The sequence below is a fragment of the Glycine soja genome, chromosome 12 (assembly GCF_004193775.1).
Source record: "Glycine soja cultivar W05 chromosome 12, ASM419377v2, whole genome shotgun sequence".
In the NCBI taxonomy this organism is placed as follows: Eukaryota; Viridiplantae; Streptophyta; class Magnoliopsida; order Fabales; family Fabaceae; genus Glycine; species Glycine soja.
The window spans coordinates 358,280-619,921 of NC_041013.1; the positions used below are offsets into that span (position 1 = coordinate 358,280).

Below are 261,642 nucleotides of genomic sequence, written 5' to 3' on the forward strand. Positions count from 1 at the left end.
ATAAAATTAAAGATATTAAAAATGATAGATTAGAAAAATATTAATTGAAATAATTAAGATATTAAAGTATAAGAAAATACTATGTTTGAATTTAAATATATAATTGAAATAGTTTAGTTTGCAACTTGTTAGATGATTTAGTTGATATTAAAAATATATGAAAAAACTCACTACATCATGATAACATAGTATTCAACTGAGAGTAAATATAAGGAAGAGTTGAGCAATGAGAAAGCATAACATATTGTAATTTTGTAAAAGAAATGCAATAAAAAATTTAAAAAATCATATAAAAATAAATTAACAAATTATACAGAAAAAAGTCTAACATATAACAAACAAAATAATATGTTATTTTAACCATATCATTTTTTTAAAGGATCTTTTATGAAATTTAAAAAAATAACTTCAGATATTGAAAATATAAACACGCATACAGAGTTTAATTACATGAATGTCTGAGCCATCATGAAGTGCAGAGTCTTTCCGCCATTTGATGCGTTGAGAAGGTGGTAACTTGCCAGACCTCTGACCTTCAAAAAACAAGATGCTCTTTGCTAATGCTTCTGCATAGTTAATTGAAGCTGCCCTTGTCATTGTGGCAATCACCATCATTGACATTGTTACTAACAATAACACTTTTGACGACGACATAGCAATTAGCTATACGTTGTTTGCTCTCGTATTTTACGTAGTTATGTACCTTGCCAATTACAGGTGTATGCTACTGTGCAGTATGAGCCTTCATTCACCTCTCGAACACTATAAATAAGCATACGTTCCTATTATGATATCCTGAAATCTGATCACAATATTTCCATTAACACGTTATAAATAGAAATATAAGAACAACAAGAGAAATAAAAGATACTATAACATATACGATATGTTAAACAAAATAAATAAAAATTATAAAGTAGTATTAATTAAATGAATAGTTGTAATATTAAAAATATGAATTTAACACTTATGTACTCATGTAAAATAGTTTTCATCCAATAATAAATCACTTTTAAATTATATTGATAATTATTTTAAAAGTGATCAAATTTACTGTTCAAAAGTAATTATATAATTGTGTAAAAAAAAATTACATTATGAGTGTAACATTTGTTCTCTTAAAATATTCATGTATTTATTATAAAGGAAAAAAATATACATCTAACAATAACAAAAATTAATTCAATTAATAAGAAATAAATTCATAAACTTGAGTTTGATTCTCCCCTAAAGACCTTGTTGGTGGTAAATTGGGAGCATATATGTAACAACCTTGATTAACACCTACAATGATAGTGATGAGGATTTGAGATCTGATTCAATTAAACTTTTTGATATATATATATATATATATATATATATATATATATATATATATATATATATATATATATATATATATATATATATATATATATATATATATATATATATATAATTATTTAAACAATTTATTACATTGGATTGCCTTTGTTTAAGAGAAAAATTTTATTATAGAAATTATTAGATTATCATTTGGAAGACATGGAAATATTCTACAAAAACTAAAATATCATTAATTAAATAACGACGTACGTATCCACTGAACCATGGATTAAAAATTATATAATGTTTCAAGTTCTGTCTCTAGTATATATAGTATAGTTTAATTTGTGTAAATAATTTATACCGCGGGTTAGAAAAAAATATAATTATATATTTAAAATTATTATTTTAAAAATTAACAAATTTAATTATAAAAAAACAAAAAATTTCTCATTCATAAAATTTATAATTATATGTCTATGTAAAAAAAATTACATTATATATATATATATATATATATATATATATATATATATATATATATATATATATATATATCCTTTTAGCAATCCTCCGTGTAATTATTAAGGACATCTTTAGATAAAATTTTCTGTATTTGTAGAAGTTTTTTCATATTAACTTCTCTAAAAGTTAATTTTAACTTATTCATAAATTAATTTTTAACTTATAGAAAAATGTATTTCATTTTTTTCTTTTTCTTTTTCTTTTTTTTGATATTTCTAAAAAAATTTATTCTAATAGGAGAAAATATTAATTGTATGATTTAATTATATCTTTCTAAACTTGTGTATTTTTATTTAATATTTTTCACATGAGGATGATCGAGTGGATAAATATGGGGTCTCCCATATTAGTGCACGAGGTAAATGTAATTATGTCGATCTCTATAAGCCATTTTTATCCCAACGGCTTCCCTTATCTCAAATTGCCCCAAATTTTTATCATAAAAAATAAAGAATATCAAGGAAATCAATAAGGTCTAACACTTGCAGCGGAATAAAGGCATCTACTATACATATAAAATATACTATAACAATAATCAATAAAGAAATTTGAATTATATATATGGACGTGTGTTTTTGAAGTAATAATTTTTTTTAATTGTGGGAAGATCCCACCTCTATTCATACCAAGACTATCCATGCTATTAATCATTTGATGAATGAAATTTTAAAAAGATTTGGATTTAGACTTTTTAGAATAGAGATTTGATTTAAAATAATTTTATATCTTTTTATTTTTAAAAATTTTATAATTTAAGAGAAAATACTTTTTAAATAATCACATTATTATTTATGATGATTGATCACATAATTTAGTCTTATGTAGTAATAAAATTTGATCCTTCTTTTTGTAAGTAACTTTCACATTTAAGTAAAGATAATTTTTATATTTATACTAATTATATTTATATTATTCGTGCTAGCAAAAATATAATAATATTTCACTAAAATATAATTAAATTAAATTTTCTAACTTAATTATTAAAGAAATTATTTTCTTATGCAATCTCTTGTTTGCATGTGATCTACATGAATTCAATATTAAACTAATAATAACTTAATGGCAATTAATTAATTTATTATTTAAGTTTAACGTCTAATAACACTTTTTAATAATGGAATAACATAAAATAATATCAATTGATAATATAATATTTTTTTTCATTTATTTATTACAACTCTAGATTGACTCTAGAGTATGTTATCACAATTTATGCATCTCATTTAATCAATTAAATTATACTTCCTTGATTATTGAGTAAGAAATTTTGTTTTTCATAAAAATATGTCTAGTAACCAACCGTGTTTACAACACATTTATTATATATTTATGTAAAAAAATATAAAGTTATTATATAAATATTAATCAACGAAATTATCGAAGTTTTTTGGAGGAAATTTTTTTATTAAGACAGTGCCATGTGTCAAGGTGAGGGTTCTCTTTTCTTTTAGATAATGAATAGAAATATATTATCGATTATATCAATTATAAAATATAAAATAAGATTTTGTCATATATACAGATGTTACATAAAATCAAAATTCCGAAAGTTTCTACTCTAGGATGGATGTGAATTGAAGTATGCCAAAACACCCACAAGAGGTGCATTGATGTATGTTGTAGGTTCAGAGTGTACAAAATCTGCTCGAGAATCTGCGTATGAATCCTTCATATCTGGTCCTCCCACAACAGCTCCGACAAGCAAGTTGGGGTTTGCATTTTGGTTGTCAAAATAAAATGATCCTCCTTTGCAACCAATGTGGCCGCGGTGCTCATCCACGGATGGCAATGACGACGCACGATGATGTATTCTTTCAGGATATTTTGCTCCGTATCCTACCATGTAAGACATATTCGCTGGATTGCTTCCTAGTATGTAATCCACCTGCATGTACGTACATACACAAAAATATGTATTACAGCAGATTCCCAAATATTTTTTATTCTTACAAGTATCATTGATTCATTTAATAACTTTTTTTCTATATCTTAGAATATATTCTCCGCTAGATTAAAATTTCTTTTACGTAGATTATATTCACAAAATTTTAAATTAATCCAAATATTTTGATAATCTAAAATTTGCATACCTGGCCTCTTGCTATTTGTTTGAGTCGCTTTGGAGAAGCAAAAACTTTACCCCCACAGTCAATCTCTTTATTTGTCTGTTTCAAATAGCCAGCATAAACCAGAAACAGAAATGAGATTGCTGTTGCATGCTGCAAGTTACTCCCTCCAGGCTTGAATAGAAGCCCACCTAATTTCTCAAAAAAGTTTGGATCAAATCATCAACAGGCAACAAAACAAAATATGAGAGTTTGGAAAAGGTTCAGAATCCAGTAATGCAAACTTGCTAATCATAAGATCGAAAGTATGTATACTTTAATGTTGATTATACACTTTTGGATTATGGGTAATAAATTTACCTGAAGAGTATGAGACCAATACTGAAGGTGATTCAGGTAGCACAGAACAGACAAACTTGTCAGCATTGTTGAGGATGAAAGGCTTAGAATTAGAGCTACTATTAATTAGAAGCTGCCAGTGATCACAATTGGAAAAAAAAATCATCAGCCAGATCATAAACGTTATATATGATGACGTAAATATATACAAATAAAGAAAATATCTGCAAAAAGGAATAATATATAGTTAATGTTGAAAGAAGAAAATTACGGTTAAATATATATATATATATATATATATATACACACACACACACACCTTAGACACGAGCACGTTGATGCCAGCATCCTTTGAGTCCCATCCAAATTCAGCAAAGTTTTTCAGATTATGAATGTTTTTGTCAATGTAATCTGCGTAGTAAGGGCGTTTAGTAGCCTTGAACAACCATGCTGCTCCCCACACCAATTCGTCCTATCATTGATAAATTACTTTTAGAAATTCCTTTCTAATATCACTGGGGTCGTCATCCTAAATATAAAATTTGACAATGTTTGTAAAACTAGAATCCACTTCAATCTTTGCACCATTTTTTATTCTCAGCCAAATTAAGAATGAAACACTAGCTAGCTAGGCCTACCTGGTAGCCACTAAAATCACAATAGAATGGGCATACCCACGGTCCGAGGCTGTCATTGTATGATCCTCTGTACTTATCTGCAAAATCAAAAACCTAATTCCAAAGAAAAGTAGATAACTAAATATTGAACCAAACTGTATGTGTAAGAAGAAAATGAAGATGTATACGGAGCATATATATATATATATAAACGTACCTTTATAGCCCTTTGGAGAAGTCTTGTAGAGTAACCTAAATGATACTTCCTATATACAATTGAGGAGGCTGCAAGTGCAGCTGCTATCTCTGCTGAAACTTCAGAGCCAGGGAAGTCTCTGCTAACGGCAAAGGCTGTTCTGGGGGTGTCCATGTCTTCAGGTCTCTCCCAGCAATTGTGATCAGCATATGGGTCACCGACTTGTGCAAACACAAAACCGGGGATGCTTGTGGCTTTGAGGAAATACTCTGTGGCCCAACGAATAGCGTCTAACGCATGTTTAAGGTCTGGACCCATGAATTTTCCGAACTCTATCACACTCCAGGCAAGCATGGTTGTTGAAAATGCCATTGGAAAGTTGAATTTCACGTTGTCGCCAGCATCGTAGTAACCACCAACCAAGTCAACCTATAGTATTTCGTGTTCATTGGGAAATCATGTTCCTAATCCATTCATTTATATAAAATAAAACGGAGCTTTGAAAGAGAAAAGCATTACCATACTACATATTTATTTCAAAAACCTATAGTACTATTTAAATGAGCCCCAACCCCTTGTCTTATGATGACTTATGAGAGAGCAAAGAGCCATTACTTCGAAATGCGCATCAAGTTTTATAATTTGATTTTGATTATATATAAAGAAAAATGAAGTAAATATGCATCTCATTATTTGTTATTAATTATAATAATTCCCTAGGCTATACATTTTATCCTTAAAAATAGCCAAGTACATGTGAAGACCCTTCGAGTACTTTAAAAAGAAGTTGGGTTTGTTTAAATCTTTTTGTATTTGTTTTCATATATGACTTAAACATTTATTTGTTTTTCTAATATAATTAGATCTAACTTAAATTATATAGTTTTTGTTAATTTTAATCTTTATAAATTTTAAAAAATTATTTCTCTACCACATAATTAAGAATGATGTGTAATATATAAAAATCATATATAATATATATTTACTTTGATAACTATTTAAGTGACATATGACATATCTAAATAATTTATAAAGATTAAAATTACTAAAATAAAATTTAACCAAGAGTACGTATTATAAACTAGAATTATATTTTACTCTTCTTGTATTAGGGTGATAGCAACTATTGATATATATTAGAGTGAAGTTTGATGTCTTTTCTGCATTAAAAACAAGCACAAGCATTCCAGTACAATATCAAGACCATGAATTCCCAATTTGGGTAAATCTAGCAAGTCAAAATTTTAAACCAAGGCAGCCATGAAAATTTAGACTAGGAGCAGAAGAAGACAAGTTGATAATTACTTTATTACGAAGGAAAGGTAAGACAGTAGTATCAGCAGGGACTATATAGACATCTTGAAGCGCAGAATCCTTCCTCCAAGTCATTCTCTGTGTTGGTGGCAATTTCCCAGACCTCTGTCCTTCAAAGAACAATAAGCTCTTTGACAAAGCTTCTCCATAGTTATGCTTCAAACCCGTTACACTCAATATGGTACTTGCTGCCAATATAAACAGCAACCTTTGCGGGAAACCCATATCCTCAATCTCTCTCCACCAAATCAACCCTAATTAAGCTTCTCTTTCTACACCGATCGAGTACTTAAGTTGCTTGGAATAGGAGATCGAGGGTTATATATATACTTACATATAATGCGCGTTAAAAGCGTATATTCATGAAAAGGATAAGGAAGGAATGAGGCGTACGGGTTATGTTTATCTTAAAAAGCTAAGCAAAGCATTTAATTTGCGCAAGAAAAGGGAACTAACAAAGAATATATATAGAAAATTCAGGAAAAGAGAAAGAATGTTGATGATACATAAATGGAAGAATGGCGGAGCGTGTGTATGAAGTGGGTGAATCATGAATGTTAGTCCGAAAGTATTTGAATGCTTCTCATTCTATACTTATTTCTAATGGCGACTTTCTTTACTTAAATACTCTCTTACTTTGGCTTCACTTCATTTTTGACCTTCAAAACATACATTTGATTAAACGCCCCATGAGAATTCGATTTTTCTCTAAATACAGAACGAAAGAGGAGAGAGAAAATTTTATAATAAAATAAATAAAAGAAGAAAAAAAATATTTAAGTTGTTATATTTTTTTTATTCATATATAAGTTGTTATATGATTTTAGTGTACGAATAACAATTTTTCTTTTCTTTTAGCCCTTCCCCCAATCCATGGTTGTGTTCACTGCAAGTATCTTCTTTCAAAGAAAAACATGGATTAGTGTTTTTTAAGGGATGGATTTTCTTATATATCCATTCCTATATATATATATATATATATCGTATTTGATTCTAATAAAAGCATCTTCCGTCTCTTTAAATTTTATTTAAACTTAAAAATACCCATACAATAAAAAAAAATGTTCATTAAAAATTAAATTTAAAAGCAATTGACGAAGCCTTATTATCGTTTTTAGTTTTCTTGGGCACTTTGTTGCTCAGATTTCACGACTTTATAGCAGTTTAAGGCTTTCATAGAAAATACTATACACAAACTGAATACGTTATGGACAAGTAAGACTTTAAACGTGTATATCAATGTATGAAAGAGCTGTCATAACAAACTACTCAGATTGATATAAATTTTATAGGAATATTTAAGAGAAGAAAATGATGTCCTAATTAATTCAAGGTCTGAAAAATCTTTAAACTCAAAACACTAATCAAAAGCTTATATTTATTTTATCCAAAAAACGGGTGAGAATTTGAAATTCTGACCTGTAGACTTAATTTTACTCTCCTGGACCGAGACATTTCAATATCATTCTTAGGTAAGCATCACCTTTGTTGTTTAACGGTCTATATAATGATCCCCAGACTATGATAATGCATGCGGTAAGTGGTGCATGGAAATTAATTAGTCAATTGAGACTCTGTAGGGTCATTCGCAATAACTTTTCTAATATAATTTTAGTTGAAAGGGCTAAGGTATTGAAGTGGGTAGCCTTTCTATTCTTTTTTTTTTTCGTCGTACGTGTTTAACTTAAGAAAAGGGAGAAGTTATCAACGTCCTCTAAACATCTTAATATATAAATTTGTATATGTGACGATCAATCATTCTTATTATGTTGCAGTGGCACTTCAAACTAAGAAGGGCCGTTGTAGGATAGTTTGATCGATCTGAGTTTTTAAAACTACCAATGATCCAATATTTACTTTTATTGGTCAATTATTTTAAGAGAAAATATGTTTTTACTCTTTACAAAAATTATTATTGATTTTAATTCTTATAAATTATAAATTTTTAAAATATTTATATTATTAAATATTAACTAAGTACATAATATGTATGTAAACCTGTCATGTTGTATATATGTTATATAATGGTTCTTGATTCAGCAAAAAAAAATAAATCAGAAAGGTTATTAATGTGATATATCGAGATAGGCTTAATTTCTCTTTTTATCCCACTATTTTTTTATTTTGTTCAATTTTGTTTCCATATTAATAAATGATTAAATTTGGTCCTTTAATTTTTTTAAAAATGATATAATTTCATCTTTTCATCTTAATTTCACATTTAATGATTTTTTATCTTGATTTAAAAGTAAGACTCATCAAAATTGATGATTTTTAATTAAATCCAATCAATCATAGAGAATGCAATAAAGAGCATGTTAGCATTCCTCTAATGAGATGAGATATACCATATTTGATTGTTGAGTTTGACCATATATATTGTAAATATTAGGCTTTGCTAGGCTTGTGTCTAGTTTGACCATATATATTGTAAATATTAGGCTTTGCTAGGCTTTGTGTCTAGTTTGAGACAAAAGTATATCGCCGTAGTTTAATCATGTTTACTCTAAATACATTTTCAGGATCTAAGTATAATCTATATAAAAGTCTGATTTCTTAAGTATATTTTAAAGGCATAATTTGAGATAATTTAACACTAAAATAAAAGTAAAAATATGTATATGAGACTTTATAAGAATCAAACCTAATTTATTTTTATGATGTAAGTATATTTTTAAGGTTTAACATAGCATCCATTATCTTATTTAAAAATATTTTTTGTAATAAAACATTTAAATATGACAATTTATTTTTCATAAACTTAATTATAAATTTTAACTTGACTTTATGTAAATCAACCTGATTAACATTTAAAAAGATAAATAAATGTAAAATTTTAATAAATTGTAACAAATTTAATATAATAATAATACTATCAATGAATAATTATTTATAATTTTTTAAATAGGTCAATCTATTAACTAGGTCTAAAAGAATTTTTAAATGATCTAAAACCTGAACTATTTAACTAAATAAATTTTATTAAAAGTATTAATTTAACCTGTTTTCTAAAATTAAAAGTATTAATTTAACCTATTTTCTAAAAAGATCTAACCTAGCCTGGATCTGATATATGCAAGGTCATAATTACATGTCGAGCAACATGACCTACTTTCCACCTTACTTAGAATGAGTGGAAGCGATTTTGCAAGGGTTGGTCTTTGGCGTTGATACGTTTGGCCATAACAAAAATAAAGCAAGTTTTTTAACAAATAAAAAAAACTAGAAATTAGTTAAAAGTATTGTGAAACATACACAGAGAAAATTACTGGACAAAAGTTTTTAGAAAAAATAAATTATTTAATAATTTAATATTATTTATCAAAAAAATACTATTTTATTTTTAAGAAAATATTATTAGAAAAAAATACTTTTAAGAGATCTAAAAGCGAGTTTTACTCACCATAAGATTGGGCTGAGCTTAAGTTCTGGCATGTATCTTTATTTTTAAAGTTGACCTTTAAGTCGTTATGTATATGATAGAGAAAACTCAACTCTAGCTCTAAATTTAGTTACATTAAGTTTTTCCTGTCAAAAAAGTTTGAGTGAGCACCCACGGCTATTTCTTTGCCGTCTCTAGTCTATTCTATTATTAGATCTCAATAATAGAAATAATTAATTAGTTAAGAAGGAGGGTGAAAACAAACCAACATGGTTAGTTTTTCAGTAATTGAAAGGTTATGACTTCAAATATTTTTCATCACGCGTTTTATTACGAGAGCATGACATAATTGATAGCTCACCATACACACATGTTCTGCCGTGTGAAAAATAAAATACAAAATACAAGTGGTATGTTATAACTTACTGTGAAGCAGTTTATTGCATAACTGCGAGTCACTACAAAGTTGGTGACTATGATTCCAAAAGACACTTGTAATCTTTTCTATATCTTATTCACATTATTATCGTTATAATTGGTATTATATCATTTTTAAGGTGGCATAAACCCACATGTAATCATGTACATTTCCCTGTTTTGTTATCATCTAACTTTAGGTAATAGGTATATATTTCCATTTTGTGAAAACAAGGTGATGACACAATATTAAAATTGATTTTAACTCCAAAAAAAAAAAGTTGAAGCTCCGCTCATGTAGCATAGCTGTATTGATACTCTGAGCTTTAGCATTTGATGGTGATGTTGTCTTTGGGGAGTATAGCAACTCTGGACATGGAGCCCATAGAGAAAGCGGAATGAGAGGTGGGGCCCCATGTTGGCATCCCCATTGTGTTGCCTTGCCACGTGAGCAAAAGTAATGATTCATCACTGGGGTCTACTTGATTGAATCACGGCCCCACATTAAAAGGTCAACTCAGCTTTCTATTTATTGATTAATGGGTGCAAATAATACCCACGCTCACATAAAACCATTTTGTAAAACCAACTAGTACATTGCTATATCCATTTTACACATTTATATTGGTCTACAACCAACATTTTCTATATATAAAGACAAAGTAATATTTTGGTTGAAGAAAACAGCCACAGTAATAATTAGTTTGTATTGTTATTATGAGTTGCTCTGCCCACTCGGGTAAAATTGCACGTGTTGTTGCGCTAAAGTGTGGGAGATCAACATCCCAATTCGCAACAAAAAGCAAAGATGGACCACGTCTTGGGCCCACATACCTTAGTGGGCTCCGCACAACTCAGCCCAACTTGCAATTCTAATCATATAGGCTAGCTCACGCCGGACCACAAGCCGCTAGTACACTCAGCCATCACACGAAGGTGGGTCCCACATTCCACCACTCTTGTCACTCACTGGGTTGGGCTTAGCAAGCTCAGCCGCTTTGCAAAAGCCTCATAAATGGGCCCAATGATTTTACTTTTAAAAACGAAAATTTTGTTCTAGTCTTTCACATTTGGGCCCATCTGTCATGTTCTCTACAAAATTTACAACTGCGTGTACTCTTTTACTAATAAAAAGTATAATAATATTTAACAATTACAATCCAGGTTTCAGGAACTTCAGAATATTTGTCAAAAGGGTACCACAATGATATTTTTGTTTTTTGTTTGTTGCGGTTAAAGTTAGGATAACAAATTCTTTTTCCAAAAACAAAATGCACGAAAGTCGGTTAAAGTCTTGTATGTCTATAGTTTGTAACAATTTTGGAATAATCTATTTAAATTTTATGATGGAATTCCTCAAGCTAATTCTCTCATGGATCATTAATTATAATCCATTTACAGCAACCAATAACCTAATATACCTTCTAAAATAATATTATTTGATTATCGATGCTCCCTTGTTGAGTAGTATTTTTAATATTTAATAATGTCGTAACAAAAGTAATGGCGTTTTTATATGTATACAAAAGCAATGACTTATTGCTTTTAAAAGTATAACATATTAAAAGATCACGACAAACGTCGCAAAAAGATAAAGATAAAACTAAATAATCTGAAAATCGATACAAGCAACATTAAGAAATCCAAAACGGAGAAGAAAAACAAAATACTTTCATATTTAGGAGTCTGTTCATAGTCGTATCTCCATTTCAAATTTAGGTTTTATAAATCAATTAGTGATTACTTCTGGGAAACTAAGGCCAAGCTAGCATTCACTTTTTCATCAAAAAGGAAAATTCACACTTACAGAGTGTGGGAAACACTTTGTAACTTTTTTTTTTAAAGGGGATGAAACTGTTTACAATTAACGTTTAATTTATTGTTTGCTTTTTATTTAATTATTCTAATATTTCATTTTATATATTTGTGTTTGTGTGAAATACTTGTATCTCTAGTTTACTTTATTACTTTTCTTCTCCGGTGTCTAACATAAAAAACACGTGACCGATCTTCTAATAAAATCTCACCCAAATGATGATATACACAACAATTTTTTTTATAGGCAATGATATACACAACATACCCAATTGAAAATTAAACTAATTTATTTTCATATATACAGATAAAAATAAAGACTATTACGCATGTGCATGGAATTAATTTCAAAAGGTAAAATGGTTTTATGGCTAAAAACGAGAGAGAGAAAAAGTGGTTGTGAAAAACCAGTGTCCAAATGCAAAGGACTGGGGTTTCAAACATTGCTAGCCGTTGATCAAACATGTGAACTCTGAGAACGGGACGGAATTATTTCCAGTTGTTGTGACGGGGAATGAATTCCGTAATAAAGTCCACCACCTGTGACAGTGAGACGTGCAACTGTATATACATAGCATCAATTATGACCCTCGATAGTGTGATGGAAACGCATTGGTCGCAAGTAAATGTTGGTTACATCTAAATAAGTATAATAATGAAATCATGCCATACTAATATGGGATTGATTATACACTAATAGGATTTTTTTTTTAAATGAAAAAACATCATTGTGTCGATACTGGCATTGTGCTAAATTAACGATAAATAATTGTGTAGTTGAATAAAAATTTCATTGGTCAATCTGAGGGGCACAGGTGATGAATACTGCAATGTTGTACCGATCGATTGTGCCTTCTATTTCCTTTTGACTTTAATTCCTTGTAATTAGCATTGCATAATCATCTATTGTATGCAGTTAGGAAAAAAAGTAAACTACTAATTAGTCCGACGCTTCAATAGAGTTTTCATTTTGGTTGTTTACTGTATTTTGTAATAAACAATAAATTCATAATTAAATAACTCCCAACAAACATTTCATCATCTACCTTTGGATTTTTCAAATATTGTATCAAGATATATCTGGTTTTTTTGCGTTCTTTCTTGAATGATATTCACAACACTCCTATAATAGATATTTTAATTTCACATAAATGCTAAAGAGTAGGTAATCCACATTTCATTAATCTACTCTACTAACTCTATTTGGATAAACTTTTTTGTAAGGAAAACATTTTACACATTTCATTAATCTACTCCACATTTCATTACAGGAAAACATTGCAAAGGGCATAAGTTAATTTTTATTAATTTATAGGAGAAGTCCAATTCATCATTTTACACTCTTGTTTCTTTTATTTCACAAGTGGTTAGGTTTTTTATCCATACAAAACTCATTTCTATTATTCACAAAGTGTGGTAGGAAGAATAAGTAACTATAGCATTTTATATTTATCAGTCAATCACTGGTAGCATACCTGAGAGAAATTCTTGATCGAAAGGTTACTTCCTAGGATTTTTTTTTTGGGGCCTTTAATAAAATCACTTATCTAGCTAATAGATGCATGTTTGAAAACTTAATCTTATGGAGAGATGAATAATCAATGTAGAGGAGTACTTATCAATTGGGAATTCAATTCCAAACACATAAGAAATGCATGTTCTTATTCAAATCCCTTCATCGATTAATTGAACCCACCTGTCCAGATAATTAATGTATTTCAAACCTGCGTTTGTAACAATAATTCATGTTTAGATACAGAGAAGAATGTTTTCTAGCTAGATTTTAATTTCTTGTTCTTCTTTTCAAATTAATGCACCATGAGCTGTATATATGTTTTACTGATTCAGTATCATGGTTTAGTTAGTCCACAAATTTAAACCAACGCTGGAATAACAAAATTTATGAAGTACTTATTTTATAAAGTTTAATGCAAGAAATTTTAGTTATTATGACGAAAAGTCATATAATGTCACTTACTTAATGAGAAAAGAAAATGAAAAAATGTTTGCTTCAAACAATTAATTAATTCTTTTCTTTTGTCTCGCTCAAGACAAATGAAATAATTATTATCACTTTAATTAAAGACTTAAACTTTTCCACATTTACTTTGATATAATTATTAGAGGAACAGTCATCCAATTGTTGTGAGGTAACAACTTTGGAATGAATCAGGTGAATGAATAAATACATATGTTCTTACAAGTATGGTTAATATATATCACTATAATTTTAGTAATTTGAGATTGATGCAAGGCCTGCAAGAAATGTATCATTAGGCTAATAATTATAAGCCAAACAACCATCACTAGCTAGTGATAAAGATCGAATTAACATGAAAGGGACAAGAAGAGAAACCATTAGCTAGCCAAGCCTAGCCTAGCTTTAATTTTCAAGATTTGGCATATATATATGAGGGCCAAATGTCCCGTAGAACATCCATGAGATCCAATGTCATTTCCAAAGACCATCATCACAATTTAATTACAGTTGAGAATCGAAGGGGGTGGAAATGGTAGGGACTAAGAATGAAGGTGGGGGCCACCATGCCTCATTTGTGTGCCTTTTTTGTAAAAGCCAGAGGGGTTGGCTGTTCCATTACGTCACCACCAATTTTGTTTACTCTTTTTAGTGCCCTTGTGGCAGCCCTTTAAGATTGGTGATTGGTCTGTGCTCTTAGTTCCTCTCTGCCCTTCACCGTTTCACAAATTTTTCCTCTCTACACAAACCTAGCTAGCTAGCTCATATATTATGCAAAGCTTGCAGATTGATACATAGAATTGAAAGAGACCCTTCTGAGAGAGAGAAAAAAAAAACTTGTCTTTCTTGTTCACTTGTTGTTTGTTGGTTGGGTCTCTTTCGGTTTCGGGTAGAGGTGGCACTAGAGAAACCATTGCCTTGCGCCTCTACCTCTGCCATTTTTCCGCCACCTTTTATCCCTCTCTCTGACTCAAAAACCTTTCCCACCAATTCAGCTCAACCGACATTGAGACCTAGTTCATGACATATACTAGTACCGTATATTGTTTGCCAACAGCCAAAGAGAAGCATATATTATATCATTAGGGTTTTGTTTTATTTTTTATTATTTTTTCCTTCCTGTTTAACCCTACTTGTCTTGTCTTCTGTTTTCCAGCGTTGATCCTCAGACGTTGCCTCTTTCTGTTCCCTTTTTATGCTTTTTCCTCGGGATCGGATCCCACAAGTAAAACATACACAGCACAGGCTGTGACTTGTGAAAGAACAAAAAGTAAACAAAAAAAGTTGACGGGTTTTATTCCCGAGGACTTGTGTTTGTTACTACTGTTTGAACCTTTTTTAGTACTTTTATTGTCGTTTTGTCTGATTTAGGAGCTTCCACTATATATGTTGGAGTTAATTAGTTGAGACATATCATACCACCACTTTCATCTCAGTTTGTATAAAAACCAAATCATTTTTGGAGGAAGATTTGTGACTGCACCACCTTACCCAGATCTGTGAAGACTGCTGCTAGCTTGATCTGTGAGCTCTCTTATACTCTCTGAATTATTTTTGTTTCTTCGGCTCCTTTTTAAATTTTCTTTGGGTTGTCATGTCTGTGAAGACTGATGAACCACCTTACCCGGATCCTTTCTTCTAAATCATCGATGTGAACAACTTGTTATAAGATATAGAACTGGAGACTTCGCACTTCTCAGATCAACGGATCCTTATTTAAAGGGGCCTTTTCATTCATTTAGTTTGCACCACCCTCCTCCCAATGGAGGCTCTTTTCTATATGCATGATCTTGGTTATAAAGCTTAAACATACTGTTTGACATTATAAGAAGGTTCATTAACTTTATCCCTTTATAAGCATGGGTCATGTATTAGTGGCAATCACAATGAGTGACAATCACTTGTATGTTCATCTAGTACTAGTAAGTCTTGTGCATGTCTCTTATGGCATGTGTGTTGACTATGTGAACATTTCACACGCATAATGATGGTCGTCATGCTTTTTCACCATATATATTATATAGCAAGAAACAAATACTAAATAGCAACTCTATTCCTCTTTTCCAATATATGCACGATCTGATCTATAACCTTTAATATTATCAACGCGCGTACTGTATATAGACATTTTAATTTGCTGAGATGTATGGTAATTTAAGTATATCATTTTTTTCCCACCTTTCTTTTGCAGAAATTAAAGTTTATTTTTAATTTATACAACTTCTCTTACTGCACGAGAAAGATAGGAAGAGAAGAGAAAAAAAGTGACAATAATATAGATTCTATAAAACAAAAGGTTTTAGATTAATCCTCGGTTGTGAAAATTTGGGTCCAATAAGTATTTAAATTTGGGATTTTGATAATAAACCTGATGTTTATTATTGAGTTTATCTTCTGAAGTCATTGCTGTGTAGCAAAGTTATGCAGAAAAGTTGAGCTTATTTGTCTGCAACCTCATCCCTAGATTTTAAAAAGCTACTATTAAATGTTAAAACTTATGAGTGGAAAACTACTTTTAACTCATTCTAATCATGGTTACTTTCAATACGTTCGGGGAAAACATTATTAAACAAAAAAGAAAGAAAAGGAACCGAACGAAGACACAATATTTTCTTAATTATTTACAAGGGTGAAAATTTCAATACAAAGATCAAATTTGCCTTATCAAAGTGCAAGAGAACAGTTATTTTGTCTTTGCCAATTTGGAATGGCTCAAGTGACCGGGCGGGCAGATATTTGGTGGAGGTCCTAGCCTATAATCTTGATGTTAAAATAGTTAAATTTTTTTAATTTTTGCAACCAGGTGTTAAGTAGTTAAATTTTTGCAGTTCGCATCTCCAGTTGCATTTATTAATCCTTTCACCCGGGTTGAAAAGGAAATTAATTTTATGAGTATAACTATATCTAATATCCGGAAAATCAATTGGCTGATCAGTTTCCAAACTATATATTAAAAATTTCCATGTTGCTTGTTTATTTCTTTAATATGACAAATTTTTCATTTGTATGGGGTGTACTGGTACAGTAAACTTGTTGGCATAATGATGATAAAAAGCAAAGTTTACTCTCTATCTTGCGGATATTTAAATTTGGCGAAGCTAATAATTACAAAGTATCTGATCCGATTTATTAAATTTGCAGGACTAAAGAGTGGGAGAACATGAATACTTTTACTCATGTCCCCCCCGGTTTCAGGTTCCATCCTACGGATGAAGAACTTGTTGATTACTACCTTAGGAAGAAAATTACTTCAGGGAGGATTGACCTAGATGTCATAAAAGATGTTGACCTCTACAAAATTGAGCCATGGGATCTTCAAGGTAGTACTGATCGAGTTCATAGCATCTAAATTCAAGAGGGACAATTTTATTGGTGAAAGATATATATTATTTGTTAACTTCTTCATTTTTTTTTCTTTTTTGTTTTTAAATTTTAAAGAGATTTGCAGAATAGGAACAGAAGAACAAAATGAATGGTACTTCTTTAGCCATAAAGATAAGAAGTATCCAACTGGAACTCGCACGAATAGAGCGACTGCAGCAGGGTTTTGGAAAGCAACAGGAAGAGACAAGGCAATCTATTCCAAGCATGAGCTGATAGGCATGAGGAAGACCTTAGTCTTTTATAAAGGTCGAGCTCCAAATGGACAAAAGTCAGATTGGATAATGCACGAGTATCGGCTTGAAACAGATGAAAATGGCACTCCACAGGCAAGTTATAATTTCTCAAGTCATATGCTTTTAAACAAATTAAAACTGTTTCCTAATATTTATTTAATTAATTATAAGTGTTTGTATGAGAGATATGGAATTTTGCCGTAAGTCTTGCTTGACTTATTGATCTGTAGAGAGATATAAAAATAGTTTTATAGTGAGTAAAAATTGATGTGAAAAAACCAGACTCTTCAAAATATAAATAACCCTTTTATTAATCTTCACTTTTGAACATGACCCTAGAAAAATAAAGAGTTCCACCTTGAATTCATTTTATAATTAACAAGTCATAAGCTGTTTGATGAAATTATCGGAAATTAAATACTCCATATACAATTGTGCAAAGGCTCAATCGATCGAGTGACAAGCCAATTAAACGTTATTGAGAATCATTAATTAATCCAACAATAAAAGGAAACGACATCATGCATGTTGCATTTATAGTATAGAGTTCATGTTTTATTCCTTATTATTGGTTAGCCACCATAAGTCATAACCTTGTTAATTACTTAGCTAGCATATTTACAACTTTCTTTTTGGTGAGTTTCTCAATACATCCCCATAAACTAACAATGGTTTTGTCCTTCACGTGGACTCTTTGAATTTTGTATGCATGGCTGAAGCAGGAAGAAGGATGGGTTGTGTGTAGAGTATTCAAGAAGAGAGTAACAACCATGCGTAAAGTGAGTGAGCATGACTCCCCCTGTTGGTATGATGACCAAGTCCCTTTCATGCTTGACTTAGACTCACCAAAGCAAACCTCTCAATCTAATTTGGTCTACCAGCTACCATATCCTTGCAAGCAAGAGCTAGATTTGCCATACCAATTGCCTCGTGACCACTTTCTCCAGCTTCCACTTCTAGAGAGCCCAAAACTGCTTCAATCTGCTTCTGCTATAACCCCTAATAATCCCATGGCAGCATATGTTCTAGACCATGTAAACCACTCAACTTCTCTGCTTCCCCCATCCCTCATACAAGAAGAACAGCAAAACTTTCAGGCAACCTATGGCAACAGCAATTCCAATGAACAAGCAGTGGATCCAGTAATTGATTGGCGAGTGCTTGACAAGTTTGTTGCTTCACAACTTAGTCAAGATGCTTCCAAAGACAATATCTTTCAAGGCACGGACAATAGCAATGTACAGTTCAGACATCTGGACAAACAAGAGCTAGTGGTGCCTGAACAAAATGCATCAATATCAAACTCCAGCTGCCCAATTGATTTGTGGAAATAGTGGCTGCTTTATATATCGGTTTTGGGTACATACTAATTATAGGGTACTTAGCTAAAAACATCACTTGCAAGTACTGTTTAAGTGCCTGTACATAATAAACGTAATGGGCGAAACTTTAACTATTGTGGAGCTTCTCGTTCCACTACTTCTATCTAAGCTTCTAGCATATTCAATTTTAAAAAAAAAAGTTAATGGAAGGATCAAATAGTTAGGCAAAAGCCATCTATATTTCCCTGAAGATGGAAAGCTTTGCAGGGTTAAAAGTTGCAATATTGTTTGCTACGGATGCATGATGGGTTCTACTACATACATATGTAAGCCAAGGTCCAACAGCCACATCCGCTGTTTTCATTGGATTATGACCGGGTGGTCGATATACATATATCTATGTCTGTATGTTACAATTAAATGAAATAGTAGTTATAGAATAAACTATTCTTTTCTTCTTTTTTATTTGTTTGTTAAATTTGATCAGCATCTATTTAACAAGTTATCGTTTTCTTAAGAGAAACTCTATTATAATTTTTTTTTACAAATAAGAGAGAAGTAATATATAGAGAGAGAAAAAAAGAGAAAGAGAATAGAGTATTATATAAGTTGCATAATTTTTTTATATAAATATTATATCTCTTTTTCTTAATCAATTTGGACATAATTTAATTCTGTGCCTTTGTTGCAGAGAATAAATACTTAGTTTTTAATTTCTTTATGTTAAGAATTATTATAAATTTATAGTAAATTATGAGATGAAAATGTAAAATCTTGATAGATGTTTTTTGGTTTTAATCCATAAATACTCTTGATCTTCTTCTTCAAATAGTCTTATATATTAGTCATGCTCTCTTGTTACCTTGGAAACAAAGATTATAAATATATATAATGATTCGTGATGGTCCATCAAGCATCAAGCTTAAATAATAAGATAAATCAAGGGTTGATGAAGGATTTGTTCCCAAAAGTTAGGAATCTAATTAAAAAGTCTCCATTTCCCCCGCACCTATATGGGCCTAATCTTGATTTGGCTTGTGTGATAATATTTGATGATGAAGCAACAAAAGAGAACAGTACTTAACACACACAAGACAACAAATGATGGTACCACATATTCTTTGCTCCTAAGTCTCGCAATATATACCCCGCATATGCATTGAAATCTATCTGAGGTTTAGAAGGCAAGGAAAAGATATACCTAGCTAGCTATAGACTTGAGATTGGGAATACAAGAAGTTAGCTCTTTAATTAGTTATTCCAAGTGGTACCAAATCATGCAAGCAAATGAGTATAGCCATGATAGGAATCACAAGTTCCATATCATATACGTAATTTGAACGCCTTGTAGAAGACTTCAACTGTTTTTTAAACAAATGCCAATATATGTGGGATACTACAGGCACTGCGCTAATAATAGCAATCAAACACAAAGTGTAATAATATAGGGTTGAGTCATCTTAATTAATAGAATAAATGGCTGGCATATAAATGAAACATAACATTTCATATAAATCAAAGTGTAAATAGTGTGAGGATCGATCGATAAAGCAACTTTGACCGCAAAAATAAATGTTCAAAAGGATTAATTTCAAAACTAAGTAGACGAAATGTATATATTCTTATACATTTTCCTGAAAGATGGTTATATATATCTTTGTTTTGGAAATATGTATATCAAATCTGTTTGTGTCAGTATATTTGTCAAATAATTACCTGCCACTGAATTAGACATCTGCTAAGCTTGCTATCTAGCAATAGTAAGGGTATACAAAGAAAGTTGCAACTCAGCCACTTGTACGTGTGTATAAACAGAAAAAATATGAGGTAGAGAATTGCATCACAATCTTACTAAGCTTCAAAAAACTAAAGAAGCTCTTCGCAACAAATTCAGAGTGTATGATGAAAGAATGCGATGCAACAAGACAGTAAGTACTGTGCTCGCCGAAAAAAACAAAGAAAATGAAAAGGTGACAATTTTAAAACTGATATATAAATGGGTTAAGATAAGAAAACATGAATATGTTATATAAAAACAACACGCAGAAAAGCATGAAATCCAAGCTTCTTTTTTGTGGAACAGAGAAATAATTCTGATAGTGGTATACCTACTACAAGAACAATGGCCTATAGCAGAGAAGTGAATGCAAAACCTAATAAAGCTAGCTAATTCAAAAGAATGAAGTGAAAAAATATGAGCTAGCCTTCTAGAGCTTAGAGCTTGATATATAGCAACCTATGGGTTTAATATATACGCAAGAGAAGAAGCACAATGGATGCTGATGGGAACTGCAAAGGTGAGAACTGTTAGACTTTATTCATTACTTTTAAATTATAATATACATGGCAATGGCATCTATTTCTTGTGAAGTCAAGCTTGATCTTCCACTCTTCTTCCCTTTTAAGCAATTATGTTCCCAGACACACTCATGAACCATGTTCCAGGTGGAAGGAGATAAAGATGCATAAAAATGGAGGCAGTGATTAAGTTGTGGATTCCAAGGTAGTAAAAGAGGTTCAAAGTCATAGCTATTTTCTGACTTTGCTTTCGCGTGTCCATTCCTTGTAGTTATTAAGTTGTGACAGAGAGAGAAAGCATGTGCATGCGTTAAAAATTAGCCACCACAAGGGCATGCCATAGCAATAACATATATAGAGTGGATGAATAATTAGAGTTTACAGTGTGACATTTTTTTAGTATATATTACTTATATTATATGTTATTTGTAATGGAAGGAACGGTAAAGTATCACTCGTTCACACATAGGAACATCTCCATGTGAATGCTATTATGTTCTCCCATCCACTACATACACAAATGTAATTTGTGTCCCACCATGCATGAATGTAAAAGCAACTCCCACTCGGCATGGTGTGTATAGTGTTTGATAGTAAATACTACCTTATATTTCTACGAAGGAGAAGTGTAAATTCATTAAGGATGTTTACTTAAAGCGTACAATTAATGTGGTTTGGAGTGAAGTGAGCCGTGACAATATTAATTTCGAAGTTTTGTTATTAATAATGTGAAATTGGGATCTCACTCTAATAGAATCCGTTGTACACTTGTACTGTATTTTTCAGCCAACAAATACAATACAGGATATTGGAGCTTTGGACTTTCTAATGATTAATGCCCTGTATGGTATATTGCCAAGGGGGTATTCAATAGTACGAGTTTTTTTTATTTGAAAGTAACAAACTCATATATTATTTCATTCATAATAATAGCATCAACACAATTAGTAATTAACTCATGAACATAATGATGATTAGTATAAAACTTTGACATCCTTATTAGAAAATGAACAACTTGATTAATTTGTCTTTGGACTAAACTCATTGTATAGTTCTCAATGTTTCAGACCGTAGCAGTGGCAACACTTTCTGACAAAAAGATACTGATTTATGAAGATTTGATTTTTTTCAAAGGAAAGCATAAAAAACTTGCTTGCAATCTACTTCCAATGAGATGGAATTCTTGCAAATTAAACTCAAATATTATTTTCATTACTCATCCTTCATCTCATGTATACCTTTATCATTATCCGTGAATCATAGATACTACCTCAAACATAACTTGGTTATGGTCCAAGCTAGTCTCCAAAAAAATCCCTCTTTAAAAGTAGTTAACTTTAAAAATACGAGATATAGTAACATCATGATCGGTTAAAAATTGTCAACCTTATTTTCTTAGCATGATCAAGTTAGAATCATAAAGATGTTGAAAGGAAAACCTTTACTCGTATTTTTGTTTGTACCCCACCCTGATGGGAAAAATCTTTCTGGCTATATATGTCATCTTCAATAATTCAAGCTGTTACCTTATTTATGGCTATATATGTCATCTTCTATTGCTATATTCTTTACGTTTTTAAGAAATAAAATGTATTTATACCTGCCTGGAAAAATGAATAATAGTTAAAAAATTAATATTGCCTTAGTTCTAAAACGAGTTAAAGAGAGAAAAAAATGTTTACTTACAAAGCACGAGTTAGCAGTATAAAAATCTCTGTAAAAAAAACAATATAAAATTCTTTATATAGTGAAAGTGGACTAAAAATAAGCTCTTTAAAACTGGATTGATTTTTTATTTCTTGTAAGTTTCTGCAACTTGCAAATACTCTTGATATCAAATACATTTTCTTCTTTGGAGTTTAAAACTATATTTAAAACAAAATATATATTCTCGCTTGTCTCGAATATAAGTACCAATTAGTCAAAATTTGTGTTAATTAAAAATATTAGTTAATATTATTTAATTTAAATTTTTTTATTGACTATCTTTCATTAGAACTTAATATTAAGAAGAAGAAAATAATTATTTAAAATATAATTTCAATTAAATTAATGATATTTTAAAGATTGTTTCATTAAATATGATAAAATTAGTTAATATTTAGATATATGTTGGAGAAGTATATATTTGTTTTTTAATTTTATGAGAAAAAATTTATACACATGTAGTATAAACTAATTTTGGATTATCATTAAATCACAAAATATGACAAGTTAGACTTTCAAAGAGCTTAAAGCATTAATGTATTTTGCTTATTATTTACTGAACTTTGAAAATGAGTCATAATTAAGATTATTTTTATAAAACATAATTAATACAAGAAACATTTAGTTTTTATAAAAATAAATAAACAAAATCTCTAATTTAGTTCTTAGATAAAAAAAAAAACGGAAGAGTAATAATTATGTTATAATGTAACTCTAAAATTTGATAAAATTTTATATCGGTTAATAACAGACAATTTTTTTCAGTCAAAAAACTGACAAGTTTTTATTTATATTTTGAGATTAAATTAAGTTTAACTTATGTTTTTTAATATAATATTAAAATTTATTCTAGCTAATTTTAATAGTGAGCCATTCACGTATGTATTCGAACGTACTTCTAAACTTCACTTTCCCGGTATCCAGTTCAGAATTCTCGGTAGCGCGATAGGAGAATAATTATTTCGTAAATAACTTACTAGCATTACGATACGTATGGACTGTCCAGGGGGAATAATACATGAATCTATAACGATTAATAAAAATAATTATTCCTTTTAGTGTATATATTTTTCATTTTTCAATTATTCTTTAATATATATAATTATTTTTATTTCTTTCATCAACATTTTATTCAATTCCTGTCCGACATAATCATATATGTTAATATCTATTTCATCACCATCCACTTCTAAGGACACAAAACTGACGTCATTTTGGAATCTATATATCCTTTTATTTAGTAGTATTTCTTAAGGTTTACACATTCATTATTTCGTTTCATTATTTTTCAGTTCTTCAATATTCATCGGTTGGCATTGTGCCTCTCAAATATTTTGAAATTAATCCTCCGCCATTCAAAAGTAAGGCAGATCCATCTTCTTTATATATTTATATATAAATATAAAAAGTGAGATAATGCATAAAATATAAAATTAAGATTGTATTTATTGTTAATTTCAAAAAAATGAGTTTATGAATAATAAATAATCTTACTCAAATTGAATAGAACCGTATTTAAATTTTTAATTATTGATCAAATTAAAACAATTATTTGTCAGTCAATCCATTTTATAGATTTGTAAAATATTTTAATTTAAATCAATGATATATTAACATTTTTTTACTTTACACACACATATTCATGATTTAAATAAATAAATTCCAAAAGTAAAAAATTAATACCAGCATGTAAAAATGGGTTTAAAAAGATATCATTAATGATTAATTTGTGAAGCAGGTGTAAATCACTTACCTTGGAGTTCTTTCAACTTATTATTAATGAGCTCAAATTTAAATCATGAATATATAACTATGTTAAATACTTAAATAAAAAAAATTATCATGATTTTATCCTATTCAAACAAGATTGTCTCTATATGTAATCTAAAAAAAATTAATTTTTGAATTCTTGATTTTTACGAGTCTTACAACTAATTGAGTATGAGTATTTAGTATTTTTCATTAATGTATTCATTATTTAAAAATTATAATATTGAGATTCACATTTGAAATGAAAATGTTTTAATTTATATTTCATAATTTAATAAATTTTATTTTTCTGATAAAAATTATATTTAATGTTTTATTTTAGTTTTATTTATTATTATTATTTATAATTGTTAACAATTTATTTTCTAACACATTTTTAACAAGCTTTTATTATTTATTGAATTTAATATAAAACTCAATAATTGGGGAAATAAACATAAATAAATATTCCATAAATATTATTGTATTGAATATTTGAAAATAATTTAATACTTGTTCTTAAATATAAATTTCTTTAATAAAATATACTTAATATATGTTAATTACTGTCCTTGACTTATTCACTTGTTAGTATGATTTCTTGTGTCATTTTACCCTTTATTGATTGGATTTTCACTTCAAAGTGAATCTTATTGCTAAAGCTCTCGTTACTAATATAAACGTATTAATAATCATATTTATGATTTTGTGTCAACCATAATGAATTTTTTGGTTTGAACAAGGCAATAGAGATAGAAATTTTGACAATGGAGGAGAGAAAATATATCCTCTTAATTTTTTTGGTGAAGAAATATATCCTCTTAATTATTTTTGTAGAAGAAGAGAAAAAATGAAGTACTTTATTATTATATCCTTCATGTAATAAATAAAGTTCTTAAAAGTTTACTTTATTATTATATCCTCTTAGACACGAGATAAAAAATGAAAGTAAAAATTATTTTATTCAAAATATCAAAATATTTAATACTTATTTTTAAGTATTATAAAACATTTAACAGAATATATTTAATATATGTATATATATACACACAATTATAAACAGTTTATTTAAAAAAAATGCATCATATTTCTCCCCATTACTCCATTTTCTTCTGGTCAAATACTACGCAAAAGAAGTAATAATAAAAAAAAAGCGATGATTTACATAAATTTTGTGTTAAACTTCAGTCAGATATACGAATGATAATGTTAGCCATCAAATGCGCAAGAAAGGCCATTTACACAACCACAAAAAAGGTGCATGGGCTTCAACTAAGGAGACAATCATTTTTTTTTATGATTAAGGAGACAATCATCTCCCTAAATAGCTTACATATATATTATTTCTTGAATAATATAAGAAGATTAATAAAATGAAAAATAGATATTTTTTAAATTAGTAAAATAATAAAATGCGTGTGGTATCAGTATAACAGACGACTTTTTCTAAGTAGGGACAATAATTAAGTACATGAATATGTAGTTAATTACAAATTATTTCAAAAAATTAATTATAGATTATACTAATTATATTATAACATGCTATTTTTTATGAAATAATTAAATTCCATTTTAATAAAAAAATTTATTATATGCATACATTATAAATTTAAATTTTGATTTTAAAATATAAAGACATTTTTTATTTTATCAAAATTTAATGTGAAATAATTATAATAATAATAATAATAATATATGATTTTGTAACTATTTGACATTTTTTATTTTTATTTTTAAATTAATAATTAATTTTAAACTTCTCTGTAATTTATGTTAAATTTTCCTTTAGTAAAAAAATAGAAACATGTTTTGACAATATACATTCGTGATATGGTTGGATAGGAATGAAATAGAACGTAAATAATAAAAAATAATAATAATAATAATAATAATAATAATGGAAGTAAAAAAACAGAATATATGAATTATTTGGATGAATATAGATAAAAAGGGGGAAAAGTGACTATTTTTTTCGTTTATTTGAATCGGTTAAAAAATAAGTGAAAATAAATAAATTGTATAATATTATTACTCAATAATAATACATCTCCCTTCCAAATTCATAAAATGCTTCCAGTTTGGTTATGATTACTTATGAAATAATAATAATAATGATTAATACAAATCACAATGATTTATGTTTCTCAATTAAATAATTTAAGATTTAAATTTCAACTAATTTTTTAACATAAAATAAATTATTTATAAAAAAATATTCATCTAAAATATACTCACAATCTCCTATCAAAATTTAGTCACTTACATCTAGGGAAAGACTAACTCGTACCAATGGTGAAAGAAAAATGACATGATTACTTATGAAGTGGACGCTTGAACAGAGACTCAAACAGGAGGATTCACTGACTAAAGCAAACTCATATTGAAAATGGGCCAGCATGATCTAATAGCAGTTTTTTTTATATATAAAAATAATAATAGCAGCTTGTGTTAGATTTATGTTGCTTTTTGCATCACATTTATCTTAATTCTCACCCTAATGTTAGTTAAATTAATAAATGAATAATTAGTCATTTAAACTATAAAAAAATTATTCTGCTTAAATAATTGTGATTTCCACGAAATAAAACATTATACAAACATATTACATTACTGATCATGACAGAGAAAAATTAATAGTCAGAAACCACACTTTTCTGTCTTTTACATTAAAAACTTATCTATAAAAATATTAGGTTGCCACAATATTAATGTTACAAATTATTGCAAAGCTTGCACACCATTTGGTAAGTAAGATAGGCACAATGTTCATGCTTCATATATACTTCACTTTTTAATGTTATGAAGCATAGCCCAGTCGTCATTCTTTCCCTTATTAAAGCATGTAAACAAAGCATTGTAGAAACAACTCATTTAATAGAGTTGAAAAACCTCATCTTGTATGATTAGCGGGTACGAATTCGAAGTATCAGTAGCAAATTGAGCAAAGTTAGAAATTGCAGTATTCTCCACAATCTGTAAAATGTAATGATATATTAGAATTATTTTCAGACCAAAGTATAAAATTACAATATATATATATATATATATATATATATATATATATATAAAGAAAATGCATACTTGATAAAACTATTACCTTATCATGGAGATATTTATTTGCCGCTTTAAGTGTTCCCTCCTTCAATTCAAAAAGGTAAAAAGTTAGTTCGCTCATTGACATAAAAAAATTAAGAATTACACACATACACTCGAAACAGCATTCTAACATAAATTGAGGTTCCATCTGTATGTTATCACATCTCATTAATTAGTTGTATATGTGGTTGAGTATTCTAAAAGGTTTAAGTCTCATATTGCTTGCTTTTATAGGTTTTTAATCCTGTATAAATCACCTTGTGTTTTGAATTTTCAAATAATTAGTTAGTAAAGAGCATAGGCTTGTGCATGTGAGGTTCGGTTCAATGAACCCAGTACAATGTAAATTTGCTAATTTTTTCCCCATGATAATGAACCTCATGGACATTTTTTGTATTAATTAATTTTAATTGAAAACCCTAATATTTCAAACCCTATTTTTAAAAATAAATAAATAAATACAATGTTAACAACTTTAAGCAAAAAAAATAAAAATCAATTATCTGACAAAACTAAAACAAATCAACTATTTCAGTGGGAATACAAAAATAACTTAATCATGTTATTATAAATTAGGTCCTTACATCTCATACACATTACTAAAGGAATGAAATTTGTTTATAGGCCCTCATCCTATAATGTCAAAGAAAGAGTTAGTTAATTTTCATTTGAGTAACCTATATTTGTTTAAAAAATCAAGTTGGCCTTAACTATACATGCACACACATCAAATTTTGGTACGAGAAGTTAGAGGTGCAATGAGTTGAACCATTCATGAATTATTCAGGCTCAACTTGTTAATAGCTCATGAATATCTCAATTAATATCTCAATTATATATATAATAGAAAAAATAAAATTGCATATATCTTGTTATTTGTATGAAAACGCTTAATTGAACAAAAACACACTTAATTGGAAAATTGAAAATAATTTAAGAAAAAAAATTCATAAAAATAAAAGTAATGAAGTTATAAATGAGTCAAACAAGAAAAGTTTAAGTTTTATTTTTTTTAACAAGTCAAATTCATGTTTTTATTAGATTCATTTAAATAAATGAGATAATTTAAGCAACTCATGTTTTTCATAAGTCAAGTTTAAACTTCAAGTGTCCAATCTAGTTCAGTTCGTTTACATCCTATGAGAAATCATAAGTCTTACTTTCATTTATTGTATGAACCTATGCTCACGGTCCTTTTAGACACATATATTTCGTCTTCATTTATTGAGTTGTTGTTTATTTCCTAGCTTTTTTATTAAACATTTTAGGCAAAAAAATTATAATCTCTTTTTTCATTTGTGTTTTAGATTTTTCCTAGCTTATGAGCTTTAATTGTATATTATAATAATTTATTTATAAACTTTTACTTGTGTGCGAGATAATTATAAATTAGTGTGTTTAATTTCAGTAACCTATTTGTCTAAAAGCATTTTAACTAAAAATGTCTTAACACTTTAAGTTTATAATCCTCTTCCTTATTTACTGTTTTTTTATTTGTTTCTAACTTGATATTTGTTTTTGAATAGAAGTAGGGGATTAGACCTAAGAAGATTAAAACTACCACAGCATGATAATGCAAAATGAATATTTATTATTGTAAATTAGTGTGAATCATGATTGCTGAAAAATGTTTTGCAGTAAAAGTTGTTTAGTGTATTGCACAAAATTGGGGTTAAAATTATAATTTACTCTAATAAATATTTATTTTTGTTATATTTTAATTTATTTACATTATATATGCAATATATATATATATATATAATGAATTTTTTATATATTTTCTCTAAATGCAATATATAAATTTACTAACAATGATACAATGACAAGTAAAATATTTTAAAAATATGTAAATTCAATAATAAGTTTTGCTTACGTACCTTATCTTTCAAAGCTTGAATTTCTTGTAACATGATGTTCATCTGTTGTTCATCATATATATGCATACTAGTTACTTATCCATGTTTAACATAAAAGACAATACGTTAATATTTTTACTATATAACAAAGTATTTGTCAGTACGTACTTTCATTGAACGAATATGATATATCCAAGTTTCGAGATTCTTCTCTAGCACTTGTAATTCATCAATTGTCATAGTCTTATTTCCTCCTCCAAACAAATGCCTAAGCAATTAAGATAATAATAAGATTTAATTAATTTTCCGACTTATTTATAAATTTTATTTCTTATAAAATTATAATTATACTTAAATAATTGATTTGTTTTAAAGAATTATAGAGGTATAATACAATTATGTACATAAGACATTTTCATCTGAAAACAACAACACACAAAGATATTTTAGTTTTTATCATTTTGAAGAAGATAACTACATGTATGATGTATTTATGCCATAAAAATTAATTAACTAATATCAGTAATCTGATTTTATTTTTCCCTTTGATTTTATAGGCAAGTGCGGAGGTGTTTTTCCACCCTCTACAAACTAATGTTATTCCAAGTACCAACTAGAAATACCACATAACCATTTCATTAATATCGCTAATCAAGACATAGCTAGTCAACAATAAAAAAAAAAAAACTTGAAATCTTGGGGAAGTACAAAATTAGTTAATTATTCTAATTTATTTTTTTATTACATTAATTATATGTATTTAACGGTATAATATTTTGTTGGAAAACAAATAGTATAATAAAAAAAATCGACATTGTGTACCTGATACCCTTTTGCAATGTTTGGATTTCTTGTTTTAGCATGTTAGTTTCCTCTTTAGCATCCTATACAATAATTATGCGATAAAGTGAGTAGGACTTTGAATAAAAAAAACATCATCGATCATAATAAACCAAGCATATAAATTGTCAATTATTAATAATGACAATACAAAAATAGATACATAACACCAACAAATCATTAATTTCCACAAAAAATAGTCATCAATAAATTTAATAAATATTTTGTACTAATAACTTTTTAGTTAAAAAAAAAGGTACATAATAGGATATAAATAAATGTAAATATTTCAAGCATACCACATACAACATACTACAGTTGAATTAATGCTTATATCAGTTATTTTGTACCCTCATTTTGCATTCTCATTGTTAAACATTATTTTTTTTCATTTTATTAATGATGTAGCATATGATTTTATACAAGAAATGTAAAACAATATAGTTATCGGAAAAAAATGTAAAACAATATGTAAAAATTTGATGTGGATAAAGGAAAAAATGTTTTTCCTTCAAATCCTTTGAAACTCTCTTGCAAATTTCCTAAAGACACTTCTAACAAATATTGATGCAATAGAAGATTATGCTCATTTAATTCTCATGGATCATAAGAATAGGATGAATGAACAATTGTTTGAATTTGACTTAACTGTATAGAGGAAAAACAATGTATACACAAACAATTTGATCAGACTTTGCATTTTTTTATACCATATCTTTTTTTTTTGTTTTCAAAAATTATCTTTTCATCTTTTTTAATATTTTATTGGATTTTTTGTTTTTTTATCTTATTGTATACTTTCTCATTTTTCCCGGAAAAAATTCTTTTAAAATAAAGATTTCTAAAGAAAACGTGTTTGTTCCTATTTGTACATATTATCAATTTATACATCTTATCTTGTTTTCTTACACTCCTTTTTCCTTTGTATGTTTCATAATTTTTCTTTTAATAGTTTGACCAAGACCATGTGTTGAAGAACCTAAATACAAATAAGTTGTCCCTGCTCAAGTTGTTATATTTGAAGAAGGCGAGAGATGAATGCAACAGTCGTTGTGGTTGTACTCTTTGGTCGACTAACAGAGGGAAGCTAAGGTGAAAGCTCGCTCTTTAGCGGCACTGAGTATGAGATTCAAAGGCAAGTTTTTGGAGGTATCACTGTGCATGCCTTTAATTTGTTTAATTTAGTGCAATTTGATATACACGGTTTGGTCGTATAAGTGTATGGCACTCATACACTTATAACCCTTTAACTTAATTACTAATTTGTAAGCGACTAGTCATGCTAGATCTTACAAAACACGACATACTAATAAGTAATTATAGAATCTAACCCTGTATGAAGTGGAGGGAGAACAAACATTAATTCGGTGATTACTGATTATATTATTACTATTATTTAATAATGCATCGAAAACCATTGATGATTCTTTTATATATTATAATGACAAGGATGATTATTCCATTTTTAATTTCTTTGACACCAATAAAACTTCCCTTATTGACTAAGCTATTTTGTTCATTCTCCTATGATATTTGAAATTGATTAATGCACACATAGCTAGATAGCATAGAGAGAAAGAGAGAGTGATTGCGTACGTACCAGAAGAGGATGTGCTTCAGGTGCTGCTTCAGGCTGAGCTCCTCGTGAGAACTTCATGTACCTCTCAATGAGCCCTTGCATGGTTCTTTCATACATATATATGAACCAAGCAGAAAAAATGAAAGTGAAAACTCAGAGACCATAATACTAATGCATACATGTTTCAAGTATATGTAGAGAGAGAGAGAGAGATACCCTTTGGTGGCTAGTTCATAGAGCTTTCCATGGGCAGAGAAAATGAATAGGCCAATTTCAGCATCGCACAGCACAGATAGCTCCTTAGCCTTCTTAAGAAGCCCAGCTCGGCGCTTGCAGAAGGTAACTTGCCTGTGCACAGGGTTCTCAATTCTCTTCAGCTGAACCTTTCCGCGAGCCATTAATCAATGCTTAATTTGCATTAATTGTGAGTATGATGATGAGTTTGTTTGTTTGTGCTTCTATGCACACAACCTCCCACTAGTTTGAACTAGCTTCGAGGTTGCTGCAGCCTGCAGGTACGTACGTAGTACCCTTTCTCTCCGACTTTGATCTCTATCAATCTTGCTTCAATTTTCTGGGATTGATTACCTTATATAATAACCATATATTAAATATAACATTCACCTCCCACCAAGGGAATCATCACTTATTTAAATACTAATAATAATGTTAATGACAAGTAATGTATTCTAAGAAATATGTGACCGCGCCTACTTTCCACCACATTAGCTTTTTGTTTACTCTCTTATATCCATCAGTCAGAAGTGTATGGATTCCAATCAATTTGATGATAAATCACATCAAAGCATGTGATACTAAAGGTGATTCATATTATGGTGGCTGCACCCATAGAATATGGTTCATTTTACTAAAATATTTCTGCGCAACCTTTATTCCTGATTTCCTGTGCGCCCAACTGTATATATTATATCGTGCATATATGAAAGGGCCAAAGCAAAATAATATATATGCTACTCTGTTCTGTGCCTTTAGGAGAAACTGCTTTTTCCGTACATTAAATTAACACAAATGGCTTTCCTGGTGGATGCTAGCTGTGACATCAGACCTGCGAAAAGTTACAGCAAGTTTATCATTGCCATCCGTTATTCACTCTTAGAAAAAGTTACATTCCTGATGAACAACTGGTGAGGAGTAGAATAATCATCCAATTTGTTTGAGATAGTAAGAGTGTTAATGAGAGTTTTCTTCTTCTTCTTTGAAGAAAGGAATTGGACTTTCACTGTACTTTTTTAGTTAGATTGAAAGATCATCTTATATCAGAAGAGAAACAATATAATTTTATACTTTAATAATGGAAATATTTTGCTAGATTAGGTTTCGTGATTTTTTCTTCTATTCTTACACTTTTATTCACTGAGGATGTAATTGGAAACCCGTTTGAAGCCTTGTAAACAAAATTTTCCGCTTTCGAAAGCAACAAACCTACAGAAGAAATGAAGGGATGGATTAGCGTTTAGTTGAATTTAACCGAATTCCAAACACAAACTGAATAGTGTTGGAATAAAACCAGGAATCAAATAAAGCAGAAGAAAGTAAATCATTAAACGGTCTTGAGCTAAACTATTATTAAATCATATCAAATCCTGGAACTATTCCCCTGATAGGCTGATTATCTGTTTTCCTGGTCACATTAATCATGATGCACTCTGCACTGAACTACAGAACGAGGAATCATATCATATTAATATCAATATATAGTCAACATCCGAATTTTCTTGTATCACAATTGGGTCCAATAATTCAAAGTGAATAATAGAATTGGGGGGTATAGCATAGCTTAAATTAAAATTGAGCAAGGAATGCTTCCAAAGAAAGCTGAGTGCCATTAAGTATAATGTAATTGACCAAAATTATTTTTTAATAATTCTTATTCATTGCCATTGGCCATTGGCTCTTGCTTGTCACTTTATAAACAAAAAGTATCGAGTTAAAGCACGATAAATTAACTTGACGCTGGAGAAACAATTGTCAGGACAGTGTTTATATTCAAGAATAAATATATGCTGATAAGAAATACCATAATAGTAGCAAATGGATAAATATGAATCTAGGAATTGCATCAATAACAGGAAAAACAATGATACATGGACACAATAACACCCATATGCCATTTCAAAGAATGAGAGAGAAGTGTAAGAATGATATGTACTATAAAATGATAGGAAGAAAAAGAAAAAAAAATACAATAGAAGGGTCTCCGTATATAATTACTCTAGTGGTAGACTTTAATTACTCTTGACAAATTCCAAATAATATGGATATCCATGGCATCGGTATGCCTACAAAGCTGTAATTTATACATGTTGATGCCACAAGACTTTGTTGTTTTGATTTGTTTTGTTTTCCTTACTTCGCTGGGGCAATAATGATAACCGTTTGCAAAATAATAAAATGCAAATGTGCATCCATAGCTTTGACTTTCACAACTTCTGGTCAAAGGGAAAGGGGCGTATGAAAGCTGAGTTCAATTGCCAAATCTTGAGCGAGGCCTTGATGTTTATGTCCGTTGCGTTGTTGAACAGAAACAATCTTGCAGCTCCATATATTGCTTCTGTTGGATAAACTCTAGATGAGATCACTGTTCTCCCTCCCTGAGCAAAGCTCTCAATGATTGAATGGTCCACCTGAATCATATTGTAAATTTAATTGTCACATGAACTTACATAATAATGCTAACCAAGAAAGCAGTTTTATCCTAAACTGAAAATGTGTAAGAATTCCTTCGTCCAGAAACTAAATAAGAGCCACGATGGCTAGCTGATGTATACACAGTAAGCATTATATATCTTATTCATACTTACCAATACCCTCATTGATAATTTTTCATCACTGAGAACAGGAACTTTGCTTCCAAAAACGAGCTTTGAAACATCAGGAGCCTTTGATGACCTATTTTATATCCAATAACATTTCATGCTCATGAGATTAGATTTCACGGTTTTGGTCTTATTAATTCAAGTAAGCAAATGAAAACTATAGTACCTAGTTTCATCAACACAGAAGGAAGTGGTTGAACTGCCATCTTTAGTAGTACTAGAAAGATGGAAATAAATTGGTGTTAGTTCAGAAAGATGGTCATCTGCAATAGCCAGAATACCGAATGGTCCCAAAGCACTTCTATCAACAGCTCCATTTCCACATCCTATATTGTCCTTGCCACTCCCTTTGGATGCTAAAAATTCGATTTCAAATTCAGCAAATACGTCCAACTGAAAATTTTTCAAGAAATGTATGTATGAGTTAACTATATATTCACAACTTATGCAACAAAAACCAAGTGAGTAGCTTAATGCTATTAACAAACCTGTGTGGCTGGGCCTATGTCCAGTGGCACAACTGAGCCAGGTTTAACCACAACTCCTTCAAATTCGGAACTGCCAAGTCTTAAGCTTTCTACTTCTTCCACTGGCCAGTGAACCAAATTAGTTCTAGTCTTCTTGTCAAACACTACTGTTCTTGGAATAGTCTGATTTTTTTTTTTTAAAAAAAAAAAAAAAGAAGAAAAGGTGTGGATGAGAATTTATAACAACCTTAATTAAATCCCAATATGTAAAATTTGATAACTCTTTCTGCCACTGCCAGAGTTCCTTTTCTTATGAATTCGAGCGTTGTCAATTGTCAAATTGATATTTTTTGCCAAATTAATACTAGGTCTTTAAAATGAATGCTGATATGCGAGGTAGAGTTGCCTTCAAGTGTTTGAGAAACTCTTGGTTAGCCTTAATACATCTAACTTGGACAGACTTGGCAAGATAAGTATTTACGCATGATTAATATTTCGGTGCCCTTTAAATAAATTCACTCAACTCAATTAAAATGTTCCATGCAACATACCTGGAGAGATGCCCAACCCTTTTTCAAGTCAGCGGTTTCACTATCTGATTCATTAATCCAACCCCACAGGATCCTTCTGTTTTTGTGTTGGTCATAGAATGTCTTTGACGCATAGTATCTGCCATAGTCCAATTTGAACCCGATACCCACATCCTCATGCGGGTTATCGGGCACCCATGTATCATTTTCAATGAAGTATGTCCCAATTGCATAATGATCCACCTTGGTGTCATCCAAACTAGCCTTCAACACATGTTTCACATCGTTAGGCCCGTTTACTGAAACCGGGTAAAAGTCCACGCACTCCCACATACCCGTTCCCGGGACTTGGTGCAAATAGTGATCATTTTGCTCGTAGTGGATGAAATCTTGGGTTTTATAAACCAATGAAAGACCTGTCCCGTTGAGCTTTGAGCCAATGGTGATCCTCCACTTTTCATCTGGCCCAAACCATGCAGTGGTTGGGTCACGAAAATCCTTTGGCCCAATGCCTGGTGGAGGGGCCAAGACAGGGTTATCAGCATATTTGACCCAATCAAGGAGGAGGGGATCAGATAGGTTGGCGGGGTAGGCAAGATTTTGGACTTGCACGTTTTGATCGGTGCTACCCGTGTAGAGCATTAGGATTTTGCCATCTGGCAAAAGGGTTGCTGAACCTGACCATACACCGTTGACGTCAAACCACTTATCTGGAAACAAGGCAATGGGAAGGTAGAGCCAGTGAATCAAGTCTCTGGATACAGCGTGGCCCCATGTTATGTTGCCCCACACGGCTGAATCCGGATTGTATTGGTAAAATACATGGTACCACCCCATGTAAAACAATGGACCTGCAACAAAGGATATATAATCTTGTCTTAACAATATTACAAATTTATCATAATCAATATCTTTTAACAAATGCGCAATGCATGGGAATAATAAACTGCTTTCCCAATGTTTGACACCCATATGATATTGACTTTTTCTTATAAAAACATGGACCCATGCATGATAGCTTCAGCTGAAAACAACGTGTTGGGCATGCCCAGAGCTGCTAGCCAAACTAAAAGCCGAGCTCAAACTCTAAATCAAGCTAGCTTTTAATATAATTTTGTTCATTTTTTTCACTGAAACTTCCAAGTTTATCCCTTGACATTAACGTTGCCCAATTCAGAGTTATGAAATTCAAAATTTCATAATTTTAATCATAAGAAGGAAAGTATAACTTGTCAACACGATGGATTCCAAGCTTACGAATTTGAAGGTAACAAAGCAGTGAATGAAATGAGCACGGTTTTAGTTGCGTTATTAAATTGAATTTTATATACCAGCAAAACTGTCTATCACTATGATATACTATACTATTAATATAAACTTAATCATTAAGCTTATTTAATATATTTATAGTTAACCAAAAAAGTCTTCATTCATTTTAAAGTTGGAAAAATTTTTCTCGTATTTTTAAACGAAAAGTACATCTTTAAATGTAAATATGTGATTCAGATTAATTTTATGAAATTCCAAATCATAAGACTCTATATGCACCCAGAATCCCAAATAGAGGCATAGCCTCTTACGTTGGCCGAACCAGCTGATTAATTATATCAATGAAAGCTAATTCAATACTATATTTATAGTTAATTAATATTTTTTTTAACTCGTGCTATAATCAAAATTCTTATTTCATATATGTTTGCAGATATTATAATTCAAGAGATACCAGCAAAACAGCATTTTTGAAAGATAAAGAAGTCAAGAACTAAGCCAAAAATAAATAAATATAAAGACTAGTTGGCAAATGAACAGACGTACCGTTAGGATCTGAAGCAGATGAGACCAACAAACATGCGCACAGCAACCCCAATAGAACAAGAAGACATTGTTAATTAGCCTCTTCAGAAAACGAAAGGAAATGAGGGGAAAAATGGAATAAGGTGCAATTTTTGAAGAGATAATTAGTCATAAAAATATCAACAATATATTCTTTGATATACTTTTTATTTTCTGGTTGATTTAATCTGGGTGTTACAAAATAGAAATTTCATTAAATAACAAGAGTCCACTTTATAAAAAAAAAATTACCCTATACTGAAAATACGAGTTTAAATATATATTTTCAATCATTTAAAACATGACATTTTTTAATTAAATTTTTTAAAATAATGTGTTTCTAGACTCTCTTTTTTAAGGCAATGTGTTTTTAGACTGTGATGAATCAGGAACTAAAATGTAGTATATATTTTATTAATTATGAAATATTAAAAGCAAATTAAAAACTTATATATTTCATATAATAAAAATGTACGTATTTAAGTCAAAAATTCATTTAAAGATCATTAAAGCTAGAAAAAAATGTAAGTCTTGGTTAAACACGTGTGTACTGTAAGCACTTAAATAAATTAATAGCTGGACGTGTATGTAATTTGACGTGGCGTCGACATTAGAAAAGTTGAGGTAGCTTACCGTTCATCCAGTTCCTTTGAGGTTGAAAATGGAAAGCTGTTCTTTGCCAAGATAACATTGCATTTGTCCAGTTATATGAAGCTTTGTGTGACAGATATGGGTTTGACTTGGCTGATACACCCTCAGCAACCCCTCTAGCTTTAGGTATTAATGTGATATTGTTTTCTAAGCTGGGCTCATGGCTCTGAAGGTTTACGATGATAAGTGCAAACAATGACATCAGGACAATGAAAACAAGGGTACCCTTTTGCGTTCTCCTTCCACTTTCCCCTGTTGGAGGATTCAGCAAGGGAATTTGCGGAGCATGCTCAAGATCAGGGTTCATGGCGGCCTAGCTTGTTATTTTCTCGTTGAGTGTCTATACTAGCTATAGTGTTAATGAGCAGAAATGACAAAATGAAACTTTCACAGAGAAAAAAAAAAGGGAAAGTGTATAATTGAATATGGATAACCGATTATAATGATACGGTATGGGAGAAGTTGGATTGGTGGTTCCAATCTAACTGGAGAGTGGAGAGCAAACACGGAGAAAGAAGCAAATTAAAGAGATGGAATAAATACATATATATAGATATATTGTGGCAACATAGAAGGACAGGTGGGATTTTTGGATAAAAATTGGAAATCAAACTATTCTATAGTACTGCTTATGGACATGAATTATGAAAAATAACAACTTGATTATTTGATGTGCATGTAGGTTTGCACAAGACAAAATGGTCATCTTGACCGTTGTCTGCACGTAACTTCATACTTAATTGAGTTTTTCATTTTCTTGGACGGCTATATGGAAAATTAAAATAATAATAATATAACTATATGTAGGTCAAATAAACCATTAAAAAGAGCTCTTTGAAAATTCAATGAAAAAATGGTGTAATTATTTCTAGATTATAAAAGGTACAGATATTTTTTTGCTTTTTAATTTCTGAAGTTTTATTTTACATTTCCAAACTAATCATAAACGTTTTATAATTTTTTATTATCAAAACGCTAGTTGTGAAAAATATATCAACTTCTTTTAAAATATTTCAAGCACAAAGTGCTGAAACAAAATTTCCTAATTTCAGTGATAGTTCTTTATTCACGACAAGCCGTAGGTACACTTAATTCTATATTATTGAAAAAGTTATAAGAGAAATATAGTATACCGTACGTACCATAACTTTAATTAAGTAACACCATTTCTCCCAATTTTGAAAGTATTGGGGAACTACGGTGTTGGTGTCGTACATTGCACAAATACGCCAAGTCGTTTACCAATCTACATACGTATTTCATATACCAATCAAGTATATATGTGTCTGTCCGTCGATTATTCTCTGATCAACTCACCAACCGATCCGCTTCCGTTGCCTACCTCAATTTTATATATATTCTATTCATCGATTTTCTTTTCCATGAATGTGCGTGGCTAAAATGATTTTGGAAACAATATGTCATTTTAATTTTAAGGATTTATATCACATTTTTTTAATTAAAAAAAATACTATAACAGGATCTCACAAAATGGGGATCTATTCAAACAAAAGAATAAATAATATTAATTGTGTATGTTATTTAAAATATGTCTAATACGTTTGGTTGTAAAATTTGATATTTTATTATACTCTTTTATTGAAAAAAAATATATATTAATTACGTCCCTACATATTTATAGACGCCACGCCATCGTGTGGATTTGATAAGGACAGGACAGGGGATGGGAGAATAGAAAAGTGGCAAAGGCAAAGTTTCACGCCAATCATCTTTTTCTTTTTATTTTTTTCTTCTTTTGGTGAATTTCACGCTAATCACCTAATCCCTGAGATAAGAACTTTCTCTCGTAAAATGCTGTATGAATGACGAATCTTGTGAATCTATGTAAAACTCTCTTGTTTGAAAAATGAAACACTTTCAGGCTTTCCGCTGGCTGTGTCCATATAATTAGTGAATTTCTCTATAAACACTTACAAAAGAAAATTATATAAAATAAAAGAAAAATACATTAAATTTCTACCTAAATTAAAATCAGTTTATATCCTGTAGTTTTTATAAAAGTTAAATAAAAAGGAATTATATAAAAAGTAAGTGTATAAGTTAATTTTTATCTTATAACAAAAGTTTAATGGATTTTTAGTTTTTATTTTCTTATTCTATTAGTAGTTTAGTACTTTATAGGAAAGTTTATACAAACACAACCTAAGAGTATATTTATGGGATTAAATGTTTTTATATTATTATAAAAATTATTAAATTTATACAAACACAAGTTATCACTTACAAAAATTATTAAATTTTATAATAATTATCTTAAAGATCATATCAGTGTTTAACATATAAAATAGTGTTAGAAAACATATTAATAAAATACTGACTTAATTTTAATTTACGTCTTTACTTTAAAAATGGTTTTCATGAAGAAAAAATCGTGGCATGTAATGTTTTTAAACTCAAAAAGAAATTAGTCTAAGAAACTAAGAGTCATAGTATTGCTTAATTTGATCTAATAAATTAACACAACATATCTTTGTTATACATAAATAATATCAGTTCATATCTACATAAAAACTAGTATAGCTCTGAAAAGATGACTTACTGGTTGACAGCCCTGGTCTTTAAAACCATAAAGTTCAAAATAAAACACTATCGACTATTTGATTAAAGCTCTTATTCCTCAGTTCCAAAGCCGTAATGTTCATTGGGCCTTTTCTTTTTTTCTAGAGTTTCCAATTCTAATTAGGCCTCCAGCATACAATTAGTCCTTCCCAATTGGCTAATCGGCATCAGACAATTCCTCATCAACCAAGTCATTGGATCCTTTATACGTGGGGAACTTGCACAGAGACAAGACTCCAAATCCCGTGCCTTGCTTCTTTTTTTTTTTAGCAGTGCACAATAAAAAGCTAGTAACCTTTTTTTTTCTTTTTTCTTTCAATGGGCAAAAGAGCTAGCTATCACGGATATCTCATCAAAAGCTATCATAAATTATATTATTCAAACAGTCAAACTACATGCAAAATGACTTAACAAATGAATGATTTCGCATGTGTGACTCCCGTTTTAGTGGTTAGATATAGTGATCAAAACTGAAACATCAATGATTAAATATCAATACATTTGTAATGAGAGAAGGAAAAAAAAAACGAAACAACTCAGCTCATTCTTTAATTCTTTAAGATATTTATAATTATGAGTTGACGAATTTACAGCTACCACAAGAGCTTCGAGCAAAACAACTGGGTAGCGACAACGCTGTTGTTACCAAAAGAGGTTCTTCTGTGCGTAAATCTGCTCCAGTAAACCTCTTGGAATGTTTCTGAGAAAACCAAAATCGAAAAAAGCTGTTTTTATGACATAGTATAGTATAGCAGAGTATATTCTCTCCTCTATACACTATATAAGGCTTTTTAAGGTGCTTGATTTCCACAACACAAGGGACTTGAGAAATTCCATGACCTGTGGATACAATGATAAGGTAAATTTAAGTTAGGAGCAAATAATACCAACAAGATGCCACAAAGAATTATACCCAATGATCTATAGCATTTTACAGTGTCTGTTGCTAAAAGCTTTTTTAGTATAAAAAATGAACAAATAACTACAAAAAAATAAATTCAAACAAAATATATAAACTCAGTTAAAAATGAGAGATTTACCTCTGATGGATCACGAAGAGAGTAAATTGCGTTGCTTTCTTTTGGTGCCGAAGACACCAAGATCCCATAACCTTTATTTCCCTCTCTCAAAACCTGTAACAGATTGTTCCATATCAGTATTAAAGAAATCAACAGAGCAAGGTGAAAATACAGGGAATAGGTGCGCCACACAACATCACTTAAACCTAAATATTACCTTAAATGCATCTTCGTCAGTCTGATCATCTCCAATATATATAGGAAGCACATCATCACAATTGTTTAGCCCTAAAAAACAATGTCTAATGTCAGTTACTGTAAAACAATGAACTGTGATCATTAAAAAAAGAAACTATATTAAAAAACAAAAAATGAACTCACCAAGTGACTCAAGTAAAAACGTGACAGCTTTTCCCTTATCCCAGTTAATCACAGGTCGGATCTCTAAAACCTGAAAAATAGTAAGCAAAAATTATAAACGAGAAATCTAAGCATTGAACAGTTGAATCTCCTAAAAAATGACTCAACAGGTTGGCTTTGGCTCTAAAAACAGTACCTTCCGCCCATGAGTTAAGCGCAAACGCGGATAGCCCTTCAGAACATCATGAACATGTTGCCCCACCAAATCCCAATACTGTATTATTAAATTGAAAAGAAAAATATTTAGAAACATAGCAATGGTAATAAATTAGGAAAAAGGCAAATCAAGTTAGCAGAAAATTATTAAGCATAAGAACACAAGCCTATAACCTTTTCATCTACATTCCGGTAGTGCACAGATACACAAAATTTATTGTTCTCAACTTTAGCTCCTTTAATGTCTTTCGTACACTCTTCAAGAGAATTAAGTACCTGCTCAAGCATAAGCCAATCAGGATAACATGTTCTGATGAAAAAAAAATATTGAAAGGTGGCTCATGTTAGTATTTTTCAAATGCATACCTCATTAATCATGGGCAGAAATTCCGCAGCAGGTTGGAATAAATTTACTTCCTTACCCTGTAAATTTAAAGATAATAACAGAAGCCATTTAATAAAATAATTCAAGAAAGAGAACAGAAAGTGAGAGAGATATTCATAAAACAGATCACAGATAGAAACTTTCAACTCCCAGTACCTGCTTGTCTGTAGACCTAATGCAATTTGGGTGATTATCAGATACAGATTGTCTAACAGGCCCAATGATGTCCATTCCATGACTACCAGCATAATAGAGTTCTGTTAGTCCTACAAATTGATATACCTGAGCCAACAGGGGTAATTCGAAAGTTAGAACGAGCAACTGACAAGGAAGCTTCTTGAAAGCAGGAGTGTATGCAGTGGTGCTCAGATAGATAAGGGAATTAAAAAGAGATAGAAAATTGTCTGTTTTTTATAAAAATTGTTCAACTACCTTATCACGGCTTCTTCCACTAATTATTGCTGTTGGAAAATATTCTGCCACCTTTTTAACAGCAGCACGCATCTACAGTGTTGACAGGATTGTAATTAGCCAAAGAAAAATGAGAAAAGAATAAAACCCAATTGATGTTATGGATAGTAAACCCAAGGAGAGTACCACATACATTGTCGGACATGAAAGCACAGTCAGGATTATCCACAATTGGTGAAAGAGTTCCATCATAATCCATAAACAGCGCAATTCTTTTCCCTTTTGCATAGTTCATGATTTGATCAAAAGATGCAAGTGCGGATGGGTATTTTAGCTGTGAAATTAACAAATATGAAAAAAGAAATAGCATAAACAACCACCTTATCATTGTGAAATTCAGAAAACAACCAAAAGAGAAGTATGTAATACCAGCCAGCTAAAATAAGCACCAGCAGTTTCAGAATCAGATGATGCAAACCCATGGCCAACATCCTTTGTTATCTTCCTGGCTGGAGGTGAAGATGATTTCATGGCATCCAACCAACCACTAGAACGAACATCTTCAAGAATTCCTGTCTTCTTCCTCGGGATAGTCAATAACATTCCATGTGTAAAGGTTGTCCCAGCATGGGAGTAAGGCAACAAACTGGAATGCACACCCAGTCTAGACTTTGTTACAGGTGCAGCATCAGTGAGAACAGGAGTATGATTCGACTTCAAGTCCATGGGATCCAGATTTTAAATCAATTTACAGTCCAGCAACAATGTAAGAACTTTAAGGAGTATAGAGTACCAATCAAAATAATATTTATCAGATTTCCACTTCACCCAACTCTTTTATCAATAAAAAACCACCTCTTTAATGTTTTCTTGTCACTGCTCTTGGGGTAACAGTCCATCAACTGCTGAGCTCCTGAAAATAATGATCATATGTAATTGATTTACTTTAAAGTACTTGAATATCAGGTGACTGGAATAGTTTAAACAAATGGAAATCTTGAGTTTGAGTCCACTTTTACATCTTCCTATCAACTACCAAAGTGATAAAAGAGTTGCAGGCATGTATTGGAAACATGATTTTTAAATATGAAAAAAATATATAAATAATAAGCAGCATCCAATAGAAATGGAAAAACAACTTGTAGGTCTGACGGATGTGAGAGAAAACAGTGCACATGAAAATGCTAAAATCAATATCAAATCAATAAATAACGAAAGATGCTTGGGATGTATAGAAGTTATACTATGAAACGCATGAAGCAAGCAGAAGCAAGAATGGGAAGCAGAGAGCGGAAAAGTGAAGGGAGACAGCTTTAGGAACAGCTGTTATCAAAAGCATAATTATATAACAAATTTTTAACAACCATTTAAAAAATAAAAGGCAACGAAGTATTATTGATTCTTCCTATCATTTATTTATTCAATAGAAGGATTCTTCCTATTAATGATTGGTCTAAAAATGCAATTCACTAAAATCCAAATAAAGACGTTAAAGTGTCCATCCTACTAGTATGAGCTATATACATACACAAAGCACAAGTTGGCCTTAATTGACAACTAAACATTACTGAGGTTTACCTTGAACTATAGTTGAGTAATATATTAGAGTTAGGAACATGTTTATTCATGTACTTGTATATGAAAAGATTGAAAGAGAAAAAGCATCTATGACAATAGTATGCAATTACACTTTTTCTTGCTTTTGTAATTAGAATATTAAAAAAAAAGGAAACAATTTAACAAAAGGGAAAATGAAACAGTTTATCCTAGATTGCTGCTTATAAAATTGTACAGCAAGAGCAGGTAATGAACAGAAGAATTAGTATCATTTTCACATCATCTGTCGCTTGAGTAATTAACTATTATATTGACAAAAAGAGACAATCATGACTGGTACTAAAGGTAAGGTTCTCATTGCAGATTCGACTCTTTCCATATAAACTCAATTACCCCAACTTAACAGGGATAAAAGAAACCCATTTTAAGAAAATCAAAACAATACATACTCTTCCACACTTGATTACTAAAGGGTACTCCACTCCAGGAAAGGTTTCATTCAATGAGAATTGATCGTGACAACGATGAATGTTGTAGATATTTATTAAAGAATGGACAAACTACTTATATCTACTACAGAGTAACAACTAATTAAACATGACATGATTGAAATCACTAACAATGACTACAACACATGATGCAGAATAAATATGAAAACAGACCAAATTACACTTAAAAAATCAGGAATGAAAAAATCCAACTACCACTAACAAGAAAAGGGAAGATAAAAAATTTCAACAGCTTAAGTGTACTAAGCTGTTAATGATTAATGAAACAATTAAGAAATTGCTGATTTTCTGCATAATGTAAAGGTGTACTACCCCACTTAGTGGACACGAAAGAAAACAATACCATATGCAACCACACATCTTGGGCCTACAAAGAGTGGGAGTCAATAATACATATGGACCCAGAGCATAAAGATTCTGTGATGAAATAGACAAACTGACATAGGAATATCAATAAACAATGAAAAAGAATACAAATTTTCCCAAACTTTGTAAGGCACATTTCCTTCAAAACCAATTGTAAATTACAAGAATTTCCACGGTATAAGTTTAAAATACTCCGAAAGACAACCCCATGACCGGGAAATTGAACACAGAGTGATGTAGACTTCAGAAATTGACTTTTTCCTCATTTCCTTTATATTTTGCATTCTTTTAAATGGTTCACATTAGTTTACACGATGAGGACAACAAACAATTAGACTAAAAAAAATCAAGGGTGTAAACAAGCAAATCACATCAGAGCATAATCAAAAACAGCTTCAGGGAAGACAAATCAGAATCAATAATCGAAAGTACCCATCTCACGGGTCGGGAAAAACTGAAAAAACCGAATTGACCAATCACTCAAGGATCGGTCAAAATAGAATATGATTAACTAGAAAAAGAAAATGAACAAAAAAAAAACATTTTTTCAATCAAAATGAGTTGAAAAGAGAAAATAAAAAGGTGGCTTTGTATCCTAGATTCTGACCAGCTCCCAAAACTTTTAACACGAGATTGAATATATAATAATAATTACTAAAAGCGAAGGTAACACGAAACATTTACAAGTCAAAAACGGCACCGACCCTTTTGAATGTCTTAAAACTAAAAGCAAACAAACAAATTGGAAGGCAAATAAAATAAACAGAGGAAAGAGGGCAAAGAAGAAGAAGAAGAAATATACTTTACCTAAAAAACGAGCTCCAACCAAGGGAAGAAAGAAATGAGATTAGACATGAATCTTCAGAATCAGAATGCGGATTCTTGTTTTCGTCTAAATATCTTGAAAGGCGAAAACGAAGCACCAGTCAGAAGAGAGGAATACCAGATTAAAAGACGCAAATACTGATATTGTTTTTAGTTTGGCGGCCAATAAAAAAACAAAAAGGCTAAAAAGAAACAAATAAGAAAGGAGACAAAAAAAAGGCACAAGTTGTTGTTTGGCAGAAGCTAAAAATGGGGTAATATTATGGGCAGCCAAACACGGACACAGAGACAATAGGGAAGGCAATGCGTTATTTGTACTTTCGGGGAGAAACACGAAAAGCGCAATAATATTCACCTGAAAAAAATAGTAAAACGAAACGAAACGGTGCGCAAAGCAAAGCGGAGAAGAAGGGAAGAAAGAAACAGGTAAATAAGGATCGTGGTATTTATAGCGTTTCGCCCCCTCACCAAACGTGCTTCACAAGGAAACCTTCCTCGGTTGTTGAATTGGGAAACAGCACTAATAAAAAACGCCCCCTGAATTCCTCTTCTCGCCCCCCGCGCGTGGCCTGCACTCTCCAACTCTAAAGCTGGCAGCGCGTGATCAGAGATGACGGCGCGTGGGTTCCTTATGATTAACGCACAACCAAAGTACGAAAAGGGAAGATTTGATTTCATTGGTTCGCGAACCCTTATTTTGATTGATTAAATTAAAAATAATAAGGGGAAAATGCTGGAGTGTGTGGAGACACGTGACGGAGGGAAAGCGCGTGAGGACACGTGTAAATGAGACGAGGTCGACGTGGCCACGATGGGAAGCGGGGCCCGCCACGTACGTGGGGACGACGTGAGAGAGCGTGTTGTCGCTTTTGGGGAACGAGTGGTAGTCGTCGGTGACGGTGGGAATTGTCGGAGACAGCCAGTGAGATGGTCCCACGTGGCACAAGTGGGGTCCACGTTGGGAGAAATGATGGCCTCATAATGAGGTGAAGTGGCATGGGATGGGCCTGATCTTGTCAACCCCGATCAAAGAGACACGTGTCTACAGTAACCTTAATAAATAATTAAACTTCACATCTGATTACACTTACATCTTACAAATATTTTTAATTATTAAAAGAACATATATACATTGAATTTAAAATTATTAAATATATATTCTTATAATTATTAATAAAAAAAAATCTTACCTCATACACTATATATATTACTATCTTATCTTATATAATATAAAATGCGAGATGGAGTAAAATGAATTCGATGAAAATAGGACAACAATAGTATAGCTGTATAGGTTGATGTCTATCAATTCCCCTCCTGTGTCTCGTTGTTGAGATTATTATTTAACCAACGAGACAGTTACACGATGATGATTCGTGGTTTTTAAGTAAAAAAAAGTTCCTACGATAAAATTATTATTATTATTATTATTTAATATTTATGTAATTATAAAATAATTTTACACTATCATATAATCATAAATCAATGTCTGAATTATTTTAAAATAATTATTTTAAAAAATAATAAATTGATCGTATAAATCTTTTTAATTTGTGAATACATAACTTTTTCTTGTTTTCTATTATTATTATTACCTAGCACTAATTTTTATGATTATAATTTTTGGAAAAAAATATATTATTTTTATTATTAGATACTTTATGTCAAATCTTCAATCATTTTTAAGAATATAAAATTATCTTTTTAAGGTTTTATTTTCCTTCCCACGAGAATGTATCTATCAAAAATTAAATTAATAAAAAAATTATTTCAAATAAATGATGAGAAAATTAAGTAATATTCAAACTTTAAAATTAACCCCTTTAAATTAATGAGCTAAATTACTTAAGGGTTTTTTACTTCCACAATTAAGGCAAAATACTCAACACATCTACACTCCAAAAATATCAATGTGTTGAAAACAAATTCATAAACATCAATATTCAAAATATCTACGTATAATTTCTGGAAGTCAAGTCCGAAGAGGTATCATGCATCTTAATTGCAAGTGAGCTGTTTTCCTAACAATGAAATGTCAATCTGGATCCATTAACATTAATTTCACCGGCAGGCTATAGCTTCTTTCATTTTGAGTCATTTACAGAGATGCAAGCATGACATCATCAATATGAATCAGACCTATCAAGTTTTAAATTCAATAAAGCCTAGTTTCACAGTCAAAGAGTGGATTGTGTACCTATAACCTTCCCTAAATGCCAAGCATGCATGTGGTTTCTTTACCACCACACCCCAGATCCAAGCTAGCTATATATAATACTATTTTAGCTGGTTCTTAATGTATCTTAATTATGCAAACATTATAAATTTACATAATTGGAAACTGGGGGAGGGGGTTCATTTAAGACCCACAAAGACGTAGCATCACACACATATACGGATGCATATACTAAGTAAGATGAGTGGTTATACGAATGTGTGAAACTCTTTTGATCGACACAGATTTAATGTGTTATTCTTAGTCACAATCAGTAAATGATTGAAACAAGTTGTAGTAATTTATATACCTCAATCCAGTGGTATAGGTTCAAATCATCATGACTTTGAATATATGAAATAAAACAGGTCGGAAAAGGAAAATGTGTACTTTTAATGCTTTATATTTTATTTTTGTGGGTTTGTGTGTTTGAGTGAGGTTTTAAAATTTTAAAAAGGGTACCCTAATGTGATGGATTTAACGTTTGAACGAGGTTTTTGAAGTGTTTGAATAAAGCACTAAAATAAATCGTGTTTTATACAAGCTTGAATTTTGTGTTTGGGAAAAAGACGATTCATTTTAACATAAACAAAAACTATCCCGACATAAAAGAAAGAGAATTTCAAAATTCAATCCTAAATATAAATATTTCAATTTTAAGTTTGCATTACAATTTTTTTAAAAAGGCTTGACCAAATTAACTATAATAAACAAGTTTTACACATCCGTCCTGTATCTTTTCCCTAAAACTTGTGAAATGAATATAAAGTTTTAATATTTTTTTTTTATGAAGTGGTTGTGTGTGATTACGACATCTAGCTACAACCATATATATGAGGTGAATGTAACTCTACGCTACTCTGAAATATCATTTCATCATCTTAAAGTTAGCCATGGCTTCAACAGCAGTGGACCTTTTACCAATTTCAGATTCTATACATCACGGTTGATCCAAAGCCTCAATCTCGGTCGAGCATCTGCATGTTCTGCATGCAAATTGGTTGCTATTTTAATATTTCCTACAATCATCTTAAACTAGCGTCTATGTATGTCTCATTCCACTAAAAAAACAATATATATGTTGTTATTATCAAGTTCACTAGCCGAGTAATTCGATTTCCTCTTTCATCTAGTGTTGCTCTGATCTCCTATCTCATTGATGGAAGTTCCTAAAGGGATTCTAATCAAGTCACTAACGTCTAATGTGTTTATTTCTAATTAATTTTGAAATTCTATAAAAAAAATTGAAGATTAATTATTTTAATCATAACTTTCGTTTCAATTATTTTTTATTGCGAATTTCATTATTAATCTTGTATTATGGTATTTTAAAACATTTTTAATTACCTTTAAAATAAAATAAAAATAACATATATACTTTAATAAACATAATACTTTCGTTATTTGGATTAGCATGCCATTACCTTACGTAAGGAAAGGAAGCAGATAAACCAAAAAGGAATAAGAAAACCTATCTATTGAAGACTAGCTAACTTTTGTTTAAGAGAAAGAAAAATAACTTAAAATTGTTTATTATTACATTTTTTATCTTATTAATTAATAAATATTGATGTTTATATTAAAAGGACATAAATCTTTAATTATATTTTTTGATACATGCATAAAATTTTAATTACAATAAAAAATAAAGTTATCATATATGATTATTTGTGAGGGAATAATTATATACTAGTATTATTTATTCATTAGTTTTAAAATAAATATTTAAAAATAATATATTCTAATTAATTAAAAGTGCAACGTGAATGAAAAACAATATATAATTATAGGTAGAACAACAAAAAGGGAGGTGTGGGCCGAGTCCGCGCTGGCGACAGGAGTATGAAGAAGAAGTGATGGAATATGATGACATCAGCAAAGAATAAAAAATGGAAAGGCACCGTCATAGTAACTCTTGGGCTCCCATTTTCTTTAAGAATAATTAATATTTGTTTGCAAAATTCAACGCCGTGATATTAGGGCATACTATATACAGATCACAATCAAACTGTCGAGGGCAGGCAATACGCATAGCACACCACACCAAACTACTTTCAATAGTCTTCCACTCTAGAAACTCCAACTTTCTAGGCTTCAATGCCAACAACAAAGTCAACCAAGTTTACTAATAATATGTTTAGTTTAGTAGAGAAGAAAAAAAAACTTTAGGTTTCTACACCTCAAACTTTAGTGATGGTAAAATACGTTGGACATTTCGGATCAACTCGTTTTGACCCATGTTTATTTGTCGGATCGATCGGGATCTTTAATCCTTTCTTGAACCTATTTTGTTTTATCCTACTAAAAAATAAGTTGAGATGTTTTTGTTGGTGTCTACCCAGATTTAGATGTTCATGTAGAATTTGGAGAAAAGTGAAATGGACTAACCTGTCAGCCTGTTTTTATTAAAAAAAAAATAATTTTAGTATTTATTTTGGTAATTTATACATATATTTATTAATTTTTAATTAGTTTGTTTTTTATCTAAATAATTTATTGTTCAAAATTTAAGAAAATACATTCAATTTTTATAAACTTCATTGAAATTATCAAAGAGGCTATTAAAGAAATTATTGATCATGTAAAAATATTAACATTTTATTTTATTTTCATCGCATATAACAAAGAAGTCAATTTCGTGTATTACTGCATAGTAAAAAACCTTGTTTTTTTACAAGTATTTTTCACTTTTATTTAGATCATGTAACATCATAATTTTTTTTTTTTTACTTTGAGGATTTAGTATTTAATGTAATTATATATTTAAGACTCAAATTTAAAACTAATTGTATTATATTTTACCATAATTTTTATTATAACATATTTCCTTTTAAAATTTAAAAATAAGATTTAAATTGTTGGGTTCCCTGCTTCAAATATATTATTTGTTTTAGCTATATCTCACATATTAGTCTTTTAAAAGTTGCTCCATGAATTAAGGAAAATGAATATTTATAAATTACTTTTGACCTCAATTCCTAAATGAAGTGAAATGTTTTTATATATCTAAACAATAAGTAAAAACATCTTATTTTAATAAAGTTTCACATAAATATTGTTATTGGAATAAGATTAAAACAATAAAAAGGGTTATAAGCCACATGCATAAAACTCAGATAAATTCTTCCAAATGCCTTCATATCTAAAATCCAACTAACTAGACTCACTTTGAGTTCTTTTAGCTTAAAATATATATTAGAGATACGGGTACCATGGCTACCATGTAACAAATACATCTGTTTTCGTCCGATAGAAGCAGTATCCTCACAACACCCCTTAATTTAATGGGATCAAAAAATCACAGCAGAGGTTATGAATTATTTAAGGCAATAAATCACAGCAGCGTCACTCTGAGTATGTTTTCTTTTTTCCTTTATGCGTCAACATTGGATGACAATGCAGCAAAAATATGCTACTTAACGCTTAAATCAACCCAGACATGAAAGAAGACCAGGTAATAGGATAGGATTTGTACATAATAATGGAAGGTAGAGCTCCTTATATTGAAGTCAAACTGTGAGTGACTCAGTGATATCCAGATTTGGATTTTGGATAACTATTTCATATCCGAGAATTGCATGATTTGGATTAGCATTGCTTATCAAGGTTGGGGTCCCAATTTCGGATTGGGCTGACAGACATGGGCTGCGAGGCAATGAATAGTTTTAAGTCCAAAGGGGAGGGGGGGGGGGGGGGGGGGGGGGGGGGTTTAAAAGAAAAAAAAATTGAGTTCGTTTTTTCAATTACAATAATTTAATAAATAAATTTACATTTATAAAAGTCAGAAAAAAATAAAGTCCAAATAAAAATACCATAATATTATTTATCTATATTAAATAATTAAAATAAGTATAATTTGAATTTTCTTTTAGTCTCTCTCTCTCTTTTTTCTTTTGAGCAAAAAGAATTTCTATTAAAGTTGCCTCTTACGTCAAAAAGAGCTTGGATTAAATCCTGGATTTCCAACCCCAAAAATATAACATTATATATATATATGAACGTAGACAAAATTGAATTTGTGAATTATAAACTTACACTCACTCGTATACAGTGCGATTTATTATGCTAGAGTATATAAAGGAAGAAAAACAAGCAGCGTTGCAAAAACTTAGTCTAAGTGTTTATTTCTGTGTAAGGCGTGGGATCACATTTTTTTATTTGTTTTTGGCATGCTTTCTCTATTTCTCTGCTACCTCTGCGCTAACCAAGGCACCTGGAACCGTAAGTGTATCAGTATCCACAAACTCCAACCAAACACGTCATAAGTCATAACTCAAAGATTGTGAAAGCTACCAACCTGTCTATAAAACCACATCTCTTTCATCAATCTCCACAATGAGTAGTGCAATGCACTTACATTCTATTTGTACTAGAAATGTTCCTAACTATTATTCGAGGCAAGCCTACATAATTCAGTAACCTTATTGTTTGCCATGTCTCAACCATTGATTACCAATGAAGTCCGTTGAAAAGTTATAATGTTTTTAATTTACACTAAATTAGTGAGGAAATACTGATGAATTAAAACTCCAGAGAAGTTACAAGGGGTGTAATTTATCCTTAAAAGAAACATTTCTATTCTCACTTGTGGACATTTGATTTCAATTAACACACTCCCAACACATTATTGTCTCTGTTTAAATGGCTTAGCGAAAGAGAGCTAACTAGGTGTTATTTCGCCCACACCTCGTTTAAACAGATATATTCACGAACGATAGAATTACCTGAACAGAGAAATAAGATGCATCGCATTCGCATTTGAGACTAACTTATTTACTGCAGACTAAAGGATAGATACAAATGAACAAGGTTCTCTAAATCGTCATAGTAAAATAACACAGCTCCAACACAAGCCAATCTTTTCGTCCAGAATGTGCCAAAAGTTCAGCAAAACAAACAGCATTGGAGGAAAAGCCTAATTTAGGAGTCTCGAAATCCTAGATTAAAATACGTCTCTACCAACAAACTACAACAGCAGAAGGAAAGCTCGAAATAAACATATAAAATATTACTTTCTTGATCTCAAAGTCATGCTTCGCTGCTATTCTCTGCTTCTTCAAGCATTTGCACAACCTGTGCAACCCCTTCTTCAATTTCCTTCCGGATGACTCCATCAGGCATATCAAATGTCCTTCTTTTGAAGGAGGAGAGTGATGCTGATCTTCCACCAGGCTGGGGATCTACCACATCAAGCATTGCTTCCAGCTCATCCACCATTGACCTCTTGGCAGATCTTACCATAATATCAGCTCCCTACGAAACAGGAAATGAGCAAATCTGTTAGATAAACCAATAAATGGTGGCATTTTGTTCCTTTATGGTGTTAGGCAACTGTCAAGTATTTCTCCCAACTCTCTGACTGGTACGCAGTTCTTTCCTGTTTATTTGGCTAGTAAACCATGACTAAATAGATAAAGTATAAATGCCTATTTGGTTTATAATGAGTTGACTTTTAGTGACTCGAATTTTTAATAACTGTATTTTCATTCACATCATCAGAATCACTGTTAAAATTTTACAGAAATAAGAGAACTTCCATGCTTAATTCCTGAACCAAATATAGAGACATGTAGATTGGAGGCAGTATCCAGGATGCTTGCACAACTGTTAAACAAGGTAGTAAAGATAATGATAAATACGATATCAGCTACCTATGACTATTCAAACTCATGTATATAAGCATGTTTTCTACTAGGTTATATTGTGTTCTCTGGACTATAAAAGTCAATTACAGACTTACTAATAAATTAACATTTGGTATGACATTTAGCAGTTCAAAAATTGAGGAAAAAATTCAATCTGTTCCACAAAGAAAGATCCAAAAATGGAGATCACTACCTCAATGGCATCAACAGTAAGGAGCAAGACAATTATTTTCTCAGAAAATCGCTGGCGTTCCTCCGCATTACAAGCTACATGACGTCGGTAGGAAAAGTTATTGAACTGGGCTCTGATTTCCTTTAATTTAGATTTTGCAATGGCCAGTTCTCTAAGGGCACGAAGAGCCTTTGACCTACGGATCAAGTAAGCTCTAAAGCTGATCTGGATCAACAATGCAGCATCTTGAGGAGACAAGTCCTTCTTTTTGCCCCTCTCATTTTGAACAGCTCCGAACCTCTTGGCAAATGCCTTCCTCAATAAGGAGTTAGATAAAAGCAGCAACACTCAGTATACTCAAAATCTTCCAAATTTTAAATATAGTAGCATTTATTTGTATGAATCTAAAATTCATTAAAAAAATTTAAAAAAATACACCGGGGATGATAAAGGTGAAAAACAGAAAATATGCCACTGACTGAAACTCCAATGGTCACAGACATGTTTATTTGATAATGGAACACCATTTATTAAAAGTATTAATAAGAACATGTATTGAGCACACAGATTTCATCCTTGGATTTTGAATTGTATACATAAATCCCAGTCCACTAGCATGAAGAAAAATTAACAATGCATCTCCTACCCCTGGCACAGAATGCCAGAGCACAATTATCAAGAATGAGCAACCACTAATACGGAAGAAGGTACAACAATGTGAAGTCAACGTTTATGAAAAACAGATCAACAAATTTAAGAAACATAAACATTCATTAAATTATGAATCACAAGTACATAGGTAACCAGTAATGCTAATTTAACCAGATTTATCCATGTCCAATGACTATTGAAACCTATCAAGTCATACAAAGGGCTAGAAAGCTAACATTAAACATCAAATCCAAATTAAAATTTTCGACCAAGTATTAATATTTTTCCATTTACCCAATTTATTTTTTTGTTTTCTAAATCACAAATCCTCGTCCGGTAACAAATGACACATCATATGGCTCTAACATATCATTTAACATGCCGAGATGTGTATACTACTTCAAAATGGAAAGGGATAGAAAACATGCATCAGTTGGACTATTCATGTTGCATAAAAAACTGTACTAGCTTACTCCTGTTTACTACATATAATGACATTTTAACTTTACCCCCTCCTTTATTTCTCTGAAACCTGGCATTACAAGGGATTTTCAGAGCTTAGAGCTTACATTTGTAAATTGCACTTTAGGGAAGGAGGGGGGAGCACAATGCATAGTGACTGTCATAAGCACAAATCACAGTTCACCTCAAGTCATGCTCTCTACTTCCTACTTACTTGTCTACATCTACATAAATCTACACCCAAAAAAAAAAAAACATAGAAAGTACAAGCAATAGACGGGTTAATAAGAAAGAGGCGCAGAGCAACAAGGAAAGAGGCCAAGACATGAATAGGCAAACGACGTCGCATTTAAACAACCTAACATGACATTCAAAATCTAAATGCATCACTGTCATATGACCCTGATATTCATCTCAACAATGGATCACCGACAACCAAATCATTGGCCTACCAATTTAATATTCACAAACTCCACCCAACGAAAATTAAACAAGTTCACATGGCAAAACTCAAAAGGGAGGTGAAAGCTACCCAACCTGTCTCAAAACCACATCTCTATGACCACTTGGCTCGTGAATCTCCACAATGCGCGATCCATTTCCCTTCTTCTTCTCCTTCTCCTTCTCCTTCTCCTTTTTCTTCTCAGCATCCCCACTCTGCACCTGAAACGTGTACTTCCTCGAGCTCCCACTCTTCTCCCCTTTTCCCGTGATCTCAGCCGTCCATTTCACGTTCTTGGCAACACCCTTCAGCAACCTCTTCTTGTTTTCCTCCTCTTCCTCAGCATCCCACGTCACGTTCCTATCCTTCGGCACCTTCACCTGCTTCTTCATCTTCTTCTTCTTCTTCTCTTCTTCCTCAGCGATCTCCGCTACCCACTTGTACTTCCTATCGAACCCATTCTTCTCCGCTCCCTTGATCTCCGCCGTCCACGTGTACTTCCGATCTCCGCCGAGCACACGGTGGAACCGCGACTCCAGCTCGGCCACGCGGTCAGAGAGGCTCTGCAAGCGCAACTCATTATCGAGCTGCCCCTCCAGGCGCCGGTAAGCCAACGACGGCGCGTGGAGCAGATCTGCGAAAGCGTCGAAGGGGCTGGGAAATGGCAACAGGTCGAGGTCGAGGTCGAGAGAAAGTGAGTCTTGGACGAGGAAGGGAGAAGAGTAGCATGAGGGGAAGAAAGGTGGCTGTTCGATGAGCTCAAATCGCCTGAATCGGCTCATGGTTGGGTGAGTGGAATCGGTGTCAACTCGTTGGGAATAATGTGATGTTGAAAGGGAATGATGATGGGTTTAAAGGGAAAGGAAATGATGAGGGTATAAGTGGAATTTGAAGTGGGGGATGACGGATTAGGTATGAACTTGGGGCGCCGCGTACTCGGAATCTTTAGACTCGTTGGGGCCCTTTTCTCCCTATTCCTTTGTGATCGGAGGAAAGTGTTTCTGCAACCAACACCCTTAATAATGTCACATCACTGTATCCTTTTCTCCCTATTCCTTTGTCAAGCTAATAGATCCAGTCGAGCTATGTTTAACTTTAAGTCGTTCTTAAAATTAGTTAGTCAAATAATTTGACTCTAACTCATCCTCAACCAAAATGTACTCAATATTTACAAGTTCAATTATCACCCGATTGAGAAAGTCATGCACGCTCCTAATGTATAATTGATGATAATTAAAAAATACTTAATATTTAATATTTTTAATCTTTAATTTAACTTTTGAGATAAAATATCTATTTTTTATATTTTTTTTAAACATGTAGTTCGATAATGGGCTTATAGAACTCCTTTCATTTCAATAAGTGTTATCTTAGTTATTCTATGCGATATTAATTAATTTTTTATTTGTATTTCTAATATTAATCATGAACAAAAACAATAATAAATGAATTAATAATGATAAATTCAATTTATAAATCTGTTACATTCTTTTATGTATTTATTAACTTTCTTGGACTATCTAAAAAATATTTAAGATGATCAAATACCTCTTAGGTGGTCGACAAAATGACGTAAGGGGATTGTTTTTACAAACAAATCTTCTTACAGGATCCATTTTGAAAGTATTGTTGGGGAGGATCTTTTTTTTAGTATTCTGTCAGTAGGGCTGGTGGGTTCCTTTATTTTTAGGATATTCCACTCGTAGGGCTGGCGGGTTCCTTTATGCAGGAAAGTAGCCAAAGGTCCCGTAATTGGAGATGGCGTAAAGCGGCAAATTTGGAGGTCACTTAGCGTATTCCGTCATTCGTAATGGCGAAATGTTTTTTTGTACGGAAATTTTTTTGAACTTAAAACGGGTATAACTTTTGATATAAATGTCCCTTTGAGACCCATAATATGTCAAAATGTTCGAAATTGAACGAGGAATCCCCTGACGAGGCCTCTGGCTGCTTTACTGCATAAAGGAACTCTAATCCCCTGGATTCCTCATTCAATTTTTAGCATTTTGACATATTATGAGTCTTAAACGGACATTCCTATCAAAAGTTATACTCGTTTCAAGTTCAAAAAATTTTCTGTACAAAAAAACATTTCACCCTTGCAAATGACGGAATACGCCACGGGGCTTCCAAATTTGCCGCTTTACGCCATCTCCAATGGTAGGACCTTTTGACTGCTTTGCATAAAGGAACCCGCCAACCCTATTGGCGGAATATCCAAAAAAAAAATCCCTCCCTATAAATACTTTCAAAACGGACTCTAAGAAAAAATGTTTGTAAAAACAATCCCTTATGTCATTTTACCGTCTGAGAAATGTACAAACAATAATGTTGCTGATGAGATGACTTTTCTAGTTTTTTCGTTCCAAGAAAATGTTTGGCTTGAAGAACTCCACCACGAGTTGTTAGTTTGACAAACTTTTATGTACAAAACAATTTATTTACTTTTTTTTTTTTGGCAAATAGGGGCTAAAGTCCCGTAATAAGTTTATTTAAAACCCACTGGGAAATCAAATTGATAGTACATAATCCATAATAACATTCCCAATGAAAACATGACAAAACTCAAACAATATTTGCTCTATATAAACAAAAGGTTGTTTTGTTTGATGAATCTAAATATACATAAATTTAACTAATTTTATTTTTATTTAATGATAGAATTTCTAAAATAGTTTTTCATTTAATTACAAACCTATTTTTAATGATTATATTTTATTAATGATATAAAGTTTCAATAAAGAACATTTTAAAAATAATCTTATTTTTTATTTGATATTAATAAAATTAAATATTTTTCAACTATCTCTTATTTAATGTGAAAATAGTTATTTTTGTTTATATATGGATTCTAATGAATGCAATTTATTCACTATTGAATAAGATGAACCACCATTTTCCATTAAAAGAACAAGACTTATTATGGAATAAAAGGTATATAAAAGTGTATCTTATTTTCAAAACGACAATTGTTTGTGCTTCGTTTGGTGTTTTATAATTGTAGTATAGGCATTGAAATTCCTAAAAATACATTTTCAACTATAATCCAAATATAGCCTTAATTCCGCGATAACAATCAGGTTGGAGTCAAGGTTGGGTAGCCTCCATTATAATGAACAAAACCAATAATTATTGATTAGTTAAGCTCTTCAAATTTGCACCTACCTGGGTTCACTCGAAAACATAACTATAGAAAGAGAAAGAAAAGTCTAAGAACTTTTTTTTTTTTAAAAAAAATAAATATAATTTTTATAAAATATTTTCCAAATTGGAGTGCCTGTGTATTAGAGGCTCATTCGTGTGTGTGGTGAATATCTGAAGTGGTTCCACTATATTTTTCATCCATACATCACTGTTCAACAAAAGAGACCCTTCATAATACTTATTTGCATTATTTTTTGTTGGCGTTATTTGAGAGGACGACTTATGAACTTAGTATTATATATCATACGAGGTTGATTATTGAAATTGCTTACGCTTATACCTCCCGCAACACTTATTGACGCTCACACAATTAGAAATTTCAGCCGAACGTAAGTGACACCCCTACCTTCAATTATTATATAACAAACACTTATTTTCATTGTGTGCGTAGAGTAGATACAAAACATTTTTTTTTCTGTTATGTATTTCTGTTCAGTTGCACAACAGCCTAAATTTATTTCCATCAAAGTTAATTTTGTTGAAAAAAAAGCTGTAAAGTGAAAGATAAAATGCGAATAACAAAGCTCTAAAATTAATTCAACAACTTTAGCTAATATTTAGGCCCAGCCCAAAGTAAATTTGAAGTCGAATAAGGAGGCCCAATGAAAGCAGTGTCAGCATTTTTTTGGGTCAAATGAACCGGATGGAACAATATTCAATAGAAATAAAGAGCGAAGGACAACATATGAAGGTGAAGAGGGTTGAGTTCAGAGTTGAAACTTGAGAGAGTGTCGTTGATTCCAATTTACGACGGAGGAGTGAGGAATCACAATCTCCACCGGCGAAACCTGTAACTGTTGGCGACGCTCAACACTCGCACTACGCCGATAGGTAAACCTCACCAACCGATTTCACTCTCTGCTGCATAATAGTCGCTATCTTTTCAGTGTTTATTTGTTAACGTTTAGTTTTCTTATTGGTGAATGAAGTTACGACTTGCTAGAAATATTGAGGAATGGAAAATTCTATACTAGTTTTTTTTTTGTTTTTTTAATTAGGTTTTATAGATTTGGTTGCGTTGTGTTGATGAATGTTAACTTGTTAACGTGCGACAGTGATGGAGAGTGCTTTTGCAAGCGCCTCTGCGATTACTGACCAGAGGCAGAAGATAGAGCAGTATAAGCAAATACTTGCTGCTGTCATTTCATCTAATGACATTGTTCAGGCTAGGAAATTCATAGATCACAGTTAAGTCTCTTTTCTCATCTAGGGTTTTTATGCGGTTAGTGCTCCTCATTTTCAAGCTCTCAGACCTTTGAATTTCATATTTCAGTGTTATCAGATGATGTTCCATTAGTAGTGTCTCGGCAGCTTTTGCAGACTTTTGCTCAAGAGTTGGGAAGATTGGAGCCTGAGATACAGAAAGAGATTGCTCATTACGCCCTTGCCCAAATTCAGCCTCGTGTTGTGTCATTCGAAGAGCAGGTTTTAAATTTTTTGCATTCAGCTGAAATACTGCATGCTTGTAATGTTTTCTCTCAATAAATAGGAAACGTTTAGTTATTACTTGTTAACTGCAATTAGGAAACGTTTCTCTCAATAAATAGAACAAGATAAAAAAATTAAAAAAAAACTACGGTTCTGTGTAATCAATTATCATGTAGATTTTCATTTAGTTTCGTGGATATTACTTATTTACTTCTTTAGGGATTAAATTCTTCAATACAAAAGATAAGCAGGAAAAGAAAAAGGGTGATTTAGTTATTTCGAACACAACAATTGTGCTCTTTGGCACAATTTTATAAATTGTAGTGAGGTGGTGTCTGTGAGAGGAATGAATCATTCTTTTTCAATTCAATTACTCTAATGGCCACTTGTTGTTTTATCATAGGTTTTAGTTATTAGAGAGAAACTTGCTGAGCTTTATGAATCTGAGAAGCAATGGTCTAAAGCAGCTCAAATGCTCAGTGGTATTGACCTGGATTCAGGAATGAGGTCTCAGAATTTCTTACCTCCTAGTCTTATATTTATTTTCTTGTGTAGACTATTATAATTATAATTCAGCCAAAACTTAAAATGTCTCTCTTTTACTTATTTGTACTTTGATTTATTTTATCAGGGTGATAGATGATGCATTCAGGTTGTCAAAGTGTGTCCAAATTGCTTGTTTATATCTTGAGGTATTGACTCTTTTGTGCAATGAAATCCATATTTGATTGAAGTAGTAGCTATTAGGAGTCATAACAAGCCACACAAGAACATGAGTATACATATCTATAATTTTTAGAGTCTTAAAGCATGCCCTACCTATTCTTGTTCCACATTTTCATATTCAAGAAGGCAATATTTTTATAACTGAAGCGTTTATGTTCCTCATACTCTTATGCACGTGCATAAGGAATAATTTTAATGCTGTAAGTATGGGGATGTTTCTTCCTTTTTTAAATATGATTGGCATACTTGTTATTAATGCCAGAGGCGTAAATTTAATTGAAATAAATTTTTCTTATTTGGCAGGATGATGATGCTGTCAATGCTGAAGCTTTTATTAATAAAGCATCATTCTTGGTCAGCAATAGTCAGCATGAAGTACTGAATTTAAAGTACAAGGTTTGAAAATGATAGCTGCTAAAGGGTAACTGATCTAAAAGATAGATGCGTGAGCCTGCCTCATCTGTTTTTCCCATTTTTTTCCTATTTGTTTTCAGGTTTGCTATGCAAGGATCTTAGATTTGAAGAGGAAGTTTTTGGAAGCAGCATTACGGTATTATGATATATCTCAAATTGAGAAAAGGCAAATAGGAGACGAGTATGTATTTTCGTGTTATTTTTTCCTCCCTTAGTTTTTTCTAATCATTTTAGTGTGAATTAAGATAATCTGTTTGCATCTTGACTTCTTTTTGTCATTATACCCCCATCGTTTTTTCTTTTCTTTCCATAATGGGAATAGTCTCTCATGTTTGCCTATATATTCTTCAGCTTAGATTTTCTTTTGAAATCTCTATTGTTGCAGATCCCAGAATTTAGCTTGATACTACAATCCAAATCCTAGTTTAATAAGGGTTTGTTTCACTTGTTTGGTTTGAGAATTTTTTTTTGTTTCATTCACTCTGTTTTTTTTTTTAATTACCAAAACAACACCCTGTTATCTTTTTTGTTCTGTTTTCAAATTTTCATACAAGAAACAGGGAAAATATTTTTTTGTTGCTTTCTACCCAATTTTTTTTAAAAAAATACTAAATAGAGTGAAAACAAGGTGGCATTTTTATATTTTTATATTTAAAAGTATAAACAGAAAACATTTTTTCAAATCACATGGGCCCTAAGATTCCAACTAACAACCATACACGGATGCTTGATTGAATGCTTAATACTTGTGTACCTGATATTTGTGCCAGAGTATGAACCTTTGACACTGTAAACGGAACTGCTTAGTGCGTGTTTGGAAAACTTTCAGAAACTGCATTTGATGCCAATCCACCATTTACTTTCTTTCACATTTAATGCTATTGAAAGTTACACATAAAAACACACTTTTTTCAAGTATTTTGGCAAACTGCAATTTATATGTTAATCTTGTGCATTACCAGATAAGAGTCGTGGCCTTCCTTAATTCTGATGATAACATTCACATATTTTTTGGGTCCATAATGAATCTAATTCCTAAACTGGATTCCACTTTGGTCTACAAAACAGTATTACTTCCTCAGTCCATTGGGAGGCAATAACTACATCTTGTAATTCACATTTTATGTTTTAAATGTGGTATCTCAGCATTTATTAAACCAATAGAAGAACTTAATATGTGAGTGAGAACCTAATGATGATAAATGTCATACGTATCATGAACCTTGGCTGGTCCCATGGCCAGGAATAAGCCCATATTTATAATATCTTTGGCATGTGTCCAATGTGGTTTATGTTTAGTCTATATATTACATATATCTGAAATGGCTCTTAGGCAGTTATCTTTATTTATAATATTATAGGGAGATTAATGAGGAAGCTCTTGAACAAGCTTTATCTGCTGCTGTTACATGCACGATATTGGCAGCTGCAGGACCTCAACGTTCTCGTGTTCTTGCCACTTTGTACAAGGTGAATGTTTACTCATTAAACAATATACAGATTTTAGAATCCTGTTTGCAAAGGTCAAATCTCATCATATATAATGTTTGTGGGCTTGGATTAGGATGAGCGGTGTTCAAAGTTGAAGATCTATCCAATATTGCAGAAGGTATCTCCCTCTCCCTCCCCTCTCATATGGCCTTCCACACAGATCACATAACATCTCTTGAATATCAGGTGTATTTGGAGAGAATTCTCAGAAAACCAGAAATTGATGCTTTTGCAGAAGAATTGAAACCACATCAGGTTATTTTAGTTTATACTGTATCTTCATATTTTTGGAAGTCATAGTCGGTAGGCCTCAGTTTTTTCTTTTCCCACAGCAAGCTCTTCTTCCAGACAATTTCACTGTGCTGGACCGTGCTATGATTGAGCATAATCTTTTGAGTGCTAGCAAACTCTATACTAATATAAGGTTTGGGAAATTATACTATCAGTTTATTTCTTCCTTATGTCTAGATCATTTTAACATTATTGCTATTAGGTTACACACATTTTAAGCTCTGTATGCCTCTCTTGCAGCTTTAATGAGCTAGGCACACTGTTGGGGATCCCACCTCACAAGGTATAGAATTTTGTCTCAACAGTTAAACTTATTTTTTGGCAAAGAGCAAATAACATACTCTATTGAACTTACCATTTCATGTTTCTGGTGTATGTCCCTTTTCCATGTTGAAGATTTATTTTTGTTTAATCATCCAATTTAAATAATGAAAAAATGTTCAATGGTCAAAAGGAGTGCTAGCAACACACTTTAATATACTTTTATTGGTTAAATTTTTTTGGAACTACAAAATCATGAATGAGACTTATTAAATAAGAAGTGAGACCTACAAAATTTTGATATTTCCAATAAGATTATGCCGATAATAAAAAGTGTGTTATAAAGAATGTGAGAGTGTGTTGTTAGCGTTTTTCTCTCTCTCAACGTTCAATGGTCCTAAAGTTTGTTATATTCTATTTATGTTGATATTTCTTTCTCTCTAACAATACTTTTCTCAGGCTGAGAAGATAGCATCAAGAATGATTTATGAGGATAGGATGAGGGGCTCTATCGATCAGGTATTAATAACCATTGCGACCTCTGTTTATAAAAGTATTATAAGGAAATATAAATAATAATTGAAGGAATCTTCTTGCTGGACTGCTGTATGGGAACTAGGGAAAGGTTTAGGGTATGATGTAGGGGGAGAGTTTTTAGCTGTTCTGAGAGTGGGGAAAACATCATTGTAAGGTTTTTAGTTTCTCAACCTCTTTAAAAAGTTATGGTCAATTTTTGTGATTTATTGCAGGTTGAGGCTGTCATACATTTTGATGATGACACTGAAGAGTTGCAGCGATGGGACCAGCAGGTAATTTTGTTATAAATATCTGATACCTTTGGATGCAGTGGTCGTAGGATTAAACAAGTAATCAGGGGATGGTCGTAGGTGGATTAAATAAATAATCAGGGAATCTCACACGCCCATAATATCTGCTGCGGCTACATAAAATTTGTGAAATTTCCAGTGATATGTTATAAAACTTTTAAAAAGTAAATATTCTTTCCAATTTTAATCTTTTTCTTGAAGAATGAATCTCGGAAAAAAGTAAGTTGATGTTGAGTTTAACTTGTTGATATAAAATATAATCAATTCCAATGAACCTCAAGAAAAGGAGAATTAGAAAAATAGTATACTTGTTAAGTATGTTACGTTTTGTGCTTAAATGTACTTGTAGGATTGACTTGTGTTGTTTGTGTGTGCCTTTGCACTAGCATATAGTACTGTGAGGACTGAGGACCATATTGTTTAACTTCTGATGGAGCGAATGAGCGTGTTGTGCCGTTTAGTAGTAACCTTCAGTAGTTCAATTTCCTCGCCCTTTTACTGATAATGGTTTTTGTTGCAGATTGTGGGCCTATGTCAAGCCCTCAACGATGTTTTGGATAGCATGGCTAAGAAGGGTTTTCCGGTTCCTGTTTAACGTGGATGGTTGACAATTTCTTTGTTTATACATTCTTAGTAAATCATCTTTTTTTTTTCTTTTGTTGATTTTTTGTGAACTTCACTATACAAACGATCCCATTAATTTCCTCATATATTAGATTCCAAATTTGGTTTATCCCAAGGGCTTGTTTAATTACTGCCTCTGCTTAACGAGATTCTGAAACACATTTTGGTTGTGCCTTTTGGTTCTCCACAGGTATTTACATTCTCGAAAATTTTATTCGGGACATCTTTTATTTGTGGTTAAATGATGTTGTCTGCTTATTTTTTTTTTATCTATTGCATTTGATCAGCAACATTATTTATTAACGAAAAAGATTGTGTTCCGCTAGTTTTGTTAAAACATCTGCAGACCATTCGGGGGGAAAGCCCCGCAGGAATTCTTCTATTTATTTAATTATTTACAAATAATTCAGCTTCGAAGTATTATAGTCACGACTTACGACACAAGAATACACAATGTCTACTATAAGCGAATGCGTCAATTTTTAAATTTGTAAGACATGTTGAGAATAATATTAGTATAATGTTTCGTAAAAAATCAGTGTAATATATAAAACATAAATCTTAAATCAAAATAAAGATAATATTTCATAAATCACAAGTTGAATGTAATATACAACAAATTTTCATTTATTTAATCAGTATGACATTGTATTATTACTTTTAATATGATATAAGAATGTGAAACTAATTAATATAATACTAATTTAGTAAGAGTCATAATAATATTTTTTTTTTCCTTCATCACATAATTTCTCTTATAACAAATTTGTTCTTTCCTCACTTTTGTTCGAAATATTGTAATTTTTAACATGTTCAATAATCTTCATTAATTTGATATAAAAAAATATTTATTTCATGTGTCTTATTTAATCAAAACTAGTTTAATTGATTTTTTTAAAAGTAAAATAAGGAATGTGGAACAATCAAACAGGGATGGCTAATTATTGTAAAGATTAACTTCCATTTCTACAAAATTGAAAGATACTCATCTCTTATCATGGGATTAGGAAGTAGGAAAATGCTTAATGGTACAAAAAAAATAAAATTGGTATGAATTGCACGAATGACATGACTCGTCTAATGTATTGTTATTTTTTTTTGCTTTCGTTCATGTGCCTGCCTGCTTCATTTTTTGGCCACTTCAATTTTCTTTTTCTTTTGCAATCTCAATTCCCCTCAACAAAACTCTCACTACTATTGATATGTGTGTGTCTCACATACTTTGTCATCGTACAAAGACAAATAAAGACAGGAGTGGTAGGGTTGGTGCAGTGAAGTCAACGACTAGAAGTAATAGTCTAACGGATTTGGTTTCTCTTGATTTTGTGACACCAGTGGTACCTTTTTCTTCGTGCTTTGAAATTGAGCATTTTCCTTCAATGGTTTAAAAGGTTGTATTTGTTTACCAGAGAGGCTGCTAAGGCTTTGGTGCGAGTTTGCGAGAACTTTGCACCATTAGCGGCACAATATTAAATGGTTGTTATTTATTTTTCTCTTAAAATTTAATTTATTATTTCTTAAAATAATTGCACAGCGGTTTCGAGCATTTCGTGCCATGAATCGTTCGTATTATATAACATTGTTCTTAGGAAGTAATACTGTGAGATTAGGAAGTGTATTTATTTTCTAGAAATCAATCATTCCTATGAATGTTTTCGTAAAACTTGTATCAAACATAAAATGTGATATTTCTAAGTCTTCATCTTAAGAATCTTTTTTGATATCTCGAAACAAACACCACTTTACAAAGAGAAAAAACATTCAAAATTCATCCACTCAAGTGAGGGTTAGTGTGAACATACACAATATTTTGACTGAACTGATCTAAATCCGAAACATGAACTGATCTAAATCCGAAACACGAAGTACATATCAACCATAAGAAGTAATCTTGTAGAATGTCTTTGAAGTAAATTGTGTGCAAGAAACACCAGATGCTTAATTTACCATTATTTAGCTCCCTATTTCTAAGTTGGAATGGCATAGCTTGCTTCTTGTACATAATGAAAGCAAGCAGAAATATTTACCATAATGAAGCCCATCAATATCATGCCAATGACAACTCCAGCAGCCAGTGTAGAACATCTCTCCCCAAATGTACTGTTTCTACTTTCTTCTCTTTCCAAATCATTATCCTTCTTACCCTCCTTCTCAGTTTTTCTAAGTAAAGCACCATCAAATTCCACAAGTTCCTTGTCTCCGGCAAAGTCTTCAAAAAAGTCCTCTGCGTCTTCATAATCAAAAGATGCCAACTTGTTAGATCCATTATTCATTTCTCCCCTTTGTTTCTCTTCATCAACATAGCCAGTTGCCTCAGCCACAGCACCACTATATTCCACCATAGCCTTCTCACAATTAGAATCAAGCAAAAGCTTTTCTGGGTCTTCAAAAGCAATCAAATCAGTTTCATCATCGTTGAGACACGAATCGGTGCAAGAGCAAATAGAATCTTTGTCAAAATCATTACAGGGGAGTGATCTGAAAGAGTCCCAATGATGAAAATCCCTCTCCATTGTGGATAACCTCTCTGAAATGTGGTGCAAATGATGGGGTTTTGATGGATGATGAGAAGCAACTTCGGCAGTTAACAGGTTTCCTATGAAAGCGAGTTTGTGTTTGATGTCGTTGGAGATGGAGTCCTGGGACTGAATGTCGGGGCCAAGCAGCAACGCTTCATCGAGTATAGATTGGAGTTCTTGGAGTTTTGCCTGCAAATTTTTGTAACTCTTTGCCATTTTCTTCAGCGATCAACACTCATTTACTTTGTGTCTTCAGGCTTCAAACACTGCTTATTGTGTTTGTGGAAACGGTTCCACAATTGTCTCTTATTATAGATGGTAACTGTCACCACATTTACTCAACCGTTTTCTAGCATCCTAGGACCAAAAAATTTACAAACCTCAACGTTGTTTCTCTTTCTGTTTTTCGTTTCCTAAATAAAAATTATTGACATACCAATCAATGCATACTTTTTATACGAGGATGGAAGAAGAGTGTGAGTTTGATATAAATCCTTTAGTTTTTTTTATTTCTATTCCTATAGATAATTTTACTTTTGCTTAAAAATTGAGTACTAATCAATTTTGAATTTTAATTAGAATTTACGTTTGTTTCTTATTCTTGGAGCAATTGTTGGTATTTGTTAAATATTTAATGGTTTTGATAATTTATCATTCAAAAGTAATCAATCGTAAATTATAAATTTTTCTTTATTGAAAACTTTTTTAGGAGTTATAATTGTCTTATATATGAAGTAGAGAAGCAGTTAAAAACAGTATCGAAGACACTGACAGAGGAGCATTGTGAGATATGTCTCCTTCACGATGTGTTGTTGGTCTTCTGGAACAATGCTCAAGCATGAGAGAGATGAAGCAAATCCACGGCCACGCCATCACCCACGGCCTCGCTCGATTCGCCTTCATCTCAAGCAAACTCCTATCCTTCTACGCCCGCAGCGATCTCCGCTACGCCCACACTCTCTTCTCTCACATCCCTTTCCCCAACCTCTTCGACTACAACACCATCATAACCGCTTTCTCCCCCCATTATTCCTCCCTCTTCTTCATCCAGATGCTAAACGCCGCCGTTTCCCCCAACTCCCGCACCTTCTCCCTCCTCCTCTCCAAATCCTCTCCCTCTCTCCCCTTCCTCCATCAGCTCCACTCCCACATCATCAGACGCGGCCACGTCTCCGACTTCTACGTCATCACCTCCCTCCTCGCCGCATACTCCAACCACGGTTCCACACGCGCTGCCCGCCGCCTGTTCGACCAAAGTCCTTACAAAAACGTCGCATGCTGGACAAGCCTCGTTACCGGATACTGCAACAACGGCCTGGTAAACGACGCCAGGAACTTGTTCGACGCAATCCCCGAGAGAGAGAGAAACGACGTGTCGTACAGCGCAATGATATCTGGCTACGTCAAGAACGGTTGTTTCCGCGAGGGGATTCAACTTTTCCGTGAACTCAAAGACCGAAATGTGAAGCCGAATAACTCTCTTTTGGCGAGTGTTCTCAGCGCGTGTGCTTCCGTTGGCGCGTTTGAAGAAGGCAAGGGGATACACTCTTACGTGGATCAAAACAAAAGCCAATGTTATTATGAACTTGAGCTCGGAACCGCGTTGATTGATTTCTACACCAAATGCGGGTGCGTGGAACCTGCTCAGCGGGTGTTCGGTAACATGAAAACCAAAGACGTAGCTGCGTGGAGCGCCATGGTACTGGGCTTGGCTATTAACGCCAAGAACCAGGAGGCCCTTGAGCTGTTTGAGGAGATGGAGAAAGTGGGCCCAAGGCCCAACGCCGTTACTTTCATCGGCGTTCTCACCGCGTGCAATCACAAGGACCTGTTTGGAGAAGCACTTAAGTTGTTTGGATACATGAGTGATAAATATGGGATTGTGGCGTCGATAGAGCACTATGGGTGCGTGGTTGATGTGTTGGCTCGGAGTGGGAAAATAGAAGAGGCGTTGGAGTTTATTAAGAGTATGGAAGTGGAACCGGACGGAGTCATATGGGGGTCTTTGTTGAATGGGTGTTTCTTGCATAATAATATTGAGTTGGGGCACAAAGTTGGAAAACATCTGGTAGAGTTAGAGCCTGGGCATGGTGGAAGGTACGTTCTTTTGTCGAACGTGTATGCGACTATGGGGAAGTGGGAGGCTGTTTTGGAGACCAGGAAATTCATGAAAGACAGAGGTGTGCCTGCTGTTTCTGGTTCGAGTTTCATAGAGATTCATCAAACCGTACACAAGTTTCTTGTTCATGATAACAACCACCACTGTGGTTCGTATCCGGCTGAAGTCTATCGAGTGTTAAACCACCTTGGTAACAAACTTGAGGATTATTCTAAATCACATGAAATTATTGTTTTTTGATAGTAAAACATTGAGGACATAATTATGCACGTTCAGAAATTTCTTGTGGGATTTTACAACAGATAGGCTTTATTTTTCTCCCACTAATAGTTTCTTAATTAATGTATTTTTTTAGTATTTGAATGGATATAAGACCTAATGAACATCAAAGAAATGATAATTTCTCACATGATAAAAATTACAGATAGGATAGGATAAATAGTAAGATAAGATACCCACATCAAACAATAGATTGTGATTTAAAAAGATATAATAATTTGTCCTATTATAACCTAATCACTAAATGGATCTTAATTAAAAGGATAAATTTAAGTATTACTTTTTTTTTTTGATAAACAAGTATTATTACTTTTTAAGGATAGTATATTATAAGTATGCTACTATATTATTTTTAATTAGCACTGTACTTTCTTTTTGTAACTCCCACAATACTAGGAGGTTCAAGTTTAATTAAAAAAGTACTAAAAATACTTATAGGATTGTACCTATTATTTTCCCATAAAATTTTAATTAAAAGCAGTAGTAAAGATACTTGCAGGATTGCACGTAAATTATTTCATACTAAAGAGAGAGGTTTCTAAAGATTCTTTTTATTGTATAATAATAATATAAAATTATTAGATATTAAGTAGAATATATACTGTATTTCAAATTTTCAATCATGAATTATGAAAAGATTATAAAATTTTGTAATAATAAAGTTATTTCTAATTGAATGCAAAAATTAACTTAATTAATTATCATTTTAGTCTCTAGAATTTAAAATAAGTTCAATCCTTCAAATTTAAAAAAGATCATTTTAGTTCCTCATATTAGAAAAAATATAATTTTAGTCCTTTATGTGAAAAGATAAAATGACTCAAATTTTAAAATTAAAAAAATAAAATGATATTTTACAATAAAATAAAAGATTAAAATATATCTTAACCATAAATTTATAGCATATTGCCAAATTTAAAATATTTTACTAGTATTTACCAAAATGATAAATTACTTGCACAAAAAATAACAAATATTGATAAAGTATATGATATGATATTATAAACATTTCCATATATCATCACTCTTATCATATCTCTTGATGATGCCCTTTTCCCTTGTGTTATATATATATATATTCTTCAGCAATCTACATCGATGAGATGTTGACAAAGGGAACGTGTTGTACAAGGGGCAATTTTTGCAAAACCTTTTTCTCTCTCGCAACCTCACCTCTTCCTCCTTCAATCTCTTTCGGAATTTCCCAAAATCCTTAGTGGGAGGAAGGGATGGTTCTGACTCAGAAGCTTCACGAAGCCTTCAAAGGCACCGTCGAGAGGATTACTGGCCCCCGAACCGTTTCCGCCTTCAAAGAAAAAGGAGTTCTCAGTGTCTCTGAGTTCGTCACCGCTGGCGATAATCTCGTTGCCAAATGCCCCACCTGGTCCTGGTAATTCCTATTTCCCCCTTTTTTCTAATTTTCAATTCCCGCCCCCCTCCCTTTTTTTCTCTCCTGATTATGGGTATTGGATATTTAAATTCAACTTGCCTTTTTTAGCCGAAAGGTTGTTCCTTTCGAAATCCCAATTTGAATGATTTTGCTGCCCCTTGAGGATGTCCTGTAACAAAAGGGTTGTTTGTATTCATTACCTATTATTAAATGTAGAATTTGCTTGAGCATGAAGGCTCTCACTAGCTGTTGATTTGTGTGTTCTGTTTTCCAATAGGGAATCGGGTGATCCAGGCAAGAGGAAGCCATACTTGCCGCCTGAGAAACAGTTCTTGATTACTAGAAATGGTATGATCAAGATCTGAGTATGCCTTTACATCATGCGTGTTCTTTGTTTTTCCTCTCATAAAAGCAACAAGTAAGATCTGAGAATGTCCTGTTTCATGGTCATGCTGATTTTTGGAGTTGCTTCATACTTAACAGTGCCTTGTCTTCGGAGAGCTGCATCTGTTGAAGAGGAATATGAAGCTGCTGGAGGGGAAGTTCTACTCGATGATGAAGATAATGATGGCTGGCTAGCAACTCATGGGAAACCCAAAGGCATGTATTATTTGTATTGGACTGGAGGCTTGTATATTGTGCTTTGGCTTTAATCCTTTTATCTTATGCTTTTGCATTTTTCTTCTTCTCAAGAAACCAAATCTGATGAGGATGAAAATTTACCTTCCATGGAAAGCCTAGAAATCAGCAAAAAGGGTTCTATTAAGCAAATTCATTCCTACATGGGAGCTGAAGAGGGAGAAGATATTCCAGATATGGCAGAGTTTGACGATACTTCCAATGTTGAAAATGATCCTGTAAGTTGATACCACATTGTTGGAAGTGGGGTTTCTGTTTCCTAACTGTCCTACATCAATTTCAGACTTGATGTTTAACTTTTATTGAATCAGACGAAGGACAATATGAATATGCAATCTGCTATTTGCAGATGTAGTGTCATAGGTCAAAGTTTCTTTAGGCTGATATTTCCTAGCATTTATATTTTTTAATTTTCAGAGAGACCCTGAAAAGAAGTTTTGAAGAGAGGTCGGAATAGGAGTCATGCTGCTGCATAGTAGTGTCATTTGAGGATACACTGACATTTTAGGTGTCATCACTTTTTCAGAATAATCTTCATGCATATGATCAAGTAGAAACCTAAGTACCTACCTATTTCTGTTTACTACTGTAACTATGCTTTTTCCCTCCCTTCTCCATTTAGAAGACTATTAACTATTTTAATGGCTGAAATCCTTTATAAAGTCAGTTGCCATTTACTAAGTTATCATAACTGATTTTTTGAACATGAGCATCCAAGTCTTTTACTAATTCAGTAACTCCAAACTGGAGGTTTGTGTATCTTGATTGAGGATGGTATGCACCAAACTCAGTTGTTTTTGGGTAAATCATGTCGAAAAATATAGCTGAATGTGCATGCATCATGACAACCTCTATGAGCATTTAGAATGAAGCCTAGAATGACCCTAGAACCACATGTTAATGATACCTAGTTTCTCAACTCCTCATTCACAGTTAGTATGATGATTCAGGAGATAATTTGGGTTAAATGACTGTTTCACTATTCTCTTTTAATGTTTAAGTAGGTTGGCCATGATGCACCTGATGGCTTATTTAGTTTTTATTTATTTATATAATTTGTAATAATATTTCATATAATTCTCCATTTGGTTTGTTTATTTATTTTAAGAATGCACTTTACCAATTCCTGCTGTTTATTTGATACTGATTCGTGAAATATGATTTATGTCATTTATTTGTTCTTATGCTAATGGAGGCCACTCTTCAGTCCACATATTTAGTTGCTCATGAACCTGATGACGATAATATTCTTCGAACTCGGACTTACGATGTCAGCATCACGTAAGATGAGTTTCAATATAAATTTTCTTGACTGCCATTTTATGCATGCTACTCTCTACTTTGAACCCTCCGGCCTCCACTAGGTTTATTAAATCTCTCTCTCTATTAATAATTTTTTATGACTTTAATATCTATTGTGCAAATTGTTGAAGTGGAGTTCTTGCATCTTCATGGGTGACTCTAAACTTGTTATAAGATAGGATTATGTCTATGGCCCGTCTTTGATGTTCTGATTATTGTTGCTTCAACAAAATTGCTATTTATGATTTGATGAAAAATTTGGCATCCATGATCCATTGTTGATACTGTATCTGGAAAGTTTTATACAGATTCTAAAATTTCACCAGTTATAAGCAATTATTTTGGGAATGAAAACTAGAAACATCTTTAAGGCGTAAACTGAATATGGTCTATTGTTTTAAGAATTATAAATGTGAAACATGTCACCAAACAGGGTTTTTTTTTAAAAAAAAAAATGTTTCTCTGGACAGGAACTGTGGAAGCGGTATAATTTTCTATTTTAGACAATATCTTATCCTGTCATAGTTGTACTTTACCTCTTTTCTCTGCCATGGATTTCTGTTTCCCACTCCCCGACCCCACCCAAAAAATTAATAATATACTTCATAGTAGAAACAAATAGTTTTCAGGCAACGATTTTAAAAGGTGGACCTTGCTCATTTCGCAGGTATGATAAATATTATCAAACACCACGAGTATGGCTTACTGGGTATGACGAGGTTTGTTTTATTCTCTTGATTCTTGTAACTGTAATTTAGTCACTTTTGACTAGTCTATATAGGGCTATGGCAGAGCTACTAGAACTAGAATTAGCATTACTGATTTAAACTAGCGAATAAAACCTGATGTATCCAACCAAAAAATAAAATAAAATAAAAACCTGATTCTTAACACGTGGATGAACCATAGTGAATGTATTCTTCCTAGTTTTATGAATAAGGATGGAAACATTTGCACAGTCCCCCTGTCATCTATATGAAGTATAGGGACTACAAAAATGAAGTTGTGTCTGACATTCGTGTCAAACTTGGAATATGAGAATGAGAATTTTCTTGTCGCACATATTATATTCTCATTTAACCCTTTCATCATTTCCAAATTTCAATTCTATACTTTGCAAACTTGTTACTGATTTAGTGATTCCATGTTCAATCTTGTGGCAGTCAAGGATGCTTTTGCAACCAGAACTTGTTCTTGAAGATGTTAGTCAAGACCATGCACGCAAAACGGTGAGATATGGCACGCGAATATATATAGGAGATGTATCTAGTGAGGAGTAAATCTTAACCGTACAACTATGCTGGAATGGTCAAGATTAAAGGGTATTAAAGTCACATGACTTTAAAAAATGTAAAAAACCACATGATTTTTGTATTTTTAAACTTGACCATTCATGGTTAGATCTAATATTCAATATTTATCTCTTTTATTGTCTCATAAAAAAGACCGTCTCTCTAATTCTCTCATATGTTTTTTGAACTAAAAATGTTGCAGGTAACAATTGAGGACCATCCTCACTTGCCAGGGAAGCATGCATCTATTCATCCATGTCGACATGGAGCAGTGATGAAGAAAATCATTGATGTGTTGATGTCACGCGGAGTTGAGCCTGAAGTTGACAAGTAAACCCTTTCTTCCTATGATATTGCTTTCATTTGGAGAAACAATTCATCCATATGATATAAATTGACGTTGTCTTTGATTAGTTATGACTACTGGTAACCCATGCTGTGGCACCAATGATACAAATATTTTGTACCAGTTAGCTTCACAAACGTATAGTCATTGGATATGAACTCTACCCCGTTGCTTCTAGTTCATGAGTCTAAGTGCAATAACTGTTCCTAATAACTAACATATATATGTGTGTGTGTGTGTCTCTGATGTGATATAATCATATATACTTATTTCTGTAGGTACCTATTTTTATTCCTAAAATTTATGGCTTCTGTAATTCCAACAATTGAGTATGATTACACGATGGACTTTGATCTTGGTAGCTCCAGCAATTGACTAAGGTAATTGCTTGTTGTTTGTATTATTAAAATCCTTCACTAGTGATGGTGCCGCATGCTGTGCAGAATATGCTCTTTTCATGACAGATATTAGTTAGTCATTGTGATGATTTGTATTCTTTGGTTTTTTTCAGATGGTAGCTGCATGTTCAAGTATAACACGGGCATATTGTCCATTGTTGCTTTTCATTGATCCAAAGCACCAATACTTTTCTGTTACTTTTCTACGTATAATCGTTGATTGTCACACAGTTGGTGTACATGTCATGTAAATTATGACCGTGTGAGTCATGACTATTGCTATCAGGATGTTGAACAAGTTTCCTTTCAGATGTGTACATAATTGACATACCCATTCGTAAGACGACTATCCAACGTTATAGTTGTCCCTATAATACTATAAATTAGACATGGTTGACTTCTTGTTCTTGTCAATTGTTAAATTAATCTGTTTTGCATTCGTAAAGTTGATGTGTTTCTAGTTAGCGAAACTAAAATATTCCTATCCATGGGGCTTAATTTGGGAAAGCAAAGAGAAATGAGAAAAAAAAGGAGAATGTTAAGATTATTATTTTTCATTTTTATTTTTTGTTCTTATTAGTTAAGAAATTTACAGATCAGTTTCAGTTCTATTTTTTATTTTCAAGGATTCGGACAATATGAAAATATTTTAGTGCTTATCATTTTCTATAGAATGTTAGAAAATTTTGAAATATTTTGTAATTATTAATGAAAATAGAATGTCGGAAAATGAAAGATAATGCGATATTCGTAGAAAAAGCTTTAGTTATTAGACTTTACCATTTCATTGTAAATAATGTCAAATCATGGAATTATCAAAAGTTTCAAATGGTGACCAAAATTTGGTTTGTGAATCATTATATGAAGTTTAATTCCACTTCGGTTGGGAAGATAGAATGTAAATAAAGAAGAGTATATTATGCTTAAGTTGGTTTGAGATAATGTAAACGATTCATAATTTTTTTATACACTTTTTGAGTGAAATCTACTTGGATTATACCATAGAATAAAATCTTTAATCTAGGATAAAGAAGTGTCAGAATGGCAAATATTTCTAGGCGTACCTATGCCATAAATGTGTAAAAACACACATCATTATCATGTTTTCTAAATTGTACTGGTATTTTATTTTCTTTTATTATATAACAACTCATGTGCTTTATGTTGATATAAGTTATAATAAAAAAAAATGGGTTAGAAAGGATGGAAAAAAATGCAAGATACCCAAAATAAAATTTTCAAAATAAATAATGCCCAAATTATTAAATAAGTTAAGAGTTATTCTAGTAAGATCAAGAACACTATGAGAAATAGTTATATATATATATATATATATATATATATATATATATATATATATATATGGACAATAGTTAAAAATTCAAATAACTTTATTCTAATGAGTTATTTGGTCATTTATTTTTTTTCATAAGTTTAATTTGATCTTATATCTTTTCCTTAATCTCTTAAAAAGTATAATTTAATCCTTTATTTTATTTTTTGGATTTAATTTAATCTTTTATCTTAATTCTTTTATTCATTTTAATCCTTTCATCCATTAATAATTTAAAAATAATTTTTTTATTTGGTTTTTTCCCCTTCTCTTATACTTCATTTTTAACTTAAAAAATTTATTCTTAAATAATTAACAACATTATTCTTAAATGAATCAAATAACAAAACTGAAAAAAAAATGATCATAATAACTTTTTTAAAAGAAAAAAAATTAAAATAAATAAATAAAATAAAATAAATCATCAAATCAAACTTTAAAATTTAAAGAAAAAAAAAAGATCAAATAGTTAATTTGACCATAACTTTATGTCAATTAAGTCTCACATAGTCGAATTTAGCCATTGAATCATGTTAAGTATAGATAATCATTAAATTTTACCACATTTTAAATTAAAAATATCGAGTCCTTCAGTGTCTTAATTAACAGAATCCATCTCGGGCGCCTTCGTCTTCCGCAGCGGTGTTAGGGCTTGTAAAGTTACACTTTGCTTTCAGTTTCGGTGAAATAGAATTACATCGTAAGCATCGTGCTTCTGCTTTTCGTTACGGTAAGACATTTTGCTTCCTCCTTTCTACCAATTTTCAAGCATAACACTGGACTGGATTACTCGATGCTTATTCTCTTATTTCAATTCCAAAATTACTTGTTTTTTCTTTTTTTGCTGTGATATTATTTTGGTTGAATTAGTTGCTATTTGATGTAAAATGCAGGATCTCTATATTCTCAATTGGAGCTCATGGATCAGAAAGCAGGAGATGATAGCAGCAGCGTGAAGAAAATAATTTCAGCATGTGATGTGGAGGCTTTAAAAAAGTGTTTGGAAGAGAATAAGGGAGACTATGTCAAATGTCATTCACAGATTGAGGCTTTCAAATCATCATGCTCACTCAAGAAACCAAACCCCTCTCTTGATTCCGCTTCACGTTAGATTAAATTAGATGGTTTGATTTTGAATTGTCATTTCTGGCTTTTCCATCTTTGGCTTAAGGGGACACACTATCTAATGATATTCATAAGTTGTATCAATACTTAATAATCATTGTGAATGAATAATATATTCTCAAGTTGTGGCTTTCTACAATTATAAATTTCAGGAGTTCTCATTCATAGCAGTGGTTATTTAGGACGAGAATCAACACTGTGCAGAAGGATTCTGATGCTGTTGCCACACTTTTGTGGCATTGAAGTTTCCATCTGCTTTGTTCCCTTGCAAATGAAATTATAATCTTTTCAATGGTTACAAGACTTGCAGTGTTGATATGATTCTTTATTGACTTGGTTGAACATTATTTGCTCCTCTTCTGTTTTCTTATAAATTGTGTCTTTTTCTTGGTTTCTTTGTCTATTTTTTTTTACTGCATTTTGAGGAGTTTAGCTTGAAAATTTACACCATACTCAAGAGTCTGTTACTGTTATTATATTAATGCACGAAAAAGAAGTATCAATATGCTTATATTAAAATCCAACAATGAACTTAAATAATATAGAAGGGCAAAGTGTAGTTTTTTAGTGTTGTTTTGATTTTTGACAGGGGAAGTGAGAGTTAAAAATGAGCCTGAGGCCCAAGAAAAAAAAAATAAAAATTACAGAGATTATTAGAGGCATTTTAATGTTATACCTTTGAAAAAGTTAGGAAGTTATGTTCCTGTCAGGATAATTAGATATATCCTATCAGTAAAAATAATTGAGGTAAATATAGTATAGTACTATAACATCCGTTTATGAACATGCAAATTAAGCTACATTTAACTTCATTCATTGGAATTCAATTAACTGTGGACAAATTGAAAATTTCACATATATAATTAGAAGGTAAGTGCAAGATGCTTCCCCCACTAACCTTGCATGTGGTGCAACTGCCATCATGGTGCATTGCATGCCGCCACATGGATTACAAAATATCTAAGCAAATTCTGATTTACTTTACTGTCTTATCATATGCTGCTGTCCCCTTCCTTATCCATGTATCCACTTCTTTGCAGGGAGATTTATTGCTAAAAAAAATAAGCATTATAAATATAGAGTAACAATGAAGTCTGAAGGTATATATATACGTCTGAGTGAGTCTGGATTTTATCTCCTTAATAAAGTATTAGGTTTTAAGTCTTGTGCACGGAAAAAACTTAATTAGAAGAAGAGATTCCACTAAAGTCAAATTTTTTAACAAAAATTAATCATAAACAAAATTAATATATATATATATATATATATATATATATATATATATATATATATATATAATTTCCACATCCACTGCCAATATCAAGATCTAGTTGAAAGAAGAAACAAATCATGTGTTGCTGTAAGGGTGAAACCTTCCAATTCTCATCCTAAAAGAATGATATTGGATGGTGGAGTTTCAAAAGTTGCATATGCCAAGTAAAATCAGGAAATATAATTTTATCTCTATTCCTTAAACTAATAAAAAAAATCTTTCAATCATTTCCGGCTATCCTTCTTTTATCTTTATCTTTATACTTAATTTTCCTAATCGATTATGACTTTCAATTTACACTTTTTATCTCTATTTCTAAATTGAATTTTAATGAGTGGTATTTTTTTTAATATCCATAGTTAAAATAACCTTATATTATAATTTAAACTATCCATTATGAAATTAAAATATAATTCATATATTTAAAAATATTTATTTATTAAAAAAATTAATTATACTATAATTTATAGATTAAGTAATATTATAATATTAATTATATAAAAAATTTAATTTATAGATCCGTTTCTCTATGTGAATTAGAATAGCTATGTTGAAAGAGATTTTTTTTATGAAAATGTTTTTATGAAATATTCTTGACATCCCGTCTATGTCTATCTAGTTTTTTCATCTTTATTTTTAAATTAAATTTCAATGTTTTTTGTAAAAATTTATCTATAGATATCAATAACCTTATTATCACAAATGTGTATCACAAATCTATAATAATATAATTTGTATGTTAAAAATATTTATCATAATTTTTAATTATTATATAATTTAGAAGTATTTCATAATGTACAAACTAAAATACTGCTTCAAATTGAAATACTAATTGGACTCATTTGTCAAACAAGATAATAAAAATTAAATTTAAGGAAGATAAGAACATGCAATTGCAATCTCTTATACCCATAGATGCATGATCCCTCTGGACCCGAAACTCATCGTTTTGTTATTTCCTAAGAAAAGGTCTCGTGGAAGGTTTGCGTTAAATATTATCGGATCCGGGTTTACCGTACCCGTAAACCTGGAATCCGTATCCAACTCGTTTTGCATATATAAAGGGGCTGGGTTACATTACGTGGACACTTCATAATTAAATCATCACAATCTGGACACTGCTCAGATTAGAACCCTAACCTAACCCAACCCTCTCTCTCTCTCTCTTCAATTCATGGACGCCGTCGACTCAACCCCAAATCCCCCTCCCCTCCCTACCTACGATCCATCAGAGTATCACAACCCGCCGCAACATCAATCGGAAACCGGGCAAAACGGTAACGGCACCAACCTCGGAAAACCATCGGAGAACGGCAGTCAGGTCGCTGCCGACAACAACGGCTTGAATCCTCAGATTTCGAAGCCATTGCTATCCGAAGGATTGACGCGGAGCGGCACCGACAGGGATCAATCCGGCGGCGAGGAGGAGACCACCAGCAAGCGCCGCCGCCGCAGTCGGTGGGACCCGCAGCCGGAATCGAATGAACAGAGCGGCGGCGATTCGGGGACCGGACCGAAGAAGAGGAAGTCTCGTTGGGCCGATGACGACCCTAAACCGGTGATTCAGCTTCCTGATTTCATGGGCGGTATTGAATTCGATCCCGAGATTCAAGCTTTGAATAGTAGGCTTCTTGAGATTAGTCGAATGTTACAGTCAGGTTTACCCTTAGATGATCGCCCTGAAGGTGCTCGTTCCCCTTCGCCTGAACCTATATATGATAACATGGGCATTAGAATTAACACTAGGGAATATCGTGCGCGTGAGAGATTGCAAAAGGAGAGGCAGGAAATTATATCTCAGATTATAAAGAAGAATCCTGCGTTTAAGCCACCTGTGGATTATAGGCCGCCCAAGCTTCAGAAGAAGCTTTATATACCGATGAAGGAATACCCTGGTTACAATTTCATTGGACTTATTATTGGTCCTCGAGGTAACACCCAGAAGCGGATGGAGAAAGAAACCGGTGCTAAAATTGTGATTCGTGGTAAGGGATCGGTGAAAGAGGGTAGGCTTCAGCAGAAGAGGGATTTGAAACCTGACCCTTCGGAGAATGAGGATTTGCATGTGTTAGTAGAGGCTGAGACGCCGGAGTCACTTGAGGCTGCTGCGGGTATGGTGGAGAAGCTCTTGCAGCCTGTGGATGAGGTATTGAATGAGCACAAGAGGCAACAGCTTAGGGAGCTTGCTGCGTTGAATGGGACGATCAGGGACGAGGAGTATTGCAGGTTGTGTGGTGAGCCTGGTCATCGCCAATATGCATGTCCTACTAGGACTTCAACGTTTAAGAGTGAAGTTGTGTGTAAGCATTGTGGGGATGGTGGTCATCCAAGCATAGATTGTCCGGTGAAGGGTGCGACTGGGAAGAAGATGGATGATGAGTATCAGAATTTCCTTGCAGAGTTGGGAGGTTCGGTTCCTGAATCTGCAACAAAGCAAACCAGTACATTGGCAATTGGTGCAGGCACTTCTGGAAGCAATCCTCCTTGGGCTAACAATTCTGGTACTGCAGGCAGTGCACCTCAAGCTGGCTTAGGGGCTGCTGCAATTAAGAAGGAAATTGATGATACGAATTTGTACATAGGGTACTTGCCGCCCACTCTTGATGACGATGGCCTGATCCAATTATTTCAACAATTTGGTGAGATTGTTATGGCAAAAGTTATCAAGGATCGAATGTCGGGTTTAAGTAAAGGATATGGTTTTGTGAAGTATGCTGATATTACAATGGCAAACAATGCAATCTTGGCCATGAACGGTTATCGCCTTGAGGGTCGAACAATTGCAGTGAGAGTTGCTGGTAAGCCTCCTCAGCCTGTTGTACCTCCTGGACCACCGGCATCTGCTGTGCCAACTTATCCTGTTCCAAGTCAGCCACTTGGTGCATATCCATCCCAACAGTATGCTGCCGGTGGCCCCATTGGGACTGCTCCTCCTGGGAGTTACGGTGGTACCCCAGTGCCATGGGGACCCCCTGTTCCTCCTCCATATGCTCCCTATGCTCCTCCTCCACCTGGGTCAACTATGTATCCACCTATGCAAGGTCAACCTATGCCTCCTTATGGGGTTCAATATCCCCCTCCTGTGCCGACTGGCCCTCCCGGTGCCCCATCCCAGCCTGCAACTTCTAGTGAAGTGCAGCAGAGTTACCCTCCCGGAGTGCAGTCTGACAACAGTACCTCTACTCAGTCTATACCAGCTAATGTATATGGTAATTCGGGACCTCCAATGCCACCTCAACCTACATATCCTGCATCTTATGGATATCCACCTTACTATAATGCAGTTCCTCCGCCACCTCCCCCTTCTGCCCCCATGCCTGTTTCAACTTCAGATCAATCCCACAACATTGCAAATGTGCCTTGGGCCAGTAATTCTCTAGTCCCACCTCCTGCTTCATCGGCAGACAATCAATCCCAGAGCATTGGAAATGTGCCTAGGGCCGCAAATCCATCAGTGCCTCCTCCTGCTTCATCAGCTGATTCAGAGTATGAAAAGTTCATGGCAGAGATGAAATGATTTTGTTCAATTTTGGTTCAGTGTTCCAAAAGGTGCGTTTGCCATCTTGATTTCTTGTGTTTAATAGTTGACCATATACATGTTATACTTTGATATGATTTAGCATTCAATTCCTGGCTTTTTTTCACAACTAAAATGAGGCTTATTTTTTATTTTATTTTTAAGTATGTAACCCTTTTAGAATTGTTGGTTTCACAAGTTCTTTTAGAATTAAAATGTTACTAATCACCCGTTTGTAAGTGACATTTTAAAGTTATTTCAGCGGATGAGCACCCCTGAAAACCATGAGCTTTTTCTGATATTCTTCTAATTGAAGACAGGTGGGGCCAAGAAATTTTTTGGATTTGGATTGGTCCTAATACATTAATGCTATTAAAATTAACTTTTATGTGCCTTTATTGTGCTGTGTGGCCTCTTCCAAGTTGGGATTTTCATCTACAAGTGGGTTATTGCTATTTGTATGCTCATTTTGCTTCATTGGCACATCTTTGCTTTATTCTTATTGAATTTTTAGGTTCCTTTTTAACCTTCCCAAGGTTTCTTAATTTTGTTATGTATTAATTTTCCCTGTAGTTTATTTTTCTGCAAATAGAGGGCAATGTTAGCTGCAAAAGCCTCTCTACCAAATCTCTGACCCCCAAATAAAGCCTTTTTTAGCTATATAAAATAATGTATTCAACGTTCTGTGAACTTGAATTCCACCTGTTTTTTTGTATAATTGAAGGGCCCTTACAGAAGAAAGGGCAAACTGGTATATGATTGTGTAAGTATGTGATATCTACACAAAAATTTTCTTGGATTTATTTTCTCCAGCTCATGTATGAATGTGATGGTATCTAGTCCCCGTAATAACTTTTTTGTGCATTGGAGCAGAAACTTGATACAGTTTATGGTTCAGGTATAAAATCTGCATCTTGATATGGATTATAAAGCAAAAAACTCTTTTATGTGCTGGCTGATTGGTTATGTTTGAATGAGTCGTTTTGCAGATTACATCCATAAATTTCTTTTATTGTTCAATAATGTTTCTGCTTCTTGACAGTGTCCATTCTCAAGCTTAAAATCATGCGTAAAGTTAACTATGGCCTTTTGCATGTTTATTTGATATTTTATCATGATTTTACCTCTCTTAACTCTTCATTGTTATGATGTAACGTTGTGACAGGCCTGATGTTTCTTGGAGCTCTTGTGAACCTGATTTCTAACCTCTTGCCATGTCTTTCTTCGAAGTTTGGGACTCACTTCTTTAACCTTGCTGTACTGTTATGAAATTTGCAGAGATTCGGGCTAGAAGTTGGTAGCAGTCTTCATACAGCAGAAGTCAAAAGCATATTATAGTTATGATTATTATTAATCATTTCTTGTCGTGTAGGACTTAATACTGTCTGAATTATTTTCTGTGGCATTTTATTGATTTACACAGTAATGTCTGGTTGCTAATGTTTCCTTTGGAAGTTTGTTTGAACTTTATGGCAGCTGGTTCCTGGTGTTTCATGTTGATACTTTTCTGTTGTCACAGTTGTTTTAGACTTTTACTTCATTCACTGATTCTAACTTATTTATAGTTTTGGTGATGAGCTTAATATTTTTTTTGTTTGAGGACTCTAGTTCTCTTAATCACTTGGTGCTGAAGCTGCGTTTTAGATGCGTTTAATCATACATCTCTCATCATAAAGGTAATCAAACCTTGCCATTTGTTTTAGGCATTCTGGGTTGGTAGAAGAGATTATTTTTTTAAAATGGTTTGATCATGCAACTATAAAATGTATTTGACAGTTCAGTGTGACAGGTAAATGAGTTGAAACGTTTTTCTGTTCCTGGCATGATAAATGTCCGACTTTGGTGGCATTTGTACATTTTGCCTGAAATTAAAAGTTTAGCTAACATGGTGTTATGAACACCAAGTTCTTGTATCATGATACAGGCAATTATCAAGTTTCTCATTTGTTTCTGAAGTGATCATGTGGTCCAGTTGACATGGCCAATGTTATTTGGCATAAGGTGAAGGCTGAGGTGAAAATGATAGTGTTTGAGTGGTCTGCTCATGCTTCGTTTAGCTCTGTTGCTGGGCGAAGATAGAGTAAATGATCAAAGAATTGGAGTTGTAGAAAATTTCTATATTTTCCTGCTTCATATCTGCCTTTTTGAATTAATACAGCTTTGTATTGTTGTGACTAGGGATATATAAAGTTTTATAATTCAACCATGCAATATTAGGTCATGGTTATCAAACCCCCACTGGTGTGCTTGGTTTTTTTTCTGGCTCCGTCTGCCAAAAAGTAGTATGCCCTTTGTTTAAGTACTTCAAGATGTGAAGAATTTGAAAGTATATGTTGTTTTTTTCATGGTTTGATAACAAACAGGAAGCTTCTTTTTTTCTTTTCTTTCTGGAATCTATTATTAGGGCAGTCAGAATCTCTAATCGTGGTTAGTTTAGAACTCGAACTATGCGTTGGAAAGACTTTACACAACTGTTAGTGTCCTTTAACCCTCATTTTACTAAAGCCAGAAACCTGGTAATCTATCCTAGTAAATCAGTTTTAAGGTTGCATGCCTTGACCTTGCAATGTCTTCATGATTCATATATGCAATTATGTGTTAGTTTTTGGCCATACTTGTGTGTGATTTAGTTATTGATTCGTGCATTTTTTTTTTAAAAAAAAAACGTTCGTTTCGTTCATGTTGGTGCAAGATAACTGCTGTGTTTTGAGTTATAATTATCGTTGTCGCGGAAATGGGCTATTTCATCTACATGGTATTCCCTTGGAGTAAAGTCTTAAAATAGCGATAACCTGTTGCGTGTCCGCCGCCAGTACTTGATAATATTGAAAGACTTCTGTTTTGAACATGTTGTGTCTGCCACAAGAGACCAGCAGTAGTAGCCACTCACTAACCAGTTTTTTTATATTTAAACCAAGGCATTACTCTGTGGGCAGTCGTGCTTCCTATTTTACCTGATATAGATTAGATCCAATCAATAGGATAATTGGGTGATGAAAATAGTGAATTCATACTCCATGAAAAGCTGATCTTGGTGATGTTAGTAGACGTTAGAGTTAAATCATTCTCCACGAAAAGCTATTAATGAATTTCCTGCGCGTACATATAGAGAGCATATCTAAAGTTTTAAAGTGAGTCTACATAGCTTATGTTTTTTTTCATATTGAGTACCATGTAAGCACATTATCTTTTCGATCAAACAATTTCATCAAATTCAATAAATTTGTTCCACTAATAATCTTGTATTTTTTACATTTCATCAATAATTTATTTATTGTAATAAATATTATATTTAAGAAGCAATTAAATTATAAAAATTAAGGATTTTATTGTACTATTTTTTGCAAAGTTTTTCTTTAGTAATCAAAATAAAACTTTCAGAAACAATAAAAATATTGTTTATTTTCATGAAATATATGCTTTATTTAAAATGATGAAGAATAGTTTAAATTACATAATTTAAATCATGTAAATCAATTTCACTTGGGTAGACATTGGTCGTTGATGTCATGTGTGTAGTAGTTCTATTTGAGGTAAGAAGATCTGTGTTGTTTGGATCATTGGGAGATTGATATTGCGTCAGATTTGACGAAAGATTGAGATTGAACTGTGTTAGATCCATTGGATGAAACCAAATAAAATAAAGGAAGTTAAGGATTTGAGATATGTGAGTAAAAAAAAAATGAATGAGATTGAACAATAAGATCATATATGTAAAAGGGAGGAATAAATGTTATGGAGAAGAAATAAGAGAAATTTGAAAATATTGGTTTTGTAAAATAATTTCATTTTAATCATATTTATATACATGTAAGTTAATTTTTTTTAAAATATGCATGTAAGTTTACTATTCAACTGTTAAAATTTTTAGCGTTCAATGTTTTAACATTTGTTGCACATCAAATTTGCTGCACTTTTCAATTTTTTGCATGTTTTTCTTTAAACCAGAACGACCACTGAAATTTTTTTGGCACTACGAAAGCCTTGATTGATATAGACAAGGTTCACAACTTCACATAATTACCCTAGACATCGTGCTTGTAGAAACAACAGATCCTTATTCAGTTCTTCCTCCAACAGTGATAACTTAATACGCACTGGTTCGATTCGAAACATCCACCTCTAAATTGCATATATTCTTATGTTATAGCTTAAAATACATTAGTCTTTAGTTGTCTATTATTGTACATTTGGACTACAAAAAATTACCTATAAATTTATTGTAACATGAAAACATTCTCAAGGATTTTTTTACCTAGTTGGTCTAAATGTGTTTGCTTGTGTAATTGGTATAACTTGTATGTACCCAAAAAATTTGGTATAAATTGAAAAACATTTATTGCAATAGCAATAGTGTAAGTTGACAATTTATTAAAAGGAAGTTTACTCTCTTACTGTCGATTTATTAATCTATGCGTTGTTTAAAATAAATTGAAAGAGTCAATAATCCTCTATGTGTGTGTCTCTTATGTATATGTATTTTATTATAATGGTAATTATTTTCTCAATAAAAGGTTTTCAATTTTGTTTTTTTATCTATAGTGTTTTTTTTTCCTTTAAAGAGAAAAGAGTCAAAATTCTTTCTTAATACTTATTATATTCATAGGTTTGGTCTGTATCTTTCCTCATTTCATTCATGATTTGTGTTAATATCAAAAACTCATGAACAATGATTGTCAATTTTAAAAATTAACCAAACTTGTATTTTCAAACAGGTTTTTTTTTTTAAAAAAAAATCACATGCATTCTCTTTTGAATATAATTTCATTTAAGATACCATCATATACTAAATGTGACTACATTTTTTCACATAGATTTGAACCTTGGTTTTACACATAGAGGATTAACCCTTTTTGTTAGATCTCAACTCCTGTTCGGAGTTTTTTTCGAAGACTAATTCAATGTTGAGATAAACATAGAACATTTCTTCTTTTTTTTATCTATTATTTATTTTAGCTACTTTGTTTTATTTTTCAATTTTTTTTCTCTTTACTCATTCTTACTTTATTCTTTTCTTTTTTTAAATAAAAAAAAATAAAAAAATTAAAATAAAAATAAAAAATAGAAAGTGAAAACTAATTGCTTACAAATTGGAATATGCAAATAATCAAGTACGAAAAACAAAGTCCCCGGCAACGGCGCCAAAAACTTGTTAACTCATTGGCAAGTGCACCAAATCGTTACAAGTAGTAAAGTTCTCGGAAGTCCGAGTGTCGAATCCACAGGGACTTTGTTTGTACTTAGATTAATGCAAATCCAATTTAAAAGCAAGAGATAAGAAATTTAAAATTTAAAATAAAAGATAAAGATAATAGATAGGATAAGATGAAAGAAATTTAAAATAAAAGATAAAGATAATAGATGAGATAAGATAAAAGATTTTTAAAATTTAAAATAAAAGAAAAAGATAAAGTCAAGATAAGATAATGTTGGGAACTGACTTGCCTAACCTGCCTAGGATGTATGAGTTTATGATTTTTTCTTTACCAATTCAGGTGATTTTATCCCACCCACATCTATTCATTTACTTGCCCCTGATGCCTCACGATGACAAGTCTATTTTACCTATCTATCCCCCAAATGCCTTTGCAAAGACTCAACAGATAAAATGCATGAAGTTCTAATTCTAGATGTTTGCTTTGACGCATGGGCATAATGCAATCACTCTATGCCTAGCAATGATTTTATTATGATATCTTTTCTTCTTGTTCTATTAGAAGTTATCCTCTCCCGAGCGTCTAACCCCTAAAACTAATGCATGCATATCTTCTTTAAATCTTATTTAGAAGTTACCCTCTCCCGAGCATCTAACCCCTAATAGAATATAAAGATGAGTATGCAAGATAAAAACAGAAAAGAAAATAGGAAAGAAAAACCTGGTATTGCATTGATAAATAGTGAAGAGTACATCATACATCACATTGGCTTCTAGGCCTGTCAGGCCCTAACTAAGGGGGTTTAGCCACTCATGGCCATTGAGGGCTTTACAATGAGAAGGGGGTAAAAGAAAGAAAGGGAGTAAATGAAACCCCTAGGAGAGGGGGTTCTGTCGTGGTGTTTTTTGTCCCTTAGACTGGCTCTCTATTTATCGCTGCTAAAGTGGGCTTTGGGCCTTCGTAGGCGCGCTCAGCGCGACACCCCCTCGCTCAGCGCATGTAGATCGCGCGCTTAGCGCGCATGTTGCAGGCTTAGCGCGCGCTTCTGTTGGATCATGGGCTTAGCGCGTGACGCGCGCTCAGCGCGCGTATTGGATTGGGCCTGCTTCAGATTTTCTTCTTTTCTTCAATTTTTCTAGCCTTTTTGCTTGTTACACCTCCAGTTTTTATATCTGCAGTCAAAATTCAACAAAACATCAATTCTTTAATATTTAAGCGCAAATAACTGCTAAATAATTATTTTTAAAGACAATTTTGCCTTATTTTCTATTATCAAAATACAATTATTTAGCAGTTATCAATATCAAAAACTCATGAACAATGATTGTCAATTTTAAAAATTAACCAAACTTGTATTTTCAAACAGGTTTTTTTTTTAAAAAAAAAATCACATGCATTCTCTTTTGAATATAATTTCATTTAAGATACCATCATATACTAAATGTGACTACATTTTTTCACATAGATTTGAACCTTGGTTTTACACATAGAGGATTAACCCTTTTTGTTAGATCTCAACTCCTGTTCGGAGTTTTTTTCGAAGACTAATTCAATGTTGAGATAAACATAGAACAATGAATTAAGGTAAAAAAAGGTCAAAGTTGAGATATATTATTATTATAGACAAACCATTTAAGTCGTAACTCTTGAATAATTTGAATTATAATAGTGTTTACCTGAATGACTGTAACATCAAGAGTACGACTTATCCTAAATGAAAAAAATAAAACAAAGAAATAGACATATAACTCATTTCTCTATAAGTTTAGAAGAAACACATATAGTGTAGTTGTAAAGAGGATTTAAATTTTTAAAAAATATGGTTTTCTCTACTTTAATTTTAGTGTAGAACATAAATTGGTTATATTACCTCGTACAAGTAACTTATAAAATTTCCTCAACTAGAATTAGCCGAGTGATTTTCATTTTCATCTTTCTAAATAAAGAAAAAAACATTTAAAATTAATACAAAATGGTCATTAAATGAGAGAAATTGTATACATATTAACATGAAGGAGATTTTTATAATCATGAAATAATGGCATAGTATAAACAATATTGATATAAAATTACATATATTTGTAGCATATCTTTTAAAATGGGGTAATTGTATATATGTTCGCATTTGGTCAATATATGTCAGATTAAAGATTTATAGGTGTATATATGGGAACGGTTAAGTAGATCAATCATTGAAAAATTTCAAATTATTCGTCCTATAAGATGTAAATCTATAAGTATTTTGATGGCCGAATAAGTTTTATGCTCAACAAAAAAGTGTAGAAGTTCATAGAAGAGACCATACTTGGGAGAAGAGACTTTTGGTACTATATAGTGGTCTAGAAGTAGAACACATGAGAGTTAATCAAACACAAACATGATTGAAATATGTAATTAAATTAAGTTGAGTTGTTAAGATACAGTTACAGGTCTAAAATAATCTTTTTCATTCATCTTACATGAACGAATGAGGACTTTTTAACACAATTATTTAACTTACCTATTTCTTTGATTTATAAATATTTTAAATTCTCTTATCAAAATCACTTAAATTTATTGTTATAACTCTTAGGTCTTTATAATATAAAGTGAAGGCGAGGTCATAAATAGTGTTCTTAGTTCAGTGGTAGAGTTTCTAAGCAACCGATGTTAGGTCACGGGTTCGAAGCCTATTTTCGTAAAAAAAATAGTCGTTTTTCTGAGCTCGTCGTTTTGGTCTTCGTGTTGTTGAAGTGCAAGGCCATGGATCCAGATCAGGGCTCTTCAAAAGCCCGGAAGGTAACTCACATACACGAAATCCCTCTCTTTCTCTGAAAATGTTAATTTTGGTTGTAATTGATGTTTGTTTGTTGTGTGTGGTTCATTCAGCTCAAGTTTAAACCCAGGAATCTCAAACCAGTCCGAACTCCCAAAACGTAATTGAGCAAATTCACTTTGAATTCCGCATAGATAGATTATTGTTAGTATCTGATTGTGGAAATTGGTTCGATGCAGCGAAGCGGATGATAAGCAGAAGGAAGATAGCGCAGTGCCTCGAGCTCTCTCGCGTCGACAAGTAAGTCTCTTTAAATCATTTCATGTTCATTACTGTGCTCCTAATAAATAATTATGGTAACTTTTGAACTGTTGTTTGGTCGCTCTGAAAATCAAAATCAATTGCTGTCAAAATAAAACTAGTTAGAACTCACCCCCTTAATTTTCATCTTAGATCGGTTAGCCAAAATGAATTATAAAAATAAGAGAAGTTCTTTTATAAAAAAGAAAATTCAAAATTCAATATTATATATTACTCAATTTTCTTTCCTTTTGTTTAAATGCTCGAAAGAAAAGGAGGTTAGAATAAAACTCAGAACGTTTATATTCGGGAATTATTTAGTCAAAAGTAGCTGTCTATCCACACTCTTTAACTACAGCTTTTATTTTCAAATAAGAATTGCGAAACTAATTATTTTTCTGTCAAACTTTAAAATATAAAGATTGCATTTCTTAATTTAGCATAATTTCGAATCTATTACTAAAAATAGTTAGTGAAGAGCGTAAATAAGTAATTGGAAGGGTTAACAAGTTTACCAATTTTTGTGTGTGCTGCTATATGTGTGAATTTGAATTGTAATCTTTTATATTAAAAAAATGCGCATAATAAAAATTTACGTGAGAACTTTTAACATAAAAGAAGGATTTTTATTTTCCTAAAAAAATAATGAATACCAAATACATGCGAGTGTGAGAGTTTTTTCAAAGATGCAGTGTTACGTACACTAAAAGGTAGTAATATAAAACAAACAATGTGGGCATGGCACCCAAAATCCCATGCGCTAGGTATATTAATAAGAGGAGCGTGCTCGTGTTCTCTAGTTACCTGAACCATAGTGAAGGTTAATGTTACGAATATCACAAGAGGATGTCATGCCTCATGTCATGTGAGGCTGCAAATTTACTCTTTTTGTCTCACAGAATAATTAAACTGTTTGCTAGGGAACTTTCTGAGAAGCTAATATTTTATTAATCCTTACCTAATTTCCCAACAATACTGTTATTGGCATTGGCACTATATCAAGCTCGATGTCAATGAGGTTGCCATAAAGACTACACGGACTTAACTCTGTTAAATTATATCAAAAGGTAGCAATTGTTATGTTAAGCTAACGAGGCTTTTTCTTTCCTTATATTTGTTCCTTTTTTCTTTCCCTTAATGCTAAAGTGTCACTGATTTGCTTTTATCTACGTTTGCAGGAAAATCCTACAAAACGCGAGCCTAAAGTGGAAACAAAATGCAAGTTTTCATTAGTTTTTGGTTGTAAATTTTCATTAGTTTTGTAAAACATTATTTGTCGTTTGTTTTCATAAACTTACATGCCAAAAGACATCGTTGAAATTATGAAAAACATTGTAGAACATTATTAATCACTCTATTTCATATGATAGTAGCATTGCTTTTTGAAAACTTTTGTGGTTAATATTGAAGATTTTGAAATTAAAGATAGTTGCTACGCATGGAGAGTATAGTTAGTATTAGTGTAAAGGGAAAAGCGTGGTTATAGTTTCAAACCAGATATAGTACATTTACATGAAATATGTTCAGCTTTTCTGTTTAACAGAGAAGTCCCATGGAAAATACTAGCCCAGCATTTTGACTGCGTGAAATATGTTGGACTCCTTCATTAGTTGACTGTGTGTCCTGGTCACAATGATAAATTACCTTCACCTTCCTGATTAATATTGTATTCATTTTGTTTGCTGCTTATTTTTGGTGTTTAAAACTTGCAGCTAGCGTGGAAGTTGCATTTAGTCTTGGAAGTTCATCACATTCCCTCAGGACATATGGCATAAGTAAATCTGTAGATAGTGGCTCGCCATCTAAATATTTTGCCAATGAGCAAATTCGTTCAAGACATTCTTCGGTTGCTACTGAGGATCAAAATTATGCTTGCATGATAGAAGTTACTGATGATGATGATGATACCACTGATGCATCTGCCAGGAAAATCAAAAGAGAGTACAAGGAACCATGGGTGAGAAATTGTCATCACCCATCTGTTCTATTCTTATCTGTATCTTGCTCATACATCTAAGCATCTGAACCTTCAACTACAGGATTATGAAAACTCATACTATCCTACTACTCTTCCTCTGAGGAAGCCAAATTCTGGAGATCCAGGTTTGCTCTCATATACATAAACAAATGAACTACTAATAGAATTAATATTCATGAAATATACTGATAAAATCCAGAAGAATATTTACAGTGTGTAGAAAATATATTCTTAGCAAGTCTCCAAAGGGTGCTTTTTTTAACAATGACAGTCATGTATTGAATTTTTTATCCGGTAGAAATTCTTGATGAGAAAGAATTTGGTGAAGCTGCTTCTAGTGCGGAGTATGATGAGAATACTGTTAATTCTGCTGCAGAACTCGGGCTCTTGGTTAGTGACTATTAATGACGTATAATGAAGTAATTGTACAAACATTACACAGCAGAAACTGTGATATAATGCATAGATATTTTTGTAACAGAAGAAGAGTCAGCAACAAAGGATGCTTTTCTTTAAGTTTCCTACTCTGCCTTTGGTCAAGCAGACTAACAAGGGGAAGGAGAAAATTGGTAAATCAACAGTATCGCAAGAGGCCACAAAGTCAAAGAGTGCCTTGGAAGAGTTGCCAAGGGGATATATGGGCAAAATGCTGGTGTACAAGAGTGGAGCAATCAAACTAAAACTAGGAGAAACTATGTTCGACGTAAGAATGTTATTTGCCCATAGTACATTTTTTTAAAAATTAAAAAAATACCCTTTTTGCTACTTGCACATCTTCTCAATTTATTATCATTACTAAAGTGCATAGTCAGTTTAGTTTTTCCCTTGTGCGTGTCCAATTTAATTGTAGAATATGTGATGCTAAAGTAGTAGATCCCGGGGGGTAAATTTATCCAATATTTTAGTTATTTTACCTTGTAACTACAATTGCATATATAATTTTGTTTCTCTTGCAGGTGTCTCCAGGTTCAAATAGTGTATCTGTACAAGATATTGTGGCGGTGAACACTGCACAGAAACAGTGTTGTAATCTTGGCGAGCTTAGGAAAAGGGTTGTTGTGGTTCCTGATCTTGATTCAATTGAACTGTAAAACACTCTAGACAAATATGACTAAGGGGCCACTTAGTAGCACAGTACCTTCTTGGCTTATGTGAATATATGTGACTAAAAAGACACCCACAATTGGCGAGTGAAAATTGGATACTAGACCTAATTTGACATTAATGAAATATCAAGTGGAAGATTGAACTCATTTTTTTGTTAATGAAATATCAAGTGGAAGATTGAACTCATTTTTTTGTTATTGTTTTCTTTTATCCATAGAAATCAATTCAGGTAATAAGGAATTTACAACCATTTATCAACATTGCTCAACTAATCAAGGGATCTACATTTTTTCTATTATTGCTTGGTCAGAAGATTTGATTCTAATCAAGGCAACCACATTAGTTTTGGATCAGCCATTTTTTATCTTATGGGAGTAAAAACCACTCGACATATAGAAAATAAAGCCGAGCTAATTATGTCAAATCACAATGAGTATGACATAACTGTAAACAATCTTGCAGATAATAAGCAAAGACTATCTATAGATAGAATTCATGCACCATATGATAGCTTACTCAGATTTTTTTTGCCTAGGAAGAAGCAAAAAGGAACAAAAAACTAATAAATCCCAAAGTTTTACCCATAGAAAATAAGGCCAAACATTCAAAGAGAATTGTAATCACATTGTTGAACTATCTCGTGCCTTGGCCATAGACAAAAGTTCTCAGCTTCTCATTGAATGAATTAGATTAAATAGAAACGATCCACCACCACCATTAGGAAGATCATTATGGAAAGCATGACAGAAACTCTCAGCTTATCTTTGGATAAATTAGATTTTCCTGCATATTTCCAGTGACGTGTACTTTGAAACAAATTCTTCATCATCTTCATAATTTTCTGAATTGCTTCCATGAGTTTGCCTTTTGCAGCATCAGATATCCGCATAAAAACATTTTTTGTATTCGGGGATTCATTGTCAACAGTTTCATTTGAGCTCCGATCTCTCTCTGCACAAAAAGTCCAAATTAATCAAATTGTGATAGCTACATAAATGTGAAAGTGTCATAGTAACACATCCAACATGTAACAAATAAAAATGAAATCAACTTTCTACCATATAATCAACATAATATGTTTTAGTTATCAGTAAAAACATAAAATGAAAACAGAAAATATTTACATTTATAGTAATAGTAAGTATGAATAAAGTAAAAGAAACCAATTCCACCTGTGAAAATATTTCAATATGCAATGTTTAAAAACCAACCTGCAGTTATTGTGCTCCTTAGCTCCCGTACAGATTCATTTTTCAGCACAGCATCCCAAAGAGATTTATCTGATGATAATGATTTTACCATCCTCTGCAGTAACAGTAAGATAATAGTTTTTCAATACCTGTAATAATTAACAAAAGTGCTCTTTACCCAAAGACTTCACTACAATCCCAGTTATTTGCGTGTGTACTCATAAGATTAAGTGCACTACATTTAAAAACTTATTATAGTGCAGAACCATTTTTTGAAAAATATTATTATAGTGCAGAACCATTTTTTGAAAAACATTACTGTATCAGTTCATTACGATTAGGGACTTCTCATGTAATCTACCAGAAGTTGTTTGACCTAACAAGAAACTAGGAACAATAAACTGCAGGGTTTTCGACAAAAGATTAACTAACTAAGATTGATTGAATATTAAGGGTTTCCCAAAGAACCTGGTTGTCACTTGTCACCAGATTAAAGGTCATTTACTTTATTTAATTCTAGAATAAACAGGACATACAATGCTCTGCTGTCCAATATTTCTGTATGCAGATCAACATGTTTCTATGAATTTAGCAACTAAAATAAAGTGATTAAAACTTTATTCATAAATCTATACAAACATTTTAGTTTCTTTATTAAAACAAGAGTCATAGACCATAAATTGCACCTGAACACATGCATCACTCTGCAATAAATGAACTGCGAAAGTAACTTTATCAAAAACATCAGTTTGTAACATTCTTGGATTATATGAAGAGAGGGAGGGTTCTTTCCAGTCTGTCTCTGATCCATCTGAAAAAACTTGGTCAACTAAAGAAGTATTTGTGACATGATCTACTTCATCTACGTTCCTAACATACTGGCGTGAAGCAGACCCAAAGACCCTGCATATAAATAAAATTGTAAAAAATACTAAATAGTAATATTCCTAGAACCTATTTTAAGAGTTTTTATTCTTTATGCCACGCATACCCTTTAGAAAGGCAGTGCAGAAATTAAAATAGTGAAATATTGCAATAACTAAAATAGTAGGGGAAAAAGGGGACCAAAGAAAGCACCAATTCTGAATTTCCGCTAGAAATCCCATAATTTTGCTTGCACTAAATAACAACAAATTACGCCTACACCATTCATCAATTTTTTTTCCTGATACCCCTCTCCTTTTTACTGGACACTTGCCTCTTCAATTGTTTGAAATACCCTACACTTTTTTTTATCCATAAGATTTGAAAGCAGCTACTAAGAGATTTACAACAACTCAGGTACCTTATTCAAAATCAACTGAGTTAGAAGGCCCTATACTATCTATCTATGTTAAGAAGAAAAACAAGTGATCATGTGCAATTTCAAGTAAACTCAGGTGTATAATTTGCTGATCAGAGTAATGATATAAAGACACTCATATATCACAAACACTTATATGAAACATTGTTTTCTTTTTATTTCTCTCGTCTTGTCAAATCATACAAGTCATGTACCTACACTTCTCTTGGTGTCAAGTAATATATGGGTGTTTATGTATTTTTTTTACAAATAATGCTACAAAAAAGGTTGCTTACTGTTGAAGAGTAATGAGAGCATTTTCAACATCAGAGTCAGAAGGAACGGGCCCAAAAATGGCATCACCATCACCATCATTTTGGGCATGGCTGTCTGGGAAAAAAGACGGTAACGGGGAGAGATTAGGTAACGGGGAGAGATTCATATTATTGTGAGAAGAAGACAAATAGACGTGCTTTAATGATGATTTGATCTTGCGGGTATGACTAGAAGTAGAAGAAGAAACCCTGAGAAGGGATTGTTGCAAACTGCTACTGATACTGTCAGGAGCCCCAAGCCGCCTGCAAAACATTTTCGGTTAGGAGTAAATAACACACACTCGCGCACCCACAGCTTTCCTATATTATTGTTTTGTTTCTATCTCAACTCAACACACACAAACACAAGTGGGTTTATACTTTATATTAGCATGCAATGATCCCGCGAAGAATCACAACAGACAATATTACTTAATCCCTTTTATGTTATTTGTTATTGGTTCTGTTATGTAACCATCTCAGTATACATAGTATATAGCGGAGAGTTGAACTAACATTAAGTTTGATTGAAACTTAAAGATTATAAATGTAACAGGATTGAATTTGTCAACAAAAAAATTCTAACAGATTTAATTATATTCAACTAAGAATTAAATTGTTTGCATCCTTATTTATTATTTTAATGTGGGTCGTTAATGTATATTTGAATCTGATTTAATCAATAATGAATCTAATTATATTGATGAATACACAGTCACTGGCTTAGTTAGATTTAATATCTAAAGAATTATATTAAATATTAAAGAAAAATTAAAATAGTTTTAAATTCAACCCACTATTTTTCCTTTGTTACAAGAAGAAACAAAGATTCTCTAAAAAAAGAACAGAAAGGAAATTAATCCCTAGGAAAATGAATTTTCACAGCGTCTGCTTCTAAGCACACTAGAAAATCAGGTGAAGGTTCTTGAAGAATAACCAACTATTCAATAGTTGTAGCACTTAACTTAGGTCCATTCCGAGTGATTTTCTTGTTTTCAGTTTCAAAATTATTAAAAATTAAATCTATGTTTTGAGTTGTCAGTTTTAATTTTAATTTTAAATTTTAAAAATTTATTGTAAATTAAAAATAGATAGAATAAGTCTACTATTCTATTTTACAGCGCTTCATTATGAAAGAAATCATGCAATATGAAAAAATATAAAAAAAATAATGAAACATAATACAAAATAATTAAAAAGTAATAAAAAAAATTGTACAACTGTGTTGCAAGTGCGGCATTTTGGAAAAAGTTCAACTTTTGAGCCAAAAGCTTACAAATCATAAGAATTTCATTGTTGAACTAAAGGGGGCAGTTAGCTGCTTATGATCTAGGTCAACACATTAATTAAGAATATTGTCCTTTATAATTTTTCATCATCAGATTGATGAATTGGATTTTCTACATAAGCTCTAACAAAATGTTACAATTAGTTTTAAACTATTTCTTTAGAAAAGTAAGGATAGAATTGTCTTTTTAATAAAAAAATTGATTTTTCCCCTAAAAATAAGGTATTCCCATAACTAAAAGTGAGAGATTAACTCTAGAGAAATAGTCAAAGTGAGTTTTACCTCTCCTAAAATACATAATCGAACCTAAATGAACCATATACTGTTATCATATTCGTTTGTTTTTGTACTACTTTGATTCTGACTGTGATATACCATTTAGTTTAGTATGAAAGAGAAATTTTCACGTTAATATTTCAGCTATGTTCTGTTACCCTTCGAAAGTGGGTTTCTAGAAAATAAATTTGCAGTTTTATTAAAATTTAATATATACCATTGAACACTAATTGGTTTCTTAGAAGACAGCTTTGATTGGATAATTGTTTTAGAATCACCCATGTTTTCATCTTGGATGTTCAAAATAGCTTATCACTCCTTTTTTTTTTAAAAAAAAAACAATATTGCATCTGTTTGGTTGTTCTGTTTCAATTGATAATTTCAATACATGTCTATTACCCTATTTATATGTGTAGAACAGATTTGTGATAGAATTGTATACTAATGTTACTTGGATATTTTCCTTCTTGTATGATTATTTATGCATCAACATTTTTTTTATATCAACTTTTATACTCTAAATGAAGTTTAGGATTGATGAATAAAGATAAGAGAAATTGCTATGAAATGGAAAAGATAATGATGTAGATTACTAGAACATAAGAGGAGATGTTCACCACCGTTCATGTCAAGGACTAAGTCAATAATTTATTATGATATTATTGTTATTTTGATTTTGATATAACATATCATTATTTCAACTCTTTCACCCAATTGATCAAACAATTATTCTCACTTTAATATTACACTTATTTCAAATGTAGACTTATGATTAAGTCAATAGGACCTTTGTCACAAGATTGACATTTGATAAACAATAATGACCATATGCATACTGTTGTATGCAACAAAGATTTGCTCAATCCAATCATAGTGTCAAGATGAACAACACATAGGAATTTCTATGGGCTAAACAAAGACCATCAAGTCACCTTACACTTAGGAATTTCTATGGACTAAATAGAGATCATCAAGTCACCTTGACCTATGATGGCCAGAGTGTATCCGTGCTGACCATCTTTAGAAACAGTAGCGATCCAAAATCTTTCCTAAAATGACACTCATTATACCATTAAGTACCAAATTCAGTTACCTTCAAGGTGACGCTGAATCAATATAAAGTCATTTGCAACAACTTGATAAGTTACTCAACAATATACTTAATCAGTGCAAAGGCACATTTATCTGTCAAATCTTTAAATTCTTCTATTTCTCACATGAACTTATTATTAATTCTAGGATGTATCATGTAATATGTATTATTTTATGAAAGAGAAAAGGTTCACTCACTTGATTTTGAAAGATGTTGTGGAATGCCGCATTGTATACAATGATTGGAAAAAAAAACAACAAAAATTGACTCTGGATGAAAAGCTGGATTACAAAATTTGCAGCCTAACATCCAATCCAAATTATCTTTCAATTTTCTTGATCCAACAATTAATTATGTTTTGTTTTGGTTAGTTTTATAACTTTAATACAATCTAATTGTGACAATGTAACTTTTTGTAAATAAACAATTTCTTTTATGGTTGGAATCTTGTTACAAACAATATTTTTAAATTTATCATTTATCAATTGACAGTATATAATAACTGTTTTGTTTTGTTTGATCTTCAAATTAATTTTAACTTGTTGATTATAAATTTTTGCTCTCATTTACTTAATTTCAAATCGAGTACAAAATAATTTTATATAATATTATAACTACATTTATATATTTAATTTTACATTTTAACTGTGCGTGGCACATGTGCTGAACTAGTTTGTTACGTAATCCTCCCATTTATTTACGTGTTTTTGGTTCTGTTCCCTGGTGTGTTGTTCAACCCTGTCCTTTCCTCCTCGTGTATAATCAATCATTGTTATTAGTATGTTGTTATAATGGGTGTGAATTTCCAGACTAACCATGCAGTGTGGGAGACTTGTTTCCCACTCCTAAGTTGGGAAACAGTACACATAGAGTAGAGCAATAAGGAAAAAAAGAAAACCATGCTGCAGGTTCTCACTCGAGCAGCATGACTGGAGAAATTTGAGTTTTTCTAATTTGTATCACTAGACCAGAAGAGTCATACGAAAATCCTACCAATTGGAGCAGCGTGCGTGACTTAGTAATTTCGCCGAACATCCTTCCTGCAGTAGTCTATGATATGAACCTTGAGTTGTTGTGGAATTTATAATATAATTCTTCAAAATCAAACGCTTCCACTTCATATATTATCGCCTCACCGTGGCCGCAATTCACCGGAACCTCTTCTTCATCCTCCACCGTCCTCTCCTCCTCGGTAAGCTAAGCTAAGCAAAGCTAAGCTAGGTATTTCACTCTCTCTCTCTCTCTCCGATGCCCTATCCAAAACGTACCAGATACGTCTACATTTCCAAATCATCTAACATATGTTCTATCTGATCCAAGAATCGTTTTCATTTCCGCAGTTGCCATGTCGAAGGATAAAGACGCTACCAATCTTTCACGCACCTTCAAGTACCTATTAGGTCAGCGCCATCTCACCAATTTACATTTCAAATACATTAGACATGTGATGTGATATGCTTTTTATTTCTGATATTTCCCCATATCATGAATCCAGCTACTCAGTTCTTATCAAGAGGAATTCCATTCATATTCAATACATGGATTGTAAGGCATCTTACACAAGAGGACTATGCGGTAACTCTTTTTCCATATTCACTTTATCTCCATCTTCCCCCTTTTCTTCTGGATTTCTTTATTTGGTTGTCATTCTGAGTTGCATCATAAGCTTTATTTTTGATAAAAAATTATTTTCTTTGGTGCAGCTGTATGCAGTGCAGTTTCATCTGTTAGTCACATGTATTTTATTTCTTAGCCGGGAGGGCTTTCGACGAGCATGCTTGCGGATGGACCTCAAATGGTGATCCCTTATGATTTTCTAATTCTATTATGTAGGAATAAGTGTATGTTAAAGAAATTGTGTCCCTCACTTCTTCTTAAATGTTAGATGTACAATGAAAACTGACTGAATGAGAACAGCTGTTTGTCTGTTAGTCCATTAGACTAGCTTGTTAGTTAGAAGAGAATGGCTACATAAATAGGCAAAATCAGATTGTGGGGAGGGCATTCACTGTATTTGACTGGTTTGTGAGTGATTGGGCTTCTTCCATGCTTGATGATGAAGAATTTGTTAGTTCTTTTGATGCCACTTTGATTATGCTTGTATGGTTGTGGGCTACTTTTTGCAACATGCTTCAAAAGGAAAATGAGTTTTGTGTTAGGTTTAAAGCTACTGATTCATAAGTGAGTGCTGATTGTTTTATGATGCTTTGGATAAACAATGTTACTGGCTGGAGAACAAATATGTGCTGGAATTATATTTAAAAACCTGTTTATAGTTTGGTTGAAAGATCTAGTAAATAGTTGAATTGAGTCTCTCAATTCTTTGATAGTTTAGAATACTATGTATTTAAAAAAATATTATAATTCAAATAATGTGAATTAAGGGTTTATATCTTTCATTTATTTTATTTTTTTAATTCAGTTTTCCCACACTCGAGTGAGCTTCATTTGTAATATGTATTTTTTATGTTATAGTGATGGCACTTCAATGGGAGATGTTGTGAAGCTAATGAAAGTAGTGTGGATGAGTTTTCCACTTGGAATATTTATTACAGTTGTAGTATGCCTTTTTGTCTTCTGGTGGCAACAAATAAGTTATTCTAGTCCACATGGGCAAGCTATCTTGATCAATGGTAATCAAATCTAGTTTTTTGTCATTTCTATACTTTTGTTTTCCTTTTATGGTTTATTAATGATTTTTGCCATAATCTTATCTCCATTTGAAATGTATGAAACCAAATATCCTTAAATAACTCTTCAATATATCAAATGAGGTAAATTTTGAAATTTTGAGTGAATTTCACTTGTTGTGCCAGGTTTTGCATGCATTTTGGAGCTCCTGGCTGAGCCGGTGTATATTCTTTCACAGAACTTGGTCTTGCTTGAATTACGGCTGATGGTTGAGACTGTTGCTACTCTGTCGTGGTGCTTGACAATGTATTTTCTAATTGTGAAGCAAACTGGAATTGTAAGAGCTTTAGTTATACTGAGCCATATATTTTGATCTTTACTTTACTTATTGTTCAGCAGAAAGTCAGTACTTTTTCTGTTATGCTTGGAACATGCTAATGACTAATTGATTATTGGACTGACTTCTATTTTGCTAGTTACTGTTGTTTCAGCAAATTACTGTTGATTTTCTTTTTTGTTTACTAACATTTGTTCATACATATTAGACCATTGAAACACCAGACCAAAGGTTATATTCTTTTTTGCTCATTTAAATAATTCATTTGTTACTTTCTTGAATCTTGATGAATTGAAGGTTGTTCAGATGAATCAGACATGTAATCCAATCACAGAAAGTAAATGTTGTAGAAAATAGAGAAAACAACTACTTCACTAAAAATATAAATCAATTTGGATATAGATGTTTTCTTCATGTCTAGAATTTCCAAGGGACTTTTTGGTTACTGCTTAGAGGAAATGTTTTCTGTTTTTTATTTTTTAGTTTCACTTTGTTTTCTGTTTTTTTGAAGTTTGTACAGGAAAAAGTGAATACAAAAAACAATAAAAAATTGTTTTCATTGTTTGCTATACTAACTTTTGAAAACATGAGGGAAAACAGAAGCCGTTTTCTTAAACCAAACAGCCCCTGATATTAGTACTATTGAAATTTGATTTGAATTTTTGCTGACACACACACATAGATATGTATTAGATAAAAAAAAAGTCCAAATAAAAAACCTATTAAAATGTTTAATATTACTTATGATAATGCTATAATGGATTATGGATCATCTCTCCTATAAGCTTATGCTATTAGGTGGAGACTCAATAAATGTTTTATATTTCTAACAGATACATCCATGTAAATGCAACTGATTCAGAGTTGAATGACCATTTTCAGGAAAAATCAATCATATTTGCATTGTCACAGTCTGCATATGGAGCTTGCTTATTTCTTGGTTATTGGGGCTATCTTTTGCTTTCCCAAAAATTTAGGGTTTCTTACCTTTTTCCATTCAGGTATAGCTATTTTGTTGTCATAAATGTCTCTACAAGGATGTTACATGATATTTTTTTATCATTTTCTCTTCCAAAAGAAGATAAAGCAAATTAATAATATTTTGATTGTCTGTGAATCTAGGACCTAGATAGTCACTTATGGAGAGGACTCTAGGAATTATATTGATTTTGCTCTAGTTAACCACAGAAATCAATTTTCTACGTTAAGATGCTCTAAGCAATGGTCTAATGAGCTTGCTTAGAATTAGAAATATGATAGGCTTGATCTTCGAAAGTCATTGTGAAGGGGTCGTGTTTGCAAGATGCTACCCCCTGTAATATTTCTTGCTCATAGTGATTTTTTTTGTTTCTCCTGATATATGCCTCTAGTTTGCTGTAGGTTGAACTGTGTTTAATTTCATATCTATTTCTTTCAGCCTTATTTTCTGATGAATGCCTGGTTATAATTATAGAGAAGGAAAAGTGATTGATTTTGACCGGCAGTTGTCCAAGATGTGTATGCTGTTTACCTTTCAATCCTTTCGAAAATTGATCCTTCAGGAAGGAGAAAAGATAGTACTTGTATGGTTGGATACACCATATAATCAAGCAGTATATGGCCTTGTGGACAAGTTTGGTTGGTATTTGGTTTGGGTAATTTGTTTCAGAAAGCTTAATTTTTATGTTCTAAATTTATTTGCATTAAGATTTAATAGCGTTTCTTATTTTTTTGAGAAAAATGATGAATGTTCCTTACCTGAATGCGTTTGTCTTTTCTTTTTTGAAAAAAAATCACCACCTTTCAGGTAGCTTAGTGGTGAGACTTGTCTTTTTACCTTTTGAAGAAAGTTCATATGCAACATTTGCCAGGTCCGCTTCAGGTTCTATTTCTCTCTTGTTTACTTGATGTTTGGACCAGAAAACCTGCATGTCTAGCATTCATTTAACTATTGTTTGCTTCTTCTTTAGTTTTGTTTCTTCCTTTTGTCTGTTTCTTCATATTGCATATTTCTTTTGGGGTGTAATTCTTAATTTGCCCCTCATTTCTCTGTCCTTCATTTACCTCGGTAGTTGTATTTGTCTATTAGGTTTAAGTATCAGTACTCTCATTTTTTGACTCAAACTATAATACTTTAAGAAATTGATCAAACAAAGTCAATTTATTAAATGAGACAATAAGGTGGGATGGGCTTCAGCATATGCTAGCATTATATAACTTATATCATGCCGTGGAGAGATATATCTAATTATCTATTTTTATATAGTATGTGCATGACATTCTTTTAGGTCACATGCATTAAAGTCTTGGTCATGATTTCTTGAGTATGTTAAGAATATTCTATCTAGACTTCTTTTAATTTTCTTTTCTAAGCATATCAGACTGAGTTTCTTTCATATTAAATAATAAATTTTAATGTTTTGGGTTTGGCATAAATCCATAGCGAAATTGTTTTCAATTTCACAAACTGAAATATGTTTTGGTCATTCCTGACAGGACAATATCCAGGAAAAAGCAAGAAATTGGGAAACGGCGTGACAGAATCTCTGAAGTTAGTTTTGTTGATTGGTATGTCTCTTCATTTAATTTCATATTTTTTCCTGGATACATATTTCTTAGTTTTCCTGTTATTCAGTGAAAAGAAATTATTTCTGGTCCTTATTTGAATGAGATGCAAATTTACCGGTATCTTAGTTTGACTAAGAATGATCAATGGTTCTGCAAAGATTGCAAAAGAAATGTTGATGTTGAGTCTTCCTCAACATAGTTCACTTAAGTTGTATCTAGACATAAATTACTTAATAAGCATATTTGATGCTATGTTGTGTCATTGCCTAATATTCAGTTTGCTGTAAAAGGCTGTATTGAATCATCCTTTTGTCATCTGCAAAAATAAGAAAACTTAAACCTATGTGTTTCTCTCATTTTCCTGTATTCATTTCTTTTGTGATAATTGAGAAAAAAGAATGAAAGAAAGCTTGAATCTAACTCTTTGAGACTGTTACCCTTCCCATTGGATGAGTATTGAGTGGACATACTAGACAAGATAGAATTAGAGGAACATGTGCATTAGAGAAAAATTTTAGTACCTACTGTAGAAAAAATGGTAGAATTTCTTGTTTTGGCTTGTGTGGAGAAGACAAGGGGAGTAGATCACATGGAAAGTAACCCTAACGTCTAACACTAGAGGTAGAACCATAGAAGGAAGACCGAGTAAAACTATATGCCAAACCATTAAGAAGGATTTAGAGGTCAACAATTTGCCAATGTAAATGAATCACAATAGAACACTATGGCGTTGTTTGGCTGATGCAGCCAACCTCATCTAATAGAAAAAGGGTTTGTTTGTGATTGTTGTTGACCCTTCCCCTTGGAAAACTAAATAGAAAATAAAAGAAGGATATAAATATGTGAATGGAGTTCCTTTTAGCTTGACCTCAGTTACTGGTATGGCATGCCATAAGGAAGAGCCTTTTCATGAGAAACTGGAAAACATGTGGTCTGCTTGGTGATTGGCATTTGAGGACATAATTTGATACAAACAATAATACTAGATGATCCCAAAATGAGGATAAGACATAAATCTGGTTTGCACGAAATTTGGAGAATTAATACTTTTTATCATCGTAATGACAACTACACAACTTTTTTTGTCGCAACTCACAAGCATCAATTATGAGAAGCTGCATGACTTCATCTGAGTTTAGGTGCCTGCATAATCTTTCCCCTCTAAAACTCAAATTGAACAACTTATGCAGTTGTAAAGACTAAAGAGTTGTGTAAATAGCTTTATTTTTGTTTTCCACATGGGAAAAGACGTTGCAGACATGTTATGCCTTAAATTGCATATTTTATTGTTTCTTTGTGGTATAATATCCAGCTTTATGTTTTGCAGGCCTTGTTTTTATGGCATTTGGTCCAAGTTATTCTTATTCACTCATTAGATTGCTTTATGGTGAAAAATGGAGTGATGGAGAAGCATCAACTGCCCTCCGCTGTTATTGCTTTTATGTCATTGTTTTGGCCATGAATGGTGATTTTCCTTGTCGCTTGTTGCTCATTTTTTTTATTCTGTAAGTACATTGATTATTTGCAGGTTACAACCATGACATCTCATGTTTTTAATTCTTCATATAATCTAATTTTTTTACACACTTGTTTATAGGTATTTTCTTAATTTAATAGGAACTAGTAAATGTGTTAGATAAGCTCTATTAGCAGTTAGGTCCTGTTTGGATAAACTTCTCCATATACACTTATAGGAGAGGAAAATAAGAAGGTAAAATGCATTGAATCATTTGTACTCTTCTATGTTTTTCTTTCTATAATTCTTAGCCAGTTTCTATCAAAATGGTAGTTGGGGGGTGGGGGATGTATATTTAAATTTGGGTATGGTTGAAGTTGAAACCTACTTATATATTTTATACACTTGAAGGAAGACTGTTACTTGTTAGCCAATATAATGCTATATTTTTGGTATTCTAAGTCAAATTGTTCAATGAGTAGCAATGCTGCTTGTGTATGTGATTCACTTAAATGCCTTGCCTTATATTTGTTGATAAAATAACAATCTGAACTGAAATAGTGTTAATTCAACACTCATTTTACATTTATTTTCCTTGTTTATGACTAGCTCGCTGGAGGATCAAATTCTTCATTTTCATAATTATAATATTTCTTTCCTTGCTTCAGGAACCTCTGAAGCCTTTATGCATGCAGTTGCAACAGAGAGCCAACTCAAGCGTTCAAATGATTCACTACTTGTTTTCTCTTTGATCTATATAGTTTTGAATGTTCTGCTAATAAGGTCAGCTGGGGCAGTTGGCTTGATTATGGCAAATTCTCTCAGTATCCTTTCTATTCCTTACAGTTATTTATTTCATGCTATTTCACAATTTACATTTGTTTTTTCCTTATGGTAAGTCATGTGGGGGCTCAAACATTTTAGTTATTACGTATATAACCCCTATTGATCAAAATGAAGGTTAAAAGAAAATTATGATGTAAATGTGAAAGAGATTATCAGTGAAAATAAATAAGGGCATTTTTCACCAAAAGGATAAAAATAAATTGAAAGAGAGAACCAAATAAAGGAAATATTCCATCTCTTGGGTTAATTGTGTATTTTACTCATTATATTAAGATAATCAACATGCTGAATTGAGTTCCTTTTCTTTTTGAATCTTCCATCTAAATGCAGCTCAATAGCAAATAAAGAATTGCCCTCGTATGCCAAAAAATAAAAGGAAATGTAACAACCATTACTTGACGATTTTGTGCCTGTGAGAAACAATGATTAGGAATTTGTGTATTCTGTTATTAGCATTGGCTTTTCAGCTCTTGATTATGGTGATTGAGAACTGTGTGTAGGTAATGAGAAAATTCCCGGTTGCTACATATTTATATGATCTCTATGTTCTATAATATGGAGGCATAGACACATTAGATCAAATGGCTGCTGTATTGTCTAATAGCATGTTTTATGATATTTTTGCCTAGACAATTAACGTTGACAGAATTTGAGCATACCAATTTGTTATTTTACAGCTAGACTCAGTAACCTAGATACTTCTGCATAAGCTGCTAAAATCTAATGCCATTATTAGTTCAACTATTACCAGCATACCAATAAGATACTGAAGGATTTCTACAAATGCTCCCTGTGTTGATCTCCCAGGAATTTTATGTGTTCCCTGTCAGTTCAACCTTTGATTTCCATATTTAATTTGCATCATTTGTGGAAAAGAAAAAGTCTTCTATGGTTACTTGACTCAACTAAAGATATGACCTTGAGGATTTTATACTCTGCCATATTCATAAAGAATTACTTCCAGGTATGGCTATTAGCTTTGATTTGGCTGACTGTAATTTGATGCTAATTCTGACCCCGGATTTCTTAATCTTTTGTCCACAGGGATCTTCCTCGTTTTCTTTCTATGGTTGCTTGCCGTCAGGATGGATTGCTCTGTTACTTTCAGGCGTAATCACTCTCATTTCTGAGAATGTACTTTTGGACCGAGATAATTTCTAGCCATCATTTATCCTCCATCTCTCTGTTGGGCTGGTTTGCTTCTGTGTGTCATCATATGTGATGTATATTCTTATTTCCTTTATTTGTTTATTTTTTTGACTTCTAAGATCTTGTGTTGAATATAATTGTTTTTTTCTTGTTTCTTTTTTTAGTTAATTTAACTTTTTTTGTCTTTTAGCTATTGCCGGGAAAAACCTTTCATCAGAAGAATTATTCGCTTTAATGATCATGTGGACTGAAGATTTCTGCAATATAACTTTGAGGTGAGTTTTGTTTCTTTGAAACAACTAACTTTTTAAGATTTATCCTTTGATATGATAAATAGCAATTCTGGTGCAGTTAGTAGAAGATGATGGATTGCCAGTTAGTTTTCTATAGGCTATATCCTAAGCAGCAGAATAGTGGCAGACATAACCTCACCACTACCGGTACAAATTTTGGTATATGTATAATACAGTATTTACATTAGCCATGTTTTTCTATAAACTATTGACATAATGAATTCAAAATGACAATGAGTTCTTTGTGGTTTCTGCGGTGTCTATTTATCTAAATTCTTGGCGATATTAAGCAGCGTGTATGGTGTACTGTATACATAACAAATTTGGATGTGACGTGTATAAAAGAGAGAAGAATAATGTTCTCTATTATTCCTCTAATTCTTACCGGCATACTTTCTGGAAGGTTTCATATTGCATCTTCTTATGAGGGAGTACTAGTGTATATGCATTACATCTAGCTCCAGTAAAAAAATGTAATACATTTAATTTGTAATAAACAAAAGATTCCGCATGCGCGTTTCATGCTTGTGGTCATAGTGTTTAAAGTTGAAAAGGTCATTGGATTTTCCTTTTTGCTTTCTGTATTAATAGAGATTCGGCATAATTGCTTTTCATTTTGATTTTGTTGCTTAAAAATATTAATTGTTTCTTTTCAAGGACAAAGGTGGTGTAGAGAGATCAAGGCTCTATGGTCAAGCATTATGGTTTTTCAATGTTGTAAATTATAGACCAAACACTATTTGATTATAACACCACCAGCATCAAAGGCCTCTAGTCGCCACGTCAAGCATCAAATAGAAAACGAGGGGATGCTAAATTTTAGGTTTCATGACCTTGAGTTATTTGTGCGTATTGTAGATACTTGGGAAAGGTATTACGAAACACCTTTTTTAATGACGACATTATAGTATCAAAAATTTCCTAGGGCTTTACCGTTTATTTATTTCAAATACTTTAGATTCTTTTAATTCAATAGACGATTAAGATACTGAAGAGAGGACGAAAAATGGAGAGAACGTAGACGAGATAAAATAGATGGCAATTATAAGTGTAAGCTAAAATGAAATAAAATAGCAGATTATGTCCCTAATACATTTATAAAGCAATGGCGTCAATCACAAAATAAAAAATCGGCAAATTGCTCTTCTATTTCTCAAGCTTTAACTAAATTAGGGTAAATTACATTGACACTCCTGTAACTCTTTTAAAACTGGCACTATTTTAAGGCCTAATGTGATTCTCCTTAATTGTTCAAAATACATTACAGCTAGCATTTATTCTTGTTATTTAAGAAACACATTATATTTTTTTTTAACACTGAAAGAAACTCGTTATACTATGCATTCTTGTAAGGAGTTACTGTAGATATTAAAAAGGTAAATATATAAAATTTCAAGAAATTAGAGAGTATCAATATAATTTGTCCATAAAAATTATACTCGGTATCTTTCTCTCATTACATTATTTTAATATCTCTCAATTTATATAAAATGCATGAGACTTGTTAATAAGAAGAATGAATTTAATAGTTATACATTGATAATCTAAAATTATTAACGTATGATCATTTTTCTCTAACAAGAAAGATACACAATATAATGATACATAATATTATGGTGTTATAAAATTTAAGGGAGATTTAATCATTTAAGAGTCTAAAAAGAAAGAGGTATCTAATAAAATTTCATTTAAGAGATATGAGTATAATTTGGCAAAAATAATCGTGGCAACCCTCGAGAGGAATAAAGGTGGCTTTCTATTCACTAAATGGAATTTCTAGGCATATATAATACTATTAAAATTGTTAAATCCTCGTATCGTGATTGAAAATTTGGAGATAAAAAAAATGGACGTTTTAATTAAGACTTTTGAGGAGCATAGATATCTGTCAGTGTATCTGTCATATAAGTGAGGCAGAAATTTCAAAAGTCAAAACCAATTCACCAAAAGCAACACAGTGATGATGGAAATGGCTAGAAAGAAACAAAGGTGATGATTCATAGGACACCCACCGCCACGGGTATGTTTGTTGGCCTCCAATGTCACTAGAAATTATCAACAATGGTAATTATAATCTTTGAAAGCTTAGAAAAGAGAAGTAGAAAGAGGAGATGAAGCTTATGATTAAAATGCAGACTAGGATTTTAGCCGAGTATCCAACGACCAAAATTATAAAGTGAGTTCCATCTTCTAAAACCGAATGATGTTATCTTTTGAGTTTTGCTTAAGAGGTTGGATTCTTTGGTGGACTTCACTACAGTCTCATTTTTTGCTTGATTTTGCAACATTGCATGGCTGCCTCTGACACATGTTCAGGGAAGATAGAAACACCAAGATTGAAATCACACACAGAAAAAGATAACTAAACTTTTGGTGCCAATTGTTTAACTTTATCGTGATGAATATTTTGGAAGATATGCTTAATTAATCATATATTTATGTCGTTGATTAAGAAAGTGTGACGGGTGGTGTTCATTTTAGCTGCATAAGGACGAAATGGTAAAGGACATTTTTGTTCTAGTAATTATTTAATGAGGGAAAACAAAAAAAAGGAAAGAAGAATGGCACTCCTTGGTCAATGAAGTCAAGCCATGTCAATTCTCAAAGATATGAGAATCAGAACAACCAAATAAAACAATTTAAGTGTTACTTGAACTTCGGCATAGTGGCAATCTGAATCTCCACATGGAGGTGGTCCATTTTCCCTTTTTCCCTCGCAATGTTTTTTCATTTTAATATCTATTATCTATCCAAATTTTGTGCCCTGATGCATTAGGATTTAAAAAAGGAAAAAGTAAAGAAAGAAACAAAATGAAATTGTTCATATTCGAAATGTTGATATAAGCAAGCTTGAATGTCATGCATGCAAATATAAATGAGCCTAGTGTTAATAAAATGCTGGAGTTAAGAAATGATTCGTTGTGTTATTATGCAAACACTGGCCTGGCATCGACATTATTGACCAAATATATCAACATGAAAAGGAAAGCTGAGGATATGACAATTTTTTTAACTTCATTGAAATATTGAGGAAAATTTCCCAATTCTCTCTCTCTCCTCCCCCACCCCCTCCCAAAAAGAGACTCTAAATTCCATTACCATTATGCTTTATCACATTACTTTAGAAGGTCTAAATCATTTGCCTGTCTATTCACCTCTTCTCATACTCGCAAATAACTAGCAGTGCTCTCTCATATCTCGTGTTAAAGCATCTTTTTTGCAACAAACACCGTATGAATATGATAAAACATGACATGTGTAATGATTATAATGGGACCGTATACTCTTAAGTTCTCTTGATAACTTTGCTTTAGTTAAATTCACCTAAGGTCTCATAAAGGTTCACCAACAGCCAAAGCAAAGGTTTCAAATTCCTCATCACTAAGAGTTATTGATCACATGGATCTATCATCTATCTCCTAATTATCCTCTCCAACTTTTTCTAACTTGCCAACAAAAGTTTGGTTTATTTTTACGTGATATACAACTAATATCTCGCCCATTAGCCAATGAACCTGTCTTTTTTTTTTCTTTTTCCCTTTACTTTGTTTTCAATTATAGATTAAGTTGGATGCAGTTAACTTCCTTCCTTTTCAATGTGATCTTTTATTTTTGTTTCTCTTGTCTTCATTTTTTCCTTGTCTTATTTTTAGTTGTTTTCGGTGGTGGATCAGTGGTGGGCCTGCTATAAGTCTTTCATTCATTTTTTTATGCTAATCTAAATTTATTCCTCTTTAATTAAGTTACAATACTTTCACATTTTTTTATATACTATTTCTTCCATATAAATAACATCTGCTAAACCAAAAAGTATATAGCATTCCGAATTTTATTTAAGCTTGTTTAAATGATACGTATCCTTCATCACTAAGTGTAGATATTTGTTCTTTATCTTTTTGTGATGAGACCATCCATATAAGTTCTAAATTGCTTTTCAAAATAGATTAAATCAAACACTGATCACCCTGTGGTGAAAAGACTAGAACTCTTCCAGAGTGCGTCATAATAGACATAGTTGAGCCACTGCTATTATAAAATTAAATTAATGTTAAAAAAAGGTTGTAGCTTGGGAGGATAACAGCTCCCCAATTATATAAGTAGGTAGCCAAAATTCTAATGAGCAAAACTTTTTGTAACACAACACAAATGGCTGGATTTGTTGAGGAATTAACATAAATGATATAACCTCTTAGGGAATAATATATAGTACTAGTATATAATAAGAATTGTTAATTTAATAATAATGATAATAGTAAAGTTTCAGGAAAAAAAATTATTAGGTAGTATGGACTACCATATGTAATCTCGACCAATATCATCTATGTAACATGGATTAATCTTTTTAACTTATGAAAAAAGAATTAATAACATCCAATGACCTATATGTCATGCAAAATGTGATTATAATAATCCTAAATTATCTAAAAATTTATTGTATGTGATGAAGAATTTACAGTTTTGGTCTATATTTAATTAACAATATAATGGTAGCAATTTAAGTTGTGAATGATTGAATTTGACGAGTGTAACGCGCATTCCATTCCGTTAGGGGTGTAACAGTGAGTTAGACTTGGGTTAAGTCTGATGAATCTTGACTTAGAGGAAAGGTGTCACATGCTCTCACTTCACTCTTCTTCAAACCCTCATTATTCTGTTCTCCACTTTGATTAGAAATTATCATAATTAAAATAATAACGCAAACTAAAAAGAGACTGAGACAAGCACATTACAAGAGAGAAAGAGAAGGGGGGTAAAAACTGTTAAGTCAAAGACTAATATTAAGGAGTGCAATGCAAGGACACTGTTATTCTCTGCAAAAAGAATGTGGCTGGACCCCAAACCAAACCCACTTTTGCCACCCACCTCATTCTCCCTCTTGAGTATAGGTTTCAAACTTTTTCATCATTCCCTTGTGGACCTAACTCTCTAATTCTCTCTATTCTCATAACAGTTTCCGTTTTGTATGTATCTCTCTCTCTGCATGCTGTCTTGTCCTTTTACAGCTTTCATAGCCTTAATTTGCTTTCCTCACTGCCCATAAAATAGAATAGGAATAGAGGTTGATGCATGCAAAAGAAAAAGCCATAAAAACTGTTAATAACATTGAGATGTCTGCGGTTCTTGGGTCTCTATTTTTCCGAGGACACAACATATACTGCCCCATGCCATATTCTAGACATTCACTAGCCCAACCATAGTACCCTTTTTCTTCTCTTCCTTTTAGGCATACATAGGAACGTGCATGATTTTCTCTGCATTGCATTCAATTCATACTCTGATTTTGAAGTGAATATCTCTATCTTGAATTGTGCCTCTCAGAGGTTTGGTTAATTATAGACTGTATTTATGTCAAAGGACGGATGTTACATTGATTATCCGTAACAATTAATTAAGGAACGTATAATTAATCGACATTTATGGGAGACCTCTTAACTCCAAACATCATGGGGTACATTTTTTTAATTGTTTTGGTTACCATGGTCACACTCGTACTGAACTTTTAGCTTTTAACCTGTAACCTCTTTTAAATTATTCAATTGGAGCCTTTTATCACTACCTCACTCCTAAATGGCTTCCAAACTTGTGGAAATTTAAAAACAGCAGAATAGATAACTATATACAGAGACAATTGTCATGCTGATAATTAAGGTCTAGTTTTCAGAAACAGACTTTCTAAGAGAACTAAAAACACTGACTTTTATAAACATCACACACACTAATACAAAGTAGAATAATTAAGTTTATAATTAGTTGTTACTAAGTTCTTTGACTTCAACCCCTACCCACTACCCAACCATGAGCCATAGACATCTTCAGTTGAGAATTAGGATTAATCTTTTAAAATTCTAAAATTCATTTAAGAAACTAACTTTTCTCTAACCTTTCTCCATTGGCATTCTTACTAATACACAGGCCTAGGATTCAACCCCTGTCCACACGCCCATACGCTTAAGAAACATAATTACCCGGCAACCATATCATATTAATCAATCGAATAATTATAATAATGTAACATTATCGACATTATTATTCATTCTCAAGTATATTTTGAATTATTGATTAATTAAATTCTAAATATGAAACTATTTGGTCCTAAAATATCTCACTGAGAAATGTTGTGGGAAGTAACCTCCGCCACTACATTATTAGTGATGTAGCAGCCCAAAACTAGGGAAGTCACGCCATGAGATATAAAGAAAACATTGCGGTGATGTCAGGGCTGTACATATGTACTGTTGCAGTTTCCACTCACAATCCATAATCTGTTCAAACCAACCTGTTTTGTTTGTCCACCAAGTGCACATATAGGTGATTTTATATATTTTAATTTTAATATATGGTTTGAAAGAGTAGAGACAAAATTTAAATTGGTAGTGAGTGAAGAGGAAAGTTGAGCCTGAGAGGGGTGAAGAGTTGAAGAAATTGAGAGGAAATCACGCTTGGGGTGGGGAAGGGTTTGCTATCCTAACCATCATGGCACATGAGTCAATCAAAATGAATGGTAGGGTCATCAACATTAGTCATGCCCCTCATTGATCATGCTCACTCCTCTGCTTCTGTTTCTGCCTCACCACACCATACATAGCACTATAGCCTCATACTCATAGTCATTGGCTTTGGCTATTGACATAGAGTGTGCTATCAGTGCCTCTTTCCAGTTTCCATCATGCCATGCCAATTCCAAACCATGCCTACACAAAAATATGCATCTTTTCAAATTGGTGAATACTAATGATTACAAGCCATGCAAGTAGTGGGAATCTTTTGATCATGCTTTCGTGAGAACAAAAAGATATTTTGTAGAACTGAATTGTGATTCATATATGGGGGGCTATTGTGCTTTGTCATTTTTGTTATCTGCCCTGGATATATGCATTTAAGTTTGGTCCATTTCAGATATGTCCTGAATCGTGCTTTTTGAGAGGATAATCACCATGCAGATATTTCAGACAGTTCCTAGGAATGGGGGCAAAATCAAACTACTAAATCGTTAAACTAATTTTTCTCCAAAGTCGTTTTATATTTCATTTTTGTTTAACTAAGAAATTCTACATATTTGTCACAAAATGATACATTTTGAATGAGCACATATACATCACTTATCATCAATTACATTTTGAAAAAGATCGAGATTAAACAATAACAGTAGTAATCACGCTACTAATCATAACTTATTTTATTAAGATGACATAAGCACAAGTTTTGGCATGCATAACCCATCATCCTCAATATGATTTCTCATTGGTGTGAATTTTTTTTTACACTGAGATAGAAATCAAATTCTCCTAATAAATGAACAAAAATATATAAATGAATTTCGGATTGTGTAACATCGATCTTAGGGAGAAAGTATGAGGGGTATAAGGGAGACAGATCAAAGGGGTTGTGGTGCCCACGAGAGCACTCTCCAGCAAGCCAATGCCCCAATTGGGTCCCAACTACTGCTGTGAACTGTGGCGTGGCCTCTGCCTCTGCCAATGTTTTTCTTAGCCCCACTCCACACTTCACAGACATGTGCCTATCAGAACTGTGGAGTACCTGTTTTGGTCATTTCACCAAACCTTTGAACTCATTTTTCAAGTTTCAAAATGTCCCAACACCTCAACTCTACTGTTCTTTACCTTACCATAACGCTCCCTTCGCTTTAGGATCCCCTTCATACGTAGGAAATGTACATCAGTACTTAAGATTCCCTTTATGCCCTCAAAAACGTGACCATATATATATACTATACGTGTACGTACGTTTCCTCCTTGCATGACCCTTTTGTTTTTTTCTTACAATCTGTCCCTGTTCTAATTTTTGTTTTATTCACCATTATCGTTTTCATTGTACATAGTTGGGAAAAGACATGCACGGACACATGCTCTCTGCTCATGCTAAGAGCTAGCTGTAAATGACGAAAGCTCTTCCATGTAGATTTCTTGAACTGTGAAAATGTCCTCTCATCACCCTACAATTTGAATCTGATGCCACATGAAAGAAAACAAATTCAAGTCTGAGTGAGATGTACAGCATGGCGTTTAATCCAAAGTGCTTGCTATCATTTTATGACTAATGTTAGCAGATTACCAACAGAATGAACAAGTATTAAAGGAATGTGAAGTGACATTTAGGTGTAAAATGATGTGTAGAAACTTAAAAAAATATAGACATAAAAGAGGAGAAAATGTAAATTTGATAGACTATTAGGTATTGATGTATATCACTCGTTACAATTTTATGAATATCTCTATATATTAAGGTTTAAAAATAAATAAAAAAAGATTGAAACTTCATTTTTTTTAAGTATTAATTAAAAGAGTATTACTTCGATGACCAGTATTTTAAATGGTTTAAAATAGATTATAAATTTAAACCTTTAGATTAATCTCATTCCAAAATGAAACATAACAACCACTGTCTATCGGAAATCGACAACGTTTCGTAAACTTCAATATCTTTTTCTACTTCATGTGATTTGATCATATTTCTCTCGTTTTCCCTTTCACAATCGATCCTTTCTCTATCTTCAGATGAACTTTTATTTTGAAGCTATAACGAAAGTGAATCTTATAGATTGTGAACAGAGGTTTTGGAAACGTGGAGCGGGACGTGGATTGGGGTGCGGTGGTGTAATAAGAGAAAAGGGGAGATTGGATGGGTTTGTTGAGAATCTTGTAGCTTTTTCACAATTTCTTCGCTTGAATTGGATTTGTGAGTTAAATCAGCAAATAAGAAGAAAAAAAACATTTGATTGTGAATGAATTTGGAATTTAATCAGTGTGAAGATTTATTAATTGTTTTGTGAGAAGCATTGAATTGGATTATGGAGAATGGATGATGTTAATCACTTGGATGTTGATGTTCTTTTGTTTCCTTTGGAAGTGTCTTCTTGCTTGATTGAAAAAAACAAAGTTCAGATGATGACGTTGTTCCATCTCCATCTTTGGTTGTTGTCGCAGAGGAAAGGGAAAAAAATCTGTGCCATAAATTGCTGCTGGTAGTGATGAACCGTGGTTGGAGGTTGGAGGTAAGAAATTGAAAGGGAAAGAGAAATGTTATGATGGAAAGGGTCTATGATAAAATATACACATTATTGAACATTATGGTTTAAAATAGATCACTTTTATAGGTGATCCACTCTTGAATTGATCTAATTAAAAATATACTTTTGAAGTGATTTCAATGTTCAAGAATCACAATTGTATATATAATACCAAGAAATAAATATTTTTCTTTCTATTAATTTAAAAGAAAAATGTTCCATGATATTGACATCCCATGATAGAACAGGTACACTAGGATTTCAATAAGATGTTTGTACCGTGCAATTGTCCAAAAACTTCCACTTAAAAATAATAAAATATCATGTTTCTCTATATAGTAGTAGTGTAGTACATTAATTTCAGCTTTATGAGTATTACTCCTCCTCTAAATTTATATATAAACAAAAAAATAATTTTATATACTGGAGTAAAATATAAATAAATTTAATTAATTTTATCTTATTTAATATTATTATTTCTAAAATATTCTTTATTTAATTATAATTTTTTATTAATAATTTTTTTATTTATGATATCAAATTTTAATAAAAAAAATGTTTTAAAAATAATTTTATTATTTATTAAAGATTAATAAAATTAATTAATTTTTTTAATAAATATAAAATTAATTATTTTTATTTATATATGAGTCTAGAGAAGAGATAGAATAAATAAAAATTCATTCCATCTCAAAGCTCAATTTATTATTATTCAAATTGAAAACGTGCAACAGTGTCTCTTAAACACGTTCATGCATCATATAATCGAGAAATTATGCATGACTAGTTTTGAATAGTTATTTTTCTGACATCATTCATGAATATTCTGTTCGCAAAACTATGAGACATACGAATCCCCCAACTAGTACGGCGCAATTAGCCTTTTTGGTGTTCTATCGCTTATTCTTATAATAATCAGCATTTCATGGTCCTTCTGCTACCTAGCCAAACGAGTTGCTTTCTACATACATCTGAATTCTGATCCTAAATTCTCACTCCGATGAGTTTTTAAAGCATGTCATGGACTCATGGATCGCTATTAGTGGGTGTTTGAGTGTAAAATCATTTTTGTATACACTATACAGTAATTTAAAAAGACATTTTTCAATAAAAATAAGAAAATCATTTTAGAATACTCCTTCAAATATAATTTCTGATATATGTAGATGACAAAATTACTCTTAAAGTCAAAACATTTAAAATGTATATAATACTAGCATGGAACCGCCGATACCAGTGACGAGGAAAATAAAGATAAGAATAAATTACATTTGTATTTTTTTTAATTATATTTGATATTTTTTTCTTTTTTTACATTACTATTAACGCTCTTGTTAAAGATATTAACTAACCTCAATTGAAATATATGAACAAACGAAATTGTCTTAACATTTTTATTACACTTACATTCCTTATGTTTTTCTCAAATTACATTTGATATTTCTTCTTTCACATTACTTTTATCTTTTACTATTAACATAGTTAACTAACTTAAATTGAAATATGTGAGTAGACGAAATTGTCCTAACATTTTTATTAAATATTCAATAACGAATTAATAATTGATCCTGTGAATAAACTTTTCTTAAAGCAATAATAATTTTTCCTTTAATATTTGACTCTTACTTCATTATTGCTAATACTTGAAGAAGATGCAACTCTTGATTGAGATATTATATCTAACAACTAGTCATTAAAAATAAATATTTCAAAGAAATGAGTTAAAACATAAATGCAAGAGCAAAATACTAAAATTTGAAGCATAAGACCATATTCAATCAATAGGCATTGTTGATAGCACATTCAACAAAAATACAGTAACCAAATGATCCAACACACACAAAAAAAGTTGAACTAAAAAAAAGAAAAAAATGCGTTAACACATACGTACCAACAAGGTGAATTCACGTCCAACAAAAAGTTGGATTCACGTTCAATGGAGAAAAAAGAAAAAAAAAGAAAGAGTGTTAAAATATTTTTAAGTTGAAAATAATCTCATGTCTTTTGGAGTTAAGAGAAAGAAAATGAGGGTATTTTAAACATAAATTTTTATTAAAAATCATGTGACCAACGAGTACCTACTTTCTGTTAAATTATTAAACGGTGTTTAGGACGGAGGGACTATGAGTGTAATGTGAGCTAAACAATTAAGAAATTTTTTTGCAGGGTGCAAAAAAGAATGGGTGTCGAGTGAAATTTGAAAAAAACACAAGAAGTGTAAGTGTGAGGAAGAAGATGATAATGTTTTAGATATAAATTTTCATTAAAAATAATGTGATCAGCATGTATCTACTTTCTATTAAATTGTTAAACAATATTTAGGAAACAAAAATCTAAGTTTAATACGAGTTAGATAATTAATTTTTTTTTAAGATAAACAAAGGAGAAACGTAAAGTGTAATTAAAAAAAAACATAGAAAATAGGAGTGTAATTTTCTCTAAAAGATAATGAGACATGCGATTTAGAGGAAGAAAAAGATGTTGGATGGCAGCATGCACAAGTCTGTAACAAATTGGGATGAGGATGATTGTGTTTGAAGCTTTATTCTTATCTTAAGAAATACTTTAATGACGTTAATGATAGAAAGTAGTAATTGCCCATCATAGTATTGCTTTAGTGAAGTCAAACTGTGCTAAAAAAGCGACAAAATTTAAGCATATTCGGTATTTAATATAGTAGTATTAGTTAAGCATCGGCAATGAACCCATCATTGTATGACATTCTTTTCACTGATGCTTTGAAATTGACAAAACCATTATCTTGAATTTCAAACACCCGCGCCAATTCAGGTCAGAGAATATGCTTGACATTTTTCTTTTCAATTTCTTAGTTTGTAAGAAAAAATTTCTACAAAACAATGGCCAATTACTCCCACGGTCTGGCTAAACCACATACATGAGTTTGTGGATATAAAATAGTGTCAGCTATAAATGTATAACTAATAACATGTTAGATTCGTCTATAAAAGAAATGATGTTTAACATTTTTCTTGTTATTTTACTTTAAACATTTTCAAAGTACATAAAAACAATTAAGTTCATTTTTTTTTCCTATTCAATAAGGAGTGATGATATACAACAAAAGATAAAACACAAGTCTACAAGGCGTATGTAAATATTAACTTTTAGGTCGATCAATTTTCCTCCGCCAACCTATGCAGCGAATCTCCATAAAGATACAATGGAGTTCCTTATTATGGTTTGCTCATTCGACTAATCAAGCATGTCGTCAATAACTATTTATACAATAATAATTTTCTTAATTCTCTGTATCCATAAGAATTAAACGAAATAATTTAGATATAAAGAATTTGGTAAGTTCTTTGTTTTATTATGTTTTTTCTTATGTTAAATAAACTATCTCTTATTTGTTAGTGAAAAATTTTAACCTTTCAAAGAATATTTTATGACTCTTGATAAAGAATTATGTTTATTCATATTTATACATTTATATAAATCAACACGTAATTTCATGAAAGAATATAATCTTTTCATTAATTTTAAAGATCTCTCAGCTCATACTTTTCTAACCAAGATATCAAACAAAAATATATCATACTTGTATGAGAGAATATTTAATGAGAATGAATCTTTTATATTGAAAAATTAGTTTTTGAGTCTCAGACTAGAAAATATCTTACATTACCAAAAAAAAAAACTACAAGATATCCTACAAAATAAATATATCACACCATCATTCTAAAATTGGGGCATAACAAATTATGAAAATAATAATGTGCTATTCTTTCTTCTCCAATCATAAAGTGGCATTGATATATATAGTATAAAACAAAACAAGGATAAATGACTTAATATGTACCATACCGGACTGCATTTGGGGGTGACAAAAATATAGGGTTTTGTGTGTGTGTGTGTGTGTGTGTGTGGTGGGGGTGAATGTAATTCAATTCGGAATTTGTTTGATGTGTTCTCTGGGAAATGCATTCCTTGCACATTTGCACAAGTTTGTTAGAACCAATTATAAGGACAGAAAGAGACTGGACAATTAGATCATTTTGTTGCATATCATTGTTTTGTTTGGCTGGTTCAAGATTATTTTCATTTGTTTAAAACTGAGAAAGTTTGGTAAGTACGTTCTCTTTGCGTCCAATACGTCCAAGTAAGGGTCTAATGATCATCCAAATTTGGTCCCAAAATCTTGTCACTATAATGTATGGGTAAATGATTTATTTTATGTAGCTATAGCTATAGATTTGCGTGTATGGACACTGCATTCCGTGATTGGGATTATGCAGACATGCTGGTGTTAGCCAATTTAGAATATTTGTGGTCCATACTTAACTGTTTTGGACAAGGTTCTCACCTGAATCTCCATGCTGGAACCAAGGAATATTAAGATAGAACCAAAGCCCGAAAATACCACCATAAAGGAAAAGAATGAAGAGAGGGGAAAAAAATAAAGCAGAAAATAAAGCCTCCATACATATACATAAAGAAGAGAAAACTAAAGAAAAAGAAAATGGGGGGGTTTATTTAAAATAATGGTTTGGGGTAATATGGTGGGAAATTGAGGATGGCTTTCTTGGATCCTGCGAGAGACAATGTCACTGTTGCACATATTTATCGATTTGTTAGGCAAAGATAAAGGAAACAAGGGAATGATGAAAAGTGGGAGCAAAAGAAAAGGAGAAAAGAATTCCAAGAAAATTAAAAGTATGAGTGGAGATAGCAGACAAAGGTAGAATACTGAGGTAAGAAAAAGAAAAATTAGATAGATAGAGAAAGTGAGATGATGGTGTAGGAGCTTCAAATAAAGGGACTGGACCGTAGAGAGGAGGGTGTAGATGGATGGTGGTGTTGTATAATAGAAGATGAAGCGGAAGAAGTAGCAGTTAGTTTCTCTCTCATCACTCTCTCTCTCTCTCTGATGTCTAGCTAGCAGTGCCACCAAAAAAACCCACTGAAGCAAATTATCATGATGAAACTCCCTCTGCACCCTGCACTCCGAAAAAGCGATTGCCATCCTCATCAAAACCTTCCCTCCCTTAAATTTACCCCTTTGAACACCACCCCCTTCTCATCCACAACTCCCAACACCCCAAAACCATGAAACCTTTTCTTCTCTTTCTCATCACATTCTCCTTCCTCTGCCAAACACACCTACTCCTAGTTCTCTCTGCCACAACCCCCTTGTCCCTCCAACTCATCGCCCTCCTCTCCATAAAATCGTCCCTCCTAGACCCTCTCAATAACCTCCATGACTGGGACCCCTCCCCCTCCCCCTCCAATCCCCAACACCCAATATGGTGTTCCTGGAGAGCCATCACATGCCACTCCAAGACATCACAAATCACCACCCTAGACCTCTCCCACCTCAATCTCTCCGGCACTATCTCCCCCCAAATCCGCCACCTTTCCACCTTAAACCACCTTAACCTCAGTGGAAATGACTTTACCGGCAGTTTCCAATACGCCATTTTCGAACTAACAGAACTGAGAACACTAGACATCAGCCACAATTCCTTCAACTCAACCTTCCCACCGGGTATATCAAAACTCAAGTTCCTCAGGCACTTCAACGCCTACAGCAACAGCTTCACCGGCCCTCTCCCCCAAGAGTTAACCACCCTTCGTTTCCTCGAACAACTGAACCTGGGCGGAAGTTACTTCAGCGACGGGATTCCACCAAGTTACGGCACTTTCCCGAGACTCAAGTTTCTAGACATAGCCGGTAATGCCTTGGAAGGTCCACTCCCTCCCCAACTAGGCCACTTGGCTGAACTAGAACACTTGGAAATTGGATACAACAATTTCTCAGGAACACTACCCTCAGAACTCGCATTGCTCTATAACCTCAAATACTTGGACATCTCAAGCACTAACATTTCAGGGAACGTGATTCCGGAGCTGGGAAACCTCACCAAGCTGGAGACACTTCTGCTGTTCAAGAACAGGTTAACAGGGGAAATACCATCAACCATAGGAAAATTGAAGTCCCTTAAAGGCCTTGACCTCTCAGACAACGAACTCACTGGGCCAATCCCCACTCAAGTCACCATGCTAACCGAACTAACCACGCTCAACCTAATGGACAACAACCTCACAGGAGAAATACCACAGGGAATTGGAGAACTACCTAAGCTCGACACTCTGTTCCTCTTCAACAACTCACTCACTGGAACCCTCCCTCAGCAACTTGGCTCCAACGGCTTACTGCTGAAACTCGACGTTTCCACAAACTCACTCGAAGGTCCAATCCCTGAAAATGTGTGCAAAGGTAACAAGCTCGTCAGACTCATACTCTTCCTCAACAGATTCACCGGTTCTCTCCCACCGTCCCTTTCCAACTGCACCTCACTCGCTAGGGTTCGCATCCAAAACAATTTCCTCAGCGGTTCAATCCCCGAAGGCCTCACGCTCCTCCCTAACCTAACGTTTCTAGATATCAGCACCAACAACTTCCGTGGTCAAATTCCGGAACGCTTAGGTAACTTGCAGTACTTCAACATCTCCGGAAACTCCTTCGGAACCTCACTACCGGCCTCTATTTGGAATGCTACTAATCTTGCGATCTTCTCTGCTGCTTCGTCGAACATCACTGGTCAAATTCCTGATTTCATAGGGTGCCAGGCATTGTATAAGCTCGAACTGCAGGGAAATTCCATCAACGGTACGATTCCTTGGGACGTTGGACACTGCCAGAAGTTGATTTTACTGAATCTGAGTCGAAACTCACTCACCGGTATCATTCCCTGGGAAATCTCAGCTCTCCCTTCCATCACCGACGTTGATCTCTCTCACAATTCACTCACCGGAACCATTCCTTCGAACTTCAACAACTGCTCAACGCTCGAGAATTTCAACGTCAGCTTCAACTCCCTCACCGGTCCAATTCCGTCGACCGGCATTTTCCCGAACCTACATCCTTCCTCCTACTCCGGCAACCAGGGCCTATGCGGCGGCGTGTTGGCCAAACCCTGCGCAGCCGACGCCCTCTCCGCCGCCGACAACCAGGTCGACGTCAGGCGACAGCAGCCGAAGCGAACTGCCGGTGCAATTGTGTGGATCGTCGCGGCGGCGTTCGGAATCGGCCTCTTCGTGCTCGTCGCCGGAACGCGCTGCTTTCACGCGAACTACAACCGGCGTTTCGGCGACGAGGTGGGACCGTGGAAGTTAACGGCGTTCCAGCGTTTGAATTTCACGGCGGAGGACGTGCTGGAGTGTTTGTCGATGTCCGATAAGATACTGGGGATGGGATCCACGGGAACGGTTTACAGATCGGAAATGCCAGGTGGCGAGATCATAGCGGTTAAGAAGCTGTGGGGGAAGCAGAAGGAGAATATCAGAAGGAGGAGAGGGGTTCTGGCAGAGGTGGAGGTGTTGGGAAACGTGAGGCACAGGAATATCGTGAGGTTGTTAGGGTGCTGCAGCAACAAGGAGTGCACCATGCTGCTATACGAGTACATGCCCAATGGAAACTTGGATGATTGGTTGCATGGCAAAAATAAAGGAGATAATTTGGTCGCCGATTGGTTCACTAGGTATAAGATCGCCTTGGGCGTGGCTCAGGGAATCTGCTATCTTCACCACGACTGTGATCCCGTCATCGTGCATCGCGATCTCAAACCTAGTAACATATTATTGGACGCTGAGATGGAGGCCAGAGTCGCAGATTTTGGTGTCGCCAAGTTGATTCAGACCGACGAGTCCATGTCTGTCATTGCCGGTTCCTATGGCTACATTGCTCCAGGTCACCACCACCACCACCTTACTATTCTTGTTCCTTCATACTACTATAGTATAATTTTCTTTTCTGTGCTCCCTAGTATTAATCAGTATTTTTTTTTATTTCGTGAGACCTTCATTATATTATTATGTTTGTGCGTTGCATTGCATTGTTTTGATTTGAGTTGAGCTTTATATATTGTTAGCATGCGGGTTAGTTATAAATCTTGCTAGCTTGATGGTATTGGAAATTATCAAATTAAATAACCCCTGCCATCTATTTATCTTTACTCGATCGGTGTGTGAACAAAAAGAATTATAGATGCTACTGCCACAGAGCAAAACAAAGAAAAATTAATGTGAACAATAATGTCAGGAACTGGCAAGTTAAGGTTATGGTGTGTTGCAATGTGATAGGGAGGATTGACTATGAGGGACTCTTCCTAACCAATTTCGGTGCATGGGTCGGTGTACTGTTGCGCATGAAGAGAAGAGATAGAGCTTTTCATTTATTTTTAACTTTCGTGACCTGCTTTTCTCACTGATCTTACTGGGGCCCACAGAGAATATTGTCAATTATCATAACTGCTTTGAATCATTAGGATGCTGACTTTGGTTGGAACAATAAGTTTAATGCTGTTTGTTGTTGTCTTATTATGGCATTAATTTAATTGTACTTGAATATTAAGGGTCTTGTTTGTTTGTTGGTTTGCAGAATATGCTTACACCCTTCAAGTCGATGAAAAGAGTGACATTTACAGCTACGGAGTGGTGTTGATGGAGATCCTAAGTGGAAAACGTTCGGTTGATGCAGAATTTGGCGATGGGAACAGCGTTGTTGATTGGGTTAGGTCTAAGATAAAGTCTAAAGATGGCATTGATGACATATTGGACAAGAATGCAGGGGCAGGGTGCACCTCAGTGAGAGAAGAGATGATACAAATGCTTAGAATTGCATTGCTTTGCACCAGTAGAAACCCAGCGGATAGGCCTTCTATGAGGGATGTTGTGTTGATGCTGCAAGAGGCCAAGCCAAAGAGGAAATTGCTTGATAGTGTTCTAGGTCGATGTGCTGGGGACAATGTGGTTGTTGGTGGTGACATTCCTTTGCCACAAAAGCCAATTGCGGATCAATGTTAATGTGTTTATATGATTGAAATGATTTTTCTTTTTTTGGATATTTTTCTTATTGTGGGGGATTGGTATAGGAGAATCATTTTCTATTTTACTTTCAATGGAATTTCAAGTGTTACTTGTTCTAGTTTTTTTTTCTCCAGTTACATATTGTTATGACTCTTGTTTGCTAATGCTTATATATTAAAAAGTGTGCAGCTCATATGAATGACTGACACATGTTGCCTCCCACTAGTATCCACCCATTAGCAGGTATGGGTTTAATGTAATTTTAAATGAGTTTAAAAGCAGAGAGGGGATGGTAGGGAGTTTTTTATTTTTAAATGTAATTTTTTTAAAAAAATGTATTTAACAAAAGTAAAGACCAAATATTTTTTAACTCACTATTAATTTTTTTACATTCATTTTTTAAATTAAGAAAAAATATTTTATAAATTTAATGTTTAGTTTTAAAAATTACGCACTCCTTATATTCTTTTGTTGCTATTATCACTACAGGATGAAAAACTCTAAAAAAAAAATTATTTGCAAACTAAAAATTGGAAGAAAAAATAACTAAAATTATATTTAAAAACTATAAATTGATTATTGTTTTATAAAAAATTGCAACTCGCAATTAAAGAAACACCGCAAACGGGACTTAGTATTGACGCGACGGCTAACGTGATTTAGGTCTCTCACCGTGTGAAAGAAATATAATCCGTTAGATTTATTGGTTTTTAAACGAGTCAGATTTTCGTTGGAAATAGAAAATTGTGCTAAAAATGTGTTTGGTTGAATTTTTAAAAATATATTTAATGAAAATATTTTTTTAAACGAACTAAAATTTAAAAATAAAATAAAAATAACAACCTTAAATAAAATGAAAACACGGTGATTATACGGAACTCAAGTGTCAAATCTTGTGTTGTTCTGGGTTTCAAAATCCATATGTTGGGTGTGAGAAATGTCAAAATGATGTTGTTTATGAGGCAGGTCGGAGTTGATGCCTTGGATGAGGCACGAATGCGGTAGTTGCAGTCACCGTTGAAGGTGAAGATCTCTCGCCCCGTATGAATGTGAAAAGATAAGTAGAAAAAGTAAATAAAATAAAATAAAGAAAATTCAGCAATTAATTTTAATGTAAATAATATTTTTGTTTTTAGATGAAAATAAAATCACCATAATAGTGTGAAAACTAACAGAGAAGAAAGAGAGAAAAAAGGGAAAAACATCAATGGCCAGAAAATTCCATGAAGCACCTATTATTTGTCTCTCTCCTTTATTCTTGATTTCCTATGACTTGCTCGCATCGCCATTAGTGACTGCTGTGAGGAGAGGATCTTCTGATTCAAAATTGGTGTCCTCCTCGTCTACCCTCACTCCAGAAACCAAAACTACCATGGAAGACAAAGGCCGTGGTGCTGGTGAAAGTCGAGGTGGAGTGAATCTGACAAAGAAGAGAGAATTCACCATATTCGTAGACTATAGAGATAGATAAACGTTCGCTAAACCCAAAGTAGATAGTTGAGATCCCAGCCCAACCCAATAGCGCGAAAGCCCCAAACCTTCGCCTTTCTTTTTCCTTCCCGCCATTCATTCAGTCTTTTGCTTCCTTCCTTCCACACTGATTGCCTCGTAATTCGCGTCGTTTTCTTCTTCATCACTCACTCCATTCGTTACTTATTTCAATTCAATTCTGAGTTCTATCTATGGTTTCCCACACTCTTCATCAACCCACCGCAGGCATCGTCAAGCAACTTCGACTCGAGAACTTCATGTGCCATTCCAAACACGAGACCGAGTTCGGAAACCACGTCAATTTCATCACCGGTCAAAACGGAAGTCAGTTTTCTTTTCTTTTTCTTATTTATACCACACAAACACATTTGTTCTTTTTCTTTTCTTTTCTAAGGAAAAATATATATTCATTGTTTGCTTGGCTCTGGCATTTACATACAGGTGGTAAGAGTACAATCCTAGCTGCACTGTGTGTTGCATTTGGCTGTCGAGCCAAAGAGACTCAAAGGACTTCCACTTTGAAGGATTTCATTAAAACTGGCGCCACGTAAGTCTGCCATTTCCTATCATTTGGTTAAATGATCAAATTTGTTCACATTGCTCATAGAATTGCTATTGTCTCTCCGTAGTGATGCTGTCATCCAAGTTGAAATTCAAAATGAAGGGGAGGGTGCTTTTAAACCTGAAATATATGGTCCTGTTATCATCGTAGAACGTAGGATATCTGAATCAACAAGTTCTGCTACATTAAAAGACCACCAAGGTATGTTGCCCTGTGTTTGTGCTTGTTTTCAGTTCTAAGCTTTTTACTTACTGCTATGATGTTTTAGTTGACAACACATTAATTTTCATGAGATATAGGGCCCATCCGGTCTCCAAACATCACTATGAAGTCAAGCAAATGGACTAGATTTTTTTAAAGGTTAAGGAGAATAAGAGGAATGATGATGCTTTGCAAGTTGACAAACTTCATAAGAAAATATATTTAGTTTTTTAATCTTAAGAAGTCTAGTCAATAAATGTTTCAAGTAGACCTAGCCTACAATGCCATAGCAATACCTTTTCATCTTCACGAACAAAAATCGACTACATAAAGTTACTGAGTTTTTACCTTAAAAAAACTTCATCCTCTACGAGATATAGAGTCCATCAACCTCATTAGTGCTGACAATCATCCTCCTTGAACTCAACTCCTGAGAGCGAGTAGTGAATTAAAAAATAGCCAAACAATTTAGATCATGTGTCAATTTACTGATGAAATGACAAATTTGGGACATAAAGGATATTGTGAAGAGTTAGAGATTTAGATTAGGAATGGAGTCAACACTAGCTATAGTAGAAAAGGTACCATTTGCAGTTTTGATCTTTTTAGGACTGTAATTCATCTTGTTTTTGCAAAGAATGAATACCATTATTTTACATTGTTGACAGGAAGGAAGGTTGTCAGTTGGAAAACAGATCTTCTAGAAATCGTTGAACATTTTAATGTAGGCTTTCTCTCCTATAACACTTCTTTTTTAAATGTACTACGTTGTATTAATGGGATGGGATGTCTTTTGAACTTGTTCTTATGCTTTGCTGCATTGTAGCATGATATAAATTTAAAAAGTGTGTTATTTTTGGCATGCCTGATTTCCAATTTATGAAGGTTGTTGTCTGGGAAGAACTGATGTACTTATGCGTTGTGATTAGGTCATGTTTAGTGGCCTATTTTATTTAATTGTCTTAGTTGAATTCATTGAGCAAAAGCCTCTGTTGCATATGCATGGTTAAATGTTAGATTCTCTATCATTGCATTCACCTAATAACAAATAAATCTTCAGCAATGCCTTTATTTCCTTTTTTAGTGATTTTCTTTTTCTTGCAACTTCTTGAACCTATTCATTCTGCAGATTGATGTGGAGAATCCATGTGTAATTATGAATCAAGACAAAAGCAGAGAATTTTTGCATTCTGGGAATAACAAAGATAAATTTAAGGTTATCTCTTCATGTTGATGTTATTGTTTCAACAAGCCTTATCAAGAAGCAACACTGACACTTTATTAATCAGTTCTTTTACAAGGTCACGCTTCTTCAGCAAGTCAATGATCTTCTGGAAAGCATTTCCCACAGAGGGGCATTTTATGGTAGCGGTTTTGGGTAAAAATAGTGTTTCAGTTTGTAGAAAATCCTTTCAAAGTTCACAACTATCAGGCCTGACTTGTGACTACTGCCCGACCCCTGTGACCCTCTAGTGACTCTCAGGCAACCCATCTGGCTTCTTTTTTAACTTCTCTCTTGTTTTCATTCTCTGTTCTTTCCCCCCTAGTTTTCTCTTGTTCTTTTTCATCAATCTGTTTTCTGTTAATGTGTTATGTGTATTTGTCTCTCTACTATGTTCTCTGTTTACTGTTTCCCAGGGTCTTGTTTTTGGGCATTGGTATCCTAAAGACCCAATCCCATTCACTTCTTTTTTCTCCATCTTTTTGGTTAGTCACGGCTTTCTTTGTTACTATTTACTTGATTATTGCTTTGTGCCAAAACCTATAAGTTTTTATTGTTAATTATGAGCATGTCAAGATTTTTTAATATGTTTTTAAATCTTTGAGAATTTGTGTATTTAGTATGAATTACATAAATTGTATAAGAAATTTCAAAATAGTGGTCTTCCCACTATGCACTATACTGCTTTAGTGTTTATGTTAGCTACTATCCTGGATTGATAACTATGGTTTGTACTTCGTTTTATATAAAATGTAGACATCTGTTAATAATGTTTCCTACTATGGAATTTGGATTTAATCTTCAGGATGCAGTAAGCCGAAAAATCAGCTTGGACCCTCTAGTTGATTTTGCTGAGGCACATGGATCACAGCGGATATTCATCACTCCACATGATACTAGGTATTTGTTTCAACAATAGTCATGATTGTTGTGAAGACATTCTTGTGTTATGTTGGGCTTGTAAGAATTGTACTGTACTATACTAAAGGATATTACTTACGAACTCATATATAATCAAAGAAAACATGAAAAATAGAAAAAAAGGAAATTCTATTATTGATGACTGCAAACAATACTGGTGGTTTCGTGCACATTAAGCTTGCAGTATGTAGATGGCACTGTGATTTTAAAAAAAATCTGGACATAGGTCTCATGGTTATTAGGTACTTGAGTAGCCTAGTTCATTGAAATTTCAATCTAATAGTTGCAAATCCCCATCTTGATTCTTGACTGTATTGTTGTTGTTGTCTAAATGTGCAGTTCGGTGAGGGCAGGGGACAGGATAAAGAAGGTGCAAATAGCCGCTCCACGTTCTTGATTGTTTGTAATTTGCTTTATTTATGGCTTCGGGAAACCCTATGAAAATGTATTTTTCTGATTCTGCGTTTAATCATGTCCATTATCTGATAATTATTTGCTTCAATTTTTTTTCATTATTGTGTCTGGGAGGGGCATGTTTAAGGCAGATTTATACATTTTATGTAATGTAAATAGATAAAATTATGTCTAAGTTAATCCTTTAAAGTATATTCCAGGTAAGTGCTTCGCTTTGATTGGTGAAAAAAAAACATAAATTTGCCTCTCAAAAGAGAATTTCATGTGTACTTCAGCACTCGATATTAAATCTTTCTTTTTTGGTGGAATCAAATCTTGTCACCGTAATATATTCAACTTGTTTAGAGTTCACGAAAGCAAGTATAACACAAGAACACAATTAGAGACATTTATTTTGTCAATTCTTTTAAGTTAATCTTATATTTTGCTCTCCTTTCTTCAATTAGAATTGTTATTTTGTGAGTTTTTTTTTATGGGAAGTAGAGACTTTTCACCGTGTATAGGAAGTAAATGAAAATGCGAAAATAGTGAGTTGGTTTTTTATATCATACTTCTAAATTTGGTGAAAAAATTAGAATTATTAAATAAAATGTAATAATATTTGCTTTTCTTTCATTGTATAATATCTTATTTCTAACAATTTAGTTGATGATAACTAATATCATTCAACAACAACAAAAAAAACTGACTAATAGCATTTCTTTTTATTAGTCCAAATATACTACCTAAAATATTAGCGTGTTAGCTTGTTAATGCAGTAAATATTTTTATTAGAAAAATAATTATATAAATGTTTGAAATTTCATTACTTATTTTTTTATATGAAAAGTCAAATATTTATATTTTTAAAGATTTAATTAATGATAACTTTAATTGATTAATATGGTGGCTAAAAAAAATGTCTTCCCAAAATGAAAAGTTGAAATGGGAATTCACTAGGATATTTGTTTTTTTAGAGGAATTCATTAGGATATATAGGTCATTAAATATACCTAAAATCATTACAGTAGGAACAGCTGTAATATTTATTTTCTCTTAGCTTTCAGACGTGGTTTAGTTTAGATGCCAAGTATTACTCTATGCTTTTGTTGAAGTTTATTATCTATTTTGATTTTGGAATGAGAGACGATTTCTTTCTCTCAATATTTAATAAGTAGAAAATAAATTATGTGTTAGCAACTAACACTGTTTTCATTAAAAAAAAAAACTAACACTATTTTTTATATAATATTCTTTCTCTCTAATCTTATTTGGTTACGAGACATTCGTAATGACAATTTTAGTGTTAAATAGCACTGTTAATAAAACAATTACTCTCCTCGAACGAGTTATGAAATCTAAACAAAAAAATCCAATATATTGTTCGTTTTTGAAGACCTAACAAGTAACAATTACTTATAAACTGAGCTTTTCACTTAACCCTGCCGTTGCTTTGTTATTGTCCAAACTATAATTTATAACAAAATAACAACTTATTTTTATTTTTTACCTTAAAACGAGTAAGAAAATATATAAATAAAAGCTGAAATTTTTTACTGGCTCTCTTTCACTAATTTAGAACGATGATTACTCCTCCATTGGTGGGTTGGGATCGATTCAATCCAAATAATATCTGATCTGTACCGCCCAAAACGCTTATAACCCTTTTTTTTTTTTGAAAAAATATAAATGATATTAAACCCAAAAATACAATAAGGGGACATATACCCTGCCGCTGGAGAAAATAAAAGTCTCCCTAATACAAGAAGGTTTATATGCTAAAACAAATACAAAAAGACCTATATGCGTTTCTAAACTTAATCTTGTTAGTGACCTCTATTATAAAAAATTGTTAATCTTCAAAAATCAATTTGTTCCTAGACAGGCAGAATGCAGTAGACTGTCGTTGTTATAGTTGACAAAGTAATTATTCTTAAACACCTTGATTTTGATGTGGATCTGCACATAAATAAAGAGTGACTAATGCGTCCTACCCTAAAGAAGTGAGACGCAAAAGGAGCCACATCAGCATATGAAAGAAAAAGTCCCTCCCAAGAAGTAATTTTGTCTGTTAGTGTGTTTATATGCCGTTAGAAGCAAAAAGCAAATATTCAAAATCTGAGTCCCACACATTCAACAAACAAACATTTCCGTTGGCGTTGGCTCCTAAAAAGCGCACAGTTCAATTCAGTAATACACAAAACTTGAGACTCCGACGCTGCAGCATAGGAAGGAAGCAAAGCCGAGAACGATGTCGTTTCGGTCGGAGAACGTGAACCCTAACCCTAGTCCCACTCCTCCATTGAAGAAGCGGTGGTCAGACATATGGACGAAATCGAAACCCCTAAACCAAATGGTAATGGCGATGAAGCTCCACTCCCTCTCTTCTTCTCCTCGCATCAGCACCACCGACAAAACCAACCCTATTCTCTCCCCATTCCCCATCACCGATCGAACCCTTCTCTTATCCGACGCACTTCTCCTCAAAATCATTGCACTAGTCTCCGATTCCTCCACTCAGCGAAACTCAAACTCTCTGGTCTGCAAGCGGTGGCTCAACCTCCAAGGCCGCCTCGTCCGCTCCCTCAGAATCTCCGACTGGAACTTCCTCCTCTCCGGCAGACTCATCCACCGCTTCCCCAATCTCAACCACGTCGATTTGCTCTCCGCCGCCTTAATCTCCCCCAAAAATTCGGGCATTCTCTTAAGCAACCGCGTCATTTCCATGCACCTCGATTCAAACTCTTCCCCTAATTGGTGCTTCTTCGAGGACAACATGCTCCCCGTCGAAGTCATCGACAACGGCCTCACCTCCCTCGCCAGCGGCTGCCCTAATTTGCGCCGCCTCCACGTCATCGGCACCACCGAGATCGGCCTGCTCACCGTCGCCGAGGAGTGCTCCACTCTGCAGGAACTCGAATTGCAGCGCTGCAGCGACAATGTTCTGCGCGGGATCGCCGCGTGTGGGAATCTGCAGATTCTGAAACTCGTTGGGCACGTTGATGGGTTCTACGATTCGGTGGTGTCTGATATTGGGTTGACTATTCTTGCTCAGGGGTGCAAGAGGCTCGTCAAGTTGGAGCTTAGTGGCTGTGAGGGGAGCTTTGATGGGATTAAGGCTATTGGGAAGTGTTGCCAAATGTTGGAGGAGTTGACCTTCTCTGATCATAGGATGGATGACGGGTGGCTCGCCGCAATTTCGTACTGCGAGAATTTGAAGACTTTGAGGTTTCAGTCTTGTAAGAAGATCGATCCCAATCCGGGTATGGAGGAGTATTTGGGTTGTTGCCCCGCGCTCGAACGGTTGCATTTGCAGAAATGTCAGTTGCGGGATAGGAAGAGTGTCGTGGCTTTGTTTTCGGTGTGCAGGGCTGTTAGGGAAATTGTTATTCAGGACTGCTGGGGATTGGATAATAGCATGTTCAGTCTTGCAATGATTTGCTGGTAATGCTTGCTCATGTTGTTTTCTTTTGCATACAACTTGCTATTATGGTCATGTCTTAATAAACTTCTCAATAAACCCTTGGCATTTGTAGAAGTCCTGTCGATTTGGCTTATCCAGAAGCTGGTTTTAACTTTGCATAAGTTAATTTTATCTAGTTAATTTTCTTATTTTGTAAGTGCTTATTTAGAAGTTTTTCCAAACAGGGCCTAAACTCTCTTATGTGTTTTTCTTCATTAACTGATCCTGAAATTTCTCTATTCGTGTATGTATATATGAATAATAATTGGATTCTAGCTTCATTTTTCTATGTACTCCGCAAGGGAAATCATTAGAAGTTTGTAAAATGCAGCTAACTTTTGGATACTATGTGGTTGGAGTGGTTCTGTTCTGCTATATTATTGTGGAATGTTCTTTGCATACCTTCAATTCTGGATTTACTAAGAACATTTGAACCTTATGGCTGCTATATTTTGGATTTACTTGTAGCCTTTTCATCTTGTTTTGCTGTTGTTAGTTGAGAAGCTATGAAGTGCCTCCACCCAGCTGGAATAGTTTGGGATTTATGTATGAACTGATGGTTGTTGTTCTTTTTCAGGCGGGTAAAGTTGTTATACTTAGAAGGGTGCTCATTGCTAACAACAGAAGGTTTGGAGTCTGTGATTCATTCGTGGAAGGATCTTCAGAGCCTTAGAGTAGTGTCATGTAAGAATATAAAGGACAATGAGATCTCTCCTGCGCTTGCAACCTTGTTCACCACTCTCAAGGAATTGAGATGGAGCCCAGATACCAAATCACTTCTTCCATCCAGTGTTAAGGGGATAACCATGGGAAAGAAAGGTGGTAAATTTTTCAAAAGGGCACGATAACTAAATCTTATATCTAGGTCATTGTCTTAGAATCAGATTATTTTCACTGACAATAGTGGAAATTGTATCAATTTATTTGTAATCACTTTATAACGGTTAACTTAGATGTTGACAGTGCAAGTTTGTTCTTTTCTTTGTCATCTTCCTTTATTCCAAGGGAGAAGCCTAGATATGTAATAATAAATAATATAAAAGTCTTAAGCAGTTCACTCGTTGAAATTTGGTAGGGTACCTTGTTCCCTTGCATTTTTTTCCTCTTTGACAAGGTGTACTTGAAGAAACCATGCTACCGTTATCTGTGGGCCAGTTATGGCACTTTAAGATGCTTTGAACTTCTTATGATTGTTCACATGTCAATGTCTTGCAACACTTAAAGTTGTTAATGGATGTAGTTTGGAGGTCCAAGTAGAATAATTATTACATCATAAAGCATATTTTTTTTCTTTGACTGGATCATAAAGCATACTTGAACGCTATTTTTTCTTTTTTTCAAATGTCTAGGTGGAAAATTAATATAGATATTGTGACGTTTCATTTTCAAAATACTGTGCTTGGATAAAGTAATCAAATTTCTAAAATTTTGTAATTTAACTAAACAATTAGATTTCTTTCATTTATAAAATCTTTCATTCGAAATTAAATATAACTTTAGAACATATATATATATACATATATATATATATATATATACATTCCAACAAGAAACGAAAATTGAAACATCAAATTAGTTTGAATCTCATGTAACCATGATCTCATCATAGATAGATACAAGTTTGAATCTCACGTATACCAAATTTGAATCTCACTGAATCCGAAGTACAATTTAAGACACCAAAAAAATCTCTGAACAGGGGGGGCAAGGAAGTAGTAGAAATGTTTTGAAGAGGAGACAACCCGCTCTCGAAAGACTATGTGCGTCGCGTGCTCGATCTAGCAATTGTTTTGATGAACTGTCATTCAAAAAGAAAGAAGAGAAAGATATGGAGGGTGGTAAAAGACAATAGTTTGAAAGCTAGATTAAAAAAAAAATAGTCCATGCATTAGAAAAAAGCCAATGGCTTTTCCACAAAAAGTAGCCCTTGCAACAAATGACTTCTCTAAGCCTTCCACAGAACCTTGTACAGGTCATTTTCTTGAAAATGAGCCAATACCAACTATAATAATATCAATCTAATTTCCAAATTGTTTCCCGAAACACATTCCTAAGAGTCAACTTCAGTCCAAAACAAAGAGGCACAAAATACAAATGCACATCCAACCTTAGCACGGTCAAATTACAATGCTGGAACAATATGTGAGGGAAAACTATGCCTTGCCTTTCCCAGCCTGAAGTGATTGAATCCTTTGTTGCAATTTTAGTATTGCATCTTTCTTGCTATTTTGCTTCTCTTCCAAATCTTGAACAGTGGCATCAAGACGCTTCAATTCAGCTGAGATGTATTCGATCCTCTTGCGGACATTTGCATTGGCCTCGGCCAAATCTTGCTTAACAAGTACTGGCCCAATCAACTTATAAACATTTGTGTCATCTTTCAATAAATCCAGTTCCTTAAGGACGAGCTCGTTCTCGCCAAGCTGGAGTGTGTACTTCTTTCTCATTTGGTGATTCTTTGCAATTTCCTTTTGAAGCTTGCTGAGATCGTTGGCTTTGTTCTCCAATTCGCGTTGGAGATCTCTCAGGTTCGACGAACTCATTGTGTTTCTGACCTTCTTCGGTGGCAATTGGCATAACATAACAATAACATACACAGTGAATTGAATGTAATATAAACCATATATCATCATCCAATGCAGACTGCTCATAAATTGTATTCGATTGGTAAAAGTGAACATCAGTAGGCAAATGACTTCAAAATTGCAATAAAGAGAAAGAGAGAAATAGCAAGGTAAACATAAACAGACGAGATATGGTATCCACAAATAACTGGATGATGACAATACAAGTAGCTTAGTTAAATAATTAATTCTAAGTTGTTTGACTTAATGAGGTCGAAGAAATCAAACAACAAACATCTTTCTCAAATACTATACTAGTTGACATATGCAGAAATTCAAATAAGTTAGTGATCTTTGATCTCCACCTCACTAATCCTGAGATTTTTTTTCCTGCTTAAGCATAAACACCTAGGGGCACGTTCACTCACTCTCACAGTCTCTACAAAATCCATGATGTTACTTGCATTTGAGACGTCATGAACATGATACTATTTAACCATAACAACCAACTAAAAAAGAATAGGGGGCAGAAGAAAGAAAATGAAAAAATAAATATATGTTCACATGCAGAAGAAATAAGGTAAAGCTTGGATAGCAATTAGAAGTTAGAACACCTACAAAATAAAAAAGAATGAACTTAAGAGGGAAAATCAGCAGACATAGTTCAAGCAACATTAACTTTGATACCAAGAATATTTCATCAAAGAGAAAATGATCAGAACCCACTGATGAAAGCTCAAAAGTGTTAACAGTACTAAGCACTAACAACCCAACTAATGATCAAAAGAAGAAATCCATATTTTTGGACCTCAATCGAAAAGGAAGAATTTGAATATGTTGGAGTTGGACCACAATTAGCCATAATTTATCTACAGCTTAACAGGAGAATGTTCATCATATAACCATAAGTCATAATTGCAACATCACAAGGTATAGATAGCTTCCATATACACACAAATAAACAGTCATCATAATTTGCTCAAACCAAAAACACAGCTAAGCATGCATAGGTCACTCCAAGACCCATAGATTTGGCAGAAAAAAAAGTAGAAAGTTGAAGCTCCAACAAATAAAATAAAGGAGGCTTTCTTTCTAAGAAATGCATGATAATTGAAAATTGAAACCAAATAAGCAGTAAATAGTAAATTCTAAATCATAAAATTGATGAGTAAGACCATACCACTAAATTAATTCTCCGCGCCTGTTCCAGCGAAACACGCAATTAATAGAAGTTGATAAGAAAACAAGTTTAATAAAAAATCAAAACCTAGAAAGAAACCGAGAGAGAGACTGACGATCCGTGAGGGCGAGAACGAACGAGGGATGTGTCGCTAGGGTTTGCGAGAGAGTGAGAGAGGTCCGAAATTGCTATCCGTCAAACTCGTGTTCTAGTGTTTTCTAACGTAAAGGAAAACAAAAAACATTTTAAACCTTTTATGACAATGTTTTTTTTTTTATATGTTTAAGATATTAAATATAATATTAATTAAATTAAATAAATATACGTTTAATATTTCTTTATATTGACAAGAGAATTAATGGTGGAACTCTCATGAATGAATATGATATAGTTGCGTTTGGAGCGAAACAGAACAGAACAGAACAGAGGAAAGACATTGATAGATTGATCATCGATGAAGAGGGAGAAGGAGAAGGAGAAGGGCGTGGCTGTGACAAGCCCTGTGAGTGGCGAAGACAGCGATGATAAGCAACGCCCTTCCTTTCCCTCCGTCAGATTCTCTTCCCGCAACGCTTCCTCCAAATACGATTTCGTCAAGGTTTCAATTTTAATTACACATTCTTTCTCTTCCTATTCTCTTTTCTTCTCTTCTATATGCTTTCTGTTCTGCCTAATATATACAGGTGAAGGTGTGGTTGGGTGATAATGCGGATCACTACTATGTTCTCTCCCGATTTTTGCTCAGCAGAATGCTAACGGTAACCAAGGTACCCATCCGATAACCACTGTTCATACTGTTTCATTTTTGTATTCTATTTAGGCTTATTTTCATTGAAGTTACTTTAGATGTTACAGACTAGGGAAAAGGTATTGATTCATTCAATGGATTGGAGTTGAGTTTTGAAAACTGGCAGGGATGTATTGTTGGATAATTTATTATTAGCTTCTTGATTTCAGATTCCAAACCACGTTGCTATCAAAATTGCTCTCGAATTGAAGAAGCTGCTCACAGATAACAGCCTTCTAGATGTGTAAGTTGGTTTGCATCTCTTCCTTTCCCCTTTTCCTGATGTTGCTTATTTGTATTTTTGTTCCCCCTTTTTCTTTTGATTTAGTTTTATAGAAGAAAATTCATTGTGTTTCTATGATGCAGCTCTCAATCTGACTTGGAAGTCAACCTATTTAAGGTATGCCAAACTTTTGATTTTATTTGTCCATCGCACACCTAGTTCCATTTTTCCTGACTTTGTTCTGCTCTATTTTAGTAAGCTGTGGTACATTACACCTTGAGGAAATTTTGAATAAACTTTCATCATTAGGTTTTCATGTTTGAACTCATTGTGGAGATTAAAGTTTTGTGGACAAATACTACTTGAAGGCTAAAAATGGTGTACATCTATTTTCATGGCATATGTCTTGTAAATATTGTCACTTTGATATTTATTTATACAGGAAAATTGTGAGAATAAAAATAGTGTAGTTGACTGAGTCTTTAGACAGGTCTGTCCAGATACAGATATCATTGAAGTTGCTTTTAGATGGTTTTAAAATTTGGAATCAAATGGAGCTGAAATTTCTGTGGGTTTCTGGATTCCATTATTTTTGTGGGATGAAGCAATGATGGCTGGAATTCCTCACTGTTGTAAATGCTGACAGTAATTTAATAAATTTATAGAAATGTTCCAAGAGGGTGCTATTTGTGCAGCTTATGGAGCGGCGGGGATATGGAGAAGAATACATAAATCGTTACAAGATGATGACGAGGTAAGTATGCGATATTTCTGTTGGAGACAACTTTTTTTTCTCCAAAACATGTAGCTGTATCAATATCTTATCCTCATTTTCTAACAGACAAAATTCTGTCCTTATTTTCTTCCTTTGTTAAAAGATGACGATAAGATTAGCACACATGCATGTATGTCAATGCCATCTATGTTTATATATGTATACATAGACTTTCCGTCTTCATATATGTAATATGTATGTATATATTCATCAAATTTGCATATGTTTGTACATAAATGTATGCAAATTTTGTCTATGAGCATGCACATATTTTCTGTCTTTCTAGCTGTTTTAATGTGTTGGAAAAGATTTCATATTCATGTTTTCTGGAAAGAAAAAAATACAGATAGAAAAAGAAATTACTTGAGGGAGATAATTTTATAGTAATATTGAGCCGTCTTTTCCATTTTCTTTTTCCCCATTTATCCAGATTTCATCATCAAAGAGTTCCGTTAGTAATCCTTGTTTGTGGAACTGCTTGTGTTGGGAAGTCTACTATTGCCACCCAGCTTGCACAGAGGCTAAATTTACCAAATGTATTACAGGTAGGTATTAAATGTCTCTAATATAACTGCATCTTCGTGTTGTATAAAATAATTAAGGGCTTTCAATTAGTTGCAAGTTAACCAAAGTATCTCCAATTTGATGTAGCTAACCAAACTAGATTCTTATTTTCCTGGTTAACTGGCACCTAAAGGGAGTTGTCTCTATATTTTATTTTGATTGTTTAAAATTAAATACAAATAATTTTGACATTTTTCTTGTTTATTCTGATAGACAGATATGGTTTATGAATTGTTGCGCACATCAACAGAGTATGTCTTGAACTTATTTATTTCTTCCTAAAGTTGACTAATATTTTTGCATTAATTAAAAGTTCTGTTTGTCTAGATAGTTATTTATTCAAGTGTTTTCATAAGGGACCATGCTAAGGCCCTAAAATTATTTGCTTATGAAATCAAGTTCATTTATACACACAACATACATAATGTTATTATTGCATGCAAAACTCATGTCTATTAATCCAATATTATGCTTGAATTCATATAGTATGGCAGAACGTTTTTAGTTTCTGTGATTCTGTTGATATATATTGTCATTCATGTGTTGATTCCATAAATCTAAATGTTTAATGCTATATTTCACCATTTTTTTTTGAATTTATATAGTACAACTGTTAGTGGTTGTCAACATAGTCATACATGAAAGAAATTGTCAAATCTTAGCTTTATGTTAGCATTTACATTTCTTGGCCTGATGATTCTCATCTCTTTGATCACTGAAGTGATTAATACTTGCATATTTTTATATATCAAATCTGAATGATACACTTGTTTCTGCCACAGTGCACCATTGGCATCGACTCCAGTATGGGCTAGAGACTTCAGTTCATCAGAGGAGTTAATAACTGAATTTTGCAGAGAATGCAGGGTTGTTCGCAAAGGTTTTCTCAGTTGTTTCTTGAGATCTCTATCATTTAATAAATTGAGTTTAGTTTTCATCCATATAAATAGTCCATTTTTTTTACAGAATGCTATGGATATTTTATTTCATTTATACTTGATTGTTTCATACGTTAAATTGGCATTTGGTTTCTAGGTTTGGCTGGTGATCTGAAAAAGGCAATGAAAGATGGGAAGCCAATTATAATCGAGGTATGTATGGATATGTATGTAGTGGCAGGTTCCTTGCATATCCTGTTTAACATCCTTGCAGTTCTTAGGCTGGTCAGTCGATATTTGATTAGTTTAATAAAAAATTTATCCAAATCATAATGATACAACCAATGCTACCAAGGATCCCAAAAAGACTGCCCCAAAGGAAAGTGGCTGCCTTACAGTGCAAGAATAAATGGTGTATTTTTCATGTACTTTCCTAGGTTAACCCTATATGCAGAAATCGGGTTTGGTATCTTGGTCGATGTAGAAGTATATGTTGTCCTAAAACCTACCAATTGGTTACCTACAGTATTAAATCTCCATATTTTCTCTTACCTGTCTGTTCTCCACTTTCATGTTTATTTTTTTCTGTCCAGTAGTAGGGTTTGGTTTGGTGGCTTAGGCTATACCCACTCAGTCCAAAATCTTAAAAAATTCAATATATTCTGAAACTTATAAATTAGTTATGTAAAGTATTACACCACTCATGTTAATGAAAATGAAAACAAATACTTGATATGCAGAGGGATCAAAGAGATTTCTTGTTATGCGTGTTTTTCTATTTTCTTCTTTCTTTTCCTTGTAGAGGGATATTTTGTTTTTCCTTCTTTTGTACACATTTCATATCTTCAATAGTATTGCTTATTTTATCAATATAAATAAAATCAGCAATTTGTAACTTTTGTTTTCATACCTTTAAATAATTGAAAATGCAATAAGAGAAAATCAAATATTGAAAAGAAAAAATGATAATTACATACATAGCTTTGATCTCCCATAAATATGTCCAATTAAATTGTTTTAATAATTTGATATGCCTTTTCGTTTTTTACTATGCAATCAATGTGTTTCTCTTGGTGAGGGCTCATTTTCTTTGCTTATATTTTCATTATGACAGGGGATACATTTGGATCCTAGCATTTATTTAGTGGATGATGACAATAAATCACCCTCTGGTGTACATTCAGAAAATAAAGAGATAAATCCAGCATTTATGACATTGGATGATAATGCTACTGCACAAATAAAAGACATTCATGTGGGTAGCAGTGATGAGAGTAATGGTGGCTCCAGGATTTTGAGCTCTGATGAAGGAGTATCTGCTGACCAGGTTGATGTAGTATCAAATTCCATGGCATCCATGGGCCTAACTGAAAGCATCCCTGAACATAAAGGTTGGTCTCTTTTATTTGCCATATTTTAGTGTGGATTGGTTTCTTACTAAGAGATAAGCCATAATATAGATGATGGGCATTGTTTCAATTTTAAAAAAATTAGTTTTTCTTGCAGTTGCTTCTCTTAGGGAACTGGAGACAGACAAAACTACTATTAGTAGGGCGAAGTCAGGTCCCAAACCAATAATTGTGCCTATTGTTTTGAAGATGGCTGAATTTGACCATAAGGTTTTGTCTCATTGTCCATTATTTTTTATGGAAGTAACAATTATAGGCGTAAGTGATTTTTTGCATTAACTTGTTGCATGTCTGACTTTGGGGATTTGTTTGGTTGTCCAAGGTTACAGCTGTCCTTTGTGTATCTCTAGGATGTTCCTATAGTGCATGAGGAACTTAATGCAGTCAATGAAAATAATAATAATGTTTAGGGGTTGATGCATGGATTTACAGCAACTGTAATATTGACACGGAAAAGACAATGATAACTGTGGTCCTCAGTGTTGTCTTGGTTGTTGTCTTCTGTCCTGTCAGTAGTAGGATAGGTGAATTTCTTGAAAACAACTTAGGTCAAATGCACTAGTCTTACCTTATTTTCAGGCATTACTTGAGGAGTGGATCTCTGCTCGGACATTTAATGACAAATGTCCAGACCTGGTACAGTAACTCTTCACTTAACCCCCCCTCCCTGGCCTTGGTATTTTACTTTTGGCTACTTTTCAGTTCTTGTGTTTGAGTTTCTAGGGGAAATTATTTTATTGGATTGAAAGGTATGGATAAGGAATTATTTAGTGATTTGTTCTTTCGGAATCCTTTAAAACGACTAAAATTATAGAAGCACAGCGAAGCCATAGAAATTATCTTGTAAAACAAGTCAACAAGGCTTCTACAGTGATTGTGGACAAACCACTTCTAACAATCATATAGAAGAATCAAAAAAACCTGCAACATTTCATTGGTGGTGATAACTTTGTTAAGAAAGACATCTATATCACAATTAATTAAAGAAAGAATCTTAGCTTTCAATATTATTTAGCAAGAGGAGAATGATTTAAGTGAACAAGAAGTGCCACTGAAGAACCATAAGGTGGCCGCATAAACTAGAATAAGATTGGGACTTGATCTGTCCCGACACTTTTTCTGAATTTTGTTGTTCAATTTACAGGATAATGAGAAGCTTATAGCCAACTTGAAAACCATACAGGATTATCTGTGCTCATTCACATCGCAGGTATGTCCACAAGATATACTGTGATATTGATTACTGGAAATTTAGTGGAAAATCCTTTTTACTAGTGTGTTGACAGTTGTTTGTTTTGATGACAAACAAGACAAGTGCTGCACAGTTTTCCAATGCAAATGGTTCTATATCTACTTGTTTTTATAGTTTATACTTTATATATATTTCCATGGTGAATTGCTTCCATTTATTAACTAATGAATGTGAAACTGTTGATATAAAATCTTATTCACTGATTGTAGAATTACCTAAAGACCCTGTAAATTTTAGATTTTAAATTTTTATCATCTGCAATTATTTTTATTAAATTATTGTCATTTGATGTTACAGGGGTTGACTGTGGTCAATGTATCGGCAACAACATTTCCTCAAACATTGGATTGGCTGCATGGTTACCTTCTTCAGGTAAATTTTTTATTAGATGTATCATTTGGATTTTGGTACATCCTAGAGTATATTTATCTTCTATCCAGTACTCAATATTGCTTTATGATTGATGAAAGAAGTTTGTTAGAAAAGAGAAAGGAGTGCAGAGAACAATGATGATAAGATATCCTCCTGAACCTTAATACTAAAGAAATAGCATAATGACACAATGAAAATTGAAAACAATCAAATTTATGCCTTACATCCTTTTATATGTCTCGTGGACATGTTTTGGAGTAATGAAACCTTTAGTCATTCTTATCTGATGATGGTAGCATGCAAGGACTGAAAAGCTAGTGTGAGTTTAACTATTCCTGCTCTACTGAAAATACATAGCATTTTTTCTTAGTTAAATTGATCTCTCTCTTAAATTGGAGTTTCCTAATTACAGGCTGATATTTTTTACATGCTTCTTAAAGCGTTTTGTTGACTCTGTTAGATTAGTCCTCTATCCCTTTTCTTCAGAAATGACTTTAAATTTCTTTCAGTGCATCGAGCAAGGTATTAAAGAAAATGTTACACCAGTAGCTCCATCATAGTTCATGTAATGAATGCTTCCAATTTTGACAGGTATGATATTGATGGCCATTAAATTTTACTTTTGTTTTAGTCTTCTCCAATGTATTTGTGCACTTTGAATGTCATTGACCAAAGTGTCAATTGTTTAGATTTTTAATTTTTAGGTAGGCATGTATCATCTTTCAATGATACAATCTATCCAAAAAAAAAAGAAAAAATCAATGATACAAGCTGTTGACTTTTTCATCAAAAGGTTATTCATTAGGGGAAATTGCACAACATATGATAAAGAGAGTGTATTATTTTTGCACTGTACTAGTATGAGAATTCACGTAAGCTGGTGTTTAGGACTCAAATTTCTCTTTTTAGTTTTTGGTTGTATCTTGTCAAATTTCTTCCTAGTTCCCCCCGCCCCCGTAAATTTAGTTCAGTCGTTTCGATTTTAGCCACCCCCAATAAAAATGCAATTCTAGTTCCAACCCTGAATGAAGCATACAGTGATAAACCGCCCATTTATGAATTTTACCCTTTTTATAACTATATCGAGAATTGTTTTTATTATAATTACCTCGCTAATTATTCAGAGATGGTTTCTAGATTCAACTTCACTTTGTAAATGGATGATGCTGGAGAATAACTTATCAAATCAAAAGGTTAGGAAGATCATGTTCAAAGCTATCAACTCAACTGATCGCCAGCCCTATTACGGTCTTGCTTTGCAATATATGATCATTGATGATATCTTATTTTGTGAGCAGGATCATGGCTTGGGGAAAAGATAGCAGCATAACTGAATAATAGATGTTGTAATTATTGGATTATCAACATTTGCTACCAAATTAATTGTATGATCTATCATGTGTTTTGATGAGAAATTTCATGCTTCCATTCCATTGCGTTGTATGATCAACATCTTGCGGCATAACAAATATCAACAAACATACACACCCCCAATCCGTTTGAATTTAATTATGCAATTCATGCATGGATGTACGATTTGCTTTTAAGGAAACTTATAAAGATATTGTTCAAGAATTTAGTTTTCAAAATATATTTAATGCATTCTGGAAATATGTTTCTGAAATTAGTTACTAAGAAAAGAATATTTTTTGAGTAAAAAATTGGAGGAATATTAGCAATACATTATTTAACACACTCTTTCATACATATATTCTTTTATTGGTTAGAATGTATTGAAAAATATAAAATCAAGAGAGAAAGTCATTAAATAATATGTGGGATCCATTTAATTTTATAATTTTTAATAAATTTTAAGCAAACGTGAGAGTGTGTTAGAGAATGTGACTTTAACATTTTTCAAAAAATAGGAAGAGGATAAATAAAAAAAAATTAACACACTAGTTTTCATAAAAACTATGGGAAAGAGTTGTTATATGGAGAGAATCATATTATGATTCTCGAGAACACTTGGATCCAAATTCTTTGGGTGAATTCAAATTGTAATATAGTTTCTTTTTTTTATAAAGAAAAATTGAGGTGAATTAGACTCCGAGAGCTCGTCAAGACTCAAAGTTTAAAGAATACTTACAAATTTATTTATAAATTATCTACTAATAAAGTTTTTACATTGGTAATAGAAATCAAATTTACAGATATGAATATATTTTTTTTACCATTGTTGATCATGATATAGTCTTTTATCACTATGATGTAGTAGTTGATATTTTGGTGTCCCGGGCGCTTATGTAATAATCAATAGTTGGACTTGGAGTCTCATAGTAAAAATTTTATATAGGATGACTATTGCGGAGAAAGAAAGAGAAATATCATTCATAAGCAACAGAAGTAAAATGTAGTTACAGTACATTTAGTTCACTCCCCAAAAGTAAGTTTAGTTGTACAAAATAGGTGCTTTTCTTCTTTTTTGTTATGATTCTCTGCTTCCCCTGTGGAGTAAATAAATTGCAACCATGTCTTCGGCTTCAAATTTCATCATCCCAAAGTTCTTGGATTGTTCTGTAGGGACTTGTGGTTTCATTAACGTGAAATTCTCCCCTCATAATCTTCATTTCCTCCAATTTCTCAATCTCCAATATATCTTCGTTATCCAATTTCAGATCAAACGATCCTATATTTTCCTTCATTCTTTCTTGATTGAAGCTTTTCACAATCACACTAGAGCCCTTTGATAGTCCCCATTTCAATGCAACCTTTAAAAATTACAGTGGAAAGTATGTTAAATATATACAAATTTTCATTCTACTAATTATAAAATTCACATGACAGATAATAATTTTACATCATTGTTCTTAATAAACAAGGCTTTGGAGTTGAGTTTTACCTGTGCTGGAGTTGCTTTGTGTTTGAAGGCAATCGATCTGATTATAGGGTGATTAACCACAGCTGTAGATCCCCATGCATTCCCTGGCCCACCAAGTGGTGAATAAGCACTTACATGGATTTTGTGGTCCCCACATGTCTTTCTCAGCCTTCCTTGCCTCCACATGGGATGCATTTCCACCTGTGTACCAATTTTGGGTGACTTAGTAATGTCAATAAATACAATAAATATCAACATTATGATAATACTAGTGAAATTGAATTTAGGCCTCTCAAATAAGATTTTAGTTTGAGTTTTATGAATAAAAAAATGTAATTAAAAACAAAAAATCTACTAAAAGTAATTAATAATTTTTTTAATGGAAATTAATTATTAATAATATCTATAAATACTTTGCACTAGGAATATGATAAAAAAGAAGTACAAATGCTCTCAAGATTTAACTCAACTCACCTGATTTACAGCTGGAGGTGTAGAAGCATAATCCAATAGGCACTCAATCTTCTTGCTAGAGAAATTGCTAACCCCAATGCACCTACACAACCCCATTTCTAGGCATTTCTCCATCCCTGCCCATGTGGTCTCAAGGTCCAACTTTTCAAAGTCATCTTCATTAGGTACAGGGTAGTTAACCCATGGCTTCAACTTGACAGGCCAATGAACTAGGTACATGTCTAGGTACTCCATGCCCAGATTCCTGTTTTGCATTCAATTAAAAAAAAAGAAAAAAATCAACATTAGATTTCCAACACAGATTTGTCTCCATTCTTCAAAATTAAGTAATTAGCTGTGATATTAAAAAGATTCTGTCACATATTTGTTTCCTAAGTCCACTTGTGGGGCATGGCAATATTCACTTATTGTTGGACACATGAGATTTTGATTTTGGTAATGATGATACATCACATGCATTTGAGGTCATTAATTTGCTTTCATTTACTTTAGAAGAATCATGAAAAGGCAAAGGTTAAGATACGGGTATATCCGAATTTTCCCTCAAGATTGTTGTAAAGCCAAGGCATGCAATTTACATCTTCAAAGATTCTATTTGCTTACTCAAGAGTCTGTTTCAATGCAGAAACAGGATTATGGTGATCACTCCCCCACAGTTTGGATGTTAAGAAAATGTCTTCTCTCTCTACTTCTTCCTCGCAGATTGCTTCATTTAAAGCTTTGCCCAGTGCTGGCTCAGAACCATATATTTTTGCTGTGTCAAAATGCCTATAACCCATCTGCATATGTACATATGCACACGTGTGTCAATAATAAGGTAAATGAAGAATTAAAATATAAAAATCATGTAGCTTTTTCCTTTATCTAATAGCAAGCAGCAGAGCTAGTGAAATAAGGGACAGAAAATTGAAATAAGAGAAAATCCCAAGGCAAAGGAGTATATATTATAAGGCACTATATATATATATACCTCAAGGGCATTGTGGACGGCAAGTTCTGTTGTCTTCCTATAATTTGGGAAGGAATAAGTGCCTAATCCAATAAGAGGCATTGTAATGCCGCAGTTCAAACGCACATGATTGCTCCTCATTCTGTCTGTCTTTTTATGTGTGTATGTATGTGTTTTTATTTCTAACTTTTGCTGCACTGCTATTGCTAATGTGTCTCTAACTTTGGCTATATATAGATTCTCGGAGTCAAGGTATACTAACTAGTCAGTTTATAGTTTAGGTTTGAAGTTTTTACGAGAATCTAATTTGATCATATCTAATTAATATATAATATTGCATTTGTCCAAGAGTTAAAATCAATTATTGAGGAATGCAAATCAAAGCATGGGATCTTCCCTGTCTCTTGGGATTTTATTAAGTGGCCCAATCCATCATCCAAAAGCAAATTAAATACCTTAGGGCATTAGTCCCTCATAGGAAGTTAATACCACACTAATTAATATATATATATATATATATATATATATATATATATAATGCAAAAGAATAACGTGCATATTCTGAACTCTGAAGGTCGGTCAGTGAGTTGGCACTTCAACCATTTGATTATCCTGAAAATGGCCAAAGTCTTCTCTATATACATAATTTTGATAATAATAAGAAAAAAAACCATTTAAATATGATGTTCTAGCTTGTGGGCGCATGAAACTCTACTTTCTTCAATTTTGGTTTTTGTGGGCAACCAATATGTTGAAGAAATAAACTATTTTTTGACATGCAAAATTGTCAAAGCATAGAATATTTTATTCACTTACAAAGTCATCAACAGAGTTTTTTGTTACAAAAAAGTTGTATTTTCTTTTATCTGTCACATTCAAACTTTATTTTATATATAATCTCTTATAGAGTTGACTTTGCTGACAAAATATAAAAGTACATTTAAGATTTATATATGTTTCTGTTGCTTAGCACTATCTCGAACATGCCTAAATGAAATACTTTCTTTCAGTTAGCCTTGGTCTTGATTTTCTTGAAAGGCAGTAGCGCAGGAACCTTTAGTTTAGTCAGATTATGAAGTCAGAAGTCTACAGTCTATGGATTGGCATTACTAATTTTTTGTTTATGATTAAATGAATAATATTGTAATGTATAAACAAATTTTTTTGAATGTACCAAAAACAATGAATAATATTGTAAAATTTAAGTAATCAGTTAATAAATAAGAATGTTCTTGTGTAACACTGTCATGTTACATATAACGTGTTGACCGGCAAAACGTGTCTGTTATCACATTGTTTATTTCATTATAAACAAATTAATAACAATAGTAGTATTAAAGTTATTTATAATAATTACAATGAAAAGATTAGAAATATTTCAACACAATGTAGTCTTGATAAAATTTAAGTCCTGACTATGCATAGTAGTCCTCCAAGTTTAAATAAGATTTTGCTTTCTAGAGAAAGATACGTGTTCATGTTCGTCTTTACCAATCTAATTATAATTATCAAATAGTTCGGGAACTTGTATATTAATTTAATCTTAATTTATTTTATACGTTAAAATTAGCTTATACATAAACTAAAATAAACTTTTTAGAAAATTTAATATGAGAAAGTTTTTACAATTTACCAGAAATTTTTTTTTTCTCTTACAAGTACTTGTGAAAAAATTTATCCAAATAGAGCAATTTTCAAGTTATGTTTGTAGTGTTACTAGTAATTCTTAGTTTGTCATCAATAAATAAGATGTAGAAATTACAGTTAATTTTATTTTTTCATTGATAATTTTGTATTATTATATCACATTTAATTATAATTATATCAAAATAAATTAAAAAAACATTGCAAAAAAAATGTTTTCATTAACAAGAAATTGTAACAAAGAATAAAAAATGTACAAAATCAATATAACATTAAAGAGTTTGGAAAAAATAAAATGAAATCTGTATTATTAATTTATTTCACTCTTCTTGATGAAATTAAAACACATCATATTTCAACTCAATGTCTTTTTTTTTTCTTCTACTCAATGTCTTTTTTTATTTTACTTTAAAATGCATTAAATGATTAAAATATATTATTTTTTAAATTTTGTACCTTATTGGGTATGAAACACATCCAAAATAAAATTCATTTATTATGTTCCATTTCGCTTTAATACATATATCAACAATTCTTACGTTTTATTGTTTTGATGAATTGAACTAATTCACATAAAGAAAAATATATTATTCTTTATCTTAAATATGCTATATTTTTTTTATAGAAAATAAGAAATGAAAAGTTATTCAATTTTTATTTCTCCAAAATGATCAATTTTATAAGATTGAATCAACTAAAAACTGAAATTAATCATTCAGGAACAAGAAGATTTAATTAGAAATATCTACATATTCTTAGGGAGTATAAACCAAAAAAATATTAAAAATAAAATCAACTATATTTTCAATTTTAAATATTAAAAATTCGATTATTATTATGTTATAAGTTATAATTTTTACAACGAAATCTAGTTATACAATAACGATATTTAATTATGAAAGTTTGCTGGATAGCTGACCCTCTTATTCCGTTCGTCACTGCATTGATCCATATAGATATCGTAGGGATTGAAACTACCTAAATAATTTAAATTTTTAACCACAAACAAGGGATTGGGGCCTTGGGGGATTAGAGAAAGAGATATATAAAAGGTCCATTGGTTTCCTTGTGAAAGAGAGAAAGAGACCTATATTTAGTAGTTCAAGTTTCAGTGGTACTTTGAAGTTGAAGACATTAATTCAATAATAAAAATTTTAAGTACACCGCCACAATAGGTGTTAAAATCATGTCATGTGAGACCAAAGATTTTATTGTTCCATGAATCTCACGCACATACAACTCTCAAGTTTTCTTTCCCTTTTATTTTAATATCTCCTTAGTCAACCTTTTAATACTAATAATATTTATCCTACATATATAGTCAACCTCTGCATGCGTTGACCTTTCTCTTCATAAATGTAACTTAAATGCATCACCTTCCATTGGCGGCAAAATCTTTGTGGAGGGCCATGACCCACAAGTGTGAGCTGTGGCCTGCGGATGACTCAAAACTGTACAATCTATACAAACATATTTTAGGCTTCAATAGAGAAGCTTCTCTGTGGTTTGGATCCTGAATACAATCTCATAATATATGGGGATTGGAAATCTAAAATCTAAGTAGCTTTACAAGAAGGAAAAGTTTTAAAAAAATTATATATAAACTATATAATAATTTGAAGGAAATTATGTTTGATACTGTACGATATAAATGTACTTGAGTCGGTGCACCGTCGTCATATACCATGATTCCTGCCACGTGAATTAGATACTTTCTCCTAGTGTGTTAGGGTATATATGTGACAAGAAGATGTCTAGCTTGTCAAATCCATTAGTAAATACCTGATTCTTATTTGCTAGCTTGATACTGTAAATCATTTATCGATATTGAGAATCATCTCCGACTGCTTAACCTGTCGGGCATAATCTATCTTTTGTATGTTATTTTTTTAAAACTTATGTTCTTGAATTGTTTAAGAGTACTATGTATTAGTCCCTTAATGTTCATCCATGTGTATTTGTTGATTCCTCCTCGAATCGATTAACGCAATGTTATTCATATAATTTTTCAATCCAGTTGAGAGATGGAAATCAATTGATGTGTCAATATTTGTTGAATCGGATATATGGTCGCTGATTTGAGGTGAGGTTATCATCTAGTGACGACATAATACTCTAGTTTCTGTGTCCATGTTTAGTCATTTTCCTCCCACTTTTTTCACATCAAGATTCATGTTACTCCATGTCATAATATAATTAATGCTTTTGAGAGGGTCATTTCAGTCTAAAATACCAAATCATTTTCGGACAAATAATTCACTTAAAATAAAATTCATTTAACTCATTCTTTATCACAAAACTCTTGGTTAAGAATTCACACATATATTTATAATATTTAGTTTGGTTTGAGGTGTGACGGATGTATAAGAAAATTTTAAGAAGTGTCATTTAATTAGGATTTAATTCCTGTCGGGGATGGACATATTGCTTGTTACTTTATCTTTTAAAATCAAGTTCTTCTATTAACCCTTATTTCACTGAATTAATTATTATGTTTGGTTCTAATTTTTTAATCAATTTTAATTGGTAGGAAGTTGTTAAATTAAAAAAGAGGGTACGATACGTATTTCATATGAATTCTTGTTATAATTTTTCAATATATTTAGTGTTGTCAATACACCAACACTTTAATATCTTAAATTACTTTTTTTTATTATAGATTACATTATTTTAAAGTAGTCTATTTTTTAAATCTACCAAATTACCAACGAGCTCTACATTTGGAGTTTAAGAGAGTTGGTTCTAAACTCAAGAAATTGGAAAACAATTGCAAAACTCAAACAAACTAGACAGGTATAATCACTGTTAAGTGTAAATTTAAAGTTTTAAATTATTGTTTTCAATACGATTTGATGTGCTAAATATTTATTATTGGCAATTAGAATGTTTTAGGAACAATTCAAAAGTTATTAACAAATTGTGATTGTTGATACTCAAAATGCTCATATGAAGAAGAAAAAAGTTGAGTTTGGGCTTGATATACTTGAATGCAAACAATGTCATGGTAAAGTAATAATTTTTGTTGTTCCAAGGTTAAAAAAAGTTACTCAAAATAGACTTCTAATTGACTTACTGGCTGCAAAAAATTAAGTCTTCTACTTGACTCATCTTTAAACGACTAGTATGTTCTTTTTCTAATAAATTTTTTAATATGTCGTAATTTTTTTAACCTGTATTATCTTTGTCTAAATAATGTTTGGTAAGGTTTTTGAAAAACTTATAAGTTACTTTGACCAAAAGATGAATTTATTCACTTTTCCTCCTTTGACTAGCTTTATAAGCTCTTTTGACCAAAATATAAATAGTATCAATTACTTATTCATTTGAAGAGGCAAAAGACAAATTTATTAATAAGGCCTTGGTTGAACCACAAGGTGTGGCCATACCCATTACCAATCCGATTCAGCACAAAAGCATCACTGAACTCCTCCCTACCAGCAAAAAGAAAGAAAACTCATGTCTGTGTATATTCACTCTTTCCTCCTCAAAACTGCAAACAGTGCTGTTAATTAGCTGCATGCTATCCAAATCTAACTCCCCTAGATGATAAACTCACAACAACAGTCAATAGTTCCCAATGCACAAAATAACCAGGACCACCCCCTCGGATATCTCTTGTGTGTTAGAATTTGAGTTGGACCGCCTCTGCATAATCTCTGCTACAAACCATTTATTTCACTGTCAACACAAAAATCGGAATGTGGCCTAGTCTAGCCTTCCCAGCTGCGTATGAGCTCCTTTGATATCTTGATCAAAAGTTGCTCCAAGGCATGCAGTTGGATTTCATAAACAAACTGCTTAGGAGCACTTCAAGCCTTCCTGTCTCTCCCTTTATCACTTCCAAGACTGAACCTTTGCTTCTTCCACAATGTCTCTATCAATTAATTTAAGCCATGAGTTGTTATAAAAAAAATTCATGAATTAAATTATTTTTTATAATATGAAAAGCTAAATCAACTAGCATTTAATTAGGTATTAGTAATACTTTGGCTAATATGGCTAGAACTGCAAGAGAGTCACATTGTCTTAGGCATCATGAACTGCGAACCGAGTCCAATAACAGTGAAAATTTTCCATTTCATATTGATGTCTTAGCTTGCTGCATATTATGTGCATTTAGAGAAACTGCCAGCAACTTTTGACATTGAAATGGAAGAAGAAAAAAAATTAAATATAGGTATGATATAATAACTGATAAGGCTTTGCAAAACATAGACAACATGCGGAAATAGAATAATGAGAATTCCACAACATTTCTTTCGCCCAATTTATCCACCAAACATTCTTGAACCCATAAACCAAAGCTACTTCCCGCCAATGACAGCCTCTGCTACCAATGAAAGATTACATACAAGTAAAAACAAAGACTTTCTATGACAGGTTCAATCTGGTCACAACCTAGTTTAAGTAAGACCTAAGAAGAGCTCACCTAATCATGGTACATCTAATATATATATATATACTGTTCTATTAAATAGTAAAAATAATAATGATCTCAATTAAATAGTAAAAATAATAATGAATATCCAAATAAAAACAACATGCCTCACAAAAAAACACACATTAAAATTAATAGACACATGTTGCATGTAGGTTCAGAATAGGTAAAAAAATACAACTAAAACTCATAACTCATTGATTTCAAAGTAGCCAAATACTGAATCTTGAATCTTGCAATATCTGAGAAGCTTACAAAGATTCCATCGAGAATTTCTGGTCAAATCTTCAAGGGATTTCCTGATCATCCTAAATTCAAGAAAAAGGAAAAAATTATCAGAACGTCAAACCTATACTATCCACACAGCAGCCAAAAATATTCTCCAACCTCCAATGCTTTTTATAGCAACTTGAACTCAGGAATTCTCTGTTTGCTGAGCAAGCTAAGGCAGCATCAGTGCTGTCCATATTCAATTTACAAGTCATTGAATTATTGCTTCTGAAATGGGGATGAACCTAGTTTTCAATTTCAATTTCCTTTCTCCACCTTACATTATTAATAAGGATAGTTACTTCTTTGATTGTTTATCTCAAGCCGCATGATGCAAGCAACTAACATGGAAGGTGGATGAAAAAGAAATATTTCCTTCTTAATGATAACATACTGCTACATAAACAGTTGTGTAATCAATGGTTCTTAAGTCTATGTAAACATATTCAAGCTACAGTAGCAACAAAGTGTGACCATTCTAGTTGGGCCAAACCTTGTTCAAAATCCACTAATTGGGTTTACAATTGCATTTATGGTGCTGGCTGTTCAGAGTTGCTCCTACAGTTATCTGGTTTATAAAGGCAATTCTCAGAACAAGAAATAAGATTCAGACATCAAACTAAAAAATTCTAGAAATATGTTGTGCACCAAACAGAATGACACATGCATGATCAAATAATGGAGTCAATAATGAACTTCAATATTCAACCATTAGCAGTAAGTGTTGCTCACATTTTACTGTCAAACAAAAAATATGATTCAATCAGATATAACTTTACAAAATTTCAAAAATCAAAGCATCAAGGGCCCAAAGTCTCCAAATATCTCTCCTTTGGTTGAACCAGACATTCACCAAACATATCCTTGAGTTTTTTATGCTGAACCATGAGATCAAGAACTCTATCCTCAATATCCTCAAGCATTACTCCACTACTCTTGAGCTTATGACTTTCAGCATTTCTATTTGAGAAAACAAGTTCAGATAACCGGTTCTTTTCTGCTTGTTTACAATATTTTGTGCATTCAGGGGTGCCCTGTGCAAGAAGATGATATGTGAAAACAACCCTCTTTTGTCCAAGTCTATATGCTCGACAAATAGCTTGCCTTTCCACTGAGGGATTCCAAACAACATCAAGAAGCACAACCCTTGAAGCTCCAATTAAGTTAATGCCTTCAGAAGATGCTTTTATAGAAGCAAGCAGCACCTTTGCTTGGCTATTTGAATCATTGAAACTACGAATGAGGGACTGTTTTTGCTTATGGTCAAGCTTTCCATACATATACAGCACTTCTGTCCCCACAGACCAATTGAAGGCTGACTCAAGTTGGTCCTTAATTAAGCATAAGGTATCAATGAATTGGCTGAAAATGAGGACTTTCTCATTAACTGCATCACATAGTCTTATAAACTCAAACAGAAATTTGGTTTTGACCCCTCCATAAGGGTTCAATCTAAGCTTTTCCAACTTACCCTTGTCAACAACAGATTCTTCTTTTTTTGACAGAGAGCAGTTGAGGAAAAGGGATGGATGGACAGAGACCAAGGCCAACTTGTGTTCAAAGTTCAGTGCACTTTGAGAATATTCAATGCTCTCTAGAGTTTCTTGCTGCAAAATGTCTGGCTTCAAAACCAGCACACAATCTCTCAACCCAGGAAGGTTCTTTTGAAGAATGCTACCTTTGTGAACATGAACAAAGGGATTCATCAGCAATTTTAGCAGTTTTATTTTCTCATCAGCTGTATTTCCAGACGAAACAGGTTCCCAATCCCAGCTCACATCTTTCCTTTCCTGCATTTGTCTACTTTGGCAAAACTTCTTGAGTTCTTGTGGTATGCTGTCAGGAAAGGATGGTTTCATTAAGCACAAAATATTGTAAAGTTCCAAAAAATTGTTTTGGAAAGGTGTCCCCGAAAGAAGGATTCGCTTCTTAGTTCTACTTTCAGAAAGAACCTTCCAAATATAACTATTCTGATTCCGAGGAGTGTGCCCTTCATCAAGTACTAGCAAACCAGGATAGTCACGCAGAACCTTTCCCATTCCACTTTCAATGTACTCCCTTGGCCTTGCACGTTTCTTCTTTTTTTTCATCTTATTATTTTTCTTCTCTTTTTTCCCATCACCTTCAGCCGTGGATCCTGCTAACTTCTCATACAAATTGTAGCTGATTAATAGAATGCTCTTCTCTTTGTACCATGAACACAACTTCACCATACGTATGGCATCCTTATTCTGCTTTTGATTGCCAGACCAGTCAACTTCATTAATGAGTTTCTCTTTTCCCGATAATTCAGAATTGTTCAAGTTATGGAATGGAATTCCTATGTTCCACTTCCTTAACTCATCTTCCCATGTAAGCAATATGTTGGCAGGAGCAATGATAATAGGTAGACACTTTGGAAACGATTGCAAATATGTCTGAAGAAAAACCATGGTCAACCTTGTCTTTCCTGTTCCAGGAGCATGAGAAACAATGCACCCACCTTCACTACATGGGTCAACCCTCTTCAATTTGGCAAGGTCAGTGGTTCCTGCCAAATTTGTCCAAATAAACTCAAACCCTTCTTGTTGATGAGGATACAAGCTTTGTTTTATGTCAGGAATAAGGTCCCAAACTGTGCCTTCATTGTGAGACCAAACTGCCTCTGAGTCATCACCAGGATCATTAAACAGATCCCCATCAAACTGTGAGGTGTTCCCTCCACCAGATGACACCCTTCTGCAACATCTTTCAGAATCCACCTGTATTATGTACACACAAACAAGGGCATATACATAAGTACTTCCTATCAACCTATTTCATTAAGCATGACAGTCAAATCAGAACAAACATAAATTAGCAAAAAAATATTTAAGCCTGCAGCAGTCAATCAATGCTTTGCTTTTTAAACAAGAAAAGAACACATAAATATTTAACAATAGTTAGCAACATAGTTCAATAGATGATAACACATATCAGCCTTTTTGCCTAAGTTTATAAGTAAAAAAAAATGCTAGGACCAATAACAAAGTCTACTTAACATCCTAAACTTAAGGAAATTAGTTTTCTATAACCATTATCAAATTGAAACTGTGCTTACAAATGGTGGAGTGATATATTTGATTTCAGTGGCAATCCAACCACACCATCTGCAGTATATCCCAATTTCCTCATTAAAAATAGTATCATGCTTGCACTGCGACGCTGAATTTTCTTCATTTTCTCTTGCTTCATTTGTTCCAATATTATCAACCTGCATATTATAACATACAAACTTGGTTAATGATTTCTCCTCTCATATAAATAACAATTTGTTTGAACATCTATCCATACATGAAGAATTCAAAACAGAGCTCAAATATTCAAAATCTACCACAAGTATCCTTCTTAAGTACTACTTCGCTCACATATGCATGTAAAAATACAAACATAAAATTAAAGTGCTCTTAACATCTAATGACTATAACTGAAATTATATTACATTTACATATTTTTTCTTCAGCCTTTCAGTTAGTAAAAGTGATTTACCTGAGACCCAATTTCTTCACCTCGAAGCAACATATCCATTTCACCCCACAAGATATCTAACTCCTTCTCAAACTCCAAATTTTCAATAGGTTCTTTCTTCATAAAGTTCCAATCCAAAGGGATTGTTTCCCTAGAAGCTAATGGCTTAGTCTGACCCTGACCAAAATCATCATCCTTTTCTTCCAACTGATTGGAATCATCTTTAACAGAATCATTCTTGCCCCAAAAGCATTCATTAAATAATTTAAAACATCGGTTTTTTGTTCTAGATGGCATCCTTAGGACTTCATGCAGCTCATCTTTGTCACCAGTTTCATCATCCACCACCCGTACCTTCTCACATTTATTGCTATTAAACCCATATTTATGCTTTCTTCCCTTCCTGTCTTTTTTTGTCACAACTTTAGCTGAATCTCCTTTGACGTGATGATGCTTTTTTCCTTCATGGTCATCAAGATTCTTCTTGATCATAGTTGAATATTCTGTTTTTTTCTGCAATGACGCACTTTGATGACCTGTATCTCTTTTCTTCCTATGCTCTAGTGCTTCAGCTTCAGAAGGCATAGAGCAACCTGAACTTTTCCAGTGATCACCAAAGACTTCTGCATCAACATTGGCACTTTTGACTCTCTTTGATTCATGTTTCTGTGCTGCATTCCTTGCTTCCTGCTTATAAATCTCAGATTTACTAGAGGTTGCACTAGCACAGTCAGCACCAATCCATTGCTCCCCCTCTTCATTATCTTTCCTTCCACCTTTTCTTTTGCAAACTCCACTACTTTCAGTTTCACCCTCCACCTTTCTCACCCTCTCCTTCACCGTCTTGCTGTATCCCCCTCTCTCATCATCATCATAAGAAGAAGAATCACTGTCCTCACTGCTCGAGCAGCAATCATTCTCATCATAATCAACCTGAAAATCTTCATCACTGGTGGCGCCATCCTCACTCTCCGTTAAACACAAAAAAGAATCATCTGAACCACTTTTATCCGCGCAATGTTCCTTCTCACTCTGATTATCCCCATATGAATCATCCGGCAAAATTACCCGGTTTTCAGGTACGCAAGCATAGTCATCATTGCCAAAGTTATCAACTTTATCAACAAATACAGAACACCTTTTACCCTCCTCGCTCTTCCATTCCTTTTCAACCAGAAACCTCTTCTCAGTATGCCTCAACCCCTCTTCAGCCTCACTGACATCATCACCACTGTCACCGATTACAATAGGGTCACCAGCATGCCCTCCCGAACAATCAAAACCTCGTTCAGATACCCTTACACGCTTCAAAGACACAGGTTCATGGTCATGCACCTTTTTCTTCTTCTGGCCCATTATTAAACCACTTCCAACCACCCTTCCCCGCTTGCTACGCGTCCTGCATGCAACGGGAACCCCTCGATACATTTCAAACAACAAAAGAATGTGATAAGTGGTAACGGGTGCGAAGGAGAAAAAGAAACTGAGACAATGCGTGTAGTATTTTTTCGGAGAAAGAAGAAGAAAAGAAAACGTGGTCAGAAAGAAAACGAGAGAGACAGATGGAGAATTGACTAATGAGTTAGAGTTCCTAAACACGCGCCAACAAGAATAAGAATTGACTTCTGAGTTTCTGAGTTCCAAAGAACCTAACAGACTTGTAACTAAAAAAGGTCAAAAAGTATGAGGATTTCCCAGAATACCAATCTTGAAAATTATATTTTCAAAATACTATTTTATCTTTTGAAATCATTAACAAATCTATGCAATATCAGCATAATCTATGTCTCATCATATATATTTTATCACTTTAAACGCCTTACAGTTATTTCTATTTTTCTATAAAAACAAATTTAAAAATAATTTTGAAATTTTAATATATCTTATCTTATATCTTATATGCATATAAATTAGAATAACTATTTTGATAAAAATAGTTTTAGTTGTCATTGTAACTTGCAAAAGGTAAAGAATATTCACTTCAGACCTTCATATATGTGATAATATTATATTGGATTTGAAAAATAATTAGGTTCATATGGTTGATTTTTTGTAATGACTATTTTATAAAATGATCCAATTAAAAAAAAACAGAAGTTGAATAACTTGATTGAAAAAATAATAGTTCAACGATCATATTAAAAATTACTAAATAATTTAGCAACCTACAAAGAGATTTAATTTTTTTTTCTATAAATAGTTTGAAAAATTCTCTTCACTCACTTACTCTCCATTCCCTTTTCATATATGCATATATTTATTTGGTGCAATATTAATAATTAATGACGTATGTCACCTAATTTAGATTAATATATTATTAATTATTCTTTCAAGATAATAATTATATTTTCTTATTTAAATCAATAGATTTACTTCTAACCTAAATAATAAAATTTTCTCTTATTTATTAAAAAGATTCATCACCTAATATTTTTCACTAAAAAAAGATAGTATCTCTTTCCTATTTGTTAAGTAAATAAGTTCAATTTCTATAATATGCCTCCCTCCAAAAAATAATAATAATCATACTCCTTCTATTAAATAGTTTATTCTCTTTTATATGTTAAATAAATTCAATTCCTATAGATAGGCAAAAAAAATATTGTTATTTTTATTTCTTTTAAATTAATTTGTTGTCTTTAATTGTATTTTTATTATGTTCCAATAGTGCTTTGAAGTCTAATATTCCTAGTTAAGTATGTTATCAATTTTTTTTTATTTGACCATGGTATCGATTGCTTCATAGTGATTAGTGTGACTAGTGGGTAACGTGATACTTTATTAATGGAAAGATATTTTTTTATTTTGATGTTTTTTTCATTAAAAATAGAAATGGAAAAAGTATAGTTACTATTTTTTTAAGGGAGAATAATGTTATAGGAATTGAATTTATTTAACAAATAGAAAATAGATTTTTTTGATGAATCAAATAAAAATCAGAGATATTATCCGATCCAATTATTAGAAGGAAAATTTTATAGGAAATTAATTTATTTAGAAAATAAGAGAAATATATTTATTATTACTATTTTAATTGTAAATAAGGAAAAGATAATCGTTAATAATATATTCAGATTGAATTTTTTGTTAAAACTTATTTATAAGTTTAATTTTTTTAATCGATAATAATAGATAATATAATATCACAAGATTGAGTTTATATCTCACAGTCCTGCATAATCGAAGGAGTTATACCCTTCGCATTTATAGGGCCATATATATATTATTGAAATCGTAAAACCCAGGCCTGAAGTGGAAGCTGATGACTCAAAATATTCAATGTGTGTTTGAAGGACTCCGAGGATAATTTGGTGTTTCGGGCAGTGGTTCAATAACAATTGGCTTCCTCCAATCACAAACCACAAGGTGCTGAAGAGACATAGGCAAGACAACAGGACAGGATCAATGATGGTGCTGAGCCCTTTTCAAACTTTGGTCCTTGAAATTTTTTCTTTACATAATGATGCACAAGAACACCACATATATAATCATATATATCCTTTGGATATCTAATCAATCCCTTTCCAGTTTGAGAATAAAACACGGGCAAGATTTCAAACTTGTGCTTTCTACTCCAAATCTTAGTTCTTTTGATGTCAATCATATTCTTAGTCACCAACTCTCCACCACATGCAATCTTTCTTTTCTTGAAGAAGTAAACCTTGCCACCTTCAGCGATACGGTGACAAGTTCACGTCTCATAACTTGGCTGCAAGTGCTTTCAATGTAAAGATGTTAACATTCTCTCCGGGTACGTACCCTCCAAATAATACTGGATGTAAATTACTTTAGAATGTTTTTACATCTTTATTTTTTCTTAATGCTCATAACATGTCTACATTCTTATGTCAAACTTTTGTCAGTACTCAAATCTTGCTCTTCAAAATATTAATTTAAATATGTCTACAGTTGTGTAGGATCTCTCATATCCGGGTTCAATGAGACGTCAACACCCCGTGCTTTAATTTGTTAGATCTGTTGTAAAATAAGCTAACTTCCTAAATAATAACTAATAACTAACATAACAATAACAAACTACTAACATAACAACTATTAAGAAACATAAAATGAATCAACTAATCTTACAAAAAATAAACAATCAATAAAAAATAACAAATTAATAGGCAATCGTATTCATGTTTATCTGAATGTTTTATTTTTTTTATATTATGCAAAGGGAAATCTCTTCACACTATATATATATATATATATATATATATATATATATATACTAAAAATAAAATAAAATATCATTTTATAAGTTATTAATATCCAAATTATAAAAGACCAAATCAAATTATATATATCATAATATTTATATTAAAATTTTATAAAAATAAAACAGTGTTCATTATTAATAATAAATTTATATATAGAAATAAAATGAAAAAATAATATTATATAAAATTATAATAAATCAAAATATAAAATTGCTAGGCTGACTAAAGCAACATATATAGTAATTCATTGAGAGAATTACACAGAAGTAAAAGTTGAATTTGAGTTTCAATTCAAATTTGTTTTTGAATTTAATTAGAAAAATAGTCCTTTGTTTGGTTACATAATATATTATTAAATTTGATTAAATTAGATTTTGTAGGTTTTTATCTTCTCTTCTTTTCTTTTTTTGATACGGATCTTTTCTCTTCCTTTAGAATTTGATTTAGGATTTCTACGTATTATATATAAGCCAGATTTGACGATGTCAAATTTGATTTTATCATTTAAAAAAAAAAGGAATTTCTTGTAATCTGTTCTCCATTTCCCATACAATATAAATAAGTCTTTACTCAGATTTTGACTTGATCACTTTTGACAACTTCAACTTCAATTTTCTTTTTTTGTGTGTGTATAGCATACAGTTGATTAGATTACTTAGTATGTAACCACGTAATGTCTTAAAGAAAAATCATTTAACATTACTAATAATTTCCACTCAAAGTTAATTTAATTGACATTTTAGTATTTTACACTGATAATTTTTTTTCTTTTAAATATTTTCAGCTTCTTTTGTTACTTTAAAATTAACAAATATTCATTGTCAAACATTTTTAAGTCTGTTGAGTTGACAACGATTATTATCAAACAAAATATCAACTTTCAAGGTTTCTTAATAATTCTGTTCTAATAATTACGTTTGTTATAATTTGCAAACATTATAATTAAATTGAAACATAACGTGATTTATTTTTAGAATAATAAAGGTAATAACAAATGTTAATAAAAGAAACATATGTTAACTTAAAAACTTAGGTCTTGATGGGTTTATGTGTCAGTTTCTAGTTTATATACATATAAACTACTTTTTTACTTTCAAAGTTTTTGTACTTTTAAATTTTTTGAAGTTAAATACCAAAATTTTAATTCAAATATTACAAATCAGTTTTCCTTCTTCATTTAGCCACTACTAAAATTTCTCTAATTACATGATGATTTTCCTATGTAACGATTTATAACTTGAGTTTGAAAATGGAGTGTTATACTATTGTGTATGATACATAACGCTTATGGCAATAACATTTTCATAAAGGTCTAATAAAATAAATCAACACTAGAAACAATATAAAATTTACTGAAAGTATCGCCTTACATGACTATATTTCATGTCCGCTTTGTCATCTACAAACAAAGCCAGAATTATTCAAGAAGAAAATATTTATTACAATGCTTGTTATGCAAGGAAAACAGTCACTATATATGGTAAAGGATATTATACGATAGAAGACAAGTACGTGTTTACATAGAGAAATTGTTTATTGCGAACACAGAAAAGAAAAACTTATATGATGTCTGCAATCTCCATTTCAAGCAGTTGAGCTATGCTTCGCATAGTTGGTCGAGATTGAGGGTTTGTCTTTAAACATGAAAGAGCTACGTTGGCAATCAAATCCACTTCCTTCAAAATATGGTTCTTGGCAGGAGGCGAGAGGCGAGGGTCTAAAATCTCCTTCAAGTTTACTTTTTGTTCAGTACAAGTTTGAATGGATGAAACAAGGTCACCAGGGTGCTTTCCCGTAAGAACCTCTAAGGCCAAAACGCCAAAGCTGAACACGTCACATTTCTCAGTCACTTCCATTGTGTAAGCAAGTTCTGTAGCACAGTCAATGTTAGTCGATTGCAAACAAGAACAAGCAAGTTGTATTTGGTATTGGTAGGGTAGGGTAAAAGTATCTATCCACAGTCAAGAACTTAAAACCAAAATGGTACATTGGTATTAAATAAATTTCAAACACTCAAAATCTTACCTGGAGCAGCATAGCCATATGTGCCGGCAAATGATGTCCAAATAGCCGAATCAGGCTTTAGAAATCTTGCAGTTCCAAAATCCGAGACATGGGCTTGAAGATTGGAGGACAGCAAAATGTTCTTGCTTGATACGTCTCTGTGAATTAAAGGTGGAGCACAATCATGATGCATATAGGACAAAGCGCTCGTTACACCTTTGATAATATCAATTCTCTTGTGCCAATCCAGCTCTAATGCATCCTTGTCGTCTCTCAGCATGTCAGCTAAATTCCCTCTATTCATATACTCATAAATTAAAAATGTGTGCATCCCTTCACAGCAAAATCCGTAAAGCTTGATAATGTTTCGATGGCGTGTTTTTGTCATGGCTTCTATCTCATTCTCAAAGGATTTTATACTCTCAATGTTTAAGTTGTTTGAATCACACTTCAACTTTTTTACAGCAAATACTTGACCTCCTGACATCTCCGCTTTATAAACTATTCCCAGTGCTCCTTCCCCAATGCAATACTTGTTGTCAAAGTTCTTGGTAGCTTCAATTATGTCTCTATACACAACTTTCCCATTGAAGTACCAAATTGAAAATGGATTCGGACTTTTGAATGAACTTATTTGCCTTGGAGCTCTTGATTTTCTCTTGAAGCAAAAGAAAACAATCCCAAGTAACCCCAAAGAAATAAAAAGAGCACCTCCCAAGGAAGCAACAATAGGGATCACAACCTTGTTTCGTTCACTGGATCCACCATTAGGATTAGTGAGATTACAAGGTTTCAAGCCCCGAATTTGCCCACATAGATCTTTGTTGTTGCTCAAATCCAAGGGATAAGAAGAGTTGAATATGCCACTTTTAGGAACCATACCCTCCAAATTATTGTAGGAGAGGTTGATAGTTGACAAACTAAACATTTCACTAAGGGAGTGAGGGATAGAACCTGACAGATTGTTGTGAGACATATTCAAGCTTATCAAATTTGAAAGCTTTCCAAGATCAGTAGGTATTTCTCCTGAAAGTGAATTGTAACTCAAGTCCAAAAAGTATTGTAAATCACGAAGGTTTCCAATTTGGTAGGGAATTGTGCCATTCAAGTCATTGTTGCTCAGATTTAAATTCTGCAAGTCCGAGATGTCCCCTATCTGATTTGGAATTGGTCCTAACAGCTTGTTCGTGGACAAGTCTAAGGAGTGCAAATTGGAAAGGTTTCCAATTTCTGCTGGTATAATTCCAGAGAGTTTGTTGTCGCTTAAATTTAATTCATACAAGTTGAAGGAATTTCCTATCTGTGAAGGAATGTCTCCTGATATTTGGTTGGACGATAGGTCAAGCTTATGCAGTTGGTCCAACTGAAAAATCTCACCTGGAATGTAACCACTTATTTCATTCCCTGCCATGTTGAGAACTTGCAAGTTTTTGCAGGCACCCCAATTTGTAGAGAGGTCACCTTCCACCCTGTTATAGCTCAAGTCCATGTAAGTGAGGTTTGGATACACTCCAAAATCTTGATCTGCATAACCTGTCAACTGGTTGTATTCAAGTCGAACTCTGTACAAGGCTGGGCAGTTTCTAAGGCTTATTGGAATTGGGCCAGTGAAACTATTGTAGGCTGCACTAAAATTTACAAGTTTGCCACTTTTGCACACTTGTGGTGGCAATTCACCAACAAAGTTGTTCTCTGCAAGATGCAGCACAATCAAGGAAGAAAAGTTTCCAAATTCTTGTGGCACCGTACCATTTAAGTAGTTTTTGAAAAGCCGCACATCGGTTAGATTGGTTAATTTAGCAATACTTGGGGGTATTGGGCCTGAGAGTTGGTTTTCAGACATTCTAAGAATGCTTAAATGTGTGCAGTTGCCTAGAGATGAAGGAATAGGCCCAAAGAAGTTGTTTCCATCTAGAGCTAGCAGAGTCAAGTTTCTTATGTTCCCTATTTCATTTGGAATTCTACCACCTAGCAGGGTGTCCTGGAAGAGGAGATTTCTGATACCAATGAGGCCACTTTGGGGCCTATCAGATCCATCAGGAAATAACCGAGGATCTAATGTCCCTGTTATATTATTTCTTGAAAGATCAAGCTCAAAAACTTGAGTCAGATTGGCAATGGAAAGAGGCAGAGTGCCATTGAGAAAGTTGGTGGAAAGATCAAGGAATTGGAGCTTTGAGAGCACCCCAATGTTTTGTGGTATGTGGCCAGTGAGATTGTTTTCTTTGAGATCAAGACGGAGAAGGTTAGGGAAAACAGACAGGTTCAAGTTTAGAAGGGTACCTGCAAGTCCAGTGTAAGCCAAGTTTATAATTGTCACTGTGCCTTTAGAATCACAGGTAATACCTCGCCATGAACATGGACTTAGAGTTGTTGCAGTGGAGTTGATGATCCATGAGTCCAAAATGGATTGGTGAGGGAGACTTTGTTTCCACCTGAGAAGTGTCTGAGCTTGTGTTTGGGCAACAGTTCCTTGAAAAAGAACCATCAAAACGAGCAGCAACGTAGCTGGAATAGCAAAGCAGGCATAACATGTATGATTGTTCATTGTAATGTTCAGAAACTGCTTATTTGTTTGGCAGTAGTTACATTTGTTCACTTCAAAGATATAAATACCATATCCATCGTTTCTATCACTTTCAAAGTATCTATGGCATATATGCATTATTGTGCATTTGTTTTATCAAGACTTTTATTACGTTTGTTTGTTCCTTCCACTAACCGACAGTCCCATCGACCCTTATTTTCTTGCATGGTTGACTCGGATATATAGTTGATTTATTTGATGAATGAGAACAGGATCGCGTTAATCGTTGATTTGAGAACGTAATTTATGACATCCAACTGCAAAAAGAATGTGAAAGCAAGAAACAGCTTTAGAGTGAAGACTTGAAGATGGGTTTCGATAAAAATGTGTATTGTGCATGCATGTCCTCTTTAACTGTCTCATTCGATCTCCATCCCCGCCAATTCAAATTTGACGACTCAATTATGAGAAGTTTTTCCCTCCCCTGTCCTTGATTCAATGGAGACAATCTATTTAAGAAAAAATAATAATTATCATATATATATAAAGATAAAGACATAAATAGAGATGTAAGAAAAATGAAAAAAATAAGGTAGTGGATTCAAACATGTAACAATAAGTGTAAAATATAAAATTTTAAAATAAAAACTTTTGATTTTACTAGAAATAACGAGTATGTATTTGTTTATCCTCACATAAAAATTAATTAAGAAATTCAAATACATAAAAATAGGAGATGTAAAATAAAAATTTTAAGATAAATATTTATAATTTTATTAAAATAAAGAAATGCATTTGTTTACTCTCACTTGTGAGTGACATCACTGGGTAGAATCATTATAATAAACAGCGGTCAATTATTCTTTCAATGTATTTAATGTAATTGAATATTAAAATTTAAACTTAAAATTATTAATTAAATTAGAATAATCTCGCGTCAATTAATAAAATTAATAAAATTCTCTGATATAATAGATAATACTAATAATGTCATGAAAAGAAAGAAATAAAGAAAATTAAGATTATAAAACAGATCATTTAAATTATAAAAGTATCAATATATTTAACTAAATTTAATATATAATATGCATAAATGATATAATAAAAAAGTAAATGATTTTTTGTTGAGAATAAAGTATAGTAAATAAAAATGTAAAAGAGTGTCACAATAAGTTCTATTGAATAATATATACATGAAATGGTGTAGATAAGATTATGTCTAAAAAATATATAAGGAAATAATATTAATAAAAATTATATCGAAATACAAAATATATACTATTTTGAGTTAGAAATAAATAGAAACAAAAATATTAAATATTAAAAAAACATGTAAAATATTAAATACAAAAATATAATATACTAAATTTGATTTCTAAAATTTTCTTTATAAAAAATACATGAAGTAGCCTCTTAAACGAACTGCTCCTTTTGTATAAATTTTTTTAACCTTTGTAATTTAAATATTCATATACTTCATACAAAATTTATATTTCCATTTGTTGTATTAATTTAATTGACTCAAATATTAATTTGTGTTTTATTTGAATTTTTTTAGTAAATCATCATTTTAGTCTTTAAAAATATTATCACATTAGATCTTGAAACTGAGAAAATTCCATATTAGTTTCCAAATTTAATCATTCGTTGCCATTTAGTCTTTAAATATATGTTAATATAATCATTTAAGTCAAACATTTTTTTGAATTTTGAACTAATGTTGTTGATGGATGGCACTTCTTAGAGACTTATTTAAATTTTTCTTCATTTTAACAACTAATATGACAATGATATACATTTTTAGAGACTAAAATGGTAGTTTAGTCATTTTCTTCTTGAACTACACAAAATTTTAAAGTGAAGTTTAATTTGCATTATTGTAACATGCATCTGTAGCATTTTTTTACAATAAAAAACGTAAATGGTCACTTTCAACCTTGAAAGTGTAAGCGCATTGACAGTTTAGTTCTTAAAAAAGAACAAAAAATTTGATTTAATCTCTTATGTAAAAAATACTACAATTTATGTCCTGGAAATTACAACATCCGACGAAAATTGCAATTAGAACATTCACGAGAGTAGAGAACGTCTTAAATTATTCATCAGTGAACACAGAAAACACTGGTTAAGGAATCCTAAGTCAGTTAAAAACTCAAGCATCCTTATTCGAGTCCTAAAACTATTGCGTGATAAAATAATTTGTTATAGTGGTTGGCCTATGGTCACTGGCCGGTTTAGGAACATGGATCAACCTTGGAGCTAATTAAGATTTAACCTACTATTCTTTTGTGGCTAAACTTGCTTAAGACTTATCGGTTGTGCCTTGTGCATGGCCTGCATATCAGTCAAAAGGTCTAATCTCAGAATTATTTGAGTCATTTGAATGCATATTTTCATTAAGGATTAATTAGGATCTAACTCTGTTAAAGTTTTTTTAAAAAAACAAAAATGTACGTTAAAAGATAAACTATACATATATACAACATGTTTGATAAAGTTGATCATATATAAAAATGATTCTTATAGATGAATTATGTTAACACAATTTTAATTTGCATGAACTAAACCAACAAACAATAAATGACGTCTCATCTCATGTTTATTTTTTTTCTGCACTTCATCCTCGCAGCGCTATTGCAATACCACGCATACAATACGTACGCATCCCTGAAAATCAATCACAGATAATTGTGGCAACGTGGAGCATCTCCTAGCTTGTTCCTGAAAATCACTCTTATTCCCCTCTTACTCTTACATGGAGGTTGTTCTCTGCCAATTAGGACTACTCTCCATCTTGGACCCATTTCATCTGAAGCTACAACAAAATTACGTACATAAGAACCACTTATTTCGTTCCTTTAATTAAATTTCTCCGTACGTAGTTGTGTATAAATATATATATCAAGAAACACATATCACATATGAATATGGGGTTCACTTACCTGCTGCATAACCGGCAAGGTAAATATTCCTTGCTATTGTTTTGGTTGAAAAACTCAGCATTAATAAACAAAGAAAGAGAAGCAGCAAAATAAGCGAGTAGCTCTTACTCTTAGAAGCCATCAGTCTAGCGCACACACCACAATGAATATACTCAACGCGAGCTAATGCTACCTTTATAATATTCCAAAAATCGGTGGTCGTGCGTTGCTTGCTTTTCAACTTTTTATTTAATTTTTGCCCCGTGTTTGACTTCGATCGCTACCTAGTGACATGTAGTGTCTGTCACTTAATTATCTTCTGTCAATATAACAAATGCAAGGAAACTTCCGCGTTGTAAACTGAGTCAATGGATGCCATATATATGAGAACCACAATTTTTTCAATTAAAATCGTCATTGTTAATCGTGTTTTCATCATGCATACATATATGCAATAATACATATATAGAGCGGGTTACATGAGAATGGGCATGTCAGGTAAGAATGAAAATGGTTAATAGCAATCACTAGATTAAAATGAAAAATTAAAATTAAAATATTTTAAATTTAAATTAAGAATTTATTTAACCATAAAATCTCTATAAAAAATATTCTAAAAATTTAATTTATATTAAAATCGTTGTAACTACTAACACCATAATTATTGTCATGATCATCACTATTGTCGCCAACAACATCACCATGTTGTTTTGTCGTCGTTGGTGACAACAACGGGAGTCATAGCAGCAATCATTGCGGTAATAATCATGACAATTGTGATAAAAACAATCATAATGATGATATGTTTGAAATATTTTAGAACACCATAAATTAATCTTAAAAATATTTAATTTTTCTATCTGTAAATCTTATAGAAATTTTATAATTATAAAATTTTAATTTGAATTTAAAATATTTTAATCTTAACATTTATTTTAATTTAGCGATTGAAATTAATCATTCATATTTTCATATGATACCTCATATATATATATATATATATATATATATATAAGGCCAACAAGAAAGACATGTACAATGTTATTGTATTTCAAGATGTATTAATAACATATATAACAACTTAATAATTAAGATTATTTAACCTACTGTACCCGGGTATTGAAAGTTGAAACTTTCTTATGAAAAGAAAAATAATTGAATCCACCAGTTCTTTCATTTTGAAAAAGTCAATTGCCAGCCTAATTTTGAAAAAGGTTTTTCATTAGTACTTAAGGAAAAAAGATATATAAAAATATTATTTTTTCTCATAAAATTAAATTCAACATATTAGACCTCATTTAGGATGCGTGTAAGTTTATAGTTTCTTGTTTTCGAACATAAATATATATGGAAGCGTTTGCCTCGATATGTCTTCTTCTGATGAAGTCATACATACATGGTTCATGTTCCCTTAAGATTTTCTAGGGTTTTCACTAGCCAATAACACTTGCCATTACGATCGATAGGGAAGAAGACCAATACAGAATCGATAAAACTTGTGTGGTGAGACAGATATGTGAGTTTTCACTTTTCAGCAAGGTTGTTGTAGGATGATCGAAACTTGAATTCTTAATTACTAAAATGATTAGTTAGCTGAGGTCACTTGCATGTGCAATTGACAAATCAAAAGTGGAAGTAAAATAAACTGCAGAGAAAAGAACCGGGGAACCATTGAAAGTAGAACCAATCGCCTTACATAAATTGTTTGGATCCCCGTTGTCATCTACAAGCGAAGGCAGGATATATAGTTCAAGAAGAAAATATTTAAGCCATTTCATTTCAATACATTGCTTGCCATGCAAGGGAAAACATTAATAACTATGGTGAAGCCGTGAAGGATATATATGATACAAGGTAAGTGTCCAAATATAGAAAATAGTTTATGCGAAGCAATGAAACAAACAAAAGAAACTTAAATATATAACGAGTTATCTCATGTCTGCAATCTACATTTAAAGGAGCTGAGATATATATACTTCGCATAGTTGATCGAGATTGAGGGTTTGTCTTCAAACATGAAAGAGCCAGGTTGGCAATCAAATCCAATTCCTTTAAAATATGGTTCTTAGCAGGAGAAGGAAGACGAGGGTCCCAAATCTCTTTGTAGTCTACTTTTCGTTCACTACAAGTTTAAAGGAATTGGATTCAATAATCATCATGGGAAAGCAAATCCAATTCCTTTTTCTATTTGTTTATGGGAAAGCACCCCGGCCGGTGACCTTGTTTGTAGATTTTATAATCATCATGGTTTCTTCACCCGTATACTTGTAAGCGCTGAATGTTGAGAACAAAAAATGATTACAATATGAATGAGAGATACACATACATATATATAAAACAGTTGGAAAGAGGAGACAATGAATAAATGGGAACATTCAAAAAGTTGCACACATTAATTTATTTGAGGTTGCCACACTAAATTAATAGTAATAAACTTTTAAACTGGATAGAGGTAAACAAATAGAAAAAAATTATGTAATTAATAAGCATTTAATGATAAAGTTGGGTAGGAGTTTCTGCAAAAATTTTAATTATAGTTAAAATTGTCCAATTGGTATTCACTATTGGTAATGATTGCTTTAAGGGTGGTTTACCACCCAAGGATATTCTCTCATCGAAATAAAAAAAAAATGAGCAAATCAAATGACATTATATAAGTCAAATTAAATACATTTTTTTAAAATTAAATATCTTTATTAATGAAAAATAGCTATAATATCTTCAAAGATTTTAGGCTGGAAAACAAAATTAGAGACTCAACCTAAGTGTCTTTATACTTTTTTTACTACCATATTTCAATGATTGAGTTAAAAAATTAACTAACTTGGTATTTTTTTCCACATTTGTTTTTGGCTAGTTTCTTATTTTAAATGTAAGTCATTCTACAACACTTTTTACTTCATACATATCACCAGTTTAGGTTGTTTTTAATCCTAAGTATAATGCATATCTTTGTTTGTTAAATATGAATTATGCAACTATAAGTTTGAGCTATTATTATCTTTCTTGTAAAGCATGTTATATAACATCAATGATTATGGATATAAGAAATTGAAATTAGTTGTGATTACTTTTTTGTATGTGATACAAATAAACAATTGATTTATATTTCATTTGAACTAACATGACCTAAACTTTTGACAAGTGATTATAGCAAATTTAAATCTCCAACAATTGAGAACCAGATGAAATATTGAAAATTCTAAAAGGATGTTTTATATACTAAACAATAATTGTGCTGCAAACATCCAAAGTGTTAGTTGTTAAAAAATATCTAAATCAACCTCAAGTATGACAGTGTTTGGTGGCTTATTCAATTACTATACATCAATTTCATTCTACTTCATGCTTTATACAAGTTCCTCCAGCAAACTTGTTTGATTGTTGGCACATTTTTCAACCACCAATAAGATCACAATAGAAAGGATTATCTAATTTCTAGATTAACTTACAAGGCAATTAGTTGGCACACTCATATTGAATAGTTGAACCATATTACAATGCTTAGAAAAAACATATTCACAAAAACCATACAACATATATTAAAATTGAGTACAAAAAGACAATAAAATTAGTACCATAAAAATAATGATACCAAAAAAGAAAAAGAAACCTCGATTCCAAACAATTGTTTCATCAAGGAATGAAAAAAGGGAACTTAACTTATATTAAAAACATCCTCTGATGAGGATTTAACACTTTTTAGAAGATCAGAAACCTAAATTATTTTTATTGAAGCGGAAGTATGAATCTTAATATTACACGGTGTATTTCACAATGAAAAATAGGTCTTTTGATGTCATTTATGCATTCTCAATCTTTGTCGAATAATGGATAATCTTTCATTTACAAAATACAGCATTTATGATCAGGCATAAATAATTGTATGCATAATTCATATAGAACAATGAAAGATTATACGAAAGAATAACAAAATAAAAGATAGTGTAGAATTTATCAAGGCCTAACTATTTTCTACTTCCCAAAATAGGATTGGAGATAGTATGTAAGAACAAATAGATAATGAATCAGAGATATCCTATATATATATATATATATATAGAGAGAGAGAGAGAGAGAGAGAGAGAGAGAGAGAGAGAAAAGGGGAGGAGAATTTTGTGTCATTTGGAAAAATGAAAATGTCATAAGTCTCAAACAATTGAAGAGTTGAATGGTTAGTAGTTTTCAATGACAATAAATTACTAATATAATGGCTTAGAATTTATTACTATCATTATCAAATAGTTATGCACATTTTTAAAGGTTTGCAAAAGAAGATGAAAAGTCAAACACTTTTATGACTGCATTAGTGAAAGCTTATTTAGGTGTAGAACAATAAATGCATTAAACATGCAAAGAAAGATGGAAGGTCTATGTTAGTTTTGGGTGAATAAAATTTACTTACAGAAGTAAGAACTCTTATATATTGTAGATTGTGCAGCTACTTTAACAGAAAAATGTTGACTTTTCTTCTCTAAATGTTCTTTAAGGTTGAACAATACAAACCTCTTAATTTTAATATTTTCTCTTTCTGTTACCTTATCATCCCTAATGTAGGACTACTCGAGCAATGCTAGCTCCTCAAACCTCAAATCTTTTTCTTATCCGTTCTAAGTGGCAAACTTATCCGTTCTAATTATAAGTGGCAAATTTGAAATGGAGGTGAAGCTTTTAATTAATGGCAATTGACGTGAAGATGTAAGCGGTTCCATTTTTTTGATAATAAAATATCAATTTATTATCCTTTAATATGTTATCAATTTAAAATTACAAATATGATTTTAATGACAATAGAGGTGAAGATATAAGGAAACGAGGATTAAGGTTGGCAAGAGATGCATAAAAAAGAAGATTTATATATAATATACATAGATAACTATAAATGCATTTTATCCATTAAAGTGTTTTTCTTTTCGGGTGAGCAAGGAACCGATTGGCACCCATTTATCCTTGTTCATATCAATCTTAAAGCAATACATACCAATATTTACGGTTCATCCTAGGTCCTTCTCTTAAATAATTCTTTTTATTACTAACACATTATTGTTCTAAAAATTTATACTTTGTAAGAGAATATTAAGAGAAGGACCTAGGACGAACTGTAACACAACTCAAATTATCTAATAAAGTACACCTAATCTATTTTCAAAAACTCAAAATCATCCAAATCAATTTTGGACCCACAGATTGGATCATGCTAACCCTAGCTTCCCTCCATTTAGAATAATCGAATTCCAAATTTATAGTTATTCAACTTGGGACAATGTCTTGTATAAAATATATAAAAATGACAGCAGAACAAGATGGTATATGTGATTCATCGTCTATGTCTTTGTCCTTGCCTCCCAAAACTCATTTTCATTCTCATCCCCCGCATGTATCAAGTATACTCATATCCATAGTCGCCCTATAATTTAAAAAAAAAATATATGTAATTTTAAGAAGAAAAAATGAAACAATAATATTTAATTTTTTATAAAATAGTGTCACCGTGTATATTCAAGAAAAAAAAGGTTTTATCAGTCCATTACATGCATATTTGATCCCAAATTTTTAATCCAATCACCAAACGAACATAAAAAACAATCATGATTTGTAATTATCGTAATAAAAATCCCAAAATAACATGAGCACCTGCTTCAATTATAAAGACAAAGAATGACAAAAGATTAATAAATAATATATGTTACATAAAATAAAGAAAATTTAGTTCTTATACATATCAAATATGTGTCCGGTATGTACATACCCATTCCTATACCCGTTTCTAAAAATCAGATATTACCCACACCCATCCTTAAATTGATCATATATCTCAAAGTTATTCTTGAGAGAAATTCTGTGAACACAAATTTCATGAAACTAAACCAACAAACAGTGACATCTCATGTGTCCATTTTATTAAAAAAAATTCGTGTAGTTGATCCTTGCAATTGCAACACATACAAACAACCCCAGCCTGCAAATCACAGATAATTGTTGCAACGTGGACTGTCCTCCCTTTGCTGCTTCCTGTCTCCTTGAACCACTTCAGAAGTCATTCTTCCCCTCTTGCATGGAGAACGGCCAAGGAGTCTCCTACTCGGACCCTTTTCATCTGAAGCCACAAAATTGCATAGAAATTAACACTTGTATCGACTAATTTCTTCACATACATATATATATATATATGCAAACACAAATATGGATAATATTCATATATATAATGTGAGGGAGGAGGTAGTAGTTCCCTTACCTGCATAACCAGCAAGGTTCCTTGTTGCTATTGCTTTGGCAGAAAAACATAACAGCAAACAAATAAAAAGAACCACCCAAGTAACCGACCACCTACTACTCTTAGAACCCATTAGTCTGGTGCACACCACAATGTATGCACCGCATGCTACCTTTATAATCCAAAAAACGCTGCTAGTTGCTTGCATTTCAAGTATTTTATTTTAATATTTTTGCCGCCGTGTTTGACTTCGCTACTTAGCCTTTGTCATTTTACTAATTTAATTAGTAATTTCTTCTGTCAAATATTAGAACATTGGCAGGGAAATTTGTGTACATTATTCTTAGATGATTCCGCGTTAACTGAGTCAACAATGAGTGCCATAATTTGAGAACCGCAATATTGTCAAAAACCCTAATATATATATATATATATATATATATATATATATATATATATATAATTGGCTTCATCATGCGATAAAATATATGAAAACAAGTCTGGCACATGAAAGCTACGTACGTCGTAAATCATGCACAATGTATTAAATTATTTCGAGATGTTCTTTTTTTTTCTTTGAAGAAAAGATGTTCTTGATTTAATAACATATAACAACTTCTTAATAAAATTAAAAAATGATTTAATCTACCGTATTGAAAGTTGAAACTTTCTTAGTGAAAAAAAAAAAAGAATTGAATCCACCAGTTCTCATTTTGAAAAAGTCAAATTCCAGCTTAGTTAGATCTGTATTGATTAATTAATAAGCTACACACAAACATCATTTAATTTAATGTTATTTTCATCTAATTATCTGTTATGCTTATCAACTAAATTCAAAATCGTCATCTACCGGATATTTCCCAATCCCAGTCTAATGATCTTTTTATTTTATTTTGTTTTGTTTCTTGAGTTCAAAGAAGTAATTTTCTTTAATATACATATATTATGATCTTGATCTTGATCTTGTTTGCATAAAGTAAATTTAAATCATTACGTCTCATTTGGATTGTCAACATAAAAGAATACGCATGACTTTTTAAAGTAATCATGTAACAACTAAATAACTTTAAGAGTAAATTATATATACTGCGGGACATTGCCTCAAATAATTAAGAGATATCAGAGAGTTTGGATTGAAAGTGATTGTGCTATTGGTGCATGTGGTGTCGATTACCGGTAAGCACAACCATACCACCCTCATGCTTCTATCCTGGACTGTCTCAAGAGATGGTTACAAATTAAGGCCATCGCAGGACAGGTCCATATTTTCCACGCTTTTCGTGAAGGTAACTCTGTGGAAGACTATGACTATCTAGCTAAAGATCCACATTCACCTGAGGCATGTATCCACTAGCTTACTATATGGCAGGATTTCTTTGGTGTTAGGTTTCCTCCTAGGATTTGTTCTTAGAGGCCGTTAGGCCTCCTCTACATTCTAAAAAAATCACCTCCCTCTCATGTTAAAGTAAATTACTCTTTCCTTTCCTAAGAAATTTGTGTATTACAATACCCTTCTCTCTTATGTTTTAATCTAAAATAAATTGCATATCTTTTCATAAGAGAACACTTCACCATTCAATTGTTTTAAAATCTAAGAGTTAAAATTAATTATTTAACAGTGTCAATAGATTTTATAAAAACAAAATGTGATGATGGTGAGTAACTCTTTTAGAGTTAGATAACTTAATCTCTCCTCCCTCTTTGTATATACAATGTATCAAGAATTAAAATTAATGTTTAATAAATCAATAGGTCTTGAATTTTTTGGGATTTTTTAATTTAATTAAGTCTATGATCTTTTACAATTTTTGCAATTGAGTCTCTAACGTTAGCTTATGGTAGCTTGAAACTGTTAGAAAAATAACAAATGTGTGGCAGTTTTACTGATTTCAGGGACGAGCTATGCTATATGTTATGAAACAAATTTGCATGAAATGCACGAATTGTCTGTTTACTTTTTTAAAATAAAAATATGTAAAGCTATCAGAACATAATTTTCCCTTAAAAAATGAATATCACTTCTCCTTTGCTAAAACAATTTGTTACGTGGGGTTACCGCCGCCAGCATTCATTGTGATTACAACTGATATATAGCCACCACTGGAGTATATTCACCATCTCCCATGGTGCATAGTTTGATTATGATGATAACTGATAAGGGATGGGGTTTGGGACAAGGTTGAAGGTACAATGCGATAGTTCACTGTGGTTCATATGAGGACAAAGACAAATGTGAAAAACAGGGAACAACAACAGATCGAGTTTGATGATATCAAAATATTTGAACTAGTGATATGAGATCTTGCAGCAAAGAATTTGTATGATTTATGAGTGTGTGAATCAACATGATTCAAGTTCGATTGGTTGCAGCAGGGGGAGGTTGGAGGCACGGGAAAGGGAATAGATTATAAAAAAGAGAGAAAGAGAGAAAAACATTCAATCTTATTGTGCCAAATCAGTTGCCAACTCATTCGTGTGTTTTGCACGAAATTAAATTTGTACCATTTAGTATTTTTCTTATTGAAAACAAGGGAGAAAAACATCCTATCTTATTGTGCAAATTTGTTTCGTGACATATAGCATAACTCCTTGTTTCAATTCACATTCACGCCACGGCTTCTTTATGGAATACATGCTATTATGTCCTACCAACGTTAAGCCTTAAAAAATAGATCATACAGGTCGGTTGTTCCTAATTTATATTATCCAAGTCTTTTTTTTTTTTGAAGTTCTATAAAATGAAGAGAAGAATTACACTTCAAAAAAAATGAAGAGAAGAACGTAAAGTGTAAACCAAACATCACTAGTCACTATAAACAACAATTCTTACTAAAATGATTAGTTAACTGAGGTCAGTTGCATGTGCAATTGTCAAATCAAAAGCCTAAGTGAGAAAAAAAAAAAAACTACAGAAAAGAAACAGGGAACATCGAAGGTAGAACCAATCGTCATACAGAACTATTTTTTTTGTCCCCCTTGTCATCTACAAGCAAACGCAGGATCGTTCAAAAACAAAATATTGTACCCATTTCATTCAATACATTGCAGGGGAAAACTATCACTATGGTGAAGGATATGATATGATATATACAAGATAAGTGTCTACATAGACAAATTAAAACACATGCACAAGAAAATTGTTTACCGCGAAGCCAAAAAAGAAAAAACTTAAATCATGGGTCATCTCATATCTGCAGTATCCATTGCAAGGAGCTGAGCTATGTTTCTCATAGTTGGTCGAGATTGAGGGTTAGTTTGCAGACACGAAAGTGCTAGGTTGGCAATCAATGCCAATTCCTTCAAAATAGGGCTCTTGACAGGAGGCGGGAGGCGAGGGTCTAAAATCTCTTTGAAGTTTATTTTCTGTTCAGTAGAAGTTTGTATGTAGGAAACAAGTTCACCAGGGTGCTTTCCCGTAAGAACCTCGAAAGCAAAAACACCATAGCTGAACACATCACATTTCTCGGTCACTGCCATTGTATAAGCAAGTTCTGCAGCACAGTGAATATTAGTCAATTGCAAACAAGAAGAAAGTTGTGTTTAGTCTTGGTATAGTAGAGAAAAAATAAATATCCACACTCGAGAACTTTAAACCAAAGTGGTACTAAATAAATTCAAACATAAAAAAGTGTGAGAGAGACAAAATCACCTGGAGCAGCATAGCCATATGTGCCGGCAAATGATGTCCAAATAGGCGAATCAGGCTTCAGAAACCTTGCAGTTCCAAAATCTGAGACATGAGCTTCAAGATTGGAGGACAGTAAAACGTTCTTGCTTGATATGTCTCTATGAATTAAAGGCGGAGCACAATCATGATGCATATAGGACAAAGCATTGGCTACACCTTTGACAATGTCAACCCTCTTAGGCCAATCTAGTTCTAATGCATCCTTGTCATCTCTCAGCATGTCAGTTAAGTTCCCTCTATCCATGTACTCGTAAATTAAAAATGTGTGCATCCCTTCAGAGCAAAATCCGTAAAGCTTAACAATGTTTCGGTGTCGTGTTTCAGACATGGCTTCTACCTCATTCTTAAAGGTTTTTATACTTTCAACGTCTAAATTTTCTTCATCACACTTCAACTTTTTAACAGCAAATATTTGACCTCCTTTCATCTCTGCTTTATAAACTTTTCCCAACGCTCCTTCCCCAATGCAATACTGGTTGTCAAAGTTCTTGGTAGCTTCGATTATGTCTCCATACACAACTCTCCCATTAAAGTACCAAATTGAAAATGGATTTGGTCTTTTAATTGAACTTTTCTGTCTTCGAGTTCTTGACTTTCTCTTGTAGCAAAAGAAAACAATCCCAACACACAACATAGAAATAAAAAGAGCACCTCCCAAGGAAGCAGCAATTGGGATCAGAACCTTCTTTTTGTTACTTGATCCACCATTAGGTTTAGTGAGAGAAACATTACATGGACGCAAACCTTGAATATTCCCGCATAAATCTTTGTTGTTGCTCAAATCCAGGGGATGAGAAGAATTGAATACGCCACCTTCAGGAACTGGACCCTCCAAATTATTGTAGGAGAGGTTGATGGCTGACAAACTCACCATTTCACTAAGGGAGTCAGGGATAGAACCTGACAGGTTGTTGTGAGAGATATTCAAGCTTATCAAATTTGAAAGCTTCCCAAGATCAGAAGGAATTTGTCCTGAAAGTGAATTGTAACTTAAGTCCAAAAAATCTTGTAAAGATGCAAGGTTTCCAACTTGGTAGGGGATTGTGCCATTGAAGTTATTGTTGCTCATATTTAAATTCTGCAAGTTGTAGATGTCCCCTATCTGATCGGGGATTGGTCCCAACAGCATGTTCATGGAGATGTCTAAGGACCGCAAATTGGAAAGCTTTCCAATATCCGCTGGTACCATACCAGAGAGTTTGTTGTCACTCAAACTTAATTCATACAAGTTAGAGGAATTTACTATCTGAGGAGGAATCTCTCCTGATATTTGGTTGGAGGATAGGTCAAGCTCCCGCAGTTGGTCCAACTGAAAAATCTCACCTGGAATGTTGCCACTTACTCCATTCCCAGCCATGTTGAGATATTGCAAGTTTTTGCAAGCACCCCAATTTGCAGAGAGGTCACCTTCCACCCTATTATAGCTGAAGTCCATGTAAGTGAGATTAGGATAAACTCCAAAATCCTGATCTGCATAACCTGTCAGCCGGTTGTATTCAAGTCGAACTCTGTACAATGCTGGGCAGTTTCTAAGGCTTCTTGGTATTGGGCCTGTGAAACTATTGTATGCTGCACTAAAATTTACAAGTCTGCCACTTTTGCACACTTGTGGTGGTAATTCACCAACAAAGTTGTTCTCAGCAAGATGCAACACAATCAATGATGACAAGTTTCCCAATTCTCGTGGCACCGTACCATTTAAGTTGTTAATTTGAAAGCGCACATCGGTTAGATTGGTTAAGTTACCAATACTTGGGGGTATTGGGCCAGAGAGTTGGTTTTGAGACATTCTAAGAATGCTTAAATGTGTGCAGTTACCTAAAGATGAAGGAATAGGCCCAAAGAAGTTGTTTGCATCTAGAGCTAGCAGAGTCAAGTTTCTTATGTTCCCTATTTCATTTGGAATTCTACCACCTAGCAGGGTGTCCTGGAAGAGGAGATTTCTGATACCAATGAGGCCACTTTGGGGCCTATCAGATTCATCAGGAAATAACCGAGGATCTAATATCCCTGTTATATCATTTCTTGAAAGATCAAGCTCAAAAACTTGAGTCAGATTGGCAATGGAAAGAGGCAGAGTGCCATTGAGAAAGTTGGTGGAAAGATCAAGGAATTGGAGCTTTGAGAGCACCCCAATGTTTTGTGGTATGTGGCCAGTGAGATTGTTTTCTTTGAGATCAAGACGGAGAAGGTTAGGGAAAACAGACAAGTTCAAGTTTAGAAGGGTACCTGCAAGCCCAGTGTAAGCCAAGTTTATTATAGTGACAGTGCCTTGAGAATCACAAGTGATACCTCGCCATGAGCATGGAGTTAGAGTTGTAGCAGTGGAGTTGATGACCCATGAGTCCAAAATGGATTGGGCAGGGAGACTCTGTTTCCACCTGAGAAGAGCCTGAGCTTGTGTTTGGGCAGAAGTGCCTTGAAAAAGAGCCAAGAAAAGCACCAACCTTGCAAGGAGGCAGGAATAACATGCATGGTTGGTCATTGTATTGTAATGTTGAGAAACTCAAGCTGTTTGTTTGTTGAAGCAAGACATTTCATATATGTTGGCTTAAATTTGACTTTGATTCCCTTCCATCGTGCCAACAAATCCAATGTAATTTTCTGGCACGGGAGATCAGGATAGTTGACTAAAGATGGGAACACGATCTCATTTGTCATAATTATTATTATTATTATTATTATATATGAATGTAAGAAAGGTCTTATATTTGTTGCTGTATTGGTTTGGCGCACGCAATATTTGAAGCAACTTTTCTTCTCCCAAATAAACTGAAAACTGACCAACACCTGATTGAGACCGATTCATGAAGCAATCAAACACTCAACTTTCAAGAACAGCAGAGCTGTTGGCCAAAGGAATTGGAGATTTTGACAAACAACTCTGTCCCCTTTTGTTCTTGGTTCTGTTCTGCGACCCTCACCGCTCCCTATGCTGTTTTGGTCTTACCTTTTTTTAAGATGGGATTAGTCTGTTGGACCCATCTTTGGACTCAACGGATTCTTCATAGGATTAGTATTTTCCTTTTTCTCTTTCGGTACAAGAGGCATCCACAGATTCGATTAGTTTAGAATAACAAAATAACTATGAAGAATATAAAGTAGGTAAAGCAGTAAAATATAATAATAAATAGATCATTCGAGTAAATAGTACTTTTGCTTGAAATTAGACGAATTTGTTATATTAGTTTCTGAAATTAAAAAAGCCATATAAGTCCTTAAATTTAACTATCTACTACTTTTGATTCATAAATATATGTTAATATTATCACTCAAATCATTTTTTTAAAATTCTAAACTAATGTGCTTGTAGATTTTTACTTTTAGGGATTTTTTTTTACATTTTCTTAATTTCAAAAACTTTCAAATACAATGACTAAAGTGATTATCATTTACTCTAAATAATTCATATACATATATGTCTTTACTTTTTGCCTTATTTGTTTGTTTGTTTATTTTGTTAGATTCGCCTTAAATGGTTTTTTTATGTTAAGACTTAAGATGATCGATATGTAGGTTATAGTTCAAACTTCAAGAATAAAATGTATAAAAATAAAGACTCAAAGATGAAAAAGTTATTTAAAACTTCTTATTCTTTTGTTTTTACTTTCAATATAAAGCTTGATATTTTTATAATAACAATAGTAAATTATTCAGGTATAATTGTGTTTTCGTTCCTAATAGTATATTAAACGAGTGGTTTTAGTTTCTCTAATTCAATTGCTTAAATTAAGTCTTCCTATTTTTGAACCCAGTCCTAAGCAGTCGTTCATCTTGACTGCATGTGCTCACAGGCATTTTTGGTTATGGTGAAATATAGGATGAAATTGGTTTATCTATTGGTCCGAAAAACTTATTGATGCCTAAGGTATGGAAGAGAACCAGCACTAGGCGACCTTCTTCAACTTTAATTTCAAGGTTTGTGGAATAGGCACAATACATCAAGGACACACTCATGTAATAAGTACTTAATTAGTCAATTCTCCTAAATACATATTTAGTCTCTCTGATACTCTCATCTTAATCAAGTGGTGCATACACTGATGTATTTGAAGGCTCAGTACGTAATAATTAATTAACCCCCTTGATATATGTCAACTATTACACCCGTTGGGAGATGAACGTATCAAGAAATAATTGTGTATTATATTGAATAGTTGACTAAGCCCTTATTATATGAGTGTTCCATGTTATCATATATATTAACAAGTAAAAAAAAAAAGTTAAATAGTAAACAAGTTTACGAGAAACTGGAATGACCAATCAACGTTCAAGAGTTATATATTGAATTGTTTGTTGATCAATATATAATGCGGTTGATGTAAGCATACAAATTCAACGCAGTGCAATGGTCCATAAAGAAATGTCGCATTAATTGAATGTTGCATGCGCATCGTTCATGTATTAAAAATTCAAATAATTAAGGTGAAAAGTTTCTATCATTTGACCATGATAAAATTTTGATAATTTTATTTTAAAATCAAATTGGTTGGTATATACTTAATAGAAATTGTTTACCATTAAAATCTTCTATATAATATAATTTGGTTTAAAAATTAAATGATATAGATAAAAAAAAAATCCATGTATGTTCCGTGCATGCAATAAAAGACAATTTTCTTAACTTGACCATAATAAGTATTGAAAAACTTTCGGGAAAAACTTTAATTAGCAAATACCCTGATGATAACTTAAAGAGTACTCATATATCACGAAAATACAAATGCACGAAAGGCGCGAATAATAAAGTAACGGTTTTTATTTTTCTAAAAAATTATTATAAATTATAAATTAAAAAAGATATAAAATGGCTTTTAAATGAAAAGCAATTGTTTGTGTGATTAGTACAAATTAATTTTGTACCAATCAGCATTTCCCTACATATCTTTTCGTAACAATAAGCATTTCCATATAAATCGTCCCAGGCGGTTGGTTCCATTTAATTTATTATTAATGTTTAAAACATTTTTTAATTGGGACTTTCAATTCAATTCAATGAAATTAACATGAGCTGAGCATATCTTTCAGGTAGCCATTTCACAAGTATTGTTTGCTTGGCGGGACTCGCCGGAAATTAATTCCTAATCACAATTCTGAATATATATCCTTAATTTGTTTGAGTTGCAACTTGCAATGCCTCAACTAATTAAAACTACGTATTAATTGACCATTGCATACTGTTACAAGAGTTTAATTACAACTTTCATATATACACCCTAAGTGAAAGAGAAAGCATTTTGAGGATACAACTTCACTTCAATAATTAACCAACTAAAGCTTCTATCTTCTATAGAAACGAAAACTTAACCGGGACACAGAGAAACTAAACATTAAGTAACCATATATCTCATCACATCTGAAGAGACATACAGTAACTGATATGCTGCATCAGCATGTTACAACTTACAACTAATAATTGCCCCCACGTGGATGGTCTCGTGATACAATTGTAACTTCTGCACAGGAGAAAACAGATATTTCAATTTCTAATTAAATCCAATGTATTAACCCAGATATATACTTAACGCTTCAAATTTTGGACATCTTTTCATGAAATAAGATTATATGTACTCTCCGCCAACTTAATTGCTTTCAACTGAATATAAATCGAACGAAGTTTGAAACTGATATTCAAGAAATCTAACAAATTAATAATTCTTGTAACGGGGAAATAGACATGAAATCAACATGGACTGAAATCTGATGAAAGCAGAAAAAGGGTTTTTCCACTTACGTGAGTTTGGTGTCTGAGGCATATCATCTTGAGGCTTATCAGTCCTCCAAACGAGAAGCTTTGTCATTTTGCCAAAGTTCAGTGAAAGAAAAAAATCAAAACATTTAACCATCTTACCAAGATGATAGTTCTGTGTATATATGCTTGAAACTTGCTTGTATATTGCCTAGCTATATATATGTGTATTTATAATTGATAATTCTCAACTTTTGTCCTACCCTAGTCAACTTGCGGTTTCCTCAAATGGTTTTTGCTTATAATAATATGATAAATGAACAATTTTACTTCCATTTGGTCTAGTCTTTTCTCTTTTCTGTTATGCGCCCTTTTTTTTTACATCACTTCTGTATAATTTTTTTTAACAATTTACTTTATCATTAATTTTTTTAACAGTTAAAAGAGGGATAAGAAGTAAATGGATTTACTTCACCTTAGCTTAAATAGACGAATTAAAACTTAAATACGCAACAACTTGATAAATATGAGATTTTGTCTTTCTTTACTCAGCTAAACCCTTGAAATTATATAAGATTATGTGATGTGAACATGATTGACATGGATAAGATTTACTCTCATCTCGTGCATAAGTTTAGCTCCTCTACTATATAGTTCTTAATGTGTTTATCAAAACAAAACAAAAACGTGATAAATTACTTATTGACTCATAAATAAGTAATTGCATATCTTGTCACAAAAGTTGTGCTGCATCTCGTGTGAAATATGAATATGTATGTACGTGTGGACTTCTCTTTCTCTTTTAACAGACGTGAACAAAGGCCACGTTAATGTTAATCTAGACTCTCTACGCGCTAGCTGAGTATATGTTAACTCAGTATTGATTTCAGTTGCATTATTTTATATACGTTGTTAGAATGTTGAACTGATTTTCTTTTTGTTGATTTCATTTTCAAGAAAAAGTCCTCGTCGTTTTGCTGAATACCATGAATTTCGCATTCAGGTTTTGGGGTACTCGTATGAACATATGGAATCCCTCAGTTTGAGAAAAATAATTGATATTTTCCATATTCAAATGAAATTTTCAAAAAAAAAAAATCAAATGAAAATATATAGGCATGAAATATATGGACAAATATAATATGCTTGTACGACCAAAACACGTTTATTCTGGTCCTCCCTTCAGAAATTTATGCACGAATGACCAAACTTCGTTCGTCTTAAATATTAAAAAACTACTATATTAATTATATAAACTATTGTAGCAAAATAATTTTCTTTGACTAAAATACTCCTATTAAAATAGTCTAAATATAATTACGAATTAATTAAATTTTTTGTAATATAAAAAAAATATTATGAAAAAATAATTAATGCATTCTCAATTTTTAAAACAAAAACCTTTTAAAAAAAATTATAATTATAAAAGTGATAGATGATGTGATACGGAAAAAGTAATACACTAATGCCCTTTTGAAGTCAAAGAAGGGCTTCGATCTTCCGTGTTGGATTGTTGGTTAATGATTTTCACGATCCACTTGCAGTTGCAGCACTCCAAGTTAGACAAGCGACTTGAATTCTTGTTTGTTGTTAGTAAAAATTGACCCAAATAATTTTATTAGTATTTGAGCTCACTTGTGTCATTTATACGCACTTCTTTCATGATAAAAGCGCTATTATTTCAATTAAGCTTAATCGCACCTTTTATATCGCCACAATATAGTTTTTAGGCCTTTTGTATCCTAATTTTTAGTTATACAACTTTGTGCCTCGTATTTTAAAATTGTGTAATATTGATTCTGGCATTTTTCAAATTGTTTAATTTGGGTTTGTTCATTAACTATACATCATATAATTGACGGAGATGATAATGTAAGTGCGTTAGCCTTTGTTTGATTCTAGGTTGAGTCAGGGTTGATCTGCATCAAGACCAACACATCTAGTTGTGGCTGATGCGTAATAATAGGAATTGGACGTGAAAAGGTACGGAGATGCACGTATACACTGTACAAGCAAACACCCACTTAGTGCGTGTTTGAAGTAGCATCCGTCATCCGTGTTTGATCAAATTTTCACGTCAAGATGCACCAAAAGCAACTAAAAGTTGCTTCTGTGATCCACGTTTGAGTTTGGTGGATGTGAATCCACAAACACACTATTAATATGCAGAGTTAAAGTGTTGACATAGAGGGTGTTGATGTGAACCCAATTTTTAATTATTAAATTTTGATTCCTATATTTTTAAATTGAACTATAAAAATTTGATTCTCACATTTACCTGATATCTAATATTTTGAAAATCAAAAAAAATAAATTTTCCAAGCTTAAAACCATGAACAAATGAGTGTGAACAAATAATAAAACTATTATACCAAGTAATACATCTTGTATAAGTATGACAAAATTATTGTACATAGAATTCTTTGGGAAATTTTAGAGTGCAAACACTTTTGTAATGTCGTTTTTGTATGACACTTTTCACTTAATTATATTTTATGAGAGATAGAACCAACTTTAAGTTATTTTATGAACACGCTCAATGGTAATAACAAATTATAATGCTATATTTGCAAAAGAAGAAAATCAAGTTCCATTGTGTAGGCTGCAAAAAAAATAGACAAATGACACATACATTTTGTCCGCTTGGGCCGACAAACAGGCCACTATTACTTCTGTTCTGTAGGCTGTATACGTACGTATTTTACATCCCCAAATGGCCCAAATTCCATTGTGTTCGCCCCAACTTGCACCCAGGAATAAATTACGCTTTAAGGTTAATCTAGAAATAAATCATTTATTCAAAAAAGAATCATAAGATCCACGACAATTACCTAAAGAAAACACAACATCAATAGGGAAAAAGAGTATACAATGTGAAGGTAGAAAGTAAATGGAATATTTATCCCTGTATTAAAATGAGTTTAATGGAAATATAATATTAATATAAAAGATTTTACACTAACAACTTATTTAAAATGATTGAGGGTATCAAGTTCATTCAACAATATATGTGAATTGTTATAAATCGTTTCATACTTATTTTATTCCACAGTTAAAAAAAGTAATTAAAAATTAACTTTGATGTGACTTTTAGGAAGCTTATTATTAATTTTAACAAATTTATATATTATGATGTGTAATAATAAATAAAAAAACTTTATACTGATCCTAGATATTCTTTTTTGATCATATAAAACTAGAGTTTATTAATCAACATATTTTTTTTCAAATGAAACTAAACTAAATCCCTCTAATCAAGCTTACAATTCAATTTGAGTATTGGAAATTAAAAAAATAATGTGATTTGGAGTAGTCTAGTCATGGTAATGAAACCAGTATCCGTGGATATCCGCTCAAACATATCCCGATTTTAATGGAAAATATTAAATACGGGACGGTTCAGATTCAAAGATTACCTGATTTTTTTTAATTGGGGTCAGAGTCGAACGTAAAAGATGAGGATGTCACTATCTGTTACATATTTATCCTCCTCTATCCATCCCGGTGATACAATTATTAAAATTTTATTAATTATTTATTAATTTTTACAGAAACAAATGCATTACAAATATGACTGATACATGAGATAACAAATTTGCGGTTATCATGTTTAGAGTAGTCAATTGAATTCTACAACAAATATCAATTATTAACAAGAGTGTGGCATACTTTACGCCACATATCATGGTAACCGAAAAACTAGATTTTATTAATAATGATTAAACCTCTCAATGTAACTGCCAAAACAAAACAAACAAAAAAAACTCTTACAACAGACTATTTCTTAAATAACAACACAAGTTGTGAATTTCTCTACTTTTATATTTCATATTCAATCTTTTAAAATTAATTATACATATACTTATAATTTAAAATGATAATATTCTGTGCATTTATGGTTATTTTAAATTAAGAAAAAAAATTTAAAATATATATATATATATATAAATTATGATAAAATATACAAATAACTTTTTTCTAAAAGAAACAAAATTTAAAAAATAATGGTTAAAAATGAAAATTCTCTCTGCCTGCACGAATTAGTAGAGATGTATGGTGCCCTTTGTTTCACATTGGTGGGGTTGCTTGATTAGGACCAGGAAAGAGTCTTATAATAAAATATACACATTTAATTGTGAAGAATGAATATCTCACTTTATAAAAGGAAAGTACACCAAGAAATTAAGGTACTTTCAATGAATTATATTTTAGCATGTGGATATAAACTGTTTGAACACATATAACACTTGATACAACGATATTACTAGAATCTCATGTCTATAAAATTTGATATGATTAAGTAGATAAATAAAGAACAGATTAAGAAAAAACGAGAGTTGTCAAAGCATGTTAGAAAAAGGATTAGGTGTTTTTTAAGATTTTTTTCAACAATTGTCTGAGGAAAGACTACAGTATACTCTCTCTTTTTTGTCGTAAATTATAGTATAGTACTCTTTTCAATTAATATGTACTCTAATAAATATTGTTGATGCGTAGTCGATGGTTGACAACTAGTATCAAATAATTAGTAGTTGCGACTGATGGTCGATAACCAACATCTCAATTGATATCCGAGACTTAATAGTTGAGAATAGTGATGCCTGATGGTCAACCTTAAATTAGTGGGATCAAGTTAAGATCCATTAAGTTTAAATTGATAATTCAAGGGACCAAAAATCATATGAACTCATGAGACATAAGTTAGAAGAAAACAACCGATGGTAGAGCCGAGCGACATTTCGGTTATGTTGGGCAAAAGTATCTATAAAGTTATTTGAAAAATGTAAGTAATAAACGATTGCAATGTAAGTAGATTTTAAGGGACAAATCTTTTTTCTGTAAAAAGAGGGATGAATCTTTTATCAAATTATTTAATGCCTTACCATCAACTTCTCAATTTAATGCCTTGCCATCGATTTCTTAAATTAATAATTGGCATGCATTTTTGTTTCCAAAAAAATTCACAACATTTATATTAAAAAAAAAAGTATTCGCATGTCATTATTAAATTTGAGAATTTAAAGATAAGGTGCACCCAACTTTATTAATCTCTCCTTTTATATGTTCTTAAGTTATAGTATTTAGAAAATATTAAATGCAACGATTTTTTTTCCATTGGGGTTAAAAATAATGCAAATATGTAGCCGATCTTATAAAATAATTATCGTAGTGAAATAATTTTATTTAAGATGGATAAGATTATTATAGGACCGATTAAAATAAAAGAATCCAATCCGCTGTTGATTGATGGTTGATGATAAGAGAGAAGTTAATTAAGAGTAAAACAAAGGGTATATCAAATCATAACATTTGTAACTTTTATGAAATAACACTAGCCTATAATTTCATTTGACTATGACCTTTTCTTTTTCAAAATGACATAGAAAAATGTAATCAATGATCACAATAAAAAAGATTCCAATTTGTTTGACGCCATATATAGAAAAGTGTGTCTCCAACTCTTAACTGGGGCTATCCGGCCCATTCGGGCAACTTGTATGGTCTGAACTGAACGCCACTCCTCATATGCTGCAATTCCAATTCGATTCAGACCTGTGCATTCAAAGTCAACTTTGTAATTTGTAACAAAAATCTTGGCTGAACAACTTCTTTTTCCTATGAGATGGAAGAAAAAATAAATAAGTGAGAGAGATACATGATGTGACGTGAATCAATATTATATTATAGTTTATACTTTATCATTATTTTTATCAGTTCACCGCCTCAACTTAACTGAAGCCATTCATTGGTTTGTTTCTCTTAGTCTTCGCGGTTAACGTAAACTGAACCGTGTTTTTGTCTTTCGAAGAAAACGATGGTAAATGTTGCTTGCTTCACGGACCCTCTGTCTTGTTGACCTCTAATGTGAATATTCCTCATCATATGCCATTCCATTCATTTAACAGTTAATGCACCCTTATCAATTTACCTTATACCAGTACTTATCATTATAAAGATCAGAGAGTGCATTGGAATAATAAATACGCGAGTGTTGCGACCCTGGATCACTAGAATCACGGGTTTTGAGCAAAATGGGTGTTGTGGAGGGTCTCTTGGCATTGGGTTTGATTCTGAATGTGTGTGTTGTGTGCAATGGAGGCACAAGCAGCCCCTTCGTCAGGAAAGTTGAGAAGGCTGTAGATATGCCACTTGACAGCGATGTCTTTGCTATTCCTCCTGGTTATAATGCCCCCCAGCAGGTACCTACCCTTTTCTTCTTTATATCTTATCTGGGTTTCCCTTAATTTTTTATTCTGTTTTTCTGTCAATATAACTCTAGAGTTGAGAGGGAAGTGATGAATGATGCTTTGTTGCTTAGTGAATCAAGTTCTGTATTCTGCTAGATCCACTTCTTGTCATTAACCAATGGGCAAAACTTGGATGTAGTTCTATACATGATTTTGTGCTCATCTTGAATAATAATTGGAGTTTCACTTTGATAGTCTGAGTTGATGTTTAATAGAAATCTTTATTATCACTATATTATCCAAGTGAAATTTCAATTCCGATAGCAGCATGGCACCAAAAACACCAATAGAGCTACATCCAAGTTTTGTGCTTAACCAATTCTCTTTTTAAGTTCAACATTTTTGCTTTTTTTCACTCTTTAGGAATTTCCCTTTTTTTATTTGAATCAATGGGTGATCTGCATTTAGGTTCATATAACGCAAGGTGACCTAGTGGGGAAAGCAGTGATCGTGTCATGGGTGACTGTGGATGAGCCGGGGTCGAGCGAAGTGCGTTACTGGAGTGAGAACAGTGACCAGAAGAAGATAGTTGAAGGAAAACTTGTTACTTATAGGTTCTTCAATTACACATCTGGTTTTATTCATCACACCACCATCAGAAATTTGGAGGTAATTCTCTTTTCCATTACTTTGGCTTTATGCTGTTTATTGTCCAGATAGATGCCAGGCTAGAATCTTGTGAAAGAAAAGAAAAAGGGCATTTTGCTTTGTGAATCAATTGTTGATACGTGTGCTTCTTTTGGGGCAGTACAACACCAAATACTACTATGAGGTTGGACTTGGGAACACAACACGGCAGTTTTGGTTTGTGACTCCTCCTGAAATCGGTCCCGATGTGCCATATACATTTGGTCTCATAGGTAAGTGTACTATTCTATCAAAGTAATTCGGAGTCACTGAGGGGGTCTAGCTCAATTGTCTTAATCACCTTGAATTGTTGAGCATTCATCATTAATTTGGGAAGGAAAAATGCTATATGTTTGTGTACCAATAGGCCATTATTTTTCCTGTAAACTGGTTTGTCTTTATTTGCAGGGGATCTTGGTCAGAGTTTTGATTCAAATAAAACTCTTTCTCACTATGAATTGAACCCAAGAAAAGGACAAACTGTACTATTCGTTGGAGACCTCTCTTATGCGGATAACTACCCAAATCATGATAACATTAGGTGGGATTCTTGGGGAAGGTTTACAGAAAGGAGTGTTGCTTATCAACCATGGATATGGACTGCAGGAAACCATGAAATTGATTTTGCTCCAGAAATTGTAAGCTTCTCATAAGAATTGACTTTATTTTGTTTTAACTATCTGAGAAACTTTTCATTCTTTTATTTTTTCAACCATAAATTCTAACCCTCGTGTAATGCATTTTCCTAGTCCAAATTAGTAAGAAGTAAGTTTTTAACATGGATCACTGCTTTGTTGTAGGGTGAAACTGTACCTTTCAAGCCTTATACCCACCGTTACCATGTTCCTTATAAAGCATCTCAAAGTACTTCACCCTTCTGGTATTCTATCAAGAGAGCTTCAGCACACATCATTGTTTTGGCCTCATATTCAGCGTATGGTAATGCTAGATGTCTTTTGCATGATACATATTTATGTAGAGAGCACTGGCTGATTCTATGATTTCAGACAAACACGATTCTGTTTGTAATAATTTCACCTTAGTGATTACCTATATGACTTGGAAAAGATCAAATTTTACTGAATAATTTCAGTTCTTAGATCTATATATATCTATCTGTATGTATGTATGTTTCCATTAAATGTGGAATGTTAAATATCACAGACAAACACTTGCCTTAAATGATCTGTGCGTGTGTCTGTGCTAACATGTAAAGTTAAATTGCATTCGTCAGCTGTTCTGTTACTACTTGGATTAAATGCACACATAATCTGTGATATCATTGTTTTTAAAGTGGTATCTCTTTTGTTACAATAATCTTCCATTTTCTCAGGAAAATATACACCACAATATAAATGGCTTGAAAAGGAGCTACCGAAAGTTAACAGGACAGAGACTCCTTGGTTGATTGTTCTCATGCATTCACCTTGGTATAATAGCTACAATTATCACTATATGGAAGGGGAAACAATGAGAGTCATGTATGAGCCCTGGTTTGTGCAGTACAAGGTTGATGTTGTGTTTGCTGGTCATGTTCATGCCTATGAACGATCTGTAAGTGCTAAAACTTGGTCTCTTAAGCTACTAGCACTTCAATTCCTCATTTGAAATTTCTACAACATGTTTCTGAAAGCCGCCGGTATCAATCATGTATCATTAGGCTTGCATTCAAACTTGAAAAGATAACTGTGCAAGTAAATGTCAGTTTCTGGCCCTAAAAACTTAAGATGAAAATAAGCTACAAAAATATTGCACAAGTAATACACTTCAATAAACTTTTTTGAATTTGTATCTGATTGATGAGCTACTATGTATCAGGAGCGTGTTTCCAATGTTGCATACAATATTGTAAATGGTCTTTGTGCTCCTGTAAATGATAAATCAGCTCCTGTATATATAACCATTGGGGATGGAGGAAACCTTGAAGGTTTAGCAACCAAGTAAGTTCATTATATGTAACATGATGAGTCTTGTCACATTTCTTCTTATTTTTATGCCTCTAAGTCTGATATAAATGACATGAGTTGCAGCATGACAGAACCACAGCCAAAGTATTCTGCATTCCGAGAGGCCAGCTTTGGACATGCCATTTTTGACATAACGAACCGAACTCATGCTCACTATAGCTGGCACCGAAATCAAGATGGAGTTGCTGTGGAGGCCGATTCCCTTTGGTTTTTCAACAGATACTGGCACCCAGTTGATGATTCCACTGCTCATGTTTCACATTAACACAGATTCACTTGTCTTATGAGAAGAATACCAAATGTCATGTCAATAAATTCATGAGTCGACAATTGATTGTATGTCAATACTACCAACATTGATTAGCAGTATCTTTATATCTCTGTCACATTTGATAAGTGCAAATTGCTTGCTTCTATTCTAAAACACCTTTCACTCGTATCATAACATTTTAGGTGGCACTGCATAAACACAAAAACAGCTCCTTCTCAAATCCATCATCAAATACGCGTCTCAACATTTCTTCAGCACGGTAGCATTTTGATGCAGAAAAGATAAATCTTAGAGCTTTACCCTTTGCACCCCATTGATTGAATAGTAAAGGACGGTTGAAAATGGAAGCTGATCACAAAAAATTATAGTTTTGTTTTTGTTTTGCCACCTTCCATTGCCCTTATTCCTTCTTAAAGTATGTATGAATGTACAAGAGCTTAGGAGGAATCTGGTGTTTTACTGTGAATTTTGTTTTGAGATACTTGTCATAAATAAATTTGCAGAGTAATTATCGAATATTATTTTTTTTTCTCTCTTTTGGTTACAGAGTTTACATCACCAAGAAACAAAACTACCAGCCACAAAAACCATCACCATGCTTTACTGCTTAAAATTAAGCTGAGTTTTGTGTGTATATTGAGAAACTATTTTTATATGAAAAAAGGTGAGAAACAAATTTGAGTCATATAATCATGCATAGTAATCATGAAGAAAGCTATTTTTATATAAAAGAAAGTGAGAGGAACAAATTTGAATCATATAATGATAAGCATGGATAATCATGAATCGAGATTGAGTATTTTTTAAAAATCATGTGACTTGTATGTTCTAATTTTAATCATTCACGACAAGATATACTACTAATTATCAATATTTATTCTTCTTATCCACATAGTATATATTATTCGATTTGAATATTGGGGTATTGGGGGTCCATGCTCACAGTCACCGGTATAATTAGTGACTTGGCAATGTAGGACCTCCACATTCTCCAATATGCACCAGGGAGGGTATCCACTCGCAAGCAGCAGGGAGGTAAATATATAGGTCTTAATCTACGTGTTGACTCATTAAACCTGTGGCCAGCGTAAACTAAAACTCAGTGTTATCTAGCCCATTTAAATATGGACTTATATGGGTTAGCCCCTAAGTTAAATGAGTTTTGTGCATATGATTGTAGACCAACCATTTTAGCCCACATTATTTTAAAAAAAATAACTAATTGTTTACAAAAATTAAAAAAGAAACCCTAAATTATTTACTTGCAAAAACTTAAATGTATTTATAACACAGGCATAACATGCAGAGTTAATTGCTTCATCTCATTTCACAGCACCTATTGCATGAAACCATAGTCACGTAAAAGGTATAACAACTACGTATACTGCAGTTAAGGGAAAGTTGATTAGAAGTCTTGCCTATAACTTCCCTTCCAAACTATTAATGAGATATATTACTAATTCATAATTTTAAGACAAAAATTACAAAACTATCATAAAAAAGGAACAAAGGGGTGTGCTAGTAGCTACAGCCCACAAGGTTACAAAGGGCCAAAGTGAATATTTTACAGGGGATATCCACATTATAAAGATATGCAAGCTCCTAGAGCTCCAACATGTTTGAGGAACAAGTATTTATGGAAATCTTCGACTGCAACCTAGGAAGTCGTAAAGAGTGAGAAGATTGCATTAATGGAGATCGCTGCAGCTTTTAAGATATGCACGCACATGGACATCTAGCACTTGGAATATACAAGGATTATGGCATGTTACGGTACCAACAGTTGTTAAAATCATGTGGATAGATACTGTCAGAAGCATTTCCGGTGAACAATGGAAGGTCCGGTTTCATCATAGTCTGCCTTGGTTATATGCTGATTTTGAGGGAAAACCACTTTGGCAAGTATGGCACCTCCCACCCATGCAGAATACATGGTTAAATTTTCTGGCATGTATTCTGGAGGCTGCAGTAAGCCAGAGATTTATCCACCAGTGGAAACTCAAGTTATAACAAGAATAATGATAGTATCTTTGTAGTTTATAATGTTATTCATTTGTCAAATTTTGATTTTAAAATCTACCAAATTGAAAGAAAAAAAAAGCTATTTATTTATAACATTTAAGTTGTTATAATTTGAAGTTATTTCACAAGATAACCAAATTACCTTAACGAGGGTAGGTTGAACAGCAGATGAACTTAAGCTAGATTCCTTCTGAAATCTCTCTTCAAAACCTGCAATGAGAAGCAGCATCAGCCTGTCAGAAGTTACTCATAGCAACGGCATTGGCTTAGATAAGAAATCTAACTGTTGTGAGGCTTGTCCTAAATTTACCTGTCATAGAAGAAGTGCCACCACAAACCACAGTATTTTCCAGCAGCTGTCGTTGATTATCAGATGACACAGTTGAAATAGCACGGACAAGCTGATCAACAATGCCATGAGCCTCTAAACCCAGTAGACATGGCTGGAATAAAGCTTCCCCAACAGTATATCTTTCTCTCCCAATTGCTATCACCTATAAGATAATTCAACTTTTAGATGAATGCATAACTTATTGAATTGAAGATCCATTTATGGAACTTAGAATATAAAACACATCGTTAACACTTGGGGGGAAGGAAACAAAGCTTGATGAGTTTGGTAGTTTTATCCCATCAAACCAGCCTGTTTGGCTCGGAAACGAAATAATCTTCAGGCTGGTCCAGAATGTTGAAAGACAATTCTTTGCTAGCCTGGTCTAAAAAAAAGCAGCTGGTCCATTAAATAGAGAGCCAGCTCAAACGTCCTTATGGAGACATACTAATACACTGCCCCTCCTAATGGAATATGGTAGTTACTGATGCAATTTAACAGTTTGAGCTTCCAGATAACTTGCAAAGGGTTTCCTCAAAAAGCTAATTCAAATATATAACACAATAAAAGAAATCTGCATGATGAGCTAAAAAGATCAGATTTTAATTTCTAATCACAGAAAGTTGAAAACAGAATGTATTCCAAAGTAACAAACATCAGCCACCCCCTCACTTTTGCTTGTAAGTTTTGCTTAAATCAATCAATCATAATAATCCAAAGAAATCCCTGTTTTCTCCTTACTGATTCTTCATTCCCATATTTCCTTTCATTTTCACTAGTCAAACTTATCTTTGAAATTCAGAAAGCTTACCTGTCCATCAGGAAGGGTGTGCTTCTCCACAGGACAAGAATATTCGGTCTTCTGATAAGCTAATTCATCTTCAGCACAGCATGAGTACAACTCTTTTATTTTTTCCACATCAGACATGCTGATATTTACTTGTGGATTGGACTTGCCAAGTTCTTGAGCCAGGAAATTAGTTAGATCAGTACCTCCAAACTCAAATCTTCTCGAGGCGATGTGGTGAACAGCACCCTCAATTACCGGTGCAATATCTAGTTATAAAACCAAAAAGATCATGATGCACATAACAACCAGTTAGCTCAAGAACAAGTTTCATATTTGAATACACTCAGACATCTATTTATTTACTCCAATTGAGAATGCAATATTTACTGGAACACAATTAGAATGGCCCTCTCAAACCATGATTGAAGATAAAAACAATATCAAAGGAAAAATGATTTTTCACACCATGAATTGATACTTTAAAATTACTGAACATATCTTTGCCCCTAAAAGAGCAATAGAAATTCATTAATCTCAGGCAGAATTTAATATTCTGTTTTCAATAAATTGAGTAATATTTTCCTCATTGCATTTACCAACTACACTTAAAATCAAAAGTTAACCATGATTACATGAGAAAGTTAAAATATTGTAACTCCTAATACTTAACTGCAGAAGAGAAAATTGTGGAAAATAACTTGTCTCAGCTTTCAATTTGACAGTGAGGAAAACAAGTCATAAGGAAAAACCTGGCATGGTGGAACTGTGAAACTGCTGATAAATTAATCCTAGGAACCTATGTTACCGAATATAGCAGCCTAAGTACATGATTCTTTCCACTCAACCATGCAGAAAACAAGACAAAAAGAATATTGTAAAAAAAAATGTTATCTAGAATACACAAGGCACAAGGTATATACAATGGCAAGAAATGGACCACAGCATTCAGGTGTGGATACCTATTTTTCCATGTCCAATATCAACAGTGCAGCCTGAGATACGTCCCACAGCATAGAGTGATAACACTGCTTGTTCTGAGGCATAAAATCCTGATATATTGAATGTTTCAAACATTAGTTGCACCAACTGTTCTTTGTTCGCCTGGAAAAGTGGAAAACAATAACACGTGCACGAATTAAGAAAAGCTATATAATGCACATGAAAACAAGAATACGAACTTATTACCGGCAGTTCTATGTAACAAAAGGTTGCAAGAGTAGTTCATAAAGATGAAAAAGAAAACAAAAATCTACGAAAGAATACATATACACAGAGTGACACATAAAAGGGGTATGAAATTAAATGTGTACAGGAAAAGAGAAAACAAACAAGTTTGAGAAACCTTTGGGGTACAAAGTGGATCTGTAAATAGTATTTGTCCTTCATTGCCAATTTCCCATCCGAGGCCGGTATACAAAACATGGTGCAACAAATCCTCAATTGCATCCCAATCTCTAATAAATCCTCGCACAACGGGATCAACGGTGACATTGTCAGCCAGTGAATTATCTGCGACGGATCCATCATCGAGTAATTGCTTCATCTGAGTGGGAATTATCTGAGTCCAATGGAAAGAAGGTCAATTAGGGATTCTGACAGAGATAGATAGTTAGGTATAGGTAGGTACTAAAGTGGTGATATGATTGTGCGGTTGTGAAGTCCAAAGTAATACTTGAGAATAGCTAAGTGGGTTAGAAACTTAGAATTATGCATTGAAGGAGATAAAACCTCTCCAAGTGCGGGCCTGTAATGAAAGGTATGTAAGAAGAGCATCATGGCAGAGAAGTATAGTTGAGTTGAATTAAATTATGAGATTAAAGTTATAACAGTAATGATAGAGAGAGAATGAAAGGAAACCATGGCGGGAGTCTGGTCAGGAATTGCAAAGCCCGCTTTGAGGAGCTTAGAGCCGACGTCCACCACTGCCGCTTCCATCCCTTCCTAAACCCTAACCCCTTCGACTCAATCTCTCTTCTCTTTTCGCCCAATTATTATTTATCAACGCTTTCTTTTATTTCTATTTTTTTCAACACTAACTTATAATAATAATAGATTGTTTAATAGAACCAACTGATTTCATACAGTAAAATTAAGATTGAATCACATAATATTTAAATTTGATTCTTACCCAAAATAATTACTAATCAAACTTTAGTCTGGAATCATAGACTAAAAAAATAAATTGTCTACAAGGAATAATAATCATTTTTAAAAATTCTCTCCAAAAAGTAATACAAAATATTTTTAAAAAATAATAAAATAATCAAGGACCACAGGAAAAAAAAAACACAACATAGTTCATGATAATTTATACAAAAAATATACAAATTTTTAAAATGTGTTTCATCGGTTATTTTAATTAATAAATAAAGAAATTATCTCTCTCTGTCTTACATATATAAATAATTTTTAAGTCAAATTAACATTTAAATTCATAATATTAGTAACTAATTAATGAATTTTTATTTAAAAATTAATATGATTGAGACTGACATTACTTTTTTCATAATTAAACTAAATTAAATTATATGTAAAAAAGAACTAACTTATGTTTTCTTTTTCTTCACTGATATCATGTAATACTCTTATTTACAATTGAAGATGAGATGTTTTGCTATATAGACAAAGATTTAGGGTGTACACATAAGTCAGTTTAGGACAGCCCCTTACTTGCTGAAGTCGTGAAATTTATAGATAAATCACCAGCATGAAAGGACTAAAGATGAGATTTTACTTTGAAATATTTAAGATAATTGGTTAAGAAATATTTACCAATACAAAATAATAATATTTTTTTCAGTATATATCAAACTGTAGCTCTAGTCTAATCAAAACACTGTAGCTCTAGTAAAATAAAATATCAAAAGTTTTGATAATGGCGGAAGCGTTATACCTATTAATTAAATCATAAAAAGATAAGTAATGTCACCAGCCTCCAAACGCACAAAAAATAAAGAGAAAAATCATGATTTAATTGCCTATTAATGCATATAAGGAAAATATATAACCTCCGAATAATCCTAATGCAACTACAACGAAGAAGTGATTGACTATTTACAGTTGCCGTGCTTGCAACCACGCCATAAAGCCAAAAAATACTAAAGATTGTTGAAAATTTAGACAAGGCAGCAAGAAGATGATATTCATGAAAATAGGCTATATAGAATGCGTAAACGATTTAGATTCGTGAACTGAAACAGGAACTTAGAAACCACTTCATATGAAACTTGACCCAGTTATTTGATCACGTTTTCGTTTATGATCCTCCGGCAGCGGCAGATTATCAACTTCATTGTTCACAGATGCAGTTATCGAAGAAGTACACAAGTCTTTGTCCACAGCAAAATGGCTATCGCTAGCTGGAATCACCAGTTCCCCATCTTCTATTGAAATCAAATTAGACTGCTCCTCAACTGAGACATCACCATTGCTTTTCAGTTGTTCCTTAACAGAAAGATCATCATTGCTTTCCTTGAGAGATTGATCGCTTGAACTGGTCTTTTGATCTTGTGTTCCCACTAGAAGGTCTTCAAGGAAACGCTCGGTACTACTTCTCTGAGAAATGAATTTCACATCCAATATTGGGTTTTCAAAATCTACAACAGAGGAAGCAAGTGCAAATCCAAGAACATTCTCTATGATGTTCTCATGGAATGTTTTTCTAGGGACCTCTGCTGCAACAGTAAGTTCAGTTCCTGCAGATGGTCCTTCCTCGGTGATACTATGACCCAAGGGGGTCTGATTGTCGAGCAACTCATCTGAAATGTCACTTTTCTGATCATTGATTTTTCCACTTTTGTCTTCTTCAAAGCTGTCAATACAACCAGTGTTCACACACGCCTCATCTTGATCTCCTTCTGCACTGTAAAGCTGGTCATTTTCTTCAGATTCTTGGGCAGTCTTTTTCGAGAATTTATCATTAGAATCTGGGTCTATCTTCTCACTATTTTCCAAAGTATAGGATGAAGCCAACACTTGGATGTGACTAAATTCCTCACTCTCTGTGAGATGAACTGGGTCATTTTTTGCTATCTCACTATTACTCTCATGGTCATCATCATCTTCATTTGAAAACTCAGGGGCTTTAACACTTAAACGTTTGGTATACTCTGGAGACTCTAGAGAAAAAGAAAACAAAAAATTAGCTAAAGCAGAACATATAGCATCATCAGTTGACTGCTTTCCTTTATCTTTCGAAGAGTTTGTTTCTTGTCCTGATGCATCACCTTCTTCATCCTCACCATCAAGAAACTCAGGAGCTGTAACTACAAGACCTGGGAGCAATTGAGTAGTATTTTCTGAATCAGACATGAGAGCAGAGACATATGGTACCTCTGTGTGTAAATTTTTCTCATCTGATTCATTTTCCCTGGTGACAGTATAATCAGGACAATTTTCACAAGAGTTGGCATCTGATTCAATACAAGAAGCATCAAGAGCAGAAATTCTAGGACAAGATGGCAAAGCAGAAGTCTGAAATTTCTTAGTCAGAGTATCCAGTTGCTGCTCGACTTGCTGAAGTCTTGCCTCAATGCTGCTCATGGGCATTACCATTTTCTCTTGAAAGCCAAGACAGATTTCTTCTATCCTGTCCATGCGTGATAGAAGCTGTTCCAGGGCCCTTTCAACATTGTCACCCAAACAATCACCATGATTGCTCTCAGGAATAGAACCTTGTGACGGAATAGCACTACAATTACATTTGGTTTTAGCAAATTGAAAGGGAAGAGCAGTATCGTTGTTCTCCATTTCGGCAATTTTTGAGGGTACAACACTGAAAGTGTTGTCCATTTTATCAGTTTGTGAGGGTACTGCAGCATGATTGCTCTCTATTCTAGCATCTTCTGAGAGTGCATCTGGCTGGGATGGACCCACCCAACCTCCTTTTACCTCATTCAACTTCACTTCTTGAGGATCAGTTATGCTAGTGTTTCCTTTCAGCTGAGTTTTAATTACAGAATCACTTGGGAGAGTTACTTCCAAACCATCCCCCGGAAAATGTTGGTTTTCCTTTCTAAGAGCATTTAGATTGCTGAGCTCTGTTGTCTTAGATAATTGCATTGAAGGTAGAAACATAGCCATGAGGGAACTGCTGGATGAGTTTTCAATATGGCTTTCTGAATCAGCTGACTCAACAGGATCAGCAAACACATAAATCTCATCAACATAAACACGGCCTTTGCTCTGAAGCGAGAGCAGACGAAGAGTAACAGAAATGCAAGGATTTGCATCATTAATCTCTGCTGTAGCCTCATAAAGATCCTGGAGACAGGAAGAAAGAACACAGAAATCAGAAAATCAAACTAACATACCATCATCTAATGTGGCACATGAGAATCTAAAAGCTAGGAGAATAATGCATCATTTGAGGTATGCTTGCATTCTTTTTAATTTTAAAAATAATGAAATGTAATACTTTCTTTTCCAGAAGATACAAGGTTGGGTGGGTGGTTAAGAAGGAGGGAAAGAAGGAAAAAGTCGTAGGTTTGATCAAGGTTGGGTGGGTGGTTAAGAAGGAGGGAAAGAAGGAAAAAGTCGTAGGTTTGATCCCTCCTACAAACAAAAACTAACAATTAACATTTGCCAATAAAAAAAATACTTTGTTTTCCATGTTGATAAAATGAACCTTCATTTTTCATGATAGAGCCCGCCAAAGAATTCTTTCCTGACTTTGTCAAAATCTTGTCCATAGCATAGCCAATATTGAATAACCTACTATCAATTTTAGGATTTTAAAAGATAAAATAATGTTTCAAACACCTTACGATCATCTTTGTCCATGATCATCTCATGAAGTTTAAAAGTCAATAGTAGGGGTTCAAATCTAGCTGCTGCTATTGATGTAGAGAGTGAAGAAAATTGTTCCCAAGACTATTTGAAGTTGCAAAAAACATAGCATGTATTAATATCTATCAAGAGAAGCAGTGTAATTTAAGCATGACCCGATACTAAATTGATGCATCATTGTGTTCTCCCTTATAGGGAATATACATTCATTGCGTACTATTTATTTGCTAATTTAAACGAGAGCGAACCAAATTGAGCAATCATTTATTCGGAATAATAAGCACTGAAGGAGAAGAGGTGCAATGGAATGAATACCTGGGACACAGAGGTTTTGGCGGAATTGGGGTAGGGCTTGGTTTGCGAAGGAGAATCAGGAACTTTGACTTCAACCCAATCATCTTCAGACTTATTAATGTTATCGTCGCTCAGATTTTGAATAGAAGGGAAACGAAGAACCTGATCGTCTCTAACAGCAAAGCCGCAACGGACTGTAGAGAGATAGTCGTTGTTGGTGCGGGAATTGGGCGCATAGTAAATCTCGTAGACGCGAGCCGTGCTTCGAACGTAGATTTGTCTGAGCTCGTGTTTCTCCGCAAAAGTAACTTCACACAAAATAATCAATTAGTATTTAATTGAAAGGGAAGTATAGGGAGAAGGGATGAGATGAGAGAGGTAGGTTACTTTTGATCTCGCAAGGTGGGGAATCTGGAGAAGGGGAGTGAAGAAGGAAAGGAGTGGGGGTGGATTCAGAATCATCATCATCATCGGATTGGAAGGTGATGCAGTCGCGGATTGAACCCCAAACAGTGTTCCAGTTGCTTTGGGAATTCCAAACTGTCTCCGTACCCATCACTCCCACAGCAAGAAGAAGAAGATGAATCCCAGAGGCTGCAAGAGTCGTAAGCGGAGAAATCAAGCAACCTACCAACAAATTACAAAATCACAAGTTTCTTTCTGATTTTTATTTTTATATTTACTTTTAGCCCGTATCTTCTCCTACTCCTCCCTTTCTTATTTCGTTACATAATATCTGAGATATATTATTTGGATCCTTTTACTTTTAATCAATATCGTATATATTTGTACACATTTGCTCAATCTTTTTCCTTGATGAATATTTTTTTTTATGAATGTAACTATGACATTTTTATAAAAAATAATACTATTACTTTTTTTTAATAAAATGATCCTATTACATTTATGGTGTTAAATTTATTAATTTTTATAATAATTATATCAATATTAAAAATTATAATAAATTAAATATACTTTTTTATATTGTTTCACAATATATAAATTTTTAAATTAGTAATATGTGTTTATTAAATTTATTTTGGTATAAATATGTTTTTGGTTTTTGATAAAAATGATATCTATTTTTTTTTTGTTTGGTCCTTCATATAATAAATATTTTGTTTTTTATTCATGTGTTAGGATTGTGACAGTTAAAAATTTAAAAGATATTTTGATTATTAAAAAATATTATTATTCATTTCAAAATTTAAATCATTTTTTATCATTCTTAAAATTACAAAAATCAATTAAAGATATTAAAAAATGTAACTGGCATTTTATATCAAACAAAACTTACCTTCTTCAATTTTCATCATCCAATAATCCCAAATCCAAAAGAGATAAGATGGGTTGGAAGGTTAAGGAATAAAGAAATGATGACAGGATCACGATTTTGATTATTTCTTCTAACAAAACTAACATTTTAACAACTAATATTTTTTTTAATAAAAAACAAATAAAACTTAACCCCCCCCTTCTTAAATCTCGCAACCTATCATATCATAACCCCATTTCCTTCAAATATCACAACCAACAAGAAGTGGTGAGTGAGTAGGGTAACACATCATTAATGACAGTGGACCTAGAAACCATAACCTAGCTTAAAAGGAGAAGTGTCACCAATGTTGAGGAATAAAGGTCATAACCTTTAAGAACTTCACTTCATCTATAGTGATAGAGGCGTTAGGGGGCACCTTCACCATCAAGTACTCCAAGGGTATGACCAGGAATCGCTATTACAATGAATAGTTGATAACTGCTAAATAATTGTATTTTGATAATAGAAAATAAGGCAAAATTGTCTTTAAAAATAATTATTTAGCAGTTATTTGCGCTTAAATATTAAAAAATTGATGTTTTGTTGAATTTTGGCTGCAGATATAAAAACTGGAGGTGTCACAAGCAAAAAGGCCAGAAAAATTGAAGAAAAGAAGAAAATCTGAAGCAGGCCCAGCCCAAGACGCGCGCTGAGCGTGCGTCACGCGCTAAGCCCATGATCCAACAGAAGCGCGCGCTAAGCCTACAACACGCGCGCTTAGCGCGCGATCACGCGCTAAGCGAGGGGGTGTCACGCTGAGCGCGCCTACGAAGGCCCAAAGCCCACTTCAGCAACTATAAATAGAGAGTCAGTCCAAGGGACAGAGGATACCACGACAGAACCCCCTCTCCTAGGGGTTTCATTTACTCCCTTTCTTTCTTTCACCCCTCTTCTACTTGTAAAGCCCTCAATGGCCATGAGTGGCCAAACCCTTAGTTAGGATCTGGCACGCCTAGAAGCCCATGTGATGTATGATGTACTCTTCACTATTTATCAATGCAATACCAGGTTTTTCTTTCCTATTTTCTTTTCTGTTTTTACCTTGCATACTCATCTCTTTATAGTCTGTTAGGGGTTAGATGCTCGGGAGAGGGTAACTTCTAAATAAGATTTAAAGAAGATATGCATGCATTAGTTTTAGGGGTTAGACGCTCGGGAGAGGATAACTTCTAATAAAACAAGAAGAAAAGGTATCATAATAAAATCATTGCTAGGCATAGAGTGATTGCATTATGCCCATGCGTCAAAGCAAACATCTAGAATTAGAACTTCATGCATTTTATCTATTGAGTCTTTGCAAAGGCATTTGGGAGATAGATAGGTAGAATAGGCTTGTCATCGTGAGGCATCAGGGGCAAGTAATGAATAGATGTGGGTAGGGTAGAATCACATGAATTGGTAAAGAAAAAAATCATAAACTCATACATTCTAGGCAGACAAGGCAAGTCAGTTCCTAACACTATTTTATTTTGAATTTATCTTTTATCTAAATCTTTTATTTTTTTTTTATCTTTTATCTTTTTCTTTATCTTTTAATTTTATCTTTAATTCTTTTATCTTATCTTTTCTTTTCTCTTCTAAGTTTATCTTTAAATATCTTATCTTTTCTTTACTTTATCTTCTATCTTTCTTTATCTTTTATTTTAAATTCTTATCTCTTGCTTTTAAATTGGATTTGCATTAATCTAAGTACAAACAAAGTTCCTGTGGATTCGACACTCGGACTTCCGAGTACTTTACTACTTGTGACGATTTGGTGCACTTGCCAATGAGTCAACAATAGTTTTGTAAGCTATCCAACATACAACTTCACTTTATTTCATTTTTCAACTTTTTGAATGAGTTTTTAAACTTCTCTCATTTTCCTTTTCTTTGTGATCTTCATCCCTCTCCCACGGCCTCCGACAACGTCTTTGGCACTCTCCATTGTGCATCACCATCAAAGATCATTACCGGTGACTACATCACTTTTCCCCCTGTTTTCTTCACTTTTTTCTCGTATTTAGAACCCACAACCATTAAGTAAGCTTATGTAATTTTTTTATCATGTGTGTGTTCATGATTTCAATTCTCAATGGACGTTATCTGCATCTTGTAAATGAATGTTTTACAATTGCTTTTCATTTTAACCTTCATTTATCGTAGGGGCTTTTTTGGAAGAAAAAACACAAGCACTTGTAGATTGGTCCATTCACTTTAACAACGATGTAACAATTCTCAATTTGAACAATGTTAGTTTGCAAAATCATAATATGCTTTATCTTGTCACTACTTTTCACCTGTTTAGATGAATCTAAGTAATTGTTTTTCACTCATGGATTTAAATTTAGTTTTGATTTATGTTGCTGATGGGGGTTTACTAGTGAAGAAGTCTAAAGAAGAGGAAGAGCTTGGAGAAAGGGAGGCCCTGCAAGACGACGAAGAGTGTTATGGTTGTGAAAATTTAAAGGGTAAAAAGAGAAATAAAAGTGGAAATGGTGGCCTAAAAGACTTGTTTGAGGTGTCAGGAGAGGGAATAGGAGGGAGAAAAAGCAAAGAAAAGTAAGGGTGTTCACGAGAACGGGTCACTCGTGAACCTGAACTGATCCAAACCGATCCGAACAGTTTAGGTTGGGTCATTTATGTATTTGAGTCAAAATCAAACCGAACTGATTAGAATCAATCAAAATTTTTAGAATTGTTTAGATTGGCTTTAAATATTGTTAATATTGGAACTCTTATTGACTTATTGCCAAGCATACCAAATTGTCCAAGTAATATTAAAATGGTAAGACCAAATATTGAATTCCAGAGGGACTATGTTTGTACTAGGTTATATATATCTAATGATTAAGCAATTAGTGACTCAAATCAAGTATTGTTCATTGATTAACAACAAATACAACTAAGTGAATTTACTACAAAGTAAAGAACATGAAAGGTTAAGAAAACAAACACTCGAATATTGTGAAATGGTGTTGTGATGAGTTAAGGAACGTGTTGGGGGCTACACTTGCCATAACTACTCTTGATGTAATCTTAATAGATTTTTTTTTTTTTTTAACATGAATATGATTATTACTCGAAACTTCTAACATACTCTAATCATGATCCTTCAAGTGAAAGAGCCTAAATCACCTAATATTGCTCCTAATCCCTTAAAAATTATATTAAATAATATGCATTACGAGCAAATATGTATGTATAAGCTAAACAATATCATTTTATCCCTAGATATGGATTACCCAGATGTTCTTCCCCAATTCTTAACATATAAATATTTCTCAATGCCTAAATCATAAAACAGTTAATGAAAATGGATGATCAAATCAAAGACATGTGAATGAACACAAAGATGAACAATAATATCAACATCATATTAATAGATAATTTAGAATCATTACATCAAAGAAAATTTGGTTTGCAGAGTTTTCAGCAATGAGTGGTTTTAACTTCTGATTGTCATGAGAGACTTACAAATATAAAAGTAGGATGAAATAAAAGAAAATGAAAGAGAAATGAATTGGTTAGAGCTCCGAAAATAGATTTTTCTTGCACTAACTTCTTTGTTTTTCTCTGCTTCTTTGTTCTTATATGGTTACCAAAAATAAGTATTCTAAAGTTAAAACAAGAAAACAAAAAAGAAAAACAACAATACTTTGAAACAAAGCTCTAATAATGTCTATAAGATGATATAGATACTCTTAAATAAAGAATGATATACTACTTTGAAATAAAGGTCTAATAATGTCTGTAAAATGATATAGATACTCCTAAATAAAGAATGATATGTGATATAAATCCATGCTTGTTTGAGAAAGCATTTGTAGAATTGTTTCTTACTACTAATTTTGAAAAATTAATTAAAATGATTTATGCTTTAATGATTTTATTCAAAAAGAAAAATAATAATAAAATTAAATAAATATTTTAATCAAATACAAACATACTTAAAGTTGTTTTAAATATGTAAATATTTGTCTAAAATTGCATTGATTGATATTTTAACCTAATCTTGAATAAATGACTTAACCAAATACATACTTAGAATGTGTTTGTTTTTGTATAAAAATATATCATACCTTTGTCTTTTTTGTCCAAAATGAGACTCACTCAATGTTCTTTTTTTCTCCTTAGCTTATTTTCATCAATTGAGATATGGACACTCTTCAACCATATCTCTGTATTCTTATATAGTCTTTTTATCATTCTTTCTAATTTCCATTTTAACTTTAAGCTATTTCTTTTATATTCTCCTCCCCTCATTTATTTGTAAGGAGTATCAAAATCACATTAAATGAGGGTAGGATTTTTTATTTTTAGGTTTTTCCATTATCTTGTAATACTTTTCTTCAAAAGAAAACCAAGTAAAAAATATTTTTATTTTATTTTATATCGATAAGATATAAGTTAAAGGAAAATGTTTAACTATATTAAATATTTTTAATAAAATAATTGATAAAAAAAATTAACTTTATGATCTTTTATTTTTATTTTTTATATGTTTAAAAAAATAATCATATGAAGTCGAACTCAATTAATTAAATATGCTATTTGATTTATTATAAATCTCTTATATTATCTTTTATTCCCACATACATACACTTTTTATTTTTCCCTTACTCTCTTAAACTAAAAACTAAAAAGATAATCCCCCCCTTCTATTCACCCATTTTCTCACTTTAAACCAAAAACCTAAATACAAAGGGTGAAAAATAAGAAAAATACCGAGCATGGGAGAGAACTAAAAGGAGGGAACGCCGTCGTTGGGGGTGCTTCTACTGCTAGCCTACCCTTATTCGCACATACCTCACAAATAAATGCACAACGCATTTCGCATTTCACAGCTACACCTTGTTTGTTCCGCTCGAAACGCAATCTTTGTCCCCGTGCGGTGCCCTTGCCGATTCTTCCATTTTCAAGTTACTCTTAACCTCCTTTTGCTTCTAGTTTTCACTCTCAATTTTTTTTTTTTTTTTTTTTTGCGTTTTCGGTTTCCGAAGCAGGTTTTAGGTCGGTTGGGGTTTTTGGTTTTCGAATCCAATCTCAACTCGTTAACGTTAAGAATAATTCAGGTACAGAATAATTTAGGTTTTGCACCTGAATCCGTATTCTCTGCATGCCAACCTCGTTTGCATTCATAATAACTCGGTAGATTCATCACACATATTGGATTAGTTTTCCTTCTCTTTATTGTTTGAAATATGTGAATATTGTGGAAGCTAAGAAGCATGGACACTTCTAGATAGTAGCAGTATTGTGTTGTAGCTGTGCCACGTATCCGTGTTGAACACTGCATGTACGGACGCTTTGAATGTTTCTGGTTGCATAATAATAGTTTCATGAATGTTGGCATTTCATAACATGAATTGTGATTTAGAAATTTTGTTTTGTGTTAATTTTAAATTAACTTTAGACTTACTCTAAAATAAATTAACTTTATACTTTATATATAACTATGCAGTGTGCCAGTGTCCTTTTTTTTAATGTCATATGCCCTTGCCTTGTCTGTGTCTTGTTGCATCCATATCATGAGTTGCATTTAAAACACTGTATAATTGATTGAATTAATTGTGTTTAGCTTTTATGCGTGTCTGGAGCTGAAGCTGTGCTTTATAGGTCAGCATGGGATTTGACAATGAGTGCATAGTGAACATTCAGTCACTTGCTGGAGAGTACTTCTGTCCAGTTTGTCGGCTGCTCGTATTTCCAAATGAAGCTTTGCAGTCACAATGTACTCATTTATATTGCAAGCCGTGTTTGACCTACGTTGTGAGCACTACAAGGGCTTGCCCATATGATGGCTACTTGGTCACTGAGGCAGATTCCAAGGTTCTTTTCCTACTTCTACTTCTCATTCCAAAATGCTCCCGTGCAATATTTTTTTCCTATTCACATATAAATTTGTATGCCTTAACTGCAGCCTCTGACAGAGTCAAATAAGGCACTTGCTGAAACTATTGGAAAAATCGCAGTTCATTGCCTTTATCATAGGAGCGGATGCACATGGCAAGGAACTTTGTCTGAGTGCACATCTCATTGTTCTGTATGTGCTTTTGGCAATTCTCCTGTTGTTTGCAACAGGTGTGGGATCCAAATAGTGCATTGCCAAGTACAAGAACATGCACAAAATTGCCCTGTATGTGTCATTTATAATTTAATAGTTCCTTTTGTCTATTTGTGGCAGTCTGGTGCTCATGTTTGTTGATTGGCAGGGTGTGCCAGGTCAAGTAGCCATTACCCAAGATCCTTCAGCTACTAGTGCTGTCTCTTCTACAGATCAGAATCAGAATGCTGCTCCAGTTGCAGCAACGGCATCTCAAACTGCTGTCACAACTACTATACCCGGGCAGGTTTCAAATCAGCCACCCAACCCAGCTTCCCAAACCCAAGCTCCAGTCCAAACTGCTGGGCAGCCAACTGCAGAGCAATGGTATCAGCAGCAACAATATCAACAATACTACCAGCAATACCCTGGACAAGATCCATACCAACAGCAGTATCAACATTACTACCCCTATCAACAGTCTGTGGTTCCACAGTACCAGCAGGCCTATGGTCAGCCCCAACCTCAGTCTCAATCACAGCCCCAGGGCCAGCTTCAACCTCAGTCCCAGCCACAGCCTCAACTTCAACCACAACCTCAGGCACAAGGACTGTCTCATCCACCTACACATATTCAGGCTCCTGTGGTCCCACCATCTCAGAATCAGATGCAAGTTCAACAACCACCACAGCAACTTCAACCTGCTGTGCAGCCACAAGGTCAGATGAGTCATGCACCAGGCCATGGTCAAGCCATCCCCCAGTCTCAGACTCAGCCTTATCCTTACCCCCAAGTTCAGCCACATTCTGTCCAACCTCAACCCCAACAACCGATGCAAATGCTTCCTTATCAGCAGCCTCATCCTCAAATGCAGCATTCACAACCACAAATTCAACAACCGGTTCAGAAGTATCCTGTTCCTCAATCTCAAGTTCATGCACAACTGCAACCTAATGCTCCAATTCAACATCACTCTCAGCTCCCCGTGCCTCCTCACCAGCCTGTGACTCCTAATGTCCAGACTCCAGTGCAAAATGCAATGTCGCATTCAGTGACAGGGCATCACTCTTATCCCCAACCTCTGCCTCACCCAAATATGCAACCCGGAGTCCCTCAACATACTATGCACATGCATCCTCAAAGTGGGCATCAACCCCAGGCCCAACATCCTGTCCAGATGCAGAATCAGTTTCCTCCACAAATTCCAACAGCACGTCCTAATCAATCTCATGCTATGTTTCCTAACCAGCAACAGCCAGCTTTGTTGCCTTCTTCAGTTCAGGGCCAAACTACCCCTCCTTTGCAACAACAGTCACTATATACCCATAATCAACAACCTGGGCAAATCAACCAACGTCCTACTTTGCCACCTGTTCAACAAATACCTCAGCAGCCGTTTGCACAACACCAAATGCCTATGCCATCTCATTTACAACCACAAGGTCCAGCACATTCATTTCCAAAGCATGCATATCCACAGGCACAGGGAAATACTGCAGGAAGGCCTTTAGTTCCCAATTATGCCGGACACCTACAGCCATTTGCACAATCTGCCAATACCATTCCAGTTAGACCTGGGCAAAATGGTGCTGGCTACCTGCCTGAAAATCAGAAATTGTTGGTTGGGGCCAATAATCAAGTACAGTTGCCTTCTGAATTGCAGTCTAGGGCACCAGAATCAATTGAAAGACAAGGTAATGTTGTTGAGCAACAAACTGACTCTGCCTCTGGGAAACTTGGTAAAGTTTTTAAAGATTTGGACAATGTGTCTGGATCATCAAATGAATTGAAATCTGAAAAAGTTGAAGCAGATTTGCAACCAACAGAGGTTGGAAATAAGCAAAATAGTGAAGATCCAGACTCTCTGAAGACTTCAGTCCCAAATACCAATGCAGTAGAAAATGGTGATTCTGTGAATAAGAATCTTGGGATGGCGGAGGCTGCTGAAAGCAATTGGAAGCCTTCAAGTGGTGCAACGCCTGGGGTTCAAAATGATAGTAATGAGCATTCTGTCCAAGGCAATGAATTTCAAGATGGACATCTGCCAAAGATAGAGACGAAACTCCCTTTGTCAGAAACTGATAAATTGCATAATGATGACAATCCTGAACCATCTGTCTCTCAAAGCAATGGCGGTTTTGCTAAGCTGTCTCACTCAGCCGCTTTCACTGATCAGAGTAAGCATCAGCAACCAATAATTAATTATGGCCCTCCTTCTGTCCAGCAGAGATCTTCTGCAATGTTAGCATCGCAATTGCCACATCCAACAGTTCCAAATCAGCCACTCTCTTCAGTGCACTCTTCAACCCTTATTAGGAATCATGGAACTGCCCCTGCTCTTCATTCAGGACAGCTCTTAACCGAGAATTTTCCACCAACCATGCTTAAGCAACCACAAGATTCTGGCATTCAGTTTAATAATCCAGGGCGAAGCTTGCAACCTCAGTCTCTTGGACCCCCACCACCATTTAACCAAGTACATGGGCCTCCTTTCCATGCTGGAGCATCTAATTTGTCTCGTCTTGGAGGGCCTCAACTTGGTGCCCCACTTCCTGGAGATATGCATGGTCGAATGACTGCCAACTTACCACCACATGCTCCTGAAGGTTTTGGTTTGCAGGATGAAAGGTTCAAACCTTTGCATGCTCTAAATCAACAAAATATTGAGAGAAGAGAGTTTGATGATGATCTTAAGAAATTCTCTAGGCTGCCTTTGAATTCCGAGCCAGTTTCTAAATTTGGAAATTATTCATTAGGCACTCATGAAGCTGGAAAGAGACCAGTTGGTATTCATGATGATGTCATTAAGAAATCAGGTTCTGCTCTTCATCCTGGTTATTTTGGACCAGGTCCTGGATATGCGAGACATCATATGGATGGTATAGCTCCAAGAAGTCCTGTTAGTGAATATGCTGAGATGTCCTCCCGGAGATTGGGGCTGCACTCTGGCAGTCTTGTTGGTAAGTCAGGTATAGATGATTTTGATGACAGAGTTGCACGTCGTTTTGGTGAATTCCGTGATAGTCGGTTTCCTCATTTGCCCAGCCATTTGCGTAGAGATGATTTTGATGGTTTTGGTAACTTTCGAATGGGTGAATATCCAAGGAGTGGTGATTTTGTTGGTCAAGATGAATTTGCTGGCCATTTTCGGAGGGGTGAACATTTGGGTCCACATAACTTCCCCAGACATTTGCAGCATGGGGAGCCTATTGGTTTTGGTGCCCACCCTGGTCATATGAGAGCAGTTGAACTTGATGGTTTTCGTAGTTTTGAATCTTTCAGCAAAGGTGGCCGACCAGGTCATCCGCAACTTGGTGAGCCTGGGTTCAGAAGCAGCTTTTCACTTACTGGATTTCCTAATGATGCTGGATTTTTAACAGTTAAGTTTTGATCACTCTTTTAAACATTTTTTATATGCTATTATCATCATACAGGTAAGAGTTAAAAAATTGAAGTTGAGTAGATGGAATGTGGATGTTTTGGGGGGAATATAGTATTTTTCTTCTTTGTAAATTGACTGCAATATTCCAGGGTTAGTTCATTTTTTTTAATAATTTATGTTCTATCATGTTTTTTCAGGGAGATATCAGGTCGTTTGATAATTTGAGGAGAAAGAAGGCTTCTAGCATGGGTTGGTGCCGGATATGTAAAGTTGACTGTGAAACAGTAGAAGGTTTGGACTTGCATTCACAAACAAAGGAGCACCAGAAGATGGCCATGGATATAGTTAAAACAATCAAACAAAATGCAAAGAAACAGAAATTGTAGGCTATTTTCTTGTTTGTTGCTGTCATTAATGCTATCTCATACATCTGGAAAAGAATTAAACTGCCATCTGGAAGATAAAACCCTCTATTACTTCATAATGGACATTTCTTTTGTTTTGTAGAATACCCAGTGAAGAACCCTCAATGGATGAGGGAAACAAGACACACAATACTGGTATTGAGGGTCGTGGAAATAAGCATTGAGTAATTGTGGTTTGCTGTAATCTGATATGCTCTCATACAGTTGTCATCAAAAGATGTTACTATGGTATTATTGCATTTAGCAATACTTACCATTTTGTTGTCATTTTCCTGCTTGCAAAGTTATTTATGCTACTCATGTTATTTCAGGTTGCTGCCTTCATATTAATGGAGATGTTTTTTCGGAACTGGAGTACTGTGGCAGTTAAGTTTGTTGGCTTTTGAATTTGAAATCCATGTCTCAACCTCGGTTATTTGTTAACAGTTTCTATCATTTATTTTTCTTATGTTGTTTACATGTTATTTTTAAGTACAATTTTTATGGATGACAATCTTTTGTTCGTAGTTATTAATCCTGGATAGTGGCCAACCTCAAAATCTCTATAGTAGGATGGCTGCTGTTTTAATCATTTTATAAGGATATATAATCTATCTCTATTATACACATAGTTAAATATGTAATGCTAAAAAAATATTCAAAATCTATGAATATTCATAATCATCAATAAAAAGTTCCTAGGCAAAACACACAAGTAAATAATGACAGAAGTGAAGGAAACAATAACAGAGACTGAAAATGTCCAGAGAACAGAGGAAAGAAGGCTGCACCTTTGCAGTCGCCGGAAAATGGCCAGAGAAGCAGTGGTCTCCAATGAAGGTGAATTGTGAGGGAGAATATGGTTCTTTTCTTTTTCTTGTAGGTCTTATCCAAGAGAGTAAAGTCTCATTTTTACCCCCTCTCCCCATGGTACTATAGCAAACAAATGGCCTGCATTTGGCCACGACAGCCTTGACCATGAAAACACCCTACAACAGCTGCTCTGTGGCAGCCAACTGCCACTATGGTGCTATAGCGCCCTATCAATAGCCCTTCTTTTTACTTATCATAGAAGCCTCCTATTGACGACTGTGCATTGATGGTAATCAGATATCCTAGTCCAGTTTTGTCTTGGTTATTATTTCTTGATAAACACAGGAGTTTCCAATATTCTGTGCTTTTATATCTTATAGGAAGGAGATCTCCCCTTTGTCTCTTGCATATTTTCCTAAAGCCCCATTTTGTTTATACTGTAGCTAAAAAGGGAACAAAATGATCATTACAAATTAACCACAAGGCCGTACCACTTACCCACTATACTTTAATTAGTTTTTCTTTTAATTATTTTTTTTATTATAGTTTAAGAGTCAATTTACATTGAGCTTTTAGATTTAGAAAAATAGGAATAATCCATGTCTACAAAATTATATTTCCTCTACACACATCCCAAGGGCCATAAGTAATTACTTATTCGGTTCAATGATGTCTCTAAAGTGCACTTAAGGTGTTATTCCTAGCTGACAGAAGACTGTTGTCTTGACTGGTTTGACTGCTGGATTGACTGGTAAAGCGTGATGTATTTCCTAACTGGTAACTAGGTGATTTAAACCTTTGATTTAAAAATAATTTTTTATGTATAAATTTCAATATATAGATTTTCAAGTATAAATTTCCTGAATCATACAATACGGGGATACAACCTTTGAAAATATCAAGGGTATATTATGCTGACCTATGAAATGGAAAATTTTACATGAAAATAAGAATTTATGAACAATGATAGAATTGGTGTACCAAAATTGCTATAAAAGCATAACAACATTTGTATCATTAATCCATGTCATAAACAATGTTTATGTTGTCTTCTGACAACCTACCGTATATTTGGCTTGGGGGATGGGATCTTGCATGCAAAAATTGTTAACAAAGCACATGGTAGACAGATTTTAAAGGAAAAAATAGAAAAAGGGAACATAATTGACTGTAAACATAGTTGAATATTGTAGCTTGTAAGTCTAAATCCTTTGTTGATTTTGTGAGACCTAGGGAACGTAGACTAGGGTTACTCTAGGTTTATGGTAACCTTTTATAAATGATACAGATGGAAAGGATGTATTCATTTTGTTTAGTATATAAAAACTTCGTACCCCATTGCCCATACAGATGGAAAGGATGTATTCATTTTGTTTAGTATATATCTAAGAATATTCCACTATGGTTTACTGACTTTGATTAAGTAACCTGTAGTCTATATTTGAATTATTCAGATAGTATGTAGTGGTGATAGTGACAATAATTTAAAATTCTTCTAATTTAGAGGTTGTTGGATTTTTCTTTTTTTGTATTATTTCCTAGAATCGCTTCTTCCTAGTTAAAGATTATCATCTTTGTATCACACAATGTTAGGAACGCTCATTGAAGCGGTGAGATAGACTTCTTGATTGGTGATTCTGGGCTTCAATCTCTACCCTGTCATTGTGTTTTTCTCAGGTTCGTGATTTCCAATCTTAATTTATGTTAACAGATCCCTTCTTAACATAAAAACAGTTTGCCCCTTAGGCTGATTGTTTGAAGTTATCTATCGAATGAATAATATATCTTTTGTTATTTATCGTTTTCCTTCAGTGGTAGAATATGTCATAGTATTTTTTTTTTTTTTAAATTTTCACAACAGATACTAAAATTTATGATCCAGTAGGAATGTAGGGTTAGGATGAATAAACCCGTGGTGCACTCATTTTGAGAGGGTGAGCGATATGCAGTGGTGGCCTGGTGGGCATAGTGAACTTTATATAGGAGCAATACTCCCAACCCAACCCTCTATAAATAAGAGAACTCTTCTTTAGTTGGTCTCTAATGAGATATTAAAATGATGTTTCAAAATTGCTGATTACAATAATGGTAATGCCTCTATCTATTAGTTGCATGTACCTCCTCAAAATAGAGATAGATGGCAGGAAACCTAGTAAGCTTGCAATGAGAATAAAAAACTTTGGTTAAGAATTAAATACTTACGAAAAAATTAAGTGAGCGTTTTAGAAACACATTATGTGGTTGCAACGTGTACCCATTGGAGTGAGATAGGGAAAGAGGGGATGGGATCATGTTTTTCTTGTCTTTTTCGAAGTTGAGCATTTGTTGAATTGCACAATGGTTTACTCAGCAGTGTATTTGACCTTACCAGTTTTTCTTTTTCTTCGGGAGGCCAAGGATTAAATATAGTATAAGGTATTTTTGGCAAAAAATGCAATTATTGGGTGATTAATGCATTCTATCTGAGTCAAAATGAATTCATAATCACCATGATAAATTACTAAAACATTCTAGATTGTGTACTTACCATAAATAATTACCTTTATGTTTTTGTCTTTAGTACGATATGGAAGTCATCTTATGGGTGGTAAACTTCCATGCAATTTTCCTTCTATCCTAAACATTTTACTTTGTGTGAAAAAAAAGATTACTATCCATCTTGTAGGTTGTAGCATACTATCCTCAATTTTTGAGGATATATTTATAAAATAAAGTATATCAAATGTTATAGTTTATTAAATTAACTTATGAAATATTTTCTTATAAACTATATATTTCATATTTATCAACATTTAAATAAGCAAAAATAGAAAATAATTAACCTAACTCAAATCATTAAAGATACGAGTCTAATTTTGTAGGGCATAATCATAACAATCATTCTGTAAAAAAAATCATAACAAAGAGTGAGTAGTTTCACACTTATATAATTTCTCATTTATATAATTAATATAAAGGGAAAAAAAACATAATCAAACATTTATTTTTCGTTTTGAAGTTCATTTTCCTATATGAAAAATATAACTTTAAAAAGAATCTAAAAATAATAAATATGAATATAGAATACAATATAATTATTAAATTTGACTGTTAAGTTTATTTATTGTGTATATAATGTTATTATGCATTAATCTTTAAAAACATTTATTATCAAATTAAAATTTATTTTAAACTTGTTGAAATAGTACAATTTTTATTAAATAGATATCGTTGTTAATTATTTTAAAATAATATTTTTAATGATTTTAAATATATTAATTTTAATTATATCATATAATTGAAGATTTGAATTGACTAACATAATCGTATCATAAGTCAAGCATTCCCATTTAATATAATTAACATTGTATAATATTATTATTGTTGTTGTATTAGCTATATTATTATTGAGAGTAGTATTATTTCGTATTAGCTATATTGTTTCTTATTTTATTAGTTTTTTCTATTTCTATTTAATAAATATATAAAAGATAATAATAGTAGTATATTAAAACACATTGAATCTAATTATCTTTTATATAAAAATATAAAAGTTACTAATTTTCTATTAATGTTATATCATATTGACGACTACTATAAAGTTAAAATTTTGATTTGCTGACTCAAAGGTTAGAGTGAAAGTTACATAATTGAATCAAATCAATAATTATTGATGTTAGGGTCTTAACTTTAGATGCAATACTAATAAATAATTTATCATTTCATAATAGAATATTGATAAGTTTATTTCTATTTGCAATGTGAACATTTCAAAAGAAATATTAAAATAATAAAAGTAAAATCGTTTAACAAAAATTTATTATACTAAAATATGAAAAAATATTTAATATTTTTTTAAATGATTAAAATTTCAAATAAAATAAATTAAATATTTTAAATCAGCAAACTCTCACATTAAGATGAGAATGAAAATCTTATGCATTTAATTTTCTTTTTCTAAACTGTATAGAGATTCATATCCATGAAATATTTAGCAACACAATGTAATAATAGTATATAATTTTCTATTGTTGTATGACACCAAAAGAAAAAACAGAAAACTACGTTACCCTATTATTTCCTGCTACTATGCAAAACATGCTTAACATGAATTTTACAGAAAATTATGATTTATTTTAGTGGGAACAAAGAGATTTGAAAGAGTGCATGTAGTAATAAATAGGAGATAAAATAAATCAATTAGTTCAAAGTGATTGAAAGGGGATAATTAATTATGTTTAAGCTAGTTTGGACAGTGTAAGAAAAGCCCTACTATAATATTAGATAATTTTTTGGGGGAAATAAAATCAATTTTAGTAATTTTATAAAAAAATTCAAAAAAACAAACTTAAAAAATTCTAATAAAAAGCTAAATTATCCATAAATTTAAGATGATTAATCAATCTCGTACCATTCATCCATCTCGAATCTCTTGCATTTGTTGCTTCTTTAAAACTGTTTTTATTTATTGTTGATTGAGTATGGTATGTGTTTTGTTTGTAATCCCCCAATAGGCCTAGTCCCCTTCCCCAACCCAAACCATTTTCGGCATAGGTGTAAACCTACTCTGATAACTATAAAAAAAAAACACTAGTATAATTAGGAGCCAATTGAAAAGATCGTATTAAGCACCCTACAAAATATTTTCAATACAGCCTGAAGTTTTTTTGTTTTTTTACCTAAAATAAATTGTAGTAAGAAAATTAAGCCTCCATTAGTGTACCCAGAAGATGAGAGATTAAATGCTGAGAATTACTACTATTTGAGACCATTCCGTTTTCATGACATAGATTTGTGACATAAGTCGTTGATAGAACATTCTTAAAATTTTATCCCGATTTCAAGTAGAAATAAAAAAAATTCATGTAATAAAAAAAATTTAAGTGTTTGAACATTTTTTCCCTGTTTCTTAAGAATTTCTATACCCGTGAACCTTGACTCTTCGTTACAATGGGATTTTATTTTTTTGGATTAGATGTTCGGTACTGACATGTCTATTTTGAAAGTAGTGTAGTTTTCTGAACGTGCCCCAGTGTATTGTTAAATTGGTAATCGACAGCAATAGAAGATCTAATTTCCTGTTTTCCTGTTGGTTATGCACTAAAGTCGTTAGAATGGGATAGGAAAAAACAATTTAGACATAGTTAAGAGTGTTTCTTCTTGCACTCGAAAGAATCAAGTGTTACCCCTTTTTTTGGGTGCAGAAATAGCAAACTCACAATTAATCAGGTTATGGATTCAGAAGCAGACATAAGCCCAAGAGAAGGTGGTACACATTTCTTTAGTCCAAAGACGTGGTGGTACTAGCTCCAGTTGGCCATTTAAAGCTCCATTCCGTCAGTGTTTATCTATGAATGCCTTATAATCTTTTACTCATTGTTTTAGGAAATGAATTCAAGTCGTGACTGTTTCATTTTCACGGTTGCGTGGGAAACTTCAAGCAATCAACTCTTTAAAATAGCTTTACATTACTGTTCATTGTGGATTTGCTATCAGGATTTATATTTAATAACCTGAATAAAAAAAATTGTATACAACTTGATAAAATCAAGCTTCCACGCAAGAGCGATTGAAATTGGATATGCAAGTTCTTCTTCTTCTTCTTCGTGAATAATATTAGTTAATTAAATCAAATTCACAGGAACATAAAGTTGTAGTTTTTATTAACTTAATTTTTTTGTTTTATTAGTGTTAAATTTTTTATTAGAAATTTTTCCGAGCATGACCTACCTTTTAAGCGATTATAATAAAAGTTAACAGATTTATCTAATAACAATAATAATAATAATAATATACGATTAGGTAATGATGTTTAAAGAAAAATTAGGGCCTTCACAATAACCAAATTATAATTACATCCATAGTGGCTATTGCGAAAAGACTTCTTATTATATTTTAATTTTTAATTAAAAAGCTTTCATGATAATCAAATCAGGAGTGCATTTAAAGTGAATATCATTAGCTTTTAATGACTTTCAAATAATCAAATTGGAAGTGCATCTAAAATGGTTATTGTAAAAACTTTGATTTTTTTTTTTTAATAATTTCATCTTTTAAAATTTAAAAGGCTTTGTGATCAGACGTACGTTCAAACTAATTATGGTTGACCTTTTATAGTTTTTTGTAATCACTAAATTGGAAGTACATCCAAAGTAGTGAAATGTAATTATTATAATAATTATAGACAAATTATATTAATTAGCAGCTTAGTTAGATGAGAACATGTAAACATATTTTTTTACATGTACAATGACAATATTAAGATTTAAATCTTAGCAACTATACCATAGGATGTATATCAATTGGTTAAATAATGTGTATAGCTTATTGTATATTATTTGATATCAAACTTTGACTCATTCCTTTATTTTTTTTAGGACACAAATATGATAACAATAATATATTTAATGTTGTTCCAATTTAGAAAAAAATTAATAGTTAATGAAATTAATTAAAGAGAAATGTTTTCTTTAATTGAATAGTTATTAAAAGAAAACAAATTATTAATTTAAAAATTGTTAAAAAAAATACATGACTATGTCAACCATTTGAAGACATAGTCATGCATTTTTTTACAATATTTTTTAAATTTGTTTTCTTTTAATTGATTATCCAGTTCAAGAAATTTGTGCACTTTAATTAATTTTTTAATTAGTTTTTTTTAAAAGTGGAAAAACATTAAATATAATTGAATATTTGCAATTTACTAACAAACTAATTTTCTATTATTTTAAAATTTTCGAAAACAAAAAAGGTAAACTCATTTTTATATTATAATTTATAATTCTATTATAAAATAATATTATATCATTTGAATAATTTTTCTCTCAACTTTTTTCTCTCCAAATAATTTATCTATATTTTAAATGACTCGCAAATTCTCTTTTAAAAAATACTATATATATTATATATTTTGAAGTACTTACATCTTAGAAAAAATAAAATTATGAATTAAATTACTCATTTTATTGCTCTATTTTTTAAATTTGTTCATTTTGGCTCTTTTATTATTAAGATTATAAGTAGTTTTATAATTGTCAAAATATATGCAAAGTGACACTTAGGGTTTGTTTTCTGTAGAAATCAGACAAAAAAGTCAAATCGCATATGTCTTGCGAATTAAAAAATAACATTTAACATTTTAATTTTAATAAAAAAGCTAATTAAACAAGTTTTAAAAAGAATAGAGAAACTAAAAGAGTAATTTAGGCTATTAATATATGATGAAACAATGCTATGAAAAGAATATGATGAGCCAATAAATAAATTTATTGAGCTTTAACTGGTATAAGTCTTTATACAAGAAAGAAAATATTGACTCCGTTTTACAATGGTACAACAGAATTGTATTTATTATTTTTATTTTGGTTCTCACTGAACAATGAAAACACTTCCGCTCAAGGGGTAATTTGGGTAAAAGGCACCCATGTGGATAGTGTGAATAACAAAAATGGTTGTGCAAATAGTAATAGTCTGTGAGTATTAGATTAGGTCCAATAGCAGAGGCCCGGTCGGCGCAAAGGCATGGCATCTCTTTCTTTCGATTTCGATTTCGATTTCCTCCTTCCTCTTCTCAGCAAGCGACGCCTAGTTACAGCACTCCCCTCTCAATCCTACTACTACCCCCCTTTTATTATTTCTTTTATATTTTTTCCTTTTAAATTTCCCAATTCTCCATTATTATTTATTTTAAAAAAAAGGAGAAGTAATTTTAGTTTTGGGAGGGCGGGGGGGAGCGATCCCCTAAACACGAAAAAATTGAAATCTAAATCTACAACACAAAATGGCATTTCACGTAGCTTGTCCAATTACATGGTAATTGCTTTCTCTCTCTCTCTCTCTCTCTCTCTTTTTATTTCTTTCCCCTCTTCTTTTCAATTACATTACATGATATCAAATGAGCGCTTCACTTTCTTCTTCTTCCCCTTTCGTTTGCGTTTTGTTTGCAGTCGCCGAATCTGTTTCTGCACGCTAGGGTTTCCGCGCGCGCTCCACGCTTCTCCCGACGCTCCCAATGCCTTCGTTCACGACGTTTCAGCTCTCCGCGACTTCCTCGCCGACACGCGCAGGGACGACGCCACCGTTCAGGTCCCCGTCCCCAAGGTCCTGCCGCCGCTTCCGCCTCCGTCCGACGCTGTTCCTCTTGGCCCTGACGCGCTCGATGAGTCCGCCTCCATGAAGGCCAAGCGCATCGCCCTCCAGCGCAAGGGCGCCGCCGCCATGATCGCCGCCGAGGAGTACGCTCGCCGCTTCGAGTCCGGCGATGTTGTGGTGAGCCTTCTCTTCTCTTTTGACTAAGAGTGTTTGGCGTTGGTCCTCTGTGTGTGTCTGTGATGGAATCCTAATTTCATTGAATTGTGCGTTTTCACTTTGCGTTATTGATTAATTCCATGCTGTTTTCATCTTAATTGTGGTTTTAGCTCACTACTGATGAAATTTTGATGTTGAATGCGTGGCTTGAAAGCCAAGCTGGGGGAGTCAGTCACTGTAGGGATTGTTATTGTTTTTAGCATCCACATGATATTGAGCTTTGATTATTATTATTGCTGTTGTTTTGTCTATGTAGTGCTACGTTGGGTGTATTTTAAGTGATTTTTATTGTGTGGATTTTTTGTCTTTTAATGTTGTGTCTTTCTTAATGAATGTGATGTAATGGTACTGGCTTGTTTAAGCAGAATACTCCGGGAAATCTTACTGGAGAGGAGCAGGGTCAAGCCAATAGGAGCTATTGTCGAATTTGCAAGTGTGGAGAAAATGAAGGAAGTGAGAAAGCTCAGAAGATGCTATCGTGCAAAAGTTGTGGCAAGAAGTACCATAGGAACTGCTTGAGAAGTTGGGGTCGAAATAGAGGTAAGAAGGTGTATTTGTTTGTATGTGCTAATGTGGTCTAAGTGCTGTATGTCCTAATGTTATGTGTCCCTTTTTGGCAGATTTGTTTCATTGGAGTTCATGGACCTGTCCTCTTTGCCGGATTTGTGAGGTAATGAGTGGTGTGCGATGCTAATGGGCTTTACTTTTTCATGTATTGTTTGGGAGAAGGCTCTCTTCTTTCTAAATCCTCATGCGAAAATGGTTGCTGGCTTCATAATTGGTCTTGCTCTCAATCTAGCTCATCTATTTTGCAAAAGTATCTTTGTATTGCCCTCACTAGAATGAAAGCAGCAGTGCTTTAACTCTAGGGATGTTTCATGGTATTTGCTTGATTATGTGGTTTGCATGTCCTATACTTCTGAAAATGTTGCGTGACTTGAAACTTGATATTTTTTTTCGGGCGGTACTAGGTTGAGTCTAAGACTTGCATGTTTAATTGAATGAAATAGGACATTTGTACAGAATGGGAAAGTTTCTATTTGTGTATCTTTTTTTTTTATAAATTACAAGAAAGTCATTTTATACCAGGTACAATCATAGTCTTTGGTATGCCTGCCTTTATTTAGTTTCCTATGTATATTTTTATCTGGAAATTGAGTTGATTCTGGAGATTATGTCATTATGTGTCCATATGATTCAGGCATGCTTTTCAACACGTAACTATTAACTTGATAATAGCCTGCTTTGTGTATGATCGGATACTCAGTTGGTTTTAATGGCTTGTGGAGGGTTACTTAGCCCCTTCTACCCCACACCCTCTAAATATCCCTAAAAGCCAGCTTATTTCCATGTGAAGTGTTTAGAATAGCTACTTCTCATGTTCTTCATCTTGAAGTTCCATTGGCATTGATAAATTAAATGTCTTTGTAGAAAAGTTGCTGATACTTGCATAATATTTGCTTTATTTGCTTCATCCAGGCTTGCAGAAGGACTGGTGATCCAAGTAAGTTCATGTTTTGCAAAAGGTGCGATGGTGCTTACCATTGTTATTGTCTTCAACCTCCGCACAAGGTAGAGTCTGTATCACTTACTAGTGAGCTTAATATTGATTTTATATGCACCATTTTATTTATTATTATATATAATGCATAATGCAGAGTGTTTGTAATGGGCCGTATTTGTGCACAAAACACGCAAGATGTCACAGTTGTGGATCCAATGTCCCTGGAAATGGACTAAGTGTGAGGTATGAATTCTGAATAATTTAGCTTTTGCTTTGATGTCTGGTGTTGGTATTCTTAACATTGTTTCCATGATTTATTATGGTATAGCCCATCTATTATGACTGTGTCGATGCCCATAGGAATGTTGCAAGAGGAAAGCTAAGTTAGTTTTATGGTCAAACCCATCTTCCTGGTAGAAACAAAGGAAAAATCTTTTGTTGAATTTTTTTAATTACCTTTATTTTATCTGTTAGCTGTATATCATCAACAATTGCCAGTTGCTCAATGAGTTTTGGAAATGATAATTAGTGCTTTGTTTTTATTTTTAATTCATAACTTTTAAATACTTTATCTTCTCCATGTTTGTAGTACGTGACTGGATTTTCTTTTTTAAATGTTTGACATGTGTAAGTCTAATAGGCTACTAGCTACTTAAAGTAGTTTAAAGCTTTTGTTGTTTCTATTTTTTACATGGCACTGTGGCAGTTAATTCCTCCCTTACCTTGCAGATGCAGCATATTTTAATTGAGGGATGTACTTACTTTTCCATTTTTTTCCCCCTTAAAAATTGTAGGTGGTTTATGGCATATACCAACTGCGATGCATGTGGAAGATTGTTTACGAAAGGGAACTACTGTCCTGTTTGTTTGAAGGTTAGCATCTCTTCCTAATCTTCCATTCTTGAATAGTTTCCAGAATACAATACAACCCTACCATCGTTGAGGCATGTACCTAGAACAATCTTAAAGGGAATTTCTTTCTTTCTTTGTGTGTGTATATTAATTTTACAAGGAACTTATCTTCAGCATTCTTATTTCATTTATGATCTTTTGAACCATGAACCTTAATTGAATGGCACTAAGGTGTGCATTCATGCGTGTGTGTGTGTGTGTGTGTGTTGGTTTTCCAAATATCGTCTAGAGGTGTGATATAGGTTTCTCTAAAGTCCCATATCCATCCAGTCCCATCTCAAATATTATGCTTTACTTATATGGATACAAGTTAATTTCATTTTGGTTTCTCTTGCTTATCTCTTTTTGCCCCCTGAATACCAGGTTATATATAAAAATAAACAATGTGTGCTGAACAGGAATCCTTAATGTTCACTGTATGTTTTCGACTTATTTTGTAGGTTTACAGAGATTCAGAATCAACACCTATGGTTTGTTGTGATACTTGCCAGCTCTGGGTACATTGCCAGTGTGATAATATCAGGTTAGTTTACCCCTCATATTTGTGAAGATGGACTGCTTTCAATCTTTCACTGTATCTTATTGACTGTTTCCATGTGAAATTCTGGAATATATATGTTGAGGAACATTCTATTGTTCTATTACATTGTAAACATTGATTACGCTTTGCTGTTTACTTCTTGGTCTTAGTTCTTTAATGCCCGGTGGATTAGTAGTTGGGTTTTAATTGTGGAATATGCACAATTAAAATATGCAGGCTGGAATGGAAGGTATTTTTATAGTTTACCTGTGCAATATGCACTTAAATTGAAATTAACACTTTAATACAGTAAATTGCACTCAATCTCCTTTTGAGATATAGATGATGTTAATTTTTTGCAGATTAGTTTTGCTGAATATTTTTCCGTTTCTAGTATTTTTATTAAATTTTTATTCATTATTTTTGTTTGAATGACTGTGCTTGTTGATTTTATAAATCACGGCTTCATGGGACCCTGCCTGTTTTTGGGAATGACATTAATTCTGTGGAATAAATGTTTTGCAGTGAAGAAAAATATCACCAGTTTCAAGTGGATGGGAATTTGCAGTATAAATGTCCTACGTGTCGTGGGGAATGTTATCAGGTATGCAGTGTATGCCTTCAATATATAATTACTTTTTGTCTCCCATGGAAAAACTCTTTGAAATGATTAAACCTAGATCTTAATCTCTGCATCCACCTTATATGTATCTGTACGCTCTAGGTCAAGAATCCTGAAGATGCTGCCCAAGAGATTTGGAGGAGAAGGAATATTGCTGAGAGAGATTTGATTTCTAGCTTGAGGGCTGCAGCTGGTTTGCCAACTCAAGAAGAAATATTTTCTATATCACCATTTTCAGATGATGAGGATAGTGGGCCTTTAAAACTAAAGAGTGAATCTGCCCGTTCCTTTAAGTTCTCTCTAAAAAATTTGGCCAATGACTCACCAAAGAAGAAAACTTCAAGCAAAAAGACTGCTAAGAAAAAAAACTCTCAGTCATTTATGACTAGTAAAATTGACACACACAATAGTTGTGAAGGACATAGTGATATTAAATCTTTGCATAGCTTAGATGATGATAAGAATGATGATATACAATCCCAGAGAAATGAAGGTCCAGATGTATACTCATCTCCTGCTACTGGAAGCTTGAGTCAAACTGAAGCATCTTTTCCTATTAATCAGCCAGGGATTTTGAAACAAAAGTTTGTTGATGAGGTGATGGTCAGTGATGAAGAGAGGAAACCCAGAGTAGTTCGAATTAAAAGCAACAAGGCACATATTCCAGATAGTGAAGAGGAAAGTGGAAAACACAGTCTTAAGACTCAGAATGTGAAAGGGAAGAAGTTGGTTATAAATTTGGGAGCGCGGAAAATTAACGTGGCTAGTTCCCCACGGTCTGATTCATCAAGCTGCCAAAAAGATCAAGATCCGGTGACTGTTAATGGTATACATCTTTCTTTATTTTGTTTCCCTTGTTGCCGTATATTTGCTTGAGAAATTATAATTGTGTAAAAGTGGTATGGGGCTGATTTTTCAGCCAACATTATTTCTTTCTCCCCATGAGATCAGTGGCACAGTTTACACATTATCCGGGAGAAAACATTTAATTATCCTGCCAAATAATTACTAGTGTGCAACAGAAATTATAGTAATTGTATAATTTTTATCTGCTTTTTGTGTGTATGCATATGTTCTTGAATGGTTTGATTGCTTTATTCGGTTTTGCTTCTTTCCTTTTTTATTTTTTTTGTGATTTTTCCAGTTCAAATTTTCTTTCAGGAAATGAAGATAGAAGCCAATGGAGGAAGGGAGACAAGTTTGCATTAGATAGACAAGATGACACAGCTAGGCATATTGACGGTAAAGGTAAATTTTGGTTATTGCTTTCTGTTATAAGGAGTAACAGTTGAAGAAATATCTGATGTTTATATAAGTTGCCTTGAATAAAGACTGACCTATGTTCATGTGATTTTCAGGAATCAAAGTTGATTCTGGGCAATCAAAATTTTTCAGGGTTTCGGGAAGAGAAGGGAATTTGATTAAGCTTGGAAAAGTTAAGCCAGACATTTCTGAATTCAACCTGACCTCTGGTAGAGGCAATATGTCTGATGGGCGGATAAAACATAGTATTGATGGAATGATTAATCAGGTTGGAATAAAAGCTACATCAAGAGGTGAAAGGACATATTTGGGGAGGCAGTCAGAAGGCAGCTCTGATGCATATGAGACAGATGACAATAATAATCGTACACCTTCACATTCTTTGCCAAAAGATTCCAAACCTTTACTAAGATTTAAATTCAAGAAACCCAGCATTGAAAGTCAAAATTCTCCTCATCAGGAGGAAGAGAAGATGACAATCAAGGGCCAGAGGTCAAAAAGGAAGAGACCTTCACCTTTTAAGGAGAAAGCATCTTTTAATGAGTCTGAAGGTGTAAGTCAATCACATCAAGACAGTGCAATGGATGGGATAATGGATGCAAACTGGATATTGATGAAATTGGGCAATGATGCAATTGGAAAGAGAGTTGAAGTTCATCAGACATCTGACAATTCTTGGTTAGTGCCTTCTATGTCTTTTTGCTAACTTTGTTCAAGTGTTGGGAAAAAGCCGAGTATATACTAATATGGCACACAAGAGGGGGTGATGCACCGTTCATATTCATTTTTTTATAAAATAAAGTTTCTTTCATAATTATGTGTTCTTCCCCAAACTTGTATGCTTTTTGACCTCCCCATTTTTGTCCAGGCACAAAGGACTGGTTACTGACGTAGTTGAAGGCACTTCAAAGTTATATGTTGCATTAGACGATGGGAAAGTGAAGACCGTGGAACTCAGGAAACAGGGGGTACGTTTTGTTCCTCAAAAGCAGAAGAGATCAAAGACATGAACTAAACTTGTCCGCCCTTAGTGATCATTTAATGTGGAGATTTTTCTTAATTGACTTCGAAGATTTTCATCTTTGAGGCCTCTTGCTGAATTTATATTCGTAGCTGCTCACATTGCCGCTGATTTTTGGGTGAAGCATTCTCGATTGGAGCAAATTTCAGTTGAAAGAACTAACCATTTACCTCGGTCCTTTTTCTGGGCGGCAGGTTCTTGATCTCGAGTTAGATTTTTGTTCCTTTTCTACATGTATCTGATTTCAAAGTAGATTCTACCTGTGATGTATAGGTTCACCATTTCTGTAGAATAGAGTAGTAAAGGCCAAGGTGTTAGCTGTATGATTAATATTGCTAGTAGATTTGTGAATTCCAGGTTTCATGATTTGAGATATTTGTCTTGCAAGATGAAATTATTGTCATATTGTTATATGGTTTACTTCTACTTGCACTTGCACCCACCACCAAGATTCAACACATAGAAATAGGTGCTTGGGTATCAAGGCGGAACAAAGCACGGACATGTGTTAATAATAGTGGGTATGGAATATATTCTTTAATTTTTTTGCGGTAAATGTGAAGTGGTAAATAGTTATTTTTACTTTTTCTTAGTTTCATCATGATATTATATAGTAGAATCAATTTTACTCTTCATGTCTCATAATAATTTTCGTATAAAAAAAAATAAGTTTCAAAATAATCTTTATTTTAACTTTTAATATAATAATAATTATTTTTTTTCACTTATATCTTTTATAAAATTTTATAAAAAATTAATTATAATAAAATTAATTTTGTAAAATTATTATTATTTTATTTATTTATTAACTTTTCTTAATCTATATAAAAAAATCTAGGATGAAAAATGTTATAAGATGGAGGGAATATGATAAATAATTTGATATATTTTTGTTTTCATAAATTCTGTTTTTTATATCACGTCTCTTATTACAACTTTTATATTTTCTTTTCTCTTTTTGTCTCTCTGATCACTCTAGATAGATACATATAAAAAAATATATATAACCATCGTTTCCGCTTAATTTTGTAAGAAATACCTTATTATTCTCATACTAAAAAATAAAATTTGCTTTAACAAAATTTGAGGCCTAATTATGCTTTACAAAAAACTTAATATCTTAATATTATAAAGATTTCTCATTATATTTGCTTACTTGAAATTTAAAAATTGAATATTTTTTCTCCTATTACATCGTTATAATCTTTCATTTAATTTATATATTTGTAATTTTCATAATAATGTGATAATGATTATGAATCTTTTGCTTGTTGATTAAATTTAAATTTAATATATTAATTTTAAAATTCTAATATCTTTGTTGTGTACAAGAAGGACCAAAACTGTAGATTATAAATTATCGAAGCTAAAATTATAATTTAATCAAATTAAATTCCACTAACTCGGTTCACATCTTGAAGACAAGAAGAGAATCGAAACAAATTTTATGTGTGTTTTTTTAGATTTTAAAATTTAGATTTTTAATTTTGTTTGGTATTGTAATAATTTTAATTTAAGTGAGCTATCTCAATATTAATATTAAGAGGATAGTTAATTTTGGGCCCGGGGACATGATAATAGGTGTGTACAGTAACATTTCCATTTCATTTGGAGAGACAGAGTAGTGAGTAGTGAGAGGGCGAAGCGATGAATGCCCCAGATCGTTACGAGCGTTTCGTCGTCCCTGAAGGCACCAAAAAGTAACTATCTATTCTCTCAATCTTCAATTCTTCTCTTCTCTTTCTTCCATTTTTTCACTTTCTCATTCTCTTTTTTCCTTTCAATTTCCGAAGGGTTTCTTATGAGAGGGACACGAAGATCATCAATGCGGCGTCCTTCACCATCGAGAGAGAGGAGCACACTATCGGCAACATCCTCCGCATGTACCCCCGTTCTCCTTCCTCCTTGCTCTCACTTCCCAGTGTCACCTCGAAACCCTAACTTTTCTTTGTTTTTGATGTTCTTCAGGCAGCTGCACAGAGACCCCAATGTCTTGTTTGCCGGATACAAGCTTCCTCATCCTCTTCAATACAAAATTATTGTCAGGGTTAGCGTCTTTTCCTTATTACTACCTTCTTTCAATTTCATGGAATAGTTCAGGTTTTAGTTCTAAGCTATTTCGACCATATAGTTAGTTAGGGTTAAAGAATAAGACCCAAATCCTACTTTTATTTGGAATAAATGTGGATTGCATCTTTGTCTTAGGATTAGATAGATCTCTCATGCAAATAAACTGAATTGGTGTTGGTTTCGGTTTTAAACTTAGGAAGCACAGATATGACACTGGGTATGAACATGGAGACACCGCAAATTTTAAAAATCATACTACACAACATGGCTATAATAAATGTATAGAACTAAAATGAAAATTTGAATCACAAGAGAGGATTTATATTTTAAAAATGAGCATGAGTTATTTTGAGCATTTGAATCAATTATGGTTAAAAGTTTAGAAGTTAAGGCAAAAAAATTATGAGCATGCAATTAAAAATATTTAAAGTGTCTATGCAGTGTTCAACACAGATACTTATCTGGTACAGTTATGACCTGCCATGATTTTTATTTAAATGTGTCTTTGCTGCTTAGTTTTAGACCTATTTGGATTGCCTCAATCTGGCTTCATTTTAATCTTTTGATACGTGGATATTGACTTCACACTTGTGTCTGTGTGCGCTTGCATGCGCACGTGTTTATGTACTTTTTGAAGTCTTTTTTAGTTTTCTTTTCTTATAGGAACTGGGGAGTACATAAATTTTTTTGTTCTGTATGTGAATCAAGAGTTCATAAGTATTATCTGTTATTTTTTGCAGATACACACCACTAGTCAGTCTTCGCCAATGCAGGCATATAACCAGTCTGTTAATGATCTGGACAGGGAACTTGATCATTTGAAGAGTGCCTTTGAGGTAAAATGTGTCTTTTTGTTCTTCTTTGTGCAAAATATCTAAATTCTATGACATCATTGTTACCTGTTTACTCTCCTAGTTTGCAAAATTTGTCAAATATTGAATTGAGTATCAGCGATTAGTACCACATTATGATGCTTGTCATATGGGTCTGATTTCAATTTTCTTCCCTAACCAAGAAAGTAGTTGTAGATTTTTGAAATAGGACTGATATCATTTTGATTCTTTGGTGTCTCTAATGCTTTTTTGTACTTGTGGAGAAATTGGAGATTGAATGAGGTTCAGCATTTACATTAGAAGTTTGCTTTCCCCTTTGATTGTTTCTACTCTTCTATGGTACTCACTATATTTTTCCTAAAGGCATTTAGAAATATGCATGTGTCCAATTAAGGACATCTATGCCACACATGAAATTCAGAAATAGATTTTGCTTCATTTGGGAATGAACCTCTTGACTATCAAATAATTACCAAAGACTCTCTAGCTTTTATATGGTTGTTTTGAAATATGCGTACTAAATAATTGTCTCTTAGTGGCTTTTATCAGTTTACCGGGTGAAATACTAGCTGCTTCATATAGTGCACATCATTTCCAGACTGGAATATTGGATATAATTTTTTGAAACCCCAGTACTTGTGAAAAATGATTCTATATGGATTTTATTCAGTATTCTTATTTCCTTTTTTCTTAAGTTACGGTTGGTAACATATTCAAATTTTTTATTGCAGGCAGAGATGTTGAAGTTTTCTAGGGACTATTGATATACGGCCAAGATGGACGGTGTTGCGTTACAAGCCCTGGCAGATATTGAGATAGCAAATCCCTTCTGCTAAATGGAATTTAAATAGGATGCTTTTGAGTGTTTTGGGAAATTTGTTAAATATGGGTGTGTTGGAGGAATTTTAATAATTGTGAACAATTACGAAGTTAGCAAAAATGCATTAATATTAGCAACTATTAGTAAATATCTGTCTCATGGATCTTAACGGCTTTATTGTAGAATTATTTACTGTGCCAAATATACTCTGTTGAGGGCGTGTCTGGTGACATGAGTAATCAGTTATATGGTTTGGACCTTTGGATTTAGTAAAATGGTTTAGAGAGTAGGCTTCCGTTGTTGTGGGTGTAATTATTAGTGAATTCTAACGGAATTGCTCTGAATAAGGGGAGGTCTTATTCTGTGGTGAATATTATATGCATCCTTGAAATCAGCACGATAAGCGTTGTCTAGTTCTAGTGGATAATTGTTCTCTTTCTCTTGTTGCAGTATATTTAAATAATTAACGTGTTTAGAAGCAATTAGTATATTTTAGGATTATTCCAGTAATTGACCAGTGTAAGGAGACATGTTTCTGTTGAGGGTGACTTGTCAAATTTGTTTTCTCTTAAAAATGGTTTAAGACGCTTCTCTGAGGACGCAAGGTACCAATGCACTTCGGCGCACCCTTGGAGAAATGATTGCTGAATGCGCGTTTTATTGATTGTAACAATCTGATTAAATCTAACAAACTGTACATTTATCTTTACAATTTTCACGGGTGGTTCTAGCAATTTTCAGTTTCTTTGCTACAGTTTGTATCTATCTCTACACTACCTATCCATTGACATCTACATGATAGAGAATTCCTCGTCAAGTCCATCTAATTCTCCCCTAAGTTTGTGTTGTTGGATTATTAACACAGATACTGACGTTGAGAAGTCTGGTCCTGAAAGAACATCCCCTATTGGTCCCAGTTCTGGGCACTGTTGCCAGTCATTCATCCCCTTTGTCAATATAGAGTTTGCTCCACCTTCTCTTCCTACAATGACCAGTGAGTATTGTCCTTCAAATGATCTCAGAGTAGAGAAGGTCTCAGATGCATTTGCAAGATGCTTCTCCATATAGGATATGCGACCTCCAACTATATACCTTTCATAGAACTGTGCAAAGCATTCATCATCCAACCCCATCTCCTCCTCTTGCTCTGTAAGGGTTACCCTATGCGCTGCCAGTCTTGAAGATTCTTCATTGGTATCTACCAGGAATCTTATTACTATCACTTTTACTCCCGGATGCCATGCTACACGACCCACATAGGCAAGTGCTTCTCTATCATCTTTTCCACCAATGAATATTACTGCCACTTTAAGCAATGCCTCAAACCTTGATATTTTCTCGATGGATCCGAAACCTCTGTTCACTAGAATCCCCACGGAACAAGGAGCACTCTTCAATAACTGTTCAACAAAATATCTTTTAGTGGAGAAGTTACAAGCTGATTTAGCTATTAGAAACATTATATTGAATAAGAGATCATACAAACATAGGTTCAAGTTGTAGTTGTAATTTATTTCCCCGAGATTACCTTCCGGTTCACGTATCTGAAGCCTGGATTGCCACCATCCAGTTTTCCATCCTGACGCTGTTTCCTGTGGAATGGAAGTATGATGAGGGCAATCATCAAGTCCTCTGCTAAGACGCAGATATTCTTTGCCATGTTAGTGATTGTTGACACTGCCAGTGATCTTTTGAATGTAATCCCATCGCCATCTCTATCTACATAGGCTTGAAAGGAGCTGGTTACTTGTTCTCTTATCTCTGTCACTTCCTTGTCTTTTATAGTTGTTGTATGCACTCCTTCACCACTCTCCATTGTTGCTGCTATTTGATCAGTTAATTCAATAATTTCTGCAACATATACCAGAATACCAGAGTCTGCTGACCCCCTTGAGATCTCCATGAAGTTGATGGAAGCAGGAACATTATCAAGTCCGTGAAGGCACAAGAATATCCTTAGCTCACTTAATGGGTCCAGTAATTGGAGGGCGTTGCTGTGAGTAGGTGCCCTTTTCCTGGCACGTTTGATGATTTGTGCCACGACTATGGGGGCATGCACCAATGTTAAAAATATTGTAATTACCGAAATAATGCCGGAGGAGGAAGTAGTGGCGGTGCCACAACTCAGCTGGTAATACAAGAGAAGGACAAACAAAACCATGAGATTGATGATTCATTCATTGCTTCACATGATTTTCTGTTATAATTATGAAAAAAAAAAAGGTTACATCTTTCTGCTGCATGCATCTTTCTGCTGCATGCATCTTTCGTTCAACAATTAGGGTCAAGGGCGCTGGTTAATGAATCAATAAATAAAAAGTTTTTGTTGAAGATTACATTGGAAATAAGGGAGAGAGTGTACTGTTACATTTCCTATCAAAAAACTTTCCACTTTTGATTTCTTAACCAGTGTCCTAGGTTAGCATTTTCCTAACAATTAGTACTAATGCGCAGTGCATGCATGGTGCTGCATGTATAGTAGTATTAGTACAAGATTCAACTGCTGCTGTATTTGCATAATTGGTTTTAGCTCATGACTCAATATCCCTTGGAGTAGGAAGTGGAAACGTGAACATCTATCAAAAAAGTTACCACTTACCTCACCACACTAGCTAGTGCTAGAAACTTGAATTGACATACACATGCATGAAGATAAAGGCCAAAGGGAAAAGGCGATGCGATGCAAGTAATTGGTGAAGATAGAGAGAAAATGAGGATAATACTTGCCCCTTTGATAGCCATGTAGATTTGAAAATGGCCCTTGGTGATAAGGAGCAATCCGATTGCAATTGATTCTGGCCAGTGAAAGCCAAGCAGTGCCCCAGCAACAAGTGTGCCAACAACTTTACCCACGACCACTATGGCAATGGGTAAAATCACTCTTAGCCACGTTGTAGGGTCTCCAGGGTCGAATTTGGTGATATCAGCCACATACCCCATCCACAAGAAGAAGACGGGAAAGAAGATGGTTGTCAAGAGAGAGTTGATTTTGCTGACAACCCATTTGGAAACTCTACCCTCCCTGGGTAAACATATCCCTGTCATAAACGCACTTAGAACCGGACTATAGTCGTATAGAGTTGAGGAGGCACAAATCATTACCACGAAGGCAATTGACAGTATCAGGTGTGATCCTTTCATGGGTTTCCCTTCAGGGTTTTCATTGTTCACCCATGCCATAAATACTGGCGAAACCACCGCTGTGAACATTGTCTGTGCTACAATTACAATGCTCACTGTGATGATGGTCAGCAGAGTCTTGTCTTTTTTAGTGCCAATGCAATAAGCATCCGATGGCATGAAAATGTAGCCAACTGAAAGAAGCAATGAGCAGAGGAAATCCGAGTGCATCCCGGCACCTATGACAAGGCTTCCAATGTCTGATTTTCCTATTTTGAGGCTGGTTATTAGACGCGTGAGAACGGGAGACGCCGTGCTGGAGACAAGAGCAGAGAGGGAGAGGGTGAATGCTAATCCATGTTGGTGTGTGAAGTAACGGAAGAGTGGTGTCATGGAACAGCATATGATGAAAGTGCACAATATTGCTGCATAAGCAACTTGAGCATCCTTTGTTGGTCTCTTGAAGAGCATGTAAGGATCCATCTCTATACCCAAAGCAAACATGTAACACATCATGCCAAAATCAATGATAAATCCAAAGGTCTTGTTGAATTCTTCATATAGTTCACGTAAAAAAGGTATGTTCCCCATAATTAGTCCTACCTGCATAACATAACGCAACTAGTATATATCAGAAACTTCATTTTTCATCATCAGTACTTTTCTTTCGTTCTTTCTGCATCACCAGAGAGCTTACCATTATGTCAGAAGCAACGCGAGGTTGTGAATAAGGCTTTAGTAGGAAATGTGCACCATTGCATGCAACCACCATGGCCATGAACACAAGGAAATTTTTGCCTAATTGAAGTATAAGGTAGCCTAGCTTTTCTGAACATTGCGTTATCGCTATTGCCATGTCGATCGAGGCTTGGCTTGATTAGATATCTATGTTAATGTTTGTGTATATCTATTATCTTGGTTTTCTTTTTCTCCAACTTACCATGTACAATCTCATCTCCAAGCACGCAATTTTTCCTTCTCATTTTTGTTTTGTTTACGATAATCAATTGTCGCCAATTTTTGGCAAAAGTCTTTGGGAGAAGCGTGTGGTCCTGATTCATGGCTTACTTTCAGGAGACAATGGAGGAAATCTCTCCCAAGTATAAGACATACGTAGACACTGAACGAGGATGGTAATAAACCGGAAAACATGGTTAAATCACAAATGTTCTATTAAATCTCCATATCTAATTATTTGTATATCTATAAGCACATATTATATGTAAATGCAAAGATATTAAAATTCAATGAAAGCTCATGCAATACCACCAACCAAAGGTGTTCCAATTTTAGTAGTTCTTCTAAAATAACTTTTTTGGTACTCTTGCAACAAGCGTTAGCTCCGATTGCATTCCCACTCCGTCCGAGTGTGTAAATTTTTATATAGAAAAAATAAAAGCATAGCCTCTTTTCTTGCATTTTGTAAAGATTGAAAAAACCAACCTATTGACATCTCATATTTGGAAATAAAATAAAAAAGAAGCTATCCAAATAATGCCATTATGTTTATGCACTCTAATTCCAATCAAATGGGAATGATATGATTTTTTTATACGAAAAAATAGGCAAGAAAAATGTTTATAAAGACACTTACGAATTATCCATTAATAAATGAAACAATTAAATTGATTCCTAAATTTTAACAATAAATTATTTTATCCCTGAAAATAGGAATGAAATTTTAGTTTTTGAAACTAACAACTATTAGTTATTTTGGTTTTCGGCGTTAAGGTTCTATAATTTGGATCTCTAACTTCAATAACTATATGTCATTTTAGTTCATGATTTTTATCCGCTTAAGATATTTTTGTTATATACTCTCAAACAATTGTTAAATATGATTTTTAAGTTGATCATTATAAATTCAGTAAATTATCATGTATGAAAAATTTATCTAAATAATATATGTGTGATATGAATTGTCATCTTACCATAAACTATCATATGATAAAGTTATTAACTTTTTTAATAATTATTTTGATTATATAAAAATCAATTAATTAATTAACAGTATAACTCCCTAGCCTTGTGCTTCCTTTAGTGTCAACCTAGTTGAAATTATAACAAACATTTGGCATCAACTTAGTGTCCCCTTTTGCTTAAAAGATAGTATAAAAACTTTTATAATTTATGGTTCCTCTATCATTTTTATAAGATTATTTCTAGAAAGTTGTTTGTCTTTTTATAAGATATTTTTTAATTTTTAGAAGCATTAATTATTATTTTAAAGTATTGTTAAATTAACAATGTTTTAACAAAAAATTAATAAAAGCTATAAATTAATGAAAACATCTTTTTTTCCATTATGAAGATTAGAGAATCCACACATCTAAATAATTAACGAAAGCAACTTTTTCTTTGTGTTTATCAAGATTGGAGAATTTACTTATCAATATTAACTGGATGAGAAATAATTGAGTGAAAAAAATAGATGATTAGTTTAAAAACAATTAAGGATAATTTTAAATGAACTACTTTTTTAAGAGGATGTATGAATGAATTGAAATAGTCTCTTAGAAAAGAGGGAGTCACATCTGCCTTTGAACTTAAAGTCAACTCCTCTAGTTAATTAAGTTGAAATAATCATATATCACTTGATTTGTTTCTTAATAAATTAAAAGTAATAATGATTAAGTTAAGAATTGAAATTCAAAGTTTGAAAGAGGTAATAATTGCATGACGGAAAAGGTTACTTGGCGGGAGAGTGTTAAAGTGTGAGGCTGTCTCTGAATGAGAAAGGGAACACTATAAATACAAACAGGAATGTACTCTTCCCATGATTGGGAAAAAAGAAAACCAAAACACACGCAGAAAGAGAGAGAGAGAGAGGATCTATCCATCCACCTTACCTTAGAGCCGGAGAGCCTTCTATTCCGCGGTGCCCTCGGAATAACAGTTTCATTCTCATTCCCATCTCTCTCTCTCTCTGATTGGATCCTCCAATCCTCTCTCTTCTTCTTCTTTCTCTCCATTTCCAATTTCATGTGTTATCTCTTCAATTACATTCTTATTATTATTAAGTAATAGTTTGTTTGGAATTGAAAGAAGAAGAAGAAGAGGAAGATGAGCGTGATTTCACGAAACATATGGCCGGTTTGCGGAAGCCTCTGCTGTTTCTGCCCTGCGTTGCGAGAGCGATCCAGACATCCAATTAAGCGTTACAAGAAATTGCTCGCCGATATTTTCCCTCGCACACCGGTCACATTTCTATTTCAATTGGATTTGTGATTTCTGATTAATTGAGTATAAATTAATTACTGATGAATTATTGATGTTTTTTTCTTCCTGTAATTGGCAATTGCAGGATGAAGAACCAAATGAGCGTATGATCAGTAAGTTATGCGAATATGCCTCCAAGAATCCTCTCCGCGTCCCTAAGGCATGTATCCATTTTCCTCTAACTTTACCAACAAGTCATTGGTCACAGTTGTCTTGGGCTCGCTCCCTTAAAGCAAGGTCTCAGATTCGAGTCTTGTGAATGAAAAAAACATGATTGGGAGGGAAGACCCCACTAAAGGTGGTCAGTTAGATTTCCCGGTGAAGATTAATCATCAGCAAAGCCAGTGGATATTCCGTACCAATACTATTGTGACAAAAAAAATCCTCTAATTATATATTTTTATACTTATAAATAAATAAATATTATAATATGCCTTCATTTGTTTCAGATAACGAGCTATCTGGAGCAAAGGTGTTACAGGGAGTTGAGAACTGAAAACTACCAATCTGTCAAAGTTGTTATCTGTATTTATAGGAAGTTGTTGATTTCTTGTAAAGACCAAATGTGAGCTTCTTTTTTCTCACATTCAAATTCACCAATTTAGAATTAATTAATTTCAGTGGCATCAACTTTCACACTCACCAATGCACCACTGTCGGTATAATAGTTAAGAGGCCTTCAAATAAATGATGCCATGTTCTTTGCATCTACTTATTGTATCATGTATCTTAGCAAAAGCATCTGCATAAAGTTTTGCTTCTCACTATTATACTGTGACACAAGCTGATTTCCCCTTTCTTATGCCAGGCCTTTGTTTGCAAGTAGCTTGCTTAGCATCATACAGATTCTTCTTGATCAACCACGGCAGGACGAAGTGCAGATTTTAGGTTGCCAAACTCTGTTTGACTTTGTGAACAATCAGGTGGGGGATTTTGGTAGGTTTGCAATTTATGAGTTTGCTGCTAGTTCATTCTTTGTTTACATACATACATACAACAATGCTAGTTTTTTCGTGTGGAAGCTTTAAGTGTTTAGTATGCTCTTATTTGTGCAGAGGGATGGTACTTATATGTTCAATTTAGATGGGTTCATTTTAAAACTTTGCAATCTAGCTCAAGAAATGGGAGATGATGCCAAAGTACAACTTTTGCGGGCTGCTGGCCTTCAAGTCCTTTCATCCATGGTAATTAGAATCTTACATGGGCATATGCTGTCTACTGTTCTGTGATCTTTTGAATGCTGATCCATTTTTCAACACACCAAATATGATGAAGTTATCAAAGAAGAGGACAATGTAGTGCTGAAGTGAAATTGATTAGATTGTTTTTGTCTTTTACAGGTTTGGTTCATGGGTGAATTCACTCATATCTCAGCTGAATTCGACAATGTAAGTTAGTAATATATTTATTTTGACAATGTAAGGCATTTTCCCTTACCTAGGCAGAGAAAATAATGATTGATTGTAGTTCTTAAATCAGTGCACTTTCTTTGACCCGAAGCTAGGTGTTCAATAAATGTTACTAATTGCTCTAGTGTCTGCCATGATTAACTTAATTATGACAGCTTTGATTGTTTAACATATTACTTACTGATTGAGATTGAAAAACACCTCTATTGACTATAATCATTTGTCATATGGATTTGACTTTCTCATTTACTAGCATCTGTACCCCTTATAATAATAGTTCCATGGGATCATTTGTCTTACTCTTCTATATACTTGTATTTGACAGATTTATGCATCTCTTGTTAACTCAGGTTGTTTCAGTTGTTTTGGAAAACTATGGGGATGTCAAACAAGATTCTCAAAATGAGAATGCAATGAGGCTTTATTCTTGGAGAGTGGTAGTGAATGACAGAGGAGAAGTTAACGTGCCTGTGTAACTTCCCTTCTTCTCATAATTGCATATGTTTTTGAGTTGCTCATCAGTTATAATCACTGTTAACTTGTTTTTCTTCTCCTCCACAGGGATAATGCCACGAACCCTGGATTTTGGTCACGGGTTTGCATACAAAATATGGCAAAGTTAGCCAAGGAGGGAACAACAGTACGACGTGTTCTGGAATCCTTGTTCCGCTATTTTGATAATACCAATCTCTGGTCTCCAGAACATGGCCTTGCTCTTTCTGTTCTGCTTAACATGCAGTCTATAATCGAAAATTCTGGTAATTATTTTCTTGAGTGCTGTAACATTAGCTTTCTATCAAAGTCTCCCTCCCCCTCCCTATTTGAACAATTTATAATTGGGTTTGCTTTAATTTACAGGACATAATACACATTTGTTACTATCCATTTTAGTCAAGCACCTTGATCACAAGAATGTCTTAAAGAATCCTAAAATGCAGCTTGACATTGTTGGTGTTATTACCCATCTTGCTCAACAAACAAGGTCTCAACAATCTGTGGCTATAATTGGTGCATTGAGTGATATGATGAGGCACCTGCGAAAAAGCATACACTGCTCTCTTGATGATTCAAATTTAGGGTCTGAAATAATACAATGGAACCAAAAATACCAAATAGAAGTAGATGAATGCCTTGTACAATTAACAATTAAGGTGACAACAAATTCCCCACTACCGAAGATGATTTTAGTTAATAGTGTAACAAATCAGATAAACATATAGATCTGTATGCATATTTGGATGTTTAATTTTAAGTGATCTAATATTCTTTTGTGCTTACTGGCTATAATATTTTGCAGATTGCAGATGCAGGTCCTGTTATTGATACCATGGCTGTGTTGTTGGAAAACATGTCTAATATTACTGTTATGGCCAGAACCTTGATTGCTGCAGTCTATAGAACTGCTCAAATAGTTGCTTCAATACCAAATTTGTCATATCAGAACAAGGCAAGATTAGTTAAATTACTTGCTTGGCTATGATGTAATATTTCCTTGCTTCTTTCTAACTTTTCTTTGTTCTTTTCTGTTTGTCTGCAAATTTCGAACTCTACTCTATAGGCATTCCCTGAGGCATTATTTCATCAGTTACTCCTGGCAATGGTCCATGCAGACCATGAAACCAGGGTGGGTGCACACCGCATATTTTCTGTTGTTCTTGTGCCATCTTCAGTTTGTCCACAACCTTCCTCTTCAGGAACCCCCATGACAAAGGCAGCTGGTATTCAAAGAATGCTCTCACGAAATGTCTCTGTGTTTTCTTCTTCATCTGCACTCTTTGAGAAATTGGAGAGAAAGCAAAATTCCTTGTCAGAAGATAGTCATACAGATGGAAATGTTAATGATAACTCCATTTTGAACAGATTGAAGTCAACTTATAGTCGTACTACTAGTACAAGAAAATCTGCTATGATCAGTGCTGAATATACGGATAACAAGAACTCAAAGGTTCATAATTCTTCTATGATGAATAGATTGAAGTCTAGTTACAGCCGTGCTACTAGTGCAAAGAAGCCACAAATACCCACAACCGTGGAAGAAAATACTACAAATACTTCAAATAAACAACAGGTATATACTAGTACTTTGTCATTTTTACATTTATGTAATAATGAAAGAACACATCAATCAAACACCACCAGATGCTACCAGTCTTCTTATGACTACTATGTCACAGGTATTACCCATTAGGCTGAGTAGTCATCAGATTAACCTTTTGCTATCATCAATCTGGGCCCAGTCTATCTATCCTCTAAACACATCTGAAAATTTTGAAGCAATTGCTCATACCTACAGCCTTGTCTTGCTAGTTGCTCGGAGTAAGGTAACATGCTCATTTTAATATCTATAAATATATTAGAAACGAATTGTTGATATCAAGTCACTTTGCTTAATCAGTGTTTTTGTTTGGCATTTTATATATCTTGTTCAAACCAAATTGTGGTGAGTTAATGACAAACGAAGCTGAAGCTAACATGTGACATTTTTTTGACACATTCTTTGCTTCCTATAAATGATGAGAAAATCTAATATACTCAACTTAAACAAGTGGCAGACTGACAACTGCAGACATAAAAAGCGGCAACTTCATGCACTATCTCTTTCAATTATTTAAAAAAATCTCCCTTTCTCAGTTGGACAATTATTTGTTAACAAAAAAGCTTCTCAATTGACTTTTTTTTAGGCTAATGCAATTTTCATTATTAAACTTTATTTGAGAGTGATACATTCACCTATTTGAGCCTTTAATGGTGATATACTTAACCGTCTTTTTATGTTAGTTTCTCCTCATATTAGAATAATATATTGACAATATCTTCATAATGATCTTGCTTTACACTTACGGGTTTATTCTTCTGTGTACAATATCTTTCACTTGAATTTATCTTTTCTTGATTTATAGGTTAGTTTTCTTTTAGTTGGTACAGTGATGAAAATAACTATAAATACTTTTTTCAAATTCTAGTGTCTAATTATTTATAAAAATTTTCTTCCAATTGTTTTCTTGTTATTGTCATCCTAAAAATTTATAGAAAAAAAACACCTCATACATTATTCCAAGATTAGATTCAAACTCATGACTTTCACATGCTTGTATTAACATGAAGGCTATATCAATGATCAAACTTGCAGTTACATATTTTAATTCCAGCAGGAATTTCTATATTACCTTGATAATTTAGGGATTACATGATAAAAATGTTTATGATCAATGCAAAAAAAATGAACCAGCCTATTATAAAAAAGAAAGAAGAAAAACATGGTTTGTAAAATTATATTTACTTCATTGATTAACCTACTTCATAACAAAACTGATAAATATAACTATTTGTCTATTAGTTATATCAAAAATACAATTTTAGAAGTTTGATTGGAAAAGGTTAAGTGACTAATTAAAATGTAATTATAATCAATATTGAAATATAAAAAATTCTAGTAAAGTTATAAAATCTTTTGGATAATAAAAATATATATAGAAATTTTTGTGTACTGCATTGTGCAAACATTCACCAGTAAACTATGAGTACTGTACTTGAACTGCTTTTGTTAATTATATATCCTACTCACTAGTGTTACCTCGACATCCCTGGTGTATATTACTCCATTTCTTTTCGGTGTGGTGGTTAATCATTACCAACATTGTGTGATAAAATAGCAGTGTGGTCCAGCGCAACATCCTTGATTTGGAAGTTTAAATTGATTAGATAGTAAATTTGCTGAGTGGTCCCTTTTTATGATTAATGACTAGCCATCTCAGATAGAGAATTATTTGATGAAGTAATTTATATATGATTTTCAGAACTTCACTTAATTTTTCAAAGTTTAATTATAATTCTCTTAATATTCTATTGAGTTTTGGTATTGGCCATGGAAGTACTTATGCACCTCTAATAATGTTCATATGTTTTATCAATGCTTCACAATCAAGTCTGTAGTTGAATATTCTTTGAACTTTTTAGCGCACAAGTTATCTTTTAAGTGTAGCTTTTATTTTATCCTCATATCTTGGAAGTTTTATCTCCTGCAGAATTCCTCTCACGAAGCTCTAACTCAAAGTTTTCAGTTGGCTTTTTCCTTAAGGAGCATTTCTCTCAATGAAAATGGTAGAGCCTTGATTCCTATATTATTTAATGTGTGTATGTTACTATGTTTGCATATTCTTGTCTTTCCTTAGAACGAGAGGCTCAATACAAGCAATGTATGCTATGGATGGATATCTTACCAACTTATCTTTAAAACCACATGATTTCTTTCGCAATCTTCCCTTCTAAAAGAGTGTTTGGTACTCAAGATTGTAGAGAAGACATGGAAGAACAATTCCATTTCAATCGTTTATTATGCAAAGACAGGGATTACCCCTTTCCACCCTTGTGAGGTGGGAATGGTCATCCCTTGCATGTATGAAGGAATTAACGCTTGTTTTATGGTTCCATTCTAGATTGATTCCGAATATACCAAATGTACTCTCAGTAATATAAAACTCACATGCTAATTAAACTCATCTCTGACTTTTCCTAATTGAACCAATGGTAGAAACTCTCAATATGTTTCTCACAGGTGTTTAAATATTATCATTTTAATTAAACCTTTAAGTTAAAGGAGGCTTTATGAGTAACTAAAAGTATGTCAGTCTGCACTTACTTTTCTGATCAAATATGAGGTTAAGGTTAACTAATAGGGGAACAGAGTTTCTTCCAACAATTTTCCATTTCATTGCCCCCTAATCAAAAGAGAACTTTCTTTTTGAATTAATGATTATCTAGGGCTTACTTCATTTCTCTCTCGCTCTAAACATGTAACTGACTAGAATAGTTTTATGGCTAGAATCGTAATGTGATGGTGATAAGTATTTTGAATTTACTGGGCAGAAGCCATAAACTTTTATCGGAATTCATATGCAATATCCTCATCCCTGACTTAAAATGATTGAACAGCTAAAATTAGAAATAAGCATTTGTATTTTTTTGTGATTGTAATTAATATCTAGTGGTCAATATATGGCATGGGCAAATTCTAATGTGGCTAGTGATGTAATATGCTTCATGTGGAAGTACGTCAGTCTGGATTTTCCATGATATATCGGATTAATGAGATCATTTCTTGCATACTCAACCAAACACAACTTGAGAGGTTATAGCATGAATTATATTTATTGCATACGATTCATGTTTGATTATTTTATTCTTGTTTCTTCTATGTTGCTTTTGGACAAAATGGTTTAAAGTTGCAAAGTGTTGTTAAGGTGCCTAGTTTTGAAAAACTGTTATTTTTCCAGTAAAACTGCAACCATCACGCCGCAGATCTCTCTTTACACTGGCAACATCCATGATTATCTTCGCATCCAAGGCCTACAACATCCTCTCTCTAATTTCTATTGCTAAAACGACATTGACAGATAGAACAGTATGTATATCTTGTTCCATACAAAGTTTTTCATTTAAGTTGTTCTATTTTCCATACTTTCCCCACTTTCTGTTATTGCTTGCTAATACATTGATTATTTACTCAACTGTGCTATCTATTTCCTCTTGGTATTTGTTGTGATAAATTGCCATTCATTTTATCTCGTAGAATTTTTTGTGCTTTTAGGTTGATCCATTCCTGCAACTGGTTAATGATAGCAAGTTACAAGCGGTTATTGATACAGATAGGCAGCCAAGTAAAGTTTATGGATCAAAAGAGGATGATGAAGATGCTTTAAAGGCACTTTCAGCAATAAGGTTAACTGAGAACCAGTCTAAAGAATCATTTGCTACCATGATAGTGCAGAGTCTGGGAAAATCATCTAATGTAATGGCTAGATATCATGTGATGCTACACCAGCTTATCAGAATGAATGAACTAACTTTGAGTCCTTTCTATGTAGGAATCATCCATCTTAAGGGAACAGCTTCTGAATGATTTTTCACCTGATGATGCCTGTCCTTTGGGAGCCCAGTTATCTGCTGAGACAACAGGAAATATGTACCAGTCTGGACTAAAAGAAGATAAACTTCCTGATATGGTAACTTGCGCAGCTCTGATCTTGCTTTTCTGAAAAAAATGTATTTTCATTTTATTTTAACCTTCATAGCTTACTCCCATGAAATAATGCAGGTTGATATCTCATTATTTACTATTGACGATGACATTCCACCTTGTGGTTTGGAGAGCCAAGCTAATTCTGATCCACAGCAACAGCCTTCACAAAATCTAAGCCTGCTGAGTGTTGATGACATTTTGGGTTCAGTAAGTTCTTGTCATTAACATGTACACACTTATAACATGTTTAGTTTGAATTAAATTATAGGAAAATATGACTTTTTTTTCAAAAACTCTTCAATTTTGATTAATGTTGTTTTGAACATAGAATAATCCAACACACACATAACGCCGCACTTGTTAGAGTATTCTTGGTCCTCCATCTAACAAATTATGTTTTGATACCGAATCCTCTATTCTCCTAATAAAATATTAATTATGATTTTAGCAAGAGACTTGAGTGTGGCCCTATGCCTTGCCAATACTTCAAGCCTAAATGGCTCTTGCATAAGGAACACATTAGATACATTAACAACTTGAAATCTGCTCCTGATAAGTAACTTAAGCAATTGGGTTGACTTGGTTCTCAATCTCAACACTTTTGGAGAGTCATGAAGATGACTTTTGCGTAAGATAAAGTATAATATTCCTGAACTGTGCTCGACTAAATTGGAAAAGATATGTTGAAATTCATTTTTCAGTTTTAGGACGGCACTTAAAATATTGCAGTGTCAGTGTTCCTGACTGTATTGTGTCCATTTCCATGCCCATGAGTTTTAGCTGGGTATTATTTCTGGAGACTCTCCAGTTCCACATTAAATGACCAATTTGTTCATAGTTAGATTGTGGGTGAATTTTATTCTTCGTATCTGTTTTGATTGTTAGCAGTAGAATTAATCCCGAGGTTGAAAAAAGAACACTTGTGCATTTCTTTGTTAATTTTTCTCATCTAATTCTTATGTAAATGGTACTACCTGGTTTTACTATTTAAATTTTATTTCTCAAAAAATCAAAGTTAATGAATTTTATTATTAGAGTTTAATAGGCATGTACTGAATAAAAGTTTTTTATATGGTTTACTAGTTAGAAATTTTTCTTGGTATAACTTTTAAAGTAGTATTATAAAAATTAACAAACTTATCATATATGACAATTTGTGATAGAATGTCAGTGTAAAAGACTTTACACAGACATTGCATCTACTATTTATACTTATTATAAAAAATGATAATTCATCTGCAGGTTTCGGAGACAACACATCAAGTAGGACGGATTTCTATTTCAACACCGTTTGACATGCCTTACAAGGAAATGGCTCTCCATTGTGAGGCCCTCCTCATGGGAAAGCAGCAGAAGATGTCCACTTTCATGGGTACCCATCCAATGCAGGGATATTTTTCATTTAGGATTCCTGCTCCTGAATACAACCAGCAAAAGGACGAGTCCTCAAATTCCAGTGTTCAACAGACTTTACCTTCGGTACTTCTTTACTACATGAAATTTTGAAATTTCTAATAAACACTGGTCACTCTGAGATACTTTCATCTATGGGGCACTTGAGCTGCTTTTTTTTAAGGGAGTTTTCAATTATTAAATTCTACTTACCACTCACCCACTTATTGGATGCCATCATGTTTATAAAGTTTGAGTTAACTTGTTCCCTATAACCAAAAAAACATCTTATTCCCATGCCATTTGAATTGCAGAGTGGAAATCCGTTTTTGGATTCAAACTTCGACTCGAATTCATACCACACATTACCTGACACTTCTCCAAGGCTTTGTGCAACAGCATACCAGCATCAGGCTGCCTTCTTTCAACTGCCAGCATCACGCCCGTATGATAATTTCTTGAAAGCAGCCGGATGTTGATTCATGGTAGAAAAGATGGTGATTCTCATAGTTGAGTTTCTTGATAAAACTCTCCTTACATTAGTTGATATAGAAGATGCTCGGAAAAGTTGCACTAGCTGCTTTCTTGACCATGATTTCACAACAATATTTATGGTTGGATCAGTGTGTTTTTTAGGGGCAACAATTATCGATCAGCCTTGTTCACTGAATTATATTTCTTCATTGATTTGCTTCCAGCAAGGAGGCGTATCTTTTATTGGCGTCCTTGCAAAATTTTAGAGCTGTTTTTATGTGCATAGGTCATGCAAAGGTGTACGTCACATTTTTTCATTTTTCTTTTTTTCTTTCCTTCCTTCACCTTTTTTAATTTCCGATTCCATTATTGGGGTGTGAGAATTTTGTAAAGACAATTCTTTTAGGCGGGAGATTCCAATCTGCAAATCGATCAAATCAAACCACAGGGAAGGATTGCTATGAACTTGAACTTGATCATTTCATGAATCAGAATTAGTTTTGCTCCTGAAAGGAAGTGTTGACAGGATGTCATGGTTTAGTGTTAGAGCATGCAGAACTAGCATACACAAACGGGATGGTACAATTCATTAAAATATTGAAATTCAGCACTAGGGATCCATGTTGTTGGGAACTTGAATCATAGTGAGTCATACATACTACTCATGTAAAAGAAAGGCAAAGCATTTTCTTCTGTTTATAGCTATCTTTAAAAACTGTCGTGTTACCACAATAAGAATTTTAAAATATATATATATATATATATATATATATATATATATATATATATATATATATATATATATATATATATATATATGTTCTAAATCCTCTGTTGATAAGAACTTGCAAAAACATGCTGTATTTTTACATATATATGTCTCAGATATGAGCAAAATATATCACATTTGAGTAACTGAAGTAATTTTTTTAGCTTGAGTTTGAAATACAGTCTGCCCTTTTTATTTGTTTTATATATGAATTTAGAATGGTCTAATGTAAACATTAGTGTATCATATAAACTTTTAGTGGTTTCAAAAATATTGTTTACTAAATTTTTATAAAGAATTAAATTCTGATCTGTACCTTATATTATAAATTAAGAAACTTAATTATAATTCTAAAGTTGAATTTCAACTTCAAATTCGATACTCATCCTATTTCTCTTTATTTTATTCAAATTTTCACCTTCAGAAAAAAAAAAAAAACAAGGAAATAGGATACTTCCAATGCACACAGTTTCAAATCCCCATTAAGAGGATGTTCAAGAATAGACATTTTATACGTATAACTAACAGCAAAAGACTGCATAATTTAGCAATTTAAACTTTTATCCATACTATTTAAATTAGTTTATTTTATCGAAATAAATATTTCTTTATCACTTTTTTCTTTAAAAAAACTTTTTGAAATTTGCTGTTACTAGATTATAAATTATATATTAACATGCATACCTTGGCTTTCATTTTTTACTCTCAAATAAACATTATCAATATCTTTTCTTGTGTATTTACATATTATTCTTGCAATTAATAAAAAAAATATTTCTTAATCATCCCAAACTACTCTTTTTCTTAATTTTATCTTTATTTTACATATCATACTTGACTTTTTTAATTTTCTATTTACTTTAATTTAAAAATATTATATTATAATTTAATTAATTCATTATAAATTTAAATTTTACTTTATATATTTCAAAATGTTTATCATACACTTTAATTATAATATAATTTATATATTTATTTTTTATTTTTTTATAAATTTCAATTATATAAATAAATATTCATCTTGTACACTACAAATTATAATGCTTGTTATTATATAAAAATTACTAGTAATATTTATTTTACATAATTCCTGTTGCTAAAATAATGATTACTAAACACTAAGTTTATGAGAAAAACATAAGTTGAATCCTTATAAAATATACTTTTTTGAGAAAAATAATGAATTTAAATTTGATTAAATCTCAAATTAAGAATTAATCTCGTTATATTTGGGGACTCTGTGGAAAGTCAAGTGCTCAATAATTAAAGTAACCAACGTTAATAAATAAAATAAAAAACTGACTTTGTAATTTCAGCTTCACTATTTTAGCCGTCATGTTCTTCCTTTCTTTCTCTCTCTAGAATCTTCTCCGATCAAGTGACACACGATACGAACAAAAGCTGATCCATCCAGTCAACGTAAGAGAGTTTCACCGTTTTCCACTTCCACAATTTTCATCTCCCTTGCTGTTTGGTTCTTCTTAAAATCTATACTAATCTAATTAGTTTTTTCTCACTCTCCTCAAATTGTGTATTCAACAAAAATTTTGCAGAATGGAGGAAGTTCAAGAGTCTCAAACCCAATCATCGCTCGGTAATTTGCATGCACTTCTATGGGTTAGACAAAATGGTCTTTCTTTCACCTTAGTATATGCTTGCTTAAACCTTTTTTTTTTGTGTGTGGCACTGTTAATTGTTGCAGGTCAAGAAGAGGAAAATGAAGTGATTACTGAAAGTTCAGCATTTGTTAAGGGGGAACCGGCACCAGAATTCAGTAGTAACCCCCCAAAAGTTGATTCTGAAGTTGAGGTCCTTCATGAGAAGGTCAGCAAACAAATCATTAAGGAAGGTCATGGCCAGAAACCTTCCAAATATTCAACTTGCTTCTGTAAGTACCACACTCAATCTTAGTCTCACTCTGTCATGTTTGCAATTTAGTGTGAAATCCAATGATGCCACGATGTTTTGTTGCATGTTTCCTACTTGTAAAACGCTCTTACATAATTTAAGCTGCAATTGTGTGTATAAAAAAAATATTTGAACACAATTGAACCTATCCCTGTTAAACTACTTGTGCTTTCACCATAAATTCGAGGGGTAAGTCAGACAGCCCCAGATTTGAGTATTGCTGTAATGGAGGGGAATTTGAGACATGCTAAAGTACTATCAAATTATGTGATGTCAGTATTTTCTTTTTCCTTGGAAAGGCTTTTATTGTGTCTAGTAAGGTATAGCAACTTAAGGTATAATTTAAGCAATATATGAGAATGGTTTGATGTGAAAATGTAAAATGTTTGGACATCTAATGTTTTTTCAACATAAGAAAAAAATCCTGAGTGGGGATAAAAGCTGGGAGGACCAAAATTATATCTGGAAGTAGTTCCTAATATCTACTACTGTACTATTCTTAGTGGCCCTTTTATGCGTAGCCTTTTCTTTTTCTTGTTGGATCAAAATCATGATTGCTGGGTGTATATGGTTGTAGTCCATTACAGGGCGTGGGCTGAGAAATCACAACACAAGTTTGAAGACACATGGCTGGAGCAACGGCCAATTGAGATGGTCTTAGGAAAAGGTATGTCCCTGATGGAAGTTTAAAGTATCGAGTTTCTTTGGACATTAATCAAGAGGACTTGTGGGATATCTTTCTACCATGTGAACTGCTCTACCAGGCTTGTTAGTGTTTATTTGATTTTGATGTATTTCTCGTAAACAGAAAAGAAAGAAATGACTGGGTTGGGCATTGGTGTGGCAAGCATGAAAGCTGGGGAGCGTGCGTTGGTGAGTGTGGGCTGGGAATTAGGATATGGAGAGGAAGGAAGCTTCTCTTTTCCAAATGTTCCACCCAAGGCAGATTTAGTTTATGAAGTTGAGCTCATTGGCTTTGATGAAACAAAAGAAGTAAGTTGCCATTAAATTATGGATGGCTGTGGACTTGGTTAGATGCTTATAGCACCTGATTTCACAGGGGAAAGCTCGCAGTGATATGACTGTGGAGGAAAGAATTGGTGCAGCAGACCGGAGAAAGATGGATGGAAATGCTTTGTATCAGGAAGAAAAACTAGAGGAGGCTATGCAACAGTATGAAATGGTTACACACTTATGTTTCTTGTGCTCTTCTTAATAATTCTTCGCTGTTCTTAATCCATGGAAATATCTTCTCTTTTTATTTTGGGTTATTTGACAAATTTGTGATTGTCTTGGTTCTTGTCAGGCCATTGCATATATGGGAGATGACTTCATGTTCCAGTTGTTTGGGAAGTATAGAGATATGGCTCTGGCAGTAAAGAATCCATGCCATCTTAACATGGCAGCCTGTTTGATTAAGCTGAACCGCTACGAAGAAGCCATAGGACAATGCAGCATTGTGAGTATCAGACTTTAACTGATCAATTCAGCATAAAAAGCTTTCTGTTTGTTTTAATTTTTGTAGCTATACCTCTTATTGAGGTTCCTTTAAATAGTGTTAAAATTATCTTTTTCTGCAAGTTCCTTTAGTTTTGGGTTGTGAATGGAATATAATTATAACTTACAATTATATTCTAATAATATGCTGCTTTAGCATCGGACATTAGTGAGGCCATAACATAATATTCTCTCTGAGACATTGAAGACAGCTAACGCTTTTTTGTCATAAGGGTTCCCTTTAATCTTATTGAAGGAAAACTTCACACTAGTTTTTGTTTATTTGCTTGATTTATTACCCAATCAGATCATGTCTAGACAGAAGATGTGGACTTTGTCACTATTCACTACTGTAAATGTCTTGTTATATTTTGTCAGCCAAAGAAAATACGTAGCCACTGTCAACAAGGAGTTGTTTTTGCTGCCAATTTAGCATGTAACTGTGGGCACCACATTTAGTATATTTGTTATGCAATAGGATAGGACGGGTTATCTCATCTAGAAAACAAATTAAGCCAAATATCTTAGCATTTTAACTAAATTGTATTGTGAATTTATGATGCAATGTGAAACTATGATTTTCTGGCTGATATTGAAATAATCTTTTCCACATTATAGTACAACCATGAAAGTCAAGTCATTGGTGATCCACTTGTGTTTAACTTTATGATGGAACTTGCAGGTACTGGGTGAGGATGAGAACAATGTGAAGGCATTATTTAGGCGAGGTAAGGCTAGAGCAGCACTTGGGCAAACGGATGCTGCCAGGGAAGATTTTCTAAAGGCAAGTAAATATGCCCCTCAAGACAAAGCAATTGCTAAAGAATTGAGATTGCTTGCTGAACATGACAAGGCTGTTTACCAAAAGCAGAAAGAGATATATAAAGGAATATTTGGACCAAGGCCTCAACCAGTTCCTAAGCCAAGAAATTGGCTCATACTTATTTGGCAGTGGTTGCTTTCAGTATTCTATGGCCTTGTCACGCTCTTCAAGCGTCAAAGGCATAAATCTGACTAAACAAGAAGACCATTGCTGAGTTGAGTTGACAATTATTTACGTGCATCCTACGAAAGGCCACGTCTTGTGCTACTGAGGAAATAATCATACTTCTACTATTTTGCTTTGCTTGTGGAACAATCAGACGTTGAAAAAGCAGTGCTGATTTCTCTCTTAGGAGTCATCTTTGACAATGCTATCAATCGCTTATGTTGCTTTCAAATAGAGTTTGGTAGTTTGTCTAGAAGGAACTTGTTCTTTAATTTAATCTCTAGTAATTGAAATGGGAAATGATCAGTGTTGCTGAAATCAGATAGTTATTTTCAAAAAGATTTGTAGTGTGCCTTTGAAATTTGAATTAATTCATGATCGGGTAGATCTAATGCATGGATATTTCAAAATTAACAACTTATTTGTATTCTATTCATACCTAAAGAACTTACTAAGTGATGGGACATATGTGATTAATGTATTAAGTTAAGATTGAATTGGTCGAACAATATTTGAATTTGATTTTTGTGAAAATAATTTTTTATCAGATTAAATTTTGGATTAGTTGAGAATATTTTTTCTCTCATGAAGCACAGGATCAAGATGGATATGTATCTGGATCATATTTAACACTCATAGCCATGTAACAAGCCTTGCGTTGAATTTCCAAACGAAAAAGGAAAAATAAAAGATAATTCCCTCTTTCATGGATTTCGTCACCAATAAACCTAGTTGAAAATTGTATAACAGCCAAGAGAAGCAGAGATTCAAAGCGACAAGCATAGGAATGATCCACTGACAACTAATGAGGGAAAGTGTGCAAGGACTCCGTTTCTTAATAGATAAAAAAACAGCCGTATTTGTCGGAGACATCGTGTAAATGACAACTAATTTTTTAAGGATCACTTTCTGTTCTATTTAAAATTTACACTTCATTAATTGGAAAGGTTTGAAAGAAAATTCAGTCTAACAGTAATCTTTGCTGCCTATAAGTGTACAATTGCGTTAGTTTTATTGAAACCATGTCTCCTACAATGCAATAGTGTAATAATGTAAAAAGGTAAAATTAACATTATTTATTTAAAGACTAGTTCAACTGCTCCAACATAATAGATAAATGTGATTCTTTTCTTGTGTGCATCCACAATCTTAATCTACTTCAAGCTCAAGCCTCCAAGTACCTAGAAAAAGGATATGGATCCTCTGGAGCTCATAAATAATTGCACCGTTTACAATTCTTAACCTATCGGCTATTATTATTTTTTTATTAATTTTTCTCTTAACATTTCAATACAATATACTCCTATTTTAAGGGTTTCGATTCATGCAATTCAAAAAGAATTGTAGCAAATTTTGATCCCTAGAAAAAACATCTATTAAAGCCCTGAATAATTCTATTTTCACATAACATTCTCACGCCATTTTTTTTTCTCTTCGTCACATCACAGCCCTTTCCATGTTGAACGGACAAACTCACAGGCAGTCTCTCACGGTCATCACGATTCTTTCCCAACTAATACATATAGAGAATCACGAAGAGGGCTATTAATTTATCACAGAGATAATCACATCATAACCAAAGTAAAAATAATAAAACAGCCATCATCTATTACCATTGACGAATACATATTACTGTCACTCGTGTATAGTATACATGACCAATACACACATCTTATTCTTCTCTTATAATCATAATGATGATCTTTTTCTACAAATGAAAGGCAAGTGAAGATGACAAGTAATTAACTAGCTTAGCTACCAGATGGGTTTGGGCATAGAGGTCCAAGCAAAATAGGCACAAACTAGCATCTGGGATATGTACACATAAACTGCAAACGATATACTCATCAGCAACAAGTCTTTCCAATCACCCTTTTGCTTTTGCTGTGGACTCAAATTCTGCTTCACCCTCTTCCCTACCTTCTCAATGTCGTTTAACATTTTCCATTTCAACAAGCTCAGCTTTCCTTCTCCCATCTTATGATCATCTTTCTTTTCTTTGGGATCTGGTGTTCTACCATGGCAAGATGATAGAATAAAAATCCTGGGTGATCTGCTTCTGTTAGTGAATTCATGATGAGATGAAGGTACCCTTTTGCTACAGCAACAGTGGCCAACAGTGAGAGCTGCCATGGAAGAAGGGAATGAAGGATCAGATTTAACTTTGTTTACTGATTGATGACAGTGTGGAATATAAATAACACTTAACAGGTAGATGGAATTGAAGCTACCAAGCAGAAGAAGATAAACCTGTCACTCGATAACTGGTAGTCTCTTTCTTCACGCTAACAAAGAAGAATATTATGCACATTAATTAGACTTAGATATTTTGCTTCAACACAGCCAAATGGATAAGGGGCCATAGTCTGTAGACCCATGCATTGTGTGGAGGAGGAACAACAAGGAGAGAAAAAGAATTATATTTTAGTTGTAAAATTTCTATCTTTTTACTCATATATAACTCGTAATTCAGTGACTAACGGAATCTAACTTTGTGGATTGATTGAATATAGTATTTGAATTATTGCAAATATTTGTCTTTAATTTTTATGACTAAAAGAAAAACTCGTGATTCGGTGTTAAACCAATTTTAATGCAAGTTCTTCAAAATAATATATATTATTTGAGTGAATGTTCGTAAAAATTAATTTGAAAATAAATTAATTTTGGTTAAAAATAATTTTAAAGAAAAGAATTTTATATTTGAATACTTTATTTTTTAAGTTAGCAGTCACACTTAATAAAAAATTAATCTAACTCAAAAGCTATATAAAATTATTTCAACTTAATATTTATTTGAATTGAGAACAATTTTTTATTGTCAGGCTAAACATATGAGTATATATATGTAATATTATCACATACACTTGTCCCGTAAATTTAGAAAAAAATAATAATTTTGTCACAAGTCCGGACAATATAAACAAAAGAAGTTAATAGATTATTATTTTTTATAATAGACTAAATTTTTTCAATTAAAGACAAATAAAATGCACTGCAAATATAATGGCCAGTAAAGTTAGTGATGAACAAATAACAGACTGGACTGGATTATTTTTAGACCTTAACCCGTTCTTAGACCCGAATAAACTCAATGATTTGTGTGTTAAATTAAGATAGGGTATTGAGCTGGTTTATTTCTGTTAAGAGAATTTCATGGCTATTAAAAGTTTTACATAAAAAAAATGGATACTTAATGAGGTTAACTCAAAGGGTTAAATTGAATGATTAAACTTTTGATTAAATTAAAACAATTTCACACTAATTATTTCAAGTGCTGCCTCATGGTTTTGTGTATAATAATTTAAACTCATGTTACTTATATTTTATTAATTTATACTCAATTTGATCATAAATAATTTTGATTTTTGATTGAGTAGGTAAATATAAGTAGAGAGATAAAATGAATTGAATCCGTCATAAGTTATCATAAGTAAGAGGAAAGCAAGACAGATAAATTCATCAATCATTTTTTATTAAAAAAATTTAATATTTATTTTAATATTTTATAGTATATCTATTAATTTTCAATTAATTTATTTTTTATTTAAATAAATTATTATTCAAAATTTAAGATAATATATTTAATTTTTTATAATAAGCCGTTATTATTTATAAAAGATAAAATTAATTAATATATATTTATAATTTATTATTTTAATTTTAATAGATGAATAGAGCAACCTGTGAATTGAAGAAAAATAAAATAGTGGGACACTTTAAACTGATATATAGCAATTCATTTTGGCACCCCTAAGTGTCAGCGTATAAAATGTGAAGCGGTGCGCAGAGAATAAAAGATGGTCAAATTAGCGTCAACTTGAAAAGCAAAAGCATATCACGTGACGTCAAAAGCATGTACAGAGTCAAATGATGCCACCTTCACGCTATCATTCCATTTAAGTAATATGCATATCCATGCCTAACTTTTACTTACTACTACTATTTTATTAAATTTACCTTATTTTAAGTTACTCAAAGCTTTAAGCAATTTATATGTTATGTATTTATTTATAAGGTTTTATTAGAAACAATAAAAAGTACTATTATAAGATAAATGAATAATTTAATCAAATACATTCAGCATTCCTTGTATTTTAGTGTGTATATTTTTATATTCATTTTATTCTTATTAGGTTTTTAATTTTTTTGAAAAATAATAAAATAATAAAATCAAAATAATATTGGATAGTTTTTTTTTGGATGTGAGTGGGGTGTGGATTAATTGAAGAGAGTAATTATAGGAATAAAAAAATAAAAAAGATAGTTTTAAGAACAAAATGATAAAAAAATACACTAAAATATCATTTTTTTTAATAATAATATAGATAATTATATTTTTAAGTTACTGTTTCTTTTTATAATTATTTTCACAAATTACTCACTAATTTTTGTATTTAAAAAACATAAAAGAACAATTAGACAGGGATTGCCCTGTGTTTCCCTGCTAATAATTATTAAAAGAATAGTAATATTTTGTTGTTAATTGTAGGAGATGGAGATTCAGTTTATAAGAACACACTACAGGACGACAAGTTGCAGTCTGCATACAACGAAATGCGTCACTGCGTTGAAAATTAATAGTCTCCAGTTTTTGAAGATTCCCTTCCCCGCGTGAAAAAAGGTTAGGATGATCTCATCTCACATTCGATGCTTATATACATGTATTCAGATAAAACAAATTAAGGAGAAAAAGGAAATTTAAATTTAAATTGAAATAAATAATTATTTTATTTATTTTAAATTTTTTTCTTTAATAAGATAAACACAAATGTTTGTTATGATATATTTAAAACAATGTGAAAAATATTCAAAGAAAAAAATAACTACACGTTGTTATTATAAAAAATTTTACATAATTATTCAATCATAATTTATTATATATAATAAATTTATTAATTTTTTAAATAATTATCTTAAAATAATTAATAATATATAATTAAATAATAATATAAAATTATTTTACAGTAAATAAACTTTCAACTATTAACTCGTGTTCAAGTCTACATCTACACATCTATACAAAATTATAGAACAATAATTATCAATAAAAGGAGAGATTAAAAATGCGTCCTAAATTCATCTCCAGGTCCACATTGTTTCAATTGATAAGAGAAATAGGATTGTTCTATGAAAAGTAGATTGCCTACTATCTAATTGTGTGTAAAACTACTTAGTGAAAAAAGTGCATTGGTAAATAATTATTTAAATGATATTTAATTATTCGCTAATGTTAATTTACATAATTTAATTAAGTTCAATATTCTCCCACTTTGATAGCGTTACTAGTTAAATATAAGTTCAATTTAATTTGCTTAAAAGTAAGAGATAGTACTATATAAAATTATTTATTACACATTTAAATATAAAAAATATCTTGGGACAAAATAAAAATAAAAAGTATCAAGAGGAATAAAAAAAAAGTTACAACTTACAAAATCACGTGAGAACTTTGTTCACTGTATAATACACTGAAGAGTAATTAAGTCTTTTAAAGTTATTGTTAGAGTGATTCAATATTTCCTTGTATAAGATATATAGGATATAACATATAAGTATTGAAAATCTTTTAAATTGTTTCCTAAATGATAGTAAAATTAATTATCTCATGAACTAAATTAATCAATATCTAACACTTTGAAGATTATTTACGTAATTTTATTATTTAGAAAATAATATTTCAAAGACCAAATTGATAATACCCTAAAAAATAACAAAGTCATATCAAAATTTAACATGAAATAATTTATTTTCACGGTCAATGAACAACGACCATAAAAGGAAAGATATATCATTAATCATATGAATTAATTTGATGTATGATTTTTTTTAGTTTAATCAGAAGTTTCATGTTCAAATTGTATATGTAATTAAGTTAAATATTTAAAAAGAACTTTCTGTCTATGGTGATCATATTCATCTAAAATAGGATTATCTTAATTAGAAAACACATAATTTAAAATAGACGTAGGGATGATATGCATGTGTATAAATTGGGAGGTAAGGAGTACTTCCCTTCTCTCCTATCCCTAACTCGAGGTAAGTTTTTTTGAATCTTTATCCCTTAATCTTCGACAAGACCAAATAATTATAAATAAAAAAAATATAAAGGCATTTAACAAATTCAAGACTCATTTACCCATATTAAAGTTATACTGTGAATGGTCTGTCATTTACATGAAAATATAATAACACATTTATATATTTATTATTAAGAATGGTTTGTCATTTTCAACGTATAAAAAGACTTGAGAGAATAAGAAGTATGATCTGGATCCCCCTTTCTATCTTCAAATCTACTGAAAACA

General features: G+C 32.8%; 32 protein-coding genes, 3 long non-coding RNA genes and 1 pseudogene across 68 annotated transcripts; 18 read left to right on the plus strand and 18 right to left on the minus strand.

Moving 5' to 3' along the window:
- Positions 1–3,306: 3,306 nt before the first annotated feature.
- On the minus strand, positions 3,307–6,668 carry LOC114379513 (endoglucanase 8-like). Its single transcript, XM_028338191.1, has 7 exons — positions 6,354–6,668; positions 5,070–5,477; positions 4,874–4,966; positions 4,555–4,707; positions 4,257–4,368; positions 3,921–4,087; positions 3,307–3,715 (listed from the first exon to the last, which is right to left on the minus strand). Exons 1-7 carry the CDS (start codon positions 6,585–6,587, stop codon positions 3,389–3,391), a joined length of 1,494 nt encoding a protein of 497 aa, XP_028193992.1. The 5' UTR covers positions 6,588–6,668; the 3' UTR covers positions 3,307–3,388.
- A 7,957-nt stretch (positions 6,669–14,625) lies between these two features.
- Positions 14,626–19,388, plus strand: LOC114379479 (NAC domain-containing protein 7-like). The gene is made up of 4 exons (XM_028338150.1): positions 14,626–15,478; positions 17,096–17,274; positions 17,393–17,664; positions 18,294–19,388. The coding sequence occupies exons 2-4, from the start codon at positions 17,115–17,117 to the stop codon at positions 18,903–18,905; spliced, it is 1,044 nt and encodes a 347-aa protein (XP_028193951.1). The 5' UTR covers positions 14,626–15,478; positions 17,096–17,114; the 3' UTR covers positions 18,906–19,388.
- A 7,834-nt stretch (positions 19,389–27,222) lies between these two features.
- Positions 27,223–32,610, minus strand: LOC114378007 (agamous-like MADS-box protein AGL12). Its single transcript, XM_028336506.1, has 7 exons — positions 32,235–32,610; positions 32,040–32,124; positions 30,422–30,483; positions 29,768–29,867; positions 29,621–29,662; positions 27,745–27,786; positions 27,223–27,620 (listed from the first exon to the last, which is right to left on the minus strand). Exons 1-7 carry the CDS (start codon positions 32,414–32,416, stop codon positions 27,519–27,521), a joined length of 615 nt encoding a protein of 204 aa, XP_028192307.1. The 5' UTR covers positions 32,417–32,610; the 3' UTR covers positions 27,223–27,518.
- A 1,514-nt stretch (positions 32,611–34,124) lies between these two features.
- Positions 34,125–38,927, minus strand: LOC114378006 (beta-fructofuranosidase, soluble isoenzyme I-like). Its single transcript, XM_028336505.1, has 7 exons — positions 38,319–38,927; positions 37,668–37,676; positions 35,874–36,703; positions 35,344–35,505; positions 35,022–35,248; positions 34,841–34,928; positions 34,125–34,663 (listed from the first exon to the last, which is right to left on the minus strand). The coding sequence occupies exons 1-7, from the start codon at positions 38,641–38,643 to the stop codon at positions 34,460–34,462; spliced, it is 1,845 nt and encodes a 614-aa protein (XP_028192306.1). The 5' UTR covers positions 38,644–38,927; the 3' UTR covers positions 34,125–34,459.
- Positions 38,928–41,265: 2,338 nt separating this feature from the next.
- Positions 41,266–46,971, minus strand: LOC114380445 (trehalose-phosphate phosphatase A-like). Of its 2 annotated transcripts, XM_028339513.1 has the most exons (13): positions 46,920–46,971; positions 46,547–46,639; positions 43,737–44,220; positions 43,501–43,641; positions 43,329–43,400; positions 43,053–43,178; positions 42,878–42,934; positions 42,686–42,787; positions 42,492–42,569; positions 42,317–42,386; positions 42,153–42,223; positions 41,957–42,049; positions 41,266–41,756 (listed from the first exon to the last, which is right to left on the minus strand). In XM_028339513.1, exons 3-13 carry the CDS (start codon positions 44,031–44,033, stop codon positions 41,694–41,696), a joined length of 1,170 nt encoding a protein of 389 aa, XP_028195314.1. In that variant the 5' UTR covers positions 44,034–44,220; positions 46,547–46,639; positions 46,920–46,971; the 3' UTR covers positions 41,266–41,693. The 2 variants fall into 2 exon arrangements, with proteins under 2 accessions (XP_028195314.1, XP_028195315.1); XM_028339514.1 differs by lacking the exons at positions 46,547–46,639; positions 46,920–46,971 and adding an exon at positions 44,552–44,686.
- A 6,559-nt stretch (positions 46,972–53,530) lies between these two features.
- On the minus strand, positions 53,531–57,208 carry LOC114379730 (BAG family molecular chaperone regulator 7-like). The gene is made up of 3 exons (XM_028338417.1): positions 56,247–57,208; positions 54,618–54,908; positions 53,531–54,032 (listed from the first exon to the last, which is right to left on the minus strand). Exons 1-3 carry the CDS (start codon positions 56,931–56,933, stop codon positions 53,808–53,810), a joined length of 1,203 nt encoding a protein of 400 aa, XP_028194218.1. The 5' UTR covers positions 56,934–57,208; the 3' UTR covers positions 53,531–53,807.
- A 2,804-nt stretch (positions 57,209–60,012) lies between these two features.
- On the plus strand, positions 60,013–65,659 carry LOC114377944 (COP9 signalosome complex subunit 4-like). The gene is made up of 15 exons (XM_028336422.1): positions 60,013–60,186; positions 60,411–60,542; positions 60,629–60,780; positions 61,187–61,290; positions 61,415–61,475; positions 61,813–61,905; positions 62,004–62,104; positions 63,285–63,393; positions 63,488–63,532; positions 63,601–63,669; positions 63,747–63,838; positions 63,946–63,988; positions 64,426–64,485; positions 64,716–64,775; positions 65,314–65,659. The coding sequence occupies exons 2-15, from the start codon at positions 60,413–60,415 to the stop codon at positions 65,386–65,388; spliced, it is 1,194 nt and encodes a 397-aa protein (XP_028192223.1). The 5' UTR covers positions 60,013–60,186; positions 60,411–60,412; the 3' UTR covers positions 65,389–65,659.
- Positions 65,660–68,678: 3,019 nt separating this feature from the next.
- Positions 68,679–70,443, plus strand: LOC114379439 (pentatricopeptide repeat-containing protein At5g66520-like). Its single transcript, XM_028338089.1, has one exon. It carries the CDS (start codon positions 68,727–68,729, stop codon positions 70,293–70,295), a length of 1,569 nt encoding a protein of 522 aa, XP_028193890.1. The 5' UTR covers positions 68,679–68,726; the 3' UTR covers positions 70,296–70,443.
- A 943-nt stretch (positions 70,444–71,386) lies between these two features.
- LOC114380246 (autophagy-related protein 3-like) lies at positions 71,387–76,123 on the plus strand. 2 transcript variants are annotated; one of them, XM_028339252.1, is made up of 10 exons: positions 71,387–71,724; positions 72,002–72,072; positions 72,208–72,324; positions 72,418–72,581; positions 73,559–73,644; positions 74,333–74,384; positions 74,829–74,894; positions 75,160–75,287; positions 75,582–75,683; positions 75,815–76,123. In XM_028339252.1, the coding sequence occupies exons 1-9, from the start codon at positions 71,564–71,566 to the stop codon at positions 75,676–75,678; spliced, it is 942 nt and encodes a 313-aa protein (XP_028195053.1). In that variant the 5' UTR covers positions 71,387–71,563; the 3' UTR covers positions 75,679–75,683; positions 75,815–76,123. The 2 variants fall into 2 exon arrangements, with proteins under 2 accessions (XP_028195053.1, XP_028195054.1); XM_028339253.1 differs by having other exon boundaries at positions 73,571–73,644.
- A 1,492-nt stretch (positions 76,124–77,615) lies between these two features.
- Positions 77,616–78,480, plus strand: LOC114379339. Its single transcript, XR_003659458.1, has 2 exons — positions 77,616–77,764; positions 77,928–78,480. It is a non-coding gene; the product is annotated as an uncharacterized LOC114379339 (long non-coding RNA).
- Positions 78,481–80,507: 2,027 nt separating this feature from the next.
- On the plus strand, positions 80,508–85,305 carry LOC114379924 (splicing factor-like protein 1). The gene is made up of 2 exons (XM_028338748.1): positions 80,508–82,981; positions 84,115–85,305. The coding sequence occupies exon 1, from the start codon at positions 80,607–80,609 to the stop codon at positions 82,947–82,949; it is 2,343 nt and encodes a 780-aa protein (XP_028194549.1). The 5' UTR covers positions 80,508–80,606; the 3' UTR covers positions 82,950–82,981; positions 84,115–85,305.
- A 5,411-nt stretch (positions 85,306–90,716) lies between these two features.
- On the plus strand, positions 90,717–94,431 carry LOC114378258. Of its 2 annotated transcripts, none has more exons than XM_028336825.1 (9): positions 90,717–90,883; positions 90,974–91,020; positions 91,100–91,160; positions 92,339–92,378; positions 92,873–93,117; positions 93,200–93,263; positions 93,437–93,528; positions 93,623–93,841; positions 94,095–94,431. In XM_028336825.1, exons 1-9 carry the CDS (start codon positions 90,752–90,754, stop codon positions 94,227–94,229), a joined length of 1,035 nt encoding a protein of 344 aa, XP_028192626.1. In that variant the 5' UTR covers positions 90,717–90,751; the 3' UTR covers positions 94,230–94,431. The 2 variants fall into 2 exon arrangements, with proteins under 2 accessions (XP_028192626.1, XP_028192625.1); XM_028336824.1 differs by having other exon boundaries at positions 90,718–90,883; positions 93,620–93,841; positions 94,095–94,391.
- A 207-nt stretch (positions 94,432–94,638) lies between these two features.
- Positions 94,639–97,408, minus strand: LOC114378259. The gene is made up of 4 exons (XM_028336827.1): positions 97,014–97,408; positions 96,122–96,338; positions 95,457–95,550; positions 94,639–95,196 (listed from the first exon to the last, which is right to left on the minus strand). The coding sequence occupies exons 1-4, from the start codon at positions 97,304–97,306 to the stop codon at positions 94,931–94,933; spliced, it is 870 nt and encodes a 289-aa protein (XP_028192628.1). The 5' UTR covers positions 97,307–97,408; the 3' UTR covers positions 94,639–94,930.
- A 3,009-nt stretch (positions 97,409–100,417) lies between these two features.
- Positions 100,418–109,235, plus strand: LOC114378300 (protein RFT1 homolog). Of its 3 annotated transcripts, none has more exons than XM_028336873.1 (16): positions 100,421–100,909; positions 101,029–101,088; positions 101,184–101,263; positions 101,392–101,486; positions 102,164–102,321; positions 102,505–102,656; positions 103,539–103,657; positions 104,110–104,273; positions 104,443–104,517; positions 105,132–105,203; positions 106,531–106,668; positions 107,328–107,483; positions 108,417–108,469; positions 108,590–108,728; positions 108,845–108,929; positions 109,006–109,235. In XM_028336873.1, the coding sequence occupies exons 2-14, from the start codon at positions 101,034–101,036 to the stop codon at positions 108,617–108,619; spliced, it is 1,347 nt and encodes a 448-aa protein (XP_028192674.1). In that variant the 5' UTR covers positions 100,421–100,909; positions 101,029–101,033; the 3' UTR covers positions 108,620–108,728; positions 108,845–108,929; positions 109,006–109,235. The 3 variants fall into 3 exon arrangements, with proteins under 3 accessions (XP_028192675.1, XP_028192674.1, XP_028192673.1); XM_028336872.1 differs by having other exon boundaries at positions 100,422–100,909; positions 108,550–108,728; XM_028336874.1 differs by lacking the exons at positions 108,417–108,469; positions 108,590–108,728; positions 108,845–108,929; positions 109,006–109,235 and having other exon boundaries at positions 100,418–100,909; positions 106,531–106,708; positions 107,328–107,453.
- A 13,404-nt stretch (positions 109,236–122,639) lies between these two features.
- On the plus strand, positions 122,640–127,026 carry LOC114379716 (leucine-rich repeat receptor-like protein kinase TDR). The gene is made up of 2 exons (XM_028338401.1): positions 122,640–125,686; positions 126,377–127,026. The coding sequence occupies exons 1-2, from the start codon at positions 123,043–123,045 to the stop codon at positions 126,799–126,801; spliced, it is 3,069 nt and encodes a 1,022-aa protein (XP_028194202.1). The 5' UTR covers positions 122,640–123,042; the 3' UTR covers positions 126,802–127,026.
- Positions 127,027–127,965: 939 nt separating this feature from the next.
- LOC114378433 (structural maintenance of chromosomes protein 6A-like) lies at positions 127,966–131,831 on the plus strand. 4 transcript variants are annotated; one of them, XR_003659337.1, is made up of 9 exons: positions 127,966–128,412; positions 128,521–128,619; positions 128,737–128,842; positions 128,925–129,058; positions 129,727–129,782; positions 130,188–130,274; positions 130,348–130,541; positions 131,086–131,180; positions 131,541–131,831. XR_003659337.1 is itself a non-coding variant. In XM_028337024.1 (6 exons), exons 1-6 carry the CDS (start codon positions 128,487–128,489, stop codon positions 131,596–131,598), a joined length of 582 nt encoding a protein of 193 aa, XP_028192825.1. In that variant the 5' UTR covers positions 127,967–128,486; the 3' UTR covers positions 131,599–131,831. The 4 variants fall into 4 exon arrangements, 1 of the variants encoding a protein (XP_028192825.1); XR_003659336.1 differs by having other exon boundaries at positions 127,967–128,619; positions 130,348–130,765; positions 131,541–131,585; XR_003659335.1 differs by having other exon boundaries at positions 127,968–128,619.
- Positions 131,832–133,726: 1,895 nt separating this feature from the next.
- On the plus strand, positions 133,727–136,256 carry LOC114379158 (F-box protein At5g07670-like). Its single transcript, XM_028337758.1, has 2 exons — positions 133,727–135,038; positions 135,635–136,256. The coding sequence occupies exons 1-2, from the start codon at positions 133,846–133,848 to the stop codon at positions 135,903–135,905; spliced, it is 1,464 nt and encodes a 487-aa protein (XP_028193559.1). The 5' UTR covers positions 133,727–133,845; the 3' UTR covers positions 135,906–136,256.
- Positions 136,257–136,897: 641 nt separating this feature from the next.
- Positions 136,898–139,048, minus strand: LOC114378543 (annotated as a pseudogene). Of its 5 annotated transcripts, none has more exons than XR_003659363.1 (3): positions 138,917–139,048; positions 138,802–138,822; positions 136,898–137,612 (listed from the first exon to the last, which is right to left on the minus strand). The product of XR_003659363.1 is annotated as a prefoldin subunit 6 pseudogene, transcript variant X3 (transcript). The 5 variants fall into 5 exon arrangements; XR_003659362.1 differs by having other exon boundaries at positions 136,898–137,615; XR_003659361.1 differs by having other exon boundaries at positions 136,898–137,615; positions 138,802–139,038.
- LOC114378542 lies at positions 138,848–146,570 on the plus strand. 8 transcript variants are annotated; one of them, XR_003659360.1, is made up of 18 exons: positions 138,848–138,978; positions 139,193–139,399; positions 139,485–139,568; positions 139,759–139,832; positions 139,955–139,988; positions 140,477–140,565; positions 141,017–141,131; positions 141,364–141,401; positions 141,933–142,030; positions 142,186–142,241; positions 143,143–143,419; positions 143,523–143,647; positions 144,017–144,073; positions 144,582–144,647; positions 144,987–145,061; positions 145,571–145,652; positions 146,186–146,254; positions 146,360–146,570. XR_003659360.1 is itself a non-coding variant. In XM_028337159.1 (17 exons), exons 2-16 carry the CDS (start codon positions 139,256–139,258, stop codon positions 145,619–145,621), a joined length of 1,383 nt encoding a protein of 460 aa, XP_028192960.1. In that variant the 5' UTR covers positions 138,848–138,978; positions 139,193–139,255; the 3' UTR covers positions 145,622–145,652; positions 146,186–146,570. The 8 variants fall into 8 exon arrangements, 6 of the variants coding, with proteins under 6 accessions (XP_028192960.1, XP_028192959.1, XP_028192961.1 ...); XR_003659359.1 differs by having other exon boundaries at positions 146,199–146,254; XM_028337159.1 differs by having other exon boundaries at positions 146,186–146,570.
- A 795-nt stretch (positions 146,571–147,365) lies between these two features.
- On the minus strand, positions 147,366–149,492 carry LOC114378171 (NADPH-dependent aldo-keto reductase, chloroplastic-like). The gene is made up of 5 exons (XM_028336716.1): positions 149,327–149,492; positions 148,960–149,135; positions 148,357–148,600; positions 147,904–148,083; positions 147,366–147,772 (listed from the first exon to the last, which is right to left on the minus strand). Exons 1-5 carry the CDS (start codon positions 149,444–149,446, stop codon positions 147,545–147,547), a joined length of 948 nt encoding a protein of 315 aa, XP_028192517.1. The 5' UTR covers positions 149,447–149,492; the 3' UTR covers positions 147,366–147,544.
- A 6,965-nt stretch (positions 149,493–156,457) lies between these two features.
- LOC114380242 (SNF2 domain-containing protein CLASSY 3-like) lies at positions 156,458–160,499 on the minus strand. Its single transcript, XM_028339247.1, has 4 exons — positions 159,450–160,499; positions 159,165–159,350; positions 158,737–158,889; positions 156,458–158,398 (listed from the first exon to the last, which is right to left on the minus strand). The coding sequence occupies exons 1-4, from the start codon at positions 160,497–160,499 to the stop codon at positions 156,458–156,460; spliced, it is 3,330 nt and encodes a 1,109-aa protein (XP_028195048.1).
- A 4,175-nt stretch (positions 160,500–164,674) lies between these two features.
- LOC114378610 (MDIS1-interacting receptor like kinase 2-like) lies at positions 164,675–167,958 on the minus strand. Its single transcript, XM_028337257.1, has 2 exons — positions 165,389–167,958; positions 164,675–165,233 (listed from the first exon to the last, which is right to left on the minus strand). Exons 1-2 carry the CDS (start codon positions 167,913–167,915, stop codon positions 164,923–164,925), a joined length of 2,838 nt encoding a protein of 945 aa, XP_028193058.1. The 5' UTR covers positions 167,916–167,958; the 3' UTR covers positions 164,675–164,922.
- Positions 167,959–170,345: 2,387 nt separating this feature from the next.
- Positions 170,346–170,972, minus strand: LOC114377969. Its single transcript, XR_003659236.1, has 2 exons — positions 170,837–170,972; positions 170,346–170,709 (listed from the first exon to the last, which is right to left on the minus strand). It is a non-coding gene; the product is annotated as an uncharacterized LOC114377969 (long non-coding RNA).
- Positions 170,973–176,465: 5,493 nt separating this feature from the next.
- LOC114379201 lies at positions 176,466–177,197 on the minus strand. Its single transcript, XM_028337804.1, has 2 exons — positions 177,051–177,197; positions 176,466–176,912 (listed from the first exon to the last, which is right to left on the minus strand). Exons 1-2 carry the CDS (start codon positions 177,160–177,162, stop codon positions 176,782–176,784), a joined length of 243 nt encoding a protein of 80 aa, XP_028193605.1. The 5' UTR covers positions 177,163–177,197; the 3' UTR covers positions 176,466–176,781.
- A 2,739-nt stretch (positions 177,198–179,936) lies between these two features.
- LOC114378194 (MDIS1-interacting receptor like kinase 2-like) lies at positions 179,937–183,344 on the minus strand. The gene is made up of 2 exons (XM_028336744.1): positions 180,679–183,344; positions 179,937–180,520 (listed from the first exon to the last, which is right to left on the minus strand). The coding sequence occupies exons 1-2, from the start codon at positions 183,200–183,202 to the stop codon at positions 180,210–180,212; spliced, it is 2,835 nt and encodes a 944-aa protein (XP_028192545.1). The 5' UTR covers positions 183,203–183,344; the 3' UTR covers positions 179,937–180,209.
- Positions 183,345–185,791: 2,447 nt separating this feature from the next.
- Positions 185,792–186,619, minus strand: LOC114379475. Its single transcript, XR_003659503.1, has 2 exons — positions 186,452–186,619; positions 185,792–186,173 (listed from the first exon to the last, which is right to left on the minus strand). It is a non-coding gene; the product is annotated as an uncharacterized LOC114379475 (long non-coding RNA).
- Positions 186,620–192,154: 5,535 nt separating this feature from the next.
- On the plus strand, positions 192,155–196,037 carry LOC114380116 (purple acid phosphatase-like). Of its 2 annotated transcripts, XR_003659653.1 has the most exons (9): positions 192,155–192,606; positions 193,063–193,263; positions 193,403–193,514; positions 193,690–193,919; positions 194,082–194,220; positions 194,615–194,835; positions 195,100–195,221; positions 195,312–195,584; positions 195,702–196,037. XR_003659653.1 is itself a non-coding variant. In XM_028339052.1 (8 exons), the coding sequence occupies exons 1-8, from the start codon at positions 192,439–192,441 to the stop codon at positions 195,511–195,513; spliced, it is 1,395 nt and encodes a 464-aa protein (XP_028194853.1). In that variant the 5' UTR covers positions 192,155–192,438; the 3' UTR covers positions 195,514–196,035. The 2 variants fall into 2 exon arrangements, 1 of the variants encoding a protein (XP_028194853.1); XM_028339052.1 differs by having other exon boundaries at positions 195,312–196,035.
- Positions 196,038–196,820: 783 nt separating this feature from the next.
- Positions 196,821–200,688, minus strand: LOC114380023 (actin-related protein 7-like). Of its 4 annotated transcripts, none has more exons than XM_028338914.1 (8): positions 200,520–200,688; positions 200,335–200,406; positions 200,005–200,220; positions 199,622–199,763; positions 198,684–198,928; positions 197,852–198,035; positions 197,684–197,751; positions 196,821–197,482 (listed from the first exon to the last, which is right to left on the minus strand). In XM_028338914.1, the coding sequence occupies exons 3-8, from the start codon at positions 200,203–200,205 to the stop codon at positions 197,330–197,332; spliced, it is 993 nt and encodes a 330-aa protein (XP_028194715.1). In that variant the 5' UTR covers positions 200,206–200,220; positions 200,335–200,406; positions 200,520–200,688; the 3' UTR covers positions 196,821–197,329. The 4 variants fall into 4 exon arrangements, with proteins under 4 accessions (XP_028194715.1, XP_028194716.1, XP_028194713.1 ...); XM_028338915.1 differs by having other exon boundaries at positions 200,391–200,406; positions 200,520–200,659; XM_028338912.1 differs by having other exon boundaries at positions 200,005–200,406.
- Positions 200,689–201,613: 925 nt separating this feature from the next.
- Positions 201,614–205,409, minus strand: LOC114379985. Its single transcript, XM_028338851.1, has 3 exons — positions 205,131–205,409; positions 204,765–205,051; positions 201,614–203,924 (listed from the first exon to the last, which is right to left on the minus strand). The coding sequence occupies exons 1-3, from the start codon at positions 205,297–205,299 to the stop codon at positions 201,879–201,881; spliced, it is 2,502 nt and encodes an 833-aa protein (XP_028194652.1). The 5' UTR covers positions 205,300–205,409; the 3' UTR covers positions 201,614–201,878.
- A 5,330-nt stretch (positions 205,410–210,739) lies between these two features.
- Positions 210,740–222,244, plus strand: LOC114380210 (altered inheritance of mitochondria protein 3-like). 9 transcript variants are annotated; one of them, XM_028339187.1, is made up of 10 exons: positions 210,741–211,115; positions 211,660–211,872; positions 211,964–212,179; positions 212,256–215,465; positions 215,666–215,850; positions 215,976–216,121; positions 216,205–216,258; positions 218,279–218,362; positions 221,869–221,964; positions 222,050–222,244. In XM_028339187.1, exons 1-6 carry the CDS (start codon positions 210,861–210,863, stop codon positions 216,055–216,057), a joined length of 4,161 nt encoding a protein of 1,386 aa, XP_028194988.1. In that variant the 5' UTR covers positions 210,741–210,860; the 3' UTR covers positions 216,058–216,121; positions 216,205–216,258; positions 218,279–218,362; positions 221,869–221,964; positions 222,050–222,244. The 9 variants fall into 9 exon arrangements, with proteins under 9 accessions (XP_028194989.1, XP_028194990.1, XP_028194988.1 ...); XM_028339186.1 differs by having other exon boundaries at positions 221,869–222,244; XM_028339188.1 differs by lacking the exons at positions 218,279–218,362; positions 221,869–221,964; positions 222,050–222,244 and having other exon boundaries at positions 210,740–210,929; positions 211,047–211,115; positions 216,205–216,501.
- Positions 222,245–224,243: 1,999 nt separating this feature from the next.
- Positions 224,244–231,242, plus strand: LOC114379905. 2 transcript variants are annotated; one of them, XM_028338722.1, is made up of 13 exons: positions 224,244–224,479; positions 224,614–224,935; positions 225,340–225,514; positions 225,595–225,644; positions 226,454–226,546; positions 226,633–226,721; positions 227,273–227,351; positions 227,831–227,913; positions 228,436–228,514; positions 228,635–229,358; positions 229,694–229,780; positions 229,891–230,473; positions 230,664–231,242. In XM_028338722.1, exons 1-13 carry the CDS (start codon positions 224,448–224,450, stop codon positions 230,803–230,805), a joined length of 2,538 nt encoding a protein of 845 aa, XP_028194523.1. In that variant the 5' UTR covers positions 224,244–224,447; the 3' UTR covers positions 230,806–231,242. The 2 variants fall into 2 exon arrangements, with proteins under 2 accessions (XP_028194523.1, XP_028194522.1); XM_028338721.1 differs by lacking the exon at positions 224,244–224,479 and having other exon boundaries at positions 224,497–224,935.
- Positions 231,243–232,372: 1,130 nt separating this feature from the next.
- On the plus strand, positions 232,373–234,800 carry LOC114378409 (DNA-directed RNA polymerases II, IV and V subunit 11-like). The gene is made up of 5 exons (XM_028337003.1): positions 232,373–232,516; positions 232,610–232,699; positions 232,785–232,863; positions 233,627–233,722; positions 234,451–234,800. Exons 1-5 carry the CDS (start codon positions 232,464–232,466, stop codon positions 234,481–234,483), a joined length of 351 nt encoding a protein of 116 aa, XP_028192804.1. The 5' UTR covers positions 232,373–232,463; the 3' UTR covers positions 234,484–234,800.
- Positions 234,801–235,272: 472 nt separating this feature from the next.
- LOC114378410 (cation/H(+) antiporter 28-like) lies at positions 235,273–238,632 on the minus strand. Its single transcript, XM_028337004.1, has 4 exons — positions 238,357–238,632; positions 237,267–238,262; positions 236,068–236,667; positions 235,273–235,939 (listed from the first exon to the last, which is right to left on the minus strand). The coding sequence occupies exons 1-4, from the start codon at positions 238,513–238,515 to the stop codon at positions 235,331–235,333; spliced, it is 2,364 nt and encodes a 787-aa protein (XP_028192805.1). The 5' UTR covers positions 238,516–238,632; the 3' UTR covers positions 235,273–235,330.
- A 1,799-nt stretch (positions 238,633–240,431) lies between these two features.
- On the plus strand, positions 240,432–250,887 carry LOC114378611. Its single transcript, XM_028337258.1, has 19 exons — positions 240,432–240,857; positions 240,964–241,038; positions 241,328–241,443; positions 241,687–241,801; positions 241,934–242,062; positions 242,219–242,266; positions 242,638–242,759; positions 242,849–243,045; positions 243,146–243,438; positions 243,585–243,734; positions 243,846–244,355; positions 244,462–244,608; positions 246,313–246,388; positions 247,561–247,688; positions 247,875–248,075; positions 248,152–248,289; positions 248,382–248,513; positions 249,549–249,785; positions 250,013–250,887. The coding sequence occupies exons 1-19, from the start codon at positions 240,723–240,725 to the stop codon at positions 250,175–250,177; spliced, it is 3,114 nt and encodes a 1,037-aa protein (XP_028193059.1). The 5' UTR covers positions 240,432–240,722; the 3' UTR covers positions 250,178–250,887.
- A 1,369-nt stretch (positions 250,888–252,256) lies between these two features.
- LOC114380408 (peptidyl-prolyl cis-trans isomerase FKBP42-like) lies at positions 252,257–255,634 on the plus strand. The gene is made up of 8 exons (XM_028339446.1): positions 252,257–252,360; positions 252,495–252,535; positions 252,644–252,829; positions 253,427–253,516; positions 253,658–253,842; positions 253,910–254,032; positions 254,156–254,308; positions 255,029–255,634. Exons 2-8 carry the CDS (start codon positions 252,496–252,498, stop codon positions 255,362–255,364), a joined length of 1,113 nt encoding a protein of 370 aa, XP_028195247.1. The 5' UTR covers positions 252,257–252,360; position 252,495; the 3' UTR covers positions 255,365–255,634.
- Positions 255,635–256,904: 1,270 nt separating this feature from the next.
- On the minus strand, positions 256,905–257,736 carry LOC114378602. Its single transcript, XM_028337249.1, has 2 exons — positions 257,585–257,736; positions 256,905–257,460 (listed from the first exon to the last, which is right to left on the minus strand). The coding sequence occupies exons 1-2, from the start codon at positions 257,643–257,645 to the stop codon at positions 257,090–257,092; spliced, it is 432 nt and encodes a 143-aa protein (XP_028193050.1). The 5' UTR covers positions 257,646–257,736; the 3' UTR covers positions 256,905–257,089.
- Positions 257,737–261,642: the final 3,906 nt, after the last annotated feature.

Excerpts from the sequence above, each read along its gene's own strand:
- LOC114379513 (XM_028338191.1), bottom strand. The coding sequence starts at position 6,587 with ATGGGTTTCCCGCAAAGGTTGCTGTTTATATTGGCAGCAAGTACCATA. Across the intron at positions 4,967-5,069 it reads TTCTCCAAAGGGCTATAAAG|GTTTTTGATTTTGCAGATAA; the intron begins GTACGTTTATAT and ends CTTTGGAATTAG. Across the intron at positions 3,716-3,920 it reads AACAAATAGCAAGAGGCCAG|GTGGATTACATACTAGGAAG; the intron begins GTATGCAAATTT and ends ACGTACATGCAG.
- LOC114379479 (XM_028338150.1), top strand. The coding sequence starts at position 17,115 with ATGAATACTTTTACTCATGTCCCCCCCGGTTTCAGGTTCCATCCTACG. Across the intron at positions 17,275-17,392 it reads TGAGCCATGGGATCTTCAAG|AGATTTGCAGAATAGGAACA; the intron begins GTAGTACTGATC and ends TAAATTTTAAAG. Across the intron at positions 17,665-18,293 it reads ATGAAAATGGCACTCCACAG|GAAGAAGGATGGGTTGTGTG; the intron begins GCAAGTTATAAT and ends TGGCTGAAGCAG.
- LOC114378007 (XM_028336506.1), bottom strand. The coding sequence starts at position 32,416 with ATGGCTCGCGGAAAGGTTCAGCTGAAGAGAATTGAGAACCCTGTGCAC. Across the intron at positions 29,868-30,421 it reads ACATTGCAAAAGGGTATCAG|GCATTTGTTTGGAGGAGGAA; the intron begins GTACACAATGTC and ends TTAATTGCTTAG. Across the intron at positions 27,621-27,744 it reads ATAAATATCTCCATGATAAG|ATTGTGGAGAATACTGCAAT; the intron begins GTAATAGTTTTA and ends TACATTTTACAG.
- LOC114378006 (XM_028336505.1), bottom strand. The coding sequence starts at position 38,643 with ATGAACCCTGATCTTGAGCATGCTCCGCAAATTCCCTTGCTGAATCCT. Across the intron at positions 35,506-35,873 it reads AGGGTTGGGCATCTCTCCAG|ACTATTCCAAGAACAGTAGT; the intron begins GTATGTTGCATG and ends AAAAAAAATCAG. Across the intron at positions 35,249-35,343 it reads ACATAGGCCCAGCCACACAG|TTGGACGTATTTGCTGAATT; the intron begins GTTTGTTAATAG and ends AAAAATTTTCAG.
- LOC114380445 (XM_028339513.1), bottom strand. The coding sequence starts at position 44,033 with ATGGACTTGAAGTCGAATCATACTCCTGTTCTCACTGATGCTGCACCT. Across the intron at positions 43,642-43,736 it reads GTGCTTATTTTAGCTGGCTG|CTAAAATACCCATCCGCACT; the intron begins GTATTACATACT and ends TTAATTTCACAG. Across the intron at positions 42,224-42,316 it reads GTTTTTACTTGAGTCACTTG|GGCTAAACAATTGTGATGAT; the intron begins GTGAGTTCATTT and ends ATTGTTTTTTAG.
- LOC114379730 (XM_028338417.1), bottom strand. The coding sequence starts at position 56,933 with ATGAGCCGATTCAGGCGATTTGAGCTCATCGAACAGCCACCTTTCTTC. Across the intron at positions 54,909-56,246 it reads GAGATGTGGTTTTGAGACAG|GCATTTGCCAAGAGGTTCGG; the intron begins GTTGGGTAGCTT and ends TTATTGAGGAAG. Across the intron at positions 54,033-54,617 it reads TTACTGTTGATGCCATTGAG|GGAGCTGATATTATGGTAAG; the intron begins GTAGTGATCTCC and ends CCTGTTTCGTAG.
- LOC114377944 (XM_028336422.1), top strand. The coding sequence starts at position 60,413 with ATGGAGAGTGCTTTTGCAAGCGCCTCTGCGATTACTGACCAGAGGCAG. Across the intron at positions 61,291-61,414 it reads GACCTGGATTCAGGAATGAG|GGTGATAGATGATGCATTCA; the intron begins GTCTCAGAATTT and ends TTATTTTATCAG. Across the intron at positions 64,486-64,715 it reads TGAGGGGCTCTATCGATCAG|GTTGAGGCTGTCATACATTT; the intron begins GTATTAATAACC and ends GATTTATTGCAG.
- LOC114379439 (XM_028338089.1), top strand. The coding sequence starts at position 68,727 with ATGTCTCCTTCACGATGTGTTGTTGGTCTTCTGGAACAATGCTCAAGC.
- LOC114380246 (XM_028339252.1), top strand. The coding sequence starts at position 71,564 with ATGGTTCTGACTCAGAAGCTTCACGAAGCCTTCAAAGGCACCGTCGAG. Across the intron at positions 71,725-72,001 it reads AAATGCCCCACCTGGTCCTG|GGAATCGGGTGATCCAGGCA; the intron begins GTAATTCCTATT and ends GTTTTCCAATAG. Across the intron at positions 74,895-75,159 it reads AAGACCATGCACGCAAAACG|GTAACAATTGAGGACCATCC; the intron begins GTGAGATATGGC and ends AAAATGTTGCAG.
- LOC114379924 (XM_028338748.1), top strand. The coding sequence starts at position 80,607 with ATGGACGCCGTCGACTCAACCCCAAATCCCCCTCCCCTCCCTACCTAC.
- LOC114378258 (XM_028336824.1), top strand. The coding sequence starts at position 90,752 with ATGTTAGGTCACGGGTTCGAAGCCTATTTTCGTAAAAAAAATAGTCGT. Across the intron at positions 90,884-90,973 it reads GCTCTTCAAAAGCCCGGAAG|CTCAAGTTTAAACCCAGGAA; the intron begins GTAACTCACATA and ends TGGTTCATTCAG. Across the intron at positions 93,264-93,436 it reads GCCAAATTCTGGAGATCCAG|AAATTCTTGATGAGAAAGAA; the intron begins GTTTGCTCTCAT and ends TTTATCCGGTAG.
- LOC114378259 (XM_028336827.1), bottom strand. The coding sequence starts at position 97,306 with ATGTTTTGCAGGCGGCTTGGGGCTCCTGACAGTATCAGTAGCAGTTTG. Across the intron at positions 96,339-97,013 it reads GCTCTCATTACTCTTCAACA|GGTCTTTGGGTCTGCTTCAC; the intron begins GTAAGCAACCTT and ends ATTTATATGCAG. Across the intron at positions 95,551-96,121 it reads AGAGTGATGCATGTGTTCAG|AGGATGGTAAAATCATTATC; the intron begins GTGCAATTTATG and ends CTGTTACTGCAG.
- LOC114378300 (XM_028336872.1), top strand. The coding sequence starts at position 101,034 with ATGTCGAAGGATAAAGACGCTACCAATCTTTCACGCACCTTCAAGTAC. Across the intron at positions 101,089-101,183 it reads CACCTTCAAGTACCTATTAG|CTACTCAGTTCTTATCAAGA; the intron begins GTCAGCGCCATC and ends TCATGAATCCAG. Across the intron at positions 101,487-102,163 it reads TTGCGGATGGACCTCAAATG|TGATGGCACTTCAATGGGAG; the intron begins GTGATCCCTTAT and ends TTTATGTTATAG.
- LOC114379716 (XM_028338401.1), top strand. The coding sequence starts at position 123,043 with ATGAAACCTTTTCTTCTCTTTCTCATCACATTCTCCTTCCTCTGCCAA. Across the intron at positions 125,687-126,376 it reads CTATGGCTACATTGCTCCAG|AATATGCTTACACCCTTCAA; the intron begins GTCACCACCACC and ends GTTGGTTTGCAG.
- LOC114378433 (XM_028337024.1), top strand. The coding sequence starts at position 128,487 with ATGGTTTCCCACACTCTTCATCAACCCACCGCAGGCATCGTCAAGCAA. Across the intron at positions 128,620-128,736 it reads CATCACCGGTCAAAACGGAA|GTGGTAAGAGTACAATCCTA; the intron begins GTCAGTTTTCTT and ends ATTTACATACAG. Across the intron at positions 128,843-128,924 it reads TTCATTAAAACTGGCGCCAC|TGATGCTGTCATCCAAGTTG; the intron begins GTAAGTCTGCCA and ends GTCTCTCCGTAG.
- LOC114379158 (XM_028337758.1), top strand. The coding sequence starts at position 133,846 with ATGTCGTTTCGGTCGGAGAACGTGAACCCTAACCCTAGTCCCACTCCT. Across the intron at positions 135,039-135,634 it reads AGTCTTGCAATGATTTGCTG|GCGGGTAAAGTTGTTATACT; the intron begins GTAATGCTTGCT and ends GTTCTTTTTCAG.
- LOC114378542 (XM_028337159.1), top strand. The coding sequence starts at position 139,256 with ATGAAGAGGGAGAAGGAGAAGGAGAAGGGCGTGGCTGTGACAAGCCCT. Across the intron at positions 139,989-140,476 it reads TGGAAGTCAACCTATTTAAG|AAATGTTCCAAGAGGGTGCT; the intron begins GTATGCCAAACT and ends ATAAATTTATAG. Across the intron at positions 144,074-144,581 it reads ATGACAAATGTCCAGACCTG|GATAATGAGAAGCTTATAGC; the intron begins GTACAGTAACTC and ends TTCAATTTACAG.
- LOC114378171 (XM_028336716.1), bottom strand. The coding sequence starts at position 149,446 with ATGAGGAGCAATCATGTGCGTTTGAACTGCGGCATTACAATGCCTCTT. Across the intron at positions 148,601-148,959 it reads GCATTGAAACAGACTCTTGA|GAATCTGGGCATGGAGTACC; the intron begins GTAAGCAAATAG and ends AATGCAAAACAG. Across the intron at positions 148,084-148,356 it reads CACCTCCAGCTGTAAATCAG|GTGGAAATGCATCCCATGTG; the intron begins GTGAGTTGAGTT and ends ATTGGTACACAG.
- LOC114380242 (XM_028339247.1), bottom strand. The coding sequence starts at position 160,499 with ATGGGCCAGAAGAAGAAAAAGGTGCATGACCATGAACCTGTGTCTTTG. Across the intron at positions 158,890-159,164 it reads GTGAAGAAATTGGGTCTCAG|GTTGATAATATTGGAACAAA; the intron begins GTAAATCACTTT and ends TATAATATGCAG. Across the intron at positions 158,399-158,736 it reads AATATATCACTCCACCATTT|GTGGATTCTGAAAGATGTTG; the intron begins GTAAGCACAGTT and ends TACATAATACAG.
- LOC114378610 (XM_028337257.1), bottom strand. The coding sequence starts at position 167,915 with ATGAACAATCATACATGTTATGCCTGCTTTGCTATTCCAGCTACGTTG. Across the intron at positions 165,234-165,388 it reads ATATGGCTATGCTGCTCCAG|AACTTGCTTACACAATGGAA; the intron begins GTAAGATTTTGA and ends ACTGTGCTACAG.
- LOC114379201 (XM_028337804.1), bottom strand. The coding sequence starts at position 177,162 with ATGGGTTCTAAGAGTAGTAGGTGGTCGGTTACTTGGGTGGTTCTTTTT. Across the intron at positions 176,913-177,050 it reads GAACCTTGCTGGTTATGCAG|ATGAAAAGGGTCCGAGTAGG; the intron begins GTAAGGGAACTA and ends TTGTGGCTTCAG.
- LOC114378194 (XM_028336744.1), bottom strand. The coding sequence starts at position 183,202 with ATGACCAACCATGCATGTTATTCCTGCCTCCTTGCAAGGTTGGTGCTT. Across the intron at positions 180,521-180,678 it reads ATATGGCTATGCTGCTCCAG|AACTTGCTTATACAATGGCA; the intron begins GTGATTTTGTCT and ends ACTGTGCTGCAG.
- LOC114380116 (XM_028339052.1), top strand. The coding sequence starts at position 192,439 with ATGGGTGTTGTGGAGGGTCTCTTGGCATTGGGTTTGATTCTGAATGTG. Across the intron at positions 193,515-193,689 it reads ATATACATTTGGTCTCATAG|GGGATCTTGGTCAGAGTTTT; the intron begins GTAAGTGTACTA and ends CTTTATTTGCAG. Across the intron at positions 195,222-195,311 it reads CTTGAAGGTTTAGCAACCAA|CATGACAGAACCACAGCCAA; the intron begins GTAAGTTCATTA and ends CATGAGTTGCAG.
- LOC114380023 (XM_028338911.1), bottom strand. The coding sequence starts at position 200,597 with ATGGAAGCGGCAGTGGTGGACGTCGGCTCTAAGCTCCTCAAAGCGGGC. Across the intron at positions 199,764-200,004 it reads ATCCACTTTGTACCCCAAAG|GCGAACAAAGAACAGTTGGT; the intron begins GTTTCTCAAACT and ends CCACTTTTCCAG. Across the intron at positions 197,752-197,851 it reads TGGCACTTCTTCTATGACAG|GTTTTGAAGAGAGATTTCAG; the intron begins GTAAATTTAGGA and ends TTCTCATTGCAG.
- LOC114379985 (XM_028338851.1), bottom strand. The coding sequence starts at position 205,299 with ATGGGTACGGAGACAGTTTGGAATTCCCAAAGCAACTGGAACACTGTT. Across the intron at positions 205,052-205,130 it reads CCCACCTTGCGAGATCAAAA|TTACTTTTGCGGAGAAACAC; the intron begins GTAACCTACCTC and ends TTTTGTGTGAAG. Across the intron at positions 203,925-204,764 it reads CCAAAACCTCTGTGTCCCAG|GATCTTTATGAGGCTACAGC; the intron begins GTATTCATTCCA and ends TCCTGTCTCCAG.
- LOC114380210 (XM_028339186.1), top strand. The coding sequence starts at position 210,861 with ATGCACAACGCATTTCGCATTTCACAGCTACACCTTGTTTGTTCCGCT. Across the intron at positions 212,180-212,255 it reads AACATGCACAAAATTGCCCT|GGTGTGCCAGGTCAAGTAGC; the intron begins GTATGTGTCATT and ends GTTGATTGGCAG. Across the intron at positions 215,851-215,975 it reads AATGCAAAGAAACAGAAATT|AATACCCAGTGAAGAACCCT; the intron begins GTAGGCTATTTT and ends TTTGTTTTGTAG.
- LOC114379905 (XM_028338721.1), top strand. The coding sequence starts at position 224,552 with ATGATATCAAATGAGCGCTTCACTTTCTTCTTCTTCCCCTTTCGTTTG. Across the intron at positions 227,352-227,830 it reads ACTGTCCTGTTTGTTTGAAG|GTTTACAGAGATTCAGAATC; the intron begins GTTAGCATCTCT and ends CTTATTTTGTAG. Across the intron at positions 228,515-228,634 it reads GTCGTGGGGAATGTTATCAG|GTCAAGAATCCTGAAGATGC; the intron begins GTATGCAGTGTA and ends TGTACGCTCTAG.
- LOC114378409 (XM_028337003.1), top strand. The coding sequence starts at position 232,464 with ATGAATGCCCCAGATCGTTACGAGCGTTTCGTCGTCCCTGAAGGCACC. Across the intron at positions 232,864-233,626 it reads AATACAAAATTATTGTCAGG|ATACACACCACTAGTCAGTC; the intron begins GTTAGCGTCTTT and ends TATTTTTTGCAG. Across the intron at positions 233,723-234,450 it reads ATTTGAAGAGTGCCTTTGAG|GCAGAGATGTTGAAGTTTTC; the intron begins GTAAAATGTGTC and ends TTTTTATTGCAG.
- LOC114378410 (XM_028337004.1), bottom strand. The coding sequence starts at position 238,515 with ATGGCAATAGCGATAACGCAATGTTCAGAAAAGCTAGGCTACCTTATA. Across the intron at positions 236,668-237,266 it reads TCTACATGGCTATCAAAGGG|CTGAGTTGTGGCACCGCCAC; the intron begins GCAAGTATTATC and ends TTGTATTACCAG. Across the intron at positions 235,940-236,067 it reads TCAGATACGTGAACCGGAAG|TTATTGAAGAGTGCTCCTTG; the intron begins GTAATCTCGGGG and ends TTTGTTGAACAG.
- LOC114378611 (XM_028337258.1), top strand. The coding sequence starts at position 240,723 with ATGAGCGTGATTTCACGAAACATATGGCCGGTTTGCGGAAGCCTCTGC. Across the intron at positions 242,267-242,637 it reads TCTCAGCTGAATTCGACAAT|GTTGTTTCAGTTGTTTTGGA; the intron begins GTAAGTTAGTAA and ends TTGTTAACTCAG. Across the intron at positions 243,046-243,145 it reads GTCTATAATCGAAAATTCTG|GACATAATACACATTTGTTA; the intron begins GTAATTATTTTC and ends TTTAATTTACAG.
- LOC114380408 (XM_028339446.1), top strand. The coding sequence starts at position 252,496 with ATGGAGGAAGTTCAAGAGTCTCAAACCCAATCATCGCTCG. Across the intron at positions 253,517-253,657 it reads TGAGATGGTCTTAGGAAAAG|AAAAGAAAGAAATGACTGGG; the intron begins GTATGTCCCTGA and ends TCTCGTAAACAG. Across the intron at positions 254,309-255,028 it reads CCATAGGACAATGCAGCATT|GTACTGGGTGAGGATGAGAA; the intron begins GTGAGTATCAGA and ends TGGAACTTGCAG.
- LOC114378602 (XM_028337249.1), bottom strand. The coding sequence starts at position 257,645 with ATGTGCATAATATTCTTCTTTGTTAGCGTGAAGAAAGAGACTACCAGT. Across the intron at positions 257,461-257,584 it reads TACCAGTTATCGAGTGACAG|CTCTCACTGTTGGCCACTGT; the intron begins GTTTATCTTCTT and ends CTTCCATGGCAG.